The 288,358-nt window shown below is 42.4% G+C and overlaps 7 protein-coding genes across 7 annotated transcripts in view; 4 read left to right on the plus strand and 3 right to left on the minus strand.

Moving 5' to 3' along the window:
- Positions 1-27,279: 27,279 nt before the first annotated feature.
- Positions 27,280-36,640, plus strand: paqr3a (progestin and adipoQ receptor family member IIIa). The gene is made up of 7 exons (XM_079564965.1): positions 27,280-27,430; positions 29,246-29,444; positions 30,075-30,237; positions 30,393-30,548; positions 35,585-35,782; positions 36,312-36,402; positions 36,478-36,640. The coding sequence occupies exons 1-7, from the start codon at positions 27,370-27,372 to the stop codon at positions 36,624-36,626; spliced, it is 1,017 nt and encodes a 338-aa protein (XP_079421091.1). The 5' UTR covers positions 27,280-27,369; the 3' UTR covers positions 36,627-36,640.
- Positions 36,641-44,136: 7,496 nt separating this feature from the next.
- bmp2k (BMP2 inducible kinase) lies at positions 44,137-125,220 on the minus strand. The gene is made up of 17 exons (XM_079569135.1): positions 124,373-125,220; positions 103,340-103,458; positions 94,905-95,010; positions 94,188-94,330; positions 90,430-90,551; positions 89,946-90,027; positions 79,406-79,538; positions 78,048-78,151; positions 76,738-76,817; positions 76,517-76,665; positions 73,776-74,299; positions 71,848-71,949; positions 67,307-67,533; positions 65,026-65,186; positions 63,765-63,893; positions 46,001-47,082; positions 44,137-44,786 (listed from the first exon to the last, which is right to left on the minus strand). Exons 1-17 carry the CDS (start codon positions 124,512-124,514, stop codon positions 44,511-44,513), a joined length of 3,681 nt encoding a protein of 1,226 aa, XP_079425261.1. The 5' UTR covers positions 124,515-125,220; the 3' UTR covers positions 44,137-44,510.
- A 4,829-nt stretch (positions 125,221-130,049) lies between these two features.
- Positions 130,050-136,616, minus strand: fam151b (family with sequence similarity 151 member B). The gene is made up of 6 exons (XM_079568737.1): positions 136,449-136,616; positions 136,221-136,355; positions 134,581-134,743; positions 132,316-132,533; positions 132,065-132,200; positions 130,050-130,316 (listed from the first exon to the last, which is right to left on the minus strand). The coding sequence occupies exons 1-6, from the start codon at positions 136,531-136,533 to the stop codon at positions 130,172-130,174; spliced, it is 882 nt and encodes a 293-aa protein (XP_079424863.1). The 5' UTR covers positions 136,534-136,616; the 3' UTR covers positions 130,050-130,171.
- A 4,704-nt stretch (positions 136,617-141,320) lies between these two features.
- LOC306972443 (perforin-1-like) lies at positions 141,321-145,231 on the plus strand. The gene is made up of 3 exons (XM_079569041.1): positions 141,321-141,426; positions 142,578-142,724; positions 144,746-145,231. Exons 2-3 carry the CDS (start codon positions 142,655-142,657, stop codon positions 145,144-145,146), a joined length of 471 nt encoding a protein of 156 aa, XP_079425167.1. The 5' UTR covers positions 141,321-141,426; positions 142,578-142,654; the 3' UTR covers positions 145,147-145,231.
- A 2,241-nt stretch (positions 145,232-147,472) lies between these two features.
- On the plus strand, positions 147,473-152,029 carry LOC306969043 (perforin-1-like). The gene is made up of 2 exons (XM_079564654.1): positions 147,473-147,506; positions 151,642-152,029. The coding sequence occupies exon 2, from the start codon at positions 151,644-151,646 to the stop codon at positions 152,025-152,027; it is 384 nt and encodes a 127-aa protein (XP_079420780.1). The 5' UTR covers positions 147,473-147,506; positions 151,642-151,643; the 3' UTR covers positions 152,028-152,029.
- A 1,545-nt stretch (positions 152,030-153,574) lies between these two features.
- On the plus strand, positions 153,575-155,584 carry LOC306972462 (perforin-1-like). Its single transcript, XM_079569082.1, has 2 exons — positions 153,575-153,592; positions 155,158-155,584. Exon 2 carries the CDS (start codon positions 155,165-155,167, stop codon positions 155,543-155,545), a length of 381 nt encoding a protein of 126 aa, XP_079425208.1. The 5' UTR covers positions 153,575-153,592; positions 155,158-155,164; the 3' UTR covers positions 155,546-155,584.
- Positions 155,585-171,688: 16,104 nt separating this feature from the next.
- Positions 171,689-288,358, minus strand: part of fras1 (Fraser extracellular matrix complex subunit 1) — a 421,086-nt gene continuing 304,416 nt past the window's right edge. Inside the window, exons 29-73 of the mRNA XM_079566634.1 lie at positions 286,609-286,768; positions 285,105-285,274; positions 270,638-270,754; positions 270,446-270,560; positions 269,965-270,102; positions 262,756-262,788; positions 256,860-256,991; positions 255,943-256,065; positions 253,224-253,471; positions 250,142-250,293; positions 244,042-244,204; positions 241,296-241,428; positions 225,313-225,503; positions 219,089-219,242; positions 218,004-218,267; positions 215,400-215,588; positions 215,075-215,194; positions 211,307-211,486; positions 206,973-207,097; positions 200,607-200,747; positions 198,718-198,945; positions 194,029-194,142; positions 193,321-193,471; positions 191,798-191,957; positions 191,524-191,689; positions 189,500-189,746; positions 189,069-189,413; positions 186,305-186,465; positions 186,081-186,228; positions 185,182-185,387; positions 184,949-185,105; positions 183,505-183,705; positions 182,164-182,351; positions 181,219-181,494; positions 180,851-181,083; positions 179,752-179,912; positions 179,470-179,684; positions 178,285-178,435; positions 176,694-176,801; positions 176,462-176,621; positions 176,259-176,375; positions 175,741-175,907; positions 174,437-174,642; positions 174,140-174,286; positions 171,689-172,464 (exon numbers count right to left, since the gene is read on the minus strand). Coding sequence (XP_079422760.1) covers positions 171,865-172,464; positions 174,140-174,286; positions 174,437-174,642; positions 175,741-175,907; positions 176,259-176,375; positions 176,462-176,621; positions 176,694-176,801; positions 178,285-178,435; positions 179,470-179,684; positions 179,752-179,912; positions 180,851-181,083; positions 181,219-181,494; positions 182,164-182,351; positions 183,505-183,705; positions 184,949-185,105; positions 185,182-185,387; positions 186,081-186,228; positions 186,305-186,465; positions 189,069-189,413; positions 189,500-189,746; positions 191,524-191,689; positions 191,798-191,957; positions 193,321-193,471; positions 194,029-194,142; positions 198,718-198,945; positions 200,607-200,747; positions 206,973-207,097; positions 211,307-211,486; positions 215,075-215,194; positions 215,400-215,588; positions 218,004-218,267; positions 219,089-219,242; positions 225,313-225,503; positions 241,296-241,428; positions 244,042-244,204; positions 250,142-250,293; positions 253,224-253,471; positions 255,943-256,065; positions 256,860-256,991; positions 262,756-262,788; positions 269,965-270,102; positions 270,446-270,560; positions 270,638-270,754; positions 285,105-285,274; positions 286,609-286,768 — 8,061 coding nt within the window. The 3' untranslated portion in view covers positions 171,689-171,864. The remainder of the gene's footprint in view (positions 172,465-174,139; positions 174,287-174,436; positions 174,643-175,740; positions 175,908-176,258; positions 176,376-176,461; positions 176,622-176,693; positions 176,802-178,284; positions 178,436-179,469; positions 179,685-179,751; positions 179,913-180,850; positions 181,084-181,218; positions 181,495-182,163; positions 182,352-183,504; positions 183,706-184,948; positions 185,106-185,181; positions 185,388-186,080; positions 186,229-186,304; positions 186,466-189,068; positions 189,414-189,499; positions 189,747-191,523; positions 191,690-191,797; positions 191,958-193,320; positions 193,472-194,028; positions 194,143-198,717; positions 198,946-200,606; positions 200,748-206,972; positions 207,098-211,306; positions 211,487-215,074; positions 215,195-215,399; positions 215,589-218,003; positions 218,268-219,088; positions 219,243-225,312; positions 225,504-241,295; positions 241,429-244,041; positions 244,205-250,141; positions 250,294-253,223; positions 253,472-255,942; positions 256,066-256,859; positions 256,992-262,755; positions 262,789-269,964; positions 270,103-270,445; positions 270,561-270,637; positions 270,755-285,104; positions 285,275-286,608; positions 286,769-288,358) is intronic.

Consider the following 288,358-nt stretch of genomic DNA (forward strand, 5'->3'; position numbering starts at 1 on the left):
GCAACAGAGAAACAGGCACGAGCGGGTCTGACTCCGTCTTTTACAGGACTTTCCCTGCACTTTTCCACGGAAATAAACCCCATTAACCAATTCACTACGATAAACTTTGGTCACAGCTACACATTTCTCTTTAAACCATCGCACAGTGGAGACGAGAGCAGCTCATGATTTTGTTAGTCACCTCCAGGTAAAGGACACTTTGCTTTGATCGGGCAGAGTTTTCTCTCTTTCAGCAGCCCGTCTTTGGTTTAGCTTTTAGCTGGATAATTGAATAAACTCCAGTGCCAACTTCTGGGGACATGAAGTGTCTGTGAGAGCAGTTACATTTTAGAAGTCGGCCATTGCCTTTTTCTTTATTATAATCTGCGGCTTTAAAGTCTGGTAGGTTAAGTTTTTCCTTTTATAGGAGTAGGCTCACCATCGTTATTGGTAAACTCATGATGACCATTGTGGGAGTGTCAGTGTCAGTATAAAAACAGAAATAAAGCTCAGAAAAGACTGAGCAGCATTCATGACCCTTTGTCCCTTCACCCAATACAGTGGCAAATGAACAGATAATGTACCGAGTTGTAATGTTTTTACTTGGAAATATTCCTGCGGTGAAAAATGTATTTTATTTAGCCTCATACAACAGCTGATTCTCTTTCTTTCCACTTCACATTGTGGAACGATCATAATTACTCTGCAATTAAAAACGCCAAAACAAATGATTTTGAGATTAGCATGGAACAAAACAAACCCTTGCTGCCAGCTGTTTGCAAAGAAACCGTCCATGTGTCTGATTCAAGACACATTCTTAAGAGACTTGCCCAGAGGTTTCCAACTTCCTGTTATTAAATCAATATTCAGCTGACAGCGCTCGTGGTAAAGGGTGGTGTGGAGCAAAATCGACGTTTTGGAGCTTTTTACCAAAATTTACCAAAAACAGATCTGGAGCTGAGTTAAAGGGATAGTTTTAAATGTTTTACACATTTAATAGATAAAGTATAATTCAACATCTGGGTCTGAAATTTGACGTAACATAAGTAATATTAAATAGTTACATTAAGTCCCTCCCATTGCTGATTGTGGATAACACTTTGACCAATGAGACGAGCTTCCCTGAGAACCAGCCTGTCAGGTCCAATCAGGAGAGAAGGGGGAGGAGCTTGATCTTTGATTTAGAAAATTCTGTTCCTGCTCTCCTCATTTTACAAAGTGTCTTTCTGCGTAAAGAGGAAAGAAGAGTCCGAACGCAGCCGATGACGGGGCGCGTGAGCAGTGGAGCTCCACTTCTCCACAGGTAATGACATCATCTTCACAGGATAAAGTATGTGCTTTATTTGTCATTGCACAAGTGTACAACGAAATAGTGTTCAGGTGTTAGTCCTGAGCCGCTGCGACTGAGCCGCAACACCACTGTGGGTCAACCTGACCAGCACGTTTTTGGAGGTAGAGGAAACCATAGCACCTGGAGGAAACCTGGGTGGCTGCCTTCAGTCTCCTCTGATCCTCTGAAACGGTGCAGCGCCTCCTGGGTTTGTCCCTGTTTCAGAGCGTGGTGTCCTGCACTGGTCAGCTCCTCCACCTCCTCCTTCCTCTTCCCCCTGCGCAGCTCCCTCCGCGCCACAACAGCGTTTCACCAGCTTCTGAGAAGACCTTAGCAGTTAATCTATTCTATTCTCCAGTGAACATCCACTAGCCAGAACAATAGTAGAGATAGAAGGATGTGTGGCTTAGCTGTGAGTGTTGCCCTTGAGAATCATCTAAATAAATGTTGTGGGAAAAAAGTGGAAATAATGTAATTTTCTTGTGGAGGTGTGGAGCTCCACGAATCAAGTGACTCTGCATCGGTTCACTTTAATTGATGGATGTTCTCCAGAGACTTTTTTTAGTGTGGCAACAGCTCCCAAAAAGCTCCTCCTTAGGTACATGTCCCACGAAATGCCTTCCTCACCTCTCCACCTCTGGCTGAGCTTAATCTTTACAGGTTGTACCGCCTTTGCTCTTCCTGAATCCTGATCCCGTCAGATCTCAAAGCTAAGCAGGGCAGGGCCTGGCTGATGGGTACCTGGATGGAGACCACATGGGAGCAGCTCTCTCCCATCCAAGGAAGGGAGCCTGGGTGAATGTAGTGAGTGAGGGAGTGAGTGGATGGTGGTGGTTGGAGGTGCAGATTGGCAGCCTCGCTTCCGTCAGTCTGTCCCGCGAGTGGCTGTGGCTGCAATAGTAGCTTACCAAACTGCATTGACATCACATATGAGTTGTTGCCATCCGCAGATTGCAAAGACTGCTGTTTTTTTTAATGTCATATAAAGTCCTCTGCTGAGAACTAATGGTCCATGTCCATTTTTTTCCTTTCTACTATTTAACTGTTTGCTCATTTCCTGTCTGTTTTTGCACGCTCTGAGTGATCTTATTGATTGCCGATTGTAACAGGTGAATTTCTCCGTTGTGAGATCAATAAAGGATTATCTTTTCCTAGGCAAGGCAAGGCAAGTTTATTTGTAGAGCACAATTCATACACAAGGCAATTCAAAGTGCTTCACAGTTGCATGAATACAAGAAAGGAAATAACTTATGTGCTTTCATGTTTTCATTCTGACATTATTTGTAGACCTTAAACATGTTCCTAAATGCATGGGGTTTGTAGTTTTGGAGGTCATATTACTGTCATCTTTGAATTCCAATGCATCTGAATGTGTTCATAGTATGTTTGTTTATGTTTATTTGTTTATTTTTTACAGTTCTGCTCAAAAGGAGTGGGCTGAAGCAAAAGTTTATGAGTGCCCACCCCCGAAATAATTACAATACAATTTTTCATATTACTATGGTACAAAGGAACATGTTACAAAGTACATAGTACAAGGAACACATAGAAAAAAGAATCAACCAGTGAACAAGATTTCTCAAAACTGTGCGTTAATGACTCAAAATGCTGCTGGATCAATATTATAACATGGTTAAAAAGCTCCAAAAAGCCAACTTTGCTTAAAATGTCTCCAATCCAAAAACAAAAGGCTATAATATTCTAAAACAGTTCCGCTGTATTGTAAAAGTCCCCAGTCCCAGGCCCGGATAAAAACAATGAGCCGTATCTGGAAGCCTCTCTTATGCAGATGAGCTCACGCTGAGGCGGATGATTTGCCGTCACGGCCGCGTTCCCCTGATCTCTTTCAGACGTTTGACCAGAGACGCCGCTCAAACCGCTCCAGAAATGCCCATAAATTTACATATCTACATCATGTTTAATGTCCCCTTCACCGAGACAATTCCCCTTGTCCTAAACACGCTCAAGTACTCGCCCTGCCCCCTCTTCTCCAATCTCTATCCCCCTCTCTTCATCTCCCTCTTCTGCTGTGAACGAGTGTAATGTACGTAGCCTTCACTTTTGTAGTTAGCTAAATGAATGAATGAATGAATGAATTTTACAGTGGCACTTGTAGGGGACGCTTTTGGGAAGAGTGGGGTAAATTGAGACACTTTTTGCTTTTGTGTAAAAACAGTAGAATATAAATGCAACATTTTACTATAACAGACATTTGGCTAGGTTTGACTCTTTGAAAACCTTCTGGAATCTGTGGTTTCAAAAAAGAGATCGACCAATATAGTCCGACAGAAAACGGCTAGAAAGAGTGAACAATTGTGATTCCCATGAGAGGTTTTCTTCTAGGGCTGGGCAGATCGATCCCAATATCATAGTATCGATACCAAAGTCAGCATCGATGGTGCCAGAGAGGGCTAAAATCGATCTTTTTTGTTTACATTTGTTTAATTAAGCAGATTTCTTGTGTTTGGCGACAGTTTCCCTCTATCACACAGCGAGTATGAACACAGCGCACCGGCTCGTACTAAACAGGCAGTGTGCTTGAAAGGATTAACCTGAAGAGCATTCTTATATGAGCTTATGTGCATGTCTCCTGTCCCTCGTGTGCAGCGTGTAGTGACGGCAGAGAGACACATGCCACACATGTTAATTTATTTTTTACCAAATTGTTTTCAGCTGAATCCCCTCAAATACTAAAATATCATTATAAATTACACATTCCTGTAGTGATTAAGTGCATCTATTATTCATTGATTACATAGAAGAGCATATGTTCCCATATAACAGGGATCTCCAACCAGTAGCTCGCCAGGCCTTCCTGGCTAGCTCGCCAATGAGTTTCTACATCTCTACATGCTTCAATATTCACATTTTAGAAGCATTTTCTGTTGAACACACTCTAGTTGGGTCAATATCGTAAAGTATGAGTACTAAACTTAAGTAATTTCTTTTAAATACCATATTGGCAAATAATTCTCCTGAGTGAACTCCACCAAGTTACATTTTGAAGTGTTTTTGAAGCAAAAGTAGTTATCTGATGTATAAAAGTAGCTCGCTGGATAAAAAAGGTTGGAAACCTCCGCCATATAAAGAATTGTTCGATACCACAATGTCAGGCATTGCCCAGCACTATTTTCTTCGCCCTCAGCTAGGCCACGCCCCCTTGTATGACGCGTTGCCGTCTGTAGTCGACTACAGCCATTCCTAAAGTCTGGGACACTGTGGCCCCTTTATCAATCCAAGACTCTCAGGACCCTCAAAATCACAATAATTTACTCCATTCAAAGGAATATGTTCTTATTTTACAGCTAGAATCACATAAAAAGCAACATCTAGGCTAAATGCTGGTTCGACCAGGTACATTTGTCTAAATAAATGTATTTTTCCTTTCAAAATGATTTTTTTTCTTCAATGAACTTGTTTTGTGGGCAAGCTTTGGGGTGGGAGGGGGGCCTGAAGCACCTCTGAGGCCCCCTACCCCACTTTGGGAATCACTGGTTTACTACATTGAGATTCTCTAAATGAAGAGTCGGGGGCGAGAGTGGACATTCGGACACAGCTTTACTCTATGGACAGTGTTGTGGTGTGCCAGAAACATGGCGGATTTCCATGGTAACAGTGACAGTTCCCTCCCCCTGGACTCTGCCCCCCCCCCACCCCCCCACGCTCCCCTCCGTGACACTCGAAGAGGCCCTCTAGATTAACAGCCCTCGCTCCCGTCTCCTCCACGCGCTGCATTTGCATAAGCAGATAACCCTCGATAAGAATTCCCATTAGACAAAGGTGAAATGGATCAATTTTCTCCCCTGCCAAGATAAATCTGTGTTGTTTTTTTTAAATAATATCTTTTTGGTACGTACACACCGTCTCGGCCATTGCTCTGAGGAGGAGGAGGAGACTGTTGGGCGAGTCGCAATTACCTGTAGGAAACGCTTATTCCGTGCACAATAAAACACATTACGGCACAATATGATCCAGGCCATAAAGATCGCGGCGGAGGGAGAGAGACGTCAGCACATTCGGGACGAGAGAGGGGGGCAGTGAGGGACCGTAAAGGGGGGCAGATGTGGATATTATCGTGGCAATGCAAATGTCTTATTACAACACGTCCAGAGATGTTAAGAGGAAAGACACTGGAGGTGGAGCGGAAACCGATTCAAATTTGCACGTTGTAGACAGACAGAAGATCGATTTCCCTTTTTTTTCAGTCTTGGTTTACTTTAACTCGAACGACAGATGGTAAAGCGGGTGGTCTTATATATCGGGACAGTTGGTGGTTTTGTCGCCGTCGCCGTGTCCTTTGGCAAGACACGTCACCCAGGACACTGCCCAAGGAGGAGCGTGGGTCTGTGTCCAAATATCCACACTATTCCCTGTGTAGTGGCAAGGCAAGGCAAGTTTATTTGTAGAGCACAATTCATACACAAGGCAATTCAAAGTGCTTCACAGTTGCATAAAACAAATACAATCAATAAAACATCAACATAGAATTAATCAATTACAGTAAGAGGCAAGAGTGTAGATAAAATACTTTCAGTTATATGCATTTTTAAGTCTTGTTTTGATTCGCTCTGTCTTGAGCACTATTTTTAAGTCTTGTTTTGACTCGCTCTGTCTTGAGCACTATTTCGCTCTGTCTTGAGCACTATTTTTAAGTCTTGTTTTGACTCGCTCTGTCTTGAGCACTATTTCGCTCTGTCTTGAGCACTATTTTTAAGTCTTGTTTTGACTCGCTCTGTCTTGAGCACTATTTCGCTCTGTCTTGAGCACTATTTTAAGTCGTGTTTGGACTCGCTCTATCTTGAGCACTATTTCGCTCTGTCTTGAGCTCTATTTTTAATTCTTGTTGTGACTCGCTCTGTCTTGAGCACCATTTTTAAGTCTTGTTTTGACTCGCTCTGTCTTGAGCACTATTTCGCTCTGTCTTGAGCACTATTTCGCTCTGTCTTGAGCACTATTTTTCTTGCTCGTTCAAAAGTAAGTTACCTAACCTCTGTTTTTGTCGCTCCTTCTCCTCTGGACATCAATATAAAATTAATCAATTACAGTAAAAGGCAAGAGTGCAGATAAAATACTTTCAGTCATATGCACGGGCAAACAGAACTGTTTTCATCCTGGATTTGAACATTGTCAGAGTTGAGGCCTGTCTCACGTCCTCATGAAGACTGTTCCAGATTTTAGCTGCATGAAACTGAAACGCAGCCTCACCGTGTTTATTCTCTGGGAACCACCAGGAGGCCCCTCCCTGAAGTTCTCAGGGCCCGAGATGGTTCATACGGCTGTAACATGTCAGAGATGTACTTTGGAGCTAAACCATGAAATGACTTGTACACAAGCAGAGCTGTTTTAAAGTCTATTCTCTGAGTGACAGGAAGCCAGTGCAGAGACCGGAGCACTGGACTAATATGGTCGTATTTCCTGGTTCTTGTCAGGACTCGAGCAGCAGCGTTCTGGATGTACTGTAGCTGTCTGATAGCTCGTTTAGAGAGGCCAGTGAGTAGGCCGTTACAGTAGTCTAACCTGCTGGAGACAAATGCATGGATAAGTCTCTCTAAGTCTGGTTTTGACACTATTCCTCTGATCTTAGCAATGTTTTTCAGATGGTAAAAAGCTGCTGATGTTATTGCTTTGATGTGGCTGTTTAAGTTCAGGTCTGAGTCCATGATTACTCCTAGATTTCTAACCTGATTTTTTGGTTTTAGAGAGAGAGACTCAAGGTGACTGATAACACTTTGTCTTTGTGCCTGTGGGCCAAAAACAATGATCTCAGTTTTGTCTGAGTTTAGTTGGAGAAAGTTGTTTTGCATCCACAAACTGATCTGTTGGATGCAGTGACAGAGTGTATCTACAGGCCCATGTTCACCAGCCGCCAGTGACACGTAGATTTGAGTGTCATCTGCATAGTTGTGGTACGACACGTTGTTGCTGTTTATTAGCTGACCCAATGGAAGCATGTACAAGTTGAATAAGAGGGGTCCCAAGATTGACCCCTGGGGGACTCCACAGGTCATGGCAATTTTGTCTGAGACACAGTTGCCAATTTCAACAAAGTATGTCCTGTCCTCGAGATAGGACTTAAACCAGTTTAGAGCAGTGCCAGAGATTCCCACCCAGTTTTCTAACCTGTGAAGTAAGATCCCGTGGTCCACTGTGTCAAAGGCAGCGCTCAGGTCCAGCAGAACTAAAACTGAGACCTTACCTGCGTTGGTGTTCATACGGATATCATTTGTCACCTTGATCAGAGCTGTCTCAGTGCTGTGGTGGGGTCTAAATCCTGACTGGAAAGTATCAAACACATTTTTAGACAGGAGAAAGTAAGTGAGCTGCTGATATACTACTTTCTCTAGGACTTTTCCTAAGAATGGCAGGTTTGATATGGGCCGGTAGTTGTTCATTACCTTGGCATCAAGGCTGCTCTTCTTTAGAAGAGGCTTGATGACTGCAGTTTTCAAGGCCTTTGGAAATGCTCCAGTCTCGAGTGAGATGTTAACTAACTGAGCAAGTTGTGGTAACAAGCTGGTCAGCACAGACTTCAGAAATTTAGTGGGTAATTCATCAAGGCAGCATGTACATGAACTCAGACCGGAGATAACCTCTTCGATTGTTTTGTCAGTAACAGGTGTGAAATGTGTCAGCTCAAGGTGTTTATCTGGTGGCAGAGTTTCTATTTGTGTTGTGGAGATTATGGCATTTTTAATGCTTTGGACTTTGTCATAGAAAAATATTGCAAACTCATTACACTTAGATGTAGAGATTAGTTCTAGGGGCAGTGAAACTGGAGGGTTAGTTAATCTGTTTACTGTGGAAAACAGAACGCGAGAATTGTTTCTGCAGTTTGAGATGATTGTAGAGAAGTACTTCTCCCTTGCTCCACGCAAAATCTGGTTGAACACACAAAGCACTTCTTTGTAAACCTCAAAATGAACCTGGAGCTTTGACTTGCGCCATTTCCGTTCGGCTTTTCGGCACTCCCTCTTCTGTGTCCTGACCGAAACTTCACTTCTCCAAGGTGCCTTTTGCCTATTGTTAACCATTTTAACCTTGACAGGAGCAATAGTATCCAAAACATTTAAGACCCTTGATGTGTAAGAGTCCAACAGATTATCAACATTAGAACATGGGGCATTTTCAAATCTGATCATCTCCATAAACTGTGTCCCTGTTGTATCATTTATGTGTCTTCTTTGAATAACTCCAGGCCCGACCACTAGTTTAGGTGTAACACACAGGTCAAAGAAGACACAAAAATGATCAGACAAAGCAACATCAACAACATTCACATTTGATATATTAACACCTTTTGTAATAACTAGATCTAGAGTGTGGCCTTTGTTGTGAGTTGCCTCACTCACGTGCTGAGTTAAACCAAACATTTCAAGGACAGCACCGAGTTCTATTGCATGCCTGTCGTTGGTCACATCCACATGCACATTAAAATCACCTGAAATTACTAAACAATCGAAATCAATGCATATAAATGACAGTAATTGAGTAAAATCTTCAATAAAACAGTTCTGTGGTGGTTTGTAAATAGTCATATAAAGTATGGAAGATTGTTTTATCTCCATTTTGAATGACACGTACTCAAACGTTGGAAAAACCCCAAATGACAATTTTTGCAGGAGTAAATTGTCCCTGAATATGGCACAAACACCCCCACCCCTCTGGTTTTGGCGTGTTTCAGACACAAAATTGAAGTGAGATGGACTACACTCAATCAAAACTGCATTACCAGTGTTTTTGTCTAGCCATGTTTCAGTTAAAAACATAAAATCTAGATTATAAGAGGAAATAAAACTATTTATTAAAAAGGACTTGTTTTTTAGCGATCTGACATTGAGTACAGCATGTTTGAGATTTATCTGTGTTTGAGTGGATGGAATCTTTTTGCAGGGGACATGGATTAGATTTCTTTGATTGGACGGTCTGACTGTCCCTCTCTTATCTAATCTATGTTGTTTGACGGTACTAATTGTCTTGTAAGAACACACTCCCTCTATGGACCTCTGGTTGGTTTTGAGTTTGCTATGCATGGTAGCAACGCAGAGGCCCCTAATGTCCTAGACAGCAGCAGTGAAGCTGCTGGAGATAACAGCTGTGGGCGCCGGTGGTGGGGGCCGAGCTGGGGAGACCTTGGTTTGTGGATGCTTCTTTGGGGAAAAGTCTCTGGAGGGTGTAGATGTAGTAGTCGGGCTCAAGGCCTGTGGTGGAGTAGGTGAAAGTGCTCCTTCGGCTGAATCATTTAATAAAGGTGCAGGTGGTGCTGAAGCTGAGCTTTTCCCCGGAGATGCAGGTGGTGATGCTGCTATTGTTGAAACGCTTTCTGGAGATGCGGGTGGTGCTGGTGCAGCTAAATCCTTAACTGCAGCTGAGTCCACCGGTGCAGATGGTGCTGCTGTGGCTGAATCCTTAACTGTGGCTGATTCCATAGGTGCAGATGGTGCTGCTGTGGCTGAATCCTTAACTGTGGCTAAGTCCGTAGGTGCAGGTGGTGCTGCTATGGCTGAAACCTTTACTGCAGCTGAGTCCTTTACGGCAGATGCAGATGACGCAGCTGTGACTGTATCATTTATTGGTGGTGCAGTTGAGGCCTTTGCTGCTGAGCCAGGAGCTCTTCTCATGCTCCTCTCGGCTCTCTCTTGTAGCTCAGGCTCAGGCCTCCACTGATTTTGCAGAGCGTGGAGGAGATTTTCCGTCAGTCGTCTCACTCCACCTCTGCTCAAGTGAGGCCCATTTCCTCTAAACAGGTCATCACGTTGCCAGAACAGATTAAAGTTCTCTATGAAATACAGTCCTCTCGGCTCACAGACGTTGGACAGCCATGTGTTCAACTGAAACAGCCGGGAGAATTTGTTTATTCTCCCATCGATGTTTGGGATGGGTCCACTGATGAACATTTGTATTGCCTCTTTATCCAGACAATCAAGTCTCTCAAAAAGTTTATCGAACTTTTCTTTCAGGGCTTCAGACTCTTCGTCTCTTGTGTCCACAGCACCAACATGTATGATAAGTTTATCAATCCCAGGGTTATTTGTGATTTCCTTGTTTAGAACATCTATGATGTCAGAAACTGTGGCGCTGGGATAACTGCTTGTAGTAATCCTGTCATTGTTTATATTAGATATGGCTCCGTCTCCAAGCACCAGGATATCTCTGGCCTTGACACTTGCCACACTTTTCCTCTCGAGCTTTGTTTCGACTTCTTTTCCTCTGTTTCTCTCTGATTTTCTCCGTTTGTTATGCTCATCTTCTGAGAGAGGTGAAAATCTGTTTGTTAACTTTATTCCAGGTTTATTTTTGCTAGCACGTTTTCTTTGCTTTGGCCGAGCACCAAGTTGTCTGTTTAGTTTCGGGAACGTTACGGTATCGTCTAGCTTTAGGTTGCAAGTATCAGTTTTTCCAGTCTTCTTACCGTGTTCCATAGGGAGCGTGTCATTAAGTCCTTTATCCATCTCAAAGGCGAGAATTTTGTCCCGCAGCAAAATAATTTCTTGTTGATAAATCCGACAGCTTTCACAAGAAGATGTTTGCGTTACTCCCGCAGCCATGTTGATAAGACTGTCGTCGCTGGTCCAGATGAGTTGTAAAAAAAAAGGGCATAAAAAAGTCTTGGCTCACTTAGAAGAAGAGAATAAAATCATATCCGTGTGACATGTGCCAAAAAAGAGTGATTAAAAAAGCGAATAAAGAGGCAAGCAGCATAAGCAAGCAGAGACACGACTGCACCCTCTCAAAGCAGGAGAGGGTGCAGTCACGCAATTTTTTAGCGGTGTCCGACTGTCCAGAGAAAAAGACCACAATGCATTGCGAGAGTCGGAGAACAGACAGCGACAGGTCTTTGAACTAAACACAACACGAATGAATGAAAACGACGATATGAATGGTTACGGTGAAAAGTTGCTAATGTTAGCTCTGGCTTCAAGCTTGAGATGTTAAAGGGGGGGTATTATGCAAAATCGACTTTTTAGAGCTTTACATCATGTTATTATGTCATTCCCTCATTAAAAACATGCCTGAAGTGTTGCCTTGGCACATTCACGTATTTTTGAGTAATCTGTAAAAACTCTGATGGCGGCCATTTTAGGGATAGGTTTGCCTGAGTCCTCCTAGGAACGCCCCCACCTCCTGGAGACGCCTCCGAGCTTTCATCACCAGCCGAGTAACCAACCACTGCTCCTCAGCAGAACCCCCTCCCCACTGATGCCACAGACAGCGTGTGGAGGGGGCGTGTCGGAAAGGCTCAGAGGTTCTTAAAGAGGCAGAGGCCTATTTCAAGACATTCAGTACAGCCATTTTGAGAGAGCAATTTTATACAAGGCAGTTATTCTTATTTACTGCATTTACAGACCAACAGAAGGTTTGGTCATCATTGTAGTGTGATATAGACTGGTGCTATGGGACTGAAAAAAGCAGAATACCCCCTCTTTAAATGAGTGATAGCACCCACTTCAGGCATGATGTAATTAAATAAATCAGTTTTGTCCTGGTTAACAGAACAGCTGGAGGAAGTGTGTGTGGATCGGGAAGTTTGGGCATCTCTGCTGAGACTGCTGCCCCCGCGACCCGGCCCCGGATAAAGCGGAAGAAAATGGATGGATGGATGGATGTCCTGGTTAAGCTGGAGAAAGTTTCTAAAATGCAGTTAAAAAGTGCATCCATTGGCCTGGTGTCATCAGGAGACATGGAGATGTATAACTGTGTATCATCTGTGAAGGTTGACTCCAGTGATGTCCTGATGACATCACCAAGAGGGAGCATATACAGGTTGAAAAGCACTGGGTCTAAAATCGAACCCTGGGGCACACCACATACAGTTTTATGGACATTAGAGGAGCAGGTATCCACACTTAGGTAGGAGGTAGGATGTAAACCATTTGTGGACAGCGCCAGAGAGGCCGATGTGTTTTAAACGAGTTGAAAGAAACTTGAATATAAATGGTTACGGTGAAAAGTAGCTAATGTTAGCTCTGACCTCGAGCTTGAGATGTTAAATGATCAATAGCACCCCCTTCAGGCATGAAGTAATTAATCCAAGCCATTTTCTTCATTCATGTTTATCCATGTCAAAGGGACTAGATGCAAGTTCATGATTTTACTTCGGACCCGAATTAACACCTTTTTGAGTGACAGTGCAGGATTTTAGAGGCAGTTGTGGTGAACAGGTCTGGGCTCATTCTACACATTAGGACATGGCTGGAACATGTAGGGGGAGGAAAATACATAATTTTAACATTTTTAAACTCTGTATAGTCCCTTTAAACTACACTCAGCTACAATCCTGTAATTTATTTCTGTCATAGGCGTCTGTAGTGAACCCTGCTCTACCCCGTCCCCTCACCCATGCCCCTCACTCCACACGCTGCCCTTGTGATGCGTTCAAAGACAGAAGAGAAGCATCAGTAATCTAGTGTCCAAAACATTATCAGTTGAACGAATACAATATTTAGCAAAGTAAAGATCTTGAGACATATATTTATTTTGGCTCTTGATTGCCTCATACTCTCCCCTGTGCATGCGTTATACACAGACCTGAAAGCTCCCTGCATTGGACTATTAAACAAACCACAAGGACATTTCACAAGGACTTCAGCTGCATCAGAACAGGTCGCTCAGATCAGCTCACGATCTTTTGTAAACTTCTGTCATGATGCTAAACTCTGACTGTGTTAGTCGCTGACTGTTGCTGCGTCTGCTGCCGTGCAATGTGGGAATGCAAACATTCTGGACCAGCTGAGGGCAGCTTTAAAGCAAACCCATCTGACTAATATTTATCCATAAATATTCCACTGTGAATCTGGAGGGTGTTTATCGCAGAAATACAGTATTCCCAGAGTTTAGCGACTTTTAGAAGATGTAGTGCACTCTTTCTGCTGGTGCTCCGGTCTCCAGGCTCACGACTTTCTGCACGTGGGCAAGTGGTGGGCAAGTAGTGGGCTACCGTAAATTCTCTAATACTGGCCTGTATTCCATTAGCGGCCGGGTCTCTAACAGTGGCCGGGTTCGCGGCTGGCGGAGGCAAATTAAAGCCGGTCTCTAAAACAGGCCGGGGCTTTTATTAGAAACTATAGCGGTAGAAATATTCCCCATGTTAGGAATTTGTCTCATACTCGTGTAAAAGAAAACTCACGTGCAGGAAGTAACAAACGGGAACCCGGGCCGGGGGGGGGGGGCGCTGCGGAGGAGCTGCCCCGAGCGTAACTTTGACACAGATTTAGCCACTTTTCAAACCTCCTGTGACTATATTTGGAAACAGGGCAAACAACAAATGTTGTGTGACCCTCCAGGGTTTTAATAAAGTCACCATCGCGTCTTTAAAGCACGTCCAGCTTTCTCTCGGGTCAGTCTCATGATCGATCACAAACACAAACGCTCCGTCTAAACTCGCCTTTTACACAAGAAAACAACAAATAATCCAGTCCGGGGTAAAAACGAAACAGAAACCTGCAGTGACATTGATGTCTATGCTCCGCTAACAGCAACGAAACACTTCCTGTTGTCCCGACAAAATAAAAGGCGTCAATGTTCCAGCCGCTGGGACAGGGTTTGAAATGTTAATAAATGAACCTAATATTTTAGGTGCAAATGGACACAAATCTCGTTTTTCTTCATTTTCCTGGTCGTCCGTTTTGCTCAAATAGAAATAAAGGCCTGTCTCTAATTGTGGCCTGGTTCCAATAAAGGCCTGGTCCTGATGCCCTTGAGTAAACAAAGGCCCCGGCCTATATTAGAGCATTTACGGTATGTGTCCCAATGGCCAACAGAATCAGTGTCTACTATAGTGTGGGCCGATTTAGTGAATGAGGGGTCAGGGACTAGGATGGACACTAGTGCGTAGGAAAAGGAAAGAGGGAGCGGTTTCGGAAAAAAGGGCCCAATTCACACCTTGGAGCGAGCGGCACACAGAGTAGCTGTCGGGAGAGTCATGGGTTTGAATCCTGCAGGTGCACAAGACACTTCACCCTCCCTGCCTCCAGAGTCTAAATGAGACACAGAGTCAGTGGTTCCTTGATGTAAAATGAGTGACTGCTGTCGGTGGAAAAGCACTGTTTAAAAAGAGACCATTTACCATTTCACTCTGGGCCCGTTCTGTCCAACCGCTGTGATTTATTTATTTATTTTATTCAGATTTTGCCACTCGTCTAAAACACTTGCTAAGTGATTTTCCGCGCGTGATGAAATTAATGCTGTTTACGCAGATGGTGCAAATTGTTAAAATCGAAGGAGCGAAATATTTGCACAATATCTCTCTCTGTTAAGTTTATTTAATAGCGGTTATTCGCAATTCTCTCTAACGAATCATATTTCAAAAATATCTATTTTATTTCTTCATTCGGCATGGACATAAGAAGAGCACTGGACAGACCAGATGCATTGTTCACAGCAGTGGTTCTCATCTGGGGGGTCGTGGAACAACGTTCAGGGCCTTGGAACATTTGGAATGGAAGTTGTTTTGGTTATGATTTCAGCTTTACAGCCTCAATGCTAATTAAAGGTGCATTATGTCACTTCTTATGCAGAAAGTAACTGTATTGTGTTTACTTTTCATCACAGTGGCCTTTAGGACGCTCCAGGACCAATTGCTTTTCGGGTTTCTGGTAGATTTTCTCTGCTGATGGATCTGTCTCCGTGGTTACGCATCCAGGACTGGTGCCGACTGCAGCCCAATAACCAGCGGTTCCCACAGACGAGGCCTCAGTCTGAGGGATGCTCTCTGCAACATCTGCACTGAGCCAGTGACCGTTTGACGTCTCTGCACCACCTGAAGCTCCATTGTTCCACTGAAGGAGAAAGCCTCAGATCAGTATGGCGCCCCCTCTGTGTGGAGCGGAGAACACATGTCAGGTGGATCTGCTTGGGATGCCAGGACCATCAGGACCATCAAGGTTATGTTTTTCTCATCAGAGAATAATACAATTTTCCTCCACCTTTGTTTGGTTTCTCTCCGAAGTCCAAGCAGACAGTTCTGTGGCTCCAGGAGACGAGGCCTTTGAAGAGGTGTTTTGTTTTTGAATTACTTCAGTCACAAAACCTCTGATGGTTATTGGGCTGCAGTTTCTCCAGTAACGGCTTCATTTGGGTTAAGGATCCTCCAGCCAATCAGATCCTCCGGCTCAGAGCTGGGGACATTTTGTTGAGTCTTCCACTTGACTTTTTTATTCCATATCCCTCAGAATCAACCCGACCACGTTAGTTAGTTAGTTAGTTAGTTAGTTAGTTAGTTCGTTAGTTAGTTAGTTAGTTAGTGGTAGTTTATTTCAGTCGGCATCTTCACACTGACACGATTAACCACAAAGCTTGAAAACAATGAAACAATGACTGAAAAGGGTTTTGGCTGAAGCGAAACACTGGATCTAAAGCCAAACACTGTTACAGCTTAATTACAACTTAAAGTGGTTTTCAGCGACAAAATCATTCGTGTCAATTGGTTACAAAGTAAATTCACACAAGTCACTCATTTCATCAAGAGATTTGGCTCGAATCAATCAATTATATCGTAAAGACAAAATATACTGCACACAAGAGAGTTTATATGTGATTTAGTTCTGGTGCTGTATAACTGATAATTACATTAGAGCTTAACATTTTTTTTTAATTCATTTAAGGAAGTAGAGTTTTTTCATTCCAAACGAGAAGGTCTTTTCCCATCAGGACATCATGACAGCGTGAAATCCTTTCCCTTATCTTTTTATTTCACATAAGTTGCAAACAAACAAGACAATCTATGTGTTTCTTTCCCCTCAAGTCCCACCCACTTCCCTTTAACAAAACACACCAAAATATATAAAGCCAAATAATAATAACAATAATAAAAGAAGAAAATGTATTCAAAATTAAAAAAAAATGCATTGTTGCACTTAGCACTATTTTTTTTATTTGTTTTCCTTTCTTTACACCATTATTATTCTTATCATTATATTATTATTATGTTAACAATATTAATAATTACTGTTTTATTGTTTTTCTCTCCAGTTTCATTCCATTATTTTTATTCCACTTTCTTTCTTGATTTCTTTCTTTCTTTTTGTTTCTTTCTTTTCTTTTCAATTGAGTTGAAATCTGTCATCCTCATTGGAAATTTCATTCAAGGGAGATCAGCTTAGAGAGTTTTGGTCATCACGACATCGATATGAAACATGTGTATTAGTACTGCAACAGTGCTAATACAGGTATAAAGCAGCAACCATCATTTCATGCCATCTAATTCCTACTCAAGTAACATCCAAAGGTACATTTACACATACGATTCCTGAACAGATGACACAATGTTGTTACAAATGATAAATGATAAGTGTCTTAGCCCATAGTCACTTTTCTAAAGGAATCTCCCATGCTTGAAAGCAATGGGTCCCATAGTTCAGGAAAGGTTTGGGTCTGGTTATATTTGTCAAAAGTCAGTTCAGACAGTGTGAAAACCTGACAGAAACTCACACTGAATCCACAGTTTTGCACAGATTTGGCCTTTTAAAGACATAAGATAAGATTCGTCCTAAACTTTTAATCAGCTCTTTTTTTTTTTAATTTCACTCCTATTTCTTCTTGTTGCATATTGAAGTTCTACTTGGAACCTCGATCCGACCGTGCAAAACTAGTCTTACGCTGTTGATCGGGACCGTAATGTGTGAAGGTGCGAAACATTTCAAATCTGGTTTAACGCTGTTCGTTTTGGATACAGCACATTGGTATTTGTGTATCCTGGACTTGATTTTGACCCCTTTTTTTCTTTGCTTTAGCCCTGGTTTTGTCCTCCTTTAGCCCTGGTCCTGCTTCAGTCCTCTCCCCTTTCACCACAAACACATGATCAACCCGCCGCAGATAAAGCCTTTGTATCCCTCGCCCTCCTCCTCCTCCTCCTCCTGAGCCTCTCTCCTTCGCTCTGACGCTGATGTCTCAATAACGCGCCGCTACACCCGCCCCTTCAGAGGAGCCAGAGCGCCCCCTGTCGCCTGCTCACGGTCCTGCGGCCCTCTATGTGTGTGTGTGTGTGTGTGTGTTTGCGCAGATGTGGAGCTCTTTGTTCAGACGGAGCCGTGTCAACAGCTGGACTCGTGCATTCATTAGTGGCTCTGTTGTTGTGGACCGAGGTGAACCGTCCGGGAGCACGTTTTTTTTTCCATGAGCGAAATAAAGGAAGACTCGAAGGAAAATACCAGAATCACATTTTTAAATGTAGATTACAATTGTTAAACGTTTTAAGGGTTTGGACACGCTGGACGCACACATTTGCTGTTTGGAAGATGTGCAGATTTACAATAATGAGTTTATCTTCAATATGGAGAATGGCGGGGAATTGTGAAATAAAAAACAGTGGGGAAATTGTGTGGGATTGGAAAAAATAAAAATGATTGAGATTGAATTTGGGGATAATAATAAAATGTGGAAATTGTTTTGTTTTTTTCTTTAATTGTACTGTTTTATTCAAATGGAGTCAAATTGTTTTATTTGAATTCATCATATTGTGCACGCCTTTTATTATTTATTTGTTCATTTATCTCCTTTTTTTTGGTTCTTGCACAAAACGGCCAAAGCACTTTCCTCTTTGGTCGGATCTCGTTCACGGAAAATGGGAAATTAAACGAATGTTGAGGCCAAAAACATGAGAGTGACCAGAGAAGATGAAAAAAATCGCCTGTAATCAGATGAAAAAGGAGAACTCTGTGCGGAAAGAGGAGAAGAAGAACTGTCAGACCACTTGAGAATTGGAATTGTGGATCAACATCAACGAGACACTACAGGTAAACACTTTTCTTTTTTTTTTTCTTTTTTTGATTGGTCAAATTGGTCTTAACATCTAAACTTTCACCTGGAAACAACAACAGAAAATCCCTAATCTTCATAAAAATAATGTTTAATTATTCAGTCATTCAAAGTTTTTCCATAGATGTATTTGGAAAATGCATTTTTCTGTGATTGGTGGAACAGCATCCCCACTTACACACACACTACGGACTTCAAACCCTCCAGCCTTGGACTGAACTATAAGGATTGTTTAGATCTAATCCCTAGAATTGATTAATTGGGTTTTAAATAAAAATAAAAAAAAAAGTCTACAAAATTGAAATTTAATTTTACAGATTTTTCCAATAAAAAGTCACAACATAAAATCATAAATTTAAACTTGGCTTTTTCCATTATTCAGATTTCGTCGCTGAAAATATTTGAAATTCTGGCCATTTTTATGCATAATTATGTACAATATTTACAAAAGACAAAATAAATGACACCACAAAACTATATAGAATGGAGCAGCATCTGGACATATACATACTGTATTCAGTTAGGCTTTTATTTGACACTTAACTGTACAGTATTTTATCTGCACTCTTGCCTTTTACTGTAATTGATTAATTTTATGTTGATGTTTTTATTGATTCTATTTGCTTTCTTGTATTTATGCAACTCTGAAGCACTTTGAATTGCCTTGTGTATGAATTGTGCTCTACAAATAAACTTGCCTTGCCTTGCCTTAACTGTATATAGGCTTATTGTAAACAAAAACAGTACAGATGACAGCTTCAAAACCTTCAAATCAAAGATTTTCTCCAGAGGAAACCTCCTGCTTTGACGCTTTGTTCTGACTGATATTAAACTCATAGGTGCTCAGAGGAGGAGCTGTTCACAGCAGGCTCACAGCGCCCTCTACAGGACACTGTCTCAGAAACACCCACTCTCTGGCACTGCTCAGGCAAAATGCTCTTTTTGTGAAATCCTCAATATTAATAAAATACAGTCGAGCCATGTCAAATTAGGCAACGGCACATTCAGTGATGTGTCCAATGTGTTAGCTCCATTTAGCCGCTGCGCCAAGACACAATGCGTAAATTCAATGCAAAAAAATGTCAAATATTTTCAGAAACAAAACCGTAATAATGGACACAGCCAGATTTAAATTCACAGGTTTCTTTTGTTTCCATGTTAGACACAAAGATTATATAAGAGGGGACTTTGGATATCTTTGTTTAGTGGAACATGTATACAAATCAGATATTGAGAAATCCTTCAGAAACAGCCTTCAAAAGTCTTGTTAAACAAGACGGGTGCTTTAAATGCACATGTCGCCACCGCAATTTGAGGAAATGGATAATAGACAATTGTCCTGAGAATCATAATCAGAATTGGTTTTATTGCCATGGTTAGGAACAGGTTCACAATTAGGAGTTATTTTCGGTCGATCGTGCAACATGAAATATGAAACATGTAACACCTAACCTAGATAAATAATGAACTATAAAGACTTTACAATATAAGGATAGAAGAACATGTGTAAGAAAGGTGAATATTTTCAGATGAGCAGGTGCATACGCGCGATCTCGATGTTGTCACATCCGGGGGGCGTGTTCGGCATTTTATGTTTTAAAGAGGGGGTATTATGCTTTTTTCAGCCACATAGCACCAGTCTATAGCACACTACAATGATGACCAAACCTTCTGTTGGTCTGTCAATGCAGTAAATTAGAAGAACTGCCTTGTATAAAATTGCTCTTTCAAAATGGCGTTAGCAAATGACTTGAAATAGGCCTCTGTCTCTTTAAGAACCTCTGACCCTTTCCGACACGCCCCCTCCACACGCTGTCTGTGGCATCACAACAACACTGTGCTCGTTGTCTCAACTGTATTGAAACTACGATCGGTGCATTTTAATTTTTATTGTTGGAAAGGAGCTACTGTTTATCACTTTGTGAACAATGGCCACACAGGATATTATTTGGAGACGAACCTTCCACACCGGACGCTTGGAAGGGGCTCTTGCCTGAAAAATAACTGCTATTTGGAGGCTCTCTCTTTGCAACTGCCATGCCCTATGGATCTCTAACTATACCCCCATGGACGACACCAGGATCTGCAGGAGCCCATACGATTCAAAGACGGACATTATCTGTGCAGGTGGACAATGGTTTTTCGAGGTTACCGGTTAGCTTGTTATAATCGACTACAGCTCATTGTTGATGAAAAGTCTGTAATAAACCACAAATGTGTAAAGCCAGGCTCATTGTGTGATCATCGTAAAGGCTGCTTCGAGTAGTTGCCTGCTTTATTGACGTTATTTGTGCATAATATGCTGCCTGTTTTCAATGAATGTTGTGAAGGTGAAGGTTGTTAGCTTGTCGCGGCTAATAGTGCCTTAGCTCCTGGAGAAAACCACTCGGCTACGACTCACTGTAGATGAAATGTGAGCAATAAACTACACAATCAACAAGCCAGGCTCCGTGTGTGATCATCATAAAGGCTGCTTCAAGCAGTTGCCTGTTTTAGTGACGTTTTCAATGCATAATATGCTGCTTGTATTCAGTGAATTTTCCCGTTAGCTTATCGCGGCTAGCTTGTTAGCTCCGGGAGAAAACCACTCGGCTACGACTCACTGTAGATGAAATGTGAGCAATAAACTACACAATCAACAAGCCAGGCTCAGTGTGTGATCATCATAAAGGCTGCTTCAAGCAGTTGCCTGTTTTAGTGACGTTTTCAATGCAGAATATGCTGCTTGTATTCAGTGAATTTTCCCGTTAGCTTGTCGCGGCTAGCTTGTTAGCTCCGGGAGAAAACCACTCGGCTATGACCCATTGTAGATGAAATGTGAGCAATAAACTTCCAAATCAACAAGCCTGGCTCCGTGTGTGATCATTGTTAAACGGTTCTTTATGTGTGTGGTGGTTTTATTGACTTTATGTGAGCATATTTCTCGTTTTCACGTGATGACTCGAGGTTTAGCTTAGCATTAGCTTTCTCCGGAGGCTCTGTGCATCATAAAGGCCCAGCGCAGAACCAGACACTGAAATAAGCGTTCTTGTCACCGGTTTTAACCCTGGGTGTTTCGGTAACAGAAACACTGATGTGTGTCTTTGTAAAAGTCTGCTGTGGCTCCGGTTCACAACACATGAAGCTAATCCTCCATGATGACTGTTTACATCTTAGGGCTAGACACTGCGGGGAGGGGGTTCTGCTGAGGAGCAGTGGTTGGTTACTCGGCTGGTGACGAAAGGTCGGAGGCGTATCCTGGAGGTCGAGGGCGTTTCCTGAAGGAATCAGGCGTTTTATCCCTAAAATGGCCGCCATCAGAGTTTCTACAGATTACTCGAAAATACGTGAATGTGCTAAGGCAACACTTCAGGCATGGTTTTAATGAGGGAATGACTTAATAACATGATGTAAAGCTTGAAAAAGTCGATTTTGCATAATACCCCCCCTTTAAACAAATGATAAGAATACTTTGATCGGCAAAAAACAATGTTCATAAACAGGGCATTGCTTCTCTTGCACTGTAACCGATCGATCCATTTATAAAAGCGTGTTAGAAGCCTGGAGTCATCAGCTGTTGCCGACCATTCACCGAAACATCCGGCGAAAGTTTCAGAAGCAACAATAACAGCGATCGCTCGTATTGAGTGTTCGCAAATATGAGTGTGGACAAACCACATCCATGAGTCTGATACAGCGTTATTGGGTCGTGTTTTCTTTCCTGAGTCTGATGGCGGAGGGGAAAAAACTGTTCTTGTGGCGGGAGGTATGGGTCTGTATGGACCGCAGCCTCCTGCCTGAGGGGAGGGGGTGAATAGTCCTGTCCAGGGTGAGAAGGGTCAGCTGTGATCCGACCCACACACCTCCAGGTCCTGCAGGTGAACAGGTCCTGGAGAGATGGAAGCTCATACCCACTCACCCTCTCAGCAGCAGCACAATGTGCTGCAGTCGAGGCAAAGACACGTCATATTTAGGACATTTAAAATGTACAGCACACTCCACAGCAGTGAGCTCCAACCTTTATTCACACGGGAACTCCTTCTACACTACAAAAACAGCAGAGAGCTGCTTTTTCTTCAAAGAAAGACGTGGAACGGAGTTTAGCTGCAGCCAAGATGATAATTCAACATAATTTAAGTCGTTTTCTTCTTTATTCTTTTCTACATTTACCAAAAATGTATGAAAAATGTGTTGAACACACACAAATACACCTAAAATGTAACATATAAAGCATTCGGGGGCTTCTTAGAAAGAGCCGGTTGAAAATCCCTGCTCTTCAGACTTTCACTTGAAAAAACTTTTTCCAACAAAAATACTGCATTTTCATGTCATCTCTATTTGTTTTAGTTTAGTTTATTTGAGCAGCATAATAAGCAACAAATGCAGACATATGTACAGTATACTGTACTTACCCCGGACTTATCAACAAAACATGATGTTGAGGTTTGTAACAACAGCACTTTCTTTAAGGGACATTTCTTTCACTCCACCGACAACTTCCATCAAGCAAGATCCAGACAATTTCTCATTGTTTATGTCCAACTCTCTAAATATTTGCACTTTTTAATAGATACTTTTTGTATTATATGTTCAGTATTGACCAACATTCAAAATGCAAAACCATAATGTTCATGTTTTTTTAATCAAACATCCCACATTATTATGTCCAAGTCTAACACTCATTCTTCTTTGACTTTGTATCTTTTATGTGTCTTGAATGCCAGGGGAGTTCCTGACTCTTTTGTTTCTTTGTGAAGTGCGTTCCATAAATTCATTCCTGTCAAAATCAATCTTCGTAAGTAAGCAAGTGCTTTATTTGTCACTGCTGTGACTGAGCAGCATGTTTTTGGAGGTAAAGGAAACCATCAGTGCTCCCCTGCGCCTCCTGGGTTTGTCATTGTTTCAGAGCGTGGTGTCCTGCACTGGTCAGCTCCTTCCTCTTGAGCAGCTCCCTCTGCTCCAAAACAGTCTATCACCATCTTCTGGGAAGAGCTTAGCAGTTCATCTGTTTTATTGTCCAGTGAACGTGAAGGCATGTGTGGCTTAGCATTTGCAGAGACAAGAATAAAAGAAAACCTCAGCCTCTTTAGGTCAGGTTATTGCAGTAGTCGAAACTTCGATTGCGATTCGACATCGACAAACCTTTCAGCCCGAGCTCTCGGTGCCTCTTCAGTGTTTCAGGAGAGGAAATCTGTGGATTCGTAGCTCTCAAATGCCGCTCAAAGACCTTTAGATCCTCAGTTAGCTGTTTGTTTACTTTGAAAAAGCTGCTTCCTTCATGGCTAGTAAAGACTCTCTGCAGTAAAAAGTCAGCTGAACCTCACAAAAACACAGGGAAGATGTACAAAAGCATCCTGAAAAACAACATGGATATATGATGATAGTTCAAAACAACAGGGCATTGCTTCCCTTGTGCCGTGACAGATATGAATATAAAACAGCGTTAGAGGCCTGGATGCCAAAACATCATGGAGGAAAACAACGACAGCAAGAGCTCGTACAAACTCGACCTTTACCTAAAATCACCTCGATTCTTCAAAGCCAACATTTTAGGAAACATCTTTCACATCTCCAAACAGACAGCTTCCATCAAACGGCTCTTTCCAATCCCAAAACTATAGAGTAATTTCTATAATCCCCGATACAACAGGCACCAATCAGGAAATAACATCGTCCGACAAACTTAAATTGTAATGTCGTTTGTTCAAATCTGTTTTAGGGGCAAAAAAAAAAAAAAAAAAAAGTCATGAAAACCAATTTATCCGCATGTCAGAGAGAGGCCCGTGGCGCATATGTAACCGCCTAAGCTTAAAATAGGGCTTTTTCTAACATTACAAGAAGATTAGCGCTAAGTTTTTTTCTGCTAACCACGAAAAGCGCACAACAACTTTCTAAAAAAGCGCTAATCTGATTCCAAACAGCAGCTAAGTGTCCGCGCTGTACAAGCGAATTAATCCCCAGTGGAAATTGTATTGCAAAATTGTTTTCTCCTCCATCTGGAAGAACAAGATGCACGGTTTTAAGAAAGTAAAAGGGGGGAATAAATGCGGGATTAGGGCTTTTTTCAGAGTGGGATTATTATGGTTCGGACAAAAGCAGGGGACAGTGGATTTGATCGACCTAAAGAGCGAAGGGGGGGCAGATGGAAAGTTGTTTTTTGGGGGATGAAAGTGATGTGTCCTGAGCAGGTGGGTCATACGCGATTGAATTTATGCAAGTACTTTTGCTTGAGTTACTTTTTGAAGTCATTTTCACCTGTACTTCAATGATAATGAGGAAGGACAGTGAATATTTGGGTGGAAACCGATAACGTAATAAGAGCCAATCATTTTTTGTCGTTGCCATTTTTCTCTAAAACGTTGGATGACATGTTATTTTGTGTTTGACATCAACCTTTGTAAACAGAACTTTCACGTCATGTTAAAAAAATATTGTAATAGTGAAGAAATTAACATTACAAGAGCCATATTGAAGCTGACGTATTAAAGGAACAGGTCACTGCTTTTACAAACTGAGATATGTTCTTGCCTGAGCTTAGACGAGTTGATTCGTGCCCTCAGTCATGCAAAAAGACCAAAGATGTTGTTAGCATTTGGCCTCTCCCAGCATATTCCTATGGCTCCAAACGGGGGTGAAGTTGGAAGCAATCACGCTCTTCCACGGGCACGCACAAAGACCAGACAGGTGCGCATCAACTCGTCTAAGCTCGGGTAAGAATGTATCACCTCAGTCATGCAAAAAGACCAAAGATGTTGTTCGCATTTGGCCTCTCCCAGTATATTCCTATAGCTCCAAACAGGTTGAAGTTAGAAGCGACTAAGCTCTTCCACGGGCACGCATAAAAACCACACAGGTATGCATCAACTCGTCTAAGCTCAGGTAAGAATGGAAAAATGGTGGCCTGTTCCTTTGAGCAAGACAAACAAACCATATTTACGCTGACTTACATTCAGGTGACGTGCCATACACGATCTTGATCTTGTTATAAAGAGCCTTCTCCGTGGTTTAGATCTGTTAGAAGCCTTTTCCGTCCACGGTTGTTGCTTCCTAGAAATCTCCACATCTGAGAGCGTTGCTATGGGCTGGTCATTCTCGGACGTAGGATCTTTTGAGTGAACAAATGTACCTGCTTCAGACCTTAACCTTAACTTTCAAGATTCATTTGGTCAGACACAATTAGAGATGTTGAAATCTTTACCTTTACATGTTTCAGTCGCCATTTGAAAGTCGTCCTCAGAAGTATCAACGACATGCGGTGAAGATTCACTGATCAGCTCTCCTTTTCTTTTGTTTGTTCATGCGAGTTGTCCCGTTGTTTCTTTTTCACATTCAGTTTTGATTTTGATTTTTTATATGTGGAAAGCTCAGCCTGTTTCGCCTGTGATTTATTACATGATTTGCATTGGATTGTGTGTATTGTGTTGCATTTTTCCTCTGGCTTAGGGGTCCTCAGGTTCTACTCACACGAACAAAGAAAGAAAAGGCAGAACAGGATCATTTAAAATGGCCTATTTCAGACCACTGTAAAACAAATAATCACATCTGACACCAACAAATTCACACTGGGAAGCCTGCAGATAGCGGATGAAACATGTAAACGTAAAGATATCAACATCTCTAATCCTGGTGTCTGACCAAAGTTATGCTAGTAACACAAATAGACACAATGAACGTAACGTTACTAAGCTTTTCCGTCTGTTGCTTGGCACATTCTCTTTCCAATTGCGTCGTGTTGTCGCAGATCTTACCAGGCTTTTGAAATGAGATAAAAAATGAATGTTCCCTCCAGCAACCAGTCTGGATATCGTGAGTCTGATTTGCAGATGCCCCAACAGCAGTGCTTAATTCCTGATTCTTCTTTCCACTTAAAGCAGTACTAAGTAACTCTTCCCCCTAGAGGCCATAAGCGCAACTGCAGGTGTCGTAGCAAGTTACGATTTTTTAACTTATTAATTGTCTTGGAGAGTAAATACTACGCTGACAGGAAAGGTGAAGGGAGAGAGGGTTACTGTGCATCCAATTATACAATGGAAATATTTTTTTTCACTCAAACTTGGCTGTAAATACTGTTTAAAGTGACGTTAGCCCGCAGTTAGCTTTGCCCGTTAGCATGTTAGCTTCTTCTTCGCGATTACATTAGTGTGTATTGCTTTCTCCGGACCGGTGGCAGTCAAGTTGCAAACATGGTTTTCTGGCCAGAGACACCAGGGGGAGATGAAAGACCCTCCAATCATCCCATAAACACTTGTATCACCCCCACAGGGACTACGAAAATGATTTATTAAGGTAAACACGTTACTTAGTACTGCTTTAATGCCGCCACCTACAGTGTAGAGCTTAGATCCTTGGCGTTTGAACATGTTTTGTTCCAGAAAACTTTTGAATATTGACTATCAAACTGACGCAGACCATAGCACCACCCATGCAAAATGAGCGCTTGTTTGGCTCACTCTACACCCCATGATGCTTTGGGGCATTACGTCATGATCTGTTTTCAGCCACTGTAAAATACGCTATTGACCATTCGCAAAACCCCACTCCAAAACGGTCACTGTGCAATCATACCTCATAACTACTGACCATTATCCACATTATCCTCCCATAGGAATGATGGAGCGGGACCTGTTTCTACCTGTTCCAAGCAGATGAACAAGCTATGAAACACTGACTGCTAACTTTTGAGCCAAGCTAATACTTGTTTACCATCGGTCTGGTTGTTTGCCAAGAGTTTCATGAGCTGTCGCTGCTGGATGTGGTCACAAAAAGCTGTTTCTGCAGCTGGAATATCTGGTGTGTTTACTTTTACCCATTAGTGCAAGAGTATGAGACTAGTCCTAATTGCCAGAGGTAGGTAGACAAAATATTTACTCAAGTACACGTGAAATGTAGTGAGTGACCAACTAAATACTTAAAAGTAAAAAAAAAAACTTGATCCTCCACCCTGAAAAACTGAAGGGAGATCAAATTAAGCAGTAGGCATAATCTATGAGAAAAAACAAAACTTGACATAATTTAGTTTCTGAAGAAAATGGGGGACAAAAAAACTTCATAATATTTTCGGTCGACATGAAACTTTTTTTTACTTCAAAATTTACTCACGGCGGCATAAGTAACTATTTTTCTGGCTTGTAGCGTCAGACTATTTCCCTCTGTGCCATTGGTTGGCGTTTGTTTTGGTAGTTTCCGTCAGGCGCAGCCAGGGGCAGCCTCCTCAGTGCGGGGTCCTTCGGTGATGACGTGAGCGCTGATTTGGAAGATTTTGTTGCAGTAGCTGAACTTTTGTGAAACATTTGCTCTTTTTTATATTTATTTTTCATGACGTTTCACAAATGCGGAGCCCGTACTACAAGCCGCAGAATGGCACTCACTGCACATACACCAAACTGAAGCGTAAGTTCACAAAACTAGTTTTATTTTAGGTTAAATTTGGTGACGAGCTAGTTAGCATTAGCGGCTAGCCCCTAAAAAAAGTGGATCTAATTTGTTTTGAGCGGCATAAGATTCAGCCAATTCTTTATTTTGTTATTTTACTGGTTCTTTCGACCTCGTATAAGGGTGTATAGTAATGTCTTCGGAAAAAATGTACCTTATAAAGGCTTCCTTTGTTGTTTTATTTAAATGTGGGTCAGCTTAGCTCTGCTTTGTTTTTAATTAGAAGGTGTCGGGCAACTTCAGTCATTGCTTACGTGTCCAGTTTTATGCTAAAAAAATAATAATAAGATGAATTTAATCTCTCTGGGTCTTACAGAAATAAAGTGAGTGAATAAATAACATTTTATTTAGCAGAATTTTGAAAAAGGCGTTGAAAGAATTTGGGTCTTGGAACAATGGCTTACTGTACAAAAGTACCGAGCTTAACATTTTTGACTTGAGATCAGATTATTTGTAGTTGTTGGTAATGTATGGACCAAAATAAAGGGTTTTATTGTTATTAGTTAATGTGACTTGTGTGTAATAGTGTAACATTTATAATTCTAGTGAAAAATATGGAAAAGTAGCATTAAAGAAACAAGTATATTGAGATTTATTTTAAAATAATATGTGTCAAATAAAATATTGGTTGGTTACATTAATTGTAATATAGATTTCGTTACAAAATGTTTGTTTGGATTTTAAGATGATTATCCAGTCAGAAAGCAGAATGAGTCTTGTGAACAAAGAGCACATCCTTCTGACTTTAGCCCACAGCTGTGGCAGGTCCAAAACTCTGGAGCTCGTTTCCGCTTGAGTTACTGCCGTCACAGACCTGCCCAGGTTCAAAGCAAAACTTAAGACTCAACTGTTTACAAGTGTTTTTGACACTTAGTTCTGTGTTGTGAATGTGATAATGGTCTGTTTTAATTATATTATATGCCTTTTTAAATTGTATTTTTATTGTGTACAGCACTTTAGTCAACTTAGGTTGTTGTTAAGCACTTTAGAAATAAAACCTGATTGATTAAAGCAGCACTAAGTAACTTATTTACCTTAATAAATCCTTTTCGTAGGCCCTGTGGGGGTAATACAAGTGTTTATGGGATGATTGGAGGGTCTTTCATCTCCCCCTGGTGTCTCTGACCAGAAAACCATGTTTGCAACTTGGCTGCCCCCGGTGCGGAGCAAGCAATACACACTAGTGGAATCACGAAGAAGAAGCTAACATGCTAACGGGCAAAGCTAACTGCAGCTAACGTCACTTCAAACAGTATTTACAGCCAGGTTTGAGTGAAAAAAAATATTTCCATTGTATAATTGGATGCACAGTAACCCTCTCCCCCTTCGCCTTTCCTGTCAGCGTAGTATTTACTCTCCAAGACAATTAATACATTTAAAAATCGTAACTTGCTACGACACCTGCAGTTGCGCTTATGGCCTCTAGGGGGAAGAGTTACTTAGTACTGCTTTAATTGCTTGATTGATTGATTAACTTCAGGAGCTGCAATTCTTAAACTATTCTTCCAGTATCAAAGCTGAGAGTCTGGACTTTAATCAACTGTTAGTTGAATATGTTTTTTAGAAACAGATAAAACATTCAGTCTACTCTAATCACCATCGGGAAGGTCTTTGTGACCTAAGTTTGTGAAAGTGTTCTGCAAATACTTTCCCTTCCTTTAAAATGAGGAGTTATAGAAGAGATAATAGTTGAAGAATGGGCTGCTGACGGTTCATCCCCAGCATCAGAGTGAAAGAAATGTGAATACTAGTAATGGTCCCTCTCCTCCGCAGCCTCGGCGATGCCTCAGAAGCAGAAGCCGTCTCAGACGGCGCACTACATCGAGCTGGGCGGGTACCAGTACTGGCCCGTGCTGGTGCCGCGGGGCATCAGACTGTACACCTACGAACAGATCCCAGTGTTTCTGAGGGACAACCCCTACATCACTGATGGATACAGGGCCTACCTGCCCTCGCGACTCTGCATCAAGAGGTGAGTGTTTTAGTCGTCTCGGAAATGTTGACATGAAGGTCATTTCTTTCAAATGAACACACATTCTGCTCAACGTATCAGATATGCCTCAAATGCTCATATAACCAATAGTGAGTGTGTAAAGTTTAGAGTTGGACTTTTGTGTGGTTTAAAAACAAATGGGTGACATTTTCAGAGTCTGTTCTTCACACTGTGCAGTGCTGTAGGTTTAGAGGATATTATACAGTCATTTAAGTTTACAGCTTGGTAAATGTTGATATGAGTCCATATCACAAACCCACATCACTTAACAATAACTAGCATCAATTCAATCGAACTGTGAGAAAACAAAGTCCTGTTGGAGAACTTGATTACTCTCTAAATTTAGGTCTAACATTAGAAAATGTTTTATTTTTTGATTTAAACCAAAGATGTGACCTCAAGTAGCTTTTTAAACCTAAAAACGTCATCTACCACAAAAATAACTAGTACTAGTTTAACTCTGCATTAAAGGGACTACCTTAAAAATGTTAAAATGATGTATTTTCATGTTCCAGCCATGTCCTAATGTGTAGAATGAGCTCAGACCTGTTCACCAAAATATAGATTCTGTGTCTATGATGAAATCCTTTCTGTAATCCGTGTTTGCAGCCTGTTCATCGTGTCAAACGAGTCGGTGAACATGTGGACCCACGTGCTCGGCTTCCTGCTCTTCTTCTGCCTGGGCGTCTACAACATGGTGTCAGTGCTGCCCTCTGTGGGCGCCTCCAGGGAGGACTACGTCATCTACTCCATCACGCTCTTCTGCTTCCAGGTACAGGAATGTTTACCGTGTCAGATGCCCTCCCACCCTCGTGCGCTTCCATGTAACCTGCAGTTTCATCTCCTGTTAGTTTGTGAGGCAGTTGTTATGACGTCATTTTAAAGTTTGAAGATTAGATCAAGTCATTTCTCCGTCTGCCTCCTCAGCTGAGCATGCTCTGCTCTGTGGGCTTCCACGTCTTCTGCTGCCATCGCTCGGAGAAAACCAGTCGCCGCTGGATGGCCCTGGACTACGCCGGACTCTCCATCGGGATCCTGGGCTGCTACGTCCCCGGAGTCTTCTACACTTTCTACTGCAACAACGTGAGGCGCTACAACATCTTACTCTCGTTTCCACCATCAGCACAGAGGCGCTTTGAGCGGCCAAAATAGCAATTCAAAATTCAAATTCACTTTATTTATCCGTTAGGAACTTCACTGGCAACAAAAACGAGGATAATTGAAAACCCAACAAAAGAGCGACAAAAAGTGATGAAAACACAACATAACAAAGGGTCCAAAAAGCAACAAAAAAACCCACTAAGAAAATGCAGCAAAAAAAGTTACGATGATTTTTGTAGGTCTTAGCTTTCAAATGAGGTGTTACACTGGCTCATAGTCTGTTGCTCTCCAGTCCAGGAGCTTTTAGATTTGGGGTAGAGCCGAACTGGAGAAAATGCGCTCGGTTAATTACATGGATAAAAGAAAACACAGGCTGAATGTCTGAATAGGTTTTCAATTAAAACCAACCCTTTAGCCTCTTGACCCCGGCCTGACATGGAGAAAGCATCAAAATAGTGACAAAAACTTGAAGAAACCGAGGATGAAAACGCAACTAAAAAGTATCAAAAAGTGACACAAAGAAGCCACAACAGAGCAACAAAAAGTGGCAAAAACACAACAAAGTAGTGGCAAAAATTGATGAAAAAGAAAGTGAAAAAAGCAACAGCAACAACACAAGGAAAAGGATCCGTTTAGATCAGTTTTGTAGTTCCTAGCTTTCAAATGAGGTCTGGCCTACAGGCTGTAAGCTCCAGTACAGAAGTGTTTAGATTTGGGTAAAGCCAAGAAAATATACTCGGTTAAGGCGGGGGGGTAAGAGGTTAAATAAATATAAGAAAGTGCATTTAGACCAGGGGTTCTCAAACTCTAAATGAAAAGGTCCGAATAATAAAATTCACAAATGGCAAAGGTCCAAAGGCTAAAACTGTAAACATTTAAATTTTTTAGAGTAAAAATGTAAAATGTATTTATAAATATAGCATTTTTTTCATCAGGGGAATTTCTAAAAATCTGGACTGGAGCTCAAGAGCTGATTATTAGCAGTAAAGGCAGTGCCAACAGACGGTGCCCCTACAGGCGAAAGCTGCAACTGCACTTATGGGAATGCAACAAGCGCTGCGATGGCAGTAAAATGCACAGCACAGAGGCGCCACCGAGGGCCTGCTTTAGACTGTGGAGGTTTTGAGAAATTCTCAGTATTTTCTTTTTAAATCGGGCACATATATCTGATGTTTTTCCTCACAATAATCGTCAAGAATTTAAAAAGCGAACATGTCACTCAAACGGTGGAGGCAGAAGGCGGGAAAAAAACTAAAGAACTCGGGCCTTCTTTTGACTTTTAGATGCACAGCTCTCAAATAATACCTCTAGCTCAGTGACGCTCATACTGGCGAGAGAAGATGCCGGTCAGAAGAACCACTGCCCCCCCCCCTCCCCTGGAACCCCTTTAATTGAATCCTGTATCTGTCAGTCTGTCTCTGACTCATGTCCCGGTGATTAAACGTCCCCACACCTTTTGGATCGGCGGCTCCGCACGCCCACAGCCGCTCGCTCATCCCTTCAACCGCTCGTCTTTGGCGGCTGCCTCCTTCTCCCTGGCAGCGCCTCCGAAACATTGGAACAACGCGCTGTTTTGCCCGAGCTAGAATCTGCTGCGGCGCAAACCAGATGGCAACCGCAAAAAAAAAAAAAAGAGAAAAAAAAGGAAAATCGTTAAACGGGAAAAAAAAAACTGAAGTCTTCTTTCATCCCGTGCCAACTCTGTCTATGCCTCTGTTCCCCCCAAAGAGGACAGGCGGCCATTATTACTTAGCTTTATTAATTTTGTCAGATTTTGAGATTTCTTTATTTTTTTGGCTGGAAAGAGGCAGGAGTGTAAATTTATGCGGCGTTAGATTCGTCGACTGGACCGTCTCCACACGAGCGGACAGACGGACGGAACAAAATGGAGCCGTGAGATTTTTAGCGGTCGCACTTATGGATACAGTAGTGAATTTAAACATTTGGTGAACAATTTGTCCTCGGGAGTCGACGTGTGAGGAGCGCGAGAGTTTGGCGAGGCTTTGAGGGACGGCGGACGCGATGCGACAGCGGGGCGCCCGGGCCAGAGGATCCACAAAATGGCAGCGGGGTGGTCCTGGTCTGGAGGGGTCGGCGTCAGGGCGGAAACAGCTGGTCTTAACTTTTCCACCTACATTTGGCAGCAGGAAACCAGTCACTCATACACCACTGCACGCAGACACCGGAGGCAAGGCGGGTTAAGTGTCTTGCCCAAGGACATAAAGGAGCCGGGATCCAAACCCTTAACCTCCCGATCATGAGACGATTAATCACAAATCAGAAATAGTTATAGCTGTTTTAGTAGTATTTTAGTATTTTGGTTGATACAAAATGAGCAAAAAAGTTGTCAAAATGTAGTACTCCGAATTCCCCTACCACTAAAAACATGTACAATAAGTTAATCCTCCAGCCAGGTGTTTCTGACCATAAGCCTGGCTCCACATTTGGAAATAGGGCGATGGGACCTGTTTCCCCGGGGATTAATTAAGTATAACTTAAAGGGATATTTCAGGATTTTTGACATAGGGGCTCATTTCCAAGTTAATAATAATAATAATAATAATAATAATAATAATAATAATGCATCGGTTTTATATAGCGCTTTTCTGGACACTCAAAGACGCTTTACGTTGCATTATTCATTCACTCCATACTTGGTGGTGGTAAGCTACTATTGTAGCCACAGCTGCCCTGGGGTAGACTGACGGAAGCGAGGCAACCAGTCTGCGCCATCGGCCCCTCCGACCACCACCAACCACTCACTCACTCACTACATTCGCTAGGCTTCCTGGTGTTACTAAACGGTCTCCCATCCCATCCATTCATGCTGTCCTTATATTAAAAGAGTTTAGCGATGCTAGGCTAGTGCATGTCTATGGTAACTAGTAGCCTGCATTAAAAACAGTCTGACCCAAGCACAGAGCACCTGAGGCAAATCATTTATAACACCGGACTAACCATATAAATGTCTGTGTTAGAATAATTCTTTTGAATATAACTGACCTGCATCACATGAAGCACAGCATTTTGAGGGACTATTTTCTAGCAGATCACTCCGCCACTGCGTAGCTTATACAACCACAAAGCTGATGCTGCTCAAATATAAGTTATTTTAAATGCAAAATGGTTATAATTATTGCTTGGGTCAGACTGGTTTTAATGCAGGCTACTAGTTACCATACACATGCACTAGCCTAGCATCGCTAACCTCTTGGCGACATCACAGACTTTCACTTTAAGTTTACTCCATCGACACGTCCTCAGGCGTCACTTTAGCTGTATGTGGGAAAAGCCTTTCACAGCCGAGCCATTCATTGTGAACAAATATCTGCAGATTAATCGTTTGCCCAAAATAATCATTAGTTGCAGCCCTCGTCATCGTTAATGAAAGAAAGGAATGTGAAGACACCCTCTCTGCGCTTTGTGATGAGTTACACCTACAGCCCGTTTACCTGGACTGAGGCCGCACTGATCAGGGTTTCAGGCGTAATCAGCCAAATCCACATAAAAGCATCTGAAAACCTGCTCTCGAGAAACACGTCCAGGGACAGGTTTATTCTGCCAGTCCGGCCCTGGCTGATTCGCTCAAGAAGCCGCCCAATCCACTGGAGCCTGCGTTCCTGTTAGGGTTACCACTGTCAGCTCGGGAAACAAAGGGGTGGTTTCTGCAGCTCCACGCTCTCGGCCATCGAGACTGTCGACCAACAGTAAGACCAATGATGAATGAATACATGAGCTTTAAAATAGAAACAGGGAAGTGCTTTTTGTCGGGGGTCACAAATCCAGTCTCATGTCCTCTGTGTTGGCGGGTTTTATGAACCTTTTTTCTAACTCTTTAATACGGATGCATTTAATGGGCAATCAAGTCATAGTTAATTTATCAGTAACTTATAATAGTTAGTATCCTTTGTGTGATTTGTTTTTATTTGTTATTTTGAGCCCCCTGTGTCGTAGGCACCAAGTGTAGCCCCAGTCTGCATTATGATAACTGTGGCCCTGTTTAGTTTTGTGTATACTGGTTCTTACAGTATTATGTATTAGGGCCCGACCGATATGGATTTTTGGGCCCGATACTGATATGAAGGGGGTTGGCATGGCTGATACATACACAAAATCTGAAATTATTAGCAGAAGTCTACAACATAAAATATATAAAATACTTGGAAGTTGTGGAAGGACATATTTTAAAGCTCTGACTGAGGCTGTGTCTAATACAAAACGTTAAGTCGCTGTCGCTTTCAGTTCCGGAGATATCGGCATTTTATTGGCCAATAGCCGATACTGTAAAAAACCTGTGTACAGATGTACCTGGTTCTTTACAGTGTTTTGTATATTTCTGCAGTACTGGAGGCAGGTGTACCTGGTTCTTTACAGTATTATGTATATTTCTGCAGTACTGGAGGCAGGTATACCTGGTTCTTTACAGTATTATGTATATTTCTGCAGTACTGGAGGCAGGTATACCTGGTTCTTTACAGTATTATGTATATTTCTGCAGTACTGGAGGCAGGTGTACCTGGTTCTTTACAGTATTATGTATATTTCTGCAGTACTGGAGGCAGGTGTACCTGGTTCTTTACAGTATTATGTATATTTCTGCAGTACTGGAGGCAGGTGTACCTGGTTCTTTACAGTGTTATGTATATTTCTGCAGTACTGGAGGCAGGTGTACCTGGTTCTTTACAGTTTTATGTATATTTCTGCAGTACTGGAGGCAGGTGTACCTGGTTCTTTACAGTGTTATGTATATTTCTGCAGTACTGGAGGCAGGTGTACCTGGTTCTTTACAGTTTTATGTATATTTCTGCAGTACTGGAGGCAGGTGTACCTGGTTCTTTACAGTGTTATGTATATTTCTGCAGTACTGGAGGCAGGTGTACCTGGTTCTTTACAGTTTTATGTATATTTCTGCAGTACTGGAGGCAGGTGTACCTGGTTCTTTACAGTGTTATGTATATTTCTGCAGTACTGGAGGCAGGTGTACCTGGTTCTTTACAGTTTTATGTATATTTCTGCAGTACTGGAGGCAGGTGTACCTGGTGGCCGTCCTGGCCATGATCCTGGCGGTTTTCTTCGCTCAGATCCACCCTCTGTACCTGAGTAAACAGTGGAAGCAGCTGCGCTCGCTGATCTTCTGTTTGGTGGCGGGATACGGCCTGGTGCCCACCGCTCACTGGATCGGCCTCAGCGGCGGCTTCAGCTCCGAGCTCGTCCAGGTAAATATCACACTTCATCATAACTCTGATACTACAACACAAAACATGGTCACTGCATGTTACCCTGAGTCTGGACAGTTTGTCCCTTCATTCATTTCGAACTTTTGAACACTGTGACATACTTGTACTTTCATATTTGCTTTGGGAAACTCACATTTGTACAGAGAATGTAAGCCTGTTATCGAGACAGGCCTAGATGTGGGTTCATACTCTCTGTTATGGTGGTTCAGCTCCCAAACCTTTTATTGGAAAACTAATAAATGATTGGTTTTCGTTGTCTGCGCCTTTATTCCAATGATCTGTTTGGAATATTCACTGTTTAAGGAGCGACGCTGCAGGAAAAGGGACATGTATGTCGAGATATTTCCTGTGGATTACAGACAAAATGAGGCGTTGGAGAAAGCATCCCATATTTTCAGGGATAAAACCAAATACTTCATCGAGCCAGATTTTAATCAGATTTCTATGAACCCTCTCTGTAAAGGCATTTGTCAGTAAACCTCCCTCCCTCTTTTCCTTCTCTCTGCAGGCGTTTGTCCCTCGTGTGCTGGGGATGTATTTCCTCGCTGCTCTCGCTCTTGTTTTCTACGTCTCCAAAGTCCCGGAGCGATACTTCCCAGGTCAGAACAACACTAACCTTTATTGTGTTATTTTGCATGTGAGTCTTGACTGTTCGACTTCTTCCTCTCTTGTAGGTCAGCTGAACTACGTGGGCTCCAGCCACCAGCTCTGGCACCTGCTCCTGGTTCTGATGTTTTACTGGTGGCATCAGTCGTCGTGCTTCATCATGGCCTACAGACACAGCCAGCCATGCCCGGAAGCCTCCGCCGCCGCCCCGGGCTAAGGCCATCACGGCAGGTCAGATTTGAGCTGCTTTTCTCTATTAACGTCTAACGAAAGCCACACTTTACGATGTTTGTTTCATGATTCCAGTCTTGCAACAACATCTCCACTTTACAGGCTTGGACTTAAGTTTTTTTTCATAGAGAGATGTTTTACAATCTAATTCCCACCTGATTTATCGATCTTTGAAGACAGAAAAACAAGATGAAATTTGAATTTTTACAGATATTCTCACCAATATACAGTCACTTATAAAAAACTAGATCCAAAATCCCTCTGAGCTAATTTTTGGACCGAACATGTCATCAAAATAAAACCAAACATTTAAAGCAGTACTAAATAACTCTTTCCCCTAGAGGCCATAAGCGCCACTGCAGGTGTCATAGCATGTTACGGTTTTTTACTCATTATTTGTCCGTGAGAGTAAACACTACGCTGACGGAAAAGACAAAGGGAGAGAGGGATATTGTACATCCAATTACACAACGGAGATCATTTTTTTCACTCAAACTTGGCTGTAAATACTGTTTAAGGCGAGACACGGCAGGTGAAAGTATTGATTTTTCACGTAGTGGTCGAAGTGGAGATTTGTATCTATTTTCCTCCCTTTACATCTTAGTTTTCATGTCAGATATAAAAATAACAAAACTCACCCGCATGATGTTTATTTTATGATGTTTTGTCTGCGAGGTGGAGGCGACCCGGAAGTAGCTGCTGCGCCGCGTAAAAAGTCCGTCTTTCAAGCGGGTTTTCATTCATAAATATTGACAGATTTTACATCCACGTGTGCTGCTAAGGGGCCCCGTGATGACGCTTTCACCCAAATATGGTGTTATTCCTCCTACGAGAGGCTGGTGCGGAAAAGTCGAAGAACAGGCCGCGCATGCGCACTCGCTACAAAACTTCAGCGCTGGTGTTCACAGAATGAAAAAAAGCCGCACTCGGGCAACGAGGAAACCCTTATAGCAGCTCCCACAGACTCCAAACTTTCCAGTCTGAGTCCTAACAATATTTTGAAGGTTTTTTCAGACAGTTTTTTTAATATCTAATTCCTAGCCTGATTTATTCAACTTTGAAACCAAAAAAACAGGCGGAATTTGAGTTTTTACAGATTTTTTCTCTGATGATTAATTTATTGAAAAACTAAACAAAATATCCAAAATCCCCTCTGAAAAAATCTTAGTTACTAATATGTCAATAAAATAAAACCATAAATTTTAATCTGGCTCAATTCATTAATTTGATTTCGTTGCCCAAAATATAGACAATTTTGGCCATTTTAATGCTCAAAATGCCTTATTTTTATGTGAAAACATAAAATGACAGAAAAAGTGCAATACATTTTTTCCTCATATTTATATCTGTAATGTTCAGCAAAAGTTTCAAATTGATATCTCTACATTTATTTTTTTCCCCTATTCACCTGCAGTGTCCCGCCTTAAGTGGTGCTAGCCCGCAGTTAGCTTTGCGAATCATAAAATGACAGAAAACTTGCAATACACACATCTCACATTCATGTCAGTAATCTAGAGCAGTGTTCCCCAACCAGCGGTACGGGGACTTGAGGGGTCACTTGAGGAATGATCAGAGGGCGGTTGAAGTTATTTCAGTTGAAAAGGAAGATGAAAGAAAGAAGGAACTACGTACAATTACAACATTGTTTTGAAAGGATATCTCCGTCATAGACTTTCCGTTTGTTGCATCGGAAAGAGCGAAGTCAGGGCTTTAAAACGAGTCCTCCAACTGCCTCGGCTTCAGAAACCTCAGTGAACAATTGCGTAGTTACTCTAAACCTCCGAAATTGTATTTTTGTATTGCATCAAAATGCCGTGGCTAACAGAATGCTAATGCTAATGGCAACTAATCAAAGCTGGGACAAAACCTGTGGTTGATCTTTTATCTTTGATACGGACCCCATTATTTATTACCACAGAAGTAACTATTCTTCCTGGAGTCCACATAAAACAACACAACCATGGTCTGAATCACCTAAAGTAGCAAAATAAAATCGTTTTTACAGGATTATACAGACATTTGGGAAAAATTGGTCAAAAAACCTGGCATCGGCCTTAGAAAAACCCACATCTGCCGACCTCTAGTATTTAAACGTCACTTTACAGTCAAATCTTTGAATTGCAGCTTTATTTTGAACACACATTGTCTTAGTACTGATTGATCGCTTCTAAAACATCTGCAACACCCTTGACCTAGGTGGTGGCTGAAGGGTTCCAATAAGCCTGAACTACTCTGGGGACTTTTACTTAGAGCTTTGGGACTTATAAATGGCTAGAGACTGTGCCTGTTGCACTATTCATCCAATGGCACAGCACATGCCTCGTGGAAACCTTGGACATATCACTTTGGAATGGATAGACAGGATTTCAAGACCTTTTAAGACCCTGCGTGAACCCGGAGAGTGACTGACGGTGGTTTTGTTTTGGAATCCATGGATTTCAAGTTTCAAACAGGCGCTCCCCACTGCAAAAAGTGAATATCAAGCATTGGCTTAAATGACTTGAATCGAGGAAATGTATCTTGTTTTGAGCGGTTTTCACTCATTTAGACACTTTTCCTGATCGGACCAAGTTTACTTTGCTTGTTTGAGGACATTTCAGACCAGTTCTAGGGTAAATCTCGCTTGTAAATAAGAAAGTAAAATTGCCAATGAGACAAGACCAATTTTCTTACCCCATTGGCAAAGAAAATGACTTGAAATAAGGACGAAATGTATCGAAACGAGTCAGAAACATCTCAGAACAAGTGAAATAATCTAGGACAAATGCCCAAGAACTTCTTAACAAGTCAAAACAACTAAAATTTGGATTATTGTGCTCAAATTGAGATGTTTATACAGATCTAGTTAATTACTTTTTGCAGTGCCTGACCTTCCTGTTGCTTACAGACTACCTAAAGTCGTTCAGCCATAGAGCAATACACATTTACTTCAATCCAATTCACGAAAACATTCCGTCTGTCTGTCTATACCATCTATTCTCAACATTGAATCTGTTTTTCCTTCGCAGATCGATGAGTCTCAGAGATGGACCAACAGCAGACGGACAGAAAGAAGAGAAAGAACCCTCTTTCTGTCTGACGCCGAGAGCTCCACTTTAGCGTTAAAGACTGTTGAAGAGACGCCACTCGAGACTTTCGAGAACATTTATTTGAGAAAACGTGTAGCATTTTGTCCCAGGAGCCGGAAGATGACGGTGAGTGCCTGTGAAGCAGAAACCGCACGAACAAACAAACTTTTTTTTTTTATGATGAAAAGAGTCACCCTTTTTGGATTGTTTTACCGTCGTCTTAAAGGAGTCAGGGTTTTATTTTCTAAAACTGGGCCCACTGACCCGCTGGTTAGTGGGAGCAAACGTGCCGCAGTGGGATGAATGACGTTCACCAAATCATTTGCAATTTCCGTGTCGCCAAGTGCCTGAATATTTTAATTTGAAAAAGAAAAAGAAAAAGATTTGAACGGGACATATCATGCAAAATTGAGCAATGTCATAATTTCCCAAGATTTAATTTCAGTTTGAATCCAATTTAATGCTTTTTTACTGACATTTAAAGGAATAGGCCACCGTTTTTACATACTAAAATATGCTCTTACCTCACTTTAGACGTGTTAATATATCCCCGTCTGGTCTTTGTCCGTGCGCTCTGTCACGCAAACGGAGCACATACGCAGTCTCTCCCACATGTCACATAGCTCCGAAAAAGCTCACGATAGAAGCTACCAAGCTCTTCCACGTGTTCCCTATTTAAATAAAGTTACGTGAAGTGTTTTCATGCGAAGTATATTTACACAGAAATGTAGCATGTCGATTTTATAAGCAAATAAAAAGGGGGACTATATTGTGAGGCGTAATGATACGAGGAGCACAGCGTCCGCGTAGTAACTCCTAAAGACTTCCCCCGCTCACTTCCGTCAATAACCTTTAGGAGTTACTGCGCGGACGTTTTACTCCTCGTATCATTACGCCTCACAATATAGTCCCCCTTTTTATTTGCTTATAAAATCGACATGCTACATTTCTGTGTAAATATACTTCGCATGAAAACACTTCACGTAACTTTATTTAAATAGGGAACACGTGGAAGAGCTTGGTAGCTTCTATCGTGAGCTTTTTCGGAGCTATGTGACATGTGGGAGAGACTGCGTATGTGCTCCGTTTGCGTGACAGAGCGCACGGACAAAGACCAGACGGGGATATATTAACACGTCTAAAGTGAGGTAAGAGCATATTTTAGTATGTAAAAACGGTGGCCTATTCCTTTAAGACCTTGATTTAGGCACAATTCATTCAATGACTTTTAATGCATTGCGATGCTGCTTTTTATTTTGAAGGTTTTCCTCAACATCAGATGGTCTGTTTTTAATCCGGTCCTAAAAGTAACATGCAGGATTTTCACAATTCAAACGCAACTTGGACTCTAGATGCAAAAACTGCACTGAAATGTAGTTAATTTTTATATATTTTTTTTTATTTGTGCCAGATTTAACGCAGGTTGAAATCCACTTGAATTCTTTTTTTGATCACATTTAAGGCCTGCGGAGACCTGGCATAAAAGTGTCAATTCTGAACGATATGTCCCACTTTAATCAAAACAAATCATTAATGTCTGCGTTAAACTTTCAATTGCAAAAGTCCCAAAAAGCGTGAAATGAAGAAACTTCACTCAAATAGCAAAGATTAAGCCAGTTGAATAAGTAGCTTTTTTTTTTACTCTTTAATTCACCCACAGCAATAAGCCTTGGCCCATTAAACGAGTGTTTCTGGCGCCCCCTGCTGGCTCCACAAAAAGGGAACGCGATCACACGGGACACTGGACTGTAGTCTTTCCTGTAACCTGTAAAAGCGTCGTCACCGACCAAAGAACTGTCTCACTCTTTCGGTTTTGGACATTTTGCTGCCGGCGAACGGATCGAGACGGATTTAGTGCAATGACTCAGCGACACGTAATGTACAGTGTCTGTTCAAGCGGCGCTGCCTGGAAAAGTATTATTTGTCAGTTCGATGTTAGGCTGGGATGATTTCAATGTATTTAAGAGGTTTCTCCGAAGGGCTGGGGACTCGTTTTCCTCGGTATTCTCTTACGCCGGTCACATGGGAGACTTCGTTAACTTATTGTACGCTTGTGTTTTCTGTGTGTTTTATTATTTCCTCTGCTTTTCAATATGTACAATTCCCTTTTTGTACAGTAGGATCTTTGTATTATGGATTTTCCGATGGACGGTTAAAACTTGACACTAAATAAAGGAAGACAAGCACTGGTTAAAGTCTCTTGTGATGATTTTTGTCCCAAGTTTGAATTAGAATCTCTGTTTAACTTCCCTGAACTGAAAGAAAACATTTTGTGTTTTAAATCAGAAGCATTTTTCCTTTTTGGGGTCATAGGCTGCGCCCCAAACCATCAAATTATAGCCTCTGTGTCCTAACCCTAGCTCCTGATCCTTAACCTTTCATGGGGTCACCTGTTAGATCTCTATGCCGTTAGTGAACTTTTGCTGCTCTTCTTCTTTAAGGTTATTGGCAGACTCGTGGTGGGATGGCCGCTCGATGGCACATCACCGGTCAGTTAGCACCAGAGATCCCTAAGATAAAGTAGCTATGATAGTTAACATTGAGGCCTTCCTAACTGACAGCCCAATTCGGACGCTTCTTATCATGGCGGACGCTGACGTACATCCGGTTTGACCTCTTACCAATCTGTTCGTTTCGGAAGGGGCCATAGATGGAAGCTATGTCTGAGCGAATTAGCGCCCCCTGTGGGTGAAACCGAAGCTCTCTTCCAAATGAAATGAATGCGCAGAGACACATTTTATTTATTTGTCAAATCTGAAAGTATTAAGTCCAAGGCTTGAACGTCTGTAGGAGCTACTAAAGAGGAGAAATTGTCACCAGTGTTAATTTTGACAACATATTTTAATTTAGTTTTAGTCTTTTGACGAAAATTTAATTCGATTTTAGTCTAGTTTTAGTCGACTAAAATTGCAAGTAATTTTAGTCGACTAAATTTAAGACTAATTTAGTCGACTTTGCATTGATAATATTCATTATAATCATATTTAATCTTGTTCCTCTGCTTCATGGAGCCGCTCCACATGAACAAAGCTCAGAGCTTCTCATTTGGCAGAGGAATTACATGATCTGAGGCTCTTTCAGACGGTCAATAGAAGCTTGGATGATTTTAGTCTCTCCCTTTCATTTTTATTTAGTCTTATTTTAGTCGACTAAAATATCTGGACATTTTAGTCATGAAAAACGTTTAATTTAGTTTTAGTCCAATTTTAGTCGTCAAAAATATCACTTGACTAAAATTAAGACAAAATATTTTAGTCGACGAAATTAACACTGATTGTCACACCAATGTGAGAAAATGGCTTTGACGTTGCAATTTCCCAAATAAATCTATGGAGAAATATTGAATCAGTGATTAAATACTATTAATTATTAGTTTCCAGGTGAAAGTTAATATGTTTAAGAGACTAATTTGGCCCAAAACCTGAACATTTTAAACGTAGTTTTGCCTGCAGTTTCAGCTACGAGAAGAAGATTCTAAAGAAGGCGGTGAAAACGTCCCCGGCTCAACCAACCCGGTCCCGTTGATGATATTAAAAATCCCTGTAACAACTCGTAATCCGGAGTTGTTGAAATATTCCCAAAGAAATCCCATAAAAACCAAAGGAAAAGGGCTCGTGTTCTGTGCCTTTGTGTTTTATTTCTCTCGTCTCTAACGTCGCGCGAGGTTTCGTACAAAAGTCCCACGAACAACAATCGTTTTTTAAAACACAGAAAATGCATAGAGTAAAAGTCCCGTTAAAGACAACAAAGTGGTTATTCTCCATCCACTCCCCAAAAGCAAAAACCTCCCACAAATCTGGAGCGAATCCGAGGTACGTCGCGGTAAAGGCATTACGGTGCAGACAAGACGAGGGCAAGGCCAAGAGCTTCCACGAACTACGCTCCGAATGAAGGTTCGTTTGGACAGTTTTGAAGTCAGAAATGGTCTAGTTTTAGTGGGAAAGCCTGGACAGATGGCAAAAAAAAACAAATAAATACAAATTAAAATGTCCCAAAAGATCTCCGAAAGGCACGTTACAGATTCAACATTCCTTTTTTCAAAATAACAATGTAAAAAAAGGCCAGAGCAAAAGTATCACAGCTTTAAACGCTTTCTAGTTTGAGGGACGTCTTTTCCTCCTCACTCAAATCTACCAGAGCCGAGAGATTTCCAGGCCATGTCTCATCTGTGTGCCTTCTGGAGGTCCTTTAATCCTCCCTTCATGTTTTTTGTTCACATTAATAGAAATTCTGGTCCAGGTAGTAAGTATTTTTTACACATTATAAGTATTTTTACACATAAGAAAGAGCATCTCGTCCAAGTCTAGTTTCACATTTAGCAAATTCATTTTTCAGACTTGAACATACTATGATTTCTAAAGCCAAACCTGGTCATTTTCGCAAAAACTGTGCAGCCCTCGTCTTTGGAGTCGAGCTGAACCATCACGTTCATCTCGTTTTCAAAACCAAAAGTGCGCGATCACCCGTCCTAAACGTAGGAGGATTTTAGGAAACGCGAGCTACAGTTTAGAATGACCTCAAAACTGTCCAAACTGAGCTTTAAACATACAATCTCTTGTGCTCAAAATCATCAATATCTTTCATTTTTACAAGCGCGAGTGAATGCAGCATGAGAGGCAGCGGCGCAAGTGTTCAACGAAAACAAACGAGTCGTCTCCACAGGATTGTAGTAAAAAACAAACCCAAAAAAAGTTCATAAAAAAAACAAAAAAAAAAGCAACAAGTCCCAATTCCGTTTAGAAAAAAAAAAGCGGCGCGTCAAAACGAGGGAAGACATTTTTCTGATTTGTTCTGAAATACATTTACTGTTTGGAGGGAAAAGGCGCCGCTCCGAATGGGTCCAGTTCCACAGTTTGCGGCTGTTGTTGTTGTTGTTGTTGTTGTTGTTGTTGTTGCTGTTGTTGTTGCTGCGGCGGCACCAGCTCCGTGAACGGAACGGCCCCGAAATCGTCGATGGCCTTCGTCTCCGGGTGGAACGGCTTGGCCCCGAACGGATCCAGGATGGCGTCGTCCGCGGGCAGCAGCGTGGCGGCCTTCTCGTCCCCCTCCGCCATCGTGACGTCCACGCTGATGTAGGGCTGGGCCACAATGACAAAAGTGAAAATCTCGGACTTGCACGATTATGAAGCTTTTGGAATTTTTGCAAACCATCTGAAATATGATTAAAAAAAAACACTTTGTCGCTCGAAAAGATAATTGTCCTGAATTTTTCCCCATTATTTCCCCATTTGTCTCCAATTTTCCCCATTTTTTTTGGTACCATTTTTCCCAATTTTATTGCCATTTTCCTTTTTACAATATTCCTCCCATTTTTTTTTATTTTTCCACAATTATTCATACAATTTTCCTTTTTTACATTTTTCCTCTAAAAATTTGCCCCCATTTCTCTCCTACTTTCCTCTTAAAAAAAAATGAAAAAAATAAAATAACATTTTTTCCCACTTTCCCTAATTTCCTTCCCCAATTATTCATAAAAATGTTTCCCTTTTTTTAAATTTTTTATTATTATTATTTTTTATTTTTCCTTCAAACTTTCCTCAGATCTTTCTAACTTTTCCCCCATTTTCTCTCCTACTTTTTCCATAAAAATTGTTATCCTTTTTTTAATTTTCACTCATTTCTTTCCCAATTTCCCCCCAATGTTTCTTACACTTGTTTTCCCCAATGTTTCCTATTTCTCCCAATTCTTCCAGACTTTTTCTCTCATTTACTTTTTATGTTTTCCCCCCAGTTGCAGTGTTAATTTCGTCGACTAAAATATTCAGTCTTAATTTTAGTCAAAGTGATATTTTTTCTGACTAAAACTAAACACAACGTTTTTCATGAGACTAAAACTTTGACTAAAATGTCGAGATATTTAGAATAAAATAATGAACTAATGAAAAGGAGAGACTAAAATCATCCAAACTTCTATTGACCGTCTGAAAGAGCCTCAGATCATGTCAATTCTCTGCCAATGGAGCAGCTCTGAGCTTTGTCCATGAAGCAGAGGACCAAGATTAAATATGATTATGATGAATATTATAAAAAAGACTACATATGTCTTTAGTGGACTACATTTACTTGCAATTCTAGTCGACTAAAACTAGACTAAAATTGAAGATATTTTTTTGACTAAATCTCGACTGAAATTGAATTACATTTTCTAAAACTAAATTAAAAGTCAAAATTAACACTGCCCAGTTGTTTAATTTTTTCCATTTTACCCATTGTGTTTCTCTACATTGCAGATGAACTCGACACTGTCCCTGTGCATACTTCTACATAATCCCGTAGAGCGCTCGGTTCCCACCTCGACGCTGATGTTCTCCTTGGAGTCGGACGCGCTCAGGAACTCGTTGCTGCTCTGCGAGTCCCTCCTCCCGACCTTCTTGTGCCGCCTCACTTTCTCCGGCGTGCGGTAGCTGTTGGGCTTGTTGCTCTTCCGCGCTCCCGTCGGCGTGCCGTGGTGCCGCTTCCCGTTGCCGCCGCCGCCGCTCGACTCCTGGTTCTTGGTTTTCCGTTGCCGTGACGACAGCTTCTGGAGGCTGCGCTGCTTTAGCCGCTGCTGCTCCTTCGGGCTCGACTCGTCGCACGGCGGCCGGGAGAAGATGTCCTCGGCGCTCCTCGACGTCGCGGGGAGCGTTTGCGGCGCGTCGGGCCCCGGTTGGAAAGGCGAAAACCCGAAGATATCTATCCCACCGCTGACGCCGTCCTCCGGGGAAATGGGCGGAGTTTGCCCCCCCGTCGGCAGCGTCCCGGATTTGGACAGGTTCCGGCTGAACGGCGCTTTGGTGAAGACGTCGAAGTCGTCCGGGCGTTGCTTCTCGTGGCTGACTTGGCGGAAAGGCGCTTGGGCGAAAATGTCTGAGGTGCTGTGCGTGATCCCGAGCGGGAACGGGACGGCGCCGAACACGTCGAAGCTCTCGGATTTCTTGGGGAGCGGGGCGGGCTGCTTCTCCGGGGACTGCGGCGGCGTCATCAAACTGGCGGGTTGACCGGAAGCGCTGGGTTTGGCGGCCGCGCTCTTCCTGCCGCGGGTTTTCACTTTGCCCACGGCCTCGCAGTCCGAGTCGGAGCTGCGTTCGTCCTCGGAGTCCATCAGCAGGGGGCGCTGTCCGAGGTTCTCCGGCTCCGTGTCGTCTTCGCCGCGCTCGCTGTTCAAAGCCTCCTCCTCCTCTTCCTCCTCCTCCTCCTCCGCCTCCTCTTCCTCGCTGCTTTTGGGCGAAGGAGGGTCCGATTCGAAGTCGCTGTCCGAGTCGTCGCCCGTCTTTGCGCTGCTCCTTCGGCCCGGCCTCTGCTCCTTGGCGCCCCCCGCTGGCTGGAGGGAGTCGAGGACGGCGGCTGGAGCCATGGAGTCGTCAGCTTTCGGATCAGGATTCACCGCAGCGGCGCCTGGAAAAGACAAATACATTTGTTTCAGCCTGTGAGCGCAGTCGTGCCTCTCTCAGACGGAGCAGGAGCCAGTGTCCTGTGCTGATGTGAAAAAAAAAATACATAAACCTAAAACAAACAAACCAAATGATATGGTTAAAAATCATCAAATGATATCCGCATGAACACCAACGCAGGAAAGGTCTCAGTTTTAGTTCTGCTGGACCTGAGCGCTGCCTTTGACACAGTGGACCACGAGATCTTACTTCACAGGTTAGAAAACTGGGTGGGAATCTCTGGTACTGCTCTAAACTGGTTCAAGTCCTACCTCTAGGACAGGACATACTTTGTCGAAATTGGCAACTGTGTCTCAGACAAAATTGTCATGACTTGAGCCGTGTTAATTTCGTCGACTAAAATATTTAGTCTTAATTTTAGTCAAAGTGATATTTTTGACGACTAAAATTGGACTAAAACTAAATTAAAAGTTTTTCATGAGACTAAAACTATGACTGAAGTGTCCAGATATTTTAGTCGACTAAAATAAGACTAAATAAAAATGAAAAGGAGAGACTAAAATCAGCCAAACTTCTATTGAGCGTCTGAAAGAGCCTCAGATCATGTAAATTCTCTGCCAAATGATCAGCTCTGAGCTTTGTTCATGTGGAGCAGCTCCATGAAGCAGAGGAACAAGATTAAATATGATTATAATGAATATTATCAATGCAAAGTCGACTAAATTGACATGCAATTTTAGTCGACTAAAACTAGACTAAAATTGAAAAGTTTTTTTGACTAAATCTCGACTAAAATTACATTACATTTTAGTCAAAAGACTAAAACTAAAACTAAAATAAAATATGTTGTCAAAATTAACACTGGACCTGTGGAGTCCCCCAGGGATCAATCTTGGGACCCCTCTTATTCAACTTGTACATGCTTCCATTGGGTCAGCTAATAAACAGCAACAATGTGTCGTACCACAACTATGCAGATGACACTCAAATCTACGTGTCACTGACGGCTGGTGAACATGGGCCTGTAGATACACTCTGTCACTGCATCGAACAGATCAGTTTGTGGATGCAAAACAACTTTCTCCAACAAAACTGAGATCATTGTTTTTGGCCCACAGACACAAAGTGTTGTCAGTCACCTTGAGTCTCTCTCTCTAAAAACAAAAAATCAGGTTTGAAATCTAGGAGTAATCATGGACTCAGACCTGAACTTAAACAGCCACATCAAAGCCATAACATCAGCAGCTTTTTACCATCTGAAAAACATGGCTAAGATCAGAGGAATAGTGTCAAAACCAGACTTAGAGAGACTTATCCATGCATTTGTCTCCAGCAGGTTAGATACTGTAAGGGCTGCTCACAGTCAGAGCTGCAGAACATCCAGAACGCTGCTGCTCGAGTCCTGACAAGAACCAGGAAATACGACCATATTAGTCCAGTGCTCCGGTCTCTGCACTGGCTTCCTGTCACTCAGAGAATAGACTTTAAAACAGCTCTGCTTGTTACAAGTCTTTCATGGTTTAAAGTTTTAAGTCTAGATTGAAGACACATCTCTTCAAACTAGCTTTTAAGACTTAGATCGCACTTATTTGATTGATTGATTTTTTAATATTGTTTTATCTGTCTGTGAAGCACTTTGGTGTTCCTTGTGTTGTTGTAAAGTGCTATACAAATAAACTTTGATTGATTGATTGATGGTTTAGCACCAAAGTACATCTCTGACATGTTACAGCCGTATGAACCATCTCGGGCCCTGAGAACCTCAGGGAGGGGCCTCCTGGTGGTTCCCAGAGTCAATAATAAACACGGCAAGGCTGTGTTTCAGTTTCATGCAGCTAAAAACTGTACCAGTCTTCACGAGGATGTGAGACAGGCCTCAACTCTGACAATGTTCAAATCCAGGCTGAAAACAGTTCTTTTTGCCCGAGCATGTGACTGAAAGTATTTTATCTGCACTCTTGCCTTTTGCCTTTTGTATTGGAGTAAAGTAATAAATTCTCCACACAAATCCTACTCAAGAAAAGCAGAGATCTTCAAAACCAGCGCTTGAATTCACTTTGTTGCTGCCAGTGCCAGTGCCAGTGCCGGCCTCCTCAAACGTCTGCAGTGAACTCTGGATTATGAAACATGACAGCGGTTTAATCCAAACAGTTTGTCTGAGATTGAAGCAGAAGGAGCTTCAAGGAACTCAATATGCTCCGGAGAAAGCGGACTTAAGACCCGCGACCTCGCCCCGGCGGATTACGGGCTTTCAAGAAATATTACTTTTGTTTTTTAATCCCATAATCTGTGTGGCACTTTCGCTACAATAACATTCGCGTGATCTTAATCCCAGAGGTTAAACGCCACGATTCTGGGACAAAGGGCTGAAAGCTGAATTACGCTAAATGTGTACGTCGAACAGAGTAAAGATACTTTTAATTAAGAGGGAAAAGTACACAGATTCGTCGGTAGCAACAAAAAATGTTCTTACTTTGAAATTCCCATTGTACTTTTGTTATTTTACTGCACAATGACTATATTTTAATGACACAAACACAGAAAAAATCTGGGCATACATAATTTCTTAAGGCACTATCCCTAATTTAGTAAATGTAGTCAAAATGAGACGAAATAGGTGTTTGTACTGTCACGCAGTGCTGCTTCTGTCAACAAAGACTATGAGAAAATAATGATAATAATAATTTGTTTTTCTAATTAAAGACCAAGGCAGAAAGAATAAATGACCAGGAAGTGATGATCAGAGGACGAGCAGACGCTTTTGGGAAAAGTCACGTTCACAATGTGGACATTATAGCTCTAAAACAGGTCAAGATAGAAGCTACCAAGCTCTTCCACGTTTTCCCTATTTAAATATGGTTACGTGAAGTGTTCCACTACAAAGTATAATTACACAAAATTACACAATGTAGATTTTCTAAGCGGATAAAAGGGGGGACTATATTGTAAGGCGTAATAATACCAGGAGTAGTTTGGCATCCGCACAGTAAAGTGAAGATTACTGCGCGGATTTCAAACTACTCCTGGTATTTAACACTTTACGTAACCATATTTAAATAGGGAAAACGTGGAAGAGCTTGGTAGCTTCTATCTTGACCTGTTTTGGAGCTATAGTGGAGAGAGGGAGAGGCTAAATGCTAACGCCGTCTGCGCTGTGTTTACGTGACTGAAGGCACGGGGGAAGATCAGACAGGTCCTAAAGAACTCGTCAAAGCTAAGGTAAGAATCTCAGTATCTCAGTATGTAAAAACGGTGGCCTAGTCCTTTAAACTGATGAAAAATGGACTAAAACTATCACATTTAGAAATGACTAAAATGTGCCTCAACCCCCAACGCGAACTCCAGTGGGAGTTCGTGTAGGTTTTGGGACGGGTGTGTTTGGTGTGGACAGCACCGTCAGTCGTAGACGCCAGTTTTGGCCGACTGCGTTGCATTAAGAATGCTGTGAAGTTGGTCAGCGAATCAGCTGGATATTTGAAGGAGAGCTTTTCTACTGTGTTTTTGAGTTATTCTTTTGGCACTAATTTTGCCAGACACTGTTTGAAACAGAACGGAAAAATGTACAAACTACTCTCTGACATGAGCAGAAATATTAAAGGTGACAGGCCTCCGAGAAAACAGTTCACTTGCACGACGTTTGAAAGGGGACCGAGGTATTTTGTTACAATTTACTCCTCAACGTAGGCGACAAATGTTAGGCGCACTGTGCAGCTGTCAGGCTGGGTCTGGGGTTCAGGCAGATGCAGGTGAGACGGAGCAGACGAGACGAGACCCGAGTGGCCTGGGCTGCCAGATACTCCTCCCTTCTGTTCAAAAGAAGAACCGTCTGGACAGCTCCTCGCAGCCGATCATTTCACCATTTCACCCACATCGGTCCAATCACGCACCGGGAGAGGCGGGACTTCATCCCCCCAAGAGGCGGAAACGTCACCACACTCTACCAAAACAATGGAGATGGCGTGCGCGGCGAGTGATGCGATGTTTTCTTCTGCTCTTTTGTCTGTTTTAAATCATTTGAACAAAATGTTACTCTCTAAAACCGGAGCAAGAAACAGCGTTCGAAGCGTTCCTCGTAAATAAGGACGTTTTTGGAAAGGCTTCCTGCCGTTTGTCGCTGCGACGTATCTAGCGTTGCTCTGATTGGTTGATGCCGTCGGTCAATCACGCCCACCAGGAAATCGTTGAGACCATGCTGCTCCCAGACTATATGTTTTTGAAATATCTATGAAAAAGCATGTCGTTTGGCAGGCCAGGCAAAGACCTGAGCAGACAAATAGTCGCCCTGCCCTTTCAAACAGTGACAGTGTGTCGGGTTGGTGTGAATCCTCCTTTAGAATAAAAGTAAGAGAGCTGATAAAAACAACACTGCCATCGCGGTCGTCCTTCCAAATCTGACTGAATACGTAACCCCTTTTCGTCGCATTTTGACTATTTGGGTCGACCATACACAATCAATCACATCATTTTTGTATTTCCTTCAGGGCTTTTTCATGAAATCTAAAAGATCTGAAAAAGGATGCCCAGGCAGTCGCTCACTCGGTTCAGCTAATGCTTCAGCTACAGCATGCCTGTCTACGAAATCTGAAAGTGAGCCCAATTTTTAAATAGGTTCAGACAGCTGCGTTGTTTTGAAAGGTAAAAAAAACACCAACTGTGTTAAACAATGACAACACTGCATTGTTGTGAAGCCGCCGTTGCTGAATGGGAAACGCCGATCCCCCGCTGTGAGCGAGTATCCTGTCTAAACTGGCACATGGAGGTAATTATCCGGCGCAGAACTAACAAGTACCTACAGACGCTCCTTCATGTGCCAACGCCACTTTGGAAACTGCTGTTCTCATTATCGAATCTAAAAACAAACGACAAGCCGCTTCATGTCGGACCAGAGCGAGGAGCACAGACTGTGGCGGTTTCGCCGACATCAACAAAGCTCAGAGCTGTTCCTTTGGTGGTGAATTTAAATGATATGATATAATTCAAACTGTGTCACTGAGGGTCACATGGTTTCTGATCATTTTTTTTTAGACATAGTTTAGTCTCATTAAGGGGGGACACTGCTCTTTTTTTCTTTCAAAATGTTAAGTTTTGGTCCAGTTTGGGCTCTTCACATAAACCTTTACTTCTACTTACTTACAACTCATCTTCACAAAAACACTAATTATTGCACTGATTAAATGTTTCTCCATAGATTTACGTGATCGTGATGTACTGCACAAATGACAGTGTTGTTCACCACATGCAGTATCCGTCAAAATGTTTCTGTATTGTTTTTTCTTTTATTTCAAGACTATTTCAATCGTAGGAATTTGGATGATTTTTAGTGTCCAGAAAAGCGCTATATAAAACCGATGAATTATTATTATTAGTTGTAGTATTGCTTAACAGTAGAGCTGTTAACCATGCACGGTTATACCAGTATAATACTTTCATACGGCTGTAGATGATATAGTTTGCATGTCACTACAGCTGACTTTGACTGCAGTCAGGGCCAGAGGCAGACGGAGATCGCAGCCTTTTGGGTCGAGGATCCTATAGCCAATCGGATCCTCCGGCTCAGTGCTGCACTACAGAAAGTAAATATCAAGCATTGGCTTAAATGACTTGAATTGAGGAAATGTATCTTGTTTTGAACGGTTTTCACTCATTTAGACACTTTTCCTGATCGGACCAAGTTTACTTTGCTTGTTTGAGGACATTTCAGACCAGTTCTAGGGTAAATCTCGCTTGAAATAAGAAAGTAAAATTGCCAATGAGATAAGAACAATTTTCTTACCCCATTGGCAAAGAAAATGACCTGAAACAAGGACGAAATGTATCGAAACGAGTCAGAAACATCTCAGAACAAGTGAAATAATCTAGGACAAATGCCCAAGAACTTCTTAACTAGTCAAAACAACTAAAATTTTGATTATTATGCTCAAATTGAGATGTTTATACTGATCTAGTTCATTACTTTTTGCAGTGGGGACATTTTCTTGGGTCTTTCACTTGACTTTTTTGTTCCATTACCCTCAAGAAATCACTGTCTTCCTGCGCCTCACCTCAGCATCAGGACACAGGACAGTATGAATATCTAACAGAAACTGACACAGAATCAACATTCGTGTGGTCTTAAACTTTTGATCCACTGCAAAAACAGCCCATTTCAGTTTATTTCTTGTTTTCAATAAAAAGATTTACACTTTTTTTTTGGTCTCACTCACGTTTCTTCTTGTTCTATATTGAAGTTCTACTTTGATCTGGGCTGTGTTTGCGAGGAAAGGGCACAGGATTTTTAACCTGGATATAACTCCGACATGTTGTAGAACATCACCTGTCACAAATGTGTCATTACCCACAGCTCTATCCTGCTCTCCTGACAATAAAAAAACGTGTCAACTGCACAGAGGCAGGTGAACTTCACTGTGATGGAGATGAAGGTGCAGCAGTTATTGGCTTGTTGCACGGTATGGCTATGCTAGTTCCTCTGACCTGAAGTTGTGAGCGCCAGTACTTCCTGTCTGTATTCTTTTCCTATAGAGATTAGCTCAGACCTGCTGGAACAATGATCATATTTTCTAAAGATTACGTGGTGGGCAGTGAGTTCCTGGTAGATGATCATTTACAGTGTGTTCAAATCTTGATGTAGGATGTAACGAGTTCAGAGGAGACACCTGTGATCATAAAGGATTCATAGTTTGTCTTGAAGCTAAAGGCTAGCATGCTATAAAAACATATACAGAAAAAAAAATAAAGTAGGACATGATGGTTTATATGCAGATTAGTTTATATTTCAAATATTATAATGAAATTAATGTTAGCCTTTAGCTTCAAGACAAACTCACTGATCCTTATAAACATAGACGTCTCCTCTCCGGAAATATTTACTCGTTAACCTGCAAGAAGTGATCGTCTACCAGGAACTCACTGTGAAAAAAGATGATTCAAACATGTCTGAGCTAATCTTGATGGAAATTAATACGGACAGGAAGTACTAGCGCCCACAACTTCAGCTCAGAGGAACTAGCGTAGCCACGTTGTGCAACAAGCCAATTGAAGCAATATTATTTTACCCGTTTTTCATCCCCTTCATGATGGAAGTAGACCCAAGTGTGAGTGAATTTACATGAATTAAAAGAACACAATGGTTTTAAATGAATTTAAAGTTGTATCGCCAAACACACCGTTGTCGTTTTGTATCGTGATATAAATGTTTGGCCATGTCGCTCTATTGAACAGGTGTTGAGGACCACTTCGAGAGCCTGATATGGTGTGAGTTTGAAGAAGCTAAATTGAAATATTTCAGATCCAAATGAAAGATTAAACTGAACTGCATTTTAAATTGTGCTTCAGACTTTTTTCACACTAAATACTAATAAATCTGAGTTTAGTTGATCATCATCTAAACAATTGGGGGCACCGTCGAGATAAGGGATTACTTTGAATCGGGGCATTGAGTTGCCTTGAGCGAAAATGAGACTCATTGAGGGGTACGCAAGGCCAAAAAGGTTGGGAACCACTGCGTAAATGATACCAGTCTGGGGGGGGAAAAAATCATATACAGTATCTTTAAATTGTAGTTTTGATGCTGTTGGTCCAGGGACAGCGCAAAAGTAAGATGGTTGAGAATGCCCATTCACTATGATAAAGTTATTTCCAAATAAGGTGTCCCTCATATTTCTGTTTAGATTTAACCAGATTACTCTTAAAGGGTAATTTACCAAGCTTTCCTCATGAGCAAGGCGAGTAGCACGTGCAAAAGTGGATCAGCAGCAGACTTATATATCCATTTTTACTCATGCAGCATGTCTTATTTACATATCAGATTCATGGGCCATGAAATGTTTAAGTGCAACATGCCACAAAACAGCAGATTTCATTTTTGAGCTTGCACTTGCTGTTTAGCGCCTGACTTTATAAATGACCCCCTCTCTTGCTGAGCTTTGTGCCAGTAAAGTGTAGTCTGCGATTTCATTGTTTCAAAAGCTATTCATTTTCCAATAACAGGAGCTTCATAGGCGCATTGAGTTGCCTTGTGTACGAAACCCTCACAGCTAGAAGGTCCCAGGTTCGATTCCCACCTGGACGGGGCCTTTCTGTGTGGAGTTTGCATGTTCTCCCCGTGTCTGCGTAGGTTTCCTCCGGGTGCTCCGGTTTCCCCTACCACTAAAAACATGTACAATAGATTCCCCTCTGGGACCAGGACTCCCCTGAAAAAGAGATTCTTAATCTCAGTGGGACTATGATGGTTGAATAAAGGTCAATAAAATAAAAATAAACCCCGTATAAATAAAGTTGCCTTGCCTCATATCTTCAACACCAGGAAAAAGCTCTATGATCAGCACAGGGTGATGAAAGAACAAATTCTAGTACTATATTTAATGCAGCAGACTACGCTGCCCCTACAGGTCAAAACTACAACTACACTTAAGGGAATGCAACAAGCTGTTAAAGCATTACTAAGTAACGTGATTACTATAATAAATCCTTTCCATAGTCCCTGTGGGGGTAGTACAAGTGTTTATGGGATGATTGGAGGGTCTTTCATCTCCCCCTGGTGTCTCTGGCCAGAAAACCATGTTTGCAACTTGACTGCCACCGGTCCGGAGAAAGCAATACACACTATTAGAATCACGAAGAAGAAGCTAACAGACAAATGGGCAAAGCTAAGTGTGGGCTAGCGTCACTTTAAACAGTATTTACAGCCAAGTTTGAGTGAAAAAAATTATTTCCATTGTATAATTGGATGTACAATATCCCTCTCTCCCTTCATCTTTCCTGTCAGCGTAGTATTTACTCTCCAAGACAATTAATAAGTTAAAAAATTGTAACTTGCTACGACACCTGCAGTTGCGCTTATGGCCTCTAGGGGGAAGAGTTACTTAGTACTGCTTTAACTGCTACGGCAATCAAATTCACAGTGCACAGGCTCCACCGGGGTCCAGACCAAATCACCTCGAGGTCAGGAGTTTGAGAAGGACTGTTGTATCATTAAAGTACCGGAATTGAAAAAATGTAATGGTACCCAGCCCTAGTTAAAAGCATCATCAGTCAAACGTGCGATTCTTGGTAAAGGGTAAAGATGTGTGTCTGTTCCGTGGGATGAGCGAAGGTCCATCTGAAAGCCACAACTCCGAGTTCTGAGACTGCCTTCACTGAGGAATTGGTTTGGTGAAGGGCCACGGTCACTGTAGTCTATGAGGCCTGACGTTTACTCCTGCTGTATTGTGTCATATTCTTGGATAAATGCTCATTTTAACTCTCCTTTGGTTAATCTGTGCGTCCATGCATTAGGGAAATAATGGCAGAAATATATATATATATATGATTAAAAGATCAATAAGCAAATTTACATCTAAAATGTTACATTTCAAGAGTATTTACATTTTTGTCTCATTTCACTGCCGCATTTTCTGCCAGTTATGTCATAGTTTCTGAGATTTCTCGCACAAAGAAGACAGCCGTGATCAACATCTCGCTCCGTGTGTTTCTGGCGGAAATTGTCAAAAATCAAAAGGAAGCTTTGAATTCATTTAAAAGGCGTTTTTTATTCAAGAATTACATTTGATAAGAAATACATTCACACTGATATGATACAGGGCTTTGTACAGTCAAAAACAAAAAGAGCATTGACCTAAAAGGCTCGTTAATCCAAAAACGTCCTGAACTTTTCGAGAAATAAAAGGTCACAATGTTAATGAAAAGTGGTAACATTGGAAAAAAAAGTGGATGTAGCAAAAGAATTGGTTGATTTCAAATATTTTCTAGGCCTTTCTGTGGAGTTTGGAAGCTCTCCCCGAGTCTGCCCAGGATTCCCCTACCACTCAAAACATGTACAATAGGGTGAAAGTGATAGTCTGAGCGGCCGTGAACTAGTGGAACTTGATAAAATAGGATTCTATAAAATATTTTAATTTCATTTCATTTTACAGTTGACTAAATTTGTGTGAAACGTTAAGACCAAGTTCTGATGTTGTTGGTCCAGGGACGGAACTAAAGGAAGACACTTTGTTTCAGCTCAAATAAATGATGCGCATTCAGAAGAAACGGTCTTTTATGGAGTAGATGATGAACATGACTGGTCCGTTTTCTGGTTCTGGACGACAAATCTTTAAGTATATCATCGTTCAGGTATCGGTATTGAAAACCAAGTATCGCTAAAGCACCGGTTTGGAAGAAGCTCTCAGACACAGGCTTTTTGCTGTTCTGCAGTGACATACAAGTGTCTCTCTCCTGTGACAGACAGGGGGCGCTGTAAACTTGCAGCAGAGACCCCCCAAAAAAACGCCTTCAGAACTTCAGTCTGAGTAGGGAAACTAGCGCCCTATTGTACATGTTTAAGCGGTAGACACAGGGAGAAAAAAAAAAAAAAATCAAAGCTACATCCACTTTTTCCCTGATGAAAAAAAAACAAATCTAAATAAAACCTGAAATGACCAGAAAAAAACCCCTTAAATGTAAACAAACAAAAACACGGATTCATTTTCAATCATCGACAAATCCTTGGTCCAAAAAAAACCTTCACATTTCCTCGCACTTTCACATCGGTTTTAAAGTGCATTTTAATTTGGCCTAAAAAGAATTTTAAAGTTTCCCATCCACCAGTAACACACGGACAAGATGTTTATGGCTGTCTCGCTGCATGAAGCAAATCAGGAGAAAATGAAGCGCGTTTGTCCTAAAGCAGGCAGTGAAATGAGCAAAAACATGGCAGAAAACAAACTTACCTTCCTCTATTATTACTATTATCGTTACGCTTATAATCAGCTCTGTACAAATTAAGTGACTTCATGACAAGATGGTTTGTCTCTCGCTTGTTGCTCTAAGGCGGAAGCAGCAACAACGACCTCCTTCAGACCCAGCGTTAAAATCCACCAAGAATTAAAATAAATAAAATATAATAAGAGATTGCAATAGCTGACAGGTTTGGTGAAAGAATATAAATCAAAATCACATTTTGAGATTCAACCCAAACTTTTAAAAGTGGAACTCTGGCATTTCCCTCCGTTTGTAGCACAGGCATTTTGAAAGTGTCGGATTTAACGACTGGATCAGGTTCGATGTCCCAAAAGACTGTCCGGCCTGCAGGTTTACAACAACGCTGCGGTAAACCTGCCGGAGCCACCGCAGATTCAGGCCCGCAGCAGCAATGCTAACTCTAAGCTACTAATGCTAAGCTACTATTGCTAACAGCCATTAAGAGACGCTAACGGGTGCGTACCTATGTTCCCCCACTTCTATTGACGGAACAGTTTTATTTAAAAAAATGTTTAATAAAGGCTTGTTATTTAGCCTTGTCTTTTGGGCAATAATTTCCACTAGGTCGTGCGAACAGAAGCAAATCCACATGTGCTAAACCAAAGGCTAAAACCTGATGAACACTGGCAAACATTGAGCCTAGTTGTGTTTTGTAAAATAGAAACCTATTTATTTATGCTATATTCAACTTCAACTTACTTTAAAATTAATTTAAAATTAAAATATACCTATTGCTTAGAAACAAGCATTTTAGCCAGTCGTTTAAAGCAGTACTAAGTAACTCTTGCCCCAGAGGCCATAAGCGCAACTGGATTTATACCAATTGTCCGGGAGAGTAAACACTACGCTGACAGAAAAGACAAACAGAGAGAGGGATATTGTACATCCAATCACACAATGGAAATAATTGTTTTCACTGAAACTTGGCTGTAAATACTGTTTACGTGGAGCTAGCCCACAACTAGCTTTGCTCATTAGCCTGTTAGCTTCTTCATGATTCCATTAGTGTGTATTGGTTGCTCCGGTCCGGTGGCAGTCAAATTGCAATTGTGGTTTTCTGTCCAGAGACACCAGGGGGAGATGAAAGACCCTCCTATCATCCGATTAACACTTGCATTATTGTATTATTGTATTATCCCCCCCAGAGGGACTACGGAAAGGATTTATTACGGTAAACAAGTTACTTAGTACTGCTTTAACTCTCTGCTCAGCATTTTACAGTATCACATTATGTTCTCTATTTTCCGCTCTGTGGCATGTCTGATATATGTTTATTATTATGTAATAAACACATGTTCTCAGACGGTGTTTAAACCCGTCTTTGCCATGACAAAAAGCAGTTGGGCTTCGGAGCTGGTTTTAAAGGAGGGTCTGAAGGCGTTTTCGTGAGTGTGAACATACAGCCCTTCAAGTCTGGGATTGTATGAAACTTAAAAGAAAAAAGCATTTACAATAAAACCTCATTGTCAGTGGAGCCCAGCGCAAACAAATCCTTTAAACAACCCTCGGAAAATGCCAACACATCGAGATCATTTTCTCTTTTACGATTCACACAAAAGCGTAGTTCGCACGACAAAAATAACGACAATCGAAGCGCTTTACACTGAACTCCACCGACGCACACGACACAAGAGGCTGCTCGAAAAATCCTCCGTTCATTTTCTCATTCCAGCCCCGAGTTCGAACACAGAAACTCCCTTTAAACCAGTTTGGCTTCGACATTTTGGTTCGTAGTTACATGAATTCGAGCGCGTACATTCAGAAGCTCGGAGGCTCGTATTGCATTGGTCTCTGCCTGGATTAACTCGCACTATGGACGGTCTAACTATCGCTAAAACACAGAGGAACGGCTGGGTATTAGTTTATAAAAGTCACATTGACGGAGCAGGAATGAAGAGGACAGAGGCACGAAGCTTATTGCTGCTTAAGTTTTTTTCTTTTTTACATAGAAACAGTGGATTAAAGGTGCTCTGTTCTGCTGATTAGGGGCAGGATAAATGATATAAATGAGCAACAAAGATTGTCCTCAATCCTCCAGGTAGATACAACACTGAAGGCTTCATCAGCAACTGGACATTTTTCAATATACATCTTTGCCGACGTTTCGAGAATAATCCAAGTCTCTTCTTCAAGGGGCAAAGCTGTTTAGTCCCATCAGATGTTAGACTGGGTGGTAACATACTCCAGCACAGGAGTTGTAGATCACACAGTCACCGGGCAAAACTTAAAGGGATATTTCAGGATTTTTGACATAGGGCCTTTCCTAGTTGTCCCGAGTGTTTCTGGAGATATTTTTCTTGTTTATATTTGAAGAGTTTAGTGGTGCTAGGCTAGTGCTAGGCTAGTGCATGTCTATGGTAACTAGTAGCCTGCATTAAAAATCTCTTCAAAATCATGGGGTCGTCCTCCAAACGTTGCCATGTCTGATTTGTAGAAATCTCCTCTGTGAATTCCATGTGTAGTAATGCCGGCCGCAGGTAAACAAACTAATGTAGATCCGGTAACCTGGCAGATCACTCCGCCGCTGCGTAGTTTACAAGCAGGAAGCTGATGCTGCTCAAATATAAGTTATTTTAAATGAATTATGGTTAGATTAAAAAAATGATTCAGTCAACACAGACATGTATTTGGGTAGTTTGGTGTTATATGTGATATGCCTCACTGTGCTTGGGTCAGACTGTTTTTAATGCAGGCTAATAGTTACCATAGACATGCACTAGCCTCGCACCACTAAACTCTTCAAATATAAGGACTGCATGAATTAAAAAAATACATCTCCAGAAATCAACAACACTCTGGATAACTAGGAAATGAGGCACTATGTCAAAAATCCTGAAATATCCTTTTAAGCGTGACCATGCAGGGGTCAGGTCACCAACCTTATTTCAGCTCAGGGCTACTTTTAGAGCATTAAGTTGTTCGAGGGCTACCAGTTAAAAACAAATCCTAAAGACTTAAACGTACACTGTTCACTTATAGGATATTGACCCCATATTATATTAAAATAGCTTTATTTTAAACTCATACCGAGTCACAAGAACCGAAATAACTGTAATTTTAAGAATTAGATTCAAGAAAATGAAGTGTTTTACACTTTAGAAAAAGTCCCAAGGGCTACTGGACATGCCCCAAAGGGCCCCTGGGTGCCCGCGGGCACCACGTTGGCGACCCCTGCCATGCAGACGGCTAACCTGACAAGTACTGCTTATGTACCGCTACCAGAAGAAAATGTAAAGACTACTCAACACAGAGTATAATTTTAAATTTAAATATTAATACCAAGAGTATGAAAGTTTCATTACGGGCTGAAATCCTCTTATGTCTGTGTTAAACCTTATTTCGCTCAACTAGATGACATTTGTTATGACTTTTAACTTTTTATTTAATTATAGTTTTGGACATTTATTCGTGCTAGAACAAACACGTTTTCCAAAGAGACGACGTCTTACTGCTGCTGTGAATAAACAACGTAAAATGTTCCCCTAATGAGCAGAACCGAGCGCCTTCAGAAACCTCACAGTTTGAGATTGTTTTTCATGTACCGCCTCGTCAGTAAAGTGCACAAAGGAATGGAGGCGTCGCCACCGCTTTAATACAACACTTTTGCATCGCAGACTCCTGGATGGTAAGAAGGTGGGTAATAATGTAAACGACATTTTGGAAGTTCAAGTTTATTAAGAGGGACCAGAACTCGGTACCAGACTGTAACAGGGCTGAGAAACGGCATTCACACTGGACACTCTACAGTCCTCTCACAAGTAGAGCTGGGTAATAAATCGTCGACAAGGTCATATCGAAATCTCTGTTTGGGAGAGCAGCACATTTACAATAAGCCGAATGCCCATCTCGACTGCGCATGCGTGGGTCAATCAGGCTCCTAATTTCGGCCCAAACAAACCACTCCGCCATTGAAATGTGTGAGCGAGTCCAAGTAGCGGAGCGTGAACACTGAAGTGTATTGAGCCGTAACCGTGACCCATAAGGCTTACGGGCATTGGATAAAGACTAAGTCTAAGGAGTGGACCTGAGCGGACAGGACCTGGGATCAGCCCGACACAGACAACGCCACTTTTTAAATCATTTAAATTTGTCTTGAAATCACAGGGGAAAGTTTCAAAACGGTGTTAATGTTAAATATAGTGGGTAAATTTCTCAAATAAGCGATCGATTAGCCATGTTGTACCATCAGATCACTCGTAAAATAATATACAAATAAAGTACATTTGGCATAGCCTATATGTGTACGTGGATCTCTGTCACAATTAAAACAAAGATTTCGTTTACTGTCCACCTCGTTATTGACAAAACAAAACAAGGATTCTATGTTTTTACTTCTCATTCAGTTTAAATGTTCTGAATATCGGTGACATGAGGTCACAGTTTCAGACCCTGGACTTTGTCCAACAGTCGCCTTCAAGGGTCAGAAATGTTTTTCTCACATAGTTTTTCCAACTCTGTGAACAAGGACTGGTCGTCACTTTTGAAGCATCTCTACATATGATGCCTTTCAGTTCTTTCAGTTTCTGTCCATCTCCGTTCGCAGCCCTGATTGTAAAAATAGACTTTATGCTAATATTGTAACAAGCTCCACGGCGACGACAAAAACGCTTAAATCATCAACTTTCCAGCGGTTAAAACCATAGAAATAAAAGTTAAACGGTCCAAATCTTTCTTCGTTGCTTTACACCAGCTATCGATATTGTTTGGTAGGCAAAATAAATTCCATTACCCATAATGCAATGGGCGACCCGAGATGGGTATTCGGCTTATATCGAGAGCGTCTCTAATGTTAAGAAATGTGGATAATGTGGATAAAATAGGGAAAATGCGAAAATATGGGGGGAAATTGGAAAGATATACAGGGGAAAGAATTAGGATAAAATAAAATTGAGACATTTTTTGGGGAAAAATGGGGGGAAAAAAGCAAAATACAGGGGAAAGAATTGGGATAAAATCAGGAAAAAAATAGAAAAAAAAGTGGCCACTAAAATGTGGGAAGACGTTTATGCATATTTCTGATGGTTTGCAAAAATATCTCCTCATTGTTATCGGGAAAGTCCCCACAAATCCTGATTTATTTATTTTTGTCAATATCGCCCAGCCCTGCTCCAATAGTAATAATCTCACAGCGGGAAGAGTAAGTGCCATAATACATAAAAACATCATGATGAAACACTAATGTTTGAATGCCATCTCTCAGCACATTCCCCGTACCACATCATCGCTAAACTTGTTTGTTCATATTGCTCTTCTCTTTGTTCCTTCCTCCTGTTTTTTGCTTTTCACGGTGCTAACTAAAAAGCCTCTGACCTCACTTCATTTAAGTCTCACTCAGAAACGTTTGCATAAAAGGTTCTGGCGCTCACTTGAACGTCTGATTATACAGAGACGACTTTAACTTTGCGAAGAAATACGTTTTACACCAGCGTTGCAAAAAGGAAAACCTAGATCAAAATGACTAAAAAAAAGAAAAACGTAACTTGGAGCGAGAGGTGGAGCCGCTCGACAGAATCACGAGCTTCTTAAATCACGTCGAGGTCGAAACCACAAGGACACGACTCTCGACCAAAGCAAAATCGGGCAAAGAAAATCGCGTAGTGTGTGCTGAGCATTAGTCAACATTTAGGACGCTTGTGGCCCGACTGCTCCACTAAATCTCACCATTTTAAATTGCGGTTTCCGTCTGATTGCGATTACTCCGCCTGTTCAGATTGTCCAGGTTTAGACAAGTAATAAAAAAAACTTGTCAAAACTACTCACTTTGAAATAAATAGGACAAAAATCAAGTCGTTTTTAAATAGATATGACCTTTTTGCAAGACAGTAACAAAATCCAACACAGACACCCAGACGCTTTGACTGTTTTAATCCCCCCGTTTGGTCCTTGGATTTCAGGGGTGGGGGCTCTGGACTCTCTCCGGGGGCAGAGGACGCCGGCGCTAAAACTTGCCTGCGCTGGTCACGAAGGGGACGGATCCGAACAGGTCTGCGGGAGGAAGGGCTGAGGAGGCTGGCGTCTGCTGCTGCTGCTGCGGGTGAGGCGGGGTCTCTGCACTCGGGGTCCGCTCCACCGGCTTATCTGTGAGGAAAGACGAGCGTACTTTAAACTTTACTTCAGAAGCAGAGGATTCAAAGTTTAGCTTTCTTTTTTTGTCCAGACGATGACGGGCGGGGCCAGGAATATCACACGTTTTGGGAGCTTAGGTCGAGATGAGACGCTCCGGGAGATAACGGATATTTTTCAGAGGGAGTTAAAGTGTGTAAAAGTTCTCTTTAAGCTATATTCTTCTGTGATCTGCCCTTATACATTCTGAAAGTACAAATCAGTTTAGATATATGTCATGAAAATGAAGTTAGCGGCTTGTAAAACACGGATGTTCTGCCTGAAAACATCAAGGCAAGGTTCAGTTTGACAGAACATCTGCACAGCGCCACCTTCTGTTCATAGAGTGTGCATTATCATTAAGCTTCTGCAATCAGTCAAACGCATGACTTGTTACTTTGAAGCCTTTTTGTAATGTAGTGCAGTAGGTAATATTATAAATCTTGTTCAAATGTAGTTCTCGACAAAAATACTACTGTATTTTCCGGACTATAAGTCGCACTTTTTTTCATAGTTTGGCTGGGGTCTTATACTCCGGAGCGACTTTTTTTAAAATTAAAAATACTTTAACATGCCGCTAGGGGGCACTGCAGGCTAATCGAGCAGCCGAAAGAAAGTTTGGAGTGAGCGAGAGAGCGGAGGTTACTGCAATGAAGTAAACAAAACAAGGTAATCACGGGCTAAAAGCTAGATGGCCACAGCTAGAGGAACGAGTTTGCAGATGAGAGCTTAAAAACATGGAAAAGGCTTGTCAACAGTGCAGTTACATCTCCTTCCCCAGGTAGTTGCCAAGGCAATTGATTTAGGTTTTCGAGAGTTTGGTCTGTTCTTCATGCTATAATTATCTGAACTGTTTATGTGACGTTAACGTACCAGACACCTATTTAGTTCATTGTTTATGCTTCATGTTATAGGGTTACGCTAGCAAACCGTACGCCTATTCAGCCTGTTTTTTCGTCATTAGGCAATGTTTGACTGGTGCGTCTTATACTCCGGAGCAACGTTTAGTACGGAAAATACGGCACTCAAGTAAAGTAAAGCCTCGTAATAAAATAAATGAAGTACGAGGCAGAAATCTGAAAGAGGTGCTGCGTGTTGTGTCACTTGCTTGCTCTGAGCAGGTCGAACTCGCGGTCGAGCAGCTCCTCCTCGGTGAGTTTGGAGAAGTTGTCCTCTCCGAAGGGGTTCCAACGGGACATGTCCGGGGGGTGACTGACCACAGGGGGCTGGGGCTGGGATGGGGGCACGTCCGAGGGCAGCAGCGGGTTCCTACTGGACGACAAGCACGATTAAAGTGGCTCATCCAAAGCACGCAGACAAACTAAACTATCAAAGGCAGGTCTCTTTCTGATTGTATTCCACACAGAGCCATGATGCGTTCAAGTGCTTGTGGGGCAGATTCTCTGAGGGCGGAGCTTCTTTACTCGCTTATTTGCTTTGAGTCACGCTGAGAACAGACTGTTTTAGAATCAAAATATTTTACAAGCTGCTCAGAGCAGCTCTCTTTATGACATTGAAGATGGAAATTGTCTAAAAATGTGCCTCTTCTGCGCAGATACGGCTTCCTAGAGGCGACGGGCGACACCAGAAAGACTGCTATAATACAGAATCCTATGAGGACTTTACATTGACCGAAAACTACTTAAAACCCTGGTTCACAATGAAGACATTTCTGCCAGTGCCAATCGAGGAGGAATCTGGCAAAAGCTTAATGCAGCCGGTCAACCCTCATCCCAATTTACAATACTTCTCGACCTAAATTAATTTGTTGAAATACAATTACTTTTGTGTGTGAAACTAACGAAAACCTTTGAGTTTTTGTTGACTAAAACTAGACTAAAACTCACATTTAGAAATTACTAAAACTAAAGATAATTTTCAAAAGACTAAGATTGAAACTAAGAGGGCGCCAAAAACGACACTGAAGCAAAATCAAAGTAAAATTTGCCAAAGAAAAATAAATGTGTTGAAACCTGCGGAAAGACTAGTTTTTTTTTAGATTCTTTGATGAAACTCTGACCAGAAGGACATGATTTTACACGACCAACTAACATCCAAGTCACACTGCAGCCTCCGAATCACTCCCTCTACAACAGGGGTGTGAAACATGCGAGATGATTTACTCGGAACCCTGCCCTGTAGAGCATGTAAGTGTGTAAAAAAAAAAAAGTCTCTAGCCCATTCCTGTGCAGAGTTATGAATATTTAACCCCTTAACTCCCACCTGAACCGAGCACATTTTCTCCAGTTTGGCTTTACCCCAGTCCAAAAGCTTCTTGAAGAGCTGTGAAAATAGCAACAAAACTGAGACGAAAACAATGATGGAAATGTGACAAAAAAGTGAGAAAACACTGACAAAAAAGTGACGAAAAATTGATGAAAAAGTGGCAAAAATGTCACAAAAATGTCACAAGAAATTGACAAAAAATTGACGAAATGTGACAAAAATGTGGGGAAAAAAGACAAAAATTTGACCCAAAAAAATGACAAAAATGTGATAAAATGTGACAAAAAAATTACAAAAAAAATGATTAAAAAAAATTACGAAAAAAATGACAAATGTGACAAAATGCGCCTTTGCTCTGCCCAATCCCGTCAGACCTTGGAAGCTAAGCAGGGAAGGGCCTGGTCAGTTCTTGGATGGGAGACCGTTTGGTAACACCAGGAAGCCTAGCGAATGTAGTGAGTGAGTGAATGAGTGGTTGGTGGTGGTCGGAGGGGCCGATGGCGCAGACTGGTTGCCTCGCTTCCGTCAGTCTACCCCAGGGCAGCTGTGGCTACAATAGTAGTTTACCACCACCAAGTATGGAGTGAATGAATAATGCAATGTAAAGCGTCTTTGAGTGTCCAGAAAAGCGCTATATAAAACCGATGCATTATTATTATTAAAAATGACAAAAATGTGATAAAAAAATGACGAAAAAATGACAAAAATGTGACAAAAAATGACAAAAAAATGACAAAAAAAGTTACAAAAATGAGTTGAACACCCAACAAAAAAATGATGGAAAAAAAATCTAATGCGTGAGGAAAAAGATCCTCTCGGTTCAGGAGGGAGTTAAGGTTGTTAAAGAATAACCAGAATGCTCGTTTTAGCCACTAGGGGGCACTAAATTTAAAAAAAGGAAAGAGTTCCACAGGTGTCCAGCAGAGGGCACTGACATAATAAGAGCTCAGGATATGTACGACCCATTATATAGCCCCAGGGCGCTGTGGCTTGAGGAACTGGTGACACAGGCTTGTAAAGTGCAATACAAGTGCAAGCTGTTGTTACTAATGAAGCTACAGTCAAGTTAGGGCTTTGACCAAATCATTTATTGGAAAAAAAATCTCTGTTATATGCGGGGACCCAAAATGAGTTTGACACCCCTGCTCTACAATCACATTCACCTGGCATTCGCAAATGTGGTGTCCACCGGCGACGGCCCTCCTCTCATCTGCACCGCTGCCGTCGCGGTCATGGGGTTCGGCGACGAGGTGTTGTACGAACCGAGAGGCACCTGGAAGTCCAGCGGTGAGGGCGACAGGTAGGGGGCGCTGTGCTGCGGCGCGTGGTGAGCCTGCTGCTGCTGCTGCTGCTGCTGCTGCTGTACGAAGGCCTGCTGATACTGGTGCAGCTGCGCTCACACAGGGGACAGGGGCCGAGGGGTGAGGGGCGGACCACAATGATTGCAATGATTTCAATGACTGTGTGAACAGATGATTGTTGTGATTTTGGAGATGGTTAGATTTTACAGCTGGATTTGGAAAACTGGGGGTGTTAAGGAAGACAGGGTTGAGGGGATGAAAGTTAATAAACTGGAGCAGTGTCAGTCGTCCCACAAGTGTTTGTTCTTGTCGTTTCTCTAAAAAAATGTACGTTTTTTGTCTGGTTCTTGTACTCTCTAAAGCAGGGGCAGGCAAGTTGGCGTCACGGAGGGCCGATTTCCATCTTTGCCAAATCACCGAGGGCCGAACCTCACTATTGTAACCTAAAGTTAAGAACCATTTTCTGTTAATGCCAAAGTTTTACATCAGTGGTTTTGAAGTGGTCCGGCTCGGAGACCCGCCATTAACTTAATGACAAGCTGCGACCCAAATAAAACTGTAATTTGTCATATATCGTATAAAATATTGTATTTACCACATGGTTTTATTGAACAAGCCGTAGATTTGCTTTTAAGACTGAAATTATGATCAAAACAACCCAATAATACTAATTTTAACAGACTCCAGTGTGTTTCTGTGTAGTTTCAGATGGAAAATATTGAAAAAAGTTCCCTATAGGCTCGTGACCCACTTTTGAGTCCCGACCCACCAGTTGAGAATCACTGTTTTACATTATACATGACCAAGTGGGATGTTCTGCAAGGATATTTAAAAAATACACCATAAAAAGACACTATTTCTCGCATTTTTAGAGTACTTTAACAGGTATTTGATCCCTTATTTGCAAAATATATTTCTCAAAATCATATTGGGGGCCAGAGGTTCTGTGCTGGAGGGCCAGATTTGGCCCCCGGGCCTGACGTTGCCTACCCCTGCTCTAAAGAAAGCAGATTGATGCTCTGTAGTCTAACACCGAAAACCCAGCACCTGTCCCCGGAACAACTTCTTTTTTATCTTCTAAAATGCACGGTTTCATCTTTTCCCAATGTAACAACTGCTACAACAAATCGCCCGTTTCCAAATCGCTCCCTCAAAGCGTCTCCAAAAGGATCATCTCTAAAGTTCGTGGCTGCCTCTCTCTGAACAAGTCTGTGGGGAATAAGCACATTTCTCTCTCCTCACCCCGTGTTCGCTCCCTGGTGGAGGCTCAGGGAACAGATTGCCTTCTAAACAAAAACAGATGGTAGCGTTTCAGAGGGAACAGCCTATAAATGTCTCCGCCCAGGCAGATCGCGCTGGGAGCACGTCTCTCCGCTGTGTTTTGGTGCCTCGGAGCGTTGTGGAAAAGGAGTTTTTTAACGGAAGATTTGGAGAGACGTCGGGGGGGGGGCGTAGGAAGTTCGGAGCGTCTGTTTCCGTCGACGTTTTGGCACCGAGCAGGAAGCGATTTTGACAGAAAAGAGCGCACTTTGCCAGTGTTTTTGAAGGGAGCACATTGAAGTAAAATTTAGAACGCGCCGCTTGTAACTTCCCCGCTGTGCGTCCATGTGCTTCTCTGTCATCCGATAATTATTTTGGATCAAGTCTTCGCGCGGTTAACGAGGCCCAGAACATAAGGATCTTTCGGATAATGTCATCATCTGCTGGTCAGACCACACGCCACGTTTCACGAGACAATATTAAGCGAAAGCTACATTTGAACTGGATAAAATCTATATATCACACAGTTTAATGATCGACCACTTTGTGCTTGTTATCAGACTCATAGTTCAAGGTATATCCAGGGAACAGGCAGTCAAATTGAATGCCTTTTAACGCCCAAATACAATATGTTTAAAGGTGCAAACAGAAGCGATCTATAATCTGTCACAATAATTATGATATTGACTTAATGTTCAATACAATGCATTTTGGGCTCAATATATATCTTCTGTTCATTTATTTGCATTTTTATCTCAATTTTTAGAATGCAATCCTTCAATTTTAACCCAAAGTAAGTTGTATCGCATTGTATTTCATGATAATTGTGGGATTGTTTAACATCTTACCACCCGCCTAAACCAAATGCATTCTGTCCTCTTTGGCTATTATATAGGTCTGTGTAACACCTCATTTGAAAGCTAAGACCCACAAAACTGATCTTTTTCTTCGCATTGTTGCTGTGTGGTCTCACTTTATGTATGTTTCTTTTTCTTCTTTTTTTTCATTTTTGTGACATTTTTGTTGAATTTTTGTCATTTTTTGTTGAATTTTTGTGACATTTTTGTTGAATTTTTGTGACATTTTTGTTGATTTTTTGTGACATTTTTGTTGATTTTTTGTCATTTTTTGTTGAATTTTTGTCACATTTTTGTTGAATTTCTGTCACATTTTTGTTGATTTTTTGTCATTCTTTGGTTGAGTTTTTGTCACATTTTTGTCACATCTTTGTTTAATTTTCGTCACATTTTGTCACATTTTGTTGAATTTTTGTCATTTTTGTTGCTGAATTTTTGTCACTTTTAGGTTGAGTTTTTGTCCCATTTTTGTTGAATTCTTGTCACTTTTTGTTGAATTTTTGTCACATTTTTGTTGAATTTTTGTCACATCTTTGTTGAATTTTTGTCACTCTTTGGTTGAGTTTTTGTCACTTTTTGTTGAATTTTTGTCACATTTTTGTTGCATTTACATCCTTGTTTTCTTCTCATTTTTTGTGGCTATTTTGGTGCTTTTTTCCCAAGAAGCTTTTTGATAAGGGTAAAACCAAACTGGAGAAAATGGGACCCGTTCAGGTGGGAGTTAAGAGGTTAAGAATAAGTATGAGCGAACAGAGCTTAACTGTCACTTTTAAGCTTTAGAGTTACTTTCTGGCAATATAAGGTCTTCAATAATATCGTTTATTGCGATAGTTTCCTGCCTCAATACATCCAACTTCAGATTTTGTTTTCGTGACAGGCCTATCTGTTCAGTATCATCAATCAACGATTTTTAAAAATGTATTTGATCAAAGAAATGTAAAATGTTAAGTAAATTTAGATAATAAAAGTGGGAAACCATTTTAAAAAGTGAGAAGTTTGGAGCCAAAATGTATGTCAAACTGATCGAAAGTTTTAGGAAACCGAAACCTTTTTGTATTTTTCATTTATTGAAAAGAACTAGACTTTTTAGAGCGTTTTACCATGTTACAAAATTGTTCACACATCAAAAATGGACCTGGAGCCGTGTTTCGAGCCGCTAGCACATCTTTGAGTACTCTTTCAATCTTTCCCAGTGGCTGCCTCTAGTATCGCGGCGGCAGCTCCTAAAAATCTCCTCTTTTGTGTCCAGTAAATGCTTTCATCCCTTCTCCATCGCTTGCTAAACTTAATCCTTACCCTAGTCACATGGTCTACTTTTCTTCTCTTTATTGACATAACTGCAAAGGGGAGCGAGAGGAGAGGGTGGGAGGGGCTTAGAGTGAGATTGTACTTGTGAGATTACTTGTTTGCACATTGTCCTGTTCCTTGATTGCACATTTTCCTGACTATTTGCTGAGCTGATGCAACAAGCGAGATCAATAAGGTTTACCTTATCTCTTACATTGAATCAATATTACATTTTCTAACCAACAAAGTGCAAAGTTGGGCTTACGCTGTGCGACTGTGTTATTTTGGCACAAATGTTGATCGCACAATTTTTAAATTGCCGATCTTTCAGCCTCTCACACAGTGAAATACAGCTGCAGGTGCCAGGAGGAGGAGCCACAGGGCTGACGCAGCGCAGAGGTGAGCCACTGTGCGATTGTTCAAAGAGACAATCGTAGCTACAATCAAAGTTTTGTCGTAGCAGTTTCAGGTTTCAGCGCGACATGCTAGCGGTGTTTATTTTATGCAGAAAAGTCCAGAGAAAGTCCTGAGAAATGCGTAGTCGGATCCGTTCATTCCCGGGACACTGACAGAGATCGTCCAGAGCAAGAGGATGGCTCACACTACGACGAGTGTTCCAAAATATCAGACACTGTTTTACCTATTTTAAAACTTTGTCCCCATCTCACTATACGACCAACGACCTACAATTTACTACTAGTAAACAGTAGTAATAGTAGTCGTATAGTTCTTAAATAAAAAACTTTATAAATCCAGTAGTTTGTGAAGGCAAATATTCTATGACTGACTAGTGTTTTCCGTGTGTGTTCACATAACCTTACATGGGTGTTTAAAATCATCCCCACCTGTCTCCAAAGATCGGACTTTGTGAAGCTAGTTTCCCTGGATGTTTGAGAAACGCAGTGATTTATATCTATTGGCCTTGAGTTTCACACTTTGCCTCAGGATCGCCCTCACTGCAGTGGAGTTGACTTTTATGGAGGAGTTCGAGACACTCACCATCGCGGCGTACTGGGCCTGAGCCACCTGCTGCTGATACACCGCAGGCTGCATCATCATCTGCTGCTGCAGTAACATCTGCTGCTGAAGGGCCTGTTGGTACTGGACACAGTGGAGTTTTGTTACGCTTTTATATCAAATACAGAATCCCATTGTAAACAAGGCAAGGAGGTCACGTTTAAGTGATGTCACATCATTTTCATAGAGCCTAAAAGTTTGTTTTGTGGCAGAATTTGAAAAGGCACAGAAATATATTGGGTGTTCTAAACTTTTGTTCTAATGAATAACAGTGAAATATTTGTCACAGAGCTTGAGGCTAATTCTGAGACAACACCGGGAATGACTTCCTGCTCATTGGGAGACATTGGGAGATGATCACATCCTGACCAAAAAAAATGTTGCCACAAAAACAAAGGTCACACGCTCTAATATTAGGTTGTTCGCCTTAGCTTTAATTACAGCTCATTTGCAGTGGCCTGGTTTCATTAAGTTTCTGCAATGTCCAAAGATCCGGTGTTGCATTCATTTTTCACCAGGATCTTGCATTAATGATGAGAGAGTGTGACCACTAGGCAAAGCCTTATACAGCACATCAAAGATTCTCAATGGAGTTAAGGTCTGGATCTGCTCCCTGAACCACACCACAAAGTGAACCCCATGAATCCTGGCATTGTCATCTTGGAAAACATGCCTTTCCATCATGTGAGTTTTGTTGTTATGGCAGCCATTTTGAATACCAAAGTAGAACTATGCAGTACTACAGCAGGTAACAGTATCTCTACTCAGGATATAAATGAAAGACAACTGACTGACAGTGGCATCTTTATGTACTTGTAATTATTGCTCAAGAAGACAAGAGTAAAAACACAGCCCCAGAGACGCAGGGGCTTCAACAGCTCAGCTCTGACCTCTCCAAGAGAAAACCCTGAACCACACTCCAAACATCAGAGGTCAGAGCTGAGCTGTTACTGTGTTATTTCCTCAGTGTTCGTAGATGTGAGCCACACATGTGTTGATCGTGTTGAAGCCACAGTTAATTGAATCAACTGTCAATGGTCGACAGTTGCTAACCGGTAGCATGCTAACATCTTGTGTGGCTTGAACACGGTCTCTACTACGTCTGTGCCAACTTTTCTGGTTATATCACATAAACGTGTGTCTCTGGGGCCGTGGTTTAACAGTTACCTTCTCGAGCAATGATTACGAGTTCATAAAAATGCCACTGTCAATCAGTTGTCTTTCATTTTCTTCCAATCAATAGTGATATTGTTAGTATGTTGTAGTACTGCATAATTCTACTTCGGTATTCAAAATGGTGTCCAGAACTATGCGTGATGTCATTGGAAATGCATGTATATGCCCGTGCATCAGGGAAAAAGAAATCCATTGATGGAATAACCTGGTCATTCAGGATGTTCAGGTTGTCAGCGGTTCTCATTCTTTGGGCTCATAGTGTTGCTGAACCTAGACCTGACTAGAACTAATTACGTCCAGGTAAAGGAAACTTTTCTTTTGGTCAGGCAGAGTAGCTCAGTGTTACTGTTAAAATAATCACTGACATGACAATAAAAACTTTGTGTGGAGAAGGTGCTTTACTTTGGTGTTCATAAAGTCTAAATAATTATGTAAACCAATAAAACAACAAATTAAACCAAAGACGGGCACAATATCTTTTATGCAAATGAGTGTGGATCATGCCACTATAAAAAGGGCCCACGAAATCGATATGGATGGATAGTTAAAAGACAAAAACTCATTCCTTTTAGAGGACCATTAAGCTTCCTTTGGTACTTTTTGTGTGATTTCCTGGAACCTTTCAAATTGCGATTTCACTTTGATTGTGAATTCTTGTGCAAACCCTCCCTGAGCTTCTTACATTTTGACACAATAGAACTACAGGACATAGTTTGAAATGTTGGAGTCCAAACCTGTAGGTATTGCAGTTGCTGAGCGTTGGCGTGCTGCAGTTGTTGAGCGTTGGCGTGCTGTAGATGCTGAGCGTTGGCGTGCTGCAGTTGTTGAGCGTTGGCGTGCTGTAGATGTTGAGCGTTGGCGTGCTGTAGATGTTGAGCGTTGGCGTGCTGTAGATGCTGAGCGTTGGCGTGCTGCAGTTGCTGAGCGTTGGCGTGCTGTAGATGCTGAGCGTTGGCGTGCTGCAGTTGCTGAGCATTGGCGTGCTGTAGATGCTGAGCGTTGGCGTGCTGTAGATGTTGAGCGTTGGCGTGCTGTAGATGCTGAGCGTTGGCGTGCTGTAGATGCTGCGCCTGATGCCCTGTCTGATGGGGCTGTGAGTGAGGCTGTGAATGGGGCTGTGGGTGAACTGTCTGCTGCTGCTGCTGAAGCTGCTGCTGCAGTCTCAGGTCTCCGGGCTGGAGCTGCTGCAGGACTCTGTGCTGTTGGCTGTTGTTGGTCTGAGGGGCCAGAGAGGGCGCCGTGGAGCCAGGAGTCGGAGCTACGAGGACAAACAAAGAGGCAAGGCAAGTTTATTTCTAGAGCACAATTCATACACAGGGCAATTCAAAGTGCTTCACAGTTAAAGCAGCATTAAAATATAAGAAAAACAAATACAATCAATAAAAACATCAACATAAAATTAATCAATTACAGTAAGAGGCAAGAGTGTAGATAAAATACTTTCAGTTATATGCATTTTTAAGTCTTGTTTTGACTCGCTCTGTCTTGAGCACTATTTCACTCTGTCTTGAGCACTATTTTTAAGTCTTGTTTGGACTCGCTCTGTCTTGAGCACTATTTCACTCTGTCTTGAGCACTATTTCACTCTGTCTTGAGCACTATTTTTAAGTCTTGTTTGGACTCGCTCTGTCTTGAGCACTATTTTTAAGTCTTGTTTGGACTCGCTCTGTCTTGAGCACTATTTTGCTCTGTCTTGAGCACTATTTTTACTTGCTTATTCACAAAAAGTTACGTAACCTCTATTTTGTCGCTCCTTCTCCTCTGGACATCAACATAAAATTGAGCTGTTGCAAAATGACAACGTTTTATGGCTCTCAGAATCCTTCTTTTGGCCCCTCAGCATTGATATTTAACATTTTTTAAATGTGTACTTAAGTCTATGGAAAGGAAAGTGCAGTAAGGACTGCGATATTGAGCTGGTCAGATTTCAAATAGGCTTGGAGCGCTCTCTGCAGGCAGTAACAGGAATAACAAAATATAAACAGATACATCATCTTTGAGAACGCCCACAAATGGTCACGTTGGTGCGGGGAAAAAACGAGAGAAAATAACTAGGGTTGCAAAGAGGTGGAAAATTCCCGATACAATTCCGGAAACTTTAAATGGAAATTATAGCTCAGTCATTTTGGGAATGTGTTGTTCAAAAGCTTAACATCTTAACCTCCACCTGAATCAAGCACATTTTCTCCAGTTTGTGTGTGGAATATCTAATGGATGTTTCTACTAAAATGAATTTAGATTTTGTAGAGTTTCCTTGGACATTTCTAATACTTTGGACACAAAGACCGGCACCAACACATTCCACATTTTGTGCTTCAGAAACATCCTGCTGTCGATCAGAGCTATATTTAGTCCGACCTTTAAATCTGTTGGCGGCAGCGACTATAAATCGAAGTCCACACCTCATGTTCTGCGTGATCCTTGATTCCGTGACCGTTCTTTTGCAGTATGTTGGTCGTGCTAGTTTTTTCTCGAAGTGAGACGTCCTGCTGCCAGTCTGTCATATTTATAAATATCTTGACCCCTGTTCATCGACACTGGCAGAATGTTCACTCAACACAGCCAACGCCGCGCTGGAAAAGACTATGTTCTGTCCATAGAATTATATACTGACATCAAGTTAGGCCGTCTGCTAGATATATAACTCTTAAAGTGGACAGATCCTTCATAATTGTGGCTTATGAAGCAGCTTTTGGGCTCGTCAGCTTTTATTTTTTATTTTTTTCACTTATGTGTATGGAGGCCTGTGTTGGTTTTCCTCTCAGTTTGGTTGGAGTGTCCTAGTTGAGTTGGAGCTTGTGAAGTGTGGAGTCTGTGGAGCTAATTAAGTGCAGATATTGTTGCAAGAGTGAAATGAAAACCTTATTTGGAGAAAACGGCCCTAAAGCTCTTTAATGAGTATGCGATATATTTCTCTGGTCTTTTCGCAGCAGGTTTCCCCCAGAAAGGGAATGACCATATTTGGATCACAGCATCACCTCGAGCACTTTGCGTAGTACACGTCGATATCCAGTTCGGCTTTACCCAAATGTAAAAACTTCTCGACTGGGGAGCAACAGTGTAACTCCTCATTTGAAAGAAAACTGATAACTTTTTTTTGTGTCACATTTTTTAAGTGATTTTGTCATGTTTTATGTCTTTTTATGGTGATTTTTTGTTGTGCTTTCATAGTTTTTTTTTGTTGCTGCTTTTTTAACGTTTTTTTTGTTGTTTCGTCTTCATCCTCTTTTTCGGCACTATTTTGAAACGTTTTTCAAGCTGCTTTTAGATTTGGGCAATGACAAACTGGGGAAAGTGTGCTCGGCTCAGTTTAAACTCTGACATGAAGACGTTATGGGACAAAATTCCCAACCAAAAAATTCCACATTGACCATCGTGGGAAGAAACTTTCCCTTGTCATGTCTCGCCTTAAGTGAATATCACGCACGTTAAGATGTTAAGAGTTATGGTGATCACGTATTCACAGATGTCTGACCTTTCTGGCCGTTGGCGCCGGCGGCTGAAGGCACGCTCATCTTGACCGGAGTGACAGTGTTGTTGAGAGGAAGCACGTTGCTGTTCGCCGCCTTCGGTCTCTGTCGGGGCGCGATGGACGTCTCAGTGGGACCCACAGAGTCCGTGATCCTGACGGGGAGAAAAAACGGTTGGAAAAAATGCTCAAAGGTACGTCATTTATTTACATATCGACGCTATTACCTTGCTTTCGTCATGCTCTTCTTGGCGGCGATGTCACTGGCCGTTAGTGGCTCTGGTAACGATGTGGGGATGGGAGAGTTCTGGAAGACAAAGAGAGACATGAACACACAGAACAACAACAATGTGCTACAAATGCACAAAAAAAAGACTCTTAAGAGATAAAATCCATTGAGTATCAATAGAACTAGAGTTGTCATATACACAGCTAAACAGAACTGCTTTCAGACTGAATTGAAAAACTTTGGTGCAAACCGTGATAAAACGCTACACATGATATATTTAAAATAGTGGGTGCATGATGGGGACAAAAGGCAGTGGTGGAAAACAACAAAACTAAAAAAGAAATACCGTAAATGCTCTACTATAGGCCAGGGCCTTTATTTACTCAAGGGCATCTAGGACCAGGCCTTTATTGGAACCAGGCCACGAAAAGAGACAGGCCTTTATTTCTATTTGAGCAAAATGGACGACCAGGAAAATGAAGAAAAACGAGATTTGTGTCCATTTGCACCTAAAATAACACTCTCCCAGCGGCTGGAACATTGACGCCTTTTATTTTGTCGGGACAACAGGAAGTGTTTCGTTGCTGTTAGCGGAGCTTTGACATCAATGTCACTGCAGGTTTCTGTTTCGTTTTTACCGCGGACCGGATTATTTGTTGTTTTCTTGTGTAAAAGGCGAGTTTAGACGGAGCGTTTGTGTTCGTGATCGATCATGAGACTGACTCGAGAGAAGACGAGACGCTCGCGCTGATGGGAGGAGTTATTTTGAGGCGTGGGACTGACCTGCACACGGAGCAGCTGGACGTGCTTTGAAGACGCGATGGTGACTTTATTAAAACCCTGGAGGGTCACACAACATTTGATGCCCTGTTTCCAAATATAGTCACAGGAGGTTTGAAAAGTGGCTAAATCTGTGTCAAAGTTACGCTCGGATCAGCTCCTCCGCAGCGTCCCCCCTCGGCCCGGGTTCCCGTTTGTTTACGTCCTGCACGTGAGTTTTCATTTACATGAGTATGAGACAAATTCCTAACATGGGGAATATTTCTACCGCTATAGTTTCTAATAAAAGCCCCGGCCTGTTTTAGAGACCGGCTTTAATTTGCCTCCGCCAGCCGCAAACCCGGAGACCCGGCCGCTAATGGAATACAGACCAGTATTAGAGAATTTACGGTACTTTAACTTTACTTAATCAATTTTACTTACTCACAACATTTTAGAGCCTGAATCTGTCCTTTCTACACCTTTCTACATTTTCCTTTTGAAGTAAACTTGCATTGTTTATTATAAGCTTTAGATGTTATGACTTACATTTAGATTTGGCACCGGACAGTCTTTCCCGGCCAACTTGAAGGCAAAGTGGGAGACCAGGTAAATGTCCGGCCTCTTCTCCTGGTCGGGTTCAAGCATGTATCCTGCACACGGGAAAAACAAAAGCTTTTCAATCTTTGTGACCTGGAAAAAAACAGACTCTGTTTACCGGGGACAACAGAGTCACGTTAGTTTTTTATCCCTCTGCAGTTTGTGCTAGTGGCCACTAGATGGGGATATTGGTTAAATCACTGCTCTACAAAAGCTTTTCGGGAAGTGAAATGCAGGATTGAGCAACAAACTGGTTTAAACAAGTCAAACTCAGAAGAAACTTTGAACACCCCACACTTTACTTAAGAATGATGTCAGGATCTGACAATTGTCTCATTCATTTGCAATCGGATTGACATTCTTTTGCTAATCTGTAATAACTTCCTTTTAACTGGTAGCACTTTAAGTAATAATGCATTAATAAGATGGAAATAACGTGGTCTTTAAGTGTAAAACCAGGGCAAATATTGATTGTAATTGCGATAGCGATAATTATCGATATCTAATGCCACACATCACCACACTTACTTTTTTGAACCATTCCCTTAGATAGTTAAGAGGGGAAAGAGATATTTATGAAGAAACTTGGACATTACAGCTTAAAAAAAAAAATGTAGAGCCAACAGACAACTTACAGCTTTTTTTTATTAACTAAAATAAACGTGTAGTTAAATGTGTTTTAGACCATCATTTTTTGTATTTTCAATAAAGTTGTGGAATAAAACGAAAGAACCATGAAATGTTATTTAAAATGGTACTACTTTTAAATATAGATTTAGTGTCTTTTGGGATGAAGTGTAATGTTTCAATGCCATTCAAGGCCTTTATTTTGGCACAATTAACACTAACTCAGTATAAAGCTTGCATACGACCTGGAAATCTCTAATATTCTTGGCAATGAAACGAGCTGGAAAATGCCCTCAATATTCTCATTATTTCTATTTACCATGTCATTCCTGTGCTGCAGAGCAGTGGTTCTCAACCTGGGGGTCAGGAGACAAATTTGGGGGGGTCGCCAGATCATGTAGATAAAATATAAATACTTTTTTAGCGCATACTATAATATTTTATTGTCGTATGTGTGTGCTATTTTACCAGAGTGCCATTATAGGTTCGTAATTGGCTGAATTTTATTTTAGCCATTTGTTTTTTTTCTTTGTTTTTTAAGAACTATGTAGGCTAATGTTCCGATATCTCGCGGTGTGACCCGGGTGGGGGGTCACGAACCCCTTTAACTGTTATAACGGGGGACGCGGCTCCAAAAGGTTAAGAACCACTGCTGTAGAGGAATCCTCCCTTGTACTTACGGATGAGCCGGTGAAGTTTTCCGGAGTATTTGGAGTTATCGGGAATGATAAAGGTCCCATCACAAATGGCGACCTGACTCTCCCCAAAAGGAAGTGAGAAGAAACACAGCTTGTACAACAAGCAGCCCAGCGCCTGCAGACAGAGATTAGAAACAAGCGTCACAAACACGTCTCTGCCCCGTCAGGCTGTGGACGCCGTCAGCGCAAGGACACGACGGAGCAGCGGCTTTGGAACCAAGAGCAGTGAGAATCACAAACAAACTGTCGCTGATGTGACACTTGTATTAGTTTAGCGGTTCATATTTGAGTCTTTTCTCAAATGTTACTGCATCTAAATCACGATGAGCAGAACTTTCATTTTATTTTTCACTTACGTTGCAAATCTAAGACTTCAAGCCATAAATCATTGCCAAATCTGAATGATCCAGATGTTTTCAGCCGTTGTCCACATCTAGGTGAGGTCAAAGCCTCGTTAGAAATCAATTATGAATGTACAGACTTTGAGACTTTACTTTAGATCAGGTATAAAAATACTGATCTGAATGAATCACACTTTACTTTAGCGGCACAGGCACTTTTTCCGTTTCCTGCGAGACGTCGCTTAAAGGCCCGATATTGGATTTTCTGATTGCAAACAATGAAAGAGGAAGCCACTAAATTAAAATGCTAGATGTGGTCCAAAATCATAGGTAACTTTCCTAATATATATGTGTGGCATCTAATACTTTACTGTGCGGATTTCGAACTACTCCTGTTTTGGAGCTATAGTGGAGAGAGGGAGAGGCTAAATGCTAATGCCGTCTGCGCTGTGTTTACGTGACTGAAGGCACGGGGGAAGATCAGACAGGTCCTAAAGAACTCATCAAAGCTAAGGTAAGAACATATCTCAGTATGTAAAAACGGTGGCCTGTTCCTTTAAAGTAGCTAGATGCAAGTTAGGCATTTTATACTCACTACTGCCACCTCAGGTCATATGTGTAACTGCACATTGTATATTAAGCTTGTGCATGACGGTAATTCAGACCCGTTTTAGTGACAGTGCTAGCCTGGCTAACACCAGACTAAAATCACAAGTGATATTTAGTCTGGGGACCACCAATTCATTTTCTCGTAGGAGAGGTGTGGTTTACGATCGTCCATACTAGTTTATTGGGCGATACGAAAAAAAAAAAAAAAAAGTCTCTTGCGTCTGCACGTAGCCATAGCCAATCGTATCATCGTATGAGATGACGTATGACGTACCCGCTGTAAACTTTTGAATATAAACTATTTAGAACAAGGTCTAAAGCTTGATCAAAAAATACCATCGTGTCTGCTGCTGTCACGTTGGATCCGTAAATAAACTTTTTTTTTATTATCCGTAAATAAACTACAAGCTTCCATATATCGAATAGCGCGTCATCGTCTTGCCGTCCCTTCTCGCTCTGTGATTGGTTCCCAAATCCACCGGAGATGTCGGCCATGGTCCCCAGGCTGTTGTGCAGTTCGAAATAATTCGAGCGCACACAGCAGCCTGGCGTTAGCCAGGTTATGACAGTGCAGGATTTTAGAGGCAGTTGTGGCGAACAGGTCTGAGCTCATCCTATACATTAGGACATGGCTGGAACAAGTGGGGGAGGAAAATACTTAAATTTAACATGTGTAAACTCCTTATAGTCCCTTTAAGTCAAACGTGCGCCACACGGAGGCTTCTCGGACGTGCGCCCGTCTCTTCAGTCGTACTGTGCAGCCGACGCACGGAAGTTGTAAGACCAGCCTGCAATAAACGTACTGACCGTCTGTTCCATAGGGATTTGTATGAAGTTTGTCATAACTGCACACGTCGCAGAATTAACCCGGCAATTTGTTAGTCTCGCCAACCAGACTCCGCTTCTTTACAGAAGAGGGTCTGGCAACTCTCCATTGCGCGCTTTGAAAGGAAGTGACGCAGCGATATGGAGCCTACCGACCAATCAGAGCAGCTCCCTGAATGGGCGTCACGTTGTTGCGCCTTTGTTTTGTAGTTTTTCAACACAAGCAACCACTTCACGTAATGCTCCGGTATGCTTGTATTCTTAAGTTTTTCTGACAGAAACGACAGAAGTCATTTACTGAACTCCGTGTGGCAGGAGCGCCATTGTTAATGTCCGAATGACTAAAACTTTCTTCTCGCTGTTTCTGTCGTCACATCCGCTATGTTCTCATTGGCTGCTATGGGCTTCGGTTGTCCCACATTAGTCCCGCCTCAAGCAGTAGCTTTTCTACGACGGGGGCGCCAGACGAGTCTCCTGTTTATTAATTAATAAACATCGGAGATTAGTCTGGATGCCAGGCTAGCAATTTGGAGGGGTATCGCCCATATATTTCGTCCTTGGACACAGAGAAAGCGCATGTTTGGGCAGTATGATCCAAACACCTTTGGTGAATTACTGCTACACATAACATTACACCAGACATAACGTCTTTCTCTCTGCTCCCTCTCTGACACCTGTTCTCTCCTCGCCTTCCCTTCCCTCTTCCCCTCGGCATATTGCAAAAACTTTGATCTTTAAAAAAAATCATCCTCCAAAAAAAAATCTAACTGTCATTGTCTTTGTCTGTTTAAAACAATCACACAGGCCTCACGTCTCCACCAAAATATGTTAAAACGTAGGAAAACAAATGATGCTCAAAACGCTATAATTAACTCGATAAAAGTCCCACCACTACGTTAGATAAGTTATCGTGTGAAAGTGTCCTCTGAGCTCATTTAAATTCAGACAAGTTTCTGCTTTTTGTGGGTCGGATACATATCCAGTGGCCACTAAACTTCATCTTATGAGATGTTAATGATGGATAACCCACAGAAGTTATGAATGCCATGAAACAGACATAGCATACCTCGCCATATTTTAGTATTGCGCCTGGCTTAACCATTCGCTTTGTATGGTTTTGTATACAAAATGTATGTATTTGTAGGAATAGGCTTAATTATTCAAACTAAATACATATATTGTCCAATCTAATCCACTTTTATTAGTAAAACACACTTTGCAAACACAAAGTCTCCAAAGAGCTGCAGAAAACAAACTAGCGCTAACTGTATTAGGTCTGCACGAGGAGGAGAAACATGTGATGCTTGTCATTTTTGGGGGTAGGAAAATATCGAGGAAATCTGAACTTTTGCACATTTTAACCTTGCGACACGTGTAAATTACATATCGTAGCTTCTTGTGATATATTCCTGACTATGCATGTGCTTCTACTCTTCAGTGAGTTCACCTCCTCAGTCCATTACCTCCCACACTCTCCCACAGACGCGTCTCTTGGCTGGATATTAAAGCGCGTGTTGTGTCTGAGGATCAAAGCTTCGGTCTCCGCTGTAATATCACATGTGTCTGACGCGTCTGGTTTATTCCTGGCGCTGAATCCTCTGTTGTTGTTTTTTGCGCCGACGCCGCAGTAAAAACCAAGATTAAAGCGACGGGGGAAACGAGCCGCACCATTTTAGGGAGTGTTGCTTTAAGGAGAGACATGAGACTAATCCTCGCTGGAGCTATTCAGAAATATGAGAAAATGTGGAGACGGCGCGGAGAGAGGAGCGTCTGATGAAGCGAATGGGTTGATCTTGTTTGGAAAAGCGAGGCCATTTTGGAAACACGGGCGGGTGTCATCATCGCGACAAAGTTTATATTTATATGTTTAACCTCCTAACTCCCGCCTGAACAGAAGAGGATCTTTTTCCTCACGTCATCAGATTTTTTTCCATCATTTTTTTGTTGGGTATTCAACTCATTTTTGTAACCTTTTTGTAATTTTTTCTCATATTTTTGTCATTTTTTTTTGTCAAATTTTAGTAATTTTTTTGTCAAATTTTTATCACATTTTTGTCACATTTTTGTATTTTTTTGTCATATTTTGTCACATTTTTGTCATTTTTTGGTCATTTTTTGTCACGCTTTTGTCATTTTTTGGTCAAATTTTTATCACATTTTTGTCACATTTTTGTATCAGGTAGGCACTGTAGTGACCTTTCAAGTATACACAGGCCTTGATCAAGATAAAATCAGAACTAAACCGGATGTAAAGCCAGAATAACACTTAACCTCTCAACCCCCGCCTTAATCAAACACATTGTCTCCAGTTTGACTTCAAAGCTTCCTGAAAAAAGTGCCAAAAACGCTACAAAAAACTGATGAAAAAGTGGTGGAAAACCGCAATAAATATGACTAAAAAGTGACAACAACGCCAGGAAAAATCAGATTTGTAGGTCTTAGCTTTCAAACGAGGCATTAACTCTGGCCTATAGGCTCCAAGCTCCAGTTGAGAAGCTTTTAGATTTGCTTAAAGAGGGGGTATTATGCTTTTTTCAGCCACATAGCACCAGTCTATAGGACACTACAATGATGACGAAACCTTCTGTTGGTCTGTCAATGCAGTAAATTAGAATAACTGCCTTGTATAAAATTGCTCTTTCAAAATGGCGTTAGCAAATGACTTGAAATAGGCCTCTGTCTCTTTAAGAACCTCTGACCCTTTCCGACACGCCCCCTCCACACGCTGTCTGTGGCATCACAACAACACTCCGCTCGTTGTCTCAAGTATTGAAACTACGATCGGTGCATTTTATTTTTTATTGTTGGAAAGGACCTACTGTTTATCACTTTGTGAACAATGGCCACACAGGATATTATTTGGAAACAAACCTTCCACACCGGACGCTTGGACGGGGCTCTTGCCTGAAAAATAACTGCTATTTGGAGGCTCTCTCTTTGCATCTGCCATGCCCTATGGATCTCTAACTATACCCCCATGGACGACACCAGGATCTGCAGGAGCCCATACGATTCAAAGACGGACATTATCTGTGCAAGTGGACAATGGTTTTTCGAGGTTACCCGTTAGCTTGTTATAATCGACTACAGCTCATTGTTGATGAAAAGTCTGTAATAAACCACAAATGTGTAAAGCCAGGCTCATTGTGTGATCATCGTAAAGGCTGCTTCGAGTAGTTGCCGGCTTTATTGACGTTATTTGTGCATAATATGCTGCCTGTTTTCAATGAATGTTGTGAAGGTGAAGGTTGTTAGCTTGTCGCGGCTAATAGTGCCTTAGCTCCGAGAGAAACCACTCGGCTACGACTCACTGTAGATGAAATGTGAGCAATAAACTACACAATCAACAAGCCAGGCTCCGTGTGTGATCATCATAAAGGCTGCTTCAAGCAGTTGCCTGTTTTAGTGACGTTTTCAATGCATAATATGCTTGTATTCAGTGAATTTTCCCGTTAGCTTGTCGCGGCTAGCTTGTTAGCTCCGGGAGAAAACCACTCGGCTATGACCCATTGTAGATGAAATGTGAGCAATAAACTTCCAAATCAACAAGCCTGGCTCCGTGTGTGATCATTGTTAAACGGTTCTTTATGTGTGTGGTGGTTTTATTGACTTTATTTGTGCATATTTCTCGTTTTCACGTGATGACTCGAGGTTTAGCTTAGCATTAGCTTTCTCCGGAGGCTCTGTGCATCATCAAGGCCCAGCGCAGAACCAGACACTGAAATAAGTGTTCTTGTCACCGGTTTTAATCCTGGGTGTTTCGGTAACAGAAACACTGATGTGTGTCTTTGTAAAAGTCTGCTGTGGCTCCGGTTCACAACACATGAAGCTAATCATCCATGATGACTCTGTTTACATCTTAGGGCTAGACACTGCGGGAGGGGGTTCTGCTGAGGAGCAGTGGTTGGTTACTCGGCTGGTGACGAAAGGTCGGAGGCGTATCCTGGAGGTCGAGGGCGTTTCCTGAAGGAATCAGGCGTTTTATCCCTAAAATGGCTGCCATCAGAGTTTCTACAGATTACTCGAAAATACGTGAATGTGCCAAGGCAACACTTCAGGCATGGTTTTAATGAGGGAATGACTTAATAACATGATGTAAAGCTTGAAAAAGTCGATTTTGCATAATAGGCCCCCTTTAAGGCGGAGGTAAAGGAGCTAACACAAAAGAGAAGTATCACTTAAGCTCAAGGTACACAAACTGGAATAGAGAAATTGAAAAGAAAAATTGTTGTCCTTCTTGTACTTAAAGGGACTATACAGAGTTAAAAAAAAAAAAAAAAAAAAAGTATTTTCCTCCCCCTACATGTTTCAGCCATGTCCTAATGCGTAGAATGAGCTCAGACCTATTCACCACAACTGCCTCTAAAATCCTGCACTGTCACTAAAAAAGGTGTTAATTCAGGTCCGAAGTGCCGTCATGCATGAGCTTAATATAGAAGCTGCAGCTACATGTATGACCTGAGGTGGCAGTAGTGAGTATAAAATGGCAAACTTGCATCTAGCCCCTTTAAAGGCCATAGACCTGATGTTTTTTTTTTTTATTGCAAACAATGAAAGAGGAAGCCTCCAAATTAAAATGCTACTCGTTGTCCAAACTCATTGCTACCTTTTTTTTTAAAACATCTTTGTAGCATCCCAATCTTCACAGGGACAGAGTTTATAAGCACGTTTCACAACTTGCACTTGCAGCTCTTCATGTTCACCATCACAGAAATTCATGATGTAGAAACAAATGCTTTATAATTAGAAGCACAGTGTTTTTCCCACAGATGTCTGAGTTGGACAAAACAGATTGCGTTCCTAGCCTTGAAAAACTCAGGTATAGTGCCTTTAACACAGAGGTTCTTTACAGTAAACATTAAACAACCACTGGTCTGTTGCGACCTCCACAGGGCACACTTTCCATTCACACTACATAGAAAAGATGCCTCCCTAATTGATCGTAAGAGTAATGTTGTCTTTACTTTGTGTATACATTGAGTTAAATATATAAACTTGCTCGGCCTCACTTAATGAACAAAATCTGGGATTGTTGGGATGAATAGCTTGTGTCTAAAACCTTGATTAAACTGAAATAAGAACCATGTAAATGATTTTTATTAGGCTATATTAACAGGACGCAAAGAGTACAATAGACCACTGGTGCGTCCGGGCCCAAAAGTGGGTCACACAACCATTTTCCGTGGGTTGCGAACCTTTCCAAGGAAACATTTCAGTCAATTTTTAGCAATTGAAAAACTAGAGTCTGTTACAGTATAGATAGAGACGGCATTGTGTCATAGAAGGGGGCGTGGCTTCGGCAAGGGGGAAAAAAGAATCGTTTGGGAAGCACAATTTTCCAGTCTTTTTAGCCATTTTCTGGTGAAATGTGAACTTATTTACCACACATACATAAAGTCAAGTGTAAATCGGGCCCATATGGATATTTTCTCACAGCAGATTGTTCAGTAGAAGTGGAAAAAAACGGCAGTCGCAGCTAGCACTAGCTAGCCGTTAGCATTAGCAGGATCCATTATTCATGTATTTATGGGCTGTTGAACCACTTTTCTCCTCTCCATGGCTTTCTTTCTTTTGTAGAAAACTATATTCATAATTCAACATTTGTTAGAGTAGTTTTTGAAGAATTAGAATTTTCTCCAAATTGTTTTCCCCCTTAACTGTTTTCAAACATGACCATATATGGACGATTCTAGAGATGCCGTCTGTATCTATACACAGAGCTCCGGATTCCAGCTTCATATGATAATTCAATGCATAATTTGTAGGAAAATACAGAGTTTTACAACATATGTCACAGATCGGAGCTTGAAAGTGTTTTATGGGCTGGTATAAAGATTCTGATGGCTTGTCATTTCTCTGTTATGGACGGCATTTGTAAGATTTGTAAGGTGACCAATCAAAAGATTTGTTCTCGATTGTCAACTACTATTATTGCTAGCATTTCTCCACTTGAGAGTCACAGATAGATACTCCTCCTTAGCCTTGTTTCTCGTCTGTCGATCTCAGCTGTTTCGCTTCTTCCTCGCGGCTAAACTCAGAACAGGAAGTGCGGACGCAGGGGGTGAACAGCAGGAAACTCCGCACTAATTGTCTGTGGTCTATTTAAACCCCTTTAACATGGTGCATGTATAAATGCTGTGTGTGCGAGAGGCTCCAGGACATTAACGAACCAGGCCTTAACGGCAGACAGGAAGTAAGCGGTGTTGGGACTTCCTTGTGTTTGCAGTCGATTCACTAAACTGCACTGGAAAAGTCATAATTACAGGCCAAGGACGAGGCACATGGCAAAGCTGTCAATTAACACGCCCAGCGGAATTAACATTCAAGAGAAGAGTAAAATACAAAGTGCTAAAGACACAAACATAAAACAGCACTTGGCCGCTTCAGCATTTTATTAGTCAACTTTAGGTGATCCAATCATAGCTTTTGTCCCAGCTTTGATAAGTTGCTGCGAGCATTAGCATACTGTTGCTAGCAGCGCAGACAAACTGAGCGACTGAATTCTCCAGGCTTCAAAAAGATGTACAGTATGCCCATATACAATGATGCTTAGTTGGTCAAAGTTGTGTTTTAAAACGGTGAGAGCCAAAGTAGGCATCGCTTCAGTCTCGGATCTTTGGAATTGATACCCAATGTCGCATTTTTTCAAGTATTGGCTCAGATATCCGATACCATTATTCGATCAGTGCATCCCTAGCCCTATGACTAGGGGTGTAACGGTACGCTAAAATTGTATTCGGTTCGGTTCACGGTTTTGGAGGGCTCGGTTCGGTTAATTTTCGGTACAAATAAATAAGAACTAACACATTTTTTTCTTTTGAAAAGCTGCCAATACACAATAGAATTCTTGCATAAAATAAATAAAAGCGACCCCCTGTGTGAGGACCACTAACCACTAAACCACTGTGAGACTGGGATTTAGGACTACTACTAGTCTATTTCCCTTTTTAAAATAGTAAATGGCAAATGGTCCCATTCTCTCACCTCTGGTTCCTGACCCACAGATTGGGAACCGCTGATTTAAAACTAACTGAAACCTGCTCCTGACTGTTGTCTCTGTCTTACCGCTGAGAATTAGCCTGTGAGTCGCCCAGTCCGTTTTAGATTGTGCACATTCAGAGAACCAGAGTTACTGTAAGTAACTGCGCTTGTGAGAACCATGTGGATTCAACTCAACAAAAAGGGCACGGAGAACGGCTTTTTTCCATTCGCCAAACTACTGTCCGGATACTCTAGACTCACCAGACACAATAAGAAGAGAGTTTAAATGAGAGTGAGGCCCAGAGCTGCAGCCCAGAGTCCGCGCAGAGAAAACATGAGAGCTGCGCCCGGGACACGGGTGACATGATGCAGCCGCGGAGGAACCGGGAAACAGACGGCCGAGCGGGGATACGAGCGGAGAAGCACTCGCGCTTTGGAAGAGACAGGGGGAAGGTGGTCGGTCTCTCCTGCTCATTCACTTCACCAGACTACTCCGTTTTGGTGTTATATGTGGCGGAGAGTGAGTGCGCGCTGGAAGAGCCTGTCCCCATAACAACGCGTTGGTTAATCAGTGAAACAACACTACGCACCTTGCGTAGTTTGCGTATAGGAAGAAACGGCTCTGAGCGCTGGTATAACTTTTTGTGCGGACGTGATGGGATATTGTAGCGAGGCTCAAGACTTTTAATCAAATACTTAAAGCCAGCGCCTTCAACGACTGCAGTTTCTGAGTTTCTCTCAGCTACTCATGCAGCTTCAATAGCGTCCGTGCGGAAACTCGCGTAGGAACTTTGTTCCGCGGCACTTAATATGACGCTAATAATAAATTTACATTATTTAATGGAAATAATACACCGAAACGGTACGCAAGTGGACCGAACCGAACAGGCTGAACCGAAGCGGTTCAATACATCCCCGTGAACCGTTACACCCCTACCTATGACAGATTTTCTTTACCAGTGGAACAAAATTAGTTTAATCCCCCTTCAGTGTATATTGTAAATTTGTAAAAATGTGCAGAAAAAAATACTATGCATCAAATTCTAAAACATTTGTATCCATGTCATGAGCTTGCAGGCTAGTTTCCTCTCATTTTTGCGATACTGACCCTGAAAAGTAACTAGATGTGGGTTATTCTAAGGCCGATTTGGGGATTTTTTATAGGCCGATATGCTCGGTTGATATTTTTGACCGCTATTTTGGGCCGATTTTTCAAAATGTCTGGTCTATAATCCTGTAAAAACAAATACTTGGTTACTCCAACAGTGATTGATTTTATTTGATTACTTTCGGTGATTCAGTCATAGTTTCAGTCCCACCTTTGCTTAGTTACCTTAAGCATTAGCATACTGTTGCTAGCCGTGGCATTTTGTGCAGAAAAATACAAAATACATTTCCAGAGGTTCAAACTAACTCAGCGACTGAATTCTCCAGAGTCTGTGCTTCAAAACAACTTTTTTTACAGCCCTGACTTCGCTCATTCCAATGCATAAAAAGTCTAGCTAAATCGGCCGACAGCCAACATTGTAAAATACCCAAATATCGGCCCAATATATCGGCCGGCTGATATATCGGTCGACCTCTAAAAGTGACCCTGCAAGTTGCAAAACGTGCTTATAAACTCGTCTCTGTTAAGAACTTGGAAGCTAGGAATGCATTTCGAAAGGTCAGAATGAGTTTGGACACAACAATTTAATGTATGCGCTCAGACATGCATTATTTCTCAAAAAAGTCAAGTATAGGGCCTTTCAGTCAAGTCCACTCACCCATATATCGGCCTTGGTGGTGATGGCTTTCCCCGCGTAGAGGTTTATCATCTCTGGGGCCCGGTACGAAAGAGTGGTGTATCTGAGGACGCAAGGAGCACAAGAACCGGTTAACATTTAAACCACGCAGCGAAATGGCTCTGCCTTCTTCCAATATGAACAACAGTTTGTTCCACCGCACATTTCTATTACCATAAGTGCCCATCATAGAGAGCAGTAAAAAGTGCTGCGTAACAGGAGCGTAATAGTCTAGTGTTTGCAGTTTACACAGGGTCATATTGTGCTGATAAGAGAAACATATCACAGTTTATTGCAGCTGTAAATGTGGGAAAGTCAACAAAGGAGATGGTCAAACGAGTCGTGATTTCAGGGAGGACTTGATCATAACTACTGGGAAACACTGGCTCACACAAGGAACCGCGGAGAAATCAGTGTTTACGATTTAGAAGTGAGTTTCAAGCTTCAGAGGAGCTGCGTGTCATACTTTTTGATCTCGTCCTCGACTGCGGCCACTCCTTCTTTCTGAGGCAGTAGGATTTTGTGAGTGGAGCTGCCGAAGTCGCACAGCACGTAGTTCCCCTGGTCGTTCAGAAGGATGTTCTCAACCTGGAGAAAAAGAAAAAAAAAAGTGGCTTTAGTGAGTCTATGAAAGGCTTTGGTCAGTGCAGTTTGAAGCAGGAGAGATGCTTGTCCTGGTTCCCTGCTAATTTGGTAAGTATTGAATTTATGTGAAACTTAACTCAAAACTGAAGGATTCAAAGTCCCTTTTCTGTGACATACTGGAAAGCAGAAGTTATTTTTATGTAAAGTAGGGCCTGCACAATGAAGGAGGAAAAACTATATTCGATAACTGTCTTGAATATTACAGTAATGTCAAATGAATGAGAGGAAATTTTCATCACAATTTGAAATATTTGACAAACTGGATCATCAGTTATTAAGACAATTCAATTTGTTTTGGACCATCATTTTTGTATTTTTGATGAACTAACGCTGTAAAACACACACTGCCTGACCAAAAAAAAAGAGTCAGACGCTGCAATATTTGGTTGGACGCTTTTAAATGTAATTATTTAGTAGATGATGGGTGTGACCACAGCGCAAAACCTTCTCTAGCACATAACCTGGGCGCACTCCACGGATGCTGGAATACACATTACTGAAGGAACAACAGAACGGCAATGAAAGGTTTGTGAGCCGCAATGACAATGTGGACAAATGCTGCCTTTTGGTGGAGTTTAGGGAATTATTCAGTGGTGCCAAGGCAAATACTAGAGGAAAGAAGCAGCTAAAGTAGGTAAGGTAAGCTACATGCAAATGTTACGCTAACACCAGCTATCATTGTGCTAACAGCGGAGAAATGCTTCCATCTGCAAAATCACCTTTTGCAACAGCAGTATGATGATATTGAATCCATATGACATGCCTGTTCATGTTTCTGAACCTAGACCTGACCAGCTGCAGCAACCGCAGATAAGATCAGTAAGTTACATCCAGGACTAGGCCTGTCACAATAACAAAACCTGATATTCAACACATTGGGGCAGGAAAATATTGAAATTAACAATATTATTGAAGACCTTTGAATGCCTCAGAAATTAACTGTAAAGCTTCTTAAAAAAAAGCTTTGTTCGAAAGGTTCTCTCTTTTACACATGCAAATAAATGTGTAAGAAAAAAGATAAATATTGAGCCCAAAAATTAGTTGTTTATTGGTCATTTAAAATGACACAGGACTTTTACTGAACGATAAGTTGATATAGTATTTATTGTGTTTTTTTGGTCGAGCAGAATAGTCAAGCAATGAAATTTGAATCCAATTTAATGCAGCCTTGCAGAAACCTTAAATATTATTGTGATATGTTACAAGACCATTTCAACACTGAACATTCCTGCAGTATTTCAACAAACTGTGTTAAAAGATGACTTAGAAACAACTAAATCAGGATCACAATAAGGCTAAATTATAAAACCCTGCACTCAAACGGAACTTTCACAACATTTTTAAGTTACTGTGTGCTTTTGTTTGGCCAGTGTGTACTAACACATTTGAAATATCAGTCTGATGATAGACCTGCGTGCCTTCTTGCAATGTATTCTGTTGTAAAGCCTTTTCTTAAGCCTCTTATCTGGACAAACAACGCTTTGGGTCTGACTCAGCTCTCACCATCAACACAAAGCCCAGTACAGATGACTAACTTTTGTTTCTACTCTTTTTATCCACCTTTCCGAACCAGTTCTCTTTTGTCCGTTCTTGACACTCGAGTTTGAAGCGCTCTCTCCGACCCGGCAGCCTCTCTCCCCCTCACTCTCTGCTCTTTTGTGCGGCCGCCGTTATGTAACGCGAGTGGGTCGAACACTGACGGGTCTGTGGAGCTGAAGAGAGGACTCCAGTCCAAACCGGGACCGGACCGGGACCAGAGGGGCCCAGCGGTAGAGCACTCCGCCTGGGGACAATGTGGCACTTTACTGGGGCCAAAAAGAGAGTGTTTCAAAGGCAGGGGTGGACTCACAATCTACTTTTTAATCAGCACGGCCGGAAAATCTGTATCTATAGGCCTCAAGAGAGAGAGAGAGAAGGGCTATTAGTGATTAGAAACAAATATTTATAAAAAAAACAATAACCACTTTTCAGGTGAATAGGGGAAAATAAATGCACTTAGGAACATCAATTTTAAAGTTTTGCTGTAGATTACTGATAAAATTGTTTTCAAAAAATGTATTGCATTTTATGTTCTCAAATAAAATGATAACAGAGATCTACAAATTTCTTCTTCTGAAACACTGAAGAGGCACCAACAGCCCCCCACGCCTGCAGTTTGTTTATTTGTTTGTTTATTAAGATCCCCATTAGCCATTGCCCTTGACAATGGCTAGTCTTCCTGGGGTCCAGATTATAAAATCACATTTTCATACAATGATCACAGATCACAGCAGCATAAAAATATAAATACATAATTACAACATATTACATTTGTTGCAGTGTGACAACAGTGTCTTTTTAAAAAATGTCTTTGGGCAGAAAGTTCCAGGACTTCATTCCTCTGAACATAACAGCCTTCTGTCCAGTCTGGGTTTTACATGATGGAAGAGTAAAATTACCATTTACTGCGTGTCTTGTGTTAAACTTGTGTATGGAGCAACTGAATACAAGTACATCATACAAAACCTTAGGGAGTTTTAACACAAGAATCTTTTTAAAGAAGCAAAGAAGGGCAAAGTGCAGTCTATTCTTCACCAATGTCCAGCCTAAAGTTTGGTGCAACCTGTGAATATTTGTATATTTTGAGCACCGTAGCGCGAGATGTGCTGCCTTATTTTGCACTAACTCAATATCTCTTTCGGAGGCACTGGACCAAACCATTGGGCAGTAATGTAAATGGGACAGAACAATGGTCTCGATCACTAGTGAAAGAACATTTTGGCTTAAATAATTTGAGCATCTTCTGATAACCGCTAATTCTCTTCCCATGACAGCAACAGTACGATCAATATGCTTGGACCACTTAAGTCTGCCGTCCATAATGACTCTGAGAATTTTGTTTCTTCTACTTGAGTGATCACTGTGCCATCCACTGATAGTTCTAATTGTGTTTTTTCCTCTAGTTTCCAACTAGATCCCAGTATAATGCTTTTTGTTTTGGATGTATTCAACACTAGTTTGTTTGCATGAGCCCACCTTGCGACAGACTTTAGATCGCTGTCTAAGGAGCTCGACAGAACATCAGCTGATGAAGCAGGCAGGTACATCATGGTATCATCTGCATACATCACAGCTTCAGCACGATCCAATACCAATGGCAGGTTGTTAGTGAAGATTGAAAATGTAAGGGCCCTAAACAGCTGCCCTGAGGTACACCACATTGCAATCGTTTTGAGAAAGACAAACTACCGTTGTAAAGTACAGTTGCAGCACAGTGGAGGTGTCACAAGAGGAGCTACAAGAAACAAAAAAGGGACAATCGAGAAGAAAATGGTGAAAGACTGTTGTGAAGAGGAGGGAGCTGTGCAGGAGGAAGAGGAAGGAGGTGATCAGTGTTAGAGGCTCACTGAAGACCTCCAAAAACGAGCTGCTCAGGTTGGCCTCTCATCCCTTACATTTACATCCCAAGAGTCCTTTGCAGTATCAGGGCAGTGCTGCTATGTGGCACTTCCTGATGAACCTGTACCAGCGGCTCAGCCAGTAAACGCTGCGTGTATTCTGACTCTTATATGTATTGGCGTTTGGTGAACAGGACGGTACCTTGAGGTCCCGGTGGATGACTGGGGTCTTGCACTGGTGCAGTCGGGCCACAGCTTCACACGTGTCACAGAAAATATGCAGCACCTCGGGTTCACTGAAGCCCACGCTAAGACGCTGGTTCATCTGCTTCACCACCTGACCCGCTACGGACACAAGGGAAAGGAAAGAAGTCGGATATTTTAACGGTTTGATTGTTTATTTCTGGATGAGGATGCCTTTTCGAAAGAAAGTGCATCAACATTAGGGTTGCAACCTCGCAATAAACCCTAACTCCTCCAGGGTTGCCAGGTCTCAGCAGCCAAACCTGCCCAAAACCCCCCGGACATACAGTGCCGGTCGAAAGTTGTTTTTTTTGTTTATTTCAAGACTATTACCATTATTGATTTTCACTGAAGGAACTCATTTATAAATGAACTCACATGGAATTATGTTTTAAAGGGACTATATGGAGTTTCTTTCTTTCTCCCTCTCTCAGGACATCTTCTTTCACTCATGGAAAAACCTAAAAAACCTGCTCAAATCTAGGGTTTAATTGCAGGCCTGGACACCCATTACTCGTCACACTACCGGGGCTGCAGATGATGTCACAGCACGGCAACAGCAGTCAAATGAGTGCTGAAAATGAGCCATTAAAAGGTGTGGTTTGTTATGAACCTCAGTCCAGAACAACGCGGCTTCCCTTTCGAATGAAATGCGTAAAAGGTTTAAGTGTTGTACCTTTGCAGAACTCCATGAGGATGAGCACCTCCCAGACGCTCTCGGACACAGGGTTTATGGTCGAGTCCAAATACGCCACCACGTTTTTGTGTCCCGACAGCTCTTTCTGCAAACCAACAAAGATAGGAATATGTTTAAAGTGAAATCCCAAATAGCAATTCAAAAAACAGTCCCCTTTCATTTCTATATGTAAATATCACACACAAGCGCGGATCCACCTCATTTCCAGCATCGAATAAACATGTTAAAAATCAACCTATCGTTCAATGGCACATAAACGATACTTTTTTTGGGCTCAATTTATAGTTTGTACATTTATTTGCACTTTCCCTCCATACTTTCTTTAAAAAAAACTTACATTTTTAACTGAAGCAAAATGGGCTACGTTTAGAGGAATATATCTTCTACGAGATAATATTGACATTGCCGCTTGGAGGATATGCAAATTTACAATATCGAGTTCAGGTCCAATGTCAACAAATGGAAAGAAAATTGTTGGGGGGGATAACATGTCAAAAAAAAAAAGGTCTATTCAGGACAATTCTCATTTTGAGTGACAAAGCCATGTAAATTAAGATGTTTGCAGCACATTCTTGCATATTTCTAATGGTTTGCAAAAATGTTGCTTCATCATCGTTATCAAGAAAGTCCTCAAAAATTTGAGGTCAACCCATATGGCCAATGCTGATTTTTGGGGATTTTGATTGGCCGATGCCGATATTTTTGGCGGATTGCTACAAATGTCTTGACTAGAATCCTGTGTTTGAAGCTTAAAAATTGTAAAATGTGTCGGTGGTGATCTGTGACAGCAGAGGATGCTTTATTAGGGGCATAAGGCTGATTTATTCAAGACATTGTTTAGTAGCATTTCAGGTTCAATAGGTTTTTAAAGGAATAGGCCACCGTTTTTACATACTGAGATATGTTCTAACTTTAGCTTTGACGAGTTCTTTAGGACCTGTCTGGTCTTCACCCGTGCCTTCAGTCACGTAAACACAGCGCAGACGGCGTTAGCATTTAGCCTCTCCCTCTCTCCTCTATAGCTCCAAAACAGGTCAAGATAGAAGCTACCAAGCTCTTCCACGTTTTCCCTATTTAAATATGGTTACGTAAAGTGTTACACTACAAAGTATAATTACACAAAATTAAACAATGTGGATTTTCTAAGCGGATAAAAGGGGGGACTATATTGTTAGGCGTAATAATACCAGGAGTAGTTTGGCATCCGCACAGTAAAGTGAAGATTACTGCGCAGTAAAGTGAAGATTACTGCGCGGATTTCAAACTACTCCTGGTATTATTACGCCTTACAATATAGTTCCCCCTTTTATCCGCTTAGAAAATCCACATTGTTTAATTTTGTGTAATTATATTTATATAGTGTTTGTAATTATATATACTTTGTAGTGTAACACTTCACGTAACCATATTTAAATAGGGAAAACGTGGAAGAGCTTGGTAGCTTCTATCTTGACCTGTTTTGGAGCTATAGTGGAGAGGGGGAGAGGCTAAATGCTAACGCCGTCTGCGCTGTGTTTACGTGACTGAAGGCACGGGTGAAGACAAGACAGGTCCTAAAGAACTCGTCAAAGCTAAGGTAAGAACATATCTCAGTATGTAAAAACGGTGGCCTATTCCTTTAAGACAAACATCAGCAGATTCCAAAACACAAAACAACAAGCCTCCATCTCTTATGGATGCGGAATTATGAGCAAAAGTTTGCAACATAAAACTTAAAATTATAAATTGTTCCCTTGAGACATTTTAAGGCTCTGACGGAGCTTTTTCAAATGCAAAAAAAACAGGAGATATTGAAAAATACCCAAGTATCAGTCGGCCAATATATCGCTTGACCACTACCTCATTTTTGTCAACGTCGCCCAACCCGAGTTACACTATATTTCATATTTATTGCAGCTTGTGTGATAGTTTAGGATTTGATTATGCACTTTTAGGAGAAAGGTTTACTGACATTTGTTTTGGTGTGTTTCAGTTTATCTTGATATTCTCCAGCCTCAATATGTCGAACTTCAAATGTGCCATAGTGACAGGCCTTCCTCTACATCCTCGGCACCATCAGTTCAATAAAATCAATCCCATGAACTTAAATGAGTGCATGCATTGCAGTACATTAGCGCTGTAACATAAGAACCATTACCAAAGAAGCCACTGACGGCGTTCGGCTCTTTCCCCGTTATCGATCGGAGCGTCCATTTAGCCGAGCGTCCGTGTTGTGTAACTTCCTAATCGAGGCCTCGCTCTAAACATCGACCGTTTAAACTCCCTAATCTATGCGTACCTCATTATATCCAAATCACTCCTGATGCTGAGTTAACACAAGGAAATTGCTCCAATCTTTGACCCGGTTTAGAACAAAATCAAAAAGCTCAAGTGTATGAAAACACGGGGAATTACTCAACGGTGAAACTGCCTTTGACAGGTTGGGCTCATGTTTCACAGAATTTAGAGTTTTCCCCTCAGAGGACCTTTTTTGTGGTGTTTATCGTTTCAGTTCCTTATTTGAAATGTGCACATGAGCACAGCTGCTGTTGCTGTGTAGCCATACTGTACATAAGGGTCAAGAGCGTGACCGTCCGCTATCTTTGGAATATGAAACTTTAACTTTCCCAAAACCTATGCATCATCAAGTTTACACATCTTTCACAAAGGGATCTACATTTAACTATCAAGAAAACAAACATGAAACACAGAAAAGTTTTGTCCAAAAAAAATGTATTGGAGTCATCAACTTCATGAAATCTGTCCCAGCAGGGCAGATTTTTTACATTTCAATTGAGAAAAAAGATAAACAACTTCTCTCTTTTTTTTGATTTTCTAAATTTAAGTGCAAAAAACCCACTGAACTTACTTATTTCTGCATTACGTTTTGAATGAACTTACTAGTGCATTACTTATTAGGGACCCTTTTTAAACTTTCCATTAAAATGTCTCTTCACTTGTAAAAGGTGTAAAAGACGATACAAAGTTCAAAACCAGTTGAAGGACGACAAAAATTAGCATGATGCAGCTAGTTTTACATCATTGTTAGCCACTGCAATTTGCGCAGCTGTCAAAAGTAAATTTGCATCTGCATGCACTTACTCACTGTTGGTGAAAGTTCTGTATCTAAAATCAGTTCAGTATCGGACATTTGTAGCCAATACCCGCAATCGTATTTTTTCCAGTATCAGCGCTGATATCTGATACCAGCATCAGATTGGTGCATCCCTAAGTTGGAGCTTGATAAGGTTCCAAGCAGAACTTCAATAAGCTTTAAGAAGAAATGGGAGTGAGACACACAAAAACTAAGGGTGTATTCAGGCCTGCACTGCTTGGTCCACTTTAAATGCAGGTTCGAAACGCAGGTGTGATATACAACAAACGAATCCTGTTGCGGATCAAAGAACTGGACCGAGACAAACTTTTTCAGGTGAATTTTCGGTCCGCATCCAAACGGACTCTGGTGCGCTTCGCTTCAGGTGTGAATATAAACCACTGTTGATCCAAAACAACTGCGGGATACATGCGCCTTTTTGGGCTCAACAAGCCACCGTAGCAAGGCACCGTGGGAAAAGTTAGCCCTTTGCTGCTGCTAACTCTAATACTGGGTGGATGCTACAAACAATGAGCCGTGGACAGACCTGGAGCCTCCTGGATATTTGGGCAGATGCACTAACCCAACTGCGAGAAAAGACCCAAAATGTGTTGGTGTTCAGCATGTTTAGCAAGAAAATGAAGGAGAGGCTTCGAGCATCTCCTGAACAGCCGCGGTGTCAAAGCGGAAAAAACTTTGGCAAACTTTAATTAAAGTACGAGACGCATTAAAGAAGAGTGGAGGAACAAGACCAACAGTTTGGACATAATAGAAACAAACCGCTCAGCAGACGACCCTTCATCAAAATCCCTCCGCCTCCAGCCAGAAGCTGAGGTTAATGGTAAGTAGTTTAGTCTCTTACGTTTCTTTTATTATCATAGCAAGCGTCAAATATTCATTTTTATTTCATTTGTTGTGGCCATTGCTGGGAGCATCGATCCTCACACACGTGTTTGTGTTTACAAAATAGAGTTCACTTGCAAAAAGTACAGTCTGAATGCGAACCGCATCAAATGAAAAAAAAGAGTCCACTTTTGTGGTCTGAACACACCCTAAAGCTTTTATTGGACCACATGCCTTCAGGGCAAAAATGTGGATTCAGTGTCAGCTTCTGGCATTCACACGGTCATGACGTCCAGATGACAAAGGCAAAAAAAATCTTGCTGAGCCTGCTTAAGCAGAGCCTCTCGCAGCTCCTCGCTGCTGCGGCAGGACACAGTAAGATAGTCATTTTGAATTTCTGGAAAGATCCTGAGGGTTATGGAACGAAAAGTCAAGTGGAAGACCCAAAAGATGTCCCCAGCTCTGAGCCGGAGGATCAGACCGGCTGGACGACCCTCGATCCAAAGGAAGGCTGTTACTGGAGCGACTGGAGCGACTGCAGGCCAGCGCGGAAAACCCAAACCTGTCGACCTCTAATAAATAAACTGTTACATTACATATACTGTGACATTTTGAATCAATTGTCCTTATTTACACAAACATTCATTGCAAATCATCGACATGACAGATTTGCACGGGCAGAAACTCAGGACAGGATGTTTACTTTTTACTCGAGTTCCCGAGGTCACTCTAATCCCATGAGAATAGAGCTTCCCAATTAGCAATTTGATAATAGCAACCATTTCAAACGGTGATTATGACAGTGATTGTTCCTGCAGGTCTGTGTGAAGGGCCTGAGAAGTGCTGGTCTGTGCGGGTCAGTGAGTGTGGGTGAGAAGAGCCCATTGTTTAGTGATGAAGCTACAAACAGCGCAGACACTGGCAAAACACGGCACTGACAGAATGGGGTCAGACTGGGCCAACGCTGACCTTTACTCCGCTAATTATCAGCATTTTTATTACTATCATTTAGCAGCCATGTGACACCCCTGATTACAGGACCACACTCTTCATTACATGTTTGAACTGAATCAAACGCAAAAGCACTTCTAATTGTGGTTTAAATGTGTTTATTTTTGCAGAATCTCAGTGTAGACACACCGCAGGTGAATTGGAACAGAATGTTTTCAAGTCAAAGCCTGTAAAGTGTGGAGTCTGTAGGAGCTCCTAAAGTGGAGATGGTCGTCTGTACATGCGCCCTGTGTATATTTGTCCCGTCTTTAGCCACTGCTGTCATCCACAAAGGAAATGACCATATTTGGATTAGAGCCTCATCTCGGTCACAGCCTTTCGATATTAAAACCAGGATATTAAAGGGACTATAAAGAGTTTAAAAATCTCTAAAATCCTGCACTGTCACTCAAAAAGGTGTTAATTCGGGTCCGAAGTGCCGTCATGCACGAGCTTAATATAGAAGGTGCAGTTACGTGCATGACCTGCTGTGGCAGTAGTGAGTATAAAATGGCTAACCTGCATCTAGCCTCTTTAAAAGGAAAAAAAAAAAGAAAAAATCTCAACATTGATGTTTTCACTTGCTGTGTTTCGCCTTAATATTAACCCCTTAACCCCCGCCTTCACCGACCACATTTTCTCCAGTTTGGCATTACCTTAAAGGAACTATACGGAATTTAAAAATGCTAAAATGATGTATTTTCATCCCCCTACATGTTCCGGCAATGTCCTATTGTGCAGAATGAGCTCAGACCTGTTCGCCACAACTGCCTCTAAAATCCTCCACTGTTGCTCAAAAAGGTGTTAATTCGGGTCCGATGTGCCGTCATGCACGAGTTTAATATAGAAGCTGCAGCTACACGTATGACCTGAGGTGGCAGTAGTGAGCATGAAATGGCCAACTCGCATGTAGCCCCTTTCATCTAAAAGCTTTCTGAAAAAGTGTCAAAACAGCAACAACAACAAGGATGAAAACGTAACAAAAAATTGGACAAAAGAGTGACTAAAAAGCAAGGGAAAAAACCCTCACCAAAAGTGACAAAAAAGCAACAAGGACGCAATAAAAGAGCGACAAAGACGTGCCAGGAAAGCAACAATAATACAACAAAAAAGCGACAAGAATGTGGCGAAACATGATGAAAAAGCAACAAAAAGCAGTGAAAACACGACAAAAAACACAACAAAAATGTGACAAAAATGCGGTGACAACGCAACAAAAAAGTTAGGATCAGTTTTGTAGGCCTTAGCTTTCAAATGAGGCTTCACACAGTGGCTCTCTAGTCCAGTAGCTTTAAGATTCTGGTGAAGCCGAACTGGAAAATGCCTTCAGTTAAAGTGGGGGTTACGAGGTTAAATACAAGAAATGGAGATCCATCATTATAAAGGATAATGTGACCTTCCGTATCGAAGCTTCCAGACGGTTGGTGCTGAAGGTGTTTTGCACAGCACCAGACTCTCTGGAGCAGTCGACATGCGGCCAGGAACGGGACAAAAGCGGGATTATAAAGCATAAACGACATAAATGACAGGTCTCGTCAGATCAAAGACGAGTGTGAAAGGAGCAGGTGCGATCTCGAGCCGCGGTTCACGTTTCAAACCTGAAAAACCACTTCGGTGAAACGGCGCAGGCAGTTTGATAAGACAATGGATCACAGGAGAACGGCAAACTCGGGGCGAGTCTTGTGGAGGCAGCGGGAATCAAGTTTTAGTCCAGATTTGAAACTTTGAGCGAATACAAAGAACCAGACTTGCTCCAGGGATGAAAGGAAGAAGGGAAGAAACCACTTATTTTATTTTAATTGAGCTTCTCGGCAAAAATATCTGGGGTTTTAGACACAGAGTCATGCCTTATTACAAAGCAGAGCAGTGTTCCATGTGCCCAGAAATGAAATTAAATGAATTTATGACGAAACTTTACGTCACTATAACAAAAATGTTACATGTGATGAAAAGTTGTCCTGTACCTGAACAATACTTTTTCCGATACCTAGACTAAACTACTTGTCATCTAGAACCATAAAAGAAGAACAATCATGTTCACACACTTTGGAGTGGCCAGATCATGTTGCTATAAAATCAAGTGCTACATTAGGGCTGTGCAATTAATGAAAATTCAATTACGATTCTGATTATTATTACACTAAACGATTACAAAATTAGCATAATCGAAAAAGAACACTTTTTTTCCCCCCATATTTTTTTTTTATTTTTTTTATTTTTTTTAGCAAAGGAGACTTGCATTATGCTGGGATTATTTTCCCTTCGCATTCCACGTGCCATGTCTCGTGCTTTTGCCTGACATAAAAACAAACAGCGCTGTGTGATGACGTCATCAGGCCGCGCTGCTCAGTTTGCTTGTGCAGGTGTGAGGGCTGGCCAGCAGGGGGCAGGTGTGAAACAGAGACCTCTCCTTAAAGGAATAGGCCACCGTTTTTCCATACTGAGATATGTTCTTACCTTAGCTTTGACGAGTTCTTTAGGACCTGTCTGATCTTCACCTGTAATACCAGGAGTAGTTCGAAATCCGCGCAGTAATCTTCACTTTACTGTGTGGATGCCATAGCCATATAGTTCCCTCTTTTATCCGCTTAGAAAATCCACCTTGTTTAATTTTGTGTAATTATACTTTGTAGTGTAACACTTCACGTAACCATATTTAAATATGGAAAACGTGGAAGAGCTTGGTAGCTTCTATCTTGACCTGTTTTGGAGCTATAGAGGAGAGAGGGAGAGGCTAAATGCTAACGCCGTCTGCGCTGTGTTTACATGACTGAAGGCACGGGTGAAGATCAGACAGGTCCTAAAGAACTCGTCAAAGCTAAGGTAAGAACATATCTCAGTATGTAAAAACGGTGGCCTACTCCTTTAACTGAGGCAAACTTGAAATCATTTGTACTTTTATGACTGTTCAGAAAACAGAAAATATAGCACAGTTTTTGTATTAATAAATATATGAAATAAAAGAAAGACTTTTTTTAAAGGCAACACATTATTGTTTAAATAATCGTGATTTCAATTATGACAAAAATAATCGAGCAGCCCTATGCTACATCCACAATTGTACAGATTTTCTCTTGAGGTTTTCCATGACTTCTCCATGACCCTAAACAAAATTTCCATGACCCCAATGCCACCATTTTACTATCCACATTTATTATTCAGTGTACACATTCTTCAGCACTACATTTTCAGTTTGGGACTAGGCCTACTGTAGTCAAGACCAGAAAACTAGTCGAGACCAGAATACGAACCGAGACCACGACCAGGGCGCCTCCTGACTGGGCAGCAGTCGGTAGAAAGAAAATATCGCCCAACACTAACGTCAGATACATTAAAGTGGGGGTTAGAATAAGGTTTGCTTTAGATCTGAGCCCAGGTTGTGATTTAAGGAACCTTTTAAAAAAGTATTAGGAGCTCACGATGCACACACCCTAAAAAGTAACCTATAGGTAGTAAAAGTTGATCGTAGTTGGTCTTATCGTTCAGCAGCAAACACGCGCAGTCTTACCATGATGGTGATCTCTCTCTTGTAGACGTTAAGGTCCGGGAGGTTGTTGACGTACATCCTCTTCAGGGCACATCGCACTCCGCTGTGAGTCCGAGCCAGGAACACCACCGAGAAGCCTCCTGGAAGACGACACGCACAAAACGATCAACACTCAAACACTGGACTTTAACACACTCCAAAACATGGAACACAATATTCTAATGCAGAAAACACCAAAGCCCCGGCCTTCATTAGATGCTTCAAACCCAAAAGCTGGCAACGCAATCCCAAACAAAGCTCCATGTTTACGCTCAACACAGGAGCAGAGTGAGTTAAGGCTCGGATAAACGATAACAGGGTCAAATGACGAAGGGTCGGTGGTTTTCGGTGTTGTGTGTGTGATAAACGGAGTGTGCTGGAGTGAGGACAGAAAGATGAGATTAAAAAAAGCACAGAACATGCAGAGATCTGAATCACAGAACAGGGTTAGACCTAGGGCTGTGCAATTAATCGAAATTCGATTACGATTTCGATTACAACAGTAAACGATTACAAAATTAGCATAATCGCAAAAAATCGATTATAATTTTTTTTTCCATTTATTTATTTCTTTTTTCTTTTTTCTTTTTTTTCAAAATAATTTTTTTGCTGGATTTTTGTCACTTTTTTGCTGGATTTTTGTAATTTTTTTGCTGGATTTTTGTCACTTTTTTGCTGGATTTTTGTCCTTTTTTGCTGGATTTTTCTCTTTTTTTTTTATGGATTTTTGTCCTTTTTTTGCTGGATTTTTGTCACTTTTTTGCTGGATTTTAGTCACTTTTTTGCTGGATTTTTGTCTTTTCTCTGCTGGATTTTTGTCTTTTTGCTGGATTTTTGTCTTTTTTTGCTGGATTTTTGTCATTTTTTGCTGGATTTTTCTCTTTTTTTTGCTGGATTTTTGTCTTTTTTTTGCTGGATTTTTGTCTTTTTTTTGCTGTATTTTTGTCACTTTTTTGCTGGATTTTTGTCTTTTTTCTGCTGGATTTTTGTCTTTTTTTGCTGGATTTTTGTCCTTTTTTGCTGGATTTTTGTCCTTTTTTGCTGGATTTTTCTCTTTTTTTTGATGGATTTTTGTCCCTTTTTTGATGAATTTTTGTCACTTTTTTGCTGGATTTTTGTCACTTTTTTGCTGGATTTTTGTCACTTTTTTGCTGGATTTTTGTATTTTTTCTGCTGGATTTTTGTCTTTTTTTGCTGGATTTTTGTCTTTTTTTGCTGGATTTTTGTCATTTTTTGCTGGATTTTTCTCTTTTTTTTGCTGGATTTTTGTCACTTTTTTGATGGATTTTTGTCTTTTTTTTAATGGATTTTTGTCACTTTTTTGATGGATTTTTGTCTTTTTTTGATGGATTTTTTTCATTTTTTTGATGGATTTTTTTTAAAGGCAACAAATAATCGTTTAAATAATCGTGATTTTAATTATGACAAAAATAATCGTGATTATAATTTTTTCAATAATCGAGCAGCCCTAGTTAGACCAAGAAAGGTGGCCAATATAAGATAAGATAATATCGAAATGGGTTTTGGACGCTTCGAAGAGCTTATTGCCAACGCAAGAAATGTACTCAAGACTAAAGTGTGAATCATCTACACAGTGGTCACAACAGATAACATGCCAGGAAATGCTGCGTATGCCACAAAGACCGCCAGATCCTGCAAGAGTCTTTCACACAAAAGACAATCTAGAGGAAAAGTCTCTGATCCCGATTCAATAGCAATTTTCATACAATTAACGAAAGAAATGCTACCAATCGTGTGTGTGCCCAGTGCTCCCTTTTCTCTTTTTTGCTGGATTTTTGTCACTTTTTTGCTGGATTTTTGTAATTTTTTTGATGGATTTTTGACACTTTTTTGCTGGATTTTTGTCCTTTTTTGCTGGATTTTTCTCTTTTTTTTGATGGATTTTTGTCCTTTTTTTGCTGGATTTTTGTCACTTTTTTGCTGGATTTTAGTCACTTTTTTGCTGGATTTTTGTCTTTTCTCTGCTGGATTTTTGTCTTTTTGCTGGATTTTTGTCTTTTTTTGATGGATTTTTGTCATTTTTTGCTGGATTTTTCTCTTTTTTTTGCTGGATTTTTGTCTTTTTTTTAATGGATTTTTGTCTTTTTTTTGATGGATTTTTGTCACTTTTTTGCTGGATTTTTGTCTTTTTTCTGCTGGATTTTTGTCTTTTTTTGCTGGATTTTTGTCCTTTTTTGCTGGATTTTTGTCCTTTTTTGCTGGATTTTTGTCACTTTTTTGATGAATTTTTGTCACTTTTTTGCTGGATTTTTGTCACTTTTTTGCTGGATTTTTGTATTTTTTCTGCTGGATTTTTGTCTTTTTTTGCTGGATTTTTGTCTTTTTTTGCTGGATTTTTGTGATTTTTTGCTGGATTTTTCTCTTTTTTTTGCTGGATTTTTGTCACTTTTTTGATGGATTTTTGTCTTTTTTTTAATGGATTTTTGTCACTTTTTTGATGGATTTTTGTCTTTTTTTGATGGATTTTTTTCATTTTTTTGATGGATTTTTTTTAAAGGCAACAAATAATCGTTTAAATAATCGTGATTTTAATTATGACAAAAATAATCGTGATTATAATTTTTTCAATAATCGAGCAGCCCTAGTTAGACCAAGAAAGGTGGCCAATATAAGATAAGATAACATCGAAATGGGTTTTGGACGCTTCGAAGAGCTTATTGCCAACGCAAGAAATGTACTCAAGACTAAAGTGTGAATCATCTACACAGTGGTCACAACAGATAACATGCCAGGAAATGCTGCGTATGCCACAAAGACCGCCAGATACTGCAAGAGTCTTTCACACAAAAGACAATCTAGAGGAAAAGTCTCTGATCCCGATTCAATAGCAATTTTCATACAATTAACGAAAGAAATGCTACCAATCGTGTGTGTGCCCAGTGCTCCCTTTTCTCTTTTTTGCTGGATTTTTGTCACTTTTTTGCTGGATTTTTGTAATTTTTTTGATGGATTTTTGACACTTTTTTGCTGGATTTTTGTCCTTTTTTGCTGGATTTTTCTCTTTTTTTTTTGATGGATTTTTGTCCTTTTTTTGCTGGATTTTTGTCACTTTTTTGCTGGATTTTAGTCACTTTTTTGCTGGATTTTTGTCTTTTCTCTGCTGGATTTTTGTCTTTTTGCTGGATTTTTGTCTTTTTTTGATGGATTTTTGTCATTTTTTGCTGGATTTTTCTCTTTTTTTTGCCGGATTTTTGTCTTTTTTTTAATGGATTTTTGTCTTATTTTTGATGGATTTTTGTCACTTTTTTGCTGGATTTTTGTCTTTTTTCTGCTGGATTTTTGTCTTTTTTTGCTGGATTTTTGTCCTTTTTTGCTGGATTTTTGTCCTTTTTTGCTGGATTTTTGTCCCTTTTTTGATGAATTTTTGTCCCTTTTTTGCTGGATTTTTGTCACTTTTTTGCTGGATTTTTGTATTTTTTCTGCTGGATTTTTGTCTTTTTTTGCTGGATTTTTGTCTTTTTTTGCTGGATTTTTGTCATTTTTTGCTGGATTTTTCTCTTTTTTTTGCTGGATTTTTGTCACTTTTTTGATGGATTTTTGTCTTTTTTTTTATGGATTTTTGTCACTTTTTTGATGGATTTTTGTCTTTTTTTGATGGATTTTTTTCATTTTTTTGATGGATTTTTTTTAAAGGCAACAAATAATCGTTTAAATAATCGTGATTTTAATTATGACAAAAATAATCGTGATTATAATTTTTTCAATAATCGAGCAGCCCTAGTTAGACCAAGAAAGGTGGCCAATATAAGATAAGATAACATCGAAATGGGTTTTGGACGCTTCGAAGAGCTTATTGCCAACGCAAGAAATGTACTCAAGACTAAAGTGTGAATCATCTACACAGTGGTCACAACAGATAACATGCCAGGAAATGCTGCGTATGCCACAAAGACCGCCAGATCCTGCAAGAGTCTTTCACACAAAAGACAATCTAGAGGAAAAGTCTCTGATCCCGATTCAATAGCAATTTTCATACAATTAACGAAAGAAATGCTACCAATCGTGTGTGTGCCCAGTGCTCCCTTTTCTCTTTTTTGCTGGATTTTTGTCACTTTTTTGCTGGATTTTTGTAATTTTTTTGATGGATTTTTGACACTTTTTTGCTGGATTTTTGTCCTTTTTTGCTGGATTTTTCTCTTTTTTTTTTGATGGATTTTTGTCCTTTTTTTGCTGGATTTTTGTCACTTTTTTGCTGGATTTTAGTCACTTTTTTGCTGGATTTTTGTCTTTTCTCTGCTGGATTTTTGTCTTTTTGCTGGATTTTTGTCTTTTTTTGATGGATTTTTGTCATTTTTTGCTGGATTTTTCTCTTTTTTTTGCTGGATTTTTGTCTTTTTTTAATGGATTTTTGTCTTTTTTTTGATGGATTTTTGTCTTTTTTCTGCTGGATTTTTGTCTTTTTTTGCTGGATTTTTGTCCTTTTTTGCTGGATTTTTGTCCTTTTTTGCTGGATTTTTCTCTTTTTTTTGCTGGATTTTTGTCCCTTTTTTGATGAGTTTTTGTCACTTTTTTGCTGGATTTTTGTCACATTTTTGCTGGATTTTTGTATTTTTTCTGCTGGATTTTTGTCTTTTTTTGCTGGATTTTTGTCTTTTTTTGCTGGATTTTTGTCATTTTTTGCTGAATTTTTCTCTTTTTTTTGCTGGATTTTTGTCACTTTTTTGCTGGATTTTTGTCTTTTTTTTGATGGATTTTTGTCTTTTTTTTAATGGATTTTTGTCACTTTTTTGCTGGATTTTTGTCTTTTTTTGATGGATTTTTTTCATTTTTTTGATGGATTTTTTTTAAAGGCAACAAATAATCGTTTGAATAATCGTGATTTCAATTATGACAAAAATAATCGTGATTATTATTTTTTCAATAATCGAGCAGCCCTAGTTAGACCAAGAAAGGTGGCCAATATGAGATAAGATAATATCGAAATGGGTTTTGGACGCTTCGAAGAGCTTATTGCCAACGCAAGAAATGTACTCAAGACTAAAGTGTGAATCATCTACACAGTGGTCACAACAGATAACATGCCAGGAAATGCTGCGTATGCCACAAAGACCGCCAGATACTGCAAGAGTCTTTCACACAAAAGACAATCTAGAGGAAAAGTCTCTGATCCCGATTCAATAGCAATTTTCTTCATATTTTCATACAATTAACGAAAGAAATGCTACCATCGTGTGTGTGCCCAGTGCTCCCTTTTCTCTTTGTAAATTGTTGTTTTTCCCTCAGAACGTAATCCGTCCGATGCAATAAAACGTGTCTAGAGTGTGTCCCAGACCTCCTTGAAAAGACCTCTCTCCAAAGTGCCTTTCGGTCGTCCTATAAAACTGACAACCCCATCGAAATAAAAAAAGGAAAATGTTACACAAGACTGATTTCTAGCCCCACTAAAAGGTAGATCCAGGTTGGTTTTACCAGTAACTTGTCTCTTCAGTGGATTTCGGGTGTGTACGTTGATCACGCGCTGCCTTCAGGGACCCGGCGGACGTTTGTATTCAGGACACAGAGGCACATTTACACACTCGCACTCATCAGACTGAACCTGAACATGCCGTGACTTTCCTTCCAAATATGAAAGAAAGATCCAAGAGAAGCGCCTTGAATAATGAATATAGTGACTTTGTACTCAACCGTTTCAACAATATAATCCAGATTCCATCCGAAATTATACGCAAAAGTCTACAACACGGAACACATAAAACACGTACAAACTTGTGGCCGATTTTCACTGCGATGTTTCTCAGCTCCTGAGGCCGAGGAAGTTGTGTGAGGCTCATTTTAAAGCTCTGACTGAGCTCTTTCAAATGCAAGTAGCATCTCCACCCCTTTCGGTTCCAGAGAAATCCTTTTTAATCGACAAAATGCTGAATAATACTGAATTATGCCCCCTTTAAGCAAAACAAGTCACTTCCTAGGTACAATTCGTTTGCATCTCAGTCAGAAGGAAGAATATATTGTGTAGCTCCGGTCATGAAAACAAAATTGAAAAGTACAACAAAGGGCTGAAAGATATATCGTTATCATATCGATATCGAGATATCCGGCATGAATATCGAGATATGAAACTTTGTCCATAATGTTCAGCCCTAGTACAATATATGAGGCAGGAAACTATCGCAATAAACAATATTATTGAAGGCCTTATAATGCCACAGAGACTAACTCTTAAGATTTACTTAATTACTTAATCTTAAAATATCCCACAATGGGATATGAACAGGGCTCTAGGGCCACCAGTCCCGCCTCAACCAAGCTTTACCCAAATCTAAAAGCTAAAAAGGAAAGCATCAAAATAGCGAGAAAAAGAGGATGAAAACATGAGAAAAACACGGACAAAAAAACACAACAAAAAATGATAGAAAAAATAATTTAAAGAATATGACAAAAATGTGGCGAAGTGACAAAAGTTTCCATCACTTTTGTAGGTCTTAGCTTTCAAACGAGGCGTTACATTGTTGATCTGCAGTCGAGAAGCTTTTAGATTTGGGTAAAGTCCAGTATAAAAAAACATGAATCTAAAAGGAATTCCGTGGAGTATGGTGTGCCACAAGGTTCAATTTTGGGACCATTATTATTTATTATTTATATGAATGATTTTGCTTCTGTTTCTACGACCGCCTTTCCCGTTCTTTTTGCTGATGATACCAGTCAAAAAAATAATAATAAAAAGCCGCACTGGGGAAAATGCACTCGTTAATGTTAAGGCGGGGGGTAAGAGGTTAAAATATGTATTTGTGGAAGTGTCACAATTACGCTAATTTGGGCCAGGCTGGTGAGAGTCCAGGGCTGTTTTTCAGTCCCAGTCCGCCCCTGGATATGAAATACATGAAATACAATGAGACACAACTTTAACATTGCAACAATAGAAAAATAGGGGGAAACATTCACATTTTATTTATCTTAATTTCTGATACTGATCAGGTCAGTCACTTTCCTGGAGCCCACTCTCCATTTTACGGAGGGGATTGAGGCGGCTCCAGACTTACAGAAGTACTTTTATGTCTTGTGACTTTATCTCAGCCTTTGAAAGTCCTCTCCTCTCTTCTCTTCTCTTCTCCCGCACATGTTTTTGCTCCAAGGATGAGCTCATCCACGATAACAACCCACAGCTCCAAAACCTCTAAAACTCCTCCGCGGTCTCTCTCCAGAACACTTGTAATTAACCATGACGTGATTCTGTCAGTAAAACAGCTCGTGTAACAGTGGGATTTGGCCTGAACAAGAAGTGGTGCGTTTTGGTTATTGTAACTGCAGTCTGGAAGACTAGAACCAGGTCTCAAGATCACCGTCATACATTCAGCCTGCTACCAAATATTTCAGGATTTTTGACATAGGGCCTCATTTCCTAGTTATCCAGAGTGTTGCTGATTTTTGGAGATATTTTTTTTGTAATTCATGCAGTTCTTATGTTTGAAGAGTTACGTGGCGTGGTGCTAGGCTAGCGCATTTCTATGGTATCAGCTAGCCTGCATTAAAAACAGTCTGACCCGCTCCACAGAGCACCTGAGGCAAATCACTTATAACACCAGACTAACCATATAAATGTCTGTGTCCATAGAGTAATTTTAACCATTTTGCATTTAAAATACCTTTTATTTGAGCAGCATCAGCTTCGTGGTCGTATAAGCTACGCAGCAGTGGAGGGATCTGCGAGAAAATAGTCCCTCAAAATGCGATCATTCATGTGATGCAAGGTCAGTTATAATCCAAAAATTACTCTATCGACACAGACATTTATATGGTTAGTCTGGTGTTATAAGTGATTTGCCTCAGGTGCTCTGTGGAGCGGGTCAGACTGTTTTTAATGCAGGCTAGCTGATACCATAGACATGCACTAGCCTAGCGCCACGTAACTCTTCAAATACAAGAACGGCATGAATTACAAAGAAAAATATCTCCAGAAATCAGCAACACTCTGGATAACTTGGAAATGAGGCCCTATGTCAAAAATCCTGAAACATCCCTTTAAGTATATGGTAAAAGCAGACATTTGTCCAAAAAACACTGGTTTTAAAGCCTTTTATACAGTCTTAAACAGTCCGACAGACAGTTTTCCTCCCTGAAAGTTGTGAAACCTGGTTGAAACTCTAACCCTGTGACGAATTTTGATGTTGTAAATGCATTAGGAAAGTTTGAGATGAGTTTGTACAATCAGGTATAGCTCCTTTAAGATCTTTCATTCCCGACATGAGTGTGACTAAATGACGGCAACGCTAGCAACCCTTGCGTGAATGAAAACTCAAACCCTGCAGCACAAGCGCTTGAAAGGCTTCTTAAATTACAACTCACCAATTACAACTAACAACAGTAGCGACGTAGGAAGTGGAGCGCATCGTTCTGCTGACACAAGCAGAAAGAGTTGTGCAACAGTGACAGATTAGCAAAACATTACACGCAAGTTACTTGAGTTGGCAGCAGCAAATTATTCCGATGCACTACACTCATTTTGACAAGAGTTGATGACAGTCCTGACTCACTACGAGACGAAAACCCAAGAGAAACTTTCATTACCACAAACTAATCCAATCAATTCCGATTTGAACCATTCTTTGTACAAAAACCTTCCTGCTTCTTGTCAAATATTACTCATTTTCCAGTCGCACTCTTGAACACATTGGACTTTTCCCCCTTCGCGAATTAACTCCACCGGCCAGCTTTAAGCTCTTGGGCAGTTTTTGCACAAAGCCGTTCTTGTTAATGACTCCAAGTGACTTTTTCATCCAGATCGTTTGGCTAAATCCCTCATGATCGCTCTTATAACAGATAATGTGCTTTGGGTAATGCTTTACTGTAACCAAACAGTGGCTAAGAAAACACGGAGGTGCTGACAGACTGATGCACGAGCTAACGGCGTGTCTCGCTGGTCCGCTTCAGGAGTGAATGAGTGTCAGAGGTGGAGCTTATAGTCCTCTGGATATTGCGACACCTCGTTTTGCAATAACAACTTGCCGATACATAGATGACAGAACGTGTTTGTAGAGTTAAAAAGCACGGCGTTAGATTTTAAATTGACTCCATGGAGGATATCTATTAAAGGAATAATTTGTGACATATTTGCTTCAAAGACTTTTTCAGAGGGATTTTGGAACTTTTTTAGTTTTAAAGAGGGGGGTTCTTAATGGAAAAAGCTGTAATAAATAAATACATTTCTTGTTGTTTGTTTAAATTGAGGCTAGGAATTAGATATTTAAAAATTCTAGTTTCGTCCAAGGCAGGAAAGTTTGAAGTCTGTTGGAGGTACTTGCATTCACTTAAATTTCAAGAAAATACTTTGAATCGGTGAATAATTACACGCTATTAGGTGTAATAGCGTGTAGCGTGTGAAGGTTAGGTATTTTTGTGTTTCCAGGTGAAAGTTTACATGTTAAGAGACCAATCTGGCCTAAAACCTGAAGATGAAAACCTGCAAAAATGTGCTTGCTTGTTGTGTCTCCCCTTAAAAGGTCATACACCTAAAAAAAATTACATTTCGCGATTTGCTAAATCAGCCACTCAAAATACGATGTAGGTTTGTTTGCTCCTCTTAGTGCCTTATTTGGAGCAGATACAAAGCCATTTCTGTGGAGCCTCATGAAGTTCACACTGCGCTGTCACTCCAGATCTCAGCTCCGGAGCCTAAACTTAGAACTGAACCTGGATTTGTCAAACTCATAACACATTCTACACTCTTTCTGCCGCCAGCTGCACGAGTCAGGGTTCAACAAGGGTGTTTTTGAGTTCAAATAAATGTTTCTAGTGTCTACATGTCTAATGTCTTAAAGTGATTGTCTGTAAGATTGCAAAGTGAGGAGAAAGTGAGAGTGAAATTAGAAAACATCTACTCAAGTTCCTCCCTCACCTCCTGATTGGACCAGAAAGTCACTCCTTGTTTGCAAAATGAGGAGAGCGAGAACAAACTTTCAAAAGTAAACATTCAAGCTCCTCCCTCTCTCTCCTGATTGGACCTGACAGGCCGGATCACAGGAAAAGCTCGTCTCATTGGTCAAAGTGTAGGCCCGGGGATTCTGATTAGTGTTTGAGATCAGCAAAGGGAGAGACTTTAGAAAAAATATGATTTAATATTACTTGCGTTACGTCAGACCAGTGTGCTCAAATATACACAATGTATTCAAACTTTATCTCTTTGAAAGGAACTATACTTCATTTATTCCTTATTGATCAGATTTTAACTATAACGGTATTTTGAGGGAATACCGTTTTAGCCAAAATGTGACTAAATTGATACTCAATGTCAGACAAAAAGGCCCCTGGGAAGACCATACAACATAAATCTTTTTTTATTTTTATTTTTTTTACAAATTACTACTTTTACAAAATATGTCAGGTATCGAGCATTAAAAATAGTAAAGCCCCATCTAAAATAGGAAGGACTCGGGGTCATGTCATCAAGGTCTATCGTCTGTGCATTAGTTATTGAGTTTAAAGATTTATAAAAGCTGACTGGTGTTTTCAGAAAGAACAACAGCCCCAGTGTTCTGCACAATGAACAGTGGAAATCTTGTCTAAATTGAATTACTCCAAACGTCATGTCGCTGGTTTGACTGTGTCCATTCTGTGGAACTTTTGCCCCAGTTTCGGACCCGTCAAAAGGCCGACAGTCTCTCTCCGACCAGTGTGCTCCTGTTCCCAGCTCCACAGTGAAGCTCTGAATCAGACGCTCATTCAGCAGCGTCTGACAGAAAAAAAAGACAGGCTCAAAGGCACAAAGGCAGCACTGGTTTTGTCTCTCTAATAATCTCAAACACATCTTTAACACCATTTTACACTTTATTGAATAGAAAATCTGATATTGATCTAAAACAGCTGAAACTAAATATCCAGTAGATTCACTTTCATAAGCCCCTCCCACCGCCCTCATCTTGCTCTATGTTGCTGTAGTGAAGCTCTGGCAGGTGTTTTTATTTCATGATGAAAGGTTTAAGCTTAAAACCTTTTCCTTGATACGTAGGACCTCTGGAGGAAGGTTCCCCAAGATGCGCGATCAAATGATGATTCCTGCTTTTCATCTTCCAAAAGCAGCTAACTTATTGCTCTTCCAGCAGCCAGAGAATTAGCGCAGTTATTCACAGCAGTTTGACAGAAGAGGCGAGGAGAATCCAGACGGACGGGCTGAATGAACAAGCACAAAGGCACGAAGGCAGGACGGACGGGGGCAGAATCGCACCATCAACCCCTCCCTCCGCTTTGCCCACAATGCGCCCATTCATCATCGGTACAGTACGCCGATAATGTGATAGACGCGCTCTCTCATCGCGCACCAACACAGAGGTCATTCAAGAATAATATGGAATAATCACTGGGTCGCGCGGTGGGTTTAACCCCTTTGGGACTGAATACATTATGGAGAATCCCGTCCAAGCCACAGAGCAATCAAGGGAAGACTAAGTTTAATAATTACGGCTAACACATCATGGCTTCTGGCAGGTACTGACACGAGCGTGTATATTAGTTTTATCCGGGATTATTTTACAGTGCAATCCCTGCAACGTTTGTAGTTTTACAAGGCCCACAGAAGACCAGTGCGTGTTTCTGACACGAAGGGGCGTGGCATCACGATGGCGGCTCTCCATCGTGATGTTGCTAATCCATCACGATGGACGATGGCACAACCCTAGTGTTCACGCTCTGCTACCTGAACTCGCTCACACAGTTCAATGGTGGAGTGGTTTGTTTGGTAGCCAAAATTAGGAGCCTGACTGACCCACGCATGCACAGTCGAGATGGGCATTCGGCTTATTTTGTCAATATCGCCCAGCCCTAGTCGCACATTTCTAAAGAGCACATAGTATAACTTTGAGGCAGTGGGCAGCTGAAAATGTGACGATGGTCCGTACTCATTCCTTTCACTCTAAAAGAGAAAGAAAAGCTACTAAAATATTTGTTCTCTAGAACCATAAAACACAACAAAAAACTGTTTCTACAAGAATTTATCCAATAGAAAATCTGCTAACTCTGTGGTTTGCCAGCACGTTCTGAAGTGCATGATTAGTTTAGCAGGTTTTATTTAACTTCTTGCTTAAAGACTCTCAAAGGTTTTCACACATTGAGACTTTATTTCCAAACCATAAATCGCCTTTTGCAACTGCTTTTTTTCTCTCCCCAAAACTGTGCAGCCCTAGCAATCATCCCACATGCACTTTTGCTTTGACAGTCTAGAACTGCCACTGCGGCCCGTTTCCAGTATTTTCAGCACTTTCTGCACGTCGTCGTGAGCAGAGGCGGCTCGGAGGATCGGGGTGAGTGGAGCGCTTCACAGATGCTTCCTGTTACAACTCGTCAGCGCTGCTCCTCTCTGCGACGCCATGACGAGATAAACTTACGAGGAAACCAACACACGCACGAAGAACACAGGGAAGTCGACTGGTTCCTGAGAAAGTCGGGAACTTTGACACTTCTGATATGGACGTGAAGAGACACAGTCCAGAACGCAAGCTGGAAAAAGGGATAAATACGTGATTTAGATTAGGGCTGAATACATTTTGTATCCGATCAAATAGTGCTGCACAATTTATCGCAATATTCAGTGACACATATCACAGACACTTATTTGCAAACAGAACCCACAACAAAAGACATTGTGACTTTAAAGAAAAAGTGCAAAAGTTAATGTTTAGTCGTGCTTCTAGTTTCATTGAGCTGTGTTTTGTGCATTTTGACACTGCTCAAGATTTTATTCAAATTTAAGTCAAATACTGCAATATTCAAGACAAATATAGCACTTTCTCTATATGTGCAGCCTCATTTTATGCATAATAAGGTCTCATGAAGATGTTGAGACATTTGGTTCTCAGCCAGAGGTTACATTAACCGAAAACTACCAATCATTTACGGAATATTTTTAGCTGTGACGGACAGTTTTGAAGGCCGCCAGTCATTTTCAAAGGTTGAAAATCGCGCTGCAATGAAAGTCCAAATGCAGACCTGCTCCGTCTCTGAGCGCGGTCTCTGGGCTCTGTCTAAAGCAGCTACATTGCTGTGGCATTTCGCTCGGAAAATAAACAGTCTTTAAAGTCGTGATGGTTCTAACATGATGCACATCGGAGCTGAGAGCATCGACTTGGATAAACCTGCGAAGGACAGAGAGGATAGAGAGAAGGAGGCGTGGTGCACGAGGTTAAGGTCTGGGTATCGAAAAAAAAAAAGCTTTAGGTACAACCAGTATCAGGTACTGAAAATATCATATCATCATATCTTTAGATCCAATTTTTGATGCTGTTGGTCCAGGGGCAGCATTAAAGGAAACAAGTTTTGGCAGAACTTCCCTAACCCTCATTTCTTTTCCCCCATTTTTTTTTTCTTATTTTTGTTCAAATCTTTTCTTGTTTTCCCAATTTCTTTCCCTAATTTTTGGCATTTTTTTATGACTAATATTTTCCCATTTCCCCCAAAATGCTCACACATTTTATTCACAATATTTCCCCTATATTTGCCCAATTTTTACATAATTCTTCCTTATTTTTGCCACAATTTCTCAGAATTTAACCCATTTTTCACACATTTCTTGACATTGATGATGAACCCGATATTGTAAATGTGCAGATCTTCCACGCATTATTGTTCTGTTTTCTGGTTCTAAACTACAAATATTTCTGTCTAGGTATCGGAAAAAGTACAGTAGGGCTGGGCAAAATCGAATTTCAATCCAATCGTGATTTTAATATAGGTATATCACGATAATCGCGTGGTGAGTTTTAATCAAGGACAATTGGTCAGTCCTGTCGAATTCTGGAAAAAAACACGGACGCCGCAATGCTGCAGCGCCTGCCGAGTCAACCCCAGGGAAACACTCGGCCCAATCAAACAGGAAGCACAGGATGGCACATGCGGCACAAAGAGGAGAGGACCTAATGATTCCAAGTGTAAAATCAGCTACAAAGTTGAGCTAACTCGTCTAAAAGGGCAAAACAGAAACACGCGGGGAGCCTGAGAGGGAAAAACTATCGATCGCTATTTGGACCATGTGGATTTGTTTTGAGGCTGCAGCGGTGGATTAGTTGGAATTCTAACAGTGAATTGTAAGTTTGATTGTCTTTTTTACTAATAAATGCACGGTTTACTCATTTCTTTATGTACAGTACATAATAACTTGCTAGCGCTTCACACCATGAGGTCATGGCCTTTGACGCTAAACATGCGCTCGTCTGTTTCTGACTGTTTTCGATGAGTTAGCTGCAGTTTTCAGTTTGGCTGCAGCATCTGTTTACATGCTCGTCCAGGAAACGTCCAGGAAACGCACAGTCACGCACAACGATCAAAGATGTTGTTAGCATTTGGCCTCTCCCAGTATATTCCTATGGCTCCAAACGGGGGGTGAAGTTGGAAGCTACTACACTCTTCTCACGGGCACAAAGACCAGACAGGTACACATCAACTTGTCTAAGCTCGGGTAAGAACATATCTCAGTATGGAAAAACGGTGGCCTGTTCCTTTAAGGTTTTTAATGACATTTATGGGTGATTTTGAACCCTTTTGGTCAAAATGTGATGAAATGGGTATTTTTACCGTCACGGCCGTGATAGATACAGACGGCATCTCGTCATAGAAGGGGGGGCGTGGCTTCGCCGAGGGGGAAAATGGAATCTTTTGGGAAACACAATTTTCCACTCTTTTTAGCCATTTCCTGGTGGAATATGAACTTATTTATCACATAAATAAAGTCTAGTGTAACTCAGGTCAGTAGAAGTGAAAAAAAAAGGCAGTTGTAGCTAGCGCTAGCTAACCATTAGCACTAGCCCGATGCTAACATGTAGCATCAAGTTAGCATTCTCTGTTATTTCTGTATTTATGGGCTGTTGAACCGCTTTGCTCCTCTCCATGTCTTTGTATCTTCATTTAGTAGAAAACCATATTCATAATTCAGAATGTGTTAAAGTAGTTTTTGAATAATTAGAGAAAGTTCACATTTTTTCCAAATTGTTTTTCCCCTTAACTGTTTTCAAACATGACCATATATGGGCGATTCCGGAGATGCCGGCTGTATCTATGAAATAGCTAAACCCCTTTAATTATATTATTATGATTATCGATTTGGGTTGATCATACACGACATCATAATACGGCACAAACTTCTTGCAACAGGCTGATTTTTTCACAAATTACTACTTTTACAACATACTTTTGTGGGGCAAAAAAGTTAGCCAACAAAAAGAAAAAAATGTCAGGTATCGCTCCTTTAAGGCCTTAATTTTGGCTAAATTAATACATTGACTTCCGGAAAAGAAAGCATCTGTTTACATGCTCGTCCAGGAAAGACCAGATTTCCTTTTTTTCCTTTCTTTCTTTCTTTTCTTTCAAACCCAAAAAATCAAATCGAAAATCAAGATGGGGAAAATAATCGTGTATCGGTATCGAAAACTAAGTATCATTAAAGTACTGGCATCGGGAAAAGTTGTGCAAGGAGTGAAGACGCACATGTGCAGCTGAGTAAAACCGCATGACTTTCAACGAGTAACTTTGAGCGTAACCATTACAAAACGTGGAATCACACGGGGCTAATGCAAGTCAGGCGCAGTCACAATCGCACTTCCTCTTCGCCGAGTCATACGACCGAACGACACAAGGCACACAAACGGACTACAGCAGCCTCAGAGGGTCAGCAGGGATTACATCGAAATCACACAGAAAATGTTTTGATACTTTGACACATTCTTACACGGAGGAGGTTTCGTAAAGCCTCAGAACACACACTGTAACCGTTGGCTTTAACTTTGGGACTTCACCAGCCTGTTCTCTTTGTAAAAAAAAACACAGATATGAAACTTGCCAAAAAATAATTTACGAGATCTGTTCTGGACTTCCTCGTTTGGCTCGTCCAGCCGCTCTTTCACACAGCGAACTGCGAACAGAAATTGTTGAGGAAATCCCTAATGTTTCTTGTAAGTCCAAACCGGTTAAGTCAGGAAAAAAACGAGGCCTCCAGCCGCTCATAAAGATGTTCAGTTTGTAAATGATCAGAAAGAGCACAGTCAGCTTGGGCTTTAAACCAAGAAAGTGACGTAAAAACACACTCTTTCAATATAATAATTCAATCTGTTTATAAATTGTGCAAAAAGATCCAAAGCGGTATGTTTAACCCCTTAACTCCCACCTGAACCGAGCACATTTTCTCCAGTTTGGCTTTACCCCAGTCCAAAAGCTTCTGGAAAAAAGCTGTGAAAATAGCAACAAAACTGAGACGAAAACAATGATGGAAATGTGACAAAAAAGTGAAAAAACATTGGAAAAAAAGGGACGAAAAATTGATGAAAAAGTGGCAAAAATGTCACAAGAAATGGACAAAAATGTGACAAAAATTTGACAAAATGTGACAAAAAAAATGACAAAAATGTGACAAAAATGTGGCAAAAATTTGACCAAAAAAATGACAAAAATGTGACAAAATGTGACAAAAAATGACAAAAATGTGACAAAAATGTGACAAAAAAATGACAAAATGTGACAAAATGCTACAAAAAAGACAAAAATGTGCTAAAAAATGGACGAAAAAATGACAAAAATGTGACAAAAAAATGACAAAAATGTGACCAAAAAATGACAAAAATGTGACAAAAACTGTGGCAAAAATGTGACAAAAATGTGCTAAAAAAATGGCTGAAAAAATGACAAAAATGTGACAAAAATGTGCTAAAAAAAATGGCTGAAAAAATGTGACAAAAATGTGCTAAAAAAATGGACGAAAAAATGACAAAAATGTGACAAAAAATGACAAAAAAATTACAAAAATGAATTAAATACCCAACAAAAAAATGATGGAAAAAAATCTGATGACGTGAGGAAAAAGATCCTCTCGGTTCAGGCGAGAGTTAAGAGGTTAAAAATGCCTTGGACAAACCCATAAAATGTCTCTATGCTCCATTTGTCTCATCTCCAGTTTAAAGCTCCTGCGCTAAAGTACAACATTTTAGGTCAGATCGTTTTTCGTTGTTTCCGATGGCATTAATAAAAAACCTGCATCAAATGGATTTATTGAAATATCGCCCTGCCAGCCCTGAGCCTGTAAACATAAAACAGCCCCAAGGCCGTTTCCAGCAGATCCGCCGGCCCTGAACCCGCACCGGTCCCTGGACTCTGCAGTGGACATGTCGGCCCCCTCTGCTCGGTACAGAGAGCGTCATTAAGCTCAAGGCTAAAACTCCATCGCAGCAGTTTAACTAAAGCAAGACGTCAGCTCCGCGACTGACAACCTGACAGTAACAAATTCATTCCGTCCGCTCCTCGTGTCCCAGATTTTAAAATACCGAAGCAGGAAGAGGAGCAGCGCGACCTAGATCTACAATGAACCCTTCAGTTTTGGCAAAGGCGGCGCTGCTGTTTGGGAAGTTTAACAGAGGAGTTACAACAGATAAGAAACAAATGTGGACGTTCAGAGGTTACTTGTTCGACAATAGAAAGTTTAGAATTATTGACTCTGTGCATTAAGCTAACGGTAACCTCGCCAACAACATCCGGTTTTGCTAGCACGGCAAAATAAAAGCACCGCCTCATTCATTAGTTCAACTTTTTTTTTATGTCTGACTATTAACCTCTTAACTCCCGCCTGAACCGAGAGCATTTTCAGTTCAGCTTTACCCAAATCCTGTAGGCCAGTGTAACACCTCATTTGAAAGCTAAGGCCTGCAAAACTAAATTGATCTTTTTCCTCACATCATCAGATTTTTTTTCCATCACTTTTTTTGTTGGGCAGTCGTCTCATTTTTGTCAAATTTTCGTGACTTTTTTGTCAAATTTTTAGTTTTTTTGTGTGCATTTTTTGTCACTTTTTCGTCAAATTATTCGCATTTATTTGTCAAATTCTTATCACTTTTTTGTCCATTTTTTGTCACTTTTTTATCAATTTTTTCTCCATTTTTTGTAACATTTTTGTCACTTTCTTGTCAATTTTTTGTCCATTTTTGGTAAATATTTTGTCACTTTTTCGTCAATTTTTCTCTCACTTTTTTCACATTTTCATCCTTGTTTTCGTCTCAGTGTTGTTGCTATTTTCACACCTTTTTTTCCAGAAGCTTTTGGATTGGGGTAAAGCTGGAGAAAATGTGCTCGGTTCAGGTGGGAGTTAAGGGGTTAACAGACAAAACACAATCAATATCTCAACTGAAAGAAAGTTATTTTTGGATGATTTGGCTCGTCCTTGCTCTGCAGCCTGTACTATCTCACCCCTCACTCAATAAATCGCAGCATATTTAATTCCTTAGGATTTACAAACATTTCATCAAATAGAGGAAAGAGAACTGGACATGGCGGCCAAACTTTTGAGCAAAACAATTGTCGTATACGGCGATATCCACATTTTCCACAATTATAGATTTAATGCCAGTTTGAATGAAATGTTAAAGGAACAGGCCCCCATTTTTCCATACTGAGATATGTTCTTACCTGAGCCTAGACGAGTTGATGCATATCTGTCTGGTTGTTGTGCGTGCGCTCAGTCACGCACAAACGACCAAAGATGTTGTTAGCATTTGGCCTCTCCCTGTATATTCCTATGGCTCCAAATGTGGGTGAAGTTGGAAGCTACTAAGCTCTTAGCACGAACACACACAAAGACCAGACAGGTACGTATCAACTCGTCTAGGCTCAGGTAAGAACATATCTCAGTATGGAAAAACGGTGGCCTGTTCCTTTAAGGTTTTTAATGACATTTATGGGACTATACGTGATTTTGAACCCTTTTGGTCAAAATATGATGAAATGGTTATTTTTACCTTATTTTATTATTATCTATTTGGGTTGATCATACACAACATAATACGGCACAAACTTCTTGCATCAGGCTGATTTTTTCATAAGTTACTACTTTTACAACATACTTTTATGGGGCAAAAAAAGTTACCCGATTAAAGGAAAAAAATGTCAGGTATCGCTCCTTTAAGGCCTTAATTTTGGCTACATAAACACATTGACTTCCAGAAACCCTGACCACCACGAACTACCATAAGAATGACATGCATTTCAAAACAAGTTTGTAGAGGTGTAAACTACAGTGTTAGTAAGTATCACAGCTAGCAAGATACCATGGAGACAGAATAGTTTGTTGTTTTCAGAATATTAGTTATTTGAAGCTCTATTTTGAGAGCCTGCGTTTGGAGATTTGGAAGATTTTGGAAGTTAAAGGCACTATGACTTCACGGTTTTCCAAAACTCCTTTAGCATATTGTAAACTCAGAAATGTGCAGATAAATACTGTGCATCTAATTATAAAGCATTGGTCATAAAGTTGCAACCGAGTTTTCTCATGTTTAGGTGAAAGTTGTGTTGGGATATATATGTGTTGGGGAAATATGTTGGGAAAGTTAGGAATATGTTTGGACCACAGCTAACATTTATATCTAGTGGCTTCCTCTTTCATTGTTTGTAATTAAAAATTAAAAATAAATCAGGTCTTTTTTTTACAGGTTTCACTTCCAAATAACACAAACAATAACCTGTAAATTAAGGATTAACAACGTCTTTGTGTACGTTTGTTGTTAACAGTTTTACACGCTTTTTATTGACCATGCCAAGACGGAAATATAATGTGATAGTAGTAGTGTAATGAAGTAATACTCTGGCAGTACAAGACAGCAAACCTGATAATGCATGCATGAATTTATTGCACCCTACTTTTAATATAATTTACTACTTATTCTTATCTTAATTTAATCCGTTTTTATTGTTTGACTGTTGGGTTTGTATCAATGCAAAACAATGGATGAACTTTCCCAGACCTGAGCTGCATTTTACCCTTTAACCCCTCTCTTGGGAGCAGTATTTGCTTGACAGCTTGGCCTAAAACATTCACAAGTCTCAACTTTAAAGGCACACTGCGGAACATTTTGGACTATACTGTTGCCATCAGTACAAAACATTTTTCCTAATGACCAGCTCGACACAGAAAATGCTATTTCTGCAGTGGGTAGTCAAAGAATGGATTTGGATGAGGACCATCGATACAGACGGCATCTTGTCATAGAAGGGGGCGTGGCTTCGCCGAGGGGGAAAATAGAATCTTTAGAGAAAAGTCAAGTGTAAACCGGGCCCATATGGATATTTTCTCACAGCAGATTGTTCAGTAGAAGTGAAAAAAACGGCAGTTGTTGCTCGCGCTAGCTAACCGTTAGCATTAGCCCGGAGCTAACATGTAGCATCAAGTTAGCATTCTTCGTTTTTTATGTGTTTATGGGCTGTTGAACCGCTTTGCTCCTCTCCATGTCTTTGTTTCTTTCTTTAGTAGAAAACTATATTTATAATTCAGCATTTGTTAAAGTAGTTTTTGAATAACTAGAGAAAGTTTAGATTTTTCTCCAAATTGTTTTCCTCCTTAACTGTTTTCAAACATGACCATATATGGGCGATTCCAGAGACGCCGTCGGTATCTATTCACCTTATTCCGGAGGCTCGCGTGGGCGCCGCCATGAATTGTGCCCGCCCCTTTTCTCCTATGTGTTAACATGGGACTGGAGAAGTCCACATAAAATCAGTCACTACACGAAAACAAAGCCGTTTTCAGGCCGCCCAGAGAAACGGTGCAGTGTCGACTTGTTCGTGCAAATGAACATCGGACATTTTACACAAATCAATCGACTAAACATCAGATTTGAGCGGAGAATATTTTCCCTCATTCTCCGTTTAAAAATGAACGGGCTTCGCGCTCGACCGGAAGTGTCTGGACAACGCAAAAAGTGGCAAAAGTGGGCGGGACGGAATAAGGTTTTAATTCTGCTGACTTTAGTCACATCTCCATGGAAACGAGCTGGAGACGTCCCCACTCCCGGTAAAGCTATGTTATGTCTTAGGAGAGCGGAGCCGCTCACAGCAAAATCACATGTTTGTTTGAGATATTTTTCAATGCTGAAAATATCTGTCTTGTATTTCAATGTTATTTTGTTGGGTAAAATTCTACGCGGTGCGGCTTTAACAACAGCCCACTTTCGCCCTCTTCATCAACAACTTTTCCCCCCTTGTCATCCTGCTAATATCGGGGTGTGTCTCGGCTCTGCGATCAAACAGGTAACATCGCAATACCTTCCGCCACGAGCTCCTCCACGGTGACCTGGTAGCGGCCCACGGCGAACACTTTCCCGAAGTAACCGCTCGCTCCCAGGGACGATCCCCCCAGACCTCCTCCTCCGCTCTCCGACTTGGGCATCCTGGAAAACTTCTTCATCCTCGGTCCTTCTGATTTTCAAAGGGGGGGGGGGGGGGGGACCTCCCTGCTTCAATAGACAAAAACCAGTCCAAAAAAAAAAAAATGTAATCACACGGCTTTCTGGTATCCGTCTCCTATCTACTTATCTGATATCGTGTCCTTTTCTGCATGCTCCACGCTTTACAGGCGGTGTCCTTGGCCGTTTCCTCCCGGTGCTAAAGCAGCAGCTGCGGCCACGGTGACACCAAAACACGGGCTGATATCGGCTAATATTGCTAGCATAAATGCACCAAAACAGCGTGCGTCCGAGGCTTCCCTTCAAGAAATGCACAAAAATTAAACGTCTGAAGGATCAAAATCGCGTTTGTGAAAGAAGACACGCCTCTGCCTGGTTGTATATCCCGTTTTGTGCGGCAGAAGCAGCGCCGTGTTAGTCCCACACGCCGTCTAGACTCCTGACTTGTGTGTGTGTCTCTCCGCTCCTCTCGGGGCGAAGCTAACGTTGCTAATCAACATCGGCTAACGGCATTCGCCTCGCTTCCTGCGCGGAACCAGCGGTGCAGTTTGGGGTTCATATAAAACAGGAAAATGAGCACAGTCCGCGGCGACTCGTCCCGTGGTGTTTAGAAACCCTTCGCTGAAGCTCGGCGCAACCGTGGGCGCATTTTGCTTAAAGTTTGGGGTGACTCTCTTGCCCACAGCAGCAGCGCTAGGACTGCGAGGAGGAGGAGGATACTCGGTAACATCAAGGCGTCTCGTTCGGGGCGGGGGGTAAATTCGACGTCACTCGGTCTAAATGTTTTTAGTATTGTTTTTCTGATCTTTTTAACTTTAAAGGTCCATTATGGAACTTTTTAAGAGGGGAAAAAACTTCATGTTTGCGCGCAATTGACCTTTATGTGACCTAATGGCTGTACCATAGACTGTATAGGCTGTACGAGTGGTTACCATGGCTTTCTGGTTATATCAATCAATCAATCAAACTTTATTTATAAAGCGCTTTTCATTCCGAAAGGTATCACAAAGTGCTTTACAGATTACAACATTTAAAACAATGCGCCTGGCACAACCTCCCATATATATATTTTATATATTAGGATTAAATAAATAGATTAGTCAGATAAAGGCTAAGCTAAAAAGGTGGGTCTTTGAGCTGTTCTTAAAAACATGTTAGTTCTCTGCAGCCCTGAGCTCCTCCTCAGGTGGTTCCAGAGGCGAGGGCCGTAATGTTGGAAAGACGCCTCACCATGAGTCTTTTTGTTGACTTTAGGAATAACTAGGAGACCCCTGCCGGAGGAGCAAAGGGGCCGTGAAGGTTCGTAAGGTAAAAGCAGTTCTGAAAGATAAGAAGGACCAAGACCATTAAGACATTTAAAAACCATTAAAAGAACTTTAAAATCGATCCTGAAACACCCAGGGAGCCAATGCAGCGATTCTAAAACCGGTGTAATGTGGTCCCGCCCAGTGCTTAATTTGATCCCCTGTTTGGGGGAACGCATTCCCCCAATTAAATTTTTTTCAGGGTAAAGGATCCAGGAAATATTTAGGAGGATCCGGCAAAAAATGTATCTGATATAATGGTGTCTAATGAGAGTGTTCCAGCAAATGTTTTGGCCTGTTCCCCCATCCTCCATCACATCAGACCAAAAGTGTTCCTGAAAATACTCATTTACAAATTAAGCACTGGTCCCGCCTCCTGGTCTTCGTCAGGACACGAGCTGCTGAGTTTTGTAAACGTTGTAGTGGGAAGGAATTAGGCTCCGTCAGCAGTGAAAACCCTCCAAACAATTGATGGACACTGTGATGGAAAGTAAAGGCGCCATAACCACACATCCAGCCGGTGGGTCACAAGGTCAAAAACGTGCTAATATCATCTTTTTTCTTGCATAAAAAGTTACACAATGCAGCTTTAATGTATGTGTAGTTTTATGGTAGTGCATCCTCTTATTATATACGTGGATCAGACAACTTTTATTAGGTCTATTTTTTAGGAAAATCCCCAGCCCGACATCCGGGAAAAGATGGTGGAGTTTCAATCCTTGCCATGTCCAACTGACTGTCTAACCTGGCTAACGCCAGCCTGCTGTGTGCGCTCGAATCATTTCGAGCTGCACAGCAGCCTGGGGACCATGGCCAAAATTTTCGCATGGATTTGGGAACAAATCACAGAACGAGGAGCGACGGCAAGACGATCACGAGCTATTCGATATACGGAAGCTTGTAGTTTATTTACGGATATTAAAAAAAAGAAGCTTATTTACGGATCAAACATGACAGCAGCAGACACGACGCTATTTTCCGATCAAGCTTTAGACCTTGTTCTAAATAGTTCTCGAAAGTTTACAGCGGGTACGTCATACGTCATCGGATACGATGATACGATTGGCTGTGGCTACGTGCAGACGCATGATAGACATTTGTAGCGCCCAATAAACGGCTATGGACGAATTGGTGGTCCCCAGACTAAATATCACTTGTGATTTTAGTCAGGCGTTAGCCAGGCTACAGTCTGTCAGAAATTTGAACTTTTTTTCCCTTCTTTACCCCTGCTGCCCATATTGTTTGGTTTGGTTGGTTGGTTGTTTGTGTTTTACACCAAAGATTTGAGAATAACATAATGTTTGGTTCTTTGTATTTGCTTTACCTGAGGTTAAAAGTCAATGGTTTTGAAAAGACATGTTTGTGGATTTGAGCATACACACAGTGCTGATTAATTTAATACCAGCTAAATCAAATTGAATGCTTATATGTCGTATAATGGATAGCCTGTCGGCATACGGAACTTTAAAAAAAATGCTAAAATCAAAATGATTTTTCCTCGTAGACTAATTCATTCCTACTATATCCACTTAGGACCAGTTGAAACTACTTGGATTTCTCTTGAGGGTTCTTCAAAATTAGTAGAAAATATAATATATGATGACAAACAAGAAATTTAACATGTTCTAATTTTTGGACAATGTACTTTATATTAAAAAGTACAGAAATGGTGAAATTTGGCAATCAAAACTCTAGTTGGCTACAGGATTCACCCACTCGGACGAAATGCCTTGAATTTATTTGGTCTCACGATGTAGAGGTGGGTGGTTTGTTATTTACCCAATGAGTGACAACCTAACCTGATCTATCCCCGCCCTCTGTCTGAATCCTGCGTTCTGATTGGTGGAGAAGAGGACATGGCAAGGAAGTCCTCAGCTGCTGTCATTTACCTGTGGGGATAATAATACAAGTATTTATGTGCTTAGTGTGGGTGGAGGAGTGCTTGCTTTGAAATAATACCCAATAAGATCTCAATTTTACATTTTAATAACTTTTTCTAATAAAATAACCCTGTAAACAACAAAGGATACAGCAAATGATTACGACAACACTTGAATACTCATCATTTGGACAGTTATATGTTCTCCCGTTTTGTAGAAGTCAGATGACACATCTGGTTTGGGTATATGCAGAGCAGGGTCATAGACTATAGGGGCAAAAGGATGTTGAGGTAAGAGCTGCCAGGAAACATGAGGCCCAGAGGGAGACCAAAGATATGACACAAAGACATAAAGTTAGTTTAGTGTGAGCGCAAAGAGGCATAAAGATCTTACAACGATGCAAGTCCTATGAGCATTCCTCTTTCAAATGTTTCCTATCCATATTATCACTACTAATGCTAAAAGTCTATCTGGTTTTCAAGTGAATACAGGATAATATTAATATTGAAATTGCTGTTTGGCAGGAGGTAGGGTGGCTGGGCGCACCCTCCGAGATCGGGTGAGGAGCTCAGTTACCCGGGAGGAGCTCGGAGTAGAGTCGCTGCTCCTTCACGTCGAAAGGAGCCAGCTGAGGTGGCTCGGGCATCTGTTCCGGATGCCTCCTGGTCGCCTCCCGCGGGAGGTGTTCCAGGCATGTCCTAATGGGACAAGGCCTCGTGGAAGACCCAGGACACGCTGTCTCCGAGCTGGCCTGGTGTCGCCTCGGGGTCCCCCCAGAACAGCTGGAGGAGGTGTGTGTGGACCGGGAAGTTTGGGCATCTCTGCTGAGACTGCTGCCCCCGCGACCCGGCCCCGGATAAAGCGGAAGAAAATGGATGGATGGACGGTTTGGCAGGAATTAAATTTTACAATAGCGAGTTTATTTCCCCCCAAAATGGGGGAAAACTAAGGGAAAACTGGGGAAAATACAACAACAAAAAAACAACATGGGGTAAATGGTCAAAATGTGTAAAGTGTTTTTTCCTGCCATTTGTATTCTGTCTAGGACATTTTTCTTTTCAAGCATTTTTGCATATATCTGATGGTTTGCGGAGAAAAAACAACAATGCTTCATTATCGTTATCAAGTAAGTCCCCAAAATATTGAGATATTCATTTGAATGGAACCAATCGCCCAATTCACACTCTCATTCCTGCCACAGTCCTGCCCAAGGATACAACAGTATGCGCCTGTGGGATTCAAACCACTGATCCTACGATCACAAGACGACCCGCTCTACTGCCTGCACCACCGTCGCCCCATTATATGTATCGCTTCTTGTTGTGTCCTTGAGCAAGTTACTTCCATAATGATTATTGTGTAGCGCTTTCAGACGCTTGTCAAGCTTGTTAAGTGCAATACAAGTGTACCATGACATAAAGCCTGAACAGTGGCCGTAGTGATCACATTCACATGCTATTTCAACTATGCATGTATGTGTGTCTGTTACAGCTGTCCAGAAGTCTTTAAAGCTCGGTTGCGTTGGAGTCCTGGAGCGGCACATGGCAGAGGGCATTACATAAGACGCAGGAGGAGACGGCGGTCATGTGATTCACACGCAAAAAAAAATAACACCGTCTGGGCTCGTCCCACTTCAGCAGCACAAGTGGAATCTCTCCTTTGACACACTTTTGTTTCCCCAAAAATCACAGTCAAGTCCACGCTGCCATCTGCTGGTGGAGAGAGGGAAATACACCAGTTTCAGATGGTAAATAGTAGTGTTTACCAGGGGCGGACTGGGACTGAAACACAGCCCTGGACTCTGACCAGCCTGGCCCAAATTAACGTAAATGTGCACTTGCCACCCGCCTTAACAGAGCGCATTTTCTCCAGTTTGGCTTTACCCAAATCTAAAAGCTTCTCGACTGGAGAGCAACAGTGTGACGCCTCATTTGAAAGCTGAGACCTACAAAAGTGATTGTAGCTTTTTGTCAAGTCGCCGCATTTTTTGTCATATTTTTGTTGTTTTTTCATTACTTTTTTGTGGCTTTTTGTTGTGTTTTTGTCACATTTTTTGTATAATTTTTTGTTATGTTTTTGTCATGCTTTTGTGGCCTTTTTGTTGACTTTTCATCACATTTTTCGTCACTTTTTTTGTTGCTTTTCCGGCACATTTTTGTTTTCTTTTCGTCCTCTTTTTTGTCGCTATTCTGATGCTTTTCTTTTTAGCTTTTAGATTTGGGTAAAGCTCGGCCCTTCTGTGCTCTTCCAGAATGGACATATGGCCAGTCCGCCCCTGTTTACCCTGATTATTAAAGTTATTAGAGATTTATTCACTCCATAATTGTTTTCTCCTTCAACATAACACCAGAGAAATGTCCCATAAAACAATGCAAAACAAGTCTTCTACTGATAAAAATGTCACATGACTCAAATTCATATTGCGATTTTGCTTTCGGTCTTTTATCCTGATCAGTCTGATATGGAGTCTTTTTTTTAAGGGCTGGTTTGAGCGAGTTTGTTCCTCTGATCGTCGGGCAGGTCGTAATAAACTCTCGACGGCTGCAGCTGTTTCCTGAACTGAAGCAGATCCTCCATTTTAAACACGTCGCTCTGTCCCGTCCACACGGTCAGGCTGTACCTAAGAATAGCAAAGAGAACGCTGTCAAAATCGGTTAGGATGCTTTTCATACCAAAGTGCAAGGGCTTCGTTTCTCATAGAGGAGAGGAAGACAGCTAAAGGCTAACAACATCTTTGGTCTTTTTGCGTGACTGAACACACGCGTTAAGACCAGGCAGGTACGCATCAACTCGTTTAAGCTCAGGTAAGAACATATCTCAGAATGGAAAAACCGTGGCCTGTTCCTTTAAGATTTCATCCAGAATCATCTATATTTGAGCGAAGAAAAATCCAAAGGCCTCAAAGAGATGAGATTTTTACCTGGTTGCAAAGAATGTAATAAAAATGGCCGTCTTTGTGCTGAAATAGGAGAAAAACAGCTTTTACCAAATACAAGCCAGGAATAAAGCAAGAATGTTGGGCGGATTAAGTAATCGATATTTATTGGAAAAAGCAATTATAATCTATTTACTTGTTTTGCAATTGTAACACTGTTTTGTTTTTTTACTGCGTAATTATTAATTGCTTTGTTTGTTTCTAATTATTGAATGTTTTTTGATTTGTTTCATTGATTGGCTTGATTTGGATTGGATGGAAGAATATCCTCGGTTTTAATGGCGACTGAACTAATGGGAGACAGGAAGTCTGTCAATGAAACACGCATTAATGGAATATAAACAATAAAATAGTATAAACACCCTGGTTATTCAAGCAAACTATTACGAAGCGCCTCCCTCCCCTCTCCCCTTCGCTGCGCAGCTGTTTCAACAAAGAGGGAAAAAAAAGGGGAAAAACAGCAGGCTGTGGCTGAAGTGAAGCTACGACAAGTGTTTTTAATCCACAATGAAAGGATTAAATTTAGCAAGAGATGGAGGGGTGAGGATACGTAGGATCTCAGGAGGAGCTTTTTGGAAACAGGGGAGCAGCCGTCGCAGAGTAAAGAATAGCCCAGGGAAATGGGGCTGTGACAATATATATATAATGATTTTTCAATATATTGGGACGATATCGATACTTTTTAATTCGATGTCGATACTTTTGATGACATCATGCACATTAATGAGGTAGCAGTGCTCCACTGCTGTCAGTTAATAAAGAATTCAGTCAGAACAGTAGAGGGCAGCACTACAATTTTGAGCACTTGGACCAAACACTGTCAAACAAATATATTACTTTTATTGATAGTGTTTATAATTATAAATACGATTAATTTGGGGTTCACTTATAATTTTTTGACAGTTGTTTCTTGCTTATTTCAATGTAAATGAAGTGATACCACTGACAGACCAATAGACCCATTATCGGTGAGTAAGTCAGGGATCATTTATTCACTTATTCATTGAAGATAAAGAGGTACAAAGCACATGAAAACACATGTACATCATGAATAATATGTAGTATGTAAAAGAAACGTTGCTATTTTTGTGCAATATACCGATTTTTTATTTATTGATTGATTTGTCCTGGCCAAGATGCAGGGGAACAAGTTTACACACAAGTTTGCAATATGGGCGTGTCGTAAGGCTGTAGTTAATGTATGTATCGTATCGTGAGGTTCCCACAAACACTGGCAAAGATTCGAAGATTACTCAAAGATGTGTGAGTGCTTTGAAATACAACTCCAAGTCAGGTTTTGATGAGAGAACATTGAAACATGGTAAAAGAAGAGAAAAAGAAGCTTGATTTTGCATAATACTGAATACATACCTAAGTGATTTAAATATTTCATAAAAGCACATGAATGAGTGCATGATACTGTTAAAGTTCACCTGTGTGACTGCTGCAGGAGCCAGAGCAGCTGAGGAGCAGACTGCCCCATCAGGGCTGCTCGGACCGGGAACGTCACTGGGTTTTTGAGGCTTCTGCAGATCTGCTCCATCGCACGCACCGCCTCCCAGCTGTAACCTAAAACAATGCATCCATGTAACCAACCAAATAATATTGCTGTGCACCTTTTACAGCAGTCTGTCCTCCTAAATGACACGATAGTTGAAAGATGTTTAGTCAGAATAACAGGCACCTGGGTTCTCGGCTCCGTCGGTCCAGCCGGTGGTCCAGCCCAGAGACAGAACCGTGTCCTCAGACAGAGACCCCAGAGCGGACAGGAACTTGTGGGCGTCTAGAGGAGAGGCCAGACCCCCTGGACCAGGAAGCACGTCCGCGTTCAGCCACACGGGACGAGAGGAACGTCCCCCGATCTCGTCCAGTATCAGCATGGAGGGGGCCACCGCATCCAGACTGGAGGAAAGAGCATGGAGTGTGGGGAACGTACAAAAAAGTGCAAAAATGAGGAACAGGCTAAACGTTAGCAAAAGTTGGCATAAAGTGTACGAGTTTGTAGATAAACACACAAGACTGAAATGAATTGACGAGAGTCTACAACGTGTTTTGGGCTCAGTCCGAAAGCGGTAAGTTGGTAAGAGCTCTTACGCCAAGCTGGATGTGCGTCAGCATCCGCCATTATGAGAAGCGTCCAAATTGGTCTGTCAGTTAGGAAGGAGTTAGGGAAAGAAGCCTCAATGCTAACTATCACAGCCACTTTAGCATAGCGACCTCTGATGGTCCCTTACCGGCGCTTAGGAGCTATGTGCCATCCCATAAGCCACTGGGCCAATCCCCCCACCCACGAGTGATTCATGCGCGACCACTGTTTATTGACAGGTGGACATTTAATAATAAAAATAATGGGGGGAAAAAAAGATTCTGCACAAGCCAAACTTTATAAAAGTGACAAAATCCATGTTGTCGTCACCACAGCTCAGTCACATGTCAGTGTTAAAGAGTAAACTCAGTAAACGGATTAAATGCTTTTGTTTTCATTTAGTAGAAACTTCAGCCACATGGATCATTTGCGACTGTAGCTTTTTGAAACAGCTGTTGAAATAAAATAACACTAAAAGGGAAATGTATGGCTCATTTGGATTTTTTTTTTTGTCCTTAAATGTCATTTTTTGGACACTATATGTTGTTGCTGGACACTGTACAGTAGGTGGCAGCATGTGCTTTTGTTTGGCCTCACTCCACCAATAACTTTAAAGAAGAACAGCAGCTTTTGGTGATGTCACTTCCCCTTCCCCTGGGTAAGGACGGTCGAATTGGGAAAATGCTTCTGAAGCTCTAGTTCACTAACTGCATAGAGATCTAACAGTCGACCCCATGAAAGGTTACTTGCTAGTGTTTGTGCTTAGAGGCTATAGTTTGATGGTTTCGGACGCAGCCACGGTCTTGAACTTCGTAACGTTCATTGTGTCTACTCGTGTTCTAGTTTCACTTATTAGGTTCGTTTTGTCAGACACTAAGGTTAGAGATGTTAAAGATCTTTTACCTTTCCATGTTTCAGCGCCATCTGCAGGCCGTCATCAGAGGTATCACCGGCGTGCGGTGACGTGTCACTTATCAGCTGTTCTTACTTCCGAGGCGTGACCAGTCTGACGGTCCCAACAGGTCCGACAGACTGGTCACGCCCCCTGCCGCCCGGTGGATTCAGGGCGACAGGGGGCGTAATCATTGGAGGAGGGTGTCCCAGGTGTGGAACAGGAGAAACGCTCCTTCGTCACGGTTGATGGTGTTGAAAGAAGCCATAGAAATCAGGAAACGGAGCACCAGCACCATCAACCGTGACAAAGGAGCGTTTCTCCTGTTCCACACCTGGGACACCCTCCTCCAATGATTACGCCCTGAATCCACCGGGTGGCAGGGGGCGTGACCAGTCTGTCGGACCTGTTGGGACCGTCAGACTGGTCACGCCTCGGAAGTAAGAACAGCTGATAAGTGACACGTCACCGCACGCTGGTGATACTTCTGATGACGGCCTGCAGATGGCGCTGAAACATGTAAAGGTAAAAGATCTTTAACATCCCTAGTGTCTGGCAAAACGAACCTAAAAAGTGAAACTAGCCACGGTCTTGGTCAATGAAGACCTATCTTATGTGTAATCATGCTTTCATGTTTTTTTCTTGACCCAGTGCTATTGTTTTTCCAGTTTCTGTTCAAGCCTATTCACCTCATCCCGGAAGATTCAGTGGGTGCCGCCATGAATTGTGACTGCCCCTTCCCTCGAATTAGCTTACATAGGACAGCAAGTTTCATTGGGATAATCACTGAGAGGACATTCAACACTGTCTGAATAGTCTGTGTCATAAAAAGTAGGTTTTTGCATGGCTGTTTCGTCTTAAACCATAGACAAACTAATGACTATGAGCTAGTGCGTGTGCTCATAATGGGACGTAACACTATCGCGCGAAAGGCCTTTTGGGGATAATAATGTTATGACAGTCCAGCTCACCTCTTGAAGTCCAGCTTGATTCCCTTATCGTTTTGAGTGTTGAGCGCCCGAAGCCACTCCCTCAGAGAGAGGTCGCTGTCGGTGTGAGGAGGGTGGGCCATGATCGGCTCCAGAGGCTCCCGTCCACGCATCAAAACGTCGGCCTCTAACATCAGGGTCGAGTCTGACAGCGAGAGACAGTCAGGGTGAAAGAATACTTCACAATCAATCAGAAATACGCTGAAGATATATTCGTGAATGAATAAATTGTCTTGAATGAATGAATGAATGAAGGCTGGTGAGCTAATGCTTCAGCCCCATCGTTATGCAGTCAGAGTTTTGGACAGTGTGTTTTTAGTAACCGAAAGAAAATTTGACGTTGTTCCTATTACAATGGACAGAGCATCTTGATTTTGACCCATATCAGGGCTGTGACATATAGAAAAGTAAAATGGAATAAAATAAGAACATATTTTTTCCTTTTCCGTTTATAAATCAATAAACACAGACGGTATTATCTTTTCAATAAACAAAACAAACAAAAAAAGAAAGCATGCCACCAGGGCAGGGGTTGGCAAGTCTGCTCCGTGGAGGGCCGAGTTTCTTCATTGTAAAAAGACCAAGGGCCGAACCTCACAATTTTAGCCAAAAATAAAGCAACAATTTTCTACAATTGCCAGTGCTGTGCATAATATATGACCTAATTTGGTGTTCTGTTTGAAAAGTTTTAAGTAACTGACAGTGTTTCTCACATTTTTAACGTACTTAACCCCCTGCCTTAACCAACTACATTTTCTCCAGTTCGACCTGACCCAAATCTAAAACGCTTCTTAACAAAAAGCATATCAAGAGCAACAAAGAGGCAAAAAAATGACAAAAAAGTGGTGAAAAGCAACAAAAATGCGACAAAAAAACACATTTTTGGGACTATTTTTGTGTAAAGCTGAACATACGTGTTAATAATAGTTTGGTAAAAGTCTATTGGGAAATGGCACACAGGACTCAAACTGGGACTGTCCCGGGTAAACTGGTATCTCTGGTCACCCTATTAAATAATGATCAATACAATTATAATTGTAGCTGACTTTGTACACCTATTCAAAACAATGTGCTGAAGAGAAAAGAATAAGAGCAGTACAAATGCATAACTCAGACGAATAAAGTTAACCTCTTAACTCCCGCCTGAACCGAGAGGATTTTTTTCCTCACGTCATCAGATTTTTTTCCATCATTTTTTTGTTGGGTATTCAACTCATTTTTTTTTTTTACTTTTTTGTCATTTTTTGTCACATTTTTTCGTCATTTTTTTAATCAAATTTTTTGTAATTTTTTTGGTCAAATTTTTTTTTCACATTTTGTCATTTTTTTGGTCATTTTTTGTCATTTTTTTTGTCTTTTTTTGTCACATTTTCTTCACTTTTTCGTCAATTTTGTATCAAATTTTTGTAATTTTTTTGTCACATTTTTGTCACATTTTTGTCACATTTTTGTCATTTTTTTGTCACATTTTTGCCATTTTTTTGTCACATTTCCATCATTGTTTTCGTCTCAGTTTTGTTGCTTTTTCACAGCTTTTTTCCAGAAGCTTTTGGACTGGGGTAAAAGCCAAACTGGAGAAAATGTGCTCGGTTCAGGTGGGAGTTAAGGGGTTAATCCCTCACCTCTTAAAGCCTCTGACAGTTTTCCTTTGCTGTTCACGGCGTGGGCCCAGGTAATGTCCGCACCGTCTTCTCTTTCTATCAAACCGAGACCCAAGAAATGCTCCAGAGTGTGATCAGACATCTCCTCCTCGGTCACTGAAAACAACCACAACAAACCCACCCGACTGTTAGCATCGGCGGCTAATCGGCTAGCTCCCAGACCTGCGTACACTTCCTCTTACGCCTTACCAGAAGATTTCCACAGCATGAAAAAAGTCACGCACCCGGCGAAAATGAAGAGAAGACTGCACACGAGCGCACGTTTCTTCGTCATGGTTTATGTGCCCAAAAAATGCCACACTTTGGAATAGGTAAACGCTTTAGCACGGTGCCTAGCGTGGCTTCTTCTTGCAGGACCGGCTGTGATGTGACACACCGCCTGGGGACAAGCATCGACGCCCAGGAGGGATCCAGACCACGGACCCGGCATCGTGCACTTCGTCTCCCGGGATTAAGGATTACAGAGACGCCGTATGGGACGCAGCGAAGAAATGGACCTACCTGAAACAACACGACAGTGGGCCTGTGTCCAAAGGGGTACTTTTTTTTTTTTTTTTTTCCAAAGGGGTACTATCTGTCTGCAGTTTACTTCAATGGTCTGCAGCCTGCAAGACAGAGGCGTGCCGTGAAGTGGGCGTGTCGTGAAGTGACGTCACTACATATCTTTCCGGTATGGATCATGCGAGCCTTAAAGGGATATTTCAGGATTTTTGACATAGGGCCTCATTTCCTAGTTATCTAGAGTGTTGTTGATTTCTGGAGATATTTTTTTCCTAAATTCATGTAGTTCTTATTTTTGAAGAGCTTAGTGGCGCAAGGCTCCAATCCAGGCTGAAAACAGTTCTTTTTGCCCGTGCATATGACTGAATGTATTTTATCTACACTCTTGCCTTTTGCTGTAATTGATTAATTTTATGTTGATGTCCAGAGGAGAAGGAGCGACAAAACAGAGGTTAGGTAACTTTGTGTGAACGAGCAAGAAAAAATAGTGCTCAAGACAGAGCGAGTCAAAACAAGACTTAAAAATAGTGCTCAAGACAGAGCAAAATAGTGCTCAAGACAGAGCGAGTCCAAACTAGACTTAAAAATAGTGTTCAAGACAGAGCAAAATAGTGCTCAAGACAGAGTGAGTCCAAACAAGACTTAAAAATAGTGCTCAAGACAGAGCGAGTCAAAACAAGACTTAAAAATAGTGCTCAAGACAGAGTGAATTAGTGCTGAAGACAGAGCGAGTCCAAACAAGACTTAAAAATAGTGCTCAAGACAGAGCGAATCTAAACAAGACTTATAAGTGCATATGACTGAAAGTATTTTATCTACACTCTTGCCTCTTACTGTAATTGATTAATTCTATGTTGATGTTTTTATTGATTGTATTTGTTTTCTTATATTTATGCAACTGTGAAGCACTTTGAATTGCCTTGTGTATGAATTGTGCTCTACTTGCCTTGCCTTGCTAGTGCATTTCTATGGTATCAGCTAGCCTGCATTAAAAACAGTCTGACCCGCTCCACAGAGCACCTGAGGCAAATCATAACGCCAGACTAACCATATAAATGTCTGTGTTAATAGAATCATTATAACTGTTTTGCATTTTTGTTTGAGCAGCATCAGCTTCGTGGTTGTATAAGCTACGCAGCGGCGGAGTGATCTGCTAGAAAATAGTCCCTCAAAATGCGGTAATTCATGTGATACAAGGTCAGTTATATATATTTTTTTTTATTCTATCGACACAGACATTTATATGGTTAGTCTGGCGTTATAAATGATGTACCTCACTGTGGTACAGGTCAGACTGTTTTTAATGCAGGCTAGCTGATACCATAGAAATGCACTAGCCTAGCGCCACTAAGCTCTTCAAATATAAGAACTGCATGAATTACAAAAAAAAAACATTTCCAGAAATCAACAACACTCTGGATAAATGAGGCCCTATGTCAAAAATCCTGAAATATACCTTTAACTTTAGGAGGCTTACATTTTTTATTAAGGCGCAGCTACAAGATTGAAAAACTTGTTAAACGTGTTAAACTTTCTAATTTTCACACAGTTGTTGTTATCTTGATCTCTAGTTTATAAACACAATTTTTCACCTCACAAGTACGGAGACATCATTCTTCATCAGAGAAAACTTTCTCACTTGTTTGTTTGTACAAGTTTGTGAGATCAAGTACGTCCTTTTAAATCACGAGTTGTTCTGTAAGAGCATCAAACATGAGCTCTATTTTAGGGGCGATACAGAACTTTAATAGTTTCAGTCATAGTTTATTTGTTCAGATCTAAAGAGGAGAGGGGAGGGGGCGAGGAGCACGTTTCTGATCACAGCAGACTCGTATCCAATCACCTGAGCGTGAGCCGCGGACAGGTGGGCGTTTTCCCATCATGCACGGGGCCGTGGAGCCGCTGCAGTTGCCTCTGGAGAGATGCAGCGGCTGATCAGGTCGGCTGTTCTCGTTGGGGTCTCACGATCTTTCCGTGCCCCACGTGCCCGTGACGTCAGAGCCCGTCTGGAGAAAGTCGCACAGAAATCTAACCAGCACCGTGCGTCTGCAGTCGGCTGTCAAAACTGCGTCCGTCTGGCTCATCTCGAACACACCTAATAATGGACGTCTTCTGCTCACTCCTCCCCGTTTACCATAATGACCACGGTCGTGGGGGAATTCATGGCAGATTTACAGACTCCCCCTCCCCAGCTCTGACGAAGCATGTTCCTAAAAAGGGCATAAGGGCGGGATCTTCACTGTAGACTCCGCCCTTGCGTGACGTGTAGCTCGCGCTGCTCCAATGCTAACAGTCCGAGCCTCATTAGGAACGAGATTTCTAAAATTCTTCTTACGAAAACCAGCCTGGTTTCTTTAATTGTGACTAACCCAGCGTTATCTCAGGAGGAATATCTAGCCTAGTCTAGTGTTAAAAAAATTGAAACCAGGCGTTAAAGTTGTTTTTAAGGTGTCTAAACTCCAATGCTTTTCAATGGGGGCCTAGTGGCGATATGGAGGTACTACAGCAATGGCGGCCCCCAGTGTCGTGGTCAAAAAGCAGAGCAGCCAGCGCCCATTGGTCAGCTGTGATCAGAAACATGTGACCCCCTCCTCTCCTCTCAGGGCAACACTTTAGATCTGAACAAATAAACTATGACTGAAACTATGAAAGTTGTGTCTTGCCCCGGAAATAGTTCTCATGTTTGACACTTTTCAGAACAAAAGGAACAAACTTGAACAAACAAACAAATGGGAACGTTTTCTCTGATGAAGAATGATGTCTCTGGAGTAAAGGAAACAGAGCAGTAGGAGGGAATGACTTTTATTTAGGATAAACTGGAAATGAACACGATATCTGAACGAGACGCTGCGTGATCTGAGGCCGCACTAGCCCGACCCACCCGCACCCGAAGTTTGCTGTAATTTTGAGGCACCCGACCCGACCGAATCCACGGGCCCCGCGGGTTGACTGCAGGTTTCGGGTCGACCCGCGCATCTCTAATGGACGTTATGGAATAAAGATTTAATGACTTAACCTCCCGCCTGAACCGAGAGCATTTTCTCCAGTTCAGCTTTACCCAAATCCTGTAGGCCAGTGTAACGCCTCATCTGAAAGCTAAGATCTGCAAAACTCATCTAAATGGATCTTTTTCCTCACGTCATCAGATTTTATTCCATCTTTTTGGGGGGGGGGGGGTATTCAACTCATTTTTGTAACTTTTTTGTCATTTTTTTGTCACTTTTTGTCAATTTTTCGTCAATTTTTTGTCAATTTTTGTCATTTTTTTGTCATTTTTTTGTCACATCTTCATCATTTTTTTGGTCTCAGTTCTGTTGCTATTTTTGGAAGCTTTTGGACTGGGGTAAAGCCAAACTGGAGAAAATGTGCTCGGTTCAGGTGGGAGTTAAGGGGTTAATCCATGTATCTCCTTTAGAATAAATGACTGAAATACTCGGTGCAGCAGGTCATTACCCTGTCTCTTTTTGTTTTCATCCTAAGAGAAGATTTGGAGACTCCTTTAAGTTCTCTTATTATTATTATTTATTTTTTTCATTTTTTTTTTCTTCTGTCTGTTTCTGTTTTGTCTATAAACGCCAGTTCTAACAGGGCCTGTTGGTCTCTCATAAGGGGCTTCTGAACCGCTCTTTGTCTGACCCGTCACCTAGGACCTGTTTGCCATGGGAGCCTACCAGGGGCACAAAGACCCCGACCTTGCCGAATTAGTAACGGTCTACGAACCAGCCAGAACTCTGCGCTCCTCTGAACACACCTCCCTGGTCACTACCAAGTTCAAATACAAAAAGTTTGGAGGCCGGTCATTTGCTGCGCAAGGCCCAAAGCTGTGGAACGCACTTCCGGTACAGCTTCGAAACATCACTGAGTTGAGTGTTTTTAAATCACAGTTGAAGACACATTTTTTCAGAAAAGCCTTCGATACATAGCCACCGACTCGACTGCTGTTTTTATGTGTTTTTGTATTTATTGCTGTCTTCTGTGATTCTTGTTTTTATCCTGGAAAGCGCTCTGGGCACCTTCTGGTTGTTGTTGGGCGCTATACAAATAAAATTTGATTGATTGATTGATTGATTGACAACAGAGCTCCCAGGATCATTCGGGCGCTCAAACCCCTCCACCACGTTAAGGTGGCGGTCCCTGGAGGGGGTCGATACATTCACAACCACAAAAGATTAAAAAAACAAAAACAGTGGTCACTATTTTTGAGATTTTTTTATTTATTTGTTTTGCCTCTGGCTCCTCTACACCTCCTGCCCCGCCAGGAGGTGTAGAGGAGCCAGGAAGAGCAATCTTTCATCCAAGTTCACTGTGCATCTTGAAACAACTTTTTTCACGGATTCCTGTATTTAATTTTAACGTATCTGTGGGTTTTTCTTTATATCACGAACAATTTTCCAGGCAGTTGTTGCTGAAAGTGGTCGACCTGACTGTGGTTTTGTTTCAGCAGAATCCTGCATTATCCACTTCTTAATTATCGAGTGTTGTCTCTCTCTCGGATTTCTGTCCGACTTTCTCCAGACTCACCCTGATGTCACGTGGGGAAACGAACGCTCATGATACCCCAACGAGACCAGCCGTACTGATCAGCCGCTGCATCTCCAGAAGAGCAACTGCAGCGGCTCCATGGCCCCGTGCATGATGGGAAAACACCCACCTGTCAGCGGCTCAGGTGATTGGATATGACTCTGCTGCGATTAGAAACATGTGACCCCCTCCTCTCCACTTTAGATCTGAACTAGGGCTGTGCAATTAATCGAAATTCGATTACGATTTCGATTATTACACTAAACGATTACAAAATTAGCATAATCAAAAACCTTTTTTTTTTTTCAAATGTTTTTTTTTTTTTTTAACAAAGCAGACTTGCATTATTTCATGGTACTGGCATTATTTTCCCTTCACATTTCACGTGCCATGGCTCATGCTTTTGCCTGACATAAAAACAAACAGTGCTGTGTGATGATGTCATCAGGCCGCTCTGCTCAGTTTGCTTGCGCAGGTGTGAGGGCCGGCCAGCAGGGGGCAGGTGTGAAACAGAGACCTCTCATTAATCGAGGCAAACTTGAAATCATTTCTACTTTTATGACTGTTCAGAAAACAGAAAATATTCAGCATAGTTTTTTTTAATTAATAAATATATAAATAAAATAAAGAGGTTTTTTTAAAGGCAATAATCGTTTGAATCATTGTGATTTCAATTATGACAAAAATAATCGTGATTATTATTTTTTCAATAATCGAGCAGCCCTAATCTGAACAAATCAAATATGACTGAAACTATTAAAGTTGTGTACCGCCCCTAAAATAGACCTCACGTTTAATGCTTTTCAGAACAAACTCTTGATTTAAAGGAAATATTTTATTTCACACTCTTGAACAAACTAACAAATGGGAAAGTTTCCTCTGATGATGGATGATGTGGAGTAAAATTTTGATTGATTGACTGAGCCCCACTACAGCAGGCTGAGTAGTCTACCACAACAATAAATTTAATGCAAATGGTAAATGCTCTCAACACTTTTCTATCTTCATCAGGCCCAATCCCCAAATACCCTCTCACACTCTCATTCATACACAAGCTCAAAGCAAGCTGTGATTGCATTTTTGGTTGATTTCTTATTGGGTGTTCTATGTTAATCTGATCACACTAACAGTACAGTGAAGTTTTATAGACGTTTTAGTTTTGGCTAGCGATATCAGTTGGTGGCTAGTAACTTTAGAAAACCGAAAAAGTTTATGTCAAGCCCTGATGGTCACTATACGTTTTGACTTGGTGTGGCCAGATACACTCTGCTGATGTTTTTTTTGTGTCTCAGAAAGGTAAAAGGACTGTATGTATAGCTTCTATATGACACAATGGTGGGACGCAGACATACGGCGGAGTTTATCAGACTGATATGACGCCGGAGCCTTTAAAAGCATGCCAGAGTCAGAGCGCAGTGAGACTAGACCAACGCCGTATCACAGGTAAGACCTCTCTCAGTTGAGTATGTTTGAGCCTTTAACCTCTTAACCCCCGCCTTAGAAATCCCAAATCTAAAAGCTTCTGGACTGGAGGGCTTACAGCCTATAGGCCAGTGTTGATCTAGGACTTTTCCTCGTCTTGTCGTCACTTTTTCTTCGGATTTTTGAAAGTCATTCATTGCGTTTTTTCGTGACTTTTTTGTTTCTTTTTTGTAAATTTTGTGTATTTTTTTGTTACGTTTTTAAAGTTTTTTTTTTGTCATGGTTATGTGACTTTTTGTTGCTTTTTTGTAATATTTTTGCTGTTTTTTTGTCGCATTTTTGTCATATTTTAAATTTGGCTGAAGAGGAGAAAATATGCTTGGTTCATGTGGGGGTTAAGAGGTTAAATAAATTTAATTATTATTTTACATAAAACCTCCTGACTCGGCATTCAAACATATAGGCCTCCTTTACCCGTGCGGAAGAAAAGCTATTATGTTCAAACTAACGATGTAAAAAGATTTAGTGTCAACTCAAATAATTGGTAATTTATTGTTCTATCAATGTTGTAAAATGTGTTTAAGTGTCCTTGCACCAAACAGCTATAACGTACACCTCAGATTGTGCTTATTTTCTTTTATCAGAGTTTAAAGCCGCCCCCGCTCTGTTGAAACAGATGTTTTTTTCTCACAGTTACAGTGGACTTAGACCACTGCCAGTGACTGGTCATTCTCTTCAATTGATATGATAACAAAAATACCTTTATTATTTTATGCTCACCATGAAGCCTTTATTTTTTAGACAATGCATGCTAATGAACAGACAACAAGTGCACTAAATATGCTAGATTTAGCTCATTCGCAGATTTGAACTTCATCTTGAGCGACGCTGTTGATTGGGCCCATGTATGTGCTGTTGTGTCAAAATATAGTCAGGAAGTCAGAGGCATAATTAGCACAGGCCCCTTCCGAAACGAGCAGACTGGTAAGAGGTCTAACGCCAAACCGGATGTGCATCAGCGTCCGCCATGATAAGAAGCCTCCAAATTGGGCTGTCAGTTAGGAAGGAGTTAGGAAAAGGAGCCTTAATGCTAACTATCATAGCCACTTTAGCATAGGGACCTCTGGTGCTAACTAACCAGTGATTAGGAGCTACATGCCATCCCATAAGCCATTGCGCCAATCCCCCCACCCCCCTCGGCCCCACCCTCGAGTGATTCATGCACAACCGCTGTTGATTGTTGCTTTACGTTGTCTTCGCAACAACATAAAGCTTTATGTTGTCTTCGAAAGCGGTCATGCATTTTGCACAGGCCATATCTCAGATTGGCAGCAATTGTATATCAACAGCACTAGAGATGCACCAATTCACGTTTTTTTTGGTTCCGATCAATACCGCTAATGATACTGGCGGTTTGAGTATCTGCCGATATCCAATATTAACCAATACCAAGTGTGTGAGTGAAAAAAGCGAATGTTCCTGTTTTCTTCAGTGTGAGATCAATAGAATCTCATCTTTTCTTGCAAACGAGATGTTGTAGATCAATTGTCAATTATATCTATTAATACTATTATGGATCACTGGACTTTTTTACTCTAAATATCCTTACTTTAGGTGATCCAATCATAGTTTCTGTCCCAATCATTAGTTGCTGCTAGCTTTAGCGAACTGTTGCTAGTCGCCGTCTTTTTTTGTGACGATCTTATGTATGTTTGCGGAAGTTGAAAGTAACTTAGCGACTGAATTCCCAAGGTTTAGAGCTTCAAAATGACGTTGTGTTTAAAAACGGTAAAGCCAAAACGGTCCATTGTTGGATATTTGGCATCGATGCCCGATTGTATTTTCCATGATTTTCAATACCAGTATCGGATCTGTACATCAATATATTAAGCTCAGGGCAGACATCCTGGAGGTCGTTAGTATAAAAAGAGAACAGCAAAGGCCCGAGTACGGAAGCTTGTGGGACTCCTATGACTCTGCTGAGGCACTGGGATAGAGACGTCTCATCTGAAGTACATTCTCCTGCTCTCCTCTCTCCTCAGTCATGGCCTCCTGTCGCCCCCTGCTCCTGCTCCTCCTGGGCGTGTCCCTGTGCGCCGCTCAGCTGAAGATCTTCAACCTTCGGGCCTGCAAGCTGCCCGCCGGCCTCCTGGGCACCACCGACGGCTTTGTGAAGGTGTTCTGTGGCCCCGCCGACCTCGGAAAGACCTCGGTGAGGAACAACAACCCTAACCCCTGGTGGGGGGAGGAGTTCACGTACTTCAAGGCCGAGGAGAACATGGTGCTGCGGCTGGAGGTGTTTGACAGCGACTTCCTCCTCGACGACCTGCTGGGAGTCTGTCAGCGGCAGATCAAAGTGGGCACGCACGAGCACGACTGCTTCCTGGAGAAGGGCGGCACTCTGCACTACAGCTACATCCTCAACAAGCCTCCACAGAAATAAACACCCTTAATCAGTCACAACAGAGCAAGTCACACTCAGCCCGGCTCCGAAGCGATGTGTCTCAAATGTCAATAAAGTGCGATTGAGCAACTACAGAATGGGAGTTTATTTACTCAGTATTTTTCTTCTGTTTATCGTTTATTATTTGAAGCCCCAGTAGCTGTTATAACCTTGTCTGTTACTCTTCTTTCCTACATTTTGAGCCACAACGTCACCATTTCATAAGAACAAAACCAATGGGAGCGATCGCAGGGGACTGGTTCCTTGATGTAAAGCGCTTCGAGTGATTGATAAAGGTACAAAAGCTCTATATAAATGTGACCATTTACTCAAAGCTGGAGCGTTGGGTAAAGACTAAGGCCCCTGCCGGGAGGATGGAACCAAAACTGCCAACAAAAACAACTTGAGAGCAGAGGCCTGAGTCTTATATTATACCGCTGCAGCTTTGGATACAGTGTCACATTCTGACCACAAGAGCTAAGAAGAAGCTTCTGTGAAAAGAAACTGCAAAACCCAGTCCAGATGACAATTTAGCCTCACTACGATAGGCAGTTAAATGTCGTAACTTAATAATAATGGCTAAGTTTAGCTCTGAACAACAAGATCTCCAGAGGACCGGTGAATTACTGTTGTTGTGGATCATGTCGCGCCTTTAAAATAAAATAAAATAATCTATCAGAGAAAGACATGGGCCTGTGGCTGTTTGTAGAATTCTATTTATTTATTTAATCAGTAGATGCGCCATTGAGGAATGTTGTGCCAACCTCAATTTCAATGCTGCGAAATCTTTCTTACAGACACAGATGCAAATAAAGTCAACTGAACTTAAAGCCACATCGCGTAGAATTTTGCCAAATAAATACAATTGAGATACAAGCATTTATTTAATGACAGATATTTTCATCCTTGAAAAATACCTCATAAATGTACAAACAAACATTTGTGAGGCTCACCCTTGCTAAGATGTGACTGTAAACTTTACTGGGAGTGGGTGCGTCTCTAGCTCGTCTCCATGGAGATGTGAATTTGAGATTTAAACAAGTTAGTTTCTCATCCAAATCCACTCTTTTATTACACACGGCAGTAACAGCACTCTCTGTGTTGAGCTGGTCATTAGGAGCATGTTTTGTTTTGCCGCAACAGTATAGTCAAAAATGTTACGCAGTGTGCCTTTAAAAACCCCATACCTGATTTTTTTTCTATTTTTCCTTTATTTTTATTTTTTTAAACAATAAAAGAAGGAGTGAGTAAATGTAATTGTTAGTTTTGATCCAAACTCATCCCAAACTTCCCAATTCCTGACAAAGATAAGTTTCACATTTCACAATTTGCAGGATCACTTTTCAGCGTCACTGTCACAGAAATGCAAGAAAACGAATCTGCAAGTTCATGATGCAAAGTAATTGTGCAGAATTATCTGAGTTTACATTCACCGCAAGAGGACAAAACCTTTGTTTCACGACTGGAAAAAAAAAAAAATTATATGTAGGACTTTAAAGGTATATAGACAATATATGCAGTAATTTATGCAGTTCTTCTGTGTGGAGAGTTACGTGGCGCTAGGCTAATGCTAGCGCATTTTTATGGTATCAGCTAGCCTGCATTAAAAACAGTCTGACCCGCTCCACAGAGCACCTGAGGCAAATCACTTGTAACACCAGACTAACTATATAAATGTCTGTGTCGATAGAGTAATTTTAACCATTTTGCATTTAAAATACCTTATATTTGTGCAGCATCAGCTTCGTGGTTGTATAAGCTACGCAGCGGCGGAGTGATCTGCTAGAAAATAGTCCCTCAAAATGCGATCATTCATGTGATGCAAGGTCAGTTATATTCCAAACATTACTCTATGGACACAGACATTTATATGGTTAGTCTGGTGTTATAAGTGATTTGCCTCAGGTGCACTGTGGAGCGGGTCAGACTTTTTTTAACGCAGGCTAGCTGATACCATAGAAATGTGCTAGCCTTGCATTAGCCTAGCACCACTAAACTCTTCAAACATAAGAACTGCATGAATTACAAAAAAAAATATCTCCAGAAATCAGCAACACTCTGGATAACTAGGGAAATGAGGCCCTATGTCAAAAATCCTGAAATATCCCTTTAAACTGAATTGTGCTGAAGAATAAAAAGTCAAAGTTTGAACCGGTGTCCCTCACAAAGATGTTCATGTTGAAGTTTCCAACTTTCCACCCAAAACTTTTAAACGTCAAAAAATGAAAACGGACAGTGTGTGCGATGACCTAATGGTGGGACGGAGACATACGGCGTTTATCAGACTGATACGACGCTGGAGTCTTTAAAAACATGCACTGAGTCAGAGCGCAGTGAGACGAGATCAACACGCGTCGCAGGTAAGACCTTCACTCAGACTGCGTTCTTCAATTCAGTTGATTTTAAATGCATGATTATTTTTCCTCCCTTTTAGACCCTCTGACCATTGAAAAATTCATAACTACTGCAAAGAGAAAGAGAAACGACAGAAAGAGCGACGTTAAAGGGTAGATCTAAAACAATCTCATAAGGCTGTACATGTTGCTTTCATATTTACTAGCATTATATTTATGCATACAAGCGGCGTATGGCTAAAAATAAGCCAGCTACACTTAACACGGCCTCTTACAAACTTATTTACCATTTATCAGGAATGCAAAAAGGGCCACAACCCATCGTTCAACACAATAGGAAATGTATGGAGCAAAAGGAGAACAATGTAGAATATACAGAGAGAGTGTATTTAGAAAATATTCCATGAAATATTCCAGCTCTATAATAAATACAAAATGAATCCACGCGATTTTAAGTCATTTATCTCATTCAAGACACTCATTTTTTCTGTGGCTAAACCTTTCCGTGGCGGTTTTGATCTTATATTTTTTTGGATTTTAGGAAAGAAACTGTATTTTAAATCCCACAGTGACTCTGAGTGATGACGTGGACTTGATGTGGCAGGTTTGACTCGAATACTCCGACCTCGGTGCCAATTCTCACTTACTTGAGCCCTGGTGTGTCCTGTTTGAACAGATGTTGCTTTCACACCCCGCTCTGCAACTCTCTGTTCCATCACGAGATACAGTGGGACTTACTCTGCCTGATCAAATAAAGAGTCCCTTACCTGGATGTAACTGACTGTTCTGATGTGAATCTGCTGCTGTTGCACGACCTGAACATCCTGAATGACCAGGTCGTTCCATCACGGGAAGATTCCAAGATGACCATGCCAGGATCCATGCAGCTCATGTTGTGAAAGAGCAGATCAGGGAGAAACCACAGAGTCCAGATCTTCACCACATTGAGTAGAATGTGCTGTAGAAGGCTTTGCACAGCGGTCACAATCTTCCATCATCACACTCCAAAGAAATAATATCTGGATTAGTTTAAATTGAGCATGATATTTTAAATTTGAGTTGTTTTGACCAGTTAAGATGTAGGTCCAAGATTATTTCTCTTGCTCTGAGATGTTTCTGACTCGATTAGAGACATTTTGTCTTTGTTTCAGCTTGATGTATCTGCCAATGGGGTAAGAAAATTGCTCTTGTCTCAATAGCAGTTTTACTTTCTTATTTCAAGCGAGATTACCATCTTAAATATCATCAAACAAGCAAAGTATTCTTGGCCCCATCAGGAGAGAAGTCCAAAACCACTCAAAACAATATTTATATTCTCCAATCAAGTAATTTAACTCCATGCTTGATCTTGAGCTTTTGTCGTTCAATGCATGATTTTCAGGAAAAATTTAAAAAAAAAATGCAATACTGGATCTTTGGTGCAGAAGCTTTTTGAAACAATGACACATTCACTTTTTTGTGTGTTAGTCAGTGTAGTAGCAACACTCTACACTCCAGTGTTCCCTCTGTCCATCCAATAGAGTGCTCCATGTTTACCACACTGACATGCATCTTACCGAGTATCTGAACACTGGTAAAAGGTGCTAACTCTTTGCCTGCCAGCCCTTTTCTCAAAATCTACCCTCAGCCTGCCGGGATTTGTGCTCATTTTCACACTTTTCACAGTCCCACAGATAATGTTGTACTCCGATAACCATATGCTCTGTTTTAAAAAGTGTTTTAAAGCAGCACTAAGTAACTTGTTTAATAATAATAAATCCTTTTCGTGGTCCCTCTGGGGGTAATACTAGTGTTAATGGTGATGATTGGGGTGTGTCTTTCATCTCCCCCTGGTGTCTCTAGCCAGAAAACCACAATTGCAACTTTCCTGCAGCGGGTCAGAGGCCCCAATACACATTAATGGAATCAAGAAGAAGAAGCTAACAGGCGAACAGGCAAAGCTAACTGCGGGCTAGCGTCACTTAAAACAGTATTTACAGCCAAGTTTGAGTGAAAAAAAAAATTTCCATTGTGTAATTGGATGTACAATATCCGTCTCTCCCTTTGTCTTTTCTGTCTGCGTAGTATTTACTCTCACGGACAATTAATGAGTAAAAAAACGACATCATCAATCAACAGGCTACAGCACCTGCAGTGGCGCTTATGGCCTTTAGCGACATGAGTTACTTAGTGCTGCTTTAAAGGGGGCCTATTATGCAAAATCGACTTTTTCAAGCTTTACATCATGTTATTAAGTCATTCCCTCATTAAAAACATGCCTGAAGTGTTGCCTTAGCACATTCACGTATTTTCGAGTAATCTGTAAAAACTCCGATGGCAGCCATTTTAGGGATAAAACGCCTGATTCCTTCAGGAAACGCCCTCGACCTCCAGGATACGCCTCCAACCTTTCGTCACCAGCCGAGTAACCAACCACTGCCCCTCAGCAGAACCCCCTCGCCGCAGTGTCTAGCCCTAAGATGTAAACAAAGTCATCATGGAGGATTAGCTTCATGTGTTGTGAACCGGAGCCACAGCAGACTTTTACAAAGACACACATCAGTGTTTCTGTTACCTAACCACCCAGGATTAAAACCGGTGACAAGAACACTTATTTCAGTGTCTGGTTCTGCGCTGGGCCTTGATGATGCACAGAGCCTCCGGAGAAAGCTAATGCTAAGCTAAACCTCGAGTCATCACGTGAAAACGAGAAATATGCACACATAAAGTCAATAAAACCACCACACACACATGAAGAACCGTTTAACAATGATCACACACGGAGCCTGGCTTGTTGATTTGGAAGTTTATTGCTCACATTTCATCTACAATGGGTCATAGCCGAGTGGCTTTCTCCCGGAGCTAACAAGCTAGCCGCGACAAGCTAACGGGAAGATTCACGGAATACAAGCAGCATATTATGCATTGAAAACGTCACTAAAACAGGCAACTGCTTGAAGCAGCCTTTATGACGATCACACACGGAGCCTGGCTTGTTGATTTTGTAGTTTACTGCTCACATTTCATCTACAGTGAGTCGTAGCCGAGTGGTTTCTCCCGGAGCTAAGGCACTATTAGCCGCGACAAGCTAACAACCTTCACCTTCACAACATTCATTGAAAACAGGCAGCATATTATGCACAAATAATGTCAATAAAGCAGCAACTACTCGAAGCAGCCTTTACGATGATCACACAATGAGCCTGGCTTTACACATTTGTGGTTTATTGCAGACTTTTCATCAACAATGAGCTGTAGTCGATTATAACAAAACCATTGTCCACTTGCACAGATAATGTCCGTCTTTTGAATCGTATGGGCTCCTGCAGATCCTGGTGTCGTCCATGGGGTATAGTTAGAGATCCATAGGGCATGGCAGATGCAAAGAGAGAGCCTCCAAACAGCAGTTATTTTTCAGGCAAGAGCCCCTTCCAAGCGTCCGGTGTGGAAGGTTTGTCTCCAAATAATATCCTGTGTGGCCATTGTTCACAAAGTGATAAACAGTAGGTCCTTTCCAACAATAAAAAGTAAAATGCACCGATCGTAATTTCAATACAGTTGAGACAACGAGCGCAGTGTTGTTGTGATGCCACAGACAGCGTGTGGAGGGGGCGTGTCGCAAAGGGTCAGAGGTTCTTAAAGAGACAGAGGCCTATTTCAAGTCATTCGCTACCACCATTTTGAAAGAGCAATTTTATACAAGGCAGTTATTCTAATTCACTGCATTTACAGACCAACAGACGGTCTCGTCATCATTGTAGTGTGATATAGACTGGTGCTATGTGGCTGAAAAAAGCATAATACCCCCTCTTTAATATAAGTTTAACAACAGTAGTTTTAAAAAATCAATCAATCAAAAACAGGCAAAAAGTGGAGAAAACATTTTTGTATAACAGTTCTTTTAAGCAACATTTCAAGTATTTAAAACATCTCAAAACCAACCACTTCTCACTTTACATTTACCTTACATTTACATATACTCAAACTGATCTGATTCTGATCCTGTCTCATCGAGTCTTTTCTACTCTACCTTGTGTGCTTTGTTTCTCCCTGGATTTTGTTCAGCTCCGGTCGCTCCACCTCCTATTGTCAGAGATCATTATAATCAGTGGCAGTCAAAGTTTAATATTAAACAAGTCTCTCCTCTCTCCTCTCTCCTCAGTCATGGCCTCCTGTCGCCCCCTGCTCCTGCTCCTTTTGGGCGTGTCCCTGTGCGCCGCTAAAGTGAGGGTCTACAACATTCGAGCCAGCGACCTGCCTAAGGACATCTTCGGCATCACCGACGGCTACGTGAAGGTGTTCAGTGGCCCCGCCGCGCTCGGGCAGACCATTGTGAAGGACAACAACGCCAACCCCTGGTGGGAGGAGGAGTTCACGTACTTCAAGGCCCTGGAGAACGACGTGCTGCGGCTGGAGGTGTTCGATGAAGACGTGTTCGTGGACGACCTGCTGGGAGTCTGTCAGCGGCAGATCAAAAAGGGCACGTACAGCCACGACTGCTTCCTGGAGAAGGGCGGCACTCTGCACTACAGCTACACCCTTGAGTAAAATGTGTCTCAAATGTCAATAAAGTGCAGTTGAGCAACTAACGACTGGGGTTTTATTAAGTCATTTATTTATTGTGTTTATTTACAATATTGAAAACGATATTGGACACAACAAGTAACTTTTGAACGAGAAAAAGAAGTATTTCAGCCAAAACTGCAGCTGGATGTGTTGGAATCCAATGTGATGCTTTCATTTATGGACCCAAAATGTTCTTGGTTTAGTCCTAGCTATAAAGTGTTGTTGATTACATTGGTGTCTCAATCAGAGTGTGATGAGTGAGTGGTTCCACCGTGTAAGTTGAGACCATTTACCCTTTAAACTTAAAGCCCAAGAAATATGAATAAAAATGTCTCCTGCAGAGTTTTGATAGGATCATTTGCATGATAGGACATGATAGCATGATAGAGATTGCATGGCCAGCCGTCCACGCCTGCTTTTGGTTTCTGTTCAAAAGCAAAACGGTCTAGAACTTGGCTAATACCACAGGAATCAAATTAACTAGTAAAACATTTTCATAAATGTACTAACAGGAATGTACCTGCTTCATCTTCTCTAAGAGTTTTTTTTTCTTGTTGTGGTCTATCCAGTATTTAAGTATTTTTGTCCCTTTCCAAATGTACATTGACAGAAACAGCGCATTTGTGATGAATTCTCCTATACTTTTAAAATCCAAACAGTTCCTTAAGTTTTTATTTTGAAAAAAGCAAGGCATGGTTGTACAGCGGTTAGCGCTCGTGCTTCACAGCTACAATGTTTGGGTTCGATTCCCACCAGAGACGGGGCCTTTCTGTGTGTAATTTGCATGTTCCCCCCGTGTTTGTGTAGGTTTCCTCTGGGCAGTCCGGTTTCTCCTACCACTTAAACCATGTACAATGGGCCAGGATGAATGAGATTGTGTTTGAGTGCATGGGGGACAAAATTAGCCCAAGGCTACAATCCGGTGTGGCTTGTTTATTAACATGCACTGTTCCTACCAAATAAACCAAATAAACCAAACCAAACTCCTCCCACATCATAGTTCTCTATTTACATTTTATAAAAAGCCTTAATTGTGCTGGGATGATAAATGTCAAAATCTTTTAAAACATATTGCTGGTTTCTTACACACATATCGGCTCCAACAAGCCTTTGTCACCAATGCTTCTTACCAATTCTTCGTAAAACCGCTAACTTCCTTGTTTACAATATACGCCATATGCCGCCTGTGTCATATACAGCTGAGCTCTGACTGGTCAGTCTTGTCAATCATATCCATTGGGAATTCAAAGAAAATCACTACACGTCTTTGTAATGAATTAACTGAATGTATAAGGATGTATAAAAGGGGTCCCAGGACTGACCCCTGGGGGACGCCTCAGACACCGTTACAGGAGTAAAAACAAACAACAGTTCTTATTAAGTCTGTGGTAGGATCCTGTTTGCAGCTGGTGTGAAAATGGGGTGTGATAATTTGAAGGTTAACTCGGGATAAAGTTTACAGTTTGTGGAGGGTTGGGGGAGGAGCAAAGAGGTTAAAACTAACATGAAGTGTCCGCTCTGGGCAGAACCAAAGCACCGTACACAAGGTAAGAACAACTTATCACTGTCGTCATAAAACTATTTAATCATCCTTCAATTAAACAAAATATGCATAATTTAAGTTTGATGAAAGTTAGAACATAGTGTTATTTGTACTTAAAAGTAGTCAGTGCTTTCCCATTTGGAAGAAGAAGCAATGGTGTTTTAATGGTGTTTTAAAGTCAATTATGTATTACCCAGATTAATCTCGTGTTGCAAAGAAAGGTTTTGAATTTATTTATTAAAAGCTTTGGACTTACATGATGTCTTATCAGTTCAGTGGAATGGAACAGATGGACACAGCTGCCGATAATCACATTTTCTCATGAACAAAATGATCTTGAACTGACTGATACACCAAAGCCAACGGTGCCCAGATATACAGTTTTTCATGGCATTTTCCTGGGCCCATATAGGAGCCCCAGTATGATTTAACAGGTACAGCCTCTTTTAGATCTTTGGGTTAAGGTTTCTCTGGCAAACAGCCAGAGTCAAGCACAAGGCAAAGCTTTGCTTCTCACTTGAATACTCTGGACAAAGATCCTCAAGAAGTAGTCGTAGAAGTTGAAGTAGTTCTTACTTTAAATAAAATGTTTCTTTTTTTCCTATACATGCAAAAAATGTTTATTCCACTGGCAGAAATGTTTACATGACAACCAGAATTACTCAAATGAAGTAACATCTCATCCAATATACTGGATGAAATACAAGCATTGACCTTTTTACAGACATTTTTACTTTCAAAAATACCTAAAAAGACTGTGTGTGTTTGCGGCTCACCTCAGACCTGACTACACTGCAAAAAGTAAATATCAAGCATTGTCTTAAATTACTTGAATTGAGGAAATGTATCTTGTTTTGAGCGGTTTTCGCAAATTTAGACATTTTTCCTGATCCGATCAAGTTTCCTTTGCTTGTTTGAGGACATTTCAGACCAGTTCTAGGGTAAATCTCGCTTGAAACAAGAAAGTAAAATTGCCAATGAGATAAGAACAATTTTCTTACCCCATTGGCAAAGAAAATGACCTGAAATAAGGACGAAATGTATCGAAACGAGTCAGAAACATCTCAGAACAAGTGAAATAATCTAGGACAAATGCCCAACAACAACTTACCTAGTCAAAACAACTAAAATTTGGATTATTATGCTCAAATTGAGATGTTTATACTGATCTAGTTAATTACTTTTTGCAGTGTATAACTTTACTGCAGCGGAACGTCTGACTAAGATGTGACTAAAGGCAGAAAAATATGAGATTTAAATAGTTTAGGTCCTCATCCAAAGTTGCTTGTTGTGTCCAATTTGCTTTTGAATATCAGAGTTTCCACTCATTTCTCTGTTTAAAGGAATGTTTGCAACTCTTCAGAAATAAGTTGTGTCCAGATTTGTCGTGATTGTAGCATTAAAAATGACATTAAAGAGCATTACATTTGACTTGTTGTTGCCTGTAGGAACTCCTTAGCTAGTCATTTGGAACATATTTTGTGTTGCAGGTAACAGAATCATCCAAAATGTTGTGCGTGCCTTAAATTTCCGAAATGTTGACAAATGAAGATATCGCTCTGTTTGCAGGTAAACCATGAAGTCTCCTTATCTGGTCCTGCTGCTGTGTGCCGCGGCCTCGGCTTACTCCACCCTGCGGGTTTTTAACCTGAGGGCCAAGGGCCTGCCTCAGGACTCGCTGGGCATCACCGACGGATACGTCCGAGTCTTCTGCCAGAACGACCTCCTGGGTCAGACCTCGGTGCGTCAAAACTCCGCTGACCCCTGGTGGAAGGAAGACTTCGCTTACTACACGGCGCTGGAGAACGCTACGCTGAAGCTGGAGCTCCATGATGAAGACCCGTTCTGGGACGAGCTGGTGGGCACCTGCCTGACCCAGGTCCAAGCCGGGACCCACCAGGACCAGTGCGCGCTGGAGAAGGGCGGCATGCTGTTCTATGACTACACTCTGGTGTAGACACAACAGAGACGGCAATGACAGGAAATAAAGTTCAAACTAAACACTGTCTGTGACTGTTTCTTTTGTTTGAAAGTTAAGATCTGACTTTCTGCATGTGTTAAGTGTTATGACATATTTTGAGTTTCTCTTGCCACAGTGTTGAGGGTGAGTAATAATCATTTCATTTCATTTTATTTATTTATTTCATTCAAAAGTTATGTTATGCAATCACAATTAAACCGCTAAGCCAACACAGTTATTATTATAATGAATGAAATGTCCAGACAGCATTAAATGTGTGTTCAATGGTCCAGTTTCTACTAATCCACAGTGTAACACAGTCGAAGAACTGTTGGCAAAGATACTTAATAATAATAATGATAATAATAATAATAAAACTCTAGATGGGAAATGGCCCTTCTAACCCAGTGCTATCAAATGCTTTGATCTATTTTTAGTAGGGTTGGGCGATGTCCCCTTAATTGGCAGTTGACGATGTTTACAGTGAACCATCGTGAACCATCTCTCATTATGAGCATTTTTTAAAGACATTTACATAGCCTATATATAAGTTGCATATTATTTATGTTGGGAAAAATGTGAGATTGCAGGATAAATGGATCTGAACTAAACCTGATCTGAATGGAACACAAATTTGCAATGAGGAATGAGGAGAACGACTTATTCAGAGCGTCATCTGCTCCTCAATACCAAGGCTCTCATCACACTAATACAAATGTAAATCGTAGCTTGTTTTTTGCATTTGCTCAATTTTAACGTCATGTTTAAGAAACAGTGGGTGAACGGGACGGCACTAACACTAACAACTAATCCTTAACCTTTCATGAGGTCGACTGTTAGATCTCTATGCAGTTAGTGAACTAGAGCTTCAGAGATATTTTGCACAATCCGATCGTCCTTACCGAAGGGGAAGTGACATCACCAACAGTTTCTTCTTTTTTTCGTTTTACGGCGGTTGGCAACCAGCTTATAGGAGCATTACCGCCTCCTACTGTTCCGGAGTATGGGTCAGCCAATGAGCTTTCAAACTACATCCTTTGTACATGAACAAAGCAAAATAAAATCAAATAAAAATGAACCACAAAATAGATAAAATACCACAAAAATGCAAACACACCTCCACTCTATCCTTCAAAAACCCCACCAGTTCCCTTATCTGTGCCCCGCTACACTCCAGCACAATCACCAACAGCTGTTTTTCTTCTTCTTTAAAGTTATTGGTGGAGTGCAGGTCAAACAAAAGTGCATGTCGCCCCCTAGTGTACAGTGTCCAACAACAACATCAAAATGGTGTCCAAACAAAGACATTTAAGGAGAAAAAAAATCCAAATGATCCATACATTTCCCTTTAGTGTTATTTTATTTGAACAGCTGTTTCATAAAGCTACAGTAGCAAATGATCCATGTGGCTTACGTTTCTACTAAATGAAAATAAAAGCATTTAATCCGATACGGAGTTTACTCTTTAACACTGACATGTGACTGAGCTGTGGGGACAACATGTATTTAGTCACTTTTATAAAGTTTGGCTTGTGCAGAATCTTTTTTATTTTATTTATTATTTTTATTATTAAATGCGCTCCTGTCAATCAACAGTGGTTGCACATACCGTAAATTCTCTAATACTGGCCTGTGTTCCATTAGCGGCCGGGTCTCTAACAGAGGCCGGGTTCGCGGCTGGCGGAGGCAAATAAAAGCCGGTCTCTAAAACAGGCCGGGGCTTTTGTTAGAAACTATAGCGATAGAAATGTTCCCAATGTTAGGAATTTGTCTCATACTGGTGTATAAGAAAACTCACGTGCAGGAAGTAAACAAACGGGAACCCGGGCCGAGGGGGACGCTGCGGAGGAGCTGATCCGAGCGTAACTTTGACGCAGATTTAGACACTTTTCAAACCTCCTGTGACTATTTGTGGAAACAGGGCAAGAAACAAATGTTGTGTGATGGGTTTTAATAAAGTCACCATCGGGTCTTCAAAGCACGTCCAGCTGCTCCGTGTGCAGGTCAGTCCCACGCCTCAAAATAACTCCTCCGATCAGCGCGAGCGTCTCGTCTTCTCTCGGGTCAGTCTCATGATCGATCACAAACACAAACGCTCCGTCTAAACTCGCCTTTTACACAAGAAAACAACAAGTAATCCGGTCCGCGGTAAAAACGAAACAGAAACCTGCAGTGACATTGATGTCAAAGCTCCGCTAACAGCAACGAAACACTTCCTGTTGTCCCGACAAAATAAAAGGCGTCAATGTTCCAGCCGCTGGGAGAGGGTTTGAAATATTTTAGGTGCAAATGGACACAAATCTCGTTTTTCTTCGTTTTCCTGGTCGTCCGTTTTGCTCAAATAGAAATAAAGGCCTGTCTCTAATTGTGGCCTGGTTCCAATAAAGGCCTGGTCCTAGATGCCCTTGAGTAAATAAAGGCCCCAGCCTATATTAGAGCATTTACGGTAAATCACTCGAGGGTGGGGCGAGGGGGGTGGGGAGATTGGCGCGGTGGCTTATGGGATGGCACATAGCTCCTAGTCACCGGTTGGTTAGCACCAGAGGTCCCTATTCTAAAGTGGCTATGATAGTTAGCATTGAAGCTCTTTTCCTAACTACTTCCTGACTGACAAACCAATTTGGAAGCTTCTTGTCATGGCGGACGCTGACGCACATCCGGTTTGGCGTAAGAGCTTTTTTCTGGTTTCTTTTTAAAAGACACTAGGTTGGAACAAACAAAAGCTGTTCAATTACCTTACGCGTTTCGACAAACAAGGAACCACTTCCGTAAGAGCTCTTAGCAATCTGCTCGTGTCGGAAGGAGCCACAGATTGAGACTGCTGGCTAACTTCCAAACACAAGGGCGCCCCCCACTGTCTATAAATAGAGCTACAGTAGTCGACAAGCCACCCAGCCCCATCCAAAGATACCAAAAAAGAATCCATAGTAAGGTGCATCCTACAGTGTAATTCCAAATTGGGAATTTGATGCCAATAATTCAACGTTTGACAAATGTATTTCATAAAGAGAGCAATTTTATAGAAAACTTAAACTTTCAGACTAAATCCAGAGGAGCGTAATTTAGTGTTTGGAGCCTTTATAAGAAATGTAGTGGAGTAGAGAGTTCAAATACTAAACATCCTCAAAAACTATAAACAAAACTACTAAACTTAAGTCCTGTACTTTAGTAAGTTACTTTGTTACTAACCACCTCTGGGCCTAGAACACTAACTAAAGTTTGGGCTCATTATGATTAAAAACTTGATTTACATTTTGAAAATCTATTTGTAGCAATTCTTTAAGATCATTTAAGTTACAAACCCCCCTCTCCTTTAGGTGTCACTTGGGTCGGTCCAATCAGGGCGATGGTGAGCACCTGGGCGACACTCACAGGGCGTGGCTCAAAGTCAGTAAAATGAGACACTGGATATAAAGAAGGTCAGCAGCTCCCTCACAGCTGTGGAGGAGTCTTTGAGGAGCGGAGACACTTTTCCTGTCAGCTCTGAGCACAAGGTAAGAAAAAACACTTTCTACTCTAATTTTTATCATTTATTTGCTTTTAGATTATGCTGGTATGAAGGTGGTTCCTGTATTCTAATGTTGTCACAAAAATGTAAGGAACAAGGCATCACGAGCCACTGCCACATTTTAAAAGTAGGAGAATTCAACACAAATGTGTAACGACTGTTTCAGTCAGTTTACGTTTGGAATGAGACGAATACTTTAAATAGACGTCAACAAGAAGAAAATCCTCTTCAAGAAGATGAACTTAATTTGGTTCCTGTCTGAGATTGATCTAAAACTTTAACAGATTTGATTGGCTGCTAGTTAAGTTCCAGACAGCCCGACTTCTGTTCAAAAGCAAAGGGTGTTCTAAAAAAAAAAAGGGTCAAATGTTCTGACCAACATTCTGTTGTGTTCTATGGGCTGTGTTAAAAGTGTTAGCAGGATTAAACGATATAAGACCTTCCCAATTCACCTGAATTATATAAGTCGTTTAAAATGCTCATTTCTTTTATCTAACATTTAAGTTCTCCAGTATTTTGATATAACCTGTTCTACTACACAGCCGTTCATTGAGTTCTTGGTGACAGTCTCTGTAATTCACTGCAACAGTACTTATATTATATTATATTATATTGTCAGTGTGTGTCAATATGTCAGTGCCACTAAAGCCCTATTTGTACAGGATTAGAATTACCCCAGGACATTGGTCATTTTTATGGGCATTTGCACTTGGTCTGATCTATTATACATGTTTTTAGCTGTAGTGGAAACTGGAGGAAACCTACAGACACGGGGAGAACAAGCAAACTCCACATGCTCTCATGACTCTTGCCATTGTCCAAATGAGACAATTACAAAAGAGTCAATACTTCAAATGTTTATAATCACAAAACGTTCCAAAATATTTGCTGTTATCACTGCCGGTGCCAGTGGAGGTCTGGTGACTTGGAACATGATTTATCCAAATAAAACCACAGTTTGCCATAGGGGCGGGACAGCGGGACATGGCTGTCAAGTGTCCACTTTTGGCTGGGAAACTACTGCGTTTTGTCCCTCTTTCCCACCGTCTTCCTGTATTAGTTTTATCCTGTGAATTTCACTTTTTTTATTTTTTTATTACAAAAAACATTTTATAACCAAGGTGATGCGGGTCCTTTAATTCCCTAAATTCTCTGTTTCTGCAGTTTAACCATGGCGACCCCTTGTGTCCTCCTCCTGCTGTGTGCTGCTGTTGCGGCCCACACGACCGACTCTGCCCATTCAACACATTCAACCCACTCGGCCCACTTTCAGCTGAAGGTGTTCAACATAAAAGCCACGGGACTTCCGATGGAGTGGTTTGCGGGCCACAGTGACGGATACGTGAAAGTGTTCTTCCAGAGCAACCTCCTGGGTGAGACGTCTGTGCGCCATGGCGACCCTGACCCCTGGTGGGAGGAGGTGTTCACAGTTCAGGTGAAGGAGGACTTCACTCTGAAGCTGGAGGTCCACGACAAAGACGATCTCGGTAACGACGATCTGTTGGGGACCTGCCAGACAAAAATAAAGTTTGGAAGTCTGCATAAAGGCTGTGTGAGTTCCCACCAGGAAGAGTGCGCGCTGAAGACCAAAGGAAAACTGTTGTACACGTACTCTCTGGAGTGACAAAAGAGTCGACTGCAGAATGAATAAAGTGCTGTTTTCAGACTTAAGTTTGACTTTGTTTTTATGAATCTCAGTCTCTGACTAATGTGGTTATAGAGCAGACGTGCCACATGCAAAGTATACTGACGGACATTTAGAATATATTCCTGCACATTATGCCTTTAGTGTCTTTTCTAATCAATCTTGTCAAAGTAATATTTTAGCTCCCACAAAATGGTTGCTAATCTTTGGGTCCTGACGTAATAGAAATTACATTTACAAAACAGTCAAACACACATGGAAAACAGTATGAAAAATACATCAGATACAAGAATGCTACATTTCATTGCTCATACAACCACAGGACATGGATACTATGGCTCCCATGTACTAAGCCAATGTCTTTTTACTTTCAGTTCAGAATGTAGTTTAATTTTTCGTGTTTCTAATAAAAGGAAGTGAGTTCCAGGCATTTGCCCCTCTGTACATTTAGTCACTATTGGGTCTGGGAACAAACAAAACACAAATCCAGAGAAGAGTCTGGCTTTAACCGTAAATTCAATTTCTTGTGCATCTCATGGACATTAGTTTGTAAATGACAGTGGAGCACAGCTATAGCTGCTCTGTTCTGAGCCATTTGAAGTTACTGAAAATGCTTTTGTGTGACATTGGACCACACTATTGCTCAGTAGTGTAGGTGAGAATACTATGCTTTGGACAAGTTTTCAGAACTATACCAATAAAGGTACAGCTATACCTTTGCCCATCTAAGATAATCTCCAAAGGGGGTAATTCAGTAGGTAAGGCTGACTAAAACATTATATATAATATATTTTCATATATTTGAATGACATATTTGAGAGAAATAGGTCTATTTGTTTATAGACAAAGATTTATGTCTTTGAATAAGTAGTTTCATGGTTTAACCCTGGGTCCTGGTCAGAGACTTCTCGGTGAAGTCTAGCCTTGTGCAGCTTTAATATGCCTAGATTTGTGTCTTCTCATGTAAACAGAGTGAGTGGGAGGAGCTTTGAGGCTTTAAAACAAACTCAGAAGTGCAGCTGTGAGCAGAAACTCCACGTTGCATAAACGGTAAGGATCTTTGGGGTGAAGGGCATCAACACGACAGATGTTAGCACCTGTGGTTTTGCACAGTTTAAGGAGTCGAGTAAGAAAACTAGTTGTACATTAAGTCATTTGATATTTAGTGGCATCTACTTTTGAAAAATGCTAACATTCTCCTGGAATCAACAGATTGATCTAATTCAAAGTGTAAAGACAGTGCCTTTCATCTGCTCGTGTCTTCCAGTTGAATCATGCGTCGCCTGTGTCTCCTCCTGCTCCTTTGTGCCGTGTGCTGGGCCCAGACTCAGCTGCGAGTGTCCAACCTGAGGGCCAAGGGCCTCCCTCAGGACTGGCTGGGCATCACTGACGGCTACGTCAAAGTCTTCTACCGCTCCGAGCTGCTGGGCCAGACCGAGGTGCGCAAGAACGAAGCTAACCCCTGGTGGAGGGAGGACTTCGTCTACGTCTACGCCCAACCCAACAACCCCCTGCGCCTGGAGGTCCACGACGAAGACCTGATCTGGGACGACCTGGTGGGCACCTGCGATGCCCTAGTGCAGCCCGGGACCCACCAGGACCAGTGCGAGCTGGAGCAGGGGGGCGTGCTGTTCTACGAGTACACTCTGGGGTAGACATGAACACTGAAATAAAGTCATTCACACAGGTGACGAGAAATGTATGTGTTTATTCATTTCATCGGGACAACACACATTAATGAACAACAACACATCATGTACAAACTGTAAATGTCACAATAATGTATATAATGTATAAAGGAATACAAAATATAAAAACTCTCCAAATTACATACAAAAAATGACTAATATGAGTGCAAGATTTGCTTTGCGTCGTCCATTTATTTCTGATAATTGACACCTCGTTGGGCATTATCCCTTACTCAACCTACACCATCCATCCATCCATCCATCCATCCATCCATCCATCCATCCATCCATCCATCCATCCAACCATCCATCCATCCATCCATCCATCCATCCATCCATCCATCCATCCATCCATCCATCCATCCATCCATCCATCAGACTACCATCAGAATTGAGCATTCACCCAGACTTCACCCAGAGGTTTTAATGCTTTAGAAAATATGACTTATTTAGATGGATAACATCTGTTGCCATTTTAGTGAAGGAAGTGACATAGATAGAGGCAAAGTTTTGTTTTTGTTTTTTTGCGAGCTTACTTTTACCCATTGATACAACATGGTCGGCACTACAACAGTTTAAAATATGTTTGTTGACATCACACACAGTAAAAAGCTGCGTCCGGGTCCAAACTGTCGAGAGTTCCATAGACAAACACAGCAAAAAAACGTAACTTTGTCTGAATCTACTGCTAAAATAACAACAAATAACAGCCCCAAAAACAGTTCTACACCTAGAATAATATTTCGCACCATTTTTCCAAGAAAATATTACATATTTTTATATATAACATAAGCCTTCATTGTGTATGGGGAAAATAAGACAAAATAAGATAAAGGAAATCTAGAGAAAATGTAATGTGCGATCAGATGTTTGTAAAGAGCCTTGTAGTCGGCTCTACTGCAGGTTAACATCAGCTGAGTAGGGATTATGCTCGACGAGGTGTCCATTATCACTGACCCCGTGATACATGAACTTGTGGGTCAAGCTCAGCGTCTCCAAGGAACACATTGGACCGATCTAGTTTAATACGTAGTTTCTTTTGACAAATGTGCCGTGTTTGTCTCCTCTTTGGTTACACATAGGTTTACTTTAGGGACATCCTTGTTCAAACGTCAAAACAAGCTTTCAGTGATTGGCCTCTGTTCTGAAAAATGGGTCATCAGTACTATTGACCATTCACATATTGAAAAAATTCCCTTTAAAAAGTAGAATTGTTTGAACAGTCAGAGAAGGTACTTTTCACTGTCTATGGGGTAAGTCATCACTGGGAGACGTCCAGGGGGGAGTCTCCCCGTCTAGGGCCCATAGCTGCTGATTGAACCCTCAGAAACCCCTGACCTCGCCCTTGGACATACACATGTGCGGCGCTGAGACACAGACATAATGGACATGCGGAGATAAGCTCAGAGCCAGGTGTCCGTGTAATCCTTTTCACACAGTTTTATACCAAAACATGCAGCACTTCAGGCTCAGAGAAAACAGCAATCGATAATTATCAAGGAACTCTGTAATGTTATGTTAGTTCTGACCCTGCTTTCCCTTGTAGTATTGTTTTGGTTCAGCGGGAAATGCTGGAACCAAAGCACCATCTACATGTTAACGGACGGTACGTTGCCCGTCATCTCTTGCCAGTCCAGCTCCACTCCTGGTTTTTGTTTGTGTTCAAAAGCAGTGTGGAGTGTCTGAAACGGTCAGAGGTTCTTAAAGAGACAGAGGCCTATTTCAAGACATTCACTACAGCCATTTTGAGAGAGCAATTTTATACAAGGCAGTTATTCTAATTTACTGCATTGACAGACCAACAGAAGGTTTGGTCATCATTGTAGTGTGATATAGACTGGTGCTGTGTGACTGAAAAAAGCATAACACCCCCTCTTTAATCAAATATAGAAAAGGTTTTATATCGATCCAATCACAGACCACAATGTTTTTTTTAAATGTACTTTAGAATATACCTGCTGCATCTTCTCTGAGAGGATTTTCTTCTTGTTTCCATCAATCCAAAGGTATATTGATTGAAACAGCCGTTACACATTTGTGTGTAGCGACCACGATGAGGATCAGCACCTCCAAATCTGAGGCCATGGTTCTCCACCGGAAAAAGTTGGCTTCCTCTCTTTCGGTCGGGGGAGAGTCCTTGCCTCAAGTGGAGGAGTTCAAGTATCTCGGGGTCTTGTTCACGAGTGGGGGACGGATGGAGCGTGAGATCGACGGATTGGTGCGGCGTCAGCAGTGATGCGGTCGCTGTATCGGTCTGTCGTGGTGAAGAGGGAGCTGAGTCGAGGAAGCTCTCGATCTACGTTCCCACCCTCACCTATGGTCATGAGATTTGGGTAATGACCGAAAGGACAAGATCGCGGATACAAGCGGCCGAAATGAGTTTCCTTCACAGGGTGGCTGGGCGCACCCTTCGAGATCGGGTGAGGAGCTCAGTTACCCGGGAGGAGCTCGGAGTAGAGTGTGTAGAGACGTGTACAATCGGCAGGTGTACCCATGGGGGTGAGGGGAGAGTGTGCGGAATAAATGGACTGTTCACTGGAGTCTTTTGTTATATGTATTTGTGTACTGTATTCAGAGCCACCTTAACTAATGGTTTGTTGGTTTTCTTGTAAATCACTTCACTTTGTGGCATGACTAACCATATGCGATGATTGTGCGAAGCTCCTATGTGTGTACCTGGAGTAGACCCGCCCTACCTGGCCCAGAGGGATACATGTAGGAGTGGCAGGGTTAGGGTTTTTATGGGATTTAGGGTAAAGGTTATAGGTTAGGGTTAGGGTATGCGCTGAGGAGGGTGGGGGCCTACAATTCTGTTTAAGCCCCGGGGTCAATGGGTACATTAAGGCGGTCGGGTGTCTTGTTGTGTAGCGGGACCCTGTCCAAGCCAAATTTATCCCAAGGGAGACAAATAAATTTAAGTAAGTAAGTAAGGATGAATGATGTATGAGCGTGTGAATGCATGGTGGTGGTCAGAGGGACCGTTGGCGTAGGTGTGTGCGGTCATGACAGCGCTTCTGTCAGTCTCCCCCAGGGGAAACTGAAGTTACAAAGGTAGTTTACCACCACCAAGTGTGGAGTGAATGTAAAATGCTCTCATGTAAAGCGTTTCGTGACTCTGTCTGTGAAAGGTTCTATATAAATAAAGATCTTCTTCTGGTAAAAAACAACAAAAACATAAAGGCAGCAATAATAATACTGTAATTGAAAATTGATTGGGACAAAGGACGTGAAGCTCCCCTTGCTTTGGGCAGGGCAGTCGGCGAGGGCCGATAATTGCCGATTTGCAATTATATTTTCAAATTGATATCTCTGAATTTGAAAGGTTTCCCTATTCACCTGCAGTGTCTTGCTTTAAAGCACATTCATCTTGAGTTTCTGCCACCTGTAAATGCTGCTCTGGTTAATATTTAGTCTCGCCGCAGCTTATCAGCATCGGCTTTGACTCCTCCCTGTTCCCAGTGTGAGATAAACACATTTCTGTCCTTAAATTGTGTAAGTGTGGACTGCTCTGAGAACTTGAGCTTTGCCGAGGTCCAAACCAGCACCAAACCAAGTCCAGCCGAACTCAACTCCAAAACCATGCAGGCCTTTGTCTCCGTCCTCCTCCTCTTCCTCGCCCTGAGCCCCGTCGAGTCCGACCTCCGGGTCTTCAGCCTGCGGGCCGCGAACCTCCCGTCGAACATCTTTGGGGTCACGGACGGGTTCGTCAAAGTCTTCTTCAATGACTTCCTCCTGGGCCAGACGTCCGTCGTCCCGAACAAGAGGCACCCGACGTGGGACGAGGAGTTCGAGATCATGTTTGCTTCCGAGACGGACCTGCTGCGGCTCGAGGTCTACGACGAGGACGTCTTCAACGACGAACTGGTGGGGGTGTGTCCGGGACCGCTCCAGGTCGGCGTGCATCAGGCGGAGTGTGCGCTCAAGAAAGGCGGGCGGCTGTTTTACACCTACGAGCTCAAGGTCTGACCGCTCTTTGGAAAGGACTGGATTCACAAACCCGTCACATTCATCCCTGCAAGTCCTTCATCCTTCTGAATATTGTCTCCATGTTTGGGTGCCTTTACAAGACGGTCATGTGACCTTAGTTCATATGTGCTGATGGAGAAGACGCTGGACTTTGGGACAGTTTTTGTTTCAGACATCAACCAGGAAACCAAGTTGAAAATAGAGCATTTTCACTGTTACCATAGTTACCTCAATTAGCTGTTTACAAAGTTGTGACGTCACATGAGCGCAACCAATACTGTCAATTTCAAAATAAAATCAATATCAAACCGTTTCTGATTTGGGGTTGCTTTATCAGAAGAACAGATTACACCCACTATGCTCTGTACGAAACTCATCAAATGACAAAAGTAAAGTCAAGTTTGACAAATCTGTTGCTTTGAGCCTTTACTAACGTAATATGGGGCAGGAGGTCATCGCTCTACTTCTGGTGTAGAGTATAGATACAGATGGCATCTCTGGAATCGGCCATATATGGTCATGTTTGAAAACAGTTACGGCGGAAAACAATTTTGAGAAAAAACTTTCTCTAATTATTCAAAAACTACTTTAACAAACGCTGAATTATGAATCTAGTTTTCTACTAAATAAAGATAAAAAAGACATGGAGAAGAGGTTCAACAGCCCATAGATACATAAAAAATAAATGGAGAATGCTAGCATGATACTACATGTTCGCATCGCGCTAATGCTAACACTAGCTAGCGCTTGCTATGACTGCCGTTTTTTCGCTTCTACTGAACAATCTGCTGTGAATAAACAACCAAATGGACCCAATGTAGACTTGACTTTATTAGAAAACAAATGGCTAAAATTAAATTCATGAAATTACGAACATATAATGGCACAATGGTAAAATAGCACACACATGCAACAGTAAAATACTATAATATACGCTAAAAAAAGTATGTATATTTTATCTACATGATCTGGCGACCCCCCAAATTTGTCTCGCGACCCCCTTGGGGGTCCCGACCCCCAGGTTGAGAACCACTGATCTATAGAGTTCGGGAATGTGACGTCATCTCGCTAAGCATTATGGGATTAGCAGCAATTGTAAATTAATGGAGATTTTAAAAGTTAAAATACTGGCGTTATTGTATAGTTAAAACACTTGGACTTGAGTTCGATGTATTTACCAGCATTAACTCAGCAGCTAACGGAGTTGTTCCACGGCTTTTTTCTCCACTTTTTATACTGTTTTTAGCTAATGTTAGTCAATGGAAATGTATGATAACAGATGCAAAGATGGCGGATCTCCATAGTAACTGTGGATTTTCCCGAATTCTATACTCTAAATGTCAAATCAATGTGAAACTATTTATTTTTTTAACCATAGCCACTTTGAGAGCATAATAATAACATCTGAAGATTGTGAAAAGCTAGACAGGTATATTCTGGCCCAGAGGGGTATAGTCTGGCCTAGGCTATTTAATATCCCCGGGTTAATTTGGCTTGTTACACCTGGTCCAACGGAACTTTAGCCATATTCCCTATAAAGGGATTTAGCTGATTTTAACCTGCTGTAGAGCCGACTACGAGGCTCTTTCTATATCTTCATTTTACCTGGAGAAATGGCGACATGTTATTCTACTTAGGTGCAAAACACCTTTTATCTGCATCTGTCTATCAGCAGGATTCAGATAAAGTTGTGAAGTCAGTTCTTCCTTAAAGGTGCATTATGCAACTTTTTATGCAACTTGTGCGGGTTTGACCTTGTGGCTGTACAAGAAAAGATAAGATAGCCTTTATTTATCTCATAATGGAGAAATGTAATGGTCAGCATGGGGCCTTTACTGCTCCAGGATAAATTGTTTTGGAGGTTTTCTGGTTCAGCTGTGAAAACCTTACAGACAATTGATCCTGGAGTGTCATAGAGACCACTGTGATGGAAAGTGAATGCCCCATGCTGACCGCTCATACAGCCACTGGGTAAATACAAGGGCAAATTCACACAAACATCAACTTCTTTTTCAGATCAAAAGTTGCATAATGCGCCTTTAAGATGTGCTTTCTTCTTCCAGTGTATCCATGTGTAACTGTGAAGACTGCAATGAACAAACAAGAAAGACAGGGCGATCATTTAAAAATGTAATGTTTTATTTCCGTTATTACAAAAGGCACCGAAAACAGGCATCGTCATGTCATCAAAGTTATTCTCACACAAAATAATGATAGCACCAAAAAAATATATTCATCATTTAGTTCCCCAGTGTTTTTAAATAGGCACGAGTTTACACAGCAGTGCTCAGCGGCGTCCTCTTCAAAATAAAAGTCTGCAGGCATAATAGTACGAGAGGCTAACATAAGGCGTACGTCAAAGTAAAATATAAAAAAAAAAGTGGGAAAAAAAATCATCATCACCATAATAAAAATCAAGAGAAAATGTGGCGTCTTTGGGTGGATTAAGGCGAAAATGTGCTTATCGTCACAAATATACAGTTTCCAAAATGTACAATCACAAAGTAAAAGGACGTTTTGATTTGAAACCAATGAGTTAAATAGAGACAGAGGTTAAGGAAAGACTGTTCAGGGAGATGGAGGTGTAATAATGTTGAGTGGAAGTCAAGAGAAGAGAAAGCAAAATTTAAAAAAAGCTAAATTCTCAAAAAAGCTAAATTCAGCATTCATTATTTGGCATTTTTAAAAGATCAAACTTGCCATTTCTCGACTTACTCTTCCCTCTTTCGATTCCCTTCAGGAACTATATGTAGTTCTGCAACTTTCACGTCCAACAACGCCATCTGCTGGAGTAAATGCCAAGCAAATAAAGGGAACAACTGTGAAACATTTCTGGAGTAACCGACTACACTCGAATAAAAGACAGGCTTAAATGAGATCACTTACTTAAAATCACTTGACTTAAAAGTGATAGTCTCTGAGTTAAAATGTTTTACAAATATAATAGATTTTATAAAAGTGAGCCTGAGTCTGAAATTCGAGGTAACATAAGTAATATCAAATAATACTAACTTCTCTAAAGTAACTCCCTTTGCTGATTTCAGACACTAATCAGAAACCGCGGGATACCACTTTGACCAATGAGACGAGCTCTCCCTATGACCCGGCCTGTCAGGACCAATCGGGGGAGAGGGGGCGGGAGCTTGATCGTTTCCTTTCCTCTCCTCATTTTTCAAACTAGGAGTGTCTTTCTGGTCCAAGAGGGGAGGAATGTGATTGTTTACTTTCACTCTATCTCTCCTCACTTTGCAAACTTACAGACTATCACTTTAATGACCTTTCTGTTTAATTTGTGTCGGTTTGAACTAATCTAAGATCAAATAAAAATGCTAATGCTAATGTGGTAGGTCTGACGTACACATGGCCAAAAGTCTTTAAGTTTCTGATTTAGGTGTGGTACTGAGGGAAAAAACGGACGCCTAAACACAGAGCTTGGGTAAAACGGGGACAAATCCAATGGGATACAAGACAGAGGGCTCAAAACTGGGACTGTCCCGGGTAAACTGGGACATCTGGTCACCTTAATGTTTTTAGATGCATTTTTCACTGATAAAAAAACACCGGCAATGGAATAAATCCTTGTCCTCTAATCGATTTCTTTGGAAAAACGTTACCCAGTGTGGCTTTAAACTTAAATGAGTCCCTGTTTAGTCTTAGCTAAGGCCTATTTTTCACTCGTTCGGTCCTGCCCGCTTGTCAAACTTCATTTTCTTAATAATATCCGATATTGCCGGCACTCCCCATTGACTTCCATTCAAAATCCAACACAAACATTTCCCGTAGAAGTCTTCGCGCAATCCCTCTCCACAAAAATGGCACTTACATCGGCAGCTGTTGAGCACAAGCACAAAAAACAACGAAATTGCTAATTCATGACCGTACAAATGACTCGGAGTAAGGCAAAACTCGGTGATAGAACGCAGTACACATTTCATAATCTCCGAGTACGATACAGTTTTTTTCTTTTTTCGGGAGAGTGGGTCGAAAAGGCTAATGCATGAGAAAGCTAACGTCATGACATAATTGCACTTGGGAAAAAACTTGATTCAATCCATTTCAGTGGCTACACTTAGCGCTCGTCCAGTGTTTCGCTAAAAGGGGAAACCTTTACTTTTCGGTGGCAGTTTCTCTACAGTAGAAATGACTTGAAAAGTGCTTGGTTTCCAGTGAATGGACTAGCAGCAGGTTTTTACACGGACACAGAATGGAAAAAATAAACACTGAGTTAGAATCTAGCAGAGTGGCGGCCATTTTGGGTCAAAATGGCCCTATTTGCTAAACAATTGTTCAACTAAAACAAATAATTTAACTTAATGACTGTTTATGTTGACACTGGCACATGTTTACTTACTTACCAAAATTGACGAAATAATAAGAAACCGGAATATTAAAAACCCACGATAATAACAGGGAAACTGGAGAACATGAGCAATCTGACATGTTTGCCGAGCTAGCATAACAAAGCTAGCTCTAGCATGTACACTTTCCCTTTCTTTAGCTCTCATTGCTTTATAACGTCATTTTAAAACCCAAATGATGGTGCTTTCCATGTAAGCATTGACTTTACACACAAGTTTGAATCCTTTTTATCTCTTTAAAAGTAAATGCAAAAAAGTAAGTGGCTAATGCTAATTCGTGAAGCTAACCAACCGACTCGACGTGCGTTTTTCCATCCTGCGCCTTGTTGCTGAAGGCTTGTAAATGCTAAAAGGAAATTGTAAAATGTTCAAAATGCGGCGGCAACTGAGCGCTTTGTGGTTCCTGAGGTAAATACCCAGTTGCATATGATTGAAACACCATTCCCTTTGTGTTACAAAAATACATACAGACTTCCCTTTACATGAATAAAAATACCTCTCTCTTTTGTTTTTTCGAAAGGTTTAAAGCAGATCTCAGAAACGTTTGGATCCTTAAAGAGTACAGTAATGTTTAAATCAAGGGTTTGTGGGGTGAATAAAAAAAAAAACGTCCCGCGTCTCGCTTTAATATCGCTGAAAACCACATGCGTGTATTGGCGTCGCCGATCAGTTACCGCAAAGTTTCGGTTAGCCACACAGCAGGCAACGGGTTTTATTTTATGTCATTGAAAGAGGCAGAAAAAGCTTTGCGAGGGGAAGGCAGGAATCAACGTGAAGTGAGAGTTAAGGCGAGACGCTGCAGGTTAATAGGGAAAAAAATTACATGTAGAGATATTTAACTTTGGCTGATAAAAATATGACAAAAAATGTATTATAGCGTCATCTTGGGGAGCCTTCAGGACACGGGGATGTAAAATATGTCAATATTTGTGAATGAACACGTGAGCTACTTCCTGGATATCTCCGCCAGCATCGTACGGGATAAGTTTTGTCTTTTTTTATACTCTGACATGAAAACTAAGATGTTGCGTGGAAAATCAATACTTTCACCTGCCGTGTCTCGCCATAAGATTGTGCTTTACACTGAAAGTAGGGGGTGCTACGAAGACAAAAAACCCCAACAAAGATTAAACAAGTTACTGAGCTCTGCCTTAAACCTCGGTACCATCATGGAGATTATTGTGGAGTTTCACCTCCAAATTCACTTGTTTGACTTTCATTTTCGCCGTGTCCTGATTGCGATTCAGCACGTTGACGTTCCTCACGGTGCAATGCCCGCTGCCGAAGTTCTTCTCCACGCTTTTGTCCAAGCACACCTCCACTTTGGTGTTGAGCGGGTACTCCTCCAGGGTCTTGGCCGCCTGCTTGGCTTTCTGCGCCTTCCTGCACCGCCTGAACACGAAACAGGCGGCTAAGAGGGCGAGCGCGAGGACGCTGACGGCCGCCACGCTCCCGCCGACCGATTTGCCCACGTGCGCGGTGTAGGAGGCCGACGGGATGATCTCGAGGCGCAGGGATTTCATGTTGGTGCCGTTCTTGACCGCGTCGCCTTCGTTGTCGTAGATGAGGGATTCGTCCAGCGTGAGTTTGCCCGAGCGGTCCACCAGGTCGCGCCTCGACCGGGGCTGGATCTGAGGCTCGGGCCTGGGCTGGATCTGGTAGGTGACGGAGCGCTGGACGCGGGGTCCCGTGCGAGAGTCCGGGGAGATGACGTAGATCACTTGAAGGTACCACTGGTGTCCTGCCTCCACCTGGAATTACAAGGTTGTAGGGTTGTCAAAAAAAATCGATTCCTTGATACTAAATCAATACTAAAAGTAGTATTGAAGTAGTACTATCCATTTGAGGGGGTCGTTACTTTCTGTTTCCTCTGGGCTGCGAACAGAGAGCGGCCCTTCCCCCTCAGAGCACAGCGGGAAAGAAACCGGCTGCACCCAAAAGTCAAACTAGAGCTAAAAGTACTTTCACTTTAACCCTGAAAATGGTAAAACTAAAAATTAGTATTGATACTTTAAAAGTAGCCGTTTGGTATCGATCCGCCCGTCCCTAATTATTACAGCTGTACCAGGTCGAAAGGAGCAGAGTTAGCGAGTGTTGCTAATGTTAGCTTATGGCCCATTCATTGCCTAGCCTAGCTGCGTCCATTTGCTAGCATGTATCAGTTAGCATTGGACATTAAGCCGTTTTTTCTCCTAAAAATTCTCAACAGTTACATGTTTCTGATCTGTACATGACTCATGAATATATTTAGAGGAATTTTAAAGGCCAGTTTTAAAATTGTTAACTCTGTTCTGCTCCTAAATGTGACAGCAGTGACGCTCCAGTGTAGTTAATAGATCTAGCATAATTTTAGCATTTGACTTTAATCAAAAAGAACAAATTAGACCATTTATAATAATATAATAATTTCTCAAGAACATACTAAAACCAAATGAACTATTATATTGTTGAGTGTTCTGTAATGGAGATAATACAGGGCAGATGGACTTTTTGTTGCTGTGGTAATGATAATTTTATTTTTTCAATACCGGCAGTACCTACTCTTTTTTTCCGATACCATACAGCAGGGGTAGGCAACGTTAGGCCCGGGGGCCAAAACCGGCCCTCCATCATCAAACTCTGGCCCGAGAGATGATATCGAGAAATATTATGATCCAAATCAGAGATCAAATGCCTGTTTAAGTACTCTAGAAATGTGAAAAAAATCATTAAAATGTCTTAGCAGAGCACCCTTTTAGGCCATAATCCTAAAAGAATACTCTTAAAATACTAAGAAATGATAAATCTACTTAAAATATTAAAAGATTAAACCTAAAGACTGAGTAGATTTGTTCTGGTATTAAAGCAGATAAAACCTATTCTTGCCAATGGAACAAGCACAAGTTTTTTCTTAATTCAGATTATTTATGTATAACTTCAAGTGGAAAAATGAATATTTTTTACAGTAAAAGTTAATGTGTTTGATTTCCAGTGGGATTTCTATTTGTTCCATTGGCATTGGTGTTTTTATCTGATCTTAGATTAGTTCAAACCGACTCAAATTTAACATAAGAAAAACTTTATTCAAGCGAATTTAGGTAATTTATCTAATCTTAAAATGGACATTGTACAACACTGGCATATGTAGAAAGTGATGCTTTACTCCAGTTGCTTCAATTGGATGGTCCGGCCCTTGGTCTTTTGACGATGAAGAAAACCGGCCCTCCACCGAGCAAACTTGCCCTACCCCTGCCATACAGGTATAACGGTACAGCAATTTCCGAGCTTGAGTTGACATGTCTCCCAAAGCGCTCCATACTCACTGGTGTGAAGCTGCCATTGCACAGTTGCCCTGGGGTCGACTGGCACAAGTGAGGCCGCCAATCTGCGCCACCGACCACCAACTGCAGTTTAGCGGGTTTGCGCTGACCCCTCGTTCATCCTCACCTTATAGAGAGCATCCACTTTCATCGTGAACCCGTCCACGCCAGGCATCGTGATCATAGAGTGCAGCTCCGGGATTTCCGACGCAAAGTGGGCCTCGAAGGGAACGTCATGGAAATACCCGTCACACACCTCCGGCTGCTTGCGATCCTGAAGAAGAAGAAACAGGACTTTTGATTTAAAACTTCCTGAATATTACAAAAGCAAAAGATAATAGAATGCTCTGTTTCTATATCGTCGCAAAGCAAAGTCCTCGGCGATACCACTTAATATGTAATAGTAACATGTACTGTCCCATACCAGCAGCAGGAAGCGGTACTTGAGGTGCTTGTTGGGTTGGATGCAGCCGTACTGTGGGCCCTCGTTGTACAGTGTCCCGGTGGGGTCAAAGAAAGGCACGTATCCGTCTCGTCCCGTGCATAGGTAGACCTTCTCCAGCTGAAGTCGGTACGCCGCGTTCAGGTTCTGATCCGGGTTCCACAGCACCCTGCCGTACAGCGTCTGACCTGAGGGGGGCGCCATGACACTAGGGGTTAGTGAAGTTGGCATTGGCAGGGGACCAGCCATGTCAGGAATTCATAATTTGAAGGAAGGAATTAGTAACACTGAATGATGACAGCAATCACTTTATTCACTAGTACGACGACTGTAAGGGCAAGGTTTGTTTGTGTCAGGATTGATTTTGCGACAAAAGCTGTCTTAAAGTGGACATGGAACCAAAAAGTAGACTTAAAAACCTTACTTTGGTGCCTCAACTTTGATATTTTACATTTTATAATTTGAAAGTGTATCTCTGTAAGAATTAAATGGCAACAATGAAATGCAGGTGAAAGAGCTGGCGAAAATCTGAACTGGAGCTCCTCCTGCTGGCAGCTATGGGAATCATTTTCTTAAAACATAACTTCCAGGTTGGATACAGCGTTGGATACTTTGAGCAAAGAACGGCTCAGAGTCGATAATGTTGGATTATGGGCTTTATTTTTTTGGTTTGAACAATGACACGAGTGGAATCAGGAAGTACAGAACGAGGCGCTGATGCCGTAGAAGAAGAAACAGCTACATTTAACAGCTTTGTCTGAGGATTAACTCAAAACTGTGTGAATGTTGTGAAATCTACTCCAAGCACAGCGGTTAGCACTTGTGCTTTAAAGCTGTAAGGTCCTAGGTTCGATCCCCGGCACATATTTTTGTAATGTGTTCATGTCTATGTATTTCTATTTACAAATACAAAGACATGACTCCCAAATCTCTAAATAAAAAAAATAACTATAACCCATGTTCTCCCTGTGTCTGCGTAGGTTCCCTCCGCATACTCCAGTTTTGCCTACTACCAAAAACATGCACAATAGGGAAGTTGAGTGAGAGTGTGTTTGAGAGTGCGAGTGTGGGACGACCGAAGGACATAAGCTCATGGCTACAATCTAGCATGTATTCATTAACACGCATTGTCCGGACCAAATAAACAAATACATAAATAAAACAAAATAAAAATGAACCTGGCACCAAATGCATCAAACTTTTCCCCGGTTTGTTCAACATTGGTGTCACGCTCGCAGTCCTATTCTAATCCAGGCTCTGATTCCGTCCTTGTTCTTGTGACTCACCCATAGAGAAAGCGCCCTTGTAGTCCATCTCGTCCACAGACACGTCGTTGACTCCCGGGTCCATGAGGAACACCTTGTCGTTGTTGCAGAGCTGAAACTCGGTGTTGAGGGAGTAGACCACAGGGACGGGACGGTTCGTCTGCTGGAAGGCGATCGGCACCAAGAACCTGGGACAAACACACGGGTTACCCCTGCGTGGCTTTCTTACCAATGACAAACTAAGGCTACGGTCAGACAGGTGTTCTTTTGAGTGTTTGTTCATATCACTAAATGCGACCTGTATGTGATCAAGTGTCTAAATAAAACACGGCTTGAATGTGTCGTCGATGTCTAATGGCAAATGCTGAAGATGGTGAAAGACTGTTGTGGAGGGAGGAGGTGGAGGAGCTGACCAGTGCAGGACACTATGCTCTGAAACAGGGACAAACCCAGGCAGTGGTGCACCATTTCATAGGATCGGAGGAGACTGAAGGCAGTTTTCCGGTTTCCCTGACCTCCAAAAACATGCTAAGACGTACTTCTCTGGAGCGTGAGCGGTGCAGGACAGAGGCTTGTCTCCCGGGTCGATCCACGGCTGAGTCGGCTGAACCGTACACGGGATCAGGAACACGGTGTACTCCCCGGAATAGTCCTTCCTGTTGGTGATACAAGAAGGACATTATTAGACACAAGCCACGCCGTCACTTTAGTAGACTGTGGGGATGCCCCCTCTCAGACGGACCTGCTGTAGGAGCTGGTGGCCCTCCACAGCTGATACGGCGAGTCGAAGCTCTGCGCGCTCCACAGCAGCTGCAGCTCGAACTCCATTCCCCCCAAATGATCGGGCGCCATCAGCCGGGACTTGTGCCCGGGCAGAGTGTGGTGCTGTGGCACAAACTGGCCTACAGGGGGGGTATGGACAGTTAACAAAGGGCAAACGAGAGGGTCTCATACTCGAGCGCCAAATGTTTTACCTCTGAACTTGGCGTGAGTCTTGAACTCGATGACCAGCCGCCCGTCGTCTCTGATGTAGATCCTGATGATCTGCAGCCGAGCCGAGAGCACGCTGTCCGTCTGGATCCCTGGAAGAACAACGTGATCAATCAATTTCACCATCATCTTTCTCCCAACAACTTTAAAGCCACATTTACACATTAACTGCAGGCCCAGATCTACAGGAGTGCAAAATGGTGCATCTATTTGCACACCTTTGTTGGTTTGTTCTGGAGCTGAAACTGTAAGTCAGGGGGGTCCAAACCTTTTCATCAAGTATAGTACACGGCCATTGAAGGTGTGCATTTAGGAAAGGCCTTTAACCGTGCCCCACACATTTATTTAGGCTTGGAGCCATAATGCCTCACAGCTAAGGCTTCAACTGTGTGAGATCATTAAACTTGGCAAGTAAAAAATGGCCATCTTGCGCAATGTGTGCCAATATTCTCTATGTACACGAGTGACCTGTGACTCTGAGTACGATCTCTGGAGGTAGCCGTGCTTCCTCCCTCACTATTTTCCCAATAAGGATCAGCAATGTCTTGCACAAACCACTGAACAGTTCAAGAAAACATCACGGACAGTGAGACACTGAAGGGGAATAACTAGGACATGTTAAAAACATTACGCTGGAAGTAAATACTTCACTGCAGAAAACACGTTTTTTTCTCAGAGCTAACGGCTAGTACCAAAAAACAACAACTAAAGACAAAAGACAGAATAATACATTTTTGAGTGACTTGCCACAAAATCAGAGCCATTTCATTTTTTGAACAAGACACCGCTACAAACCTATCGGGAAATAACAAGAGGAAGAGTAGCGCCTCTTGAGGATCCACTCGGAGTCACATGACGCTTGCGTGCTGATGGCCCATTCAACAAGAAGCCCAGGGGCATGCTGGGACTTTATTTCGGCCCGGAAACTTAATTATTTAGACTGGCCCATGATGGTTCTATAGAGTGTAGCGCAACCATAGTGCGTAACCAGAAAATGCAGGTTCAAATACTTCTCACATGGGCTGCTGCTCTCACAGTCAATGATGCAACTCCTCAGTCAGCACCAAGTTATGGAAAAAACAAATATATTATTCATCCGCTTTTTCTACAATGAACGCTCATACCTTTCACCTGCTCTTTTCTGTTCCCTTCTTTCCACTTAAACCCCTCTGAGTGAATTAGATGAATAGATTTACATGACAATCACACGTGTGTTACTTCATCTGGAAGAGCAGCCCAGGCTCCTGCTGCAGTAATGGCTTTAGGCTTTAATCTGACGACCAAAAGCACCACGGCCCAACGGGAAACCCAGCAGGCCTTTGAAGAAGCCTGAGGGCCACTGAAAACAAAGGGCCTCGTTTGGACACCCTTGCTGTATTGTGTGAAGATTACCAATGGATAGTCAAAAACTGTAGCAACACCACACGCTGGTATTACTCTGATTACAGCTCAACTCTGCACTACATGAAGTAGTACAATGACCTGACCTATATTAACATGTGTTAGCAAAGGAACTGTTTGAATCATCCATCTGCTGTGAAAATACGATAAATATACGATAAAGTCAGCACAGACCTGTTCTCCAGAGCACGGTGTCGTAGAAGAAGGAGAACTCCATCTCAGTGTGGTGTTCGAGGGAGGCCCAGCCGCGAGGAGCCGTGACGTAGATGTAAGAAACGTAGAGCGGCACCTGCACCGTCAGGAACGACTGGGCGGAGTCACGCACCTGGAAACATCACACACTGTTAGCGACATATAACACATGTGTTTATGGGCTTCATATAATCATTTGAACATCTGGTCTTTGACTTATGTTGATGTTAAATTCAGAGTTATATCGAAGAATGAGAAAAAGCAGTTTGCAGTGAATTATTTCATTATTACCAGTGTGAATTTTGACAAAATATTTTAATTTAGTTTTAGTCTTTTGACGAAAATGCAGTTTAGTCAAAATTTAATCAAATAATTGTCTTCTTTTAGTCTCGTTTTGGTCGACTAAAACGGCATGTACATTTAGTCAACTACATTTTACTCAACTTTGCATTTATAATATTTATTATAATTTAATCCTGTTCCAAGAGCTGTTCCCTTGGCTGTGAAGTTAAATGATTTGAGGCTCTTTTAAACTGTCTATGGAAGTTTGGATGATTTTTGTCTCTTTTTCATTTTTATTTAGTCCAATTTTTATCTGCAAAAATATTACTTTGACGACATATTTTAGTTGATAAAATTAACACAACATTTGGTTTTACTAAACCTGCTTTTATTGTACTCCTATAAAAACTTGAATTCTCTCAAGGACTCATTAAAACTATGTAAATCCAAAAAGGCAGTACCTTTGGTGAAATATTGTCAAGTCTTTAAGACTTGAAAGTTTGGAGTTTCTCGGAGATATTGAAAAGCTCATTTTGAGAAAACAGGAACGAAAGCTTGTAATGTGTGCGCAAGCATATGTCCTCACTGTCTTTGGCAGATGCCGCCTTCCAAAAATAAAATGACCATATTTGGACTACAAAGTCTTGTCGGGGGGATTCGGTGCATTACTTGGATACAAACATGTCAGTATTTGTGAATGGATGCACGTGGGAAACAAGGCAGAGCGGCCATGTTGTGGAGATTTCAGACAAAATCGAAAGCACAAATTGACAAAAGTGTGAGTTTGAAAACTCGTGAAAAATATCTAAGCTATCTACTGCATCGACTTAAAGTCGAGTTAAATTTTTCTCTTCTCCCCTAAATAACCCTCCTTGTGTTTGTCACCTGGAAGTCGGCCGTCACTGATCCGCCGCACACGTCGATCAGCTCCGTCATGTCGTAGAATGCGTCGAACGTCCAGATGCAGTTCTTGAGGTTCAGGTGCTTGTACAGCTGGAGAGTCTTGCGCTCGCGAACGCTCGGATTGAACTGGTACGGCCTGTCGAACCCGGGGCCCAGCGAGATGCTGTCGAACTGGACGTCATCGAGGAAACCAGAGTCTGAGGAGGAAGATCGAGGAGTGAGAAAACAAATACCACGGTGAGAAATGACGCGGCTGGTATTTACCGGTGATGCCTTTTAGGTCGGTGAGCGTGACCAGGTTGGAGCAGACGTGCTGCTGCCTGTAGATGGACTCGGACAGAAGGAAGTGCAGGTTGTGGAGGGGCAGAGTGGACACTAGGGGCAGCATCCCGTCCTGGTGGGGGATCTGCACCGAGATGTGGATCCTACAACAAAGAAGACGAGAGTTTGGTGGAGTTTGGCTTTTACTTCCATACACTGCTTCACTTCCCTCTGATGCAGCAGAGAAGTCCGGACCTCGTACCACATTTTGTTTCTTGGTGTGGGGCACTGTTTATTTTGTTCTTCAGTATATTGTTAAAGCAGACATTTTGTGAAAACAGATCCCAGACTCGGTAAGTATTTACTGTCATTGTTTGCAAATCAAAAAAGGGCATTTAGGTTATTTAACGGTAAGTAGGAAAACTATTATGAGTAAAATATAAGGTTCAACCTACTTCTGTTAATTGATGAATTATTATAATTAGATTAAACTACGGTGACCAAATGTACCACTTTACCCGGGACAGTCCCAGTGATTTTTAAGTACCACGTCTCAATACATTTCACCAAAACCATTGATTTGTCACAATTTTACTCAGTCTTTGCCCCAGTTGTCCCATTTGTTGGCCAATGTAGTCCCCAAAATAACACACTTCCATTGAAAAATTGCTGTTTTTGTGTGAAAGTCAATTACAAGTATAAAGTAGTCACAAATCTAAATTCTAGCATCTCCTCAATGCAGACTGGTGCATGTCATGAGACATTAACAGTTTTGCCGTTCATCGTGGGAAAAGACAGCTTGGATTTGGAACCCCTGCGACATATTACCAAATTATGTCCCAGTCTTTAAATTGGTCACCCTGGATTAAACGCACTTTTGAAATATGATTAAGCACGATTAACTGCAGCTCATTTTAAGTACATTGTCTACCCCTAAAAAAGTCACCCGACTGCAGCACGCATTTGCCGTTGTTCCAAAAAACTTCTGCAATGTCAAAAGATCCAGTGTCGCATACATTTTTTTCACCAAGATTGATGAAGGGAGAGTGTGACCACTGCATTAAGCCTTGACATAAAACACTCAAATTTAAAGCTCGCTGACCTGTTGGGGTGCTCCTTGTGCTTCACATCCAGGTATTTGAGCGTGGCGATGAAGGACTGTGCCTGGAAGCCCCGCGCGGTCCCGGTGGTCACGGGGGTGTGGCAGATGGCACCATCTGTCCCGATGGTGGCGATGTTGCTCCTCAGAGGCGTCCCCAAATGACCGGCTTTGTCCCGGGCCTGGGCCACGCAGCGCACGTGGAACCGGCGGGAAAAGTAGATGCTGTCCAACACCTGGGAAGGAAAGAGAAAAGTGTTTTTGTACAGGATCAATGCGGTTTTAGCCTGTTTTCAAATAGATCTAAACTTATTTGGAAGATATTTTATGAGGTGTTTTTTCCTAGGAGTTCCTAGGAGACATTCGCTCACCATATGGTTGATGCTGGTGTACGGTGTGGTGTCGGTCACCGTCTCGAAAGGCGATCTGGCCCCGTTGGTGTCGGTCGGAGCTGCGACCTCCCACGAGAAGTGCACTTTGCTCTGGTTAATGCCCGCCTCGTCGCAGCGCTCCTTCATCACAGAGTACCTCGGGTGGTGGGGGTCGCAGGGAGTGACGCAAACTAGCGGGTACCCAGGTGAGGGGGACTTCTTACTGCCTTCTTTGGTCACCTCTGCCACATGGTCGTAGTCCGCCAACGACACCAACTAAAGAACGGATGGTAAACAAAGGTTCCAAAATCACACTTTGTTAATGAACATTAACAAAGTGTTTGTACAAGTTATACAAGCAATTTGTTCATGACACTGATTTAACTAAAAATATATATTTGAGTAAGCATAGACAAAGGTTCTTGAGCAGTCACCTGTACTCATTATACAAAAAATATCTCCTTTCTCTCCCTACATGCCATTGAGAGCATAAACACAATGGGTCAGAGCATTGACCCTTGTGGCACGCCACAACGAACTCTGGAACACAGGATATTGGTTTCCATCAGAGGTCAGTATCTAAGTAAACTGACTTTTATGCAGAGGTTTTAGAAGCTATGCTTCATTTAAGTAGTCTTTTTGTTGAGAACTCATGACTTTTACTCAACTACATTGGAAAAAATATACAATACTTTATACTATAAAAAGACTTATATACTTATATACTTATATATTTTTTTGTAACTCTGTACTATGTTACCTCCAACACTGCTTCTGATGTAGTAACAAATGCAATGTGTGAAATTGTGGAAATAAACTAAACTAAACTAAACTAAACTGAACTGAACTGAACTGAACTGATCAAAACATTCAGGCCATATTTTAATGTTTAGAAGTCACAATAAACCAGCAACCAGTTGCCTGGGTCGCAGCAAGAGTACTCACGATGGGAGGGGCTGGCAGGATGAGGCTGCCCGCTGCCTCCTGGTCCAGGATGGTGACTGTTGCCACGGCGATGTCTCCAAGCACCGCCTCCACTGGGTCGTCGGGGCCAAGGACCAGCGTTAACGACTCGTGCCACTCTCTGTCCTCGTTCGACAAGATTTCCACCTTAAAGATGATGTGGTCCATGCCTGAAAAGAAAAGGTTGTATTTTTAGAAATAATCTGATCTCTAAATGCTGTGGTTTATACTTAGGTAGAAGGATGCTGGGGTTAGACCTATAGTAAGATAGGACGTTGCGGTAGTAATCCATTGGAACAAATGTCCAGCTCTGGCGGTCATGTTCTCATTGTCTATTGTACAAAAGCACTCATATAAACTATTAAGAGACTAATTATTTGATCTTAAGATTTGTTTTTTAGGTATCAGTTCTCAATCTGACTTCCATGTTTGGCAACACAAATGGACAAAAGATTTTTGAGTTTTTCTCATGAAAGTCAATATTTTCACTATCATTTTGATTATTATTAAATAAAAAAGTATAAATCAATGATGAATATGTCTATACAGTGTGTTTATGCAAAGATACTGCAATCAGACAATTTATATTTAAAGTGGACATGACATGCATACGAAGCTTAAAAATAGACTTAAAAACCTTATTTTGGTGCCTCAGCTTTGATATTTTATGTTTTATCATTTGAAAATAAGTTTCTGTACGAATTAAATGGTAACAATAACATGCAAGTGAAAGAGCTGGAGGATCCTCCTGCTGGCAGCATTTTCTAAAATAATTACTTCCTGGTTGGATACGGTGTGTGATCAACACGATGAGCACAGAACGGCTCAGAGTCGATAATGTTGGATTATGGGCTTTAAAAATGTGGAGGACAGTTTTTGGGTTTGAACAATGACACAAGTACGGAGGCCAGAACGAGGCGCTGACGCTGTAGAAGAAGAAACAACTACATTAAACAGCTTTGTCCGACGATTAACTCAAAACTGTGTGAATGTTGTGAAATACTACTCCAGGTCAGTCTTTGACGAGGGAACAACGTTACAACATCAAGAAAGTATCAGATTTTTAACTTTTTGATATGGAATTTCCTGCTTCTTAAAGTTCAATTAGAATTTGGCTAACATGACAATGGCAAAAAGGCCACCACATTTTCAGCAATGGCTTGGATTGTCTTAGATCTAAAGTTTTATTGCAGATAGGTGAGTTAGAAGATGAAGTTAGTTGATGTGAGAGCAGAGGCTTGAGCACTGCACTGATGACCTGAAATAAAAATAAATAAAAACAATAATAAATAGTGAAGTAAATGAAATCTGATCCTTCCTGACCTGGGGTGAAGCGGAGCACTCGGCTGTTGGGGTTGTAGTCCACTCCGGACTGGGCCGATCCGTCCCGGGTGCTGCAGCGGATCTTGGAGGTCCGGTCTAGGTCTCCCCTCCGCACCACTTTGATGTTGAGAACTTCGACGCCGTCTGGACCCGCAGGCTCCCTCACCTGGTACGACGCCTGCTCAAACTCGATTGTGGGGGCTGGGGACGAGTAGCATCAAGTCAGAGATTTAACAAGAGACTCTTTGTTTGCTCTCAACATATCACTCACTTGGAAACAAATATATTACCTATATTTCACAATAAGGCATTTAATCATTGCACTGATTCAGTGTTTCTCCATAGATCTATTCGAGAACTTCAAGTGTGACTTTCTCAAAATGTATGTCTGCACTTAAATAGCTATAGGCAACATCTAAACGAGAAAACAAAATATGCTGATGATATGTTTTTACCCTATACATGCGTTTCAAATGACATCACGCATAGTTCCGTCAGCAATTTTGAATACTGAAGTAGCATTATGCAGTGCTACAACATGTAACAATGGCTGTATCCGAATGTCCACACTATTCCCTATATAGTCGACTATATAGTGCGGGCCTATGTAGAGAATGAGGGGTTAGGGAATAGTGTGGACATTCGGATACAGCCAATATCTCTACTCAGGATGAAAATGAAAGACAACTGATTGACAGTGGCATTTTTATGTACTCGTAGTCATTGCTCAAGAAGATAACAGTTAAAATATATATATATATATATATATATATATATATATATATATATATATATATATATATATATATATATATATATATATATATATATATATATAACCAGCAAAGTGGCACAGATGTAGCACTTCTGTTGGTTACTAAAGATCTGCTTCACTCCACAGTTTAAATTCGCACATCAAAGAGGATTTCTCTGTCATGTCAACAGAGTCTCAGTCTGATTGAGTGTTTAAGCTGCTCAAGACGTTAGCATGCTACCGGTTAGCAACTGTTAACCGTTGACAGTTGATTCAATCAACTGTCAACTGTCAATGTTGAAATACTGCATAATTGTACTTCGGTATTCAAAATGGCCACCATAACAACAAAAGTCACATGACTGAAAGGCATTCAACAAAACACAGCTGATTTTGAGTGGCCTTTATAGATAAAAATGCACTGTATGTTGGAAGTAATAAAATAAAAAAGACTTCTGTGCGCTTTCTAACCCAACCCACCTGCACTTGAAGTTTGCTGTATATTTGAGGTACCTAACCCAACCCACCTGCACTCGAAGTTTCCTGTATATTTGAGGTACCTGACCTGCCCATTTCATTATATGCACTCATCCAATACGCGGGTATCAGGTTGGCCCTGCCCTCACTGTTAGGTACACAAATGAGTGCATATAATGAAATGGCTAAAAGTTAGACAGTGGTGTCTCGTACCGTCCTCGTCGTTGGAGATGATGATCGTGGCCACGTCGCTGATCCCCACCATGGCCCCGCTCCAGTGCTCGCCCTGAGGAGAGCCCAGGTGAACCTGCAGCTCCTCCTCCGGCTCAAACACAGAGTCGTCGACGATGTGGAGAGTGCAGTTTTTCACCTGCAAAGAACAGACGCGTAAAAGTCGTCTTCCTCATGTTCATATCTAAACCCAAAAGCAGCGGAGAGTATCGTACCCGCTCTCCTTTGAGGAAGGTGATCCTGGACTCGTCCGTGTTGGGCCGCTCCTCGAAGTCGTCCATGACGGCGGCGGACATGGTGCGGGTGAAACAGCGCACAGACGATTTAAAGGACAGGTCTCCGCTCCGGACGATGGGCAAGTGCAACATGGAGTCCCGCTCCTTCACGGTGTACGACGTCTTCTCGAACTGCATACTCGGGACTGAGGAGGAAACAACACAGTGCTTATCCTACCAAGATGTCGCTTAAGTTATCTGAGCACATTTCAATTGTCTTTCGATGGGAGTGGGTAGCTTTACGAAGTGGGGTGTTTGTGTTTCGCTGCTTTGCTGTTAAACAGTCCAGACCACTATGGGAGTGACCCACGGGTGGCGCTATGTGGCTATGTTCAAGCTGTTGGGCCCAGAGTCTGTTACTTAAGAATGGACACATCATAGCCTCCCTCTTCCTGAAGCTGTAAGGAAACGTGGCTCAGGACTTTCCATTTAAACTTTTTTTCTTCTTAATTAAAAAAAAAAAAGGAACAAAAAAAACCTCCTTGAAATTTGTGCGTATTTGAGTGTAAGAGTGGTCAGCATGGCGCCTTTACTCTCAATCACAGTGGCTTCTACAATGATCCAGGTTCAACCGTTTTGTAGGTTTTCTGGTGAGAGGGTCTGACAGCAGAGGGTCCAACCAGAAACTCTCAAAAAACAATTGATTCTTGAGCATCTTGAGGCCACTCTGATGGACAGTAAAGGCGCCATAACCACATACGGCCATTGGGTCAAAGCTGAATGTGGAGCGGCTTGGACCCTCCTTAGAACCCGAACGCTTCGGTTTTGGTTGTGGAAACATCGGCCAAAGGCTTAGTCCCGTCCTTGCCCTTGTCGAAATGGGGGCATAACATACGTACTGTCCTGGGTGGAGTCCTCGATGACCACGTTGGCCTCGTACGGCTCCTGTAACACTGCCCCCTGTGGAGAGCTCAGGAACACCACGAACGACTCTGCGCCCTCGATCACGGGAGACTGGAGGTCGTCCATGATGGTCAAACTGCACGTCTGCAAAAGGAGAGCTTAAGACATGGAACACTGAGCATCTTTCCCCCGTGTGTGTCACTCGGGACAGAAGCCTCACCTCCAGAGTTTTCCCTGGTTTGAACTGGACTTTCTTGGAGCTGGGGATGTAGTCGACTCCGGGGCTGGCGGAGGGCGGGTCCGAGGGGCGAGTGGCGCACCACACGGAGGCGAGGGAGGACAGGTCGCTGCCCTGACGCAGCACAGTGATCTCTATCGTACCTGGAATGTCAAAAAGACACTCTTACATCAATGTTTACATTCATGTCTACACACCATGGACAAGTCATAAACATGAACTTTCCCATTGTGACCACACTCTCAGTCTGACAGGGTTACAAGCCTTTCATGATACTTTTGAGAACTGTTAGCAAAGGTTTAAGGGTGTTTTCACACACTAATAACATGTACAATAGATTCCCCTCTGGTGCCAGGACTCCCCTGAAAAAGAGATTCTTAACCCTCGTGTGGCCTTCGCGGGTCTTTTTGACCCGCTGTCATGTTCCGGGCATTTGGATGCAAGGTGACACAAGGGGGCGCCCTTCCAACCTTCTCAGTGTAAATGTGAGTTGACTTTCTTCAGAGTGAGACTTTAGGTCAGACACCATGAGTGACAGTAACATGACGCTAAATACAGTGAGCTCTTTGTTTCCAGTAAAAAGGCTGAGGCCTCATTGCTCTTCAGTCACAGACTGAGAAGTGAAGAAGGAAGTCATGGAGCTTCTGCTTTAGACAGAACTTCAGACTTCTGCTGCATGTAAGAGTCATATTATATCATATCAAATGTTGTAATCTGTAAAGCACTTTTGATAGCTTTCGGTATGAAAAGCGCTTTATAAATATTGATTGATCATATTCTGAAACTCAAATCTGTAGTAAAAACATAATATATGGAAATAATTATTACAATTACAAAAAGAAAATATAATAATAAAGAAAACATATTTGAAAATCATGTATCTAATCCAAAAAAATGTTTTATTTACTCTCATTCTAAAAAAAAAAATACAAAAAAAAACCCCAAACAAACTGTAACCATTTGTATCTGCTGTAGAGTCATGTTTGTCCCAGTTCCTCTGAGTCGTGGTGGGTCATGGTGGACCATGACAGATGTGGACAGGACTGTGGTAGATCTACTTTTACTTTGGAGAAAATAGTTACTATAGTAACTGTTGAAGAAATGAACCTCATGAGTCAGTCCTGCTGCACCACGACTCAGAGGAACTGGGACAAACATGACTTTACAGCAGATACACATGGTTAGGGTTTGTTTGGGTTTTCTTTTTTAGAATGAGAGTAAATTTAAAAAAAAAACATTTTTTTTTTTAATTAGATACAACATTTTTGTAATTATTTTCCCTATATTATGTTTTTACTACATATTTGTGTTTCAGAATATGAATCAATCAAACTTTATTTATAAAGCGCTTTTCATACCAAAAGGTATCACAAAGTGCTTTACAGATTACAACATTTGATTTGATGTAATATGACTCTTACATGCAGCAGAAGTGTGAAGTTCCGTCTATAGCAGAAGCTCCATGACTTCCTTCTTCACTTCTCAGTCTGTGACTGAAGAGCAATGAGGCCTCAGCCTTTTTACTGGAAACAAAGAGCTCACTGTATTTAGCCTCATGTTACTGTCACTCATGGTGTCTGACCTAAAGTCTAACTCTGAAGAAAGTCAACTCATTTACACTGAGAAGGTTGGAAGGGCGCCCCCTTGTGTCACCTTGCATCCAAATGCCCGGAACATGACAGCGGGTCAAAAAGACCCGCGAAGGCGACACGAGGGTTAATCTCAGTGGGACTATCCTGGTTAAATAAAGGTCAATAAATAAATAAATAAATGGTGATATTTTACTTAACAACATTGTATTTGTATTTCTCATATTGTTTTGTTTCACAATGTTTTTATTTCAGTTTCATTTTGTCTCGATTTTACGGTAAAGAACTTTGGTCACTCCAACGAAAGACGCTTCCATTTTATGTTTTTAAATGTTATTAATTATTTTGGGAACCTCAGAGCTTATATATATGTATATATTTTATTTGAAACAATGGCCCAATCTCAATTCTCTTTTCTACCCCTACCTCTTTCCCTACACCTTAAAGGAACAGGCCACCGTTTTTCAATGTTGAGATATGTTCCTACCTGAGCTTAGACGAGTTGATGCGTACCTGTCTGGTCTTGTGTGTACCTGTGGAAGAACGTGGTCGCTTCCACTGTTTGGAGCTAAAGGAATATGCTGGGAGAGGCCAAATGCTAACAACATCTTTGGTCGTTGTGTGTGACTGAGCGCACGCACAAAGACCAGACATGTACGCATCAACTCATCTAAGCTCAGGTAAGAACATATCTCAGTATGGAAAAACGGTGACCTGTTCCTTTAAAACAGAGGCCAAGGGCTAGGGCTGAAAAGACCGCCTGGGACAGCCCTCCATTTGTCTGCATCTACAACTACATTTTGGAATGGAAAGGACGCTTATTTTTATATTTTATCAATTAGAACACATTTAGATAAAAGGAAATGTAAAAAGCAAGCCTCTACTTGTCTCTGTAGGATCAGCAGGCTCTGTACTCGTTTGGGGCTCAAAGCACCGCTGCACGAGGAGACAAAGGGCACGGTTGATGATGTTTGTAAATTAATTTCGCAGCTTGTTTCCGTGTTTTGTCAAACTTCGCCTACTATTTCCCGCAAAACGGAAGGGAACGGCTCAGGGGGAGAATTGAGATTAGCCCAATGTCTTTGTAAAGAAAAGACAAAGAGGGAGAGTCTGGGCTGATCAGGATTGTTTTTGATGATTTGGATTTCCTTTCCCACCTGCGTCCTCGCTGAACGTGAAGGTGGCGTTGCCGAGGGAGACGGTGGAGGCGTCGTTGGGCCCGTCGATCACCACTTTGGCCGCGGGCACGTCGCCGAGCCGCGCGTTGTCGGAGGCGTCCGACAGCACCAGCTCGAACTCCTCCGACAGCTCGTACTCGCTGTCGTCGATGAGCTTCACGTCGCAGGTCGTCATGGAAACGCCGGGCCCCAGCACCACGCGGTTGTTGGCGTTCATGCCGCGCGTCTTGAAGTCCGAGCCCGACTCCAGGCCCGTGAGGCTGGAGCCCTGAGCTGATTTGGGCACGGTGTAGCAGAGCGCGGACACCGTGCTGGACGTGTCGCCTGGAGAAGAGACACATGTAGACAGGAAAGCTTCATTTATTGGAACAAAACGTGGCCAGATTGATCTCTGTTTCCAGCAGACTCACCCTTCCTCTCGACGGGCGCGTGTATGAACCCGGAGCTCTCGTTCACGTGGTAGGTTTTCTTGTCGAACTGCAGCGTGGGCTCGTCCTCCGTGTCGTTGATGTTGACCGTGGCCCTGGTGTTTTCTCCGAGCAGCGCGTACACGGGCATGCTCAGCTCCACGCGGAACCGCTCCGGCCCCTCGAACACCGCGTCGTCGTTTAGGATGATCGTGCAGACTTTGGTGTCCTCGCGCTCGTCAAACTGCACCTGAAGAAGTAGAAGAAGACTCATTTATGTCAGCTGGTTTTATAACAAGCTTCTCATCAAGCTACTTCAAGGTATTATCCTGTTTGTATAAGACAACTACTACTAGAACTAGAAAACAGAACTATGCTGGTAGAGAATGGTTCTCTTGCCTTCATAGTTGAATGATACATGAAAAGTGGGGCGTGCATAAGTATTCATACAACATTTTTCTGAGTGCATTAAATTGCCTTTACAAAATTCCTAATGACTGCAGAATGTTCACACCTTGGCCTAACCATTAAATAGAGGCCACCTGTGTGTAATCTACTCTCAGTATAATTTCAGCTGTTCTTTTAGGCCCTCAGAGCTGTGGTCGGAGTGTATTGGTCACTAAACAACATCATGAAGGTCAAGGAGCACCAGAGAGGTCAGGGATAAAGCTGTGGAAAAGTTTAAAGCAGTGTTAAGTTATACAAAGATTTCCCAAGATTTGAACATCTCACAGAGCAACTGTTCAATCCATCATTAGGAAATGGAAAGAGTAAAGCATCACTGCCAACTTACCAAGACACGGTCATCCGCCTAAAATAACAGACCAAACAAGGAGAGCACTGGTAAGAAATACAACCAAGTGCCCCAAGATAACTCTGGAGGAACTGTGAAGTCCTGCCGCTGAGCTGGGGGAATCTGTACATGGGACAACTATAAGTCGTACTCTACACAAATCTGGCCTTCATGAACGAGTGGAAGAAGAAAGCCATTATTGAAAGGAGGCCATAAGAAATCCAGTCTGAAGTTTGCTAGAAGTCATATGGAGGACACAGCTCCATGTGGAAGAAGGAGCTTTGGTCAGATGAGACAAAAATTGATTCTCTGAATTGAAATTTTTGGGCCAGATGCAAAACGTTATGTATAGAGCAAACCTGACACTGCTCATGGTCCTGAGTGCACCATCCCCAGTGTCAAATATACGGGGGGAGCATCATGCTGTGGGGCTGCTTTTCCTCAGCGGGGACTGGGGAGACTGTAAGAATAGTTGGGAAGATGGATGGAGCCAAATACAGGGACATTTTGGAGGAAAACCTGCTGGAGTCAGCAAGAGAACTGAGGCTGGGGCGGAGATTCACCTTCAGCAGGACAATGACCCGGAGCACAAAGCTAAATCTTCAATGGAATGGTTCAATAAAAACATATTAATGTGTTAGAATGGCCCAGTCAAAGTCCTGAACTAAATCCTATTGAAAATCTGTGGAAAGATCTGAAAACTGCTGTTCACAAACGCTCTCCTTCTAATGTGACAGAGCTTGAGTTGTTTTGTAAAGAGGAATGGGCTAAAATGTCAGTCTCTACATGTGCAAATCTTGTAGAGTCAAACCCCAAAAGACTTGTGCTGTTATTGCAGCAAAAGGGGGTTCCACAAAGTATTAATTCATGCTGTATGAATACTTATGCAAGCCCCACTTTTCGGTTTTCTATTTTTTGAAAAATAACAGAATCATGAATCATTTTGCTTTCCCTTCACAGTTGTCGGTTACTTGTGTGTGAACGTTCAGTAAAAAATTCAAAATAAAATCTTTATGTTTATGGTTGTAAACATGGCAAAATGTGCAAAAGTACAATAATAATAATACTTTCAGGAGGCACTGTATATTCCTCCACATCACATTGCAAATTGATCTGGTGGAGATCGCTCTGTTATTGCACCAAAAACTAACACACACTTCTCCCCCGTGTGTTAAACTAGCAAATAATTGCTTTTGAGAAAGGTCAACTGATAGCAGTCGTCTCTTGGAGTTACCTGCCCGGCGTACTCCACGTAGTCCTGTGTCCCGGGTTTGTTGCTGGAGGAGGATGACGAGGCGGTGTCCTGTTCGGTTCGACAGAGCACCACGGCGTACTGGTTCAGATTCCCCGTTCTCTTCACTGTGACCGACACTGTGCCCGCCTTCTCGCTCACGTTATAACTGCGGAAACACGTGACACAGCACATCAGACACCGCAGTGCAAGGGAACTCCCCTGTGGGACAAGTCAGTGCAAGGGAACTCCACTGTGGGACAAGTCAGTGCTGTACCTCTTGTGCTCGAAGCTGATGAGGGACCACTGAACATGGAAGACGTTGTCGGAGACCGTGTTGGGTTTGCTGTCCCTCACTGAGAACTGGAACAGGTCCATGGTCTCCTGAAGACTCTCCGTGTGCAGCACGTACCGGATCAGACCCAGGTTTATGTCGGCTAACGAGACAGAACCATTTTAGGATGGCACTTATTAAGGGTGAATTGGGAAAAAAACAATAAATGTACAGATATCATTCACGTGACATTCAAAAGAGATGAGTTGAGATGGTGAGCAACTGAAAATTCCATGGCGGTAACTAGAGGTCGGACGATATATCGGGCCGATATTTGGGGATTTTACAATATTGGCTATCAGCCGATTTAGTGCCAATATCTTTTTTTGCATTGGAAAGAGCAAAGTCTGTTGTCAGTTGTGATGGATTACAGATGGAGGATATAGGGATGTCACGGTTACCGGTGTAGCGGTAAACTCCGGTAAAAATGTTGACAATAATAATGACCGTCTTGTGTTTAAGAAAATATTTTACGGCGGTGGATTACTGCGCCCGCGGTTTAGGCAAAGTGAGCCTCATGAGCCGCCGTCTCATCTGCTGAACCTGCCACAGGCGCCTCTGTAGCTACAACCAAAACAAAACTTTCTCGAAGCTGGAATCATGTCCGAGACGACAGCGCAGGATCAGCCTCAGAGACCAAGCCTGAAGTCTGGACATGTTTTGTGTATTTTAAGAAAGCCGAAGGACAGTTGATAGAAAACAGTTTTCCTGTTTGCGGAACGTGCAGGAAAAAGTGTCTCTAAAGAGGCAGCAATACTTTGAACCTCTGACTCACCTGCGTGACCGTCTCCCACAGCTCTATTGCAGTAAGTTAACGTTAGCGTTTTAGCTGAAATGCTGATGTGGGACTTTGGGTTGAAGGAGAATGTAACCAGTCGCCCCATAGTGCGGCTGCAGCGCCACCGCCAGCATAAGCCATGTCCGGATACCTCCGCACGATGGCACAATGCGTTACGGGGCTCCCGGTGGCGGATTGCAATAGATTCACTCTCGCCGCAGTATTAGGAATTTAATAATGATCACTGTCTGATGGCATTTTCCCAAATCTGCAAAGCGAAAGCTCACTGGAAGGAAACAAACTGAGAACAATTTTCCTGATATAGACGGTTTATCTTGTTCAAAAATACTCTTCTTTTCATTTCTGGCGCTATAAATAGTACATGTAATACCTCGAAACGATCAACAACACATCGTTCTAGTTCCTTTACTTTGATGTGAAAAGTTGCACTTTTGAAAAGGCTTTGTCTGTATTTTTTTTTAAATGTTATAAGCACTGTTAAACTTTTTTGAAACTATTTCAGTTTGTGCAGGACTATCAATGCTTTCTGAACATAATTACACACATTAAAAAAAAAGAAACACAATAATACCAAGAACCGTGATAATTTTGGTCACAATAACTTCATACCGTGACAGCCCTAGGAGGATAGAACAATCGCTGGTAAAGCTGCCATGTTGGCGAGTACCTTGTGTGAAAGTGGAGATGGGGTTGCCAGGTTTGAGCTTGCTCTCCAGGAAGCCGTGCTTGGGTTCGGTGGTGACTTCGTAGACGAGCTGATCGTCGTCGGTGTCCGGGTCCATGGTCAGCAGCTCCTTCCGGCTGATCAGGTTTGTGGCCTGGAGCGACACAAGAGACAAAGAGTATTCATGGTTTTCTTCAGCTTGCCACTCGCTGCAGTCAAAATTTTACTTGAATTACCATAAACCGAGGGCACACAGAGCAGAAAGTAATCTAGATATTAGTAAAGCTTTGATGACATTAGTACATTTGCCCTTGATTTGAGTAACGAATTTCAAAGAAGTATATCCACTGTGCAAGATCTTTACCCCATGGATAAAGCGGGGACTAAGGGGTTAAATATAAACAAATGTAAATCTGAACAAGAGGAAAATCGTTGTATCTACAGTATTCAAAATCATTTTCGACCACAGACATGAACTCAGTCATGAAATTAGCAGATTATTCCAAAAAGTATACACAATCACAATATGGCTTTTGGAACCAGTAGATGGCAGTAGTGCATTGTGGTGAACCAGTTAGTCTCCTCCGCATGAATAAAGCACATTGTTCACTTATTTTCAAGCAATAAGCAAAACCTATCAACCCTCCATGTCATCTCCGTACTTCAGTTCAGTCTACGGTCACATTCACACTAGCTCTCGCGGTGCAGTACCTTGTCGTCCATGTACTCGAGCCACTGCAGGCCCAGGTTGGTGACGATGCGAGGCGTGCCGTCGTCCACCGGGAGAATGTCGATCTTGAACTTCTGTGGCGCCGCCGTCACGATCTGAGACAAAGAGAGAGAACAAATACATACATTTCAATCCAGGTGTTTGAAAGTTTGAAGATTGAACAGTCAGTCCAGTCAGTTGTTGCAGCTGTATTGATCATAGTAACAACTTGATTGCAGAATATACAGCTGCAAATGCTGAAATTGCTAAAACAGTTTAAATGGTAAAAACACATTTATGTAGCGCCTTTCTACCTGCTTTAGGCACTCAAGGAATCAAGGAACCACTCACCCATTCATTCGCAGACACTGGAGGCAAGGTGGGTAAAGTGTCTTGCCCAAGGACACAACAACAGTGTGTTTAAATTGCATAAACTCGTTCATTTGCATAAACTGATTCATTTGCACACAAAAAATCATTCCATAAACTTACTAATTCCATAAACTGGTTGAAATTGCAGAAGCTGCAGAAATGACTGAAAGATCTAAGAGTCCCTGATTTCCTATAAAAATCAATGGGCAGAATTCCCAATCCCATAGAAAATAATGGAAAACTGCACAAACTGTTGTGGTAGCCCCATTATTAGTACCGTAAATGCTCTAATATAGGCCCGGGCCTTTATTTACTCAAGGGCATCTAGGACCAGGCCTTTATTGGAACCAGGCCACAATTAGAGACAGGCCTTAATTTCTATTTGAGCAGAACGGACGACCAGGAAAACAAAGAAAAACGAGATTTGTGTCCATTTGCACCTAAAATATTAGGTTCATTTATTAACATTTCAAACCCTCTCCCAGCGGCTGGAACATTGACGCCTTTTATTTTGTCGGGACAACAGGAAGTGTTTCGTTGCTGTTAGCGAAGCTTTGACATCAATGTCACTGCAGGTTTCTGTTTCGTTTTTGCGCGGACCGGATTATTTGCTGTTTTCTTGTGTAAAAGGCGAGTTTAGATGGAGCGTTTGTGTTTGTGATCGATCATGAGACTGACCCGAGAGAAGACGAGACGCTCGCGCTGATCGGAGGAGTTATTTTGAGGCGTGGGACTGACCTGCACACGGAGCAGCTGGACGTGCTTTGAAGACGCGATGGTGACTTTTTTAAAACCCTGGAGGGTCACACAACATTTGTTGTTTGCCCTGTTTCCACAAAGAGTCACAGGAGGTTTGAAAAGTGGCTAAATCTGTGTCAAAGTTACGCTCGGATCAGCTCCTCCGCAGCGTCCCCCCCTCGGCCCGGGTTCCCGTTTGTTTACTTCCTGCACGTGAGTTTTCATTTACACCAGCATGAGACAAATTCCTAGCATGGGGAATATTTCAAACGCTATAGTTTCTAATAAAAGCCTCGGCCTGTTTTAGAGACCGGCTTTAATTTGACTCCGCCAGCCGCGAACCCGGCCTCTGTTAGAGACCCGGCCGCTAATGGAATACAGGCCAGTATTAGAGAATTTATGGTATATGGGAAAAATTGGTGGAATTACGGTCGATTGTGTAAAAAATTCTCCCGAACAAAACATTTTATGTAATAACTAACGGAAATCGCTGAAACTGAAAGCTGTGAAACGTGCTGAAATTCTGAAAAATATGTAAAAAATAAAGCTAAAGAAACCAAAAGTATTGACTTGATTCCACAGTCAATCAACTAAAGTGAACTTCAGCGAGCTAGCATTACCCACTATTATTGCTTAATAATGTAATATACAGTATATAAATGTACTGAGAGAGTTGTCAGGTTCTGAGGGCCCCGTCTCTACTGTAAACACAGGCTTGAGACTAGACTGTGCTCTGTGAAATCTTCAGTAACAGCAGTGGTCCCTCCCCAAGCTTTACCTACTACAGATCGAACCAGACTGGAATATCTTCCATGTGCTGACGTTTTGGTCACGTTTCTGTAGTATGGAGTTTGCTGCGCTCTTTAATACTGGTGCTGGACCAGCGGGACCATGGATATAATCGGGACATAGACAGTGTTTAACTCACAGTGGGAGAAACAGCTTCAAGTTTGTCCTGCTAGAGATGAATGAGATCTGTGAGGCCGTGTGCGATGTTAATGTAGAGAAGATGAGAACAAAGAGGACCCGCTCGTTGGAGACAGCACTGTCTGTAGCACAAGTAATGAAATCAAGTACTTTGACCACGGGATTTGGAAAAAGAGTGAATGTGGTTTGTTGAACTCTGCAAACCACTTGGCAAAATCACTGAATATTGGCGTATAGGGCTTTTTCTAAGACGACGTTTGAAAAGCCAAATCGTCAAAAAGGCCTGACAGGAAATCTCAACTGAAAGAGCGAATGTCAGAGTGAAGTCGAGGAGCTGAAGGTTATTACCAATTGATTTTTTTTTTTATCACGTTTTGAAATAGCGACTCTCGGCTTCGAGCTGAACCCGGGCTGATCCCGTCTGTCACCGTTAAGGCCAAGTCTGACAGAGAGAGAGCGTGAGCAGGAGACGTGCAGTTCTTATTTAATCACAGGGCTAGAACCAGCGCAGAGCTTCTACTGGGGGAGAAACAGTGCTTAGTTTGATCCCACGTTTGGTGTAGCGCATTCCACCAGTTTTCAATTGTTCAGGGTAAAGGATCCGGGAACTATTTAGGAGGAATGTGGCAAAGATTCGAGATGATATAATGGTGTTTACTTCGATGTGTCTTCTCACCAGACTTTTTCAACCTATATAGTGAGTGGACGATGGTAGGAGGTACAAAAATAAACAACTTCACCTCTTAAACCCCACCCCAACCGAGCACATTCTCGCCAGTTTGGCCTTATCCAAATCTGAAAGCTTCTTGACAAAAAAGTGTCAAAATAGCAACAAACAAGAGCCGAAAAAGTGACAAAAATGTGACAAAAAAGTGACAAAAATGTGATGGTTGGACACATAAAAAAGCCAGAAAAGAGCAACAGAAAAATGACAAAAACGTAGCAAATAAAGTGCTCGATTTACTGATCGATCTACGCTCCCACCCTCACCTATGTTCATGAGATTTGGGTAATGACTGAAAGGATGAGATACAAGTGGCTGAAATGAGTTTCCTTCGCAGGGTGGCTGGGCGCACCCTTAGAGATCGGGTGAGGAGCTCAGTTACCCGAGAGGAGCTCGGAGTAGAGTCGCTGCTCCTTCACGTCGAAAGGAGCCAGCTGAGGTGGCTCGGGCATCTGTTTTGGATGCCTGGTTGCCTCCCTTGGGAGGTGTTCCAGACATGTCCTATTGGGACAAGGCCACATGGAAGGCCCAGGGCACGCTTGGATCGGGAAGCATCTGGGCATCTCTGCTGAGACTGCTGCCTCTGCGACCCGGCCCCGGATAAAGCGGAAGAAGATGGATGGACGGATGGATGAGTTTTTTTTTGCTTTCAAAAGAGGCGTTACAATAGGCATTTAGATTTGGGTAAAGCTGAACTGCAATCAAAGTACCATTATTTCAATATCATATATCACTTGTTATACCTTGACACCATGGGCTTTTGAGATCTGTAGGAGTTGTTAGGTTCAGATGCATCTAATTGAAATGATTTGATCAATTATATAATGGAGTAATTCAGGAGGAAATTATTTTAGACAGAGAATGATTGATAGAAAATGTTGGATGTTTTCCAACAGGTCAAAATACAAAAGGCCAAAGTTGTTACTATTTTACACGTGTCTTTCTGTTCACAAAATCTTTTAAAAAGCCCTATTTCTTTGATTTAGCAAAACAACTGTTCCAATCAATTACTCACCCATCTGTGGACAAAGGTCCTCACACGTAAGTACTTATTTTCCATTCATGTGCTCGTTTTTGGCAAAGTTATAAAAGCAAAATTAACTGCACGAACATGACGCATCCTTCATGCGTCAGGCTTATAATAGCATTTTGCACAAGTGATAGTCAAATAAACGCATGCAGCTCCAAGTTCCCGTGCATGAAATCCACAAGGGTCTTGTTTGTTTTGGGTGTGGGATAAAACACATCATTTCCAGGTCAGAGTGTTGCACGTAGGTGTCTTGACCAACTCTAACTCTCTTGGTAGAAGTTTCACTGCGTTGCAATTGGAGAACCATGTGCCAAAAGGAGATGCTACCATTGGACAGTGTTTGCTGCAACGTCATTCTGTAGTTTCTCAAAGCATTTCAAGATGGCGGTCCACTGACTCACGAACTTCAGAATCTTCCTGTTTTCCATCCATCCATTTTTCTTCCGCTTTATCCAGGTCCGGGTCGCGGGGGCAGCAGTCTCAGCAGAGATGCCCAGACTTCCCGATCCACACACACCTCCTCCAGCTGTTCTGGGGGGACCCCGAGGCAAAACCAGGCCAGGTCGAAGACATAGTCCCACCAGTGTGCCCTGGGCCTTCCACGAGGCCTTGTCCCAATAGGACATGCCTGGAACACCTCGGCTAGGGTAGGCTAGGCTCTTACGGTTTTAGTGCAAAAAAAAAAAATGTTTCTATCATTTACGGACCATAATGACACACAAGAATGTAAAACATTGTCTCAAATGTCACCGAGGACATTAGCGCCCTAAGTGCAAAAATGAGGAAAAACATGCCAAATATCTTTTCGAGCGACAAAGCGATGTAAATGTGGATGTTTGCAGCACATTTTTGTGAAAGTTCCCGAAAATACTGAGATATTCGCTTTTGCCCGACCTGTACCTCTTTGCCGTCGTCCTGCACCATGAAGAGCAGGTTGGTGGAGTCCGACACGCTGAAGGTGAAGCGATCCTTCAGGGAGTTGGAGCCGTCGTGGTTGTAGCTGATGCGGTTCTGGTAGACGTCCTCCATGGTGAAGGAGCTGGTCTGGCGGTGGTGCTGCCCGTTGTGAGTGCGCTCGATGCTGCCGTGCCGCGGAGCCTGGACCACCGTGAAAACTATGGAGTCCGCCTGAGGAGAGAGGAGGAAAAGTTAAGGTTTGGATCGACAACTGCTGAAACGGCCACGTTTTGGTTTAGGAAATAACTGATCCACCATATTTGTAATGACTAGCTGACTTTATGCAAGTTGTTACTATTAATGTGACCTAATGACTGTCATGTGGACAAGGATATTGAGTGTAGAAAAGTCCAGTGATCCTTGTTTAATGTCCAAACCCCAACCTGAACCGAGCACACTTTCTCCAGAAAGGCATATGGGATAGGATATGGGCATACTCAAAACCCCAGTATCTGTAAAACCTCTTTTTCAATGGAGTCCTGTTAGAGGCAGCAAAAGATACAGACTTTGAATTACATACATGTTATATACACATGAGAAAAACAGTTACAATGTAAAAAGGTCGACTCAAGTGCTCTCAATTTGAACATGACAAATTAAAGTGGGACAAAAATACAGACCACATCACAAAAAAGGGTCAACAGAGACAATATGTTATGAAGAAACCGGTGTCCTTTCAGGTGGATAAAACCATGTTGAAAATGTTTTACAATGCTTTTGTGGAGAGTGTTCTGACTTTCTGTATCATCTGTTGGTTCGGGGCCATGACTGAGGCGCAAAAGAACTCCCTTAGGAAAATATGTACAGTCACAAGCAAAATCCTAGGGTTGACGGGCCGTGGTTTGTTCTTTGTATGTTGTCAATGTTTGGATCTGTCTGCTGTGGTCGTCCTTGTTTTTTTTACTCACTGAAAATGAATTTCCTCACAGGGACAAAACATATTTCTACTACTACTACATGTTCCATGTAGAGGGAGCAGAGTGAACAAAAGCCCTTATTCCCAGTTCTGTACGGGCGAATGGAACAGTGAGCAACAAATGATCATTTGAACGCAAACTGCAAGAGCCAACACTCCTCCGTGAGATTAAATTACAGATGTAAGAGGGCAGTAGACCAAGCATGGCCTTATAAATTAGAGTATAAAAATGACCCAGCCTCCTGGAGGGCAAAGACGGCCATCCCACTGGAGAATACAGTTCACAATGATGGGTCAAGGCCCTACAGTCAGTGATGAACCTCAGAGAAGCCTGATATACAGTGTCAATCTTATGGAGACAATGAACTTCTGGTGAAAAAAGTCGAGAGGTTTATTGCCTGTTGTGGAGGGGTGGGCCGAGATCCTGCAGATACGTACACGCCCACATCTTGTTACTTTCTCTTTCATAACGTACTAAAGTCTCCGCTGTTGGAAGCTACGATTTACCACTGCAATTCTTTGACTATTTTGGAAGTGGCATAGGCAACTTTAATCAATCTTGAACCAGGCGTTTCATAAGGATTTGAACATATTTCACGAAGCTTTCACTGACTCTTTTAAATCTGCCTATTGCAGTGTGTTCACCACATAATAGTAGCTAACTTTTTTTTCTTTTTTTTGCAGGAACTTTATGCAACAGCAAAGTCCAAAAAGTCACAAGCTTTTAGCAATAATTTCCTTTAGTAAAGTTCAGCCGCAGTTCGACCTGTCCCTGCGCAGAACAAACGTCTCGCTCCCGTGAAAAGATCTCCGTTATTACTTTGAGGAACGGGGAAAGGACAGCGCGTCTCCGGAAGGGAAAATTACCGCGGCTCGAACCCGTTTAGCTGCTTTATAGTCTGCTCCCAGCGTTTACCTCCGTGTCTGCGTCCGTGGCCTTGAGCTCGAACTCCGTGATGGTCTTCCTCACCCCCTCCTGGACCCTCATCCCCGGGACCTGCAGCAGCGGGAGCGAGTCGTCCACCGGTTTGAGGGTGATGTAGAACGTCTGAGCCACCTGCCGAAAAAACACAGCGCTCATTAATAATCATAATGCATTCATCTTACATAGCGACTCTCCGGGAACTCAAAGTCGCTTTACAATTCCTTGCATTATTCATTCACCATTAGTTGTTACTGTAAAGGTGCTCGACTTTATGCATTTCTGTGAAAGTGACCCTGAAAAGCAGAGGGGGGAGTAAAATGCAAGTGTCGAGTCCAGTTGTGAAGGTCCAAGTCCCAAGCAGGTCATGGAGTCGAGTCATTAAAATGTGTTTATAATCTACTTGAAAATATGCAACAAGAGCTTGGACTTCTGCAGGTGCCTGTCTCTTTCTAACGTTTTCCTGTCCTTAATAAACGTTTATGAATCTTCACCTCTTCACTCACTGTAGAAAGAAACACACATCCTCCTGCCTTTTTCCCATTTCCCATTCCCCTTATTGTGAAAAACTGGGATGCTACAAATATGTTAGGAAACTTTGACTGAGTTTGGACCGCAACTTGAATTAACTAGCTCCCTCTTTCATTGTTTCTAATAAAAACTGAGAGCAGTAGGGATTGGACAAGAATATTCAGTTAATATCTAACCCCAATATGTGTTGGTGGGTAACTAACAGGGACGGCTGGTACATGGGCTAGGTGGGCTAAGCCTCTTCTGTCTCTTTTGACAAGAGAAGGAAGAAATAGTATTTTTCATACCATTTTACATACCATTTTTATATCATAACCAATCACCAAATGTCATTACTGTGTATAATTATATACTCATCTGATCACGAATTTTAGGAAGTAAATAAGGGCTAGTTCTGATTAGTCTCGAGGACGCACACAAATATGATAGTGATCGATAGATGGCAGCGCTACACGGTCCCGCCTCCAGCACATACACACACACACTTGGCCCTGAGCCTATCACAGAGCAGCTCACCACGCTGAAGACTCTGTGTCGGCCTATCGCAGAGCAGCTCACCACGCTGAAGACTCTGAGCCGGCCTATCACAGAGCAGCTCACCACGCTGAAGACTCTGAGTCGGCCTATCACAGAGCAGCTCACCACGCTGAAGACTCTGAGCCGGCCTATCGCAGAGCAGCTCACCACGCTGAAGACTCTGAGCCGGCCTATCGCAGAGCAGCTCACCACGCTGAAGACTCTGAGCCGGCCTATCGCAGAGCAGCTCACCACGCTGAAGACTCTGTGTCGGCCTATCACAGAGCAGCTCACCACGCTGAAGACTCTGAGCCGGCCTATCACAGAGCAGCTCACCACGCTGAAGACTCTTCATTGGTCACTGTCACTCGCACGCGGTCTCTGTACACACTATGGAAAACTAGCAAATACTGGTGGATCATTCGGATATTCTTTGTTTTGGACGACTCCTCACAATTTTTTCCGGCGACGCAAGATGAAGTGAGGAAGAAATAATCATTACTGTGGGACATTTGAGAAAAACAAATAAATCACAAAAGCCTGTTTACTTGTTTAATATATCTCCTCCTGTGTAAGTTAAGTCAAATGCGTGTTTTAATAAGAGGAAGCTTTAAATCCTGTTCATTTCATGGAATATGTAAATAAAACACTGACTTACTCATATTCAATTGCCACTTTCGTGAAATAAAATCATGATTAATACTCTTCTCCATCAAACAAAGTCATAATTACAAATGTGTCCGAGTCAGGACCGTCCATCAGACTCTTATTCCTGCTTGTTTATGCGCACCGTGTTTTCTGTTTAACGCAAAGGGTTCGCTGGAACAAAAGGGAAGTGCTATAATTACCGCACAATTGGAAAAGTTGTGCGTAATCACGTTGTTTACAGCAGCTGTTTTATTCAACGCCTAATTAAAAACCTCTGAATCAGAAGTCGCTGCCCGGATTCGTTTAGCTCTCATTAAAAAGCCAAACACAGCCGATCCCTCGTGCTTTCAACTTTATGAGTTTTGTTTTGGCCTGAAGCTCTTCCTCCTGCAGCCCACACCCCGACTCGGAATATCCACAACGACATAAACGGCTGATAACCGGGTAAATACGCGGCAGCGCAGACGTGAATCAGCCTTTGACCGAGAGTTGGGAAGGTTCCAGTCGGGCGCGAAGGCCAAATATCCCCTGGACACGGAACGTCCCGGTTTAAGCCCGGTCTCGGTCTGAGCGCCGCTGTGTTTAGAACAAATTAGCAAGGCAGATTTCTACTCGAGGTCAGAGAGGCTTGAGTGGGCAAAAAGAACTGGTGAGTCAAATGCATTGTCAAGGCAAGAGCACAAGGAAAGTTTTTTATTTTCTAAACAAACAATGCAAAGACTGTATAGCATTTTAGACTCATCACTTCATCATTCTCCCACAGACCAGTCTCTAACCCACTGTGTTTTCAAGTTGTCAGGTTAGGGCATATACGTTTGGCAACAGAGAAAACTTTTAACCAGAAAGTCATCAGTTCAATCCTTGCCTGTGCAGCAGTTAGTTAATCATTTTTTCAGTCATGTAGCGTTCTCTCATTTAGATTCCAATTTGGGGCCCGAAAACTTTAGCACAGACTTTAAATTAGACGAAGCATGCCCTCAAATAGCCGTATACTCTTTTCCAGCTTGCACTTGCACACCATACACACGGGTGCATTGAGTTACCTTGTGTATGAAATGCGTGGTATAAATAAACAGGCCTTGCCTTGCCACGCTTGTCTTGATAAATGATCCCCTGAGTGTTTACACGCGCATTCATGGCGGAGACACTTTGGGTTCCATCTTATGTTTCTAAATGCAGACAATGGTGTAACCTTTTCCTCCTTGGAAGGGCGCGATGTGAGATCTTCCAGCTCCAGACCTGGTGCAAAGAGTGGGCTGGACAAACACCCACAGCCAATGGTGATGTTGTGTAGAACAACCTTTTTCTCCAATCGGATTCTTTCCGCAGTGGTGTGGGAGTGGGGGTGAACACGTGCTTTTGCTTGTGTTTGAAATGACTGACCGGACACAGACAGTGTTTAACTCACGGTGTGATAAATAAAGTGTTTAGTTTGACCTGATAGAGCGTAATAATGATAAAAGCCTGTAATGCTAAAGGAAGAATATGAGGCAGCGCAATGTAAACGAGGGAAAGAATGTGAGGCTGCCACAGAAGAGCAGCTCAGTGCTGCCTTTTAATAATACACCTCAGTCGACCTCAGGCGCCCTCTAGTGCTGCCGCTGTCACATAGCACAACAGCTGTGCACAGGCAAGATGAAGCGTCGCTGTTCTTATGCCAGGCTGCAGATCGGGCCCTTCATATTCATTTAAAGTGAGACTGCGCCATTTTTAGCTCCCCTAGTGGCCAAAAATGTGTGTATTAATGACAAAGAGTGTATTAGCCCAAGCACCAATCAATTTCCTTCAATTATAAAACGGTTGGAAATGAGTTTGTATTCTCACTTCAAGTGATGCAGTAGCTCAGTCGCAGCAACAACCGAGTCCTTGGGTAACAGCTACAAATATCTGATACAGAACCAATGCCTGTTTTAGCTCTCACCGTTTTACCACGTTCAAGAAATATCACAGAAATAATTGATAATTATTGGTTTATACTGAATATCGGCAGATACTGAAACCCCCAATATCGGTATCGGTGTTGGAGGCAAACAAGCTGGATCGGTGCATCTCTACCTGCGGCATCTGAAGAGCGTGTTAGGAGCGCGTCTAGTGCTGTATATTGACCCAAAGAACTCAAAGTTTTCATCATATATTTGGGTCAAAATGTACACGGTGTTGCGTTTATCGCTACCTATTATTGTTGAATTGTATTTGCTGTTCATATTTTAATAATATTATATACTTATGACCATGAGCGTAGACGGACACTAGGGTTGTGCCGTGTGATGGATGAGCAACATCACGATGGAGAGCCACCATCGTGATGCCACGCCGTTTTAAAATGACGAGATGGCTCTCACATCGGAGCTAGCATGGGCACGCATGGGTTTGGATTATTCTCACGAAGAACTGAGAGAGGAGAGAGAGGAGAGAAAGAGGCGGTGCAGGAGGTACGAGGTTACGAGCTCACGGACTGGGCGGCGCGTGGAGCGGCTTCAAAAACGTGAGCTACGACGCAAACGTGTACATATTGTCCCGTTCACCCATGGTTTCTTAAACATTGTGTTAAAATTGAGCAAATGCAAATAATAAGCTCCGATTTACATTTGTATTAGTGTGATAAGAGTCTTGGTATTGAGGAGCCGATGACGTTCTCCTCTCAGACTTTATGCACGAGTTTTAACACATTTCTGTTGCAAAAGTCGTGTTCCGTGACTCTGTTCAGATCATGTTTAGTTTAGGTCCATTTTTCCTGCAATCTCACATTTTCCTAACATACATAGTAATATGCAGCTTCTATATAAGCTATGTAAATGTCCTTAAAAAATGCTTATAATGAGAAATGAACGATATCATCGTCCATCACGATGGTTCACTGTAAACATCGTCAATGGCCAATTAAGGGAACATCGCCCAACCCTAACTTAAACAGACTCAGAGGAAAAGGTGACCATTTTCCTTGTACGACTTGTACAGGCAGCACTTTAGTTCCATATCGTCACTGTCACAAACCGCCGCGTGCTTTGAAATAAACTCAAACTACAGTGGAGCGTTGTCGGTGACGGCTCTTCCCTCAGGGCTCCAGCGGCTCGCGTAAAGACGAGGCTCGTTTGTATGCAGGGTGAGCGACATCATCATCTCCTCTGCACCGTCCCACCGCTCGCACTGGACGTCCGTACAGGGACACTTACGCAACGCCGGAAAATTAGCAGTGCTTCATTACATTCAACGACAACGCAAAGGCTTTTAGAATGACCACGACTGCTGGTCTTCAGGGAAAGTCTGACATTGATAATGAGCGAGACGCCGCAGGTGAAGAGGAAAAAAATATAATGTAGAGATTTACATTTTTACATTTTTGGATTACCGACGTAGATATGAGAGAGAAATGTATTGCATGTTTTCTGTCATTTTATGTTTTCATATAAAAATTAGGCAGCATAAAAATCTGAGACAAAAACTAAATAATGGCTAAAGCCCAATGTTTAAATGTATGGTTTCATAATTGCTACAGAGTTGCTCAGAGGGGATCTTTGGGTCTTCTTTAGCATTTGAAAATAGAGGTCGTCCAATCTTGACCGACCGATATTCGGGTATTTTACAGACCGAAATCAGGACCCCCACTGTAAATTATAATGAGTATTTATGACGAATTTAGGCGCATAGCATTTAAAATACTGCCTTCAATCAAAAATACAAAATCAAAACTGCACTAAGGGGCCCTTCAGTACGCATCCCAAAGCTATTCGAGGAAGAGCGAACCCATTCACAGTCAAAAACAGCTACCCGCAGTAGTGCAGGGCAGAAGTGGAACCTAATGACCTCAATTCAGGCCCCTCAGCGTGAGAACCACTAACCACTAAGCCACTGTCAGACTGGGGTCTAGGACGACACTAAGCTATTTCCCCCCCACTTTTTAAAGCAGCACTAAGTAACTCTTGTCCCTAGAGGCCATAAGCGCAACTGCAGGTGTCGTAGCAAGTTGAGATTGAATCGATTAATTGTCCGTGAGAGTAAATACTACGCTGACAGAAAAGGCGAAGGGAGAGCGGGATATTGTACATCAAATTACACAATGGAAATAATTCTTTTCACTGAAACAAGGCTGTAAATACTGTTTAAAGTGGAGCTAGCCCGCAGTTAGCTTTGCCCGTTAGCCTGCTAGCTTCTTCTTCATGATTCTATTAGTGCATATTGGTGGCTCCGGTCCGGTGGCAGTCAAGTAGCAATTGTGGTTTTCTGGCCAGAGACACCAGGGGGCGATGAAAGACCCTCCAATCATCCCATTAACACTTGTATCACCCCACTTGTATCATTAAGGTAAACAAGTTACTTAGTATTGCTTTAAAATGGTAAATGATCCCATTCTCTCACCTCTGGTCCCTGATCCCCAGTCTGGGAACCACTGATTTAAAAACTAACTGAAAACTGCAACTGACTGTTATTTCTGTCTCACCACTGACTGAGAATTAGCCCGACAATAATTAGTTTCAAACAGTGCCCATTCAGAGCTCCTGAGAGCCACGTGGACTCGACTCCCCTCGGCTTTGTTCACTTCTGTTCGCCAAACTACTGTCCTGATATGAGCGTCCTCTGCCCAGAGCTCAATGAATCAGACGAGAAAGTTTGGAGTCGGCAGGAGCTGCTAAAGTGGACAGACATTTTTTCGTGTGTTCCTCTGACCTCGTTGTTGCCGTCGGACACCGTGAAGGAGAACTGGTCCGAGTGCTTCTCCTCTTCGCTGGTGTGGACGTACTGGACGCTGCGAGACGCCAGATCGGCCTGAGTGAAGGAGCTGATGCGGGAGCCTGCGAAACAACCACACAAAAAAGACATTACGATCGTCCTTTTAAACAGGGACACTTTTGAAATGTAGAGATATCAATTTGAAACTTCCGCTGTGGATTACAGGCATAAATATGAGTATGTATTGTAAGTTTTTAAGCTTTTATTGCACCAACGTTTCATCATTTTTATACTCTGACATGAAAATAAAGGGAGAAAACTAGCTAAAAATTTCAACATTGAAATTCAAATCTATGTTTTCATCTGCCGTGTCTCGCCTAAAACGTGTTGCTGTGAAGATTCTCTTTTGTTCATTTTGTTTCCAGGTGAAAGTGCAGGGGCCAAAATCTTCCGCCTGGCGCAAGGACAGCGTTGCTCCAAACGAGACGGGCATCTTGTCTATGCGCAACTGTGGCACTATTTGACTGCGCCACTAGAGGGAGTCGCTTGTAAAAAAAGAGGTTGACTGAGCCGTGGTTGATTACAAACAGCACTGAGCGCTGCTCTCCTATTGCAGATCCGCCCAATGTGTTAAGAAACCAATTTGGCCCCAAACCTGAAAATGAAACTGGTTTGTACTTTATATCTAAACACCTTTATCTCCAAGTGAAAATACTATCAATCATCGCAATGCCTGGTGTTCTTCCTTAGTGGACATGTCTAAATAATGTGAAAATATAACAATAATAATAATAACAATGCATCGGTTTTATATAGCGCTTTTCTGGACACTCAGAGACGCTTTACATTGCATTATTCGTTCACTGCATACTCGGTGGTGGTAAGCTACTATTTTAGCCAGAGCTGCCATGGGGTAGACTGACGGAAGCAAGGCAACCAGTCTGCGCCATCGGCCCCTCCGACCACCACGAACCACTCACTCACTCACGCGTTACATTCTCTAGGCTTCCTGGTGTTCCCAAACGGTCTCCCATCCAAGTACCGACCAGGCCCTTCCCTGCTCAGCTTCCGAGGTCTGACGGGATCGGGCAGAGCAAAGGCGGTGTGGCCACGATATGACACGACATATAATATAATATAATGAAATGCAGGAGAAAGACCTTGGCTTGGGCTCCTCCTGCTGGCAGCTATAGGAAACGGCGTGGTTAGCAGCTCCAGCAGTGCGTGATCAACACACTTCGAGCACAGAACGGCTCAGAGTCGATACTGTTGGATTATGGGCTTTAAAATGTGGAGGACAGTTTTTCGGTTTGAAGAACGATGCAAGTGTTTTCAGGAAGCACAAAACGAGGCACTCACGGCGTAGAAAAAGAAACAGCTTTGTCTGAGGAGTGACTTAAAACTGCGTGAATGTTGTGAAATATTACTCCAGGTCTGTCTTTGACGAGGGAACAATGTTAAAGGGTTTAAACCTCAAGAAAGACCATTTTGCATGATATGTGGTGCTATGTAATTGCACGAACACGACCCAAACAAAAGCTCCTGTTCCCCACCGCCGCGCCGCTTCCTCGCCCCGTCCCGGCCGCGGAGTCTGGTTGGAGGAAAATGGTTGTTCTACATAACATCGCCATTGGCCTTGGGAGTCTGTCCTGCCCACTTACAGCCCACTCCAGGTCCAGCTCCACTCCAGGTCTCTCCAAGATCAGGCCCTATGTGTTAAGAAACCAATTTGGCCCAAAACCTGAAAATGAAACTGGTTTGTACTTTATGTCTAAACACCTTTATCTCCAAGTGAAAATACTATAAAGGGAATTTTGATGACATCACTTGATCAAGGCCCAAATCATAAGCCTTGCATTTCTTCCGTTTAAATTCATACAACAATGCAAAACGACTTTGCTGTCATCGCCCTTAAAAGCGAATGAGTCATACTTGGACATCTCTGACTCCAGGCAGAGGCGTTTTAATACAAAACTCTTCCCTCCTTCATGTCAAAAGACGAATACTGCTCTGTCTCGGAGATGTTTTAATTGCGATGCAGAGAGAGCGGCTCGTCAGAGTGAGACGTCGCTCCCTCGTCTCATAATCGCCTCTTTGTGCTTCGACAAACACCGTCGATGCTGGGGGGAAAACTGAAAGGAAGCAGAGCAGCAGCAGGACTAACGCAGCAGGACGAAACCAGGTCCAAACCAGGACAATACAAGGTTTGAACTGGGAAAGCTTTAGGACGAAATAAAGCCTCAACTTTGACTAACCAGTTCTGAATGTGGTCGAAGGTCCGGAACACACTAGAGGATTTTGAAGACTATTGCGATTTTATAACGTGATACGAAGTGTACAAACATAAAGACGTTTTTCCTACAATCAATAATCTCTCACTCGTCTGTTTTGAAAAGTGCGAGACACGACGAGAGACCACGCAGGTCCTGGTTTTTGTACAGATTTGCTTCACGGGCGACACATCCAAACTCAGGACTCAGACAAATATGACGTAGAGGAGGAGAGCATGCAAACTCCACAGACAGGCCCCCTACAGCCGGGGATCGAACCTGGGACCTTCAAGCGGATTTGTTTGCTCTTCTACAGCGATGTGCATGTGAAGAGGCAAGCTTTTGTAGGGCTGCACAATATATCGCAAAAAATAGTATCGCGAGATTAGGTGACGCAATATCTGTGTCGCGAGAAAGCCACAATATATGGCAACATCACTAAAGTCTTCATCTGACTGAGATTGAGAACTCAGCCAAAAACAAACATTGCATTGAAGTACATTTGTAAAAGTTCAGTTTTAGTTAAACATTTACTAACTTAGTTACACTTTGTTCTTGTTTTGGTCCTGATGTGGTCTTTAAAGGGGCTAGATGCAAGTTCGTGATTTTATACTCACTACTGCCATCTCAGGCCTTACGTGTAACTGCAGCTTCTATATTAAGCTTGTGCATGACGGCAATTCGGACCCGAATTAACACCTTTTTGAGTGACAGTGCAGGATTTTAGAGGCAGTTGTGGTGAACAGGTCTGAGCTCATTCTATACATCAGGACATGGCTGGAACATGTGGGGGGAGGAAAATACATAATTTTAACATTTTTAAACTCCGTATAGTCCCTTTAAGTCTTCTTTTCACACAATTTGCTGAAAATCTAGTTACTTACAATTTGGGTTTAATTATAAATTTTGTGTCTAGTGAAATATCGCTATAATATCATTATACATTGTTCAGTCCTAAGTTTTAGGGTTTTATGTTGTACTCGCTACTGCCACCTCAGGCCTTACGCGTAACTGCAGTTTCTATATTAAGCTCGTGCACGACGGTGCCTTGTGCCCGAAGTAACACCTCTTTGAGTGACAGTGCAGGATTTTAGAGGCAGTTGTGGTGAACAGGTCTGAGCTCATTCTACACATTAGGACATGGCTGGAGCAAGTAGCGGGTAGAATGTACATAGCTTTAACATTTTTAAACTCCGTCTAGTCCCTTTAAGTGGTGATAAAATAATTCTGAAAAGTCAGCGTCATTCTAATGTGACAGCTTTAGATTGAGGAGCGTGTCTGTGCTGGTGCTGACGGATTAGACCCGCTCTGCCTTCTACATCGCATTTAAGTGGCTAAACTTCGCCTGCGTTTGAGCCCACGGTCTGATATTATAGATGAGGGCTACGTCACTGAGAACATTAGCGCCCCCCTTTGGGTGAAACAGGAGAAACTCTCGTCCATTGAAATGAATGGGCAAAGATTGTCAGAGAACATATAATTCACATAGGAAAAAAAAGGTTTTATTTGTTGTATTTACTTATGGAATGTGCCATGGAAGTGATCTGTTGCTTTAGACAATTCAGAGAAGAATCTACTTGCTGCTATTGTTAACATTAATGTGCAATTAGACTCATAGAATCATTAATCAGGCCCAACACTGGGCACATTTAAAAAGTCTGCATATTTACCGGTTACAGACACAAGGGGAGCTATTTCCCCAATAATGAGCCTTGACAGAGAGCAGCAAAAAGTAGTTTAAATAATCTTCCAATCGTCTTTTGACAGTGAGTTGACCCGCCTGTAATCAAGCACGGACATTTTCCTGTGGTCCTGATCACTGTCACAGAATATTTTATCCCCACAACGGGAAATGATCCCGGTTCCCCCATGCACACCAATGTAATGTTTAACTCTCGTTTCCCCAAAAGGAGGGCGTGGCTAAATCAATCAATCGTTTTGGAGAAATCTATTTGGGACGTGCAACAAAAGGCTCCAAACTGGGACCGTCCCGGGTAAACTGGGATGTCTGGTCACCCTAACCTGCACATATAGCAGCCGTCAGTGTTATGACATTATCACCTGGGTTGTTGGCGTGCTCCAGATGCCCTAACACGGGCTGTTTGGTGACGTGGAACAGCAGCTCTGACGGCTCGCTGTCCTGGTCGCTCGCCGACAGCTGCAGAGTGGTGATCTTCTTCATGCTGTTCTCGTCCAGGACCAGGCCTTTGTTCACCAGCACCGCGGGGGGCAGCCGGTCCTCTGTGAACAGACGGGACACTGGCTCAGAATGAGGAAGTCAGAGATTCAATCAGTGTTTTAGGAATTTGGACTGAGGGGTTTTGGTAAAGTAATTCAGCATTCAGAAAGGCATTATTATTTTACCTGAGCGTTGATATTTTATAATTTGAAATAATATCTGTAAGAATAAAATAGTGACTGTGTTCAACAACATTATGGTTGGATGACTATCAAAGACTATTTTCTGTAGCAGAAATACTGTTTTAAAGAGGGGGTATTATGCTTTTTTCAATCACATAGCACCAGTCTATATCACAATGATGGCGAAACCTTCTGTTGGTCTGTAAATGCAGTCAATTAGAATAACTGCCTTGTATAAAATGTCTCTCTCAAAATGGCTGTAGTGAATGTCTTGAAATAGGCCTCTGTCTCTTGAAGAACCTCTGAGCCTTTCCGACACTCCCCCTCCACACGCTGTCTGTGGCATCAGTGGGGAGGGGGTTCTGCTGAGGAGCAGTGGTTGGTTACTCGGCTGGTGACGAAAGCTCGGAGGCGTCTCCAGGAGGTGGGGGCGTTCCTAGGAGGACTCAGGCAAACCTGTCCCTAAAATGGCCGCCATCAGAGTTTTTACAGATTACTCAAAAATACGTGAATGTGCCAAGGCAACACTTCAGGCATGTTTTTAATGAGGGAGTGACATAATAACATGATGTAAAGCTTGAAAAAGTCAATTTTGCATAATACCCCCCCTTTAACGTATAATGTTGCAGATAAATGTACCTTTCCTTTCAAGATTGAGCGGGACTGTAGTAGAAAACAAGGTTGCATTAATAGAAACAACTCACATAAAGTGATGTGATCATTACAACTTTACATTACATTACAAATGTGTCAGATCAGTTATTCTTCAACAGCATTTCACAAACTAAACACAAACACTTGGCCGCTCCAGCAGAGGCTATTTTGTTTTATTAGGTGATCTAATCAGAATTTCTGTCCCAGCCTTGATTAGTTGGCATTAGCATTAGCACGCTGTCGCTAGCAATAGCATACTCTTGCTAGCCGCGGCATTATGTCCGGCGAAAAACAATTGAATTCTCCAGGTTCTAGGCTTTAAAATGACATACAGCAGGTCCACTTCACAGATTTAGTTGGTGAAAGTTGTGTTTTTAAAACGGTGAGCGCCAAAACAGGTATCAGATAATTGTAGTCGATACATGATATTGCATTTTTTCCGGTATCGACTCCCACATCCAACGCCAGTATTGGATCGGTGCATCCCTATTTATCTTAACAATATTTACGTAAAGAAATAATAATAAGAGAATGTCCATGAAACACACGGGCAAGTGAGGAGTTTGCCTGGAGCTCCCCCTGCAGGCAGCAGTGGGTATGACTAAACAGAAGAAACAACAGTGTAGTCATTGATACAGATTTGAACCGAACTGCTCAAAACGGATCCAATGTTGGAGTTTGGGCTTTAAGAAGTGCTACACTGGAGCTACAGCAGGTGAAGAAGAAACAACCAAAGTGAAGAGGATTACTCAAAACTGCGTGAGTGAAGTGAAATCTGACTCCAGGTCTGTTTTTGACGAGTGAACAAACAAAGTTGTAACATGGAGCTGGAAAACGTCACATTTCTGGCGATGTCCAGTTTGAAGCGTCACCACGGGACAAATAGATTTCTCACTTTGGCCATTTTACGCTTTTAAAACTGCTAATTACTTTGTTGGAAGTTCGGATTCAGCCTCTTAAGTTCCATAAAAAGTAGAAAGAAATGACAAAATTCCCCGTGTAAGTGGCCTTCTCAGTTCACTTAGTATTCTGTGGGAGCGCGGGGCTTTAGCGAAAGTCTGCGGGGACGGAACTAAAGCTCCAGTAATGGTCTTGTTTTGGCCTAAATGAGTCCGGGATCATCAGAGTGCAGCAGGAAAGAGAGATGAGAGAGAGAAAGCGTGGCTCGAGCTGCAGAATGACTCAAGTGTATATATATATCTGTCTGAACATGAGAAGAAATCAACTACTTTTCACAAGGTTTGTACAGGTAGTAGTAAGTCAACCTGGATGTTTTAATGCCATATATATTCCCAAATACTACATTTTAATGGCACTACTGCAACTAATCTGGATATCCAAAAGCAAATTCAGTAGCAAAAGCAGAAGGAATTTAAAGTGGATTCTTTCCTGAACGGGCAGCCAGTGAAGAGCTGAAGATGGGATCCGGGCTATTATTCATGCTGCAGAGTTCTGGGCCATTTGTAGTTTATGCAGGAGTTAGTTTCAAAATAACACCAAGGTCTCTTACTTGATGTGAGGGGGTTAATGTGGTGTTGAGAGAGTGAAGGTGGGAGAATTGGACATGGGAGAATTGGACAAATGGCCTCTAAGTGACCAATATTCAACATTTTCCCCCATTTTAAAACCATGATAAATACCATGATAATAACATGAAACATGTAAAATACCCTCCAGTGTCATACCTCCCGTGTGTTGAGGCCCTTTGGCAATAAAAAGAATTCAGCAATGTCATCATTTTTTAAAGAAATGTTGGTTTTAATGCTAGTTTGAATCCAAATAATGCTTCTTAAGTCATTGACTGCCAATGACGTCTATAGATGTCAATTAGGTTTTTCAATGGGAACAGCTGCAGCAAAGCCTTGAGCATGTCTGGTGTTAAAGTCTTAGTTGTGCTGCCTAATGCTGCCACCTAGTGACTCACTAGGTGGAGGCATTGCTATTTCGTTTTCTCAGCTTTTTGGTCAGAAAACAGCATTTTGGGTGATTTCACCTATTTCCTATGTACGATTACTAAAGAATGGAAACAAACTTTTTTTTAGATGAAAGAAGAGATTCTAATCTTTCTTTTGGTGGGTTTCGTGTTGACATAGACCTAGACCTACATTTTCTGTGGGTCTTAAAAAACAGTCAAAATTCTGAAAAACCTCTGACAGTGGGGTGCTCTCTGATTTGAAAATGACTGGCAGTCAATGAGTTAATGACATTCCAGGCCTTTATTTTGGCACCGTTCTTTTAGTACTTTCTAATATTGCAACCCTGTTTCATAACCTAACCAAGTCAAAGCTAGAATTAATTAAGACATACGGTATGGAAAATTATAACATTGTTATAACATGACTATTTTGCTTCAGTCACAAAGGTAAATACGCTTACGTTGTTGTTCTATGTCAAATTGTTGTTGCCTTTATCATAGTTTATTTTAATTTCCTGCATGCCCTTATAGTCTTATAGTGTTTAATAGTTTATCATTTATCTAAGTTATGTGTTTTATGTTTCATGTTTCATTTAACACAATTAACACTATTCTGATTCTAATTGATAATTGTGTTTATTTATTCATTTTTAGTTTGTTTGACCGTTGTTTAGCCAGGAAGGTCCCACTGAGATTAAAAATCTCTTTTACATGCGAGTCCTGGCCTGAGAGGGGAACCTGTTGTACATGTTTTTAGTGGTAGGGGAAACCAGAGTACCCGGAGGAAACCCACGCAGACACGAGGAGAACATGCAAACTCCACACAGAATGTACCGTCAGCTGCACCATTTGTTAGCGTGCCGTTAGCTAAAAATGATGAGAAAGGGAGAGAGTTGTACCCAGGACGCTGATGTAGAAGGACTGGTCGATGAGCTTGTTGCCCTCGGGATCCACCAGGTTAAACTTGAAAGACAGACTTCCTCCTTTCTCTCCTTTCTCGTGGCTGTACTGCACCAGGCCTGAGAATACACACAGAGTTAACTTTACTTTTGCAAAAAACATTTAAAAGTTTACTACATATTAAACATTCTTAAATATTTGCCTGGACCTTGTTTTTGTGTGAAACCAACCCAAACTGTTACTCTGGAGCCCTGGCATAAGACTGTAGCCATGATCTGATTTCCACCTGTTATCCAAACCCAAGGAGAAAAGCCTCATTCCCACCTTTGTTGACGTTGTCCTGAGTGAAGCCGCCGACCTGCCCCTTCACCGTCACTCTCTCCTCTCGGCCGTCGAGGCTGAGCAGCAGCTTCCCGCTCGCCGGCTCTTTGGTCAGGACGTACCGCAGCTTCACATTGTCCGAGTCGATGTCCGTGCCCTTTAGATTCTGCTCCGTGATTTTAGACGACGTGCCTGCGGCAGACAGAAAGACGCTCAGAAACTACAGCAGCAAAGAAAGAGAAATGCAATGAAATGCCGACTGGCAGTCTCTGGAAACCTCTCTGCGACCCTGGTTGCCTGTGCGCTCACCAAATCACGTGTCTGGAGATGTTGATGCTAACGTGACAATGTGACATCTAAATCACGGTGACGTCGTCTCAGTTGTGGAGATGTCTCTGTGACTTTTCTGCAACGTTACCATTATGTGGTGTCTGACGGGTCTCGGAAACATTGCAGCAAAGTCACAGAAACGTCTCACAGGTTGAGGACAACAAACAGTGTTCATGGCATCGCCGCAACTGCTTGAGACCAGGCAGTTTCAGTTTTTTCAGTTTCAGTTTAGTTTATTATAAATATACAGTAAAAACATGTACACATTCATCCATGGAATAATGCATATTCATAAATGGAACAACCTTGAAGCAACAGTTAGCTTATATATGGGGCCCAAGATAAGACACAATATTTAAAAAAAATGTTTTGTACTGATGGCAAAAGTATAGTTTAAAATGTTACGCAGTGTGCCTTTAAGCAAACTAAACATTGTTACTTTTAATCTCTCATCAATAAATCAATATCATTTGTGCTCGACCTTGCCTTTTTTTCTCTCCCTTTTACAAGAACAATCCAACATTAACAAAACTTTCTAGACAAGTTATATTGATTTGACTTCTTTTGCCCTGTAGAAGTCAAACTACAGCAGCCTCAGAGGGTCAAAACTTCCTCTGGTTTGGAGCAGACATTTGTTAATTCATATTTTGCTGTTTTGCTTTTTTTCCGCCTCAGATTGATGTCGACGATGCAAACACAGCCAGCAGTGCGGCAGCTGCTGAGTCCCGCAGAACTCCACAATAACTCACTGCGGCTCTCAGGGCGCTTTACATTTTACAAACCACAGACCAAGTCGTGTTCTTGCACTTTTCTAATTATAAAGTTCCGTGGTTCGGGAGCAGAGGGGGAGTAAATAATGTATCAACGAGCAAAGCACTATCATTAAGTTACATGACTGTTACAGCACTTTGTAATAGGCTTAATGCAGCGTGGACTTCTCTGGAGGCCTTCACTTTTACTTTGTTGTTCTCGTCGCACGGAAATCTGTCCTCTGCCTTTGACCTGTTCGTCAACGCCACAGGGGCCCGTCTCCAGAGGAATCAGAAGCAGTGTTTCGTCAACAAAGACTAACAATAACGGAACAGTGACAAGATAGAAATAGATCTCTGGTGACTAAAACATAATGAGACGTTTATAAGTTTATGTTAATTAGGGATGCGCCGATACCGATACCAGCATCAGGTATCGGGCCGATACCACATGCTTGTACTCATACTCGTACTCATTCATGAGGTCCCGATACCAGAAACCGATACCATTTGACGTGCGGCCAGCGAACCTACAGGCGCAGCTCTCAGCTGAGGAGAGAAGAAGCAACAAACTGGAGAATTCTTTAGTGTAAATACAATAATCCACATAGAGCTGACTTTATTACAGACTGCAGTCTCTAAACCAGAGTCTGTGCTGGATTTAACCAGAGCTTAATGTTGTTAGTGCTGCAGCGTCTGCAGTGTTTACAACATACAGGCTAACGTTGCTAACTCGCGGCTAGCGCAGTTTTGGCCATTCTGACGCCGTTTTATGCCCAGGGGTTTATTCATATTCATTCAAAACTAACCCAGCGACTAGAAAGTCCTCAGAAAATCCTAATTAAAGACATACAGCATGTTTATGTTGAAGAACAATGAACTCGCTAAGTTGCTAAAAAACACACGAGAAAATCCACACGGAGCTGAAGTAAAGACGAAAAGAGACCATTTAAGTAACATCTCAATACTATTGTTTAATAAAAAATACATAAATGAATAAAGCACAGGCATTGGGAGCTTTAGGACATGGGCTTTTCTGTCTATGATGGACAGTAAAAATAAAAAATTATATTGAATGAAAATAAAATAAATAAATAAATGGCATCAGCACAATTCTAATATAACTGCTCTTAAATGTGTCGCCTACTTTACTTAAGGAAATGTACATGAGTAAATTTACTAATTACAAACCAATCTGCTGTGAAAAAAGTAAGAATGTTGAAGAAAATGCCTTGTACTCGTATCGGTGTTCGGTATCGGCAAGTACTTAAATCCAAGTACTCGTACTCGTATCGGTTTTAGAAAAAGTGGTATCGGTGCTTCCCTAATGTTAAATAATAAGAAAGTAAAACATTTTATTATATCTAAAATGAGGTTAAACTTATCATCGCACATAAAAATGAGATGATAGACAGAGTTTTACACAACTTGCCTACAGCCTAACCCTAGTCTGCGTAAAGGAAGAACCTCTAATCGGGCTTGGAACCTTCTGGCTCCCAGCCCTCACGCTGAGGGTATGAAGGTGTACCTGCGGGCAGCTGCAGGCCTCTGTTCACCGTCATCCTGGGCCCCTCGCTGCGCAGCACCTCCATCGTGAAGTGGAGTCTCCCCGTGTGAGTGTAAACGCCGTCCGTCAGAGTGAAGGCCAGCTCGTCGCCGCCCCCGCTGGTGGAGTCAGGCGTGTACACCAGCAGCTGATCCAGCACGTCCTGGTAGGTGAACGTGGAGCCCTGTGTCAGGACTTTGCCGCTCTCTAGAGGCTGGGAGTAGAACTGCCGTCTGCGCAGTTTACCTGGGAACAAAGCAGAGGAAATCAGCTTCATCCAGTTTCTCATTTTTGAATAAGCTTTTGTCTCTCCTGGTGGAACTGTTTTGGGAAAATAAGTCTGACCAAAGAATAACTGACCTAACATATTCTCAATGCACCAGTTGTAATGATCAGATCAAGAATAGTGTTGAAAATCCAGTGATCCTTCTTAAATATTTTTAATAAACATGATTGATAATTGATAATTGATTGAAGGCAAGAAATAATCAGACTTTATTGATCTCAGACGGGAGATAAAAAGACCATTCACTTTTTCCCTCAGATAAAGCCACTTTTAATAAAGTCTCTTGGCATTGGTTAATATCGGATATCAGCATATACTCAAACCCCCAGTATCGGTATCGGAAAAAAGCTAGATCGGTGCATCTCTAATGTTAAGACACCTTTTCATCGCAACTTTTGGACAAACTCGCCATGAAATCAGGCATTTTAGCAACAATCACAAAAATCCTGTATGGGCTGTAACCCTAGCCCTAACCCTAACTCTACAGCCTGACTGGGAGATACCATTTGAAGTTGGCACAACTCAGAGGGGTGTTCAAGAGTGTTCAAGTTGAACCCCCTTCTGAGTTAGCTCAAGATGGTGCAGTCCAAGTGTAAAAAGTGGATGAATAATGTAGTTTTCATTTGTACTACTCTTTCTGCTGGTCGTGTCAGTGTTTTTCTATCACGTTTCTCGCACTGATAGTAATAATAATTTGGCCTGAGGGAAACACAATAACGGCAAGTCCCGTTTCTCACAAGATATGTCACCAAATCAACCATGTGGGAGACTTCCAGTTTACCGTAGGAGGGTTTGCGGATGATGGTGAACAGGATTTCGTTTTCGGGCGTGTCTCGGTCGAACACATTGAGAGAGGAGTTGGTGATGACCACTCCGGAGTTCTCCTCCACGTGGATGCTGCTGACGGACACCACCGGCTCGCTCGACGCTTTGCTCTGTAAAACAATTTCAACATACAACCGTTACATTGAAGGGGGTTGAAGGGGGATATTAAGGGCAGTGATTCCCAAAGTGCGGCACAACATGGGGACCCCAAAAGCTTTTCTACAGAACTTTGCAAGAAAATGTATTTCTACTTTCAAAACCAATTTCTTTCAAATATGTAAGACATAAAACCAGTATTTAGCCGACAGACATCGCTAGATGTTGTTTTTTATGTCATTTAACTTATTGACTGCCAATGACGTCTATAGACGTCAATTAAGGTTTTCAATGGGAACGGCTGCAGCAAAGCCTTGAGCATGTTTGGTGTTAAAATCTTGGCAGCATTGCTCTTTGGATGTGATCACAGTCACTGTTTTGCTTGATTAAAAAAAAACTCGTTTTCTCAGCTTTTTGGTCAAAAACCAGCATTTTGGGTGATTTCACCTATTTTCTATGGACGATTGCTAAAGAATTCTTCTTCAGATGAAAGAAGAGAGTCTAATCTTTCTTTTGGTGGGTTTCATGTTGACATAGACCTACCCCTAAATTTTCTGTGGGTCTTGAAAAAACAGTCAAAATCCTGAAAAACCTCTGACAGTGGGAAGCTCTCCGAATTGAAAATGGCTGGCAGTCAATGAGTTAAACAGTAAAACATATCAACTACTTTGAAAAGATCTTCGATGAAGGTTCTAGAGTCACCTTCCGTACTCTGTAGTTGAAGTGTAGGACGTTTAGCCTCTTGAAGTTTCAGCTCAGCCCGCTGTCGCTGACGAAGCCTTTCGGATGAGAGGCGGAACGTCCTACACAGAGTACAGAAGACGACTCTAGAACTCCTGTACGACTGAGAGCCTTCACAGTCCTTTGAATAGAGTAAATCATTATCACTTGTGGGGCCCGACACAATTTCGTAACGGAGCCACAATGTTCTGGAATTTGGGAATGGCTGTATGAAGGGATTTAAAAACAGTTTTGTGTTCCATCGATAGATACAGACGGCATTTCTTCACCCATAAATGAGAAGAGGAAGTTGGAAAAATTACTCCACATTTACCCGTTACTTCAAAACTACTTTACAAATGCTGAATTAAGAAGGAATTTTCTTCTAAACAAAGACATGGAGAAGAGAAATGAGGTTCATCGGTCCACAAATGCTTAAAAAACAGATAACTTTAACCATAATTCTGACATTCGCTTAATGCTACAGGCTAACGCTAACTTAGAGTGCCAGTTTTTCCACTATTATACTTCAATTTGCCGTTTCAAAACATCAATATGAACCAGACTTTGCCTTGTGTCATAGTCTGCCAGAAAAGAAGTGAAAAATTGCAATTCCCAAAACAAGCTTCCTTACCCCTAAACTAGGCCACGCCCTTTTGTATGTATCTATTACGTAACAAAATACCATGAAGTGCAAATTGCAGCTTCAGCAGTAGAAGAAGAAAGGACCAACGTGAAGAGGATTTCTTGAAACAGCGAGAATGAAGTGGAATCCTACTATTCCAACGTTCTAAAATTCAAGTTAATTTAGCATGTTATGTCTCCTTTAAATGTCGTGTATCTCTTAATATCCTTTGTAAGCACAGTTTGAAAAGCAATTAGACTATTACAAACTGCTGCGACGCGAAGTTTCAATTGGGGCTCAACAGAAATGATTCATTATTTAGACTGTGTTTAGGAGGTTATGGGGGTCACGCTTTATTTGCTAATGCTGCTCCCAGAGAAGCCAATTAAATACTACACAAAAGTGCAATAAAGCAGTGTACAGAGTGTTCTGGCTACGGTACAGTGAAGAGAAACTGTATTCAAAGTGTGTTTGATAAAGCGTCAGGGCTGCTCATCCATCCGCATCAAAGAAAACGTTCATGTCGCAAAATCACTGAGGTTTTCGTTTCGACTTTATCTGGCATGCACAAGATCATCATTCTACGTAAATAGAAGTGAAGGATTTGAAGTGTTTGACAGAGAAATCCATGAACAAATGCAGTTAAAGTCTGAGCGTCCGATAAAAAGAAAACTGCAAAACACTTTATTTTCTTGCCAGATATGACAAGGTTAGTCACAATTATCAAAGAGTCAGGAAATAACTAAAAACAGATCGAAACAGCATCAAGCAAATCAGTGATTCCGTTTGATTACATAACACTGGGTCAGAAGGGCCGGTCACAAGATGGCCGCCAGAATTTTACAGAATTTTAACGTATGGCCAAGTCCTCTCTAGAGTTTTATTAAAGGAACAGGCCACCGTTTTTCCATACTGAGATATGTTCTTACCAGAGCTTAGACGAGTTGATTCGTAACTGTCTGGTCTTTGTGCTCAGTCACGCAAATAGACCAAAGATGTTATCAGTATTTTGCCTCACCCAGCATATTCCTATAGCTCCAAACTGGGGTGAATTTAGAAGTGACCAAGCTCTTCCTCGTTCTCCCTATCTAAATACACTTCATCCAAGTCTAACATGACGATTTCCTAAGCGGATAAAAAGGGGCATTATATTGTAAGGCATAATAACATCTTAGGAGCACTTTGACTTGATTGAAGTGCCCCGGAGGTGTTATTACGCCTTTCTATAAAGTGCCCCTTTTTATCCGCTTAGAAATTAGTCATGTTTAATGAATAACATATCTGTATTTAAATAAGGAAAAGGTGGAACAGCTTCTAACTTCACCCCAGTTTGGAGCTGTAGGAATATACTGCAGGCTTATGCTAACAAAGTCTTTTTGCGTGACTGAACGCGTGCACAAAGACCAGACAGGTACGCATCAACTCGTCTAAGCTCTGGTAAGAACATATCTCAGTATGGAAAAACACCAGTCTATTCCTTTAGAGATCTTTGAGTTTAGCCATTTGTTCTGCTTCACCTGTTGAGCTGTGTGCAGTAATGTCCCAAACAGTTAGCTCATGTACTGCTCTGTTGCTATGACTTAAAGGGATATTTCAGGCTTTTTGACATAGGGCCTCATTTCCTAGTTATCTAGAGTGTTGCTGGTACCTGGAGATATTTTTTTTGTAATTCGTGCAGTTCTTATGTTTGAAGAGTTTTGTGGCGCTAGGCTAATGCAAGGCTAGCACATTCCTACGATATCAGCAAGCCTGCATTAAAAACACTCAGAATCACTTATAACGGCAGACTAATGATATAAATGTATGTGTCGATAAGAGTAATTTTAACCATTTTGCATTTAAAATACCTTATATTTAAGCAGCATCAGCTTTGTGTTGTATAAGCTACGCAGCGGCGGAGTGATCTGCTAGAAAATAGTCCCTCGAAAGACGATCATTCATGTGATACAAGGTCAGTTATATTCCAAAAATTATTCTATGGACACAGACATGTATAATGGTTAGTCTGGCGTTATAAGTGATTTGCCTCAGGTGCACTGTGGAGCGGGTCAGACTGTTTTTAATGCAGGCTAGCTGATACCATAGACATGCGCTAGCCTTGCACTAGCCTAGCGCCACGAAACTCTTCAAACATAAGAACTGCATGAATTACAAAAAAAATATCTCCAGGTACCAGCAACACTCTGGATAACTGGGAAATGAGGCCCTGTGTCAAAAATCCTGAAATATCCCTTTAAACAAAGCGTCTGATGGAGCATGGACAGAATCCCGCAGGGGACGGTCAGAAGGCTCCATGTTTCAAGCATTTAGCCCCTTTTCATTGTAACAATTTAAGTGGCTTGTTGATGAAAAACACACAGCTTGTCATTACAAGAGCTGTTTCCACTCATTCCTGTTGTGTTTAGTTCAAAGACCTGTCACTCTGTTCTCTTCTGACACTCCCAGTTCATTGTGGTCTGTATCGACCCGTGGTGACCATTGCTGCTTAATGGTCACTCGAGAGAAAAGAGTGCACTGCTCTTTTCTCTCTGGACATTTGGCCACACATTTAGCCTCTCTATCGAATCCCAGATTAAAGCTGTGTGTACCAGCTCCAGAGCAGTTAACTACAGTAGTAAACACAGCCCTGACGTCTCCATTCATTTAGCCTGATATAGGATCAGAAAAATGTGCCTGGGTTTAAAATCTCGCTCCATTTTTAATCCCGTTATCAGAGTAAAGCAGCTCGAACACGTCGCTGCTGTAGCTGCGGAGCAAACAACATCTTTTATCTGACGACAGTAGATAAATAACGGAGCGGCGCTGGAGTCAAAACAAGCCTCTGCACTTTATATGAACATTAGAATGAGGCTTGACACTTAATTTACAGCCCTGTTTTTGTATATCTTTTCAAAATGTACTTTATATTCGGTCGACAACATCTGAAACACGACGGCGCTTAGAGTTAAGGCCAGACGCTGCAGGTGAATAGGGATAAAGAATAAAAACGTAGAGATATCAATTTGAAACTTTTCCTGTAAAACACTGATGTTTTCAGCGACAAAATCTAAGCAGAATAAATGGATCGAACAATGTTTAAATGTATGGTTTTATGTTGTTGATATAATAGTTACAAAGATTCTTTCAGCTATTCATAAGTGGAAATAAACTGTCAAATGTCAACATTCACAGGGGGTTCAAAGCTCTCAAATAATTTATTAATCACGGATATTTCGCACCCCTTCATCATGGAGAGCTTCGAAAGCAAACCACCAGGAAACCACCAGACGCTTGGCTCCGGACAGGGGAGGGGTTTGGCCCTGGACAGGAGAAGGGTTTGGCCTCTGACAGAAGAAGGGTTTGGCCCTGGACAGGAGAAGGGTTTGGCCTCTGACAGGAGAAGGGTTTGGCCTCTATCAGGAGAAGGGTTTGGCCTCTGACAGGAGAAGGGTTTGGCCTCTATCAGGAGAAGGGTTTGGCCTCTGACAGGAGAAGGGTTTGGCCTCTGACAGGTGAAGGGTTTGGCCTCTGACAGAAGAAGGGTTTGGCCTCTGACAGAAGAAGGGTTTGGCCTCTGACAGAAGAAGGGTTTGGCCTCTGACAGAAGAAGGGTTTGGCCTCTGACGGGAGAAGGGTTTGGCCTCTGACGGGAGAAGGGTTTGGCCTCTGACAGGGGAAGGGTTTGGCCTCTGACAGAAGAAGGGTTTGGCCTCTGACAGGAGAAGGGTTTGGCCTCTGACGGGAGAAGGGTTTGGCCTCTGACAGGGGAAGGGTTTGGCCTCTGACAGAAGAAGGGTTTGGCCTCTGACAGGATAAGGGTTTGGCCTCTATCAGGAGAAGGGTTTGGCCTCTGACAGAAGAAGGGTTTGGCCTCTGACAGGATAAGGGTTTGGCCTCTATCAGGAGAAGGGTTTGGCCTCTGACAGGGGAAGGGTTTGGCCTCTGACAGAAGAAGGGTTTGGCCTCTGACAGGATAAGGGTTTGGCCTCTATCAGGAGAAGGGTTTGGCCTCTGACAGGAGAAGGGTTTGGCCTCTGACAGAAGAAGGGTTTGGCCTCTGACAGGATAATGGTTTGGCCTCTATCAGGAGAAGGGTTTGGCCTCTGACAGGAGAAGGGTTTGGCCTCTGACAGAAGAAGGGTTTGGCCTGTCAGGAGAAGGGTTTGGCCTCGGACGGGAAGGGTTTGGCCTCAGTATAGTATATTTTTATTACTTTGGATTATACGTTTGGGTTGATCTCTGGATGTCTCGCTCTGTCAACAAAACCGCCGGCAGTTTCCACGTTATAATGCGCTCATCTCCACCGTCATGAGTTGTGAGTGTTCTCGAAGGTTTAGTTTGGGGGCCGAGGCGCTGCTGCTTTGGTTTGCTTTGTTGATTAATTCTTTGGTGTACAAATGCCACAGAAAAGAGCTGTTTAATCTGTACGCCTTTGTATTGTCGATCATTTATATGCATTCGAATGAGTGAGCTCAGGCTGCTCAAGGCCCTGACTGAAACCCCACGGCACGCCACTGCAAACAATTCAGTATTTGTGAATGAAAGACAAAGGAGTGCTGTGCCAGTGTAGTGATTTCCAGGAAAACTATACTCGAAAAAACTTGATAAAATAAGCATTGTAAAGGGCGAGTTTGGCCTTTTTATTTTTTTCAGAGGCCAAACCAAAAAGGATACAAAAGGAACTAAAAAAATACCAACATTGACCATCACACAAAAAATCTCGCCTTACTAGTACTGTGTAAATGTCAGCGTAAACTGACCTGGATGTCGACCTCCACGTTGAACGCCTCCGTCTGGCTGTGCCCGTTGCTGATGTAGAAGCTGAACACGTCTTTTTGCTCGTGAGTTTTGTGCTTTTTGTCCTGGACGTAGAAGATGCGTTCATGGACCAGGTCGTCCACAGAGAAGGGAGCGTCGGGAGTGACGACGCGGGAGCCTCCGACCGAACCGCCTGCGAACACACAGGGAACACATGTATTTCACATTTTCACAGCATTTTTGTTTAAAGCGATGAAATGGGACCTTTAATCAGAGTAATTGTCAGTAATTATCCGATGGAGGGCACGTGTGGGTGAGTCGGATATATTTGGACCATGGTCATTATTCTGTTTTCTGTTTAAATGGGTCAAAATAATGGTAACCATAGATTTGAAACATGGAGCAACAACACCAGACAAATCCTCCTGAAAAGTTTTGCGGTTTCAGTTGAAAAATTGCAGTGATCATTCAACTTATACTGACAATATGCAGGCCGACATGAAAGACGAAAGCGGCAGCTGCAAGGCATTATGGGACGTGTAGTTCTAGCTGTACAAACACCACATATTGATTGAGGAAAAAAAGATATATCTGAGATGAATTACAATGACTTGTCCTCTGAACTCCTTGGTCACCTATGTCCAGAGCCATATCTGCTTGTTATCAGTTCAGGCATTGCAGGTGAATAGGAACAAAGGACTGAAACAATGAATAGATTCATAGACAATTAATCAATTATTGAAATTGTTGACAACTATTAATGGTTTTCTGGTTTACATTGTTTTTAAAGTGAGAGTTTGTAGAGTTTGTGTACATTTTACAGATGTGTCTCAGACAATTATCCAATCAGCAGAATGAGCTTCAACTCTTCTATTTAAACCAGTTTGGAAATAAACTTCATCAATCCTCCTGTTCTAGTCAGTCAGTGCAGCCTCAAGTCGTTAAAGTGCATATGATGCTATGTTTTAATGCTTTTGAAAATATGTAATATAAGTAATAAAATAAGTAATAATCATCATTTTATTTCAGTGAAGCAGCAATTTAGTGAAGAAAAGTTAATTTTTAAGCGACTGACAGGAAGTGACATAGATAGAGGTTACGTTCCATAGCAATTTCACTCATTTCCCATTCATGGTTGGCACGGCAACAGTTAAAAATTATTTACCTTCATCCATGTCACTTCCTGTCAGTGTCCAATAAGGAAGTAAAACTGTAAAGATCACAAATATAGTCAAAGCTGGATAAAACCTTTAGCAAAACCTTAAAGCAGTACTAAGTAACTTGTTTACCTTAATAAATCCTTTCCGTAGTCCCTGTGGGGGTAATACAAGTGTTTATGGGATGATTGGAGGGTCTTTCATCTCCCCCTGGTGTCTCTGGACAGAAAACCATGTTTGCAACTTGACTGCCACCGGTGCGGAGCAAGCAATACACAATGAAATCACGAAGAAGAAGCTAACATGCTAACGGGCAAAGCTAACTGCGGGCTAACGTCACTTTAAACAGTATTTACAGCCAAGTTTGAGTGAAAAAAAATATTTCCATTGTATAATTGGATGCACAGTAAGCCTCTCTCCCCTCACCTTTCCTGTCTACTCTCCAAGACAATTAATAAGTTTAAAAATCGTAACTTGCTACTACACTTGAGAGTAAATACTACGCTGACAGGAAAGGCGAAGGGAGAGCGGGTTACTGTGCATCCAATTATACAATGGAAATATTTTTTTTTCACTCAAACTTGGCTGTAAATACTGTTTAAAGTGACGTTAGCCCGCAGTTAGCTTTGCCTGTTAGCATGTTAGCTTCTTCTTCGTGATTCCATTAGTGTGTATTGCTTGCTCCGGTCCGGTGGCAGTCAAGTTGCAAACATGGTTTTCTGTCCAGAGACACCAGGGGGAGATGAAAGACCCTCCAATCATCCCATAAACACTTGTATTACCCCCACAGGGACTACGGAAAGGATTTATTAAGGTAAACACGTTACTTAGTGCTGCTTTAAATGTAATTGTGTTAACTATGTTTTCGCAAAAACCTGTGTCTAATGTGTCATATGCACTTCAAAGATCTTAAGACTGAGAAAAGAAAAGTTGTCGCCTGATACTTTAAGTGCTATCGCGAGAAAGTTGCATCAGCTAGCGCACTGGTAAAATGACTTTATTGTGAGAGTTAAGCAGTTTCCAGGTGAAAGTTTGCAAGTTTGGAAGATGAAACCTATCAGAATGTAGTATTTTTTTGCAGCGGCTCGTCTAGAAGAGTGAGCCATCCTCTCACTCACAAATCAAACACACTATTTGGCTTCTCTTTTCTCTCCAAATATCCCACAAACAACAGCGACGTCTGCGCTCGCACAAACTAATGGAGGGATCCGTAGAGAGCGCGATTCTGCAGGAAATGAATGAAGCCGCGGCAAAGCCATCAATCCGCTTCCACGGGCAACATAAAAATAAATAAAAAAGAGCTTTATTGAGTTCCACTTTCTTGACGGCTGTTTGACACTTTTATCGCTTCGAGCAAACGGATGGGAACGCAGAGAGAAAGTCGAGTTATTGAAGGATATTTCACGATCGGAGATAAACTCGCGCTAAATCCAATAACAGCGGTTTGGGACGATGCGTTATTTTTTTGATTTGACGTCAGGGGAAAGTTTGTTCCAACAAAGATTCACAATGAAATGCCCAACTCTTTCTGTGCAAAAGTACTATATGATCAATTTTAGAGCTCCTTTTTGCGAACTTTTGATCATGTTATGTTGCATCTTCATCAAACCCATGCATTTATTCTGGGAAAAGTCTGTGGATTCCAGAACCAGAGCCAGGACGCGACTTTTGATCTCCACAGTAATGATGCTGTTAGTGCTATACATCATTTTCCTAAAAATGTACATTCATAATTGTATGCACCGTTCATTTATGCTGATGTTTGATTACTAGTGCAAGGTTTGTACAAATAGCAATTCGAATTTACAGCTTTTAAAGGGATAGTCTGTAAGTTTAAATGTTTAGCAATTGCCTGGGTCTGAAATTTGATGTAACATAAGTAATATTAAATAATAATACCTTTCCTAAAGTCCCTCCCTTTATCGATTTCTGCAACTTTAATCAGAATCCCCGGGGATATATCTTGGATTACAGCGTTATCCCGGTCACAGCCTTTTGTGCTACACGTGGATACCAAACATGTCAGTATTTGTTGTTAAGTTGGAGTTGCTTCCTGGGTAAATATACACCAGACACCTCAAGAAAAAGTAATAAAACAAGCGTTGTTAAGGGAGTTGTAAAGGGAGAGTTTGGTCTTTTTTCTATATATTCTGACATTAAAACTGAGATGTTATGGGAACAATCTTTTTTTACGTACCTCTCTCGCTACTTTTGAGCATAATATTTTGTATAATTTCAGCCAAAACTGCAGCTGGATAAGTTTTGGACCATTATTTTGTGCTTGCGATGAACTAATTCAGTAAAAAAAAAAAAAACGAGCCATGCCATTATCATCCACAAAATAGTACATTTCCAGCTGCATCCACTGTCTAGTAACGAACAAAACCTCAAGCAAATGGTCGGCCTTCCGTCCTTGGATCTCCTAAAAGCCCATTATCTGGTGAGTGGCTGGTGTTGTTTGTGTCCTCTGTCTGTCAGAGCGATCAGTCCCTGAGCTCAGAGCGTCCTTCACAGATCCACGGGACGCCGCTTGAATTCAGTCCAGAGTTCTGCGGCTGCTGCAGACGGACAGCGGGGACTCGCACAGGGTGTAGACCGTTATACAGAAAAGATTTGATCACATTTGGCCTGGTTCAACTCGGAATTTGTGAACGGCTCGCAACCTCCACCAAGGACAGGATTTTTTAATTGGTTTGTCAACGGTTTGGGTAATATTCAGTGCAGTTTTCTCGCAAACTGTCACATGCAGATTTACGAGGAAAGAGACGGTTAAAACTCATCCGTCACTCTCGGACACCTACTCCTTTCTGCCATCCTCTCCTGCCAGCTGAAATCTCATGGTATTTGTGAGTTCACACATACGAAAATCCATGTGGCACCATGATTCCCACCTCGCCCCCCTTGCTCCCCTTCACTGTGTAGCTGGTTCAATAAGGAAAACATGCTGAGGGTTTTTAGTCTGTGATGAAACGATTAAGCTTTGCACAAGATCAAGAGGTGAGCAAAGCATTTCCTGGATTTGTAGGACCTCAGGAAGAGCTTTCCTAACAAACTACAAGATCAGACATGTCAGTAGAAGACCAGACTTGTTTGGATCATGTCAGTAGAAGACCAGACTTGTTTGGATAAGGTCAGTAGAAGACCAGACTTGTTTCGATCACGTCATTAGAAGACCAGACTTGTTTCGATCACGTCATTAGAAGACCAGACTTGTTTGGATAAGGTCAGTAGAAGACCAGACTTGTTTGGATCATGTCAGTAGAAGACCAGACTTGTTTGGATCATGTCAGTAGAAGACCAGACTTGTTTGGATAAGGTCAGTAGAAGACCAGACTTGTTTCGATCACGTCATTAGAAGACCAGACTTGTTTGGATAAGGTCAGTAGAAGACCAGACTTGTTTCAATCACGTCATTAGAAGACCAGACTTGTTTCGATCACGTCATTAGAAGACCAGACTTGTTTGGCTAAGGTCAGTAGAAGACCAGACTTGTTTGGATCATGTCAGTAGAAGACCAGACTTGTTTGGATAAGGTCAGTAGAAGACCAGACTTGTTTCGATCACGTCATTAGAAGACCAGACTTGTTTCGATCACGTCATTAGAAGACCAGACTTGTTTGGATGAGGTCAGTAGAAGACCAGACTTGTTTGGATCATGTCAGTAGAAGACCAGACTTGTTTGGATAAGGTCAGTAGAAGACCAGACTTGTTTGGATCATGTCAGTAGAAGACCAGACTTGTTTGGATCATGTCAGTAGAAGACCAGACTTGTTTGGATAAGGTCAGTAGAAGACCAGACTTGTTTGGATAAGGTCAGTAGAAGACCAGACTTGTTTGGATCATGTCAGTAGAAGACCAGACTTGTTTGGATCATGTCAGTAGAAGACCAGACTTGTTTGGATCATGTCAGTAGAAGACCAGACTTGTTTGGATCATGTCAGTAGAAGACCAGACTTGTTTGGATAAGGTCAGTAGAAGACCAGACTTGTTTGGATCATGTCAGTAGAAGACCAGACTTGTTTGGATCATGTCAGTAGAAGACCAGACTTGTTTGGATCATGTCAGTAGAAGACCAGACTTGTTTGGATCATGTCAGTAGAAGACCAGACTTGTTTGGATCATGTCAGTAGAAGACCAGACTTGTTTGGATCATGTCAGTAGAAGACCAGACTTGTTTGGATAAGGTCAGTAGAAGACCAGACTTGTTTGGATCATGTCAGTAGAAGACCAGACTTGTTTGGATCATGTCAGTAGAAGACCAGACTTGTTTGGATAAGGTCAGTAGAAGACCAGACTTGTTTGGATAAGGTCAGTAGAAGACCAGACTTGTTTGGATCATGTCAGTAGAAGACCAGACTTGTTTGGATCATGTCAGTAGAAGACCAGACTAGTTTGGATCATGTCAGTAGAAGACCAGACTTGTTTGGATAAGGTCAGTAGAAGACCAGACTTGTTTGGATAAGGTCAGTAGAAGACCAGACTTGTTTGAATCATGTCAGTAGAAGACCAGACTTGTTTGGATCATGTCAGTAGAAGACCAGACTAGTTTGGATCATGTCAGTAGAAGACCAGACTTGTTTGGATAAGGTCAGTAGAAGACCAGACTTGTTTGGATCATGTCAGTAGAAGACCAGACTTGTTTGGATGAGGTCAGTAGAAGACCAGACTTGTTTGAATCATGTCAGTAGAAGACCAGACTTGTTTGGATCATGTCAGTAGAAGACCAGACTTGTTTGGATAAGGTCAGTAGAAGACCAGACTTGTTTGGATAAGGTCAGTAGAAGACCAGACTTGTTTCGATCATGTCAGTAGAAGACCAGACTTATTTGGACAAGGTCAGTAGAAGACCAGACTTGTTTGGATCATGTCAGTAGAAGACCAGACTTGTTTCGATCATATCAGTAGAAGACAAGACTTGTTTCGATCATGTCAGTGCTCGAATTGCCTCCACAGCACACTTTGTTGTTTATCGGGTCGGGTATTCAGATCTCTATGAGAAGGGAGGGTCAGGGGAGCATCAAACTCATTGCAAAGTTACAACAAATTTACACCAGGAACTATCACTGGATGTGACGCATGGGGCCTGCGGCATTTTCATAAGTGCACATTTACACATACAGCTAAAGCTACGCTGGTGTTCAGGTGTCTCCGCGAGCCGTGCCTGCACATTCTTGACATTGTCTTTGTAAAATTTGTGGCGAGTATGCTGTACTTCTCCACCTTGACAATCAACTTCTCCATTATCCATCACAAACACAAGGATGCTGGATGGTTGGAGATGTTTTTCCCCCAAATACAAAGATAATACAATGAGGATGGAAAGTAAGATTAATATTCATATTTTGATGTTTTGTCAGAATCATTTACCCTTTTCAGCCGTCCAAACGATAATAGCGCCTTCCAAAAAAGGCAATTTCAGAAAACCAAGAATACACACAGTCAGACACATTTAAAATTAACAAAATTCCCTTCCCCTCAGTCCATTACAAAAGACCATAATGTCATGACTGCCTGACTCTCGCCTCCACACAAACATGATTAAACTGGAATGGGAGCAGACATTTTCGATAACCTTCTTGATTGTCCACTGACGCTCGCCGCCGCGCGCTCCCTCCTCCGTCGCCGCATGTTTTGCATTCCTCTCTCTTCGGCTGGAATTCAAATTAAAACGCCCCGAACGCAGACGCGGCCATTATAAATTCAGCGTAGAGCCGATAGGAAGCGTCCCAGCTCAATAAAAGATCCTGTGATAGATTTACATATATATTCGATCGCTGCTGAAGAGGGCTATGGTTACAATGCTAATACACACAGGTGGGTGCGACCTCGGGAAATCGGATTCACAACATACAGGCACCGTGAGCTGTGGATGTAAATAAACACGGGAATGAGATTAGGAGCAGAGTGGGGGGGGGTGAAATGTGAAGGAAAATAGTAGCAGAATGTCCTCTGGATTTGACCCATCCCTCAATGGCGGGAGCAGCTGTGCGATTCTGGAAAAATATGTACTTTCGGACCAAAGAAAGTACTTCGATTTAATATATTGAGGCTATGGTTAGTAGCGAAGGTGGGTAATATTTGCTCAGGAGTGACTGAACTCAAGTGGTGAAAAGTTGCAATCCGAAAATAATAATAATCAAGAAGGAAGAGAGACAGTTTTTTTGGACCATGGACTTTTGTGGAGCAGAGGCGGCGATATCTTTAAAGGGGGGTATTGTGCAAAATGGACTTTTTCAAGCTTTGCATCATGTTATTACGTCATTCCCTCATTAAAAACATGCCTGAAGTGTTGCCTTGGCGCATTCACGTATTTTTGAGTAATCTGTAAAAACTCTGATGGCGGCCATTTTAGGGATAGGTTTGCCTGAGTCCTCCTAGGAACGCCCCCACCTCCTGGAGACGCCTCCGAGCTTTCGTCACCAGCCGAGTAACCAACCACTGCTCCTCAGCAGAACCCCCTCCCCACTGATGCCACAGACAGCGTGTGGAGGGGGCGTGTCGGAAAGGGTCAGAGGTTCTTAAAGCGAGACACTGCAGGTGAATAGGGAAAGAAAATAAATGTAGAGATATCAATTTGAAACTGTTGCTGAACATTACAGATATAAATATGAGAAAAAAATGTATTGCACTTTTTCTGTCATTTTATGTTTTCACATAAAAATAAGGCATTTTGAGCATTAAAATGGCCAAAATTGTCTATATTTTGGGCAACGAAATCAAAATAATGAATTGAGCCGGATTAAATTTTATGGTTTTATTTTATTGACATATTAGTGACGAAGATTTTTTTCAGAGGGGATTTTGGATATTTTGTTTTCGATTTTCAATAAACTAATCATCAGTGAAAAAATCTGTAAAAACTCAAATTCCGCCTGTTTTTTTGGTTTCAAAGTTGAATAAATCAGGCTAGGAATTAGATATTTAAAAATCCCTCGGCAAAAACCTTCAAAATATTGTTCGGTCTCAGACTGGAAAGTTTGGAGTCTGTGGGAGCTGCTATAAGGGCTCAGGCTCTGCCCGAGTGCGGCTTCTCTCATTCAGAGAAAACCAGCCCGGAAGTTTTGTAGCGAGTGCGCATGCTCGGCCCGTTCTTCGACTTTTCCGCACCAACGTTTCGTAAGAGGAAAAATACCATATTTGGGTGAAAGCGTCATCACGGGGCCCCTTCGCAGCACATGTGGATGTAAAATCTGTCAATATTTATGAATGGATACCCGCGGGAAAGACGGACTTTCTACGCAGCGCAGCAGCTACTTCCGGGTTGCCCCCACCTCGCAGACAAAACATCATAAAATAAACATCATGCGGGGTGAATTATGTCATTTTTATACTCTGACATGAAAACTAAGATGTAAAGGGAGGAAAATAGATAAAAATCTCCACTTCGACCACTGCGTGAAAAATCAATACTTTCACCTGCCTGTCTCGCCTTAAAGAGACAGAGGCCTATTTCAAGACATTCACTACAGCCATTTTGAGAGAGCAATTTTACACAAGGCAGTTTTAATTTACTGCATCTACAGACCAACAGAAGGTTTCGTCATCATTGCAGTGTGCTATAGACTGGCGCTATGTGATTGAAAAAAGCATAATACCCCCTCTTTAACAGAAACCTGTCTCCTTGGAGTCCAGGCGTGGAGAGGGAGGTGAGCGGCTTCACCCACGCTAATTTCATTCATAACAAGTGCACGTGTCGTTTTCCTCCCGCTCTCGTCTACTGCAGTGCAGAATGACCGGCATTTGTGGCACATTCATGACGACCTGCTGTTCAGACTGAAGTCACATTCTGTTGTTCAGAATAAAAAGAAAAGCTACAGAGGCAAAAAGAAGTCTGAACGTAGACCAAAGAAGGAGATCAGCCCAAAGAATGAGATCAGCCGACAACCTGAACATCCTGAATGACCAGGTTATTCCACCAGTGGGTTTCTTCTTCCTTGATGGCACAGGCGTATTCAAAGATGACGATGCCAGGATTCATGGGGCTCAAGTTGTGAAAGAGTGGTTCAAGAAATGGATCTGTCGCTGCAGAGGCCAAGATCTTAACCCCGTTGAGACTCTTTGGGATGTGCTAGATAAAGTATTAGAGCATGTTGCCTTTTTTTGTTGTGGAAACTTTATTTTTTGGGGCGTCAGGCATTGTATATTCCATTTTTGAATGGCAATACAATATGAGTGGGTAAAGTAGCGATGGACCGTAGTTGCTTTTTCAGCGGAAATAATCTACAAATCATCATCCTCACAGTATCACGGCATTTTGATACCGTGTTGTACCTTAAAGAGGGGGTATTATGCTTTTTTCAATCACACAGCACCAGTCAATATCACACTACAATGATGAACAAACCTTCTGTTGGTCTGTAAATGCAGTAAATTAAAATAACTGCCTTGTATAAAATTGCTCTCTCAAAATGGCTGTAGTGAATGTCTTGAAATAGGCCTCTGTCTCTTTAAGAAGCTCGGAGGCGTCTCCAGGAGGTGGGAGCGTTCCTAGGAGGACTCAGGCAAACCAATCCCTAAAATGGCCGCCATCAGAGTTTGTACAGATTACTCAAAAATACGTGAATGTGCCAAGGCAACACTTCAGGCATGTTTTTAATGAGGGAATGACAGAATAACATGATGTAAAGCTTGAAAAAGTCCATTTTGCATAATACCCCCCCTTTAAATACGGTCACCGTCCCATCCCGAACAACTGGAACACACGTTTTTGTCCGCAAACCCAGACTAAATGATCTTTTTCTGCCATAAAACCTCTGCTCTACATACTCCCCACATCTGTCAGCGCCGTCTCTCCCATCCATCGCATGTTGTTATTAATCTTCTGACTTCAAAACCTGCTCCGCTGCTGATACCGCTCCTCCCCGAAGGCCCCCGGTGTCTTTCATGTGCGATCAGCTCTTTCATTTATCCCGCGCTTCCTCTGGGGGGCGCCGGAGAGCCTGGCGACGGGGCCGGGGGGGGGGGAGGAGCGCGGGCTGAAACAATGACTGTAGGTGTGTCTGTGAGCGCGTGTTCGTCTCCGGGAGCACGCGGCGACGGCGGAAAACGGGCGGGAGGAGACGCAGTAATCAGCCGCTGACAGATGGAGAGGCGCCCGAGGGATTCCAGTTCGACTTTGAGATTGTAAAAATGTGGACTGAACAAAGGGGAGAGGAGAAAGCGAGGTACAGGGGGAGGGAGCTTGATCGGATTGCGAGGGAACGAGACGGTTTTCAGAAGCCGTTAAGTGGCCTATTTTACGCTGAATCAAAGTTTTGAGCTTTTAATCTCGCAATAATGTTGTTCCCTGTTTGAAATGAGTCTGATGAATCACAACAGCTGGATCTTTCTGACTCAAAGAAGCTGAAGTTTTCGTGATCAACCATGCAGCGCTTGATTGTCAACTACAACTGTTTCGGAACAATTCTGGTCAATTTATTTCGCAACACAAGTGTCCGCCTTAAACTTCACAGCAAGTCAGCAACATGGCAGTTTTCAGTACTCACATTGTTTTGAGCGTATTGGTGAAAAGGATAATACGAAGCTAAAGAGAAAAAAAACAAACAATGGAGCTCACCCTGAGCAACAACGCTTAGCTTTCGGCAGCATCGGCCCTTCCAATGTCATCAACAAACTCATAGCTTTATGTGATGGAGGGAAGCTGTAGTGATCAAGTTGAGTATGTTGTGTGTTTACGATTACCAATTCAATGCACTTTGTAATGAGTATGTTTGTATGAGCACCCTTTGCAGATGTTTCTGACAGAGCCAAACTGTTTGCATAAAGCGAACAAAGCTAAGTTTTTATTAGCCTGGCCTTAGCCATCCGTAAACTCTGGTCATCTGGTCATCATTTCCCTACATCTACGTCTGGGATTGATCTCAGTGACTGTGTTACATCGGTTGACTTTCTGCCGACCATTCAGCGAGCGGGGGAGGCGGGTGTTGTAGGTGACGTCGAGCATTTGCGCCGATTTGCTGGTTGTAGTTTGGCAATGGCGGCGGATTCGAAAGAAATGGAAGCTCTTCAATCCGTCTTGGCTCGGCTCCCAAATATCCAGAAATTCAAATTGAAGCCTTGGAATGTGTAAGGAATGCCCCCAAGAGCTATAATGACTGCTTTACTCACTCGGGCGCATTACATACGTCACGACCATCGCTAGCGAAAACCAGATCCAATGGTTTCAAAGGAGCTCACCCCTCCCACCTGATAACCGAGCTCAATTGTGAAGTCCATCCATCCATCCATCCATCCATCCATCCATCCATCCATCCATCCATTTTCTTCCACTTGTCCGTTGCCAGGTCGTGGGGGCAGATGTTGGAGTTGCCCAAATCACATTGCACCCCCTATGGCTCCTCCTGCAGGTGGTGGGTCCACAGAAGGACGGCCTCATAATTCTCAGGCCTGTTGGTCTCTCATAAGGGGCTTCTGAACCGCTCTTTGTTTGACCCGTCACCTAGGACCTGTTTGCCATGGGAGACCCTACCAGGGGCACGAAGGTGGCGGTTCCTGGAGGGGAGTTTCTATAAGTCTACAATTAAAATGTATGTTCCTCCCAGTGGTTCCCCAGTCAAAAAAAAAAAGAAAAAAAGGTCAGGATCGAACTCACAAACTTGTGGTTATGAACCTGGCGCTCTACCTATTCAGCAAAACAAATGGAGCAATGGTGCAAAAAACGGAGTAGCGCCTTTACTGGTTAAGCAATATTTATTTAATCATTTTGTAATTAGGGCAAATTCGCCTGGGTGCCCAAAAATTTGAGTGGGTGCTTGAGTCCCGCAGCACCCATTGAATCTGTGCCTATGAAGGCCCGTAGCATGTTCATGCTCATTACTGTTGCCTCTTGCTGTAATTTGTACACATACAAAATAAAGCTCAGTGGGACAAATTTATTGTGCGATCATTGAATACATTAACTGATATTTGGCTGTTTGCGTGAGTTAGCTGCTTTTTTGGCGACTCAGTTTGTGAGATGGAGTATTCCGCATCAGAAATAATGATCTACAAATGTATAGTTTATTATTGGAACGCATGAGTCTCTAACATGTGACTTTCATTATAAAGTAGTGCAGTAAAGTAACAAGATACTTTTCCAGAGGAGAAACAAGCTAACTTACTTTAAAAATTACTTTATTAATCCTGAAGGAAATTCAGAAGCACACATTACTCACACATAGAAAACAACAGATTAAAAACAAGAAAAAAAATTCATATCTGTGTTTTGTTCTTATACTTATTAATACGTTTTATACTGTTTTTGACTTTAGCATAGTTTATTCTCCGCTACATTGTCAAATAATAACAAAGCATGACATTTCCGTAGGCTCGAAAGATTAATGATATCAGGTGGAAAAAATATTTTCTTGGAGCAGATAAAAATGTCTCTATGACATTATTGGATCAGTAGCGCCTTATGAATCCTCACAGTGCTGCCCAGTCGCTGCTTGTAAGTAATTGAATTGTACAGCCTACTAAGCATAACATTACGGTCTTGCCAAGCCCTATTGTTGTCTGTGCTTCTTTATACTTATTAATACATTTGAAAGATCTAATATTATAGATACATCTCCAGAAAAGTAATTTAAGTAATTCTAATACTGTATGTTTGTCAACACTAACATTTTGCAAGTTTATTTTCTGTGGGGTTTTTTGTACCAAAAAAAACCCTAACACTGAATACTTGAACCAAGCCCGTCCAAACGCCCTTACTTTTAACCCATCCTTTAATGCTGCTCCTTCAGTGCAGGACCAGGGGAACCATCTCCAGATTTGGAGCCAGGCTGATGGAATCATCTGCTGGAGGACTCACCTATTGTGTTTTTAATTGGTGGAGGAAACCGGAAGAAACCCATCCAGACACAAGGAGAGAAACATGCAAACTCCACACAGAAATAGCCTGGCAAGACCAGAATGAGGCTTTTCTTTATTTGTTTATAGGGAGGGATTTCAGTCTGGGACCCACGCCATTGTTGGTGGCAGTAGAAAACTCAAACGAGGCTGTGCGATCAGATTAGTTTATTTGCGGTTACATGTACAGCAGTGCCACTTTTTGGACGCGGAAGTCCCCTCAAAAAGAATCTATGGATGTCACAGGGAAGAGAGAGAGCTTTTTTCCCATCTGGAAGCCTGGACATCTCTGCTCAGAACGCTAAAGCGGAAGAAAATGGATGGATGGAATTCCAATTTCCAAAAACACATCGACAGTAGGTGAGTTTTGAGAATCATAATGTGCGAATATTAAAGCAGAACTGCTAACAAAACCGCATCGACGACAGACGCTCGCCCTTCGCAGGTTGGTTTACTCCGCTTCCTGTTTGCTCACGTTTGTTCCACACTGGAAATGTATTTGATGTCACGGTCACCAGACTCAAGCACTGGTTCAGCAGTGAGTCTGGTAAAAACAGAAAGGCCCATACTGTCCGGGAATTGAACCCGGGAACTTCTTGCTTTTCATGAGGCAAGAGCACTAACTGCTCAGCCACCATGCCGTCAATATCACGCAATTTATGCAAATGTTGAAAACGCCACACTTCTCTTGCTTCTATTACTTCAACACTACTTACTCACTTCTCTTGATTGAATGCCTTTTAAAGCGTGTCAAAGATGGATTTCTGTCTTTATTGAGACAGACAATAAAGATCTCGTATTTATGAGAAGTCGCAATAGTAAAGTTTGTCCACAAGTGGTCAGTGTTCAAACCGAATGAAGCAGCTTTGAAGCTCTGAATCTTTCGCAAGACTTTTACGAGGACAGATCGGCTTCGCTCGCCCATCACTAGGCAAACTTGATTAAAAATTGTTGAATAAAAAAATGAATCCCCTCCTGGAACCGTCACCTTATCGTGGTGGAGGGGTTTGAGCGCCCGACTGATCCTGGGAGCTCTGTTGTTGGGGGCTTCGTGCCCCTGGTAGGGTCTCCCAGGGCAAACAGGTCCTAGGTGACGGGTCAGACAAAGAGCGGCTCTGAAGCTCCTTATGAGAGACCAACAGGCCCGGTTTGAATCGTGAGGCCGTCCTTCTGTGGACCCACCACCTGCAGGAGGAGCCATAAGGGGCTGGTGCAACGTGATTTGAGCAGCTCCAACGGCTGCCCCCACGACCCGGTGTTAGAGGGTAACAATGGTGTCCGAGAGGATAGGTGAAAAATGGGCAGCAGTCTGGATGTCTTATACAGCAGATGTTTATTTACCATCGGTGAGGGACGCAGAGATATGAACTCCAGACATTGCGCTAGTCCTACCATTCAAGTCGGTCTATGCTTCCAGAGAAAAGGGATAAACACCCTCTCAGAGCGTCATACTGATATGCAAGCAAACATTCAGTGGCAGAGAGTGGCGCCTGAGCACCACACAAGGCTATGACAGAGATAGTACGACTGTACAGCTATGATAAATGGCGATTGAATGTTACCCTCTAACATCCGGAAACGGAAAAGGATGGATGGGCAAACATGAATATAAAGGTGACTAAATGAATAAGAGGTTTAGTCTGCTACATTTACATGAAAGGTTTGTTGACTGAAACTCCGTGCTCAAATTGCCGTCACTGCAAAGCTTGTCCGGCTAATAGCTGTTGGTATATCCTGTGGGCTTCCTCCCTGTCTTTGCACACTGAGCTGAAAATAATGGTGATTTTGTAAAATAATCACATACTCGGAAATGCCAAGACTAAGGTGTCCAAAGGTATTCTTAAAAAAAACATAACGCAGGACCTGCTCTCGTGTTTTCTCTCGCCTCGGCAGTAAAACCAGAGAAAGCAGATGGCGGAGTCAGTGAAGAGGCTGAGAGATGTGATTTCTCCAGACGAAACGAGAGGAGGAGGATAAACTGCAACTCCATCTGTGCTCGAGTAACAAGGGCAAAGTCAGGACGCTCCCAAAACTCCACTGACTGCTGTGAGCGCAACCTGGACCAGTGAGAATCTCCACATCGAGATGAAATTCTACCGTATAGGAATGGTCATGTCAGTCTGACTTTTGTGACGGCTTCCAGCTAAATCTAGCAAACTAGGTCTGAACTCTTTCAAAAAGCAGCACAAGACACGGTTTAGGAACGTTTTGTAGCTGTTTGAGAACTTAATGTTGTACACACTTTGTTATGCTCATGAAAAAAGCGTACTATTATTCAATTACTTATTTAGTACTAGCCGCAATAGCCATGAAGGACCCAGATTTTAAACAAGTAAACAGACAGCTAGCTTATGAGCTACACAATTCTTCTTCTGAAACACTGAAGAGGCCCCAAGAGCCCCCCACACCTGCAGCACAGTGGAGGCGTCGCACTGTGCATTACAGGAAACAAAAAAGGAGCAAATGAGGAGGTATCCGGGCAAGACTCGCAGCCATAGCCATGAAGGACCCAGAAGTAAACAAACAGCTAGCTTATGGGCTACACATTTCTTCTTCTGAAACAGTGAAGAGGCACCAAGAGCCCCCCACACCTGCAGCACAGTGGAGGCGTCGCACTGTGCGTTACAGGAAGCAAAAAAGGAGCAAATGAGGAGGTATCCGGGCAAGACTCCCAGCTAAACCACACAAATCTTCTGTTCCTATTGTTGTTCTGGCTTATGCTTGTTAACTGGAGAATGAGACGGATTATATTCGTCTGCCACGCTCTTCCCAGGAGATGGTGAAAGGCTGTGGTGGAGCGGAGGGAGCTGCGCAGGAGGGAGAGGAAGGAGGAGGGGGCGGAGCTGATCAGTGCAGGACACCACGACTTAGCTCACTTACTTAAATGGGGAGGAGCGAGGAATGACAGTCAATGAATACACAGTAAGTCTATGTCTAAATCACACTGTCAGCAGTTTTGTCGGTGTGTGAGGTAAACGCAGGCCAGATGAAGGACTGACCTGGCGTGGTGTTCTCGATGAAGCCGTGCTTGGGCGGACTGAGCAGCCACACCAGCAGCTCCGAGCGCGGCGTGTCCAGGTCCGACACCGAGATGTGGGCGGTCGACAGCGGCACACGGCCTCCCTCCTCCACCTGTCAGATATACGAGAAGAAAGAGGTCAGGGATTATCCGAACCGTGTTGTTTTAAAGATTCAAAACTGCAGCCGCTTGTGGTCGGTGATAATGAATAAAGACTTAATAAGAGACTTTCTCCAGAACAACGATCAAGCAATATTTTAGCAACTCATCAGAAATATGCAATAATGTGCAGGAAAACATCTTCATTAATGTATTAACTGACTTGAAAATGACTCTATTATGTTTTTGTTTGAAAGATGCGTCAAGTATAGTCTATTATTTACTACTTAAGGCGAGACGGGAGGGAATAGGGGAAATTATATGTAGAGATATCAATTTGAAACTTTTGCTGAACATCACTGATATAAATATGGGGAAAAATATGTTGCAAGTTTTCTGTCATTTTATGATCTCATATTATGAAAAAAAATATGCATAACATTAGCCAAAATTGCAGATATTTATAAAAATCAAAAGAATGGATCGACCCAACCCTCGTGTTGCCTTTGCGGGTCATTTTGACCCGCTGTCATGTTCCGGGCATTTGGATGCAAGGTGACACAAGGGGGCGCCCTTCCAACCTTCTCAGTGTAAATGTGAGTTGACTTTCTTCAGAGTGAGACTTTAGGTCAGACACCATGAGTGACAGTAACATGACGCTAAATACAGTGAGCTCTTTGTTTGCAATAAAAAGGCTGAGGCCTCATTGCTCTTCAGTCACAGACTGAGAAGTGAAGAAGGAAGTCGTGGAGCTTCTGCTTTAGACAGAAATTCAGACTTCTGCTGCATGTAAGAGTCATATCATATTCTGAAACTCAAATCTGTAGTAAAAACATAATATATGGAAAATTATTATTACAATTACAAAACGAAAAATATTTGAAAATCATGTATCTAATCAAAAAAAAAAGTTTTTTTATTTACTCTCATTCTAAAAAAGAAAACCCCAAAAACCCTAACCATTTGTATCTGCTGTAAAGTCATGTGTGTTCCAGTTCCTCTGAGTCGTGGTGGGTCATGGTGGACCATGACAGATGTGGACAGGACTGTGGTAGATCTACTTTTACTTTGGAGAAAATAGTTACTATAGTAACTGTTGAAGAAATGAACCTCATGAGCTTCTTCTGTAACATCTGTTCACATCAGTCCTGCTGCACCACGACTCAGAGGAACTGGGACAAACATGACTTTACAGCAGATACAAATGACCTGGGTTTGTCTGTTTTTTTTTTTTTTAGAATGAGAGTAAATACAAATTTTAAAAATATGTTTTGATTAGATACATGATTTTCAACTATTTTTTTTTCAACCTTTTTGTAATTGTATTAATAAGTTTCCATATATTATGTTTTTACTACACATTTGAGTTTCAGAATATGATATGACTCTTACATGCAGCAGAAGTCTGAATTTCTGTCTAAAGCAGAAGCTCCATGACTTCCTTCTTCACTTCTCAGTCTGTGACTGAAGAGCAATGAGGCCTCAGCCTTTTTACTGGAAACAAAGAGCTCACTGTATTTAGCGTCATGTTACTGTCACTCATGGTGTCTGACCTAAAGTCTCACTCTGAAGAAAGTCAACTCACATTTACACTGAGAAGGCTGGAAGGGCGCCCCCTTGTGTCACCTTGCATCCAAATGCCTTGCCTGGCTCTGCCATACTCTTCCCTGTCCATTCCATGCAGGGAATTAGTCTGGTCACGGAGCAATTGGAGCAGTTTGAAGGGGCGGGCCTAACGCGCACAGATTGTCAGTGAAATAAACCAATTAGCGATTAGCGGACGTGACGACAGCTGTGTCCAATTAAAAAAATATGAAGTGAATATAAACTCATGCGGAGAACGCGAGGCAAAATCCTTCACTACTTCATCCAATGATTAGTTTTGGCTGATGTTAACGTTAATTGAACTAAAAACATAGAGGTGCAGCGAGTGACGTAACCTTCTCATTTCTCTGTGACGGTCGTGATTGGTTCGGCCTTAGCCGCCAATCAACAACTTGTCTACCGTGCGTGGCCAGACCCACCTTCTTTCGTGCAGAAAGAAGGTGGGTGTGGTTTATCAGGCTACCAAATGCCCGGAACATGACAGTGGGTCAAAATGACCCGCGAAGGCAGATTTTTTCAGAGGGATTTTAGGTCTTGTTTCAAAGCTCAATATATCAGACAGGGAATTAGTTATTAGAAATATCCTCTAAAGAAATCTTCCAAATGTAATTGAGTGGGAGCCTGTAAAGTGTGGAGTCTGCAGGAGCTATAGTGGAGATGTTGTTAAAGAGTGTAATGAAAACGGCCCTAAAGTTTAGTCTCTTCGTCTGCACATGTGCCCTGTGTATATTTCTCCCGTCTTTAGCCACTGCTGTCTCCCACAGAGGAAATGACCATATTTGGATAACAGAGTCATCTCACTCACAGACTTTCGTGCTACACGTGGATACTAAACATGTCACAGCCATGTTGGGAGTCACTTCCTGGATTAATTTCTGGCTCAAAGCGACAAAACGTCATGAAATAAGCATCGTAAAGGCTTTTTTATTACTCGTCTCGCCTAGACAGTAGTTTTCTAAAGCTTTTCTCGACTTTACGTAAACTCGATATTTCAAACAACGGCGTAAACCGGATTCAAATACCTGAACGCCGGAGCGCACGGTGACCTCCGGGGGGCGCCGCGGGGCCGAGCTGATGGTGACGGTGCACATCTGGTTGTCGAGGCGGTTGCTGTCTCCGTCGTAAACGGTGAAGTGGAAGATGTCGGTGATGGGCTGGCTCCCGGTCTCCACAGACGTGATGTACCTGAGAAAGAGAGAAAGAAACGTCAGAAACCACAAAGAAAAAAGAACAAACTGATTTTTATTTGTTTATGGAAAGGTCTGGGGCCGTTATCCAAATGCTTAAAGAGGGGGTATTATGCTTTTTTCAGCCACATAGCACCAGTCTATAGCACACTACAATGATGACGAAACCTTCTGTTGGTCTGTCAATGCAGTAAATTAGAATAACTGCCTTGTATAAAATTGCTCTTTCAAAATGGAGGTAGCAAATGACTTGAAATAGGCCTCTGTCTCTTTAAGAACCTCTGACCCTTTCCGACACGCCCCCTCTACACGCTGTCAACACTGCGCTCGTTGTCTCGACAGTATTGAAACTACGATCGGTGCATTTTAATTTTTATTGTTGGAAAGGACCTACTGTTTATCACTTTGTGAACAATGGCCACACAGGATATTATTTGGAAACGAACCTTCCACACCGGACGCTTGGAAGGGGCTCTTGCCTGAAAAATAACTGCTGTTTGGAGGCTATCTCTTTGTAGCTGCCATGCCCTATGGATCTCTAACTATACCCCCATGGACGACACCAGGATCTGCAGGAGCCCATACGATTCAAAGACGGACATTATCTCCGCAGGTGGACAATGGTTTTTCGAGGTTACCCCGTTAGCTTGTTATAATCGACTACAGCTCATTGTTGATGAAAAGTCTGTAATAAACCACAAATGTGTAAAGCCAGGCTCATTGTGTGATCATCGTAAAGGCTGCTTCGAGTAGTTGCCGGCTTTATTGACGTTATTTGTGCATAATATGCTGCCTGTTTTCAATGAATGTTGTGAAGGTGAAGGTTGTTAGCTTGTCGCGGCTAATAGTGCCTTAGCTCCGGGAGAAAACCACTCGGCTAAGACTCACTGTAGATGAAATGTGAGCAATAAACTACACAATCAACAAGCCAGGCTCCGTGTGTGATCATCATAAAGGCTGCTTCAAGCAGTTGCCTGTTTTAGTGACGTTTTCAATGCATAATATGCTGCTTGTATTCAGTGAATTTTCCCGTTAGCTTATCGCGGCTAGCTTGTTAGCTCCGGGAGAAAACCACTCGGCTACGACTCACTGTAGATGAAATGTGAGCAATAAACTACGAAATCAACAAGCCCGGCTCAGTGTGTGATCATCATAAAGGCTGCTTCAAGCTGTTGCCTGTTTTAGTGACGTTTTCAATGCATAATATGCTGCTTGTATTCAGTGAATTTTCCCGTTAGCTTATCGCGGCTAGCTTGTTAGCTCCGGGAGAAAACCACTCGGCTACGACTCACTGTAGATGAAATGTGAGCAATAAACTACGAAATCAACAAGCCAGGCTCCGTGTGTGATCATCATAAAGGCTGCTTCAAGCTGTTGCCTGTTTTAGTGACGTTTTCAATGCATAATATGCTTGTATTCAGTGAATTTTCCCGTTAGCTTGTCGCGGCTAGCTTGTTAGCTCCGGGAGAAAACCACTCGGCTATGACCCATTGTAGATGAAATGTGAGCAATAAACTTCCAAATCAACAAGCCTGGCTCCGTGTGTGATCATTGTTAAACGGTTCTTTATGTGTGTGGTGGTTTTATTGACTTTATTTGTGCATATTTCTCGTTTTCACGTGATGACTCGAGGTTTAGCTTAGCATTAGCTTTCTCCGGAGGCTCTGTGCATCATCAAGGCCCAGCGCAGAACCAGACACTGAAATAAGTGTTCCTGTCACCGGTTTTAATCCTGGGTGTTTAGGTAACAGAAACACTGATGTGTGTCTTTGTAAAAGTCTGCTGTGGCTCCGGTTCACAACACATGAAGCTAATCCTCCATGATGACTCTGTTTACATCTTAGGGCTAGACACTGCGGGGAGGGGGTTCTGCTGAGGAGCAGTGGTTGGTTACTCGGCTGGTGACGAAAGGTCGGAGGCGTATCCTGGAGGTCGAGGGCGTTTCCTGAAGGAATCAGGCGTTTTATCCCTAAAATGGCCGCCATCAGAGTTTCTACAGATTACTCGAAAATACGTGAATGTGCCAAGGCAACACTTCAGGCATGGTTTTAATGAGGGAATGACTTAATAACATGATGTAAAGCTTGAAAAAGTCGATTTTGCATAATAGGCCCCCTTTAAGTGATGAATTGTGGAGGATCGCTGCCAAAAGAAGCACAGAGGCACTTTTGGGCCGGTCGCCAAACGCAAACTCTCACAAAACAAAAGGTAGAGTTATAATTCAGCCTTTGTTCAATTAATTTCCGTCGTCTCCTTCTTATTACAGACGACTGAACAATGGAATGTGACTCGCCCTGCAGTTGCATTGTTTGAGCGTTCCCTTGTGTTCTGTCTCCTTCATCAGACTAATCCCTGTATAATCCTCTGAGTTTCTAACCAACATCACGTCCCTGCGTTTGCGAGGAAGCATTCAATCTCCGCCATGTTTACAAAGCCTTTCCCTCAAACAGAACGCAAGAAAAGATGATTCAACTTTATTTAAAAAGGCAAAAAAAAAAAAAAAAAACTTCCGCCGGGGACCCATCCGCAACTCAAGGTCGACATGTGACAACGGTAATTTCACTTTCACAACTTTAACTTATGAAAATATGCTTTGTAATATGATTAATAATGCTTTTTGCTCTTTTGCCTGCAGCTGAATTCTCGCTGAATTCTCTTGTGCTGCTCCCACGTACCAGGTTGAATCCAAAAACTAGCGGTTTGAGCCAATCACGCGGCTGCATTGCCGATGAGTGTGACATTTGCCGACAATGGCACGCAATGTTAGCGAAACCGGAGCTTAACTTGATGCCTTGTTTGGGGGAAACCCAAGGCAGTTTTTCAGGGTGAACAATCCATGTACTTTTGTGGAGGATCTGGGAAAGATTTAAACAGGGGGTGTTATGTAAATATCGACTTTTAGAGCTTTGTATCATGTTATAATGTTGTTTTCTCATCAAAAGCAGACCTGGAGCTGTGTTTCGACCCTCTCGCGTGGAGGTCGACTGATGCCAATGTGCACCGCCAATGTCTGGTCTAATCCTGTGTATGAGGATTCTAAACAGTAAAATGTGTCAGTGTTGAACTGTGACAACAGGGGGCGCTTTAATATAGGCATTCACGTTTGGTAGGTTCTTCAGAGGGAGCTCCAAAACAAAAAAGGTAAGTCTCTGGGTCCAATCTTCCGCCTGGCGCAACAACAGCGTTGGTCAAGACAATGTAGGAATCTTCTATACAACGGTGGGCCAGGGCTTTCACCGGGCGCCTAAGGCCGGTGCTGCTTAGAGAAAAAAAGGGATCGGCTGAGCAGCGCTGACTACAACGAGCACTAACTACTTTCCCTTGGCTCTCCTCATTACATCACGCACAGTCTTGTGAATGTTATTGCGCTTTAATAATGCATTGCGTTTATATAGCGCTTTTTCTGGACACCCACATATGCTTCACATTGCATTTTACATTCACTCCATACTCGGTGGTGGTAAACTACTGTTGTAGCCACAGCTGCCCTGGGGTAGGCAACCAGTCTGTGCCATCGGCCCCTCCGACCACCACCAACCACTGAAGAATCAGAATTAATTGCCAGTGTCATTTAAGTGGGACTACTTTCACACACCACATTCTTCCAGGCTTCTCCCATCCAAGTACCAACCAGGCACTACCTTAGCTTTGAGACCTGAGCTTTGAGACCTTAGCTTTGAGACCTTAGCTTTGAGACCTTAGCTTTGAGACCTTAGCTTTGAGACCTTAGCTTTGAGACCTTAGCTTTGAGACCTGAGCTTTGAGACCTGAGCTTTGAGACCTTAGCTTTGAGACCTTAGCTTTGAGACCTTAGCTTTGAGACCTGAGCTTTGAGACCTGAGCTTTGAGACCTGAGCTTTGAGACCTGAGCTTTGAGACCTTAGCTTTGAGACCTTAGCTTTGAGACCTTAGCTTTGAGACCTGAGCTTTGAGACCTGAGCTTTGAGACCTTAGCTTTGAGACCTTAGCTTTGAGACCTTAGCTTTGAGACCTTAGCTTTGAGACCTTAGCTTTGAGACCTTAGCTTTGAGACCTGAGCTTTGAGACCTGAGCTTTGAGACCTTAGCTTTGAGACCTTAGCTTTGAGACCTTAGCTTTGAGACCTTAGCTTTGAGACCTTAGCTTTGAGACCTGAGCTTTGAGACCTTAGCTTTGAGACCTGAGCTTTGAGACCTTAGCTTTGAGACCTTAGCTTTGAGACCTTAGCTTTGAGACCTGAGCTTTGAGACCTTAGCTTTGAGACCTGAGCTTTGAGACCTTAGCTTTGAGACCTTAGCTTTCAGACCTTAGCTTTGAGACCTTAGCTTTGAGACCTTAGCTTTCAGACCTTAGCTTTCAGACCTTAGCTTTCAGACCTTAGCTTTGAGACCTTAGCTTTGAGACCTTAGCTTTGAGACCTTAGCTTTCAGACCTTAGCTTTCAGACCTTAGCTTTCAGACCTTAGCTTTCAGACCTTAGCTTTGAGACCTTAGCTTTCAGACCTTAGCTTTCAGACCTTAGCTTTCAGACCTTAGCTTTCAAACCTTAGCTTTGAGAGCTTTGAGATTCTGGACTACTGTAACTGCCTGCTGGCAGCGTGTCCTAAAAGTTCCCTGAAAAGTTTTCAATTAGTTCAAAATGCAGCTGCAATATTGTTAACAAGGACAAAGAGAAGAGAACACATTACACCTGTGCTAAAGTCTCTCCACTAGCTTCCTGTTGAGTTGAGAATCAAGTTTGAAATCCTGCTCCTCACATTTAAATCCATAAAGGGTTTAGCTCCGCTCTATCTCCAAGACGCAACCAAAGCTCTCCGCTCTCAAAACTCAGGGCTACTAGTGATTCCTCGAGTCTCCAAAATCACTGTATGAGGCAGAGCCTTTAGCTCCAAGCTCTGGTTTTATGGAATAAACTCCCAGCCCACGTTATAGAAGCAGACACAGTCCCTACATTTAAGACTAGGCTCAAAACGTACCTCTGAGAATTAGCTTATGATCAGGTCAGTGAGGTAAAGCTCTGACCCACAGCCTGAAGTACAGCTGCCTTAGGAGGAACACTGCTGTGGGAAGTGCGGTCCACTGAGTGCTATCCTCTTCTTCTTACTGCAGACTTTGTCTCATTATGAGACAATATTTAATTTATCTGTAGTCTGTAGTCATTACTATTCACATGGTGTCTCCTGTCCCACTCCCCCTCGGGAGTGCCTGTCTAGATCGAACGGATGACCTCGGCTGAACGGAGGAACATGCATTCTGGAATCTGAGGACTGGACGGTCTGTGATCTTGGCCCGTCTGCTGAGGGATCCTTCGGCCCTGGGTCTAATAGCCTCTCCGTCCATGGAAGTGGATCTCTCCTTCTGTGGTTCTCCCCAAGGTTTCTCTTTTCTCCCGCTGGGTTTTTGACTTTTTCCTCACCGTGCTGGAGAGTCTAAGGACAGGGGACACCCGCATCGCTCGTCGCCACCTGCTGCCGACGCTTATTGGACATTATGTTTCCCTGGATACTTCATTCACCTGAACTTTACATTGTCCTATTTATTGCTCTGCTTTATTGCCTTAATGTTCAGTGCAGCCCTGTGAGGCAACTTCTGTCGTGATATTGGGTTATACAAAACCATTAAACATTAAACTTGACGGGATTGGGCAGAGCAAAGGCAGTACGGTTTTTGCAGGACAAACTACAAACAATTTCTTCCACTGTGAGTTAAACACTGTCCATGTCCCGAGAGAATATATCGATGGGTCCCGTTGTAGCGCTAGTAATCAAAGAGCGCGAAACGTGATCAAAACAGCTGCATGTGCTACCACCTGCTCTTTAAGGTGGTATAATAGTGTTATACTGTTCTTTCTCCCAATGCGACAGTCCAAAAGAGTCCCTGTTACTGCCGAGTGACAAACTAAGCACAGAGCGATGCCAGTTAATTAATGCCAATTTAAAAGCCAAATGTGTGTGTACCTGACACGCTGTTTGTTGATGTCGTCCATGCTGAAGGAGGAGTACTCGTGCAGCTCCTCATGCTGCTGTGGCGACTCGCTGCGGGTCAGAATCCCGTACATCGGAACAGACACCAGCTGGATCCGGATCTGAGCGTCTGGAGACACGTCATCCTGCAGGACACAAGAAACTGCCATCAACCCCTTAACTCCCGCCTGAACCGAGCACGTTTTCTCCAGTTTGGCTTTACCCCAGTCCAAAAGCTTCTGCAAAAAAGCTGTGAAAATAGCAACAAAACTGAGACGAAAACAATGATGGAAATGTGAAAAAAAAAGTGAGAAAACATTGACAAAAAAGTGAAAAATTTATGAAAAAGTGGCAAAAATGTCACAAAAAATTGACGAAGAACGACAAAAATGTCACAGAAAAATGACAAGAATTTGATTTAAACAAATTGACGAAAAAATGACAAAAATGTGACAAAAAACGTCAAAAATGTGACAAAATGTAAAAAAAAAAAAAAAAAATATGATGAAAATCTGACAAAAAATATAAAAAAAATTGACCAAAAAATGACAAAAAATGACCAAAAAATGTGACAAAAATGTGACAAAAAATGACAAAAAAAAGACAAAAAAATGACAAAAATGAAGTTGACTACCCAACAAAAAAATGATGGAAAAAAAATCTGATGACGTGAGGAAAAAGATCTTTTCGGTTCAGGCGGTAGTTAAGAGGTTAAAAATGAGTTTATTGTTGCATCAGGTGGTTGTGAATGACAAACTTGTTCAAAAGAGCGAGAATGAGCGAGAAGTACGGTTTAGGGATGTGTGTGCAGAGCTAGGGATGGGTAACATTAAGCGATACCAGTGTGGTATGAGAAAAAAAGTTTAGTTTCTACCGGTATTGGAAAAATATAAGCATCGAAAGCAGGCACCAAAAAAGATCTGATATCTTTAGATACAAGTTATCATGCTGTCAGTCCAGGCACAGCATTAAAGGGGCTAGATACAAGTTAGCCATTTTATATTCACTACTGCCACCTCAGGTCATACATGTAACTGCAGTTTCTATATTAAGCTCGTTCATGACGGCACTTTGGACCCGAAGTAACAACCTTTTTGTATGACAGTACAGGGGGCAGTTGTGCCTCATTAGGACATGGCTGGAACATGTAGGGGGAGGAAAATACATCATTTTAAAATGTTTAAACTCTGTATAGTCCCTTTAAAGGAAGTGACTTGTCGTTTCAGCCCAAATAAATTATTTATTTTGTTGTTAATTTTTAAACTTTTTTTTTCTATGATTTTCTTATTTTATTTTTAAAGCATTTTTTTGTTTTTAACATTTTCTTTGCCCAACGTTATGCCTGTTTTTCCAATTGTTCCCCCAATTCTTTCTCCTTTTCCCAATTTAAATTTTTGATATTTCCCCACATTTTTTCCTTATTTTTTGCCACAATTTCCTCCCAATGTTTCCCAAATGATTCCCCATTTTTCACACAGTATTGCAACTTTGCAGATCTTTCACACATTATTGTTCTGTTTCTGCTTCTAGACAACCAATATTTTAGTATTGGAAAAAAGTATCGTTCAGGTATCGGTATCGAAAACCAAGTATCGTTAAAGTACTGGAATCGAAAACAATCTAACGGTACCCAGCCCTCTGCAGAGCATCAATTGCACACAATATTTTTCACAAAAGAGTCATGTTTTTGAGTGCGTGTTTCAATCTGACTGACTTTAATGGCATTTAGCGTCACATAAGTCGAGAAAAGTGTCAACCGGCTCAAATCAATCTGCGGATTTGACTGTGTTTGGATGAATAACCACGTAAACTTTTAGCTTCAGCTTCCGTGGGTTTTCCTTTTTGGATATTTCTTCGGAAACTGTCGTGCACAACGGGAAGATCGGCGCGCTCCTCTGTCTGTCAAGCTAGCGCTGTCGATCTGCAGCAGAAACATATGGAGCAGGTTGTGTGGAACGACTTTAGCGCCGGTAACTTGAAGATTTGTTGCTTATTTAATGAAAAGCGCTCACCATCTGTGGGGAAACGTTAACATTTCTCGCATATTTTCCGCGCAATGGGCCTTACAGGAAGTTAATTAAAAAGGTGAAGAAATGATCAGCTAATTACCTGTTATAGCTTTCTACATAATACGACTCATGCATAATTATTTACTTATTGAACTTAGGTGATTATCGCCCCCTTCACACTTGCATGGCTGTACTGAAGCTGCCTATATATAAAGCATGTTTTTTAACTAATTGCACAATCTGTTGCAGGAGCAGAGGTAATATCTGGCATATGTTCACTGTGGAGTTGGCTCTTTTTTCTACTTTTTACATTGTTTTTACCTGATGTAAACCCCAGAACACACCAGAGGATTTCAATATCTTTTTGCACATTACTGAAGGCTTGAAAAAAAATCTAACTTAAGAATTGACATTCAGGACCCCAAAAAGACTGACATTTCCTACTTGTGTCACTACCAAGCAATACATGCCTTTCAGTCATGTGACCTCTGTTGTTATGGCGGCCATTTTGAATACGGAAGTAGCATTCTGTAGCGCTACCACATGTAACAATATCTTTACTCTAGTATGAAAATGAAAGATTGACAGTGGCATTTTTATGTACTCATAATCATTGCTCAAGATAACAGTAAAAACACGGCCCCAGAGACGCACGTTTATGTGAGGAAACCAGTGAGTCAGTGTTGAAGACGTTAGCATGCTACCGGTTAGCATTTAGCTTGAACAGCTCAGCTCTGACCTCTCCAATAGAAAGCCCTCAACCACACTCTACTGTAGTATTTCCTCAGTGTTCAGAGATGTGAGCCTCACATGTGTGCCATTGGCAGTTGATTGAATAAACTGTTGACAGCTGCTAACCACTAGCATGCTAACGTCTTGTGCAGCTTAAACATTGACTCAGACTGAGACTCTGTTGAAGTGACACACTGTAAAAATCACAGAGAAAGGTTGTCTGTTTCCTCTTCAGTGAGTTAGTTTAGCCTGCTCAATGCTACTTCGGTATTCAAAATGGCCGCCGGAACTATGCGTGATGTCATTGGAAAGGCATGTCTATCGGAGCGCCTCACCGTGTAGGCCAGGTGGTTCCTGCGCAGCACGGTGCTGCTCCTCTCCGTCACCTCCAGCGACAGCGCCGCGTTGGGGTCCGGCTGCGGCCCGTTCCCGACCGCTCCCAGCACGGCCACCGCCACGGACGCCGTCTCCATGGAGATGCCGTCACTCACAGACACGGTGAAGTGGTCGTCGAGGAGCGAGCGGCCGCCGTGATGGTAGACGAGGACGCCGCGGGTGATGTCGCTGAAGGTAAAGATGTCGCCTGCGGAGACAGAGAGGGGATTTAAGAGATTCAACGGAAAAGGATTCGGGCACGAAAAGGTTTCTTTTATCTTCATGACGAACCTTTTGTAAATTCCAACTAAATTGCAACAACCAACCAAAGCAACGATTGCATTGGGGTCTGCGGCTTTTAAATAAAAAAACACGAGTCCCGATGTGCATCAAAACCCAGTTTCTGCTTCTACGAGATGGAAGTTCATTCCCCTAAACTTTGTGTTTTTACCACATTTTATAGAGAAACTCAAACAAAAATTCTCTGTCATTTAAGGAATGAAAGTCCGAATGCAGCGCTGCTCTGTCTCTGAACATGGCCTCTGGGTTCTCCATAAAGCAGAGCAAGAACCACATGGTTTGAGTTTGCATTTCGCATGGTAAAAACACCACCATTCACTGTCACGTGTTCTAACATGATGCACGCTCACATCAGAGCTGAGAGCACTGACTTGGATAAACATGAAAAGGAAAGAGAGAGGAGAGAGAGAAGAAGGCGTGGTGCACGAAGGTAAGAGACACGGAGCGGGCACGAGTAGTGCAGCCTCAAAGATGCACATGTGGCACGGTAGCGCAGCGGTTAGCACTCGTGCTTCACAGCTAGAAGGTCCCAGGTTTGATTCCCACCTGGACGTCTGTGTATGTGTCCTCCAGGTACTCCAGTTTTCCCTACCACTAATAACATATACAATATGCCAGGATGTCCGGTGTGGCTTTACATCATAGACTGTATATATAAATGGACGTCTTCTGCTCACTCCTCCCCGTTTACCATAATGACTACGGCCGTGGGGGAATTGATGGCGGATTTACAGACTCCCCCTCCCCAGCTCTGACGAAGCATGTTCCTAAAAAGGGCATAAGGGCGGGATCTTCACCGTAGACTCGGCCCTTGCGTGACGTGTAGCTCGCGCTGCTCCAATGCTAACAGTCCGACCCTCATTAAGTACGAGATTTCTAAAATTCTTCTTACGAAAACCAGCCTGGTTTCTTTCATTGTGATTAACCCAGCGTTATCTCAGGAGGAATATCGAGCCTAGTCTAGTGTTGAAAAAATTGAAACCAGGCGTTAAAGTTGTTTTAAGGTGTCTAAACTCCAATGCTTTTCAATGGGGGCCTAGTGGCGATATGGAGGTACTACAGCAATGGCGGCCCCCAGTGTCGTGGTCATAAAGCAGAGCAGCCAGCGGCCATGGGTTTACATGCATGAGCCCCATGTATGTTCATTAACATGCACTTTCCTGAACAAAATAAATTAATTCTATGTACCATACATAAATAAATAAACTGCTGAATACTGCCCAGTCGCCCACTGTTTCTTAAACACTACGTTCATCCATCCATCCATCCATCCATTTTCTTCCGCTTTATCCGGGCCGGGTCGCGGGGGCAGCAGTCTCAGCAGAGATGCCCAAACTTCCCGGTCCACACACACCTCCTCCAGCTGTTCATATCGAGGAAATGCAAATAATTATTCCAATTTGTGTTTCCAATAGTGAAATGTGAGCCTTAATATTGACGAGTCGATGATGCGCTGAATAAGTCGTCCTCCTTTGAAACTTTTACGCACAAGTTTTAACACATTTTTGTTGCAAAATTCATGTTCTATGATTTTGTTCAATATCCTTTCTGCAATCTCAGAATATTCAATAACACATAATATACACGACCGATCAAAAGTTTGGGGTCACCTCAAATATCCTCAAACTGCTTATTTTTGAAAGAAAAGCAGTGCTTATTTCAATAAGAATAACATTAAATGAATCATAAACACAGTCTCGACATTGTTAATGTTGTGAATCCCTATTGTAACAGCGGGTGATTTTTAATGAGACACCTACATAGTGTCTCCTACAGGTGCAAAGGTGCATCGCTCCAGTGTTCTAATGGTACATTGTGTTAACTAATCGTGTTAAAGGGTAATTGCTGATTAGAAAACCCTCGTGCACTGATGCTAGCACTGCTGAAACTGTTGTGCTGATCAGAAGCTATACATTAGAACTGGCCTGGGTGACCCCACACTTTTGAGCAGTAGTGTATCTCATTAAACCCCCAAAATATGCATACAATAAGACATTAATTTATGACGCATAAAAAAAGCTCATGACAGATTTGTTATGACCCTGTCTGTCAGAATGACGGAGAGAAATGATCTCTTTAGCAACACTGACCTACGTGTCTTATTATATGAATGATGAATGGATAAATTGTGTTGAAAGCGCTGCACGGTTTGAGAAAAGCCATTTGAGGTGCAGTGACGTGACTCGCTCCTTTAATTGTTTTGTCAAAGAAAAGAAATATTAATTGTAAATTTACATTTCGTTTTGCACAATGTTACATGACTAAAGAACAGCAGCATATTTCATCAGCAACTTTAATTAAAATTCAATGTGTTCGCTTTATAATGAATGACGGAACACTGAGCAGCGCCCTTGAGGATTAGCAGCAGTCGCGTCTCACCGTTGTTCATCTTGGTCTGAGTGTCGGCCCGGATCAGGTCTCCTTGAGCCGGCGCCTCCGTCAGCTCAAACTCTAGTTCGTCTGGAGCCGTGTCTGCGTCGCTCACCGCCAACTGCTGACCTCCTGAGGCGCAAACGAGAGGAGACAGGTACATGTGAAGTGCGGTGTCAGCAGTGTGACCAGCGTGACCAGTGTGACCAGTGTGACCAGTGTGAGCAGTGTGAGCAGTGTGAGCAGCGTGGCCAGTGTGAGCAGTGTGAGCAGCTTGGCCAGTGTGAGCAGTGTTACCAGCGTGGCCAGTGTGAGCAGTGTGACCAGCGTGGCCAGTGTGAGCAGTGTTACCAGCGTGGCCAGTGTGAGCAGTGTTACCAGCGTGGCCAGTGTGAGCAGTGTGACCAGCGTGGCCAGTGTGAGCAGTGTTACCAGCGTGGCCAGTGTGAGCAGTGTGACCAGCGTGGCCAGTGTGAGCAGTGTGACCAGCGTGGCCAGTGTGAGCAGTGTTACCAGCGTGGCCAGTGTGAGCAGTGTGACCAGCGTGGCCAGTGTGAGCAGTGTGACCAGCGTGGCCAGTGTGAGCAGTGTGACCAGCGTGGCCAGTGTGAGCAGTGTTACCAGCGTGGCCAGTGTGAGCAGTGTTACCAGCGTGGCCAGTGTGAGCAGTGTGACCAGCGTGGCCAGTGTGAGCAGTGTTACCAGCGTGGCCAGTGTGAGCAGTGTTACCAGCGTGGCCAGTGTGAGCAGTGTGACCAGCGTGGCCAGTGTGAGCAGTGTTACCAGCATGGCCAGTGTGAGCAGTGTTACCAGCATGGCCAGTGTGAACAGTGTTACCAGCGTGGCCAGTGTGAGCATGACTACCAGCGTGGCCAGTGTGACCAGTGTGAGCAGCGTGACCAGTGTGAGCGTCTCGTCTTCCTCACCGATTGCGGCCTGTCCCCCTGCGCTGACCTCCAGCTGAGGGTCTAACACCTGGAACACGGGCGGCTGCTGGTGGTTGGACAGAACCAGGATGGCAAAGTCCATCTCCGGAGTCGTGTGCTCCCCGTCAGACACTGGAAGGCAAAATAACAACGTGAGAATTATAATTATTGATGGAAACAAGTGTGAAAACAAGTGTTGTGTGCACGCTCTGGTTACCCACAATCAACCTAAAACATGTACAAAAGCCACAGTGGACCCAGAGCTCAAATGCAGATGAGAGGTCCCTGCAGTGGCCGTATAGTCACTGTGTGCGTGCAGGACTAAGCTTGGCAAGAGCTCGAGAGGTGAGGGAAGCATTAAGTCTCTTCTGTTTCACTGACAGCATCCAAACTTTACAGTCCTGTACTTTACAATATTGCTTAACTTTTAATTATCTGATTTCTTGCCAGATTTATTGAGGTTGAAACCCAAAAAACAACTTGGAATTTGAATGCAACTTACTGTATGTAAGGATCCTCAAACGATCCCCTAGTGTCCCGAGTTTCCCACTCTTGAGGGAAATGTCATAGAGGTGGTTCAAATACCTCTGTATTTCGCCTCGTGACTCCCTGACTTTCGAGCCCCATATAGACTTAACTCTTGTGAAGAAACTTAAACTCAAATTTGGCTTATTGGAAATAAATGTTGTTTTTCTTTTAAAGGGGAACTTTCTTTTGAGTTCCGTCACTGCTACATTTGTATCTATATTAGACGATAGAACCTGCTGTACATGATGCCTCTGCTCAATGTCTTTATAAGATTGACACTGTTTATCTCTGAGGTTCATTACTAACTGTAGGGCCTTGGGAACTGTATTCTCCAGTGGGACGGCCGTCTTTGTCCTCCAGGAGGCGGGGTCTCCCACATCTGTAACTTGATCACACAGAGGAGTGTTGACTCTTTCTGTTTGCGTTCAAATGATTATTTGTAGCTCGCTGTTTCCATTTGCCCGCTGGGAAAAAAGGGGCTTTTGCTCACTCTGCTCCTTCTCCACGGGACGACCTCTTTGAATTGTAACTGTTTTTCATCATTTGTGTGTCATTTTATTTTGAGAATGGCAATTAAAACCCCACACATTTAAAGGCGGTACGTGTCGATATACATTCTTTGCTCAGAAGTCGCCCGTTGTGTCCAATTTGCTTTTGAAACTGTCATTTTTCCTCGTTCCTAGCTTTGATGGAATGCCTGGAGATCCTGGATGAAATAGTCACAGCTTCCTCACGTTTGTGGCATTAAAAACACAACATTGGGACGTCGAAATGTTCAAAAGCATAAAATGTGACTTTCAGCTTCCCGTGTTAAATGCGCGTCCCACGAAACAGTTTCAGCCGTTTTCCCCCTCGTATTCCGACGCGCTAACGCCGAAACCGTCTGGATCTCTGTATCATTATCTTTGATGGGAATTTAAATCGTATCAAGGCGCGGGCGTTTTAATGAAGCCGATCCGTCACGGGGGAAAATGAGCAGAATGCTTCCTGTCTGTTTCCCTCCCGATTCCCCCCCATTCTGCCGGTCGGTCATTAAACGCATCATCGCTCATGGGCCGCTGCTGTTCCCGCCATTACAAAGATGTTCCACAAAGGGGAGGTTCTAATCTCCGCTCATTATTTCCCCAGAAGAGACATTTTTCAACGGAACCCGACAAATCATTGATGTTTGCCCTTCGAAGGCAGACCTGGATGGGCTTTGTTTCATTGTCAAGGGCTATCGATTTTTCAACGCCTTGGTTTTCTCCTGTCCGTCCTTTCGGCCTCTCGGGCTTTTGTTCAGCCGTGGCCTCCGAGACGGCGGCTATTTCCGAGTCAACAACTTTTTCCCATGAGCGCCCGTACAGCGGCCTCCACACCTGCGCTCCGAGTCACAGGGACAGCACCGGCTTCTCGCACATCCTTTAGCTCCATGTTTCCTTCCTCGAAACAGAAATAAGCCCTTGACCATGTGCCAATTCTCTCATCAAAACAGACCTGCAGCTTTGAGTGATCTTGAAGCCCAGAACTAGCTCCTCCTGAGGCCCGAAAACCAGCCAAACATTTTAGAGCATTGCATGAAAAATGTATGTGTTTTTCGTCTCGGCAAAATGATGAGCAATTTGTCTGATGAAGGTGTCAGGACCGGAAAGTTGATCTTTTCCAAATAAACTATTTTTGCAAGGTTGGCAGTGTGCGGGAACTATTTTTTTTATTCATGTACGCTTGAATCCTCATCTCCAACGGACCTGCCTTTAGTAATTGATGTGCAAAGGTTTTCTTCGACACGATTTCTTCTCAGCATAAACAATTACAATTCCTGATCTCTGAAATACGTGTAGGTCACAGTTATCAAGGTGATTGCTTTATTACAGAGATGGTTTGGCTTTGGGTACAGGTTTATTCTTTCTACTTTACGATGCTTTTGGACTGTGATTCCCCGTCACGCAAATTATTTCTACCGTTCTGGCTCATTTACAACGATGTTTGACTAACAGTTATCCTGACCTGCGGCGTTTGCACTTGTGCAGCTCGCCTCATCTGTGACCGATGGGCGAGGAAAGCCTTTCTCTATGTTCCTCATGGAGGAGAGCTGACATTGCTGCAATACCACCCCCTGGTGGCCAGGGGATTAGATTCTTTATTGTCCCTTGCAGGAAATTTGTTTCCACGACCTGTCAAGTCAACACCATCACTTGGTAAACAGGAGTTCTATGTAGCTTTGGACCTTCCTTGCAACTGCTTTAAAGCCTGGCTTCAAAGAGTCATATTTTAACCATGCTGTTTTTTGTGCAGCAGAAATAAAAAGTGGAAGCCTGAATCTCTGATTGACAGGCTCTGGAGCTCTGTGGAGGCTCGTAGCCGGTCCATCCGCCCCATGAGGGCGGGGATTCCCGCCTTTTTGCCCTTTAAAGCAACAGACTTCATAGGAGGAGATTTAGCATACATGTTAATTTCACAGACCACTCGGGATCATACTATGAATGGGGCTGAATCAGTGTTCACTTTGACAACATATTTTAATTTAGTTTTAGTCTTTTGATGAAAATGTCCTTTAATTTACTCGAGATTTAGTCAAATAATTCTCTTCCATTTTAGTCCAGTTTGAATCCACTGAAATGCCATGCAGATTTAGTCGACAAAATTTAAAGGAATAGTTCACTGTTTTTACATAGTGAGATATGTTCTTACCTGAGCTTGGACGAGTTGATGTGTACCTGTCTGGTCTTTGTGTGTGCGCTCAGTCAGTCACGCAAAAAGACCAAAGATGTTGTTAGCATTTGGCCTCTCCTTATGTATTCCTATAGCTCCAAACGGGGGTGAAGTTGGAAGCGACCACACTCCTCCACGGACACAAAGACCAGACAGGTACACATCAACTCGTCTAAGCTCAGGTAAGAACATATCTCAGTATGGAAAAACGGTGAACTATTCCTTTAGGAAAGATTTAGTGAACTTTGCATTTATGTAATACAATCATATTTAATCTTGTTCCTCTGCTTCATGGAGCTTCACCCACATGGACAAAGCTCAGAGCTGATCCTTTGGCAGTGAAGTTAAACGATATGAGGCTCTTTGAAACTGTCACTGGAGGTTTGGATGATTTTAGTCTCGTCATGTTTTAAGTTGACATATCTGGACATTTTAGCAATAGTTTTAGTCTCATAAAAACTACACTACAAAGCCTTTCTTGGCAGTAGCCGACAGCAGTTGTTTTTAGCTTCATCTCATCCCTCCATGTCGACACTTCATTCTATCATTCTTAAAAACTGCAATAAAACACTTCACTTTTTAGACCTGGAGTTCAAGGGGCCGACACTTACCAGGCTTCATCAAACTGCAATTAACTAAATGTGCTAAAATTACACTTCATTATATCGAGACTCGGTGATAATTCAAAGTGTAATGGGCAGTATTCCTTTAGACGGTTCGCTCAATTTGTTAATTAATCAGGCTTTGGAGGGTAGATTCTGATGGCTCTTTCAAATAGTTACAGCAGAGCCTTTACATTCGAGTTTAATCTGAATATATTGAAATGTTAGTTACAAATATGTGTTTTCAGAAGGGATCATTAGTTTAAAAAAAAAAAGGTTACACAATCTGTGACATTTCATATGTTGTCTGTAAAGTCTGTCGGAGCTGCTAAAGTGGAGATGTTTTTGAACAAGTTGAAAACCTCACTTGGAGAAAACGGCCCTGAAGTTTATGGAGCTCACTTTCTGATCAAGGTGACAAATAAGTTCATTAGGCGCTCGCGGCCCAAGCTCAGTCAGGGGCCCGAGATAATTAAGTCAGGGCCTATAGGGCCTGTCCCACCGGCCTGGAGACTAGTTGGAGACTCAAGTTGCTGCTGGTCTCAGAGATGTCTCTGAGACGTCCCCTGGAGTTAAGGCGAGTCTCCAGGTTGTGAAAACGAACAGGTTTGATTTTAGCTCCGAGAGGTCTACGCGGTCTCAAGCAGTTGTGCTGAGAACACTATTTGTTTTCAACGTCCCTGCAATGTCTCAAAGGCTCTATACAACTCTTTGAGATCTCCTTGGTATCCGACAGGTCTCGGAGACATCACAAGGACATCACAGAAACGTCTCACAAGTCGAAGCAACATTGCTGCAGCTGCTTGAGGCCTTTCAGAGACCCTGCAGAGACTCCGCTGAAATTGAACTTGTTCATTTTCACAGAGACGACCCGGAGACTCGCCTTGTCTCCAGGGGACGTCTCAGAGACATCTCTGTGACCAGTGGCAACTCAGGTCTCCATCTAGTCTCCAGGCCTGTTCTCACTGTGTCCCTTCATAGATACAGACGGCATTGCGTCATAGAAGGGGGCGCAATATACTTATTATTAATATTTAGGGAAACACAGTTTTTCACTCTTTTTAGCCATTTGCTGGCGAGATATAAACTTATTTATCACCTACAAATAAAGTCAAGTGTAGATCGGGCCCATATGGATTTTTATTCACAGCAGATTGTTCAGTAGAAGCGAAAAAACAGTTGTTGTAGCTTGGCACTAGCTAGCGTTAGCATTAGCACGATGCTAACATGAAGCAACATGTTAGCATTCTCCGTTATTTATGTATTTATGGAATGTTGAACCACTTTGCTCCTCCCCATGTCTTTGTATCTTTATTTAGTAGAAAACTATATTCATAATTCAGCATTTGTTAAAGTAGTTTTTGAATAATTAGAGAAAGTTTAGATTTTTTACGACTCCATCGTATAAAAGGCCAATATTCCTTATTTATTGCGTTTTTGTGCATGGGTCAATGAAGAAGAGCCTTTTGTGCTCGATTCAGACACAAACCAGCAGCAGCCGACCAGGAAACCTCCCAAATGTCCTGATGGCCACTTCCCCTCTGAACAAACTGCTGCATGGCTGGTTTCATACACAAAACCACCCCATTGGAGAGACACAAGTGAATAGATCTCTACCGAGGAGGCTTCATTGTGACTTTGTAATCTCACTTCAGAATCCACATGCTAGAGCTTGTTGCCCTTTGCTACAGTAAGGAAAGCCATGTCGGACTTGCTTTTTCAAAGTCATTTTTGGGCGATGAAACTGCCCAGACGGGTGATAAAAGCACGAGCGGCTCTTGTGAACGGAGCGCTGGACTGTGGAGAAAAGTGCTTCAGAGGCACAGCCCGGAGCGAAGAAATAAATAAAAAGACCATGGATCTCTCAACTGAAGGAGAGACGGGACGGGAGCAGAAAAAGACCAGACTCCTCCACTCCTGTTTATCTGAGACTGTACATTTTGTGATGCGGCTGCATAAATGTAGCAGGATAACGGGCCTTGTGAAGTAGATGAATGCATGAATAAAAATAAACCAATTAAAATCAACACTGGTGTGGATTTTCTTTCAGGAAAACAAATTGAAACGTGTTTTACCTGTGAAGTAGAAGCTGAGAGACTCCGGCAGCCCTGTGGAAGAGAAAAACCGTGAAGTCAGGGATTGAAAAAAGAAAACACGAATATCAGCATTGGTTAACAATATGACTTACATTATTCATTTCAGCATATTAACACATTAAGTGACGCGCTGTTTTGGGGATTTTGCTGTTGAGTGCCAACAATCCAGACCATTTTCATGATAATTGCACCACCACAGTGTAATCTATGTTATAGCTAAGGACACACGCTTAGTTTAATTAAAGTTTAATCCTACGTGCCTCGGTTACTGAGAAATCCTCAGCGAAACAGAGGCTAGTTTTGATCTTTCTCTGCTTTCTGATTAACTCCTCTTAACATTATGGGAAGAGGCAAATGCCCAAATATCTCCGTTTCAAGTCTGTTTTCTACGACAACATTGTTGACACGTTTTGAAACACCGCATGTTGCTGCAAATCGTTTTGTATGGCGTGTGCATTTAAAGAGGGGGTATTATGCTTTTTTTAATCACATAGCACCAGTCTATATCACACTACAATGATGACCAAACCTTCTGTTGGTCTGTAAATGCAGTAAATTAGAATAACTGCCTTATATAAACTTGCTCTCTCAAAATGGCTGTAGTGAATGTCTTGAAATAGGCCTCTGTCTCTTTAAGAACCTCTGACCCTTTCCGACACGCCCCCTCCACACGCTGTCTGTGGCATCAGTGGGGAGGGGGTTCTGCTGAGGAGCAGTGGTCGGTTACTCGCCTGGTGACGAAAGCTCCGAGGCGTCTCCAGGAGGTGGGGGCGTTCCAAAAATACGTGATTGTGCCAAGGCAACACTTCAGGCATGTTTTTAATGAGGGAATGACATAATAACATGATGTAAAGCTTGAAAAAGTAAATTTTGCATAATAACCCCCTCTTTAAACAGCCTGGTTCTCGGATTGAAGACTTTATCAGGATGTTTCTCAGCCGTCCTTGGACCGTTTTGAACCATTTCAAAACTCAGAGAAATGTTATAATCTCAACTGTTTCGATCTGTACATGGGAAGCTGCTCTGCTTTGTCAATCGTGCTCCAGAGAGCGAGAGAGAGAAGTGTCGGGTTTACAGCTTTACGCAACACCACACCCCCTCGGACTAAACAAAAGAAACGCAATAATATATGAAATGTCCAGATCATGACTTTTCACAAGACATGATCACGCAAAGTGTATTTTTGTGAGCTTTTTTTTTAACAGCGTTCAGTCCCTCCAGGATTTCGTGGACAGTTTTTGTGATGCTAAAATGCTTGATTTCGCAACATTGGCATCAAAATCAAACTTCTTTTTGCTTTCTACATCATTTTAAACCAGACTCTGGGGGAAAAAAATCTTAATCTAAAAAACAAACGAAATTTCAATAATGTGTAATAAACGTGTTTGTGAATAAAATCTTGCGCCACAACTAATAAAAAGAGGCTGGGACTGTGTGACAAATCATTTTTAGTGCATTTAGCTTTGACTTTAGTGCATTCAGCTTTCACTTGTGTGGCCTGCTCCATTGTGGGGCTGACTCTTGTGTTCATTTGTGGGAGTTCTGGGTAAACTGACTCTTCTCACAATTGAGATCCAGTTTGAACCGTCCACCGTAAAGCTGTTCAAAAGAGCCGCTCAGTCAGAACGTCACATCACTAATGCTCAAGGGGACATAAGCACACAAAACTGACTGGGGGGGTAGACATAATGATCGTTTCTTCTTTCACAGCTAAAATGGCTACAATCAAATATTTCCTGGATTTTGTTGTTTTGATTCTGGAATTGACCTCTATACTTTTAAATTGAAACCCATAAGAGGCCTGAAGATCGACCTATAGATTTCTCTGAATGTGACAAGGGTTATTTATTTTATTAGTTTAATAAATTATTATTATTGTTAATATAAAATTAAAGCCTTTTGAATGAACCTCTTCAATAAACTGTAACAATAATGTATAATACTGCAACAAAACAAAGAGAAAAGGCATCATTATCATTTATGCAGCTGATTTGTTATGGACTGGACCTGGACTCAATGTCGGAGATGGTTCATATTGCCCAAAATAAGTATTATCTCTTCATCTCTTTCTCTTCAAATATGATTTGAGTGGGTTTGGTGAGTAACAGGAGCTCCATGGTAACACTCAAGGGTTTTGCTTCTGTCCTTGTTGAGGGCAGAAACTGAGCGAATAAGCAGGAGGAGTGCATTATGGCTCTACCTGTCTCCTCCTCTTCATCTCCGCTCTCTTTTCTTCCTTTGTGTGTGTGTGTGTGTGTGTGTGTGTGTGTGTAGCGTAACTTTTTGTGCTTAGTCGGAGCGCCCTGTAAGATCTTTTATACCTATCATATATATAGGGGGTCATTTACTAAGCGTTTTAACACTGACAAACATGGTAGTGTGCACTAAAGTGGAGCAAAAAGCAAGTGTAACTGACATTTGCGTTTAAAAAAATGGCAGAGGCTGAAGTGCAAAGTTAGCGCATGGGTCCTGATGAATATGCAAATAAAGGATGTTTTGCTGCAATGGCAAATTGGAGGCGGAGAAAATGCAAATCCACAAGAACTGAGTACGTTGGAGAAGCACAGGTCTGTCCCACGTCCTTTTAAAGGCTTAAATCCTTACGAACTCCGCAGGGTCTGTGCACGATGGCAGAAGAATGTGCCATTTAAGAACAGTGCTCTCAGTGCTGCTTGTAATAAACCACACCCCAGTCGACCTCTTCTTTTTATAAGTGACACCCTCTCGCCAGTGCGCACAGGCAAGATGACTGTTGGGTTGCGACACTGTCCTTGTGCGGAAGATGGTAAAGGGTCTCACCATATATTGTACCGACAGCAGGAACCAGATGTTTACATACACTTCATAAAAAGACACATTTGCATTTTTTCTCACTGTCTGACATGAAACCAGAATTTACTTTTTTTTAGGTCAATTAAAAAAATATTTCTATTTGTCAAATGCCAGAAGAATGAAAGATTTCTACGCATTTATTATTACTTTTCACAAAGTCAAAAGTTTACATACACTAAGATGAACAATTTGGGAAAGCTCAGATGACAATGCCATGACCTTGGAAGCACAAGTCTGGTTCTTTCTTGGATACAATTTCAAGACACTTAAAATAATTGTTAAAAGGCCAGGTAAAGATGCTGAACCTGGTAAGAGTTTGTCATTATCCAGAGTGAAATAAGTCCTGTACCGACATGGGCTGAGAGGGAACTCTGCCCTTACTCCAAAAGAAGCCAGTTTGGAGTTTGCAAATTAAAAATGGACGAAGACTTTAATTTTTGGAGATATATCCTGTGGTCTGACTGAAAAAATTACAGGAAAAAATGGCCATAATGACCATCGTCACGTTTGGAGGAAAAAGCCTGAGAACACCATCCCAACGGGATGATACGGGGGTGGCAGCATCATGCTGTGGGGTTGTGTTGCTGTGGGAGGGACTGGTGCACTTCACAAAATAGATGAAGAAAGAACACTACACAAATTGTCTAGAAAATTCTATCTCTCATGCTTCTGGCAATAGAAATATTTTTTTAATTCTAATTGACATGAAAAAAAAAGTTAATTCTGGTTTCATGTCAGTAAGAAAACAGTAAGAAAAAAATGCAAATGTGTCTTTTAATAAAGGGTATATAAACATATGGTTCCCACTGTACATGGCTCAAATCACTTCACAATAACAACAAACCCCCGACCTCCCGATCATGAGACGAGCCGGTTTGCCTGAGTACTTCTGTACAATCGACAAACATGGGCACCCGTGTTTGTGAGACAGATCGAGCAATAAGGTTCTGAGCAGAAATGGTTTGCTTGCACAGATGGATCTTCTGCTAAATGCACTTGTTGAATGTTTCACTGCATTGAACTCCTCCTGGTCAACTATTGTACATAAAAGAAAACTTTGTGGGCGCAAAACACAAGTGGGCGTGAAGCTTTGCCGGACTTTGATGATGATTTTTATATCTATGGTTAAATATATATGAGCAGTCAACAAGTTAAAGATTACATTTTGATGAGAAAACATGAAATATCAACTCTGAAGTGCCCATAGGCAGGTTTATGAGCCTGGTGGGTCCACTTTGACGGACAGCAGGTTTGTAACAGTAAACATGAGCGGATCAGGGTGACTGGTTTCAATAATGAGGTTGTTCCCTTTTGAAGTCACCGATCCAGATTAAGTCGAACTAAAGGGGGCTTTGATGTGGGATTAGTATTATCTGAAACGAGCCTGATTTACATTGCTAGAAATCTATTACTGCCGCCGCTGATTATAACTTCGACGCCAAATGCCAAATAACACGGTTTCTTATCTTCTGTCTGAGCGTTTCATCAATTTGTGCAGAAATATTTCCTTTCAGTCAAAGCCGCAAAGCTACAACTCCAGAGGCAAAGGGTCCCAGAGGAGACACACCCTGAGAGGGTCCTAAATGAAACTACGGCAGCCTGAGAGGGTCCTAAAGGAAACTATGGCAGCCTGAGAGGGTCCTAAAGGAAACTATGGCAGACTGAGAGGGTCCTAAAGGAAACTATGGCAGACTGAGAGGGTCCTAAATGAAACTATGGCAGACTGAGAGGGTCCTAAATCAAACTATGGCAGACTGAGAGGGTCCTAAATCAAACTACGGCAGCCTGTGAGGGTCCTAAAGGAAACTACGGCAGCCTGAGAGGGTCCTAAAGGAAACTACGGCAGCCTGAGAGGGGCCTAAAGGAAACTACGCCAGCCTGAGAGGGTCCTAAATCAAACTACGGCAGCCTGAGAGGGTCCTAAAGGAAACTACGGCAGCCTGAGAGGGTCCTAAATCAAACTACGGCAGCCTGAGAGGGTCCTAAATGAAACTACGGCAGCCTGAGAGGGTCCTAAAGGACACTACGGCAGCCTGAGAGGGTCCTAAAGGAAACTACGGCAGCCTGAGAGGGTCCTAAATGAAACTACGGCAGCCTGAGAGGGTCCTAAAGGAAACTACGGCAGGCTGAGAGGGTCCTAAAGGAAACTACGCCAGCCTGAGAGGGTCCTAAATGAAACTACGGCAGCCTGAGAGGGTCCTAAATCAAACTACGGCAGCCTGAGAGGGTCCTAAATCAAACTACGGCAGCCTGAGAGGGTCCTAAAGGAAACTACGCCAGCCTGAGAGGGTCCTAAATGAAACTACGGCAGCCTGAGAGGGTCCTAAATGAAACTACGGCAGCCTGAGAGGGTCCTAAATCAAACTACGGCAGCCTGAGAGGGTCCTAAATCAAACTACGGCAGCCTGAGAGGGTCCTAAAGGAAACTACGGCAGCCTGAGAGGGTCCTAAAGGAAACTACGGCAGCCTGAGAGGGTCCTAAAGGAAACTACGCCAGCCTGAGAGGGTCCTAAATCAAACTACGGCAGCCTGAGAGGGTCCTAAATGAAACTACGGCAGCCTGAGAGGGTCCTAAATGAAACTACGGCAGCCTGAGAGGGTCCTAAAGGAAACTACGGCAGCCTGAGAGGGTCCTAAAGGAAACTACGGCAGCCTGAGAGGGTCCTAAAGGAAACTACGGCAGCCTGAGAGGGTCCTAAAGGAAACTACGGCAGCCTGAGAGGGTCCTAAAGGAAACTACGGCAGGCTGAGAGGGTCCTAAAGGAAACTACGGCAGCCTGAGAGGGTCCTAAAGGAAACTACGGCAACCTGAGAGGGTCCTAAATCAAACTACGGCAGCCTAAGAGGGTCCTAAAGGAAACTACGGCAGCCTGAGAGGGTCCTAAAGGAAACTACGGCAACCTGAGAGGGTCCTAAATCAAACTACGGCACCCTGAGAGGGTCCTAAAGGAAACCAAGGCAGCCTGAGAGGGTCCTAAAGGAAACTACGGCAGCCTGAGAGGGTCCTAAATCAAACTACGCCAGCCTGAGAGGGTCCTAAAGGAAACTACGGCAGCCTGAGAGGGTCCTAAAGGAAACTACGGCAGCCTGAGAGGGTCCTAAATGAAACTACGGCAGCCTGAGAGGGTCCTAAAGGAAACTACGGCAGCCTGAGAGGGTCCTAAAGGAAACTACGGCAGCCTGAGAGGGTCCTAAAGGAAACTACGCCAGCCTGAGAGGGTCCTAAATCAAACTACGGCAGCCTGAGAGGGTCCTAAATCAAACTACGGCAGCCTGAGAGGGTCCTAAAGGAAACTACGCCAGCCTGAGAGGGTCCTAAATGAAACTACGGCAGCCTGAGAGGGTCCTAAAGGAAACTACGGCAGCCTGAGAGGGTCCTAAATGAAACTACGGCAGCCTGAGAGGGTCCTAAAGGAAACTACGGCAGCCTGAGAGGGTCCTAAATCAAACTACGGCAGCCTGAGAGGGTCCTAAATCAAACAACGGCAGCCTGAGAGGGTCCTAAATGAAACTACGGCAGCCTGAGAGGGTCCTAAAGGAAACTACGGCAGCCTGAGAGGGTCCTAAAGGAAACTACGGCAGCCTGAGAGGGTCCTAAAGGAAACTACGGCAGCCTGAGAGGGTCCTAAATCAAACTACGGCAGGCTAAGAGGGTCCTAAAGGAAACTACGGCAGCCTGAGAGGGTCCTAAAGGAAACTACGGCAGCCTGAGAGGGTCCTAAAGGAAACTACGGCAGCCTGAGAGGGTCCTAAAGGAAACTACGGCAGCCTGAGAGGGTCCTAAAGGAAACTACGGCAGCCTGAGAGGGTCCTAAATGAAACTACGGCAGCCTGAGAGGGTCCTAAATGAAACTACGGCAGCCTGAGAGGGTCCTAAAGGAAACTACGGCAGGCTGAGAGGGTCCTAAAGGAAACTACGGCAGCCTGAGAGGGTCCTAAATGAAACTACGGCAGCCTGAGAGGGTCCTAAATGAAACTACGGCAGCCTGAGAGGGTCCTAAAGGAAACTACGGCAGGCTGAGAGGGTCCTAAATCAAACTACGGCAGCCTGAGAGGGTCCTAAATCAAACTACGGCAGCCTGAGAGGGTCCTAAATCAAACTACGCCAGCCTGAGAGGGTCCTAAATGAAACTACGGCAGCCTGAGAGGGTCCTAAAGGAAACTACGGCAGCCTGAGAGGGTCCTAAAGGAAACTACGGCAGCCTGAGAGGGTCCTAAATCAAACTACGGCAGCCTGAGAGGGTCCTAAATCAAACTATGCCAGCCTGAGAGGGTCCTGAATCAAACTACGGCAGCCTGAGGGAGTCCTTAATGAAACTCCATAAGCCCGAGAGGTTCCTAAAATCCGTGTCTCACCGGTGAAGGAGTAGGTGTAGAGCTCCTGCAGGTGCGTCGGGGCGGGCGGAGGTCTGTAGATGATCTTTCTGTTGTCGACATCGGCCTGAGAGAACTGGGCCACGGGGGAGTACGGTCTGTCGCGGTGCTCCAAGACTCCTGCGTGAAAGTGCATTTATTACAGGGTTTCTGTGGGGCCTTAAAAGTCACTGAATGTATCTCGCCAAAATAAAGGTGGCGGGATGCAGCAGGTGAATAGGGACAAATATTACACTTAGAGATAGCAATTTGAAACGTTTGCTGTGGATTACTGACTAGAATATGAGAAAGAAATGTACTGCAAGTTTTTGGCCATTTTGTGTTTTCATCTAGAACAAGCATCTTAAATGGTGAGTTTGGTTCATTAAAGACATTCTCAACTTTGAGCTTTCATCCGCCGTGTTGATGGCTGTATATTTGTATTGACCAAGGTGAGATATTTCATTGGATGCCGTTTTCTGACCGTGTCCCGGAGGCAGAGGTTTGGTGACGTTGTAGATGAGTTTGTTGCTGGGAGTTTCAGAGTCGACAAAAGACAGCGCCGACGGAGTGATCTCGGTGACCCGGTCCTCCAGAGCCTGAACACAGGAACAGGACGATGTACAGAACGTTTTGGATTATCACCAACAGCCGCATTAGTGGAGCCGTATCTGACCGTGATCTGCAGCTCGCAGTCCGGGGAGAGCTGGGGGAAGCCGGGCAGCTGGGGCAGGACTCCGATGGTGAAGGTCTGCGGGTCGCTCTGAAACTGAGGAGTCGCTTCTGAAGAAACCTGGAGCAAAAGAGACGTAACATAAACGACACGACGACAAGGCTCTTTTTAAACATCTGATTGCAAAGAAATATTACATTGACTATGGATTGTTCTCTGACATTAATGATATATTTTTTTCCCATATCTTCATTTGCCTGGAGAAATGGTGAGATACATTATTCTAATGCGCTATATGCACGGTGACCCCAAGTGATTTTCTGTATCTTTTACATTCCAAGTTAGCAGGTCCCACACAAATGAAGCGATATACCGACTTCACTGGAGGAAACCTTCGTGTTCATAACCGTGGGTGTCTTGAGACTAACGGCTAACACAAAATAAACATTAAAACTAAAGTGAGCCTTCGCAAAAAAGAATCAGCCTGCTAGTAGTTTAAATTGTATTGAGTTGTTTCCATTTTATATTGTCCTTTTTTAACACTAGCCTTTATCTTGCAAGATAAAAGCTCCTTTACGAGCACTGGCGTTTCCTTTGGGGTAGGGTTGACAGCGAACATGATGTTTTTAACAAGCTGCGGCGACTGTCCACCAGTAACTCATTAACCTTTTCTCAATCCTGACCAGGAAGAGGTCACGTGGGGACATCGTGCATATAGCTCTTTAGGAGTAAAACCGTTTTGGGCCTTTTATCTGTTGTTATTTCAGCAAGAGATTCAGATAAAGCTGCGTTTTTTTGCTGTGTTTATCTGTGGAACTCTCGACCCGGAAGTAGCAATACTTCCAGGCGTTGTGTGATGTCACACCTGGGACAGATGGGACGCGACGCTCGTTGATGTGGCAAACGAGGCGGCCATCTTGTGATTGGCCGGTGAGTCTAATGCTGATACCAAGTCATATAAAAATGGGAACATGCTTTTTGTTGATAAAATGTCCGAGATATAGTAATTGTCTTTGATTTGTTGTGGTACATGGTGAACCTCTTAACTCCCGCCTGAACCGCGAGGATCTTTTTCCTCACGTCATCAGATTTTTTTTCCATCATTTTTTTGTTGGGTATTCAACTCATTTTTTTGTAGCTTTTTTGTCACATTTTTGTCATTTTTTCGTCTTTTTTTTGTTATCACATTTTTGTCACATTTTAGTAATTTTTTTGTCTTTTTTTGACAATTTTTTGTAATTTTTTTGTCAAATTTTTATCACATTTTCATATTGTTTTTTTATCACATTTTTGTCATTTTTTCATCAATTTTTTATAATTTTTTTGTCTTTTTTTCTCATTTTTTCATCAATTTTGTGTCAATTTCTTGTGACATTTTTGTCACTTTTTCATACATTTTTCGTCACTTTTTTTGTCAATGTTTTCTCACTTCTTTGTCACATTTCCATCATTGTTTTCATCTCAGTTTTGTTGCTATTTTCACAGCTTTTTTCCAGAACCTTTTGGACTGGGGTAAAGCCAAACTGGAGAAAATGTGCTCGGTTCAGGTGGGAGTTAAGGGGTTAAAGAAACAGGCCACAGTTCGTCCATACTGAGATATGTTCTTACCTGAGCTTAGACGAGTTGATGTGTACCTGTCTGGTCTTTGTGCGTGCGCTCAGTCATGCACAAAGACCCAAGATGTTGTTAGCATTTAGCCTCTCCCAGTATATTCCTATGGCTCCAAACGGGGTGAAGTTAGAAGCTACCACGCTCTTCCACGGGCACAAAGACCAGACAGGTACACATCAACTCCTCTAAGCTCAGGTAAGAACATATCTCGGTACGGACAAACTGTGGCCTGTTCCTTTAACCCCTTAACTCCCACCTGAACCGAGCACATTTTCTCCAGTTTGGCTTTACCCCAGTCCAAAAGGTTCTGGAAAAAAGCTGTGAAAATAGCAACAAAACTGAGACGAAAACAATGATGGAAATATGACAAAAAAGTGAGAAAACATTGACAAAAAAGTGACGAAAAATTGATGAAAAACTGGCAAAAGCAGGAAACAAAACAATCCGTCCATGGTTTGCCCTAAACTTACGCAAAGTTCCTTCTTAATTTATTCCCCAACAAACTGCACCCTCCGAGCCTCATCCCTTCTGTCTCCCGCTGCTCTCCTCTCTCTGTTTTAAATTGCCTCCGGCCTGTCACCGCGCTCTTAATAGCCGTGTCGCCCTTTGTGCGTGCGCTGGTGTTCGCTGCTGCCGCTGCTGCGTCTTGTACATCTAAAAAGCCAATTTAAAAAGCGGCGCCTCCGTCCTCCTCTGCGCGCTCCTCTCCCGTCACTCGGGGAAGAAGGAGGGAAGTTGTCGAGGATGGCGTCAAAAGCGAAGGCGTGGAAGTTCGCAGTCAGCGCTTCAGCCCTTCGCTCGGTCAGCGCCAGGCCGTATTGATCTGGAGCGATTTACATTTAAAGAACGTACCGCAGGGACCGGGGACAGTCGGGCGAGCGCCGCCGCTAACTGGCTCTGTCTAAACTGATTGAAATAATTGAGCTCGGCGCACGGCGCTGTGGGAAAGGCAACGGCGACGATGAGGGAATCCAATAAAGCCCATATAGACCGCGGCTCAAATGAATGAAAGCGGCTCAGTAATTATGCGTTTGTGTGGATAAGGTCTGGTTATGCCTTTATTTTGCACACAGTTGTATTGTGACCTTTTCTGTTTGGAGTTGGGGTTCCCACGTCAAACCCGAACATTTCAGATACATTTCCAGAAACATTCAAAGGGGACTTTAGCTCGGAAATGTTCAAAAATGTAAATGCTTAAATTCACCAGTCTCTAACTCAGATCATGACAAACTGTGTTTCATCAGCACTGTACGAGAAGTGGGCTGTGCTTTAAAGGGGGGGTGTTATGCAAAATTGACTTTTTCAAGATTTACATCATGTTATTATGTCATTCCCTCATTAAAAACATGCCTGAAGTGTTGCCTTGGCACATTCACGTATTTTTGAGTAATCTGTAAAAAGTCTGATGGCGGCCATTTTAGGGATAGGTTTGCCTGAGTCCTCCTAGGAACGCCCCCACCTCCTGGAGACGCCTCCGAGCTTTCGTCACCAGCCGAGTAACCAACCACTGCTCCTCAGCAGAACCCCCTCCCCACTGATGCCACAGACAGCGTGTGGAGGGGGCGTGTCGGAGAGGCTCAGAGGTTCTTAAAGAGACAGAGGCCTATTTCAAGACATTCACTACAGCCATTTTGAGAGAGACATTTTATACAAGGCAGTTATTCTAATTTACTGCATTTACAGACCAACAGAAGGTTTCGTCATCATTGTAGTGTGATATAGACTGGTGCTATGTGATTGAAAAAAGGATAATACCCCCTCTTTAAAAAGCAGAGCAGATCAACATTATAGACTCTGAAAACAATATGATATTGTAATACTGCACACACTTGGTGAATATATGTAAGATAGAAACAAACATGGAATGAGTCTTTTCATTTCCAAAAGCTCTTCTTTGTGTCGACCGTAACCTAAAACACTGTTCTCTTCAAACACTAGTGTCAAGAGGCACAGATGATTTCTTTGAGACTTTTTCTCTCTCGGCTTTGATAGATACTTCAGTGTGTAAATCCATCCATCCATCTTCTTCCACTTGTCCGTTGCCGGGTCGTGTGGGCCGTCCGAGCTGCCCAAATCACATGGCACCAGCCCCTTATGGCTCCTCCTGCAGGTGGTGGGTCCACAGAAGGATGGCCTCACGATTAACCGGGCCTGTTGGTCTCTCAAGGGGCTTCTGAACTGCTCTTTGTCTGACCCGTCACCTAGGACCTGTTTGCCCTGGGAGACCCTACCAGGGGCACAAAGCCTCCGACAACAGAGCTCCCAGGATCATTCGGGCGCTCAAACCCCTCCACCACGTTAAGGTGGCGGTTCCAGGAGAGGTTCAGTGTGTAAATATCAAATCAAAATCTGTATCTATAAACAGTTTATATCTGTCTGTAAAGAAGCAACCTTCAGTCCCCGTTTATTCCCATTACCGTATTTTTCCGACTATAAGTGTACTCTTTTTTCATAGTTTAGCACACGCCAGAGCGACTAAAACGTGATTTTTTTTCCCCCCCTTTTAAAAAAATTCTCATATATAATTTCACATGCCGCTAGAGGGCACTGCAGGCTAATCGGGCAACAGAAAGAAAGTTTGGAGCGAGAGAGAAGCGGACTCTGAAATAATAGAAAACAGAAAACAAAACAAAAAGCTAATCACGGGCTAAAAGCTCGATGGCCACAGCGAGAAGAACGAGTTCGCAAATGAGAGCTTGAAAAACGTGCTGCCGGGAGAGGCTTGTCAAAAGTGCACCAGTCCCTCCCACAGCAACACAACCCCACAGTATGATGCTGCCACCCCCATATTTCACAAGTGATTCAATATAGACTTTAAAGGAACAGGCCACCGTTTTTCCACACTGAGATATGTTCTTACCTGAGCTTAGACGAGTTGATGCGTACCTGTCTGGTCTTTGTGCGTGCGCTCAGTCACGCAAAACGATCAAAGATGTTGTTAGCATTTAGCCTCTCCCGATGTATTCCGATAGCTCCAAACGAGGGTGAAGTTGGAAGTTACCACGCTCTTCCACGGGCACAAAGACCAGACAGGTACGCATCAACTCGTCTAAGCTCAGGTAAGAACATATCTCAGTATGGAAGAACTGTGGCTCAGAGCCCGATGTTTCCTGAAGAATCACCGCTCTCCAACTCCAAACACGTGAGCAATGACGACCTCTTCTTCCTCACTTGTACAGCGCATTTGATTCCTCCTCGCAGCGTTTTTCTTAAGGCACTTTGATGTCGGTAACAGGCCTGACAAGCTTTTCAGGTGCACACGCAGAGAGCACTTACGCTCACGCCGCCGCCTCTGTTCGCCGTGACAGCCTCCCTTTGAGTCCCACACAAAGCGCCGACGTGTAATTGAAGTGCGATGTGTTCTGCCGCCCGACGTTCCACGCAGGGAGGAACAGCGGGTTTCGCGATTCCGGTTATATATTCGTTTTTTGTAAGATTTGTGCGTGTGATTCAGAAATTGGTGTTTGATGCAGGAACTAAATAGCGGGGGGGGGGAATAAAAGAACCGGGACTAAAGCTGGACGGAAGCAGATCAGAGAAAGGATTTGAGCCACGACTCACCGGGATGTGAGAAGGAGACGACAGTGATGAGTCAAAGTGAACGACCAGGACTGAAACCGGAGCGGAGGCTTTGGGAAGCGTTCATTTCAAAAAGCGAAAAGAGCTTTGTTTGTGTGGTTCTTGATTAAAACTAAATCTGTCTTAACCTCTTAACTCCCGCCTGAACCGAGAGGATCTTTTTCCTCACGTCATCAGATTTTTTTCCATCATTTTTTTTTTTGTCACATTTTTGTCATTTTTCCGTCAATTTTTTTAGTCACATTTTTGTCAGTTTTTCGTCAGTTTTTTAATCAAATTTTTATTTTTTTGTCAAATTTTGTCAAATTTTTGTCATTTTTTGTCACATTTTTGTCCGTTTTTCGTCCGTTTTTTATCAATTTTTTGTCCTTTTTTGTCACATTTTTGTCATTTTTTAGTCATTTTTTGGTCAATTTTTTGGGGGTTTTTTGTCAATTTTTTTAATCACATTTTTTTTTTGTAGCATTTTGTCACATTTTTGTCTTTTTTTTGGGTCATTTTTTGTCACATTTTTGTAATTTTTTTGTAATTTTGTTATTTTTTTGTCTAATTTTTATCACATTTTTGTCATTTTTTCGTCAATTTTTTGTCACTTTTTGTCAATGTTTTCTCACTTTTTTGTCACATTTCCATCATTGTTTTCGTCTCAGTTTTGTTGCTATTTTCACAGCTTTTTTCCAGAAGCTTTTGGACTGGGGTAAAGCCAAACTTGAGAAAATGTGCTCGGTTCAGGTGGGAGTTAAGGGGTTAAAGGGACTATACAAAAGGTTAAAACTAAGCATTTTCCTCCCCCTACATGTTCCAGCCATGTCCTAATGTGTAGAATGAGCCCAGACCTGTTCATCCTGCACTGTCACTCAAAAAGGTGTTAATTCATATAGAAGCTGCAGTTACACGTAAGACCTGAGGTGGCAGTAGTGAGTATAAAGTTACCAGCTTGCATCTAGCCTCTTTAAATTATTATTTATTTAATTATTTGACTAAATCTCAACTAATGAAAATGAACACTGATGGGCTACACATGACAAATTCCGCCCTATTGTACATGTTTTTAGAGGTAGGTGTACTCAGAGGAAACCTGCGCAGACACGGGGAGAACTTGCAAACTCCACATAGCAGGATCGAACCGGGAAAGCCTGACACGGTGGCGCAGTGGTTAGGGGTTTGCATGTTCTCCTTGTGTCTGTGTAGGTTTCTTCTGGATACTCCGGTTTCCCCTACCACTAAAAACATGTACAATAGGTGAATCCTCCAGCCAGGGGCTTCTGGCCCTTAGCCTTGCTCCACATTTGGAGATGGATCCCTGCACTGCCGTCACCCGGTGCTCCTTACAGGTTTGCTCCAAGTGGCATCGAAGGACGGGTCAAAAGCTGAGGATAAATGTCCCTACGGGGACAATAAATATACCTTAAGGGTGCCCAAACTTTTTTCATGGGGGGCCACATATTGGAGCGTACACGGGGTAAAGGGCCATGGGTGGTTAGCTCCACGAAACCTTCGAGTAGCAGAGGTTTAAATTGTGCCTCATGCCTTGCGCAATGCTCCACCTGCCTCCGAGGAGGAAGAATCTCCCAAAAACACTCTGGTCTTGTTTCTCTCTTCTGAAGCCTTTCTCTTCTTCTCATACACTTCGAAGACACTTTTTCTCTTGCGACATTTTCAAACGACTCGGTGCGTTCTGCGAGCAGCAACGAATGGCTAACAGCGTAACTCACATAGGCTTGAAAGTGCGCATGCGCAGAGATTAACAAGGGGCGAGCGCGCACGACGGCCTTACGTAGGCATATCACCAGAATGATTGACCATTAGGAGGACCAATCGTCTTGATAATCCACCCGGAAATAGAACATCCTCCGCTATACCTTTAATGCCAGCTCTGTCTCACAATAAAATGCTAGTTGTTAGGTTAGAATTGTGTAGAATTATTACATATTAAATAAAAAGGACCATCTCTGATATAGTGAACCGATTCAGCAAGCAGCCCGAGGGCCACCAAAAATTGGTCTGAGGGCCACATTTGGCCCGCGGGCCGCACTTTGGACACCCCTGCCTTAAAGAAACAGGCCACCTTATTTACACTGAGATATGTTGGAGCTAAAGGAATATGCTGGGAGAGGCCAAATGCTAGCAACATCTTTGGTCTTTTTGCGTGACTGAGCGCACACATAAATACCAGACAGGTACACATCAACTCCTCTAAGCTCAGGTAAGAACATATGTCAGTCTGTAAAAATGGTGGCCTGTTCCTTTAAGCGCTGCATTGTTGTTACGACCTGTAGCTAATGTTAGCAGTGGCTTTGTTTACATTAGGGTTAAGGTTACCTGTCAGGAAACTCGTCCTCTGTATTTGACCCATCTTTTAGGACACAGGGAGAACATGCAGACTCCTCACAGAGGGGCCCTGTCCGGCCGGGGATCGAACCCGGGACGGTCTAGCTCTGACTCACGGGCACTAACCACTGTGCCATCGTGCTGTAACTCTCCAAGGATCAAATCCAAAGTTTCCTTGGCTCTGCTCCTGAATCTAAATCTATAAAGGTTTTCTTGTACATATATCGGCCGCAGGTGTCCACGTGTTACAAAGCACAGTTGAAGCGCCTTCATCGCTTCTCTCTGTGCCGTCAAATATCCCAGGAGAGCGGCCGCCCACTGCTACATTTACTTTTACAAAAGTGCGGCAAGAAGTTAAAAGTTTATACATTTGACTAGATTATCTTCTGCCGCTGCGGCTCCCAGACTTTGGAACGTTCTTCTCTCGAGCATTAAAACAGCTCAGACCATGAATGTTTTCAAACCTCTTTTACTTTTGCAGAACACACTGAGCAGGATCTGTTTCATGGTTCTTGTTTCACCTTTGTTTACAGTTAGAATTGTGATTTCATTGTATAATTCTTTTTATTTGTTGCACTTTGTGTTGCCCGTGTGCAGCACAGAGACGGTGGTTTTCAATGTGCTTTATAAATAAACTTGACCTTTGAACCAGTGTGTGTTCAGTTGGGAAACTGGCCATGTTTCTTCTTCTTCCTCTGCCTCCTTTTCTTCCTCTCCCTCCTCTCCCTCTTCTTCTTCCTCTCCCTCCTCTTCCTCTTCTTCTTCCTCATCTTCTCCCTGTTCCTCCTCTTCCTCTTCTTCATCCTCCTCTTCTTACTCTCCCTCCTCTTCCTCTCCCTCCTCTTCCTCTTCTTCTCCCCCTCTTCCTCCTCTCCCTCTTCTTCTACCTCCTCCTCTTCCTCTCCCTCCTCTTCTTTCTCTCCCTCCTCTTCCTCTTCTTCTTCTTCCTCTCCCCCTCTTCCTCCTCTTCCTCTTCTTCATCCTCCTCTTCTTCCTCTCCCTCCTCTTCCCCCCCTTCTCCCTCTTCTTCCTCTCCCTCCTCTTCTTTCTCTCCCTCCTCTTCCTCTTCTTCTTCTTCCTCTCCCCCTCTTCCTCCTCTTCCTCTTCTTCTTCCCCTCTCCCTCCTCTTCCTCTTCTTCTTCCTTTTTCCTCTCCCTCTTCTTCCTCTCCCTCCTCTTCCTCTTCTTCTTCCTCTTCTTCCTCCACTTCTTCCTCTCCCTCTTCTTCTCCCTCCTCTTCTTCCTCTCCCTCTCCCTCTCCCTCTTCTTCTCCCTCCTCTTCCTCTTCTTCCTCTTCTTCCTCTCCCTCTTCTTCTCCCTCCTCTTCTTCCTCTCCCTCTCCCTCTTCTTCCTCTTCTTCCTCCTCTTCCTCCTCTTCCTCTTCTCCCTCTCCCTCCTCCTTCTTCCTCTTCTCGGCCGGCCTGTCTGCACAGTCTGAGTTGGTGTTCGAGGCTGACTGTTATAGGAGTAACGAGGGAACTTAACTAGTTACTTTTAAAAGCAGCTCCAGCTCCACTCTTTCGCTGAACTAAAAGACGCTCAGTCAAAATGCTGCTCCGCAAAGGGGAAAATCAATGGATGGAATTTTGTTTGATTTTTTTTGGAGCCGCTTCTGCTTCTTTTTTTGTCATTCAAAAGATACGGCGAAGACGAATTGAAACCCGGGGGGCGCCCGCGAGGTGTGATTTTAATGAGACAAAGGTCAAAGCCGTGTTCCGCGTCCAAACTACGTGGAGAACATCGAAATGAAGAATCGCAATGGGAGACAAAGCAATTAGACGGGGCCGCTCCAGACGGCACGTCGTGAAAAGAAAACGCCTCATTTTATTTCACTGCGTCGGCGCTTTTTCCAATCGGTCGGAGCCAATTTCACTCTGATTATTTTGTGGCTCGCTTTTTTCACAAAACCAAACTCATTTTCCCCCCATTTGACCCGAGGATTGTGAAGAACATTGTGCCATTTTATGGACTTTAACAAATTGAGCCGTTGCACGAGTAAAGAAAGAAACCATCGCCCGCTGAATAAGAAAAACTCTCATCCCTAAAGAGGATCAAACGTGGCCTCTCGTTCACTTCTTTTTCGACTTCATGAGTACCAAATATTTGCTTACTTATCATTGTTTTGAATCCTTTATTCGTCCAAAATCACACACTATTCCATTGTTGGGAGAGTGGCCATGTTTCTTCTTCTTCCTCTGCCTCCTTTTCTTCCTCTGCCTCTTCTTCTTCCTCTTCTTCCTCTCCCTCTTCTTCCTCTTCTTCCTCCTCTTCTTCCTCTCCCTCTTCTTCCTCTCCCTCTTCCTCCTCTTCTTCCTCTCCCTCTTCTTCCTCCTCTTCTTCCTCTCCCTCTTCTTCCTCTCCCTCTTCTTCTTCTTCCTCTTCTTCCTCTCCCTCTTCTGCCTCTTCTTCTTCCTCTTCTTCTTCTCCCTCCTCTTCTTCCTCTCCCTCTTCTTCCTCTTCTTCCTCCTCTTCTTCCTCTCCCTCTTCTTCCTCCTCTTCTTCCTCTCCCTCTTCCTCCTCTTCTTCCTCTCCCTCTTCTTCCTCCTCTTCTTCCTCTCCCTCTTCTTCCTCCTCTTCTTCCTCTCCCTCTTCTTCCTCTTCTTCCTCTCCCTCTTCTTCTTCTTCTTCTTCTCCCTCTTCTTCCTCTTCTCCCTCCTCTTCTTCCTCTTCCTCTTCCTCTTCTTCCTCTTCCTCTTCTCCCTCCTCTTCTTCCTCCTCTTCTTCCTCTCCCTCTTCTTCTTCTCCCTCCTCTTCTTCCTCTCCCTCTTCTTCCTCTTCCTCTTCTTCCTCTCCCTCTTCTTCCTCTTCTCCCTCCTCTTCTTCCTCCTCTTCTTCCTCTCCCTCTTCTTCCTCTTCTTCTTCTCCCTCCTCTTCTTCCTCTCCCTCTTCTTCCTCTTCTTCCTCCTCTTCTTCCTCTCCCTCTTCTTCCTCCTCTTCTTCCTCTCCCTCTTCTTCCTCCTCTTCTTCCTCTCCCTCTTCTACTCCCTCCTCTTCTTCCTCTCCCTCTTCTTCTTCCTCCTCTTGTTTTTCTCCCTCCTCTTCCTCTTCTTCCTCTACCTCTTCTCCCTCTTCTTCCTCTCCCACTTCTTCTTCCTCCTCTTCTTCCTCTCCCTCTTCTTCCTCTTCCTCCTCGTCTTCCTCTCCTCCTTCATAAGTACCATATATTTGCCTACTTATTATTGTTTTGAATCCTTTATTTGTCCAAAATCACACAATATTCCATCGTTGAGCTGCTTAGAAATCAAATATACTTGTACAGCTTTTTCTAAATGGATTCTATATTGAAATTGAACTAAAGGAAATGCAGATCCAAGACACTTTGGGAGTAAAATATGAATGTTTTTGACAAGGGGGAAAGGTCAAAAAGGTAAATGTAGAAGAAGAAAAAGAAGTAGAAGAGGAAGAAGAAGAAGAAAAAGAGGAAAAGGAAGAAGAGGAAGCGGAGGAAGAAGAGGAGGAAGAGGAAGAAGAAAAAGAAGAGGAGGAAGAAGTGGAGGAAGAGGAAGAAAAAGAAGAGGAGGAAGAAGTGGAGGAAGAGGAAGAAGAAAAAGAAGAAGAGGAGGAAATAGAAGAGGAAGAAAAAGAGGGAGAAGAAGAGGAAGAAGAAGAAGAGGAAGAAGAGGAGGAAAAGGAAGAAGGAGAGGAGGAGGAAATAGAAGAGGAAGAAAAAGAGGGAGAAGAAGAGGAAGAAGAAGAAGAGGAGGAGGAGGAGGAAGAAGAGGAGGAAAAGGAAGAAGAAGAGGAAGAAGAAGAAGAGGAGGAGGAAGAGGAAGAAGAGGAGGAAAAGGAAGAAGAAGAAGAGGAAGAATAAGAGGAAGAGGAAAAGGAATAAGAAGAGGAGGAGGAAGAAGAAGAGGAGGAGAAAGAGGAAGAAGAAGAGGAAGAAGAGGAGGAAGAGGAAGAAGAAGAAGAGGAAGAGGAAGAAGAAGAGGAAGAGGAAAAGGAAGAGGAAGAAGAAGAAAAAGAAGAGGAGGAGGAAGAGGAAGAAGAAGAGGAAGAGGAAAAGGAATAAGAAGAGGAGGAGGAAGAGGAAGAAGAAGAGGAAGAGGAAGAAGAAGAGGAAGAAGAGGAGGAGGAAGAGGAAGAAGAGGAGGAAAAGGAAGAAGAGGAGGAAGAGGAAGAAGAAGAGGAGGAGGAAGAGGAAGAAGAAGAGGAAGAGGAAGAAGAGAAGGGAAAGGAAGAAGAGGAGGAAAATGCAGAGGAGGAGGAAAAGGAAGAAGAAGAGGAGGAGGAAGAGGAAGAAGAAGAGGAAGAAGAGGAGGAAAAGGAATAAGAAGAGGATAAAGAAGGGGAAGGGGAGGAGGAAGACGAAGAAGAAGAGGAAGAAGAAGAACCTTATTACATATTTTAAAAAATCCCTCTGGTAAAAACTCCAAAATGCTGTTAAGTCCACGACTGTAAAGTGTGGAGTGCTCGTGGAGATGAAGCAAGAGTGGAATAAAAACCTCATTTTGGAGAAACATCTGCACGAGCGTCCTGTGTGTGTTCCTCCTGTCTTTAGGCTCTCTCTCCCAGAAACTAAATGACTATATTTTCATTAAGTCATCTTGGACCCCTTTCATGTCAACATCTGTGCAATGTTGTCGTTATTTTCTAAAAATCTCCGGCTCACTACAGCGACAGAACCTCATAAAATAAGCTTTGTGTCCTTTTTACACTCTGACAATAAAAAGTTAAAAATCTATGCCGTGTCTCGCCTTAATGGAGGCCCATGCTATAAAAACCGTGAAAGTGTCTCTTTGAAACGGCCTGAACACTTGTTTGTCCCGTTCTAGCACCAGGCCGCCTCTCTCCACTGGCTTTCACTGAATCTCGCCGTTCGATCCTTTGCTGACTTAGATCTCCGTGTAGATTGGACTAAGCCGCCGCTCCAGGTTGATGCTAAAGCGGAGTCGTCTTCGCTTCGTCTCAATCGTCAGGATCTCTCTGAGTGGAAAAATAACGAAAAACAAGCGTCTCCTAAATATAGAGGACCTTGGCCGGGAGGACGGGCCGCCTGTGGACCCGGGGAGGACCAGTGGATGTGACCTGGTTCATGTTTTTCTAATGTATTTATGATAATGGCTGTGGAGAGGGCTGGGAGAGGAGAACCTTATGTCTTTAGTGCTTTCCACCCAAACTGTGACAGGAATGGCATGACCACGTTGGCTTTTTAAGCTTCTTTCTGCTAAAATAATGCTCTTCCTTTTCAAAGCTCTTTGCTCTTTCTGGTCCATGTAGCCAGAGCTGGACGTTCTGACCTGGTTGTTTCTGTAATTAAATGCCAGAAACGATCACATATTCATCATCTCCTATACTGATTTGTGTCTGCCTGTGAATCATTTGACCTCGAAATGGGAACTGATACATTTGATCAAAATCGATGCCATTGATCATTTCTTATCGAGTCGGTTCTTTATTGATTCTCTTATCGATTCCAAATAAATAAAAACAGGCTTTATATTTCAACAGGGTTAATAAATCGGCCTATTTTGACAAAGCTATTGTCAAATAGTTACTCCATTAACAGGGTTTAAAGCTTTCAGAGGCGCAGGTGACACTCGTTCCTCTAAACTGTGTTGCAAACGATTATGCAAATTGTGTTTCAGTGTCAAAAAGGTTAAAAAAATAAAATGGCATTGTGTCTCAGGGCTTGTTGAATCACTGACGTCAATCTCAGAGACCTGGGATGATTCGTTTTCAGGTTAAGCCCAGTTAAGGGGAAAATACAGACAAAGAAGTTCCACTTTATTAAGCAGATCATCATTTTCAAGCAATATGGGAAACAAAAAGGATCTCTGCTGATGAAAATTAAATCGTCATGGCGACGTGAAAACAGGAAGTGACCTCCCTCTCTCCTGGTGCAGCTGAATTGTTTGCCTTTTTCAGTGAACCACATTGTTTTTCTGGATACTTTTGTACGTCTTTACTGTGTTTTTGTGGAGGTTTGGTGGATTTGTTTACTTTGAGAGTCCAAAATGGTCCTGAAGAAAGCAGCTTTTTGAAGGTAAACAAACTGCTAGCTTATCAGCTAAACCCATTTGAGATCTACAAACATCTTCTTCTGAGACACTGAACAGTGAAGAGGCACCAAGAGCCCCCACACCTGCAGCACGGAGGAGGCGTCGCAAGAGGAGCTACAGGAAACAACAAAAGGGACCAATGAGGAGATGGTGATAGACTGTGGAGGGAGCTGTGCAGGAGGAAGAGGAAGACGAGGTGGAGCTGACCAGTGCAGGACACCACGCTCTGAGACGGGGACAAGCCCAGGAGGCGGTGCACCGTTTCAGATGATCAGAGGAGACAGAGGGCAGCTACAGTTTCTCCATCCTCCAAGGTCATGCGGGTGGAGTGGCTGAAGGACAACGAGATCATCGACCCGGCCGAGGGCAGGAACTTCTACATCACCGTGGACCACAACCTGATCATCAAGCAGGCGCGTCTGTCCCACACGGCCAACTACACCTGTGTGGCCAAGAACATCGTGGCCAAGCGCAAGAGCTCCACCGCCGTGGTCATCGTCTACGGATTTCCCATCAACCAGTGCTCCTCCTGTGACCGTCTATCCGGCCTCCCCTAAACTCTGGCCTGAAGGTTTGTAATATTAAGAGCCTGCGGCACAAAACGGCATCGATAAGAGGCATTGTTGATTAAGGTTTCTGATGGATCGCTCCAGCAGAACTGGTTCTACTTGTAGAACTCGATTCCCATCCCTAACCTGAGCTGACATTGATCACCGTCTATGGTCTTTTTATTGATTTGGACAGTCACGTGGCCTCCCTGGGTTTGTTCCTCTCCCTTTTCATTCGGACCAGGATTCGCCTCCTCGGCCCAGATCGCAGTTCGCTGTTTCACGGTTACGACGCCCCAATCAAACTCCACTTTCCGGGCAAACGGGGCCAGGATTTGGGAGGCAGGAGCTGGTTGTGAGCCGCACCCTGAAAGCCAGTGAAAAGCCAGTGTCTCCGTACCTTGAACTGGAAAGAGTCCTGGGAGCTGCCCGTCCCGTGGTGCCGGTACCACACGCCGCCATCGTTGACGTCCTGCTGGGTGAAGGAGGAGGTGGAGGTGAAGCCGCCGTCCGAGGGGAGGGCAGGGTCCACGGGGGAGTCGGCGGGCATCGAGGCCAGGACCACCTCGCCTACGAGCGAATCAAAAAAGGATGAGTTTAGCGATAAAGACTGATCATGATCTATTTGATAAAAGCAGGCGCAGTGAATGAAACAAAGGAGTTCACCATAAAAGGAAATGAAACAGAAATGAAATGTATGGTCTACATCACGACCCACAATCCCCCTGGGACGACAAGCCGAAACCCAATTCGACTTAGACTTAGTATAAATAATGTAAAATATTGTCTTTTCCTCAAATGCTGTTTTTGAATGAGCTTTGAATAAACAGAAAAAGCTGAAATTCAAAACAACCCGAGTTATTTTAACAAAATTAAGTCGTGATTCTATACTTTTTCTGTACATAAATACAAAAAGAAATGTTTTCTGGGAAAGGCTCACGACCCACTGAAAACGGTCCCATGACCCACTTTTGGGTCCTGACGCACCAGTTGAGAACCACTGGTCTATATGTTAATTAATATGATGATTTCTATCCTTTGTATGACATAAAAGTGGACCGAGCCTTCATAATTGAGGCTTAAAACATTCTCTTGCCACTTCAGCATTGATATTATACAACTGAAATAGTTTCAAAAATGTCTACGCATGGAGACGACAGTAAGGAGTGCCATCTGCAGGCCACAGGGGGAATGACACCTCGTAAAACAGGGAAAAGATTGGTCACATGTAACAATTTGTTGAATTTTGGAACAGCATATGATAGCAAACTACATAATGTGTTTTAATCTGTTGCGGAAACCATGACACAGGAGCGATGGTTACAGGAGCGATAGATACAGACGGCATCTCTGGAATCGCCCATATATGGTCATTTTTGAAAACAGTTAAGGGGGAAAACAATTTTGAAAAAATGTAAATTTTCTCTAATTATTCAAAAACGACTTTAACAAACGCTGAATTATGAATATAGTTTTCTACTAAATAAAGAAACAAAGACATGGGGAGGAGTAAAGTGGTTTAACAGCCCATAAATACATGAATATCGGAGAATGCTAACTTGATGCTACATGTTAGCATCGGGCTAATGCTAACGGTTAGCTAGCGCTTGCTACAACTGCCGTTTTTTCACTTCTACAGAACAATCTGTTGCGACAAAATATCCATATGGGCCCGATTTACACTTGACTTTATTTATGTGTGATAAATAAGTTCATATTCCACCAGAAAATGGCTAAAAAGAGTGGAAAATTGTGTTTCTCTAAAGATTCTATTTTCCCCCTCGGCGAAGCCACGCCCCCTTCTATGACGAGATGCAGTGTGTATCTATGGTTACAGGAGTGATGGTTACAGGAGTGATGGTTACAGGAGTGATGGTTACAGGAGCGATGGCGGTGGCAGTTACCGTATTTGGGCCGTCCCAGCGCAGACAGGATGGTGTACACCGTTTCTTCAGAGCGGACGCCTTTGAGCCCGGTGTGGAGGTGTTTCTTCTCCAGCCGCACCATCCCGCCCTCCTTCACCCAGGCCAGAGGCATGGGCGGCGCGTGAGGAGCGTCCGCCGCCTGCGGGAACCAGAGACATGACTCAGTTCTTTCAAAGAGCTTACTCATCTTTTGTGTCAGTGTGAAAGAAACACCAACACCGCTCGCGGATGATGGAGAGTAACAAAAACAACCAAGGTTTTCTCTGAAGGATTAGTCCATATCTAAAGCCTCGCCAGATTTAAAGGAACAGGCCACCGTTTTTCCATACTGAGATATGTTCTTACCTGAGCTTAGACGAGTTGATGCGTACCTGTCTGGTCTTTGTGTGTGCGCTCAGTCACGCAAAACGACTTAAGATGTTGTTAGCATTTGGCCTCTCCCAGCATATTGTTGTATTTCTGCTTGCTTGTTGTACATGGGATACCTCGTGTTTATTCTATTTAACTGGTTGCACATTTTCCTGTCTGTTTATGCACAACTCTGAGTGATCTTCTTGAACGCCGACTGTAACAAGTGAATTTCTCCATTGTGAGATCAATAAAGGATTATCTTATCTTATCTTATATTCCTATAGCTCCAAATGGAGGTGAAGTTGGAAGCTACCACGCTCTTCCACGGGCACACACAAACCCAAGACAGGTACGTATCAACTCGTCTAAGCTCAGGTAAGAACATATCTCAGTATGGAAGGACTGTCCTCAGTTACGCAAAAAGACTAAAGATGTTGTTAGCATTTGGCACTCTCCCAGTGTGTTCCTATAGCTCCAAATGGGGGTGAAGTTAGAAGCGATCAAGCTCTTCCACGGGCACAAAGACCAGACAGGTATGTAAAAACTCGTCTAAGCTCAGGCAAGAACATATCTCGGTATGGAAAAACAGTGGCCTGTTCCTTTAAGGTTATGGTGACCTTACTGATCCACATTTGAACCCTAAAAATTGAGGCAAAAAAAACGAGAAAGTAGTTATCTACCTGGTCAACAGACAAGTGATGCGCGCGTCACCTTTATTCTGACCCTAATTAACTCAACCCAACAAAACCCCTAAACAACATCCACATCTAAACTCATGAAGAGAAAATTAAACATGCCAGTGATAACTTGACCTTTCTAGCATGGACATTTAACAAAGCATGGTCAACTTTGAGTGAAGTTTATGGATCGTAACACACTTTTGTATTCACCTTATTCCGGAGGGTCGCGTGGGCGCCCCTTCTCTCCTACTAGTTAACATGGGACTGGAGAAAACAACATGAAAACAAAGCCGTTTTTAAGCCGCGCAGTGAAATCTACTAAACAGCAGATTTTAGAGCAGAACATTTTTCCTCGTTCTCCACTTAATGATCAGGCTTCTCGCTCGACCGGAAGAGTATATACAACGGAAGTGTTCCAAAGTTCATCTTTGACTTGTTAGAGTTATATGAACCATCAGCTCTGAGCACCTCTCCTGCTGATCCCGGAGTCAGGACTAAGTACGGTAGATCTGCATTTCAGTTTTCCGCAGAAAAAACCTGGAACCGTCTCTGACGATGTTCAAATCCAGGCTGAAAACAGTTCTTTTTATCTTCACATGACACTGACATGATTTTACCTGCACGCTTTGCTTTAAACATAATAAATGAATGATATATTTGTTCATTATAGTTGGATTGATTTTGTCTGCCTTCTCGTA

The sequence above is a fragment of the Gobius niger genome, assembly GCF_951799975.1.
Source record: "Gobius niger genome assembly, chromosome: 1".
Classification (NCBI taxonomy): Eukaryota; Metazoa; Chordata; class Actinopteri; order Gobiiformes; family Gobiidae; genus Gobius; species Gobius niger.

Bases quoted from the DNA above. Each gene is read 5' to 3' on its own strand.
- fam151b (XM_079568737.1), bottom strand. From the start codon at position 136,533: ATGACGAAGAAACGTGCGCTCGTGTGCAGTCTTCTCTTCATTTTCGCC. The intron at 136,356-136,448 runs GTAAGGCGTAAG...GGTTGTTTTCAG, and splicing joins CATGCTGTGGAAATCTTCTG to TGACCGAGGAGGAGATGTCT. The intron at 132,201-132,315 runs GTGCCTGTTATT...GCATTGTTTTAG, and splicing joins CGACGGAGCCGAGAACCCAG to GTTACAGCTGGGAGGCGGTG.
- paqr3a (XM_079564965.1), top strand. From the start codon at position 27,370: ATGCGGAGCCCGTACTACAAGCCGCAGAATGGCACTCACTGCACATAC. The intron at 30,549-35,584 runs GTGAGGCGCTAC...ATATTTCTGCAG, and splicing joins ACACTTTCTACTGCAACAAC to TACTGGAGGCAGGTGTACCT. The intron at 35,783-36,311 runs GTAAATATCACA...TTCTCTCTGCAG, and splicing joins TCAGCTCCGAGCTCGTCCAG to GCGTTTGTCCCTCGTGTGCT.
- LOC306972462 (XM_079569082.1), top strand. From the start codon at position 155,165: ATGAAGTCTCCTTATCTGGTCCTGCTGCTGTGTGCCGCGGCCTCGGCT.
- LOC306972443 (XM_079569041.1), top strand. From the start codon at position 142,655: ATGACGCCGGAGCCTTTAAAAGCATGCCAGAGTCAGAGCGCAGTGAGA. The intron at 142,725-144,745 runs GTAAGACCTCTC...CTCTCTCCTCAG, and splicing joins AGACCAACGCCGTATCACAG to TCATGGCCTCCTGTCGCCCC.
- bmp2k (XM_079569135.1), bottom strand. From the start codon at position 124,514: ATGAAGAAGTTTTCCAGGATGCCCAAGTCGGAGAGCGGAGGAGGAGGT. The intron at 103,459-124,372 runs GTATTGCGATGT...GTCGTCTTCCAG, and splicing joins GGAGGAGCTCGTGGCGGAAG to GAGGCTTCTCGGTGGTGTTC. The intron at 94,331-94,904 runs GTACAACACTTA...TTGTGTCCGTAG, and splicing joins CCTCATGGAGTTCTGCAAAG to CGGGTCAGGTGGTGAAGCAG.
- LOC306969043 (XM_079564654.1), top strand. From the start codon at position 151,644: ATGGCCTCCTGTCGCCCCCTGCTCCTGCTCCTTTTGGGCGTGTCCCTG.